General features: G+C 42.7%; 7 protein-coding genes across 30 annotated transcripts; 4 read left to right on the top strand and 3 right to left on the bottom strand.

The window, feature by feature from the left end:
- Window positions 1-14,566: 14,566 nt before the first annotated feature.
- On the top strand, window positions 14,567-29,655 carry LOC129182278 (B-cell receptor CD22-like). 3 transcript variants are annotated; one of them, XM_054778164.1, is made up of 12 exons: window positions 14,567-14,703; window positions 18,487-18,837; window positions 19,224-19,436; window positions 19,506-19,856; window positions 20,018-20,239; window positions 23,540-23,806; window positions 23,871-24,128; window positions 25,121-25,381; window positions 25,467-25,551; window positions 25,625-25,676; window positions 28,384-28,449; window positions 29,162-29,655. In XM_054778164.1, exons 1-12 carry the CDS (start codon window positions 14,658-14,660, stop codon window positions 29,183-29,185), a joined length of 2,196 nt encoding a protein of 731 aa, XP_054634139.1. In that variant the 5' UTR covers window positions 14,567-14,657; the 3' UTR covers window positions 29,186-29,655. The 3 variants fall into 3 exon arrangements, with proteins under 3 accessions (XP_054634139.1, XP_054634138.1, XP_054634140.1); XM_054778163.1 differs by having other exon boundaries at window positions 28,384-28,580; XM_054778165.1 differs by lacking the exon at window positions 23,871-24,128 and having other exon boundaries at window positions 28,384-28,580.
- A 3,215-nt stretch (window positions 29,656-32,870) lies between these two features.
- On the bottom strand, window positions 32,871-70,278 carry LOC129182277 (complement C3-like). Its single transcript, XM_054778161.1, has 44 exons — window positions 70,168-70,278; window positions 70,081-70,098; window positions 69,974-70,012; window positions 69,375-69,440; window positions 66,976-67,165; window positions 66,723-66,888; window positions 66,363-66,433; window positions 65,716-65,807; window positions 65,522-65,604; window positions 65,319-65,406; window positions 65,124-65,226; window positions 64,936-65,050; window positions 64,702-64,817; window positions 64,487-64,630; window positions 64,191-64,397; window positions 63,925-64,125; window positions 61,335-61,490; window positions 61,136-61,265; window positions 61,001-61,069; window positions 59,781-60,065; window positions 59,450-59,711; window positions 59,041-59,126; window positions 58,628-58,767; window positions 58,335-58,544; window positions 58,193-58,253; window positions 58,019-58,102; window positions 57,743-57,946; window positions 56,795-56,870; window positions 56,475-56,637; window positions 56,291-56,398; window positions 56,055-56,208; window positions 52,817-52,977; window positions 52,563-52,718; window positions 52,425-52,484; window positions 52,252-52,342; window positions 46,436-46,487; window positions 46,188-46,275; window positions 44,423-44,512; window positions 44,228-44,333; window positions 43,797-43,886; window positions 41,369-41,452; window positions 40,948-41,028; window positions 40,731-40,878; window positions 32,871-40,615 (listed from the first exon to the last, which is right to left on the bottom strand). Exons 1-44 carry the CDS (start codon window positions 70,242-70,244, stop codon window positions 40,477-40,479), a joined length of 5,310 nt encoding a protein of 1,769 aa, XP_054634136.1. The 5' UTR covers window positions 70,245-70,278; the 3' UTR covers window positions 32,871-40,476.
- Window positions 70,167-77,939, bottom strand: yju2b (YJU2 splicing factor homolog B). 3 transcript variants are annotated; one of them, XM_054778166.1, is made up of 10 exons: window positions 77,647-77,939; window positions 77,037-77,076; window positions 76,918-76,971; window positions 76,737-76,819; window positions 76,534-76,589; window positions 76,398-76,458; window positions 76,184-76,326; window positions 72,710-72,882; window positions 72,503-72,641; window positions 70,167-72,247 (listed from the first exon to the last, which is right to left on the bottom strand). In XM_054778166.1, the coding sequence occupies exons 2-10, from the start codon at window positions 77,037-77,039 to the stop codon at window positions 71,856-71,858; spliced, it is 1,104 nt and encodes a 367-aa protein (XP_054634141.1). In that variant the 5' UTR covers window positions 77,040-77,076; window positions 77,647-77,939; the 3' UTR covers window positions 70,167-71,855. The 3 variants fall into 3 exon arrangements, with proteins under 3 accessions (XP_054634141.1, XP_054634143.1, XP_054634142.1); XM_054778168.1 differs by having other exon boundaries at window positions 77,037-77,072; window positions 77,647-77,695; XM_054778167.1 differs by having other exon boundaries at window positions 77,588-77,654.
- A 16-nt stretch (window positions 77,940-77,955) lies between these two features.
- On the top strand, window positions 77,956-79,280 carry LOC129182280 (transcription factor IIIA-like). The gene has a single exon (XM_054778169.1). It carries the CDS (start codon window positions 78,089-78,091, stop codon window positions 79,133-79,135), a length of 1,047 nt encoding a protein of 348 aa, XP_054634144.1. The 5' UTR covers window positions 77,956-78,088; the 3' UTR covers window positions 79,136-79,280.
- A 1,010-nt stretch (window positions 79,281-80,290) lies between these two features.
- wdr83 (WD repeat domain containing 83) lies at window positions 80,291-84,778 on the bottom strand. The gene is made up of 10 exons (XM_054779152.1): window positions 84,474-84,778; window positions 84,176-84,290; window positions 83,975-84,095; window positions 83,617-83,722; window positions 83,490-83,538; window positions 83,224-83,350; window positions 81,249-81,316; window positions 81,048-81,156; window positions 80,860-80,974; window positions 80,291-80,774 (listed from the first exon to the last, which is right to left on the bottom strand). Exons 2-10 carry the CDS (start codon window positions 84,276-84,278, stop codon window positions 80,619-80,621), a joined length of 954 nt encoding a protein of 317 aa, XP_054635127.1. The 5' UTR covers window positions 84,279-84,290; window positions 84,474-84,778; the 3' UTR covers window positions 80,291-80,618.
- Window positions 84,779-85,469: 691 nt separating this feature from the next.
- On the top strand, window positions 85,470-87,962 carry wdr83os (WD repeat domain 83 opposite strand). 2 transcript variants are annotated; one of them, XM_054779356.1, is made up of 4 exons: window positions 85,470-85,625; window positions 85,838-85,943; window positions 86,634-86,731; window positions 87,627-87,870. In XM_054779356.1, the coding sequence occupies exons 1-4, from the start codon at window positions 85,576-85,578 to the stop codon at window positions 87,691-87,693; spliced, it is 321 nt and encodes a 106-aa protein (XP_054635331.1). In that variant the 5' UTR covers window positions 85,470-85,575; the 3' UTR covers window positions 87,694-87,870. The 2 variants fall into 2 exon arrangements, with proteins under 2 accessions (XP_054635331.1, XP_054635330.1); XM_054779355.1 differs by lacking the exon at window positions 86,634-86,731 and having other exon boundaries at window positions 87,627-87,962.
- A 10,556-nt stretch (window positions 87,963-98,518) lies between these two features.
- On the top strand, window positions 98,519-242,885 carry cacna1ab (calcium channel, voltage-dependent, P/Q type, alpha 1A subunit, b). 19 transcript variants are annotated; one of them, XM_054778951.1, is made up of 50 exons: window positions 98,519-98,868; window positions 118,967-119,248; window positions 140,333-140,438; window positions 140,513-140,652; window positions 160,808-160,899; window positions 161,748-161,900; window positions 161,978-162,165; window positions 166,928-167,031; window positions 167,108-167,223; window positions 167,297-167,341; window positions 167,417-167,506; window positions 167,582-167,779; window positions 169,230-169,342; window positions 169,435-169,547; window positions 175,544-175,675; window positions 175,797-175,869; window positions 176,049-176,169; window positions 176,836-176,903; window positions 177,239-177,345; window positions 179,983-180,115; window positions 183,793-184,400; window positions 184,720-185,009; window positions 185,071-185,203; window positions 185,280-185,409; window positions 185,752-185,811; window positions 186,658-186,764; window positions 193,572-193,671; window positions 195,734-195,894; window positions 196,100-196,237; window positions 197,656-197,857; window positions 197,936-198,100; window positions 199,575-199,685; window positions 199,965-200,048; window positions 207,165-207,281; window positions 207,365-207,430; window positions 209,919-210,016; window positions 210,086-210,236; window positions 210,409-210,536; window positions 213,212-213,308; window positions 222,748-222,853; window positions 223,421-223,528; window positions 225,024-225,127; window positions 227,919-227,942; window positions 229,817-229,938; window positions 230,060-230,195; window positions 232,481-232,594; window positions 233,705-233,740; window positions 238,741-238,936; window positions 240,497-240,729; window positions 241,134-242,885. In XM_054778951.1, the coding sequence occupies exons 1-50, from the start codon at window positions 98,534-98,536 to the stop codon at window positions 241,857-241,859; spliced, it is 7,560 nt and encodes a 2,519-aa protein (XP_054634926.1). In that variant the 5' UTR covers window positions 98,519-98,533; the 3' UTR covers window positions 241,860-242,885. The 19 variants fall into 19 exon arrangements, with proteins under 19 accessions (XP_054634926.1, XP_054634925.1, XP_054634934.1 ...); XM_054778950.1 differs by having other exon boundaries at window positions 179,983-180,136; XM_054778959.1 differs by lacking the exon at window positions 227,919-227,942 and having other exon boundaries at window positions 225,027-225,127.
- The last annotated feature ends 712 nt before the right edge of the window (window positions 242,886-243,597 follow it).

Below are 243,597 nucleotides of genomic sequence, written 5' to 3'. Positions count from 1 at the left end.
GGTGATGAAGCAGACTCCACTCAGGGTGAATGCTTAGTTGTCTGTGTGTGTCCTGTGATCCTGTCGCAATTACACATTAAACTGCATAAAATTTTGTAAATTTTTGTTCAGCTGGAATAAAATAACTTCCAATTGGCATTCATGGCTGTTCAATTTCCATTGATTTACACTGTTGTTATGATGACTACAAGACTATACATTCAATCATAGCTAACGTTAGAAGGTAAACTTAGCCAAATCAATATTATAAGCTGACAAACATAACTGATGCGGGTGTGTATGTTACGTCAGCGTAGTTTACATACTGAAACCAGGAAGAGGCGGGATATAATGTATACCGTAGATTCAAATGTTGACACCCTCGAGATAGCTGGAAGAAGCCGTTGCAAACGCTCCCTTTAAAACACACACAATATATATTTATTATTCCTTAACAACCAAAAATTGTTTTTAAAAATACATACAATCAAACTATGTATGTAACTTATGACGTTCCATAAAAATGAACAAATAAGACTGTTATCTTTGCAATGCATATAATATCATGATCATATCGTGATCATATAATAAATACAATACGCGTCTAAATAGCATTTATATATTATCCATCCACCTATTGTACATACATATACATATTTGCAAACAGTGATTACTCCAAGTGAACATTTTATTGGAGTTTTTATACTTTTAGTCTTTTTTAGTTTTAGTATATCGCAGGAAGGGTTTGACTTCACTCCAAATCCACCATGTATTATTGCGCCTTCTTCATGTGCTTGCTTTTTGTTTGAACACAGCGGCAACAGCCAGTGATTTTGTCGCTAGATCTGGCGACATTCCAACCCCCCTTGATGACAATCAAAAGCGACTAGCACAAATCCAGTGACTTTTTCTGGCGTCGTTGGGGGAGTTTCTTGGTATTTGGTGACTCAACAGTGAAAGCAGGTATTTCTGCATTTTGTGCTCTCACTGAACGACAGCGCGTGCTGTTGACAGATCCGCCCCGCCCGAAGCCAGTCACAAGCCGGAGTATACAATCAGCTTCAAAGCTGCGGGGGTGTCCTTAGTTATTGTCATTCTGATCACTATCATAGTTAATCATTTCATTACTGCTATTATGTGGGGGTGGAGCTCGCAATGTTTTACATAGCAAGATCTAAAACGCATATGTTTTTTAATCTCCAGTACATAAAAGAGGATGTCACGGTTGGCCACGGCCAATATACAGGATCCCAGAATGAGTAGTAATCTAACTAAAAGTCTGCGTACGCCAGAAACCCAAAATGTGTGTACGGGCAAAAATATTCAGACCTAGGTTGGCGTACGCACACATTCACACAATTTGTGCTTCATAGATCTCACCTGCTGTCCAAAATGTGCGTTTGTAACCTTACCCACACCATCTCCACAACTTTATCCATCCATTTTCTATACCGCTTCTTCCTCATTAGGGTCACGGGGGCATGCTGGAGCCTATCCCAGCTGACTTCGGGCGACAGGCGGGGTACACTCTGGACTGGTGGCCAGCCAATGGCAGGGCACATATAGACAAACAAGCATTCACACTCACATTCATACCTATGGACAATTTAGAGTCGCCAATTAACCTCACCTGCATGTTTTTGGAATGTGGGAGGAAGCCGGAGTACCCGGAGAAAACCCACAAAGAAATGCCCAGGGGAGAATCGAACCCAGTTCTTCCCGATCTCCAAGCTGTTACTGTGTTGGCCAACGTGCTAACCACTAGACCACCGTGCGGCTCCACACCTTCAATTCGACATAAATGGTCAATGCCAAGTGGCTCATGAATGCGGCGTCCATATTTAATGACCCCTGATTGCATTTTCCTTGGTTCTTTGGTATCATGGCTGCTGAGAAGCCGAAGACAAAGAAGCTATAACTTTAAAGACCCTGACGGAAGGGGCGAAGTAATATCAACAACCACAATGACAATACTGCATTGAAACAGTCACACATAATAGCAGTAATGAAATGATTATCTATGATAGTGATCAGAATGACAATAACTGTAATGCACATCATTGTAAAAACTATAATCATATTGCTGACATTGCACTGTAATAAAACCAACAACATAATAAAACCCTGGTTAACTGCGTGAGTAACTCAGAGAGTACGTATGTATCGAGAGTGTGCATATGTACGTGTGTACAGGTATCTCTGTATGTGTGCAAGTCTTCACATACTCTTATTTTTTTTACAAATTGTCCAAAGAAAAGCGGGAAACGGAGGACTAAGGACATATTAGTGCTGTGTCTTGTAAAATTAATCCCTAGAATTATTTAATTGACAACCTGATGTTTGTTATAATTAATATTAATCGAACACATAATATCATCGTGGTTATAAAATAAACTGATGAAGTATTCAAGCACTGTGTTGTGTTTTTCTTGTACCTTTTAGTCGGGATGCTATACGCTGCATGGTGCGTAATGGTGACAAATGATATCCATCAGTGTCCTGTCAAATAACACTTTCTACAAATGTTTTAATCAATAATGGCGTGATGACTGATACAACTTTACTGGCTTCCATTGCATGTTTATTTCTAACAAATGATTTCACCTCACCACTTAAAATGTGCGGCGCCTCTTTGCCATGTCTCCAAAAAGTACGCACACCAACTAGAAAGGTGCCGTAGTGTTTTTATAAGTGCCATATTTTGCACATATGACAGTAACATATGTTAATGTGAGACATAGAATAAACACAGTATAATCTTATTTGCTGTTCTTCTTCTTCTTTTCCTTTCGGCTTTTCCCTTAAGGGGTCGCCACAGCGAATCAATTGCCTCCATCTAACCCTGTCTTCTGCATCCTCTTCTCTCACACCAACTACCTTCATGTCCTCTTTCACTACATCCATCATCCTCCTCTTTGGTCTTCCTCTAGGCCTCCTGCCTGGCAGTTCTAAACTCAGCATCCTTCTACCTACATGTATATATTCCCTACCTCTCCTCTGGACATGTCCAAACCATCTCAGTCTGGCCTCTCTGACTTTATCTCCAAAACCTCTAACGTGTGCTGTCCCTCTGATGTACTCTTTCCTGATCTTATCTTTTCTGGTCAATCCCAGAGAGAACCTCAGCATCTTCATCTCTGCTACCTCCAGCTCGGTCTCCTGTCTTTTCCTCATTGACACTGTCTCTAGACCAAACAACATCGCTGGTCTAACCTTTACACCTTACACCTACACCTTTCCTTTCATTTTAGCTGAAACTCTTCTATCACACATCACACCTGACACTTTTCTCCACCCGTACCATCCTGCCTGTACACGCTTCTTCACCTCTTTTCCACACTCTCCATTGCTCTGGACTGTTGACCCTAAGTATTTAAAATCCTCCACCTTCTTGATCTCTTCTCCCTGTAAGCTCACTCTTCCACTTGGGTCCCTCTCATTCACACACATGTACTCTGTCTTACTGCGGCTAACCTTCATTCCTCTCCTTTCCAGGGCAAACCTCCACCTCTCTAGCTTCTCCTCCACCTGTTCTCTGCTCTCACTGCAGATCACAATGTCATCTGCAAACATCACAGTCCATGGAGATTCCTGTCTAACCTCATCTGTCAGTCTGTCCATCACAATAGCGAACAAGAAGGGGCTCAGATCTGATCCCTGATGCAATCCCACCTCCACCTTGAACTCCTCTGTCACACCTACAGCACACCTCACCACTGTCTTCCAGTCCTCATACATGTCCTGTACCGCTCTAACATACTTCTCTGCCACTCCAGACGTTCTCATACAATACCACAGTTCCTTTCAGGGCACCCTGTCATAAGCTTTCTCCAGATCTACAAAAACACAATGCAGCTCCATCTGGCCTTCTCTGTACTTCTCTATCAACATCCTCAAAGCAAATACTGCCTCTGTAGTACTTTTTTGGCATGAAACCATACTGCTGCTCACAAATGCTCACTTGTGCCCTTAGTCTAGCTTCAACTACTCTTTCCCATAACTTCATTGTATGGCTCATCAGCTTTATTCCTCTGTAGTTGCCACAGCTCTGCACATCTCACTTGTTCTTAAAAATGGGCACCAGCACACTTCTCCTCCATTCCTCAGGCATCTGTTCATGATCTAAGATCCTGTTGAACAACCCAGTCAGGAACACTCCTGCCACCTCTCCTAGACACTTCCAAACCTCTACAGGTATAACATCAGGACCGACGGCCTTTCCACTCTTCATCCTCTTCAATGCCCTCCTCACTTCATCTTGACTAATCTTTTCTACTTCCTGGTCCACAAAAGTCACCTCTTGTAGTCTTTGTTCGCTCTCATTTTCCACGTTCATCAGCTCTTCAAAGTATTCTTTCCATCTTCCCATCACACTACTGGCACTTGTCAATAGACTTCCATACCTATTCTTAGTCACCCTAACCTGCTGCACGTCCTTCCCATCTCTGTCTCTCTGTCTTACCAACCCGTATAGATCAGTCTCTCCCTCCTTACTATCCAACCTAGCATACAAGTCATCATAAGCGCCTTGTTTGGCCTTTGCTACCTCTACTTTCACCTTACGCTGCATCTCCCTGTACTCCTGTTTACTCTCCTCAGTCCTCTCAGTGTCCCACTTCTTCTTAGCTAACCTCTTTCTCTGTATACACTCCTGTACCTCCTCATTCCACCACCAAGTCTCCTTGTCTACTTTCCTTCCAGACGACACACCAAGTACTCTCCAACCTGTCTCCCTGATCACATTAGCTGTAGTTGTCCAATCATCTGGAAGCACCTCCTGACCACTCAGAGCCTGTCTTAACTCCTTCCTAAAAGTCATGCAACACTCTTCCTTTTTCAGCTTCCACCATTTTGTCCTCTGCTCTGTCTTTGTCCTCTTCATCTTCCTCACCACCAGAGTCATCCTACACGCCACCATCCTATGCTGTTTGGCTACCACTACTTTACAGTCACTGATCTCCTTCAGATGACACTGTCTACACAAGATGTAGTCTAGCTGTGTGCTCCTACCTCCTCTCTTATAGGTCACCCTATGTTCCTGCCTCTTCTGGAAGAAAGTATTCACTATAGCCATTTCCATCCTTTTTGTAAAGTCAACCAAAATCTGTCCTTCTGCAATCCATTTGCTGTTCAATTGTGCTAATTAAAAAAATTGCCAACGTGTGATGGAAGAACGCTGGCTGAGAAAAAAATATTATTTAATTTTGATGAAATTATTGCACAACAAACTAATAACTATGTTTATTTGTACTTCTGAAGGTAATTAAGGTCTACTCCGAGGTTATGCTTTTTTCCTGCAGCATTTTACAACATCATATGCAAATGATATGCAAATTAGATGATTACATCATCTAACGACTTCTAGGACAGCTAGAATAGCTACTTTTCTTACTGAAAAGTTGTCAACGGTACCCGATCGATTTTTTAAAATGTGCGCCAACAGTTCGTTCATCCATTTTCAGGTTATATATTTCACATCATGTACAGGCTATAAATCTTACAAAAAACATATATCCACTGATCCAAGGTCTAAAGTTAGCATAACTAGAGAAATACCACTGATCCAAACAAGCTGTTAGCTAACTAGCAATGCTGTCATTTAGCCTAGTCAATCAATGTGGTGCTGTACACAACCAAATACTCTTGTCATATCTCACGGTGACATGAATATGAGGGGGGAAAAGGTACTTATATGAAAGTCCCTCCATAAATGGTGCAATTAACGAACAGCACCGCAGATTTGTGATGTGTCGGTCGTGAACGAATCGGCTCTAAGAGCTGGTTCTTTGAAATGAACGGTAGGAGCCGGGGGTTGGCTGAGGATTCTCCTTGGATTCTCCTTGTTACGAGGCAGTTCGCGGTGCATGGTGTGGCGACGGACCCCCAGCAGACGGCGACAGAGGCCGCGGACCTGGCGGTGGTGGCTGGTGTGGTGTCTCAGAAGCGGCACGGGAAGGACCTGTGATTCTTCCATCAGCGGTTCAGCGCAAAGGCTCGGTGTTGTGTTTCCCCCTGCACCTTTGTGGCTCCGGGAAACGCCAGCGTCGGCATCCAGTGGTGGCGCCGGTGAAAGGAGTGAGCTACTCTTCATTACTGGCTTGCCGTTGGAAAGGCGTTTCTTGGCGGTCTCCGGCTCGAAAGTCAGCCTGCTTTCCCCCGCAGGCACGGACAAGGTGGTCGATGGCTGCGAGCCACTGTTAAGTGCAGCTAACCTCTCTTCATTCAACACTTTTGGCACAAGGTTGGTGACTGTTTCCACGGGTGCAATATCCGGTGGGACTTTGTCATTGCCTCAATCATTTTTTTGTGTGCTAATGGACTGCTTGTTGATGTTTCTAATTGCCGCTTTATTGATGCTGTGTCTTTTGCCACATTTTCGTGTGAGACAGGGGGACTAGGAACGTTAACACGCGCTAATTTTTTTTCGTCTGGTGACGTTTTACAGCTTTTGCTAGCAGATTTTCTGGCTTTGATCACACCGGCCTTTTCTACTCCGGATACCAAGCATGGTGTTGAACATTTCATTCCTGCGGTGGAACCGCCAGTTTTCACGCGTGCAACCACTGGGCACAGCTAAATTAGCTACGACTAAAGAGGAGTTTGCAACAATGGAGCGTTTGGGCATCTGAGGTGGTCTAATAGCCCGTGGGCTTCGCCCCTGCACATGGTGCCCAAAGCAGATGGGTCATTGCGGCCTTGTGGCGACTTCTGCCGCAGTAACAATATCACCGCGCACGATCGTTACCCCATCCCACACATCCAGGATTTTTACACCCGCCTGGTCGTGGCAAGGATTTTTTCCAAGGTCACCAGGTTTCTGTGCGTGCTGACGATGTGCCTAAGACTGCGGTAATTACCCCGTTCGGGCTTTTTAAATTTTTGCACAAGCCTTTTGGCCTTATGGGGTCGGCGCAGACTTTTCAAAGGCTGATGGACTCTGTGTTGCGTGACCTCACATTTGTGTTTGTCTATCTCAACGACATATTGGTGGCCAGTCCTTGGGCCGAGGAACACCTGTCTCACCTCACACTGGTTTTCCGCTATCTCAATGAACACGGCCTAATGACCCTCTTGACTGGACCCCTGAGCGAGTCCAGGCTTTCCAGCATGGGCTAAGTCCACCCTCGCAGACGCTCAGCCCATTGCAGCAGCGCAGGTGGCTTTGATGACTGACAAGTCTGATGTTGGCATGAGGGCGGTAGTTGAGCAGCGGGTGGCAGGTGTTTGGCAGCCACTTGTGTTTTTCAGTTTTCATCTTCAGTTTTCAGCTAAGATAAGGAACGGAAGTACAGTGTTTTTGACCGGGAGTTATTGGCTTGCGTGCCGCCATTTTCATTTTTTGTTAGAAGGCCTCCATTTCACGGCTTATGTTGTTCATAAGCCGCTGACCTTCGCCATGTACAAGGTGACGGAGCCATGGTCGGCCTGCACAGCGCCACTTGGCGGCCATTTCAGAATTCACAAAGGACAATTCATGTGAACTTGTGTCGCCTGTGCAGCTCGGGACAGATTTTTCTGAGATGGCTGTGGGCCAGCCCAGTGATCCGGATATCCGCTCCCTTAGGTCCACGGGTACTGCCCTAAGGCTCGAGGATGTGGTGATGCAGGACGGAGGTCCCACGCTCCACTGTGACATTTCCACTGGCCGCCCCAGGCCTGTGGTTCCGCCGGTTTTTGACTCAATTCACTCCCTCTCGCACCAAGCGTCAGTCAAGCTGATTGGGGCCAGGTTTGTCTGGCCCAGCCTCTGGAGGGACGTCAACGAGTGGGCGGCTGCATGCGTGGTGTGTCAGCGCAAGGGCCACAGGACAGGTGGTTTGACCACGTGCATGTGGACTTTGTCGGTCCTCTGCCTCCATCACAAGGGTTTACGCACAGCACATACTCACGACGCTAGATCGGACCACCAGATGGCCAGAGGCGGTTCCCTTGTCTGCCACTGCCTTTGCAGACGTGGCCTGTGCATTTCTGTCAGCCTGGGTCACACGTTTCGGCATGCTGTCCGATATCACCTCGGACAGGAGGCCCCAGTTTGTGTCGGAGCTCTGGTCAGCATTGGCGGTGTCTTTGGGTGTGCAAGTACACCGCACAGCGGATTACCACCCTCGGGCTAACGGCTTGTGTGAGCGCTTTCACCAGTCACTTAAGGAAGTGTTGCATGGTGAGACGGCACCTGGGTTGACTGTTTGCCTTGGGTCATGCTAGCATTGCGGTCGCCTCCCAAGGAGGACCTTGAGGCCACGCCTGCTGAGTTAGTGCTCGGACAGCCGCTTCGCATTCTAAGCTAGTTTTTACCCAAGAGTACTGCATTGCAGCCACACCCCTTTTGGACAAAGGGCCCTTTGGCCCCCGGCCTGATTCACCACTGTTTTCCACAGTTGTTCATGCCGTTTTAACTTAGGTTGGCTCGTTTTGTTTTTGGACATCATGACGGCCACTGTTCGCCCCTTCAGTCCCCCCACGGCAGCCCTTTTCGGGAGCTTGTATTTGTATTTGTATTTGTATTTGTATTTGTATTTGTATTTGTATTTGTATTTGTATTTGTATTTGTATTTGTATTTGTACTTTATTTATCCCACAGCGGGGAAATTCACTTGTTACAGCAGCAAGCAAGATACGCAAGTAAAGACTACAGTGTAAAGAAAGCATAGTGTCTACAACATGGTTCAGGTGGTGCAGGTGTTGTAGAGCCTGACAGCGGTCGGTATGAAGGACCTGCGGAACCTCTCCTTCTTACACCGTGGGTGTAACAGTCTGCTGCTGAAGGAGCTGCTCAGGGAACCCACAGTGTCATGGAGGGGGTGAGAGGTGTTGTCCATGATGGATGTCAGCTTAGCCAACATCCTTCTCTCCCCCACTTCCTCCACGGAGTCCAAAGGACCGTCCAGGACAGAGCTCGCTCTCCTGATCAGCCTATTGATCCTGCTCCTGTCCCTGTCCGTGCTGCCCCCTCTCCAGCAGCCCACAGCATAGAAGATGGCTGAGGCCACCACAGAGCTTGTTACCTTCGATAAGCTTAAAGGGATAGGCTTTTTTGACATGAAGTTGTATGACATGCCCATCAGCAGTGCAGTCCATTAACAGCGACTTACCCCCCACTTGGTCTCCTAAGTCAAGTTCTAGTCGGATTTGGGGACATTTAAGTAAGGAGTTTGGCTTCTCAAAACAATACGCGTTCATGTCAGGTACAAACCCCTGTGACACTTATAAAACACAGCAAAATTACAGAAGAGATAAGACAACAAGCGTATCTTTTTACTCGCGAGGAGAACGGAAGGGACGCACCAGAGTTGCCTTCCCAAACTGCTCTGGATACACTCCCCATGCTTCCTCTTTTTTATTTGGGTATTCCCTATCTACATGGTTGTGCAACTCTAAGGGGGGGAAGCAAGCAGCTGCACAACTGTCTTTGTTTTGTCTATGTGTGTGTTCCTCTGTGGTGATTTTCTTTAATACATGTGTGGTATGAAGCACATTTCAGCATAGCCTTGAAGGACATCAGTTGGTCTGCGACTGCAGCCTCGGCGTCAACAGTTCAAAAGAGTAATACATTTGCATCACAAAAATGCCTTCTCAAAAATATCATACCTCACAAAACGCTCTGTCTTATATTTGTCTTGCACAGTATCCCTGCGCACTGACGCTCGCATCTTCTTCCGCTGTGGAACACATACGTAAACAAGGTGGCCGCGGCACTCCGTCGCGGAAGAAGAGTGGTATTACCGCGAGTGTGTTCATCCCATACACATGAATGCATAGGCGACAGTGCGCAGGGATACGGCGGGAGACGCCAAGCGTTTTGTGAGGTCAGATTGTTTTGAGAAAGCATTTTTGTGATGTAAATGTATTAATCTTTTGAAAGCATATTGTTTGGAGACGCTAAACTCTTTACTTAAATGTCCCCAGCAACTAAACGGAACTACTGTAAATACGAGAGTCATCCAAGAAATAGTTCCATGCGCGCAGCCGAAGAATACGTAGTCATGCGTAGCTACCCAGAGCAAGGAGAACATCGCCCCCGGTCTCCGTGGCCAACCTCTCCCAAGCGCAGTCTCCCGATGGCAGTGTGCCAAAGAAAAGGAAAACCACCACAATTGAAGTGAAACCATACATGGTAAATGGTCTTTCACTTCTATAGCACGTTTCCACCTCCAAGGAGAAAGTAATGCCGAGTGATTGTGAAATTTTAAAAGCAGTGTATTTGAAATCAAGCATAGTAAGTGCAGTCAGTTGCCGCAAATGACAGAAGTATCTAAATGTGGATATTTTGATTTAAGAATCCATTATTCAGCAGAAAGATCTGGTATCAAAGGTATTAACATCACTATTTGTCTGCTTTGGGTCAATACTTAGTGCTAGGATGCTAACTGTTAGCATTTTAGTTAATTTACTAATGTCTAAATGCAAATACAAACATGGCATAACGTAAGGACGCTGTAGGAGCCATTTATACATCATCTGGGTTTAGTTTATTCGGTTTAGGGGTTGGTGTTTGCTTGTGTGTGGTGTAGCTACAGCTGTGTGAACAAGCCTTTGCCCCTTCCTGATTTACGTATTTTTTTGCATGTTTGTCAAATGAAATGAAATGAAATGCTTCAGATCATCAAACTAATTTAAATATTAGTCAGTGACAACAACTGAACACAAAATGCACTTTTTAAATGAAACTTTTTATTAAGGTAAAAAAAAATCCAAACCAAATAGCCTTGTGTGAAAAAGTGATTGTCCCCCCTGCTAAAACATAACTGAGTTAATTTAGATCTATCAGTCTGGTAAAGGTTATAAAGCCATTTGTAAAGCCCTGGGACTGCAGCAAACCACAGTGAGAGCCATTATCCACAAATGGCAAAAACATGGAACAGTGGTGAACTTTCCCAGGAGTGGCCGACCAACCAAAATGGCCCCAAGAGCGCAGTGACGACTCATTCAAGTGGTCAAAAAAGACCCCACAACAACATCCAAAGAACTGCAGGCCTCACTTGCCCCTCACTTGAAAACCACTGCTGAACAAGAAGAACATTAAGGCTCGCCTCAGTTTGGCCAGAAAATCTCTTGATGACCCCCCATGACCTTTGGGAAAATTCTCTGTGGTCTGTCGAGACAAAAGTTATCTGTTTGTTTGTTTGCGTGCAAGCACAGAGAGCAAGGCAAGTGCAGAGCGGAGGTTATGTTTTTGCTGGCATTTATCTGTTTGTGTTCAAAATAACTTGAAATGTTCTGAATGGATTTGGATTACATTTTCAGGAATTGTTGGAAATATCAAAGAACAGTTAAATTTTAGGGGTGATCCCGATCACCGGCTGGATCCAGGATTTTTTTTTTAAAGGATTCTTTACCATTGAGAGATAAGACCATTTTCACCAGTTGTGCATATAACAGTATATATATTTAACAGGGTGTAGCAGTAATGTTTAATAATTGCTTTAATTCACAATTGCCTTAACACTCATATGGTACCTATTTCATGCTTAAACTGTTGCTTGTTGCAGCAGTAAGAGTACAGTAAAATGTTTTTGGCTTAATGTTACTGTAACAGAAAAAGCACTAGTTATTGTAGTACTGGAGGGCTCCAGCAGGGGGACCCCTTCCTCCTCAGTCATTATAAATGTGGCTTGAGGAAAGTCCGTTTGTCCTTATTCAACAATTCCCCTTTCCAGGTATTTGTTCTTCCAGAGAAATAGTTTATGCTTATGAATGTGTCATTGAATGTTTAAAGATGTTATGGAATGTGTAAGTGTTACGGTGTATGCGTGTATTTCAAGTTAATGAGGTCTAAACAGCTAATGCTAAAGTTAACGGCGCTGCCGAACGAGTTGAAGCTAATGTTCAGAGAACCGCCATGTTTTATGATGTGAAGAGGAACATACAAAATGGCATTGTCGTCTCCTTGTTAATATATGTATGTATTTGCTGGAGTGTCTGTGATGTGTGTGCTATCAGTTTAAGCGTGCGTTAGAAATAGGTTTTATAGTTCAATAGTGTAATAAGAATATTTTGCCAATTGCTGTGTGTGTTGTTGAAGCATTTTTCACTAATACTGTGAGATTATTTGCTTGAAGAGAATGATATTTGAGTGATGGACAGTTTACCTTCCCAATGTCTACTGTGTACATTGAGGTCCATTTTGTGTCAGTGTGTCAGTGGGGCTTGGTTACATTATGGAGGGTTTTTTTTTTTTTTTACTGCTTTCAGAGGAGGTGAGGCTCACTCCTGCGTGCCTGTACGGCAGATGCTTCACCTTTGTTGATGGCTTGTATTTAATTACCAAATAAATGCATGATGCAATAAACACTTTGTTCCCTAAATATAGCAATCATGGGCCTCATTCACGAACATCTTCTGAAAAGTCTTCTTAAGAAGTGTACTTAAGAAGGCGCGGGTTGGAAACTGCGCCACATTCACGACACGTTCTTAAGTAGGGATAATCGTTCGCACCGGTGTTCTTAGGTTGATGGATGCCAACTGCGATGCCCGTGCATGTGAGCCCTAATTTGCATAGTTCACCGCCTATTATTTCCTATATAAGGTAAAAAATGTGCCGTGCGCAACAGGCAGCTGGAGGTGGAGATGGCAACGCGCAAGGGCAAAACTGAGGAGCAGCTGGACAACAAACAGAATAAAAACTTCAATTCTACTGAAATAGTGGTGCTTTTACTAGGCGTGACCGAACACAAGACCACCTTATTTTCACGTGTATCCACCGGTCATCAGGCCATCCAAAAAGAGTCGGCATGGAGCACCATTGCAGGAAACATAAATGCCGTTTCCATGGAAAAACGCGCCACCGCAGAGGTTAAAAAAGATTGGACTGCAAAAAAAGACTGGACTGCACCGGAGGGATCTGAAGGAAACGGGAGGTGGGCCATCAATCAGAAACCAAACCATTTCAGAAACTCTAGAAAATATTTACACAATCATGATGGAAAAATAAAGTCAAAATACATAGTTTGTGTGTGACAATGTATTTTTTCTGTGGTTACATTTGATTAGACGCTGCCTAATTAATACAGCAGACCCGTGCTCTGGCTCAAGACGTGGCTGGGGGCGCATGTCGTTATCTGGGGGTGCTACGTGCGCAATAGACACACCACGTTTCATTGCGATGTTATTCTGATGATCCTGCACACCTGCAAGAACACAGAGGGTAGCCTGAAGCAGGACATCAAATATTCATCGCTTTCAGCAAATAAATCTAATGGTCCCTTTACATTCTCTCTCTGCGCAGCGCACGTCCAGCCAGCTACTTTTTTTTTTGATGAATTGGGATTTGAATATATATTTATCCATGGAGTATATTTTAGTTGTTTTGATGATAAATAATTGTTGGGATATTTTATTTGCACTACATTTTTTGGGATCAGGTTGCAAAATCCATCATGAGGGCGATTGCGCATTGAAAGTGCAAGCTTTGCTTGTGCGTAAGAGTCCTCCTGAGCGTTCGTAGAATTTGTTCTTAGATCTAAGAACTGTGAGTTAAGAACACGTTTCGTGAATGCCAAAAATCTTCGTAAGAATGCTTTAAGAACACATTTGTGCGTAAGAACGTTTTGTGAATGAGGCCCCATGTCGCTAAATTGTCAACACGGATCTCTTCTATGTCTGAGGTGTGTTATGAAATGATTAAATAATCGCGGGTGCTTGAAAGCTGGAGCGTAGCCAAATGCAATGAGCGTCAATAGAGACACTTGGTGATTCAGGGTGCGAATAAGTCCAAACATCTATGTGGGTTGATCTGACAAATCTTTAAGTAAAGTTGATCAAATGTAGAATTACTGCAGCTTCTGCTTGGACAGCAACAAGTAGCAAGCAGCTGTTTAACTCTGGTGGAAAAAACAACCACTCCCTAACGCTGTGAACACCAAAGTAGGTTGGATGGCAAGGTGTGCCTAAAGCATTCATGTACGCTTCCAATAATGCCTTGCACACTGCCACTTCCATTTTATGTATTATCATTCATAGCAGCCATGTCACAGTTCACAATCTGATTGGCTTCTGGCTGCCCTGTTCTCTCGATACAACTTTTCTCCAAAACAGAAATCTTGTCATGTTTTAATGCCATTAATTGCAATGAATTATGAGTTAACTATGGACAAAATGCGATTAATTGTGAATAAACATTTTAATTGATTGACAGCCCTAATTTATATGCATTTAAAATAGTTTTCTCCACATAAAACTATCATTGTAAAATTATAAAAACGTGTATGTGTTAACAATTTAGGTTTTCTGGAAGGAATTAATCAGATTTACATTATTTATAGTCGGACCTTCTAGAATGCATTAATGACGCTAACAAAGCTTCCCCTGCATATCTACAGCTAATTGTGCAGAAGAACAAAAGTGATCAGGTAAATGATTTCCAAAAAGCAAATATTTGCCCTAAATGAACTTGAAAAAAAAAAGTTGTTGTTCCTAAGATCATTTTAAAGTACTCTTCTGTTTGCACAAACGTCTCAGCCATGTTTGTGAAAGTGTGTCGAGATATTAGAGGAACTTGCTTGTGAAGAAAAAAAAAATTAATGAGGTGGTTTTAGTCATGCATGTCAATAAGGGAAAGAGGAAGAAGGTCAGTTCTTGCTCTCTGTTTCTTTGAACAGGAGACGCAAAAACCGCCTCGTCCTTGTCTTGTTGCTGTGACTTGTAGACGCACCCATTTCTACTTGTTCAAATACACCAATATGACTTTTAAAAAGAGATTTGTGGTCCTCTTCCTCAGCGTGCAAGGTAGTACACGTTTACTTTTGTATGTGAGCATTTTCATTTGGTCAGTGTGAGTTGGACTTTGAATGTGATTTATAAAATGTTGCCTTTTTAGACCAACTTTAACAGAGAAGCTGTTTCTCTTTTTCCACGCTTGCAGCATCTTTGCATGCTTTCATCTTATTGTTATTATTTGTTGTATTTTTGTCTCAGATATAACATCATGTGCCCTTTGCAGTTAAACTTTGTATGTTCTTTGTTCACACGATTCAAACAGAACTTAAGTCTTAAGAGTCTTAAGTGACAAACTTTCAAGTTAAGTCGTATTTTATCTGGACTTTTCTGGTCACTTATGTACAAGATTAGAATTGCTTGACTGTAGTGTCACTTCCTGAGGCATCTTCTCAGTGATTCTAATCAGGTTTGAAGCAACCAACACTGACTGTGAAAAAAGAACCAAACATCTCCACAGTAAAGCTAACAAGACCTCCTGAAGAGCACAGGCCTAAAATGACATCTTCCAAAACAATTCAGTGTGTCTCAGAGGGAAATAAGACTTAAGAATAAGACAAAAGACAGTAGCATCATTTAGAGAAGTGAGAACTACCCAAAATGACAGAAACTGTTCATTTTCAGAGCAACACAATATGCTCAAAGATTCTGCAAAGGTTCTCATCAGAAATAATGTAAATAGAAAATTTATGTTCCAGAGTCAAACTGTGGCCAACATAAACACTTTATGAAGTATGCAGGCAATGTTTGAAATCATATTTTAACATCCTTAAAAGGGATAGTTTGTATTTTTTGACATGAAGTTGTATGACATCCCCATCAGCATTGTAGTCCAATAACAGCGACTTACGCCCCGCCTGGTCTCCTAAGTCCAGTTCTGGTCAAATTTCTGTGATGAAGTACGTAGTTCCGCAGTGCCACAGTGCTGATGGGGATGTCATACAACTTCATGTCAAAAATCCCAGCCATCCCTTTAACCACCATACAAGTGTCAATTCTGTCTCTCTGTTAAAATAAAGCTACCATAAAAGTGAACAACATTTTAAGACCAGGGGAAAAAAATTTAACAATTTACATTTTGCACTGTTGGAGGTTCATTTTGCACTATTGGGGGTTCATTTTACACTGTTGGAGGTCCTTAAGGAGGTTCTAAGTAGCAGATCTGGGAACAAGTCAGTGTTTTGCAAGTCTCAAGTAAGTCTCAAGTCTTTAATCTCAAGTCTCTCGAGTGAAGTCTCAAGTAAAGACATGCAGGTCCAACTCAAGTCTTAATTCAAGACAAGACAGGTCGAGTCAAGTCCAAAATCATGGGCTTAAAATGTTCAAGTCCTTGCAAGTCATGAACACTGTTTAGTGTCTCCCAAATAAAATGCTATTTTAACAACAGTCTATTACATTTGACAATTACAATGAATACATTTTCAAGACCGGTGTGACAAGACTTAGTCACAGAAAAAGAGTGCTGACATGGCATTCTGGATTTATGTAATCCTTTTCTTAAAACTGATTAGACGTTAATACAGTAGATGCATTCAATGAGGCAGATTCAAAGGGAAATATGTTGTCTTGCTGGAAATCACATTAAATACATTGAATGGGCACACATTTTACTCAACACACTCACTGACAATCTCAAGTATTAGACTAGACTAGACTAAAGTCAGGGGTCAAATCCTGAGTCATTGATGTCAAAGTGAAGTTGAGAGTCCATATATCCTTTTTTCTATGCTGCTTGTCCTCACTAGGGTCATGGGGATATGCTGGAGCCTATCCCAGCTGACTTAGGGCGAGAAGCGGGGTACACCCTGGACTGGTGGCCAGCCAATGGCAGGGCACATATAGAAAAACAAGCATTCACACTCACATTCATACCTATGGACAATTTGGAGTCTCCAATTAACCTAACATGCATGTTTTTGGAATGTGGGAGGAAACCGGAGTACCCAGAGAAAACCCACACACACACGGGGAGAACATGCAAACTCCACATAGAGAACAAACCCAGATCTTCCCGAGCTCCAGAATGTATGGCCAACACACTAACCACTAGGCCACCTAGCGACCGAATTGCAAGTGTTTGATGATATAGTCGAGTACAAAGTCATCAAAATTGTGACTCAAGTCTGACTCAAGTGTAAGTCGTGTGACTCGAGCCCACACATCTGCTCAGTAGAGCTTCAAAATGCAAAAAAAAGAAATGGGAGTGACATTTTTTTGGGAGTGAGCAATTAATTACAAACAAGCATGAACATGAAATAGGCTGTCCATCAGCTGATCAAAAGTTTAAGACCACAGCTAAAACAAAACAATACCCCCGATAGTAAATTGTTGAAAAAAGAGCCAGTAATCTGTAGCTGTGCCATTCTTGTTAATCAGCTGAAAAATGTGTTTGGGCATGCTTGATGCCAGTGTTTCCAGGAGGCTAGTGGGAATGTTGATCCAGGTGGTGAAGATGGACTAACAAAGGGCGTCCACTGTCTGGAACTGATGTCAATTTTTGTAAACTTCTCTTGCCATCCATCCCCAAATGTTCTCACTTGGATTTAGATCAGGGGAACATGCAGGATGGTCCAAAAGAGTGATGTTATTCCTCTGGAAGAAGTCCTTTGTGAAGTCCAGCGTTGTCCTGCTGAAAAAGCCAGTCATTACCACACAGACGAGAGCCTTCAGTCATGAGGGATGCCCCCTGCAACATCTCCACACAACCAGCTGCCATTTGACGCCCCTGCACAATCTGAAGCTCCATTGTTCCATTGAAGGATCATGATGGCGTTATTAGACTGCACTCGGCACCTGTAACAGCCTTCATTTGGGTCTCGTGTCTTGACAGACAGCCAATGGGATCCTGCAGAGAGGTAATCCCAACCAAAGACAGGGCGCCAGCAGGCCGGAGGACAGCCAATCCACGAGACCAGCAAGAGATCACACCCCACAAAGGCAGACGAGCACCGGGGGCCACACACAAGCAGGCCCAGAGATGCCCCCGCAACCGGAAAGAAGCCTGCCTACGCTGGAAGCGCCAATCCCCCCCCCCCCCCCCAACGGCACCCCCAGGGAGCGGAGCCCGGCCCGGAGGAGGCCCAGGCGGCAGAGATGTATCACCCAGCACCTGACCCCACGGAGCAGACCCCTGTATGCCCCCTCCCCCCAAAATAAATAACTAAAATAAATAAATAAATAAAAGCACCCACACATACGCACGGATGCACATATACACACGCACACACACAGTGGTCGACTGCCCGACACCAGGAAGCCTCGCTCCCAGACATCCCCCGTCAGCAACCCGACCCAGCCTTTTAAAGGCTGTAGTGTTCAACATTTAATCAGCTGATAAACAGCCTGTTTCACTTTAATGCTTGTTTGCAATAAATTGCTAACTCAAAACATTTTTTTTGCCTCACTCCCATTTCTTGTTTTTGCGCTTTGAAGCTCTGCTGAGAAATTCCTTAAGATCCAACAGTGTAAAATGTAAATTCTTGCAATTTTTTAAATAGTCAAAAATTTAGCTGAGGAGTGTATACTGTACAGTATATAGACATATATACGTAGATATGTATTTTTAGTGTATTGTAATGTCATTGGCAACCAAGAAATGATAAATGTTTCAGTTTCATGTGTCTGTGTGTTTAACTGCACACTTTTAGTGAAAAACCACAAACCTCAAAAAGGGGCGTGGCACAGGCCAAAGATGAAGCCATTTTTTGCATCTAGTAGACGGTCCATGAATTGCTTTTCACAAGCTTCACTGGTGGTTCTCGGGCGTGTAAAGAAGTGTGATGTTCTGTGTTTCAGTGGTCCTCAGTGCTGATTGGTGGGGGATTTGTACTCCCACTGAGATCTGTGCCCTGGAAGGAACAACAGTGGAGCTTCAGTGCTCCTTCACCTACCCGCCCACACAAGACGGGCGTGAGACAAGCGTTGAGAAAAGAGTGTGGTTCATCAACGGTCAAAATAATCACCCTGAAGATCTGATGTTGGACCCTGAGTACTTTGGTCGTTTACAGTCTGACTGTCATGGCGACCGCTGCAATCTGACCATCGCAGACCTGAGACAGAGCGCCGTGTACAAGTTCAGATTCACAACTAACCATCCGATCAAAGGAAGCTACACCATCCTGCCTGGAGTCAATGTGACTGTCACTGGTACTGCTTTCGCTAAACACATTTCCACCAAACTCCAGTCCAGTTTGACGTCAGGCAGTCTAAACGCTGATTGTCTGGTGTGGGTGGGCGGGGCCAGCTACTGTGACATCATAGCGTGGCACCAACAAAGAACCACACCAAAAGCGGACATCTTGTTTTTTCTCTTCATTCCATTCTCTGTACACCGGTCAACACACTGCAATGTGTCTAGCTCCGCCCCTTTAGGTGGCCTACAACTGGGCTTGGTACCCAACAAAAGTTCATTTTGGCACCCTTTTCAACTTATGACAATGGAAACTGACCCAAACTGTACTGATTGGTGGAAATGGACATGAAGACATTCATCATGACATGATTTAACGAGTGTTCTGTTCATTCAATTCCAGATCTCAGGGTACAAGTGTTCCCTGGTTATTCCCGGAAAGATATGAAGTGTCTGAGCAGATGCAGTGCTTGGCCTGCTTCCTCATACATCTGGTATAGGAATGGAGAGGAAATCCAAAATGCAAACTCCCAAGAATACTCAGTAGAATATTACTCTAAGGACAGCTATTCCTGTGCCGTAAGAGGACACGAGCATGCTGCGTCTCCTCCAGTGTGTGAGTGGATCCTTCAGGCTTCATGTAGCTCCATGCTAACTCATTTGAAGTGTTTTTTCTGTCTTTCAGGTGTGTACGGCTCATGTCACCAGGTGGTTTACGACAAGAGACGCATCTGTGCCCTCGAGGGCTCATCGGTGGACATTACATGCTCATACAGTAGTGGTGGATACATCATGTCAAAGTTCTGGTTCAGACCAGATCGTAGTCACATGTGGAAAAATCCTTCCATACCTGAGGATCTCATGTCAGACCCCCAGTATGCGGGTCGTCTTCAGTTCCTTTCAGTGCCGTATGGACGATGGACGCTGAAAATCAAAAATGTGAAGGCGAGTGATTCCGCCCAGTATCGCTTCAAATTCACAATATATGGTTTGGAATGGAGGAGTATTTTACCTGGAAGCATTTTGACAGTAACAGGTAGGAACACACTCACTCAAACACCTCCAAACACCCCGCCCAATACGGTGCCCTTGCCTGTAAGAAGTGGTGCTCACCTTCTATGGCTTTTACATGATTGCATTTCAAAGAAATAATAATATTACAGTATATGTTCTCGTGTTTGCTTCTCTCGCCTCCAGCCGTGCAAGTGCAGGTGATGGCGGTCAGAGTTGAACCTTCTCATGTTGTTGCACAGCTGGTGTGTCACACACAATGCCGTCCAGAACATCCTATGTCTTTTGAGTGGTGGCAGAATGGAGAGAAGAAGTTTACGGCTGCTGCTGGACCGAAACTAGAAGTCAGCTTATATCCTGGAGAATACGTCACGTGTGCCGGAAATAGCATCAACTCCCCTCGCCTGTGTGAGTTTTTTGGGTTGGGGTGGGGTACCAAGCACTAAAGTAGACGACAGAGCAGGAAAACTTATTTCTCTTCCAAATGAAAATAACACAAAAAGCGGAATTCACTGTGAAAACCTGCCAGCTGATGAACACATTTAGCCAGCTCGTAGAAACAGCGACTGGTCAACAGAATTGACATTTTTTCCTGCTTGCATTGCACTTGTTGCTAGGCAGACTAGAGGGCACCAGGACGGACAGGGAGGGTTAGCAGGAAGGCGATGAGGAACTATCAGGCAGACACGCATGTAAATGACCCCAAAAAACAGCACTTTAAGGATTATGAGACATGAATCTTTCATTTAATCACTACTCTGTATTGACTAAAATACTTAAAGTAAAGAAAGATCGTCTAGAGCAGGGGTGTCAAACTCAATCGCACAGGGGGCCAAAATTTAAAGCCTATTTTAGATTGTGGGCTCAAGTGAACATTAACCCCCACCCCACCCCCCAACTTTGTATCTTTCTTATTATTTATCCTGAAATGTTCAACACTTATAAGCTTAAAACCTTCTCGTCCTTTTAAACAACATAATTGGTGAATGAAGCACACTCGTATGCATCATCAGTGCACACATACAGATGCTTGGTTGAAGTTGCCAACATGACAGGACTTGCCCCAATAGGCCAGGCTGAAAAAAAATAGGAGTTATTATGGTCAAACTTTGAGAAGATGTCTGATTAGCAATGACATTAGCAATGGAACATACCAATATCATTTTCAGGTTGGGGCAAAAAGCGTATGACAGCTGTTGAATGTTGAATGTGTTTTATGTGGACATAAATTTTTTTCAACTTCACTCGTGTGGATGTACATTTTTTTTCTCATTCGAGTGGGGGACGTGCATTTTTTGTGTCCATTCATTCCTGCTTAAAATTTTAAAATTCCATTAGTCTGCAGATATACGACTAAGGCTGTTTTGGCATGGTTATTCTAAAAGCTACAGTGTTTTATATCAACACAAAAACATCACAATCCGTGAGATGTGTAACCCGGAAGAGTTTGCAGCTGTGGAATGGGCAGATTACACATTTTAATTATGTATGCATAATACGCATCATTATTTCTGATAAAAAAAATATCTGTTTGGATTCAATCAATATTAAATTAAACATTTATATTTATCATGAAAAATAATTACAGTATTTTATTATAATAAAATTAACTGTTTTTTATTGAATAATTGTTAATTACATTTAATGTTAATTTTCATAATAAAAAATGTATTATTTTGGTATAATAAAAATATAATGTAAAACTGTAATAAGAGAAATAATTATCAATTTTTATTCAATCATTATTAATTAAACGTTTATATTTATCATCAATGATAATTATTTTATTATAAAAAATTAATGGAATAATTATTAATTACATTAAACATGTATTTTTTTAAAATAATGTATGAATATAATCTTCTCCTTTCAACTTTTCCCTTAAGGGGTCGCCACAGCGAATCAATTGCCTCCATCTGACCCTGTCTTCTGCATCCTCTTCTCTCACACCAACTACCTTCATGTCCTCTTTCACTACATCCATCATCCTCCTCTTGGTCTTCCTCTAGGCCTCCTGCCTGGCGGTTCCAAACTCAGCATCCTTCTACGTACATGTATATATTCCCTACCTCTCCTCTGGACATGTCCAAACCATCTCAGTCTGGCCTCTCTGACTTTATCTCCAAAACCTCTAACATGTGCTGTCCCTCTGATGTACTCATTCCTGATCTTATCCTTTCTGGTCAATCCCAGAGAGAACCTCAGCATCTTCATCTCTGCTACCTCCAGCTCTGTCTCCTGCCTTTTCCTCATTGACACTGTCTCTAGACCAAACAACATCGCTGGTCTAACCACAGTTTTGTACACCTTTCCTTTCATTTTAGCTGGAACTCTTCTATCACACGTCACACCTGACACTTTTCTCCACCCGTACCATCCTGCCTGTACACGCTTCTTCACCTCTTTTCCACACTCTCCATTGCTCTGGACTGTTGACCCTAAGTACTTCAAATCCTCCACCTTCTTGATCTCTTCTCCCTGTAAGCTCACTCTTCCACTTGGGTCCCTCTCATTCACACACATGTACTCTGTCTTACTGCGGCTAACCTTCATTCCTCTCCTTTCCAGGGCAAACCTCCACCTCTCTAGCTTCTCCTCCACCTGTTCCCTGCTCTCACTGCAGATCACAATGTCATCTGCAAACATCACAGTCCATGGAGATTCCTGTCTAACCTCGTCTGTCAGTCTGTCCATCACAATAGCGAACAAGAAGGGGCTCAGAGCTGATCCCTGATGCAGTCCCACCTCCACCTTGAACTCCTCTGCCACACCTACCGCACACCTCACCACTGTCTTCCAGTCCTCATACATGTCCTGTACCGCTCTAACATACTTCTCTGCCACTCCAGACGTTCTCATACAATACCACAGTTCCTCTCTGGGCACCCTGTCATAAGCTTTCTCCAGATCTACAAAAACACAATGCAGCTTCGTCTGGCCTTCTCTGTACTTCTCTATCAACATCCTCAAAGCAAATACTGCCTCTGTAGTACTTTTTTGGCATGAAACCAATACTGCTGCTCACAAATGCTCACTTGTGCCCTTAGTCTAGCTTCAACTACTCTTTCCCATAACTTCATTGTATGGCTCATCAGCTTTATTCCTCTGTAGCTGCCACAGCTCTGCACATCTCCCTTGTTCTTAAAAATGGGCACCAGCACACTTCTCCTCCATTCCTCAGGCATCTGTTCATGATCTAAGATCCTGTTGAACAACCCAGTCAGGAACTCTACTGCCACCTCTCCTAGACACTTCCAAACCTCTACAGGTATAACATCAGGACCGATGGCCTTTCCACTCTTCATCCTCTTCAATGCCCTCCTCACTTCATCCTGACTAATCTTTGCTACTTCCTGGTCCACAAAAGTCACCTCTTGTAGTCTTTGTTCTCTCTCATGGATAAAGTAAGAATATAATATATATGTGTATATTTTCTGTCCAGACTTTGGGGAAACCTTGTAGACTGGCAATGAAGCCAAGGGGGGAAGTGACTCACTAGGTCCAGCAGATGGAGCTGCGCTGAAAAAAACGGCCCGCGGTGTGTACTGTGCAGTACCACCACAAACGGGGCTGGAGTGAAACACGACATGAAGCAGTAAAACAGACGTGTTCAAGAGTGTTTGGCCGTGGTGGCCTTGATCACTGTTGTGATCAAAGAAAAAAACAAGATGTCTTTGCTCTAAATTGTTCTTCATCCTCCTCCTCCAGATGCTCTGAGCCGTCCCTCAGTGTATTTGAGTGATGCTGCTGAGATATTGGAGGGACGTCCACTGACTCTGAACTGCAGCACCAATGTCTCAGCATCACCTAAACACCGCTGGTACAAGAAGAGACATTCAAATGATGAAGTCCTCGGTGAAGACCCAGAGCTTGTCTTCAACTCCATCAAGTCTTCAGACTCAGCAGAGTATTGGTGTACTGTGGAGAACCAGCTGGGGAAGAAGACATCGGAAACCGTCTTCATAGATGTCCAATGTGAGTACGACGACCTCTTTAGGACGTGCAGCGACACTGATGAGGACAATGTCCTGTCCTTCAGATGCTCCAAGGTCATCCTTATTGTTCGTGAATCCATCTAATGTCACCGAGGAGGGACAGTTTGTGACTCTGACCTGCAGCAGTGATGCTAACCCAGCCTCTAGCTACACCTGGTACAAGGACAACCGAATTCTGACCCAAAAAGCTCAAAAATATTCCTTCATTTCCATCCGCCCTAAAGATGCTGGAACGTTCTGCTGCGAGTCTGTGAATAAATATGGACGTTTCAACTCTTCCTCAGTCTTCATAGACGTGCAGTGTAAGTGTCCAACATGGAGGTCCAGTTCAGGTACCAAAGTCCAACATAGAGGTCCAGTGTATGTACAAAAGTCTAACATTGAGGTCCTACGTTCAGTATAAGTACCAAAGTTCAACATGAAGGTCCTCTGTCCAACACTGATATCCTTAGTCCAACATGGCGGTCCTCTTAGCTACCAAACTAGTTCAACATGGAGGCTCTGTTTCGCTAGCAAAGTTCAACATGGAGGTCCAGTTAAAGGACCAATGTCCAACATAGTGGTCCCAAGTCCAATATAAAGGTCCAGTGTAAGTACTAAATTTCAAACTGGATGTAATAAGTCCAACATGAATGTCCAGTCTACGTTCCAAAATCCAACATGCAAGTCCTAAGTTCAATTTAGTCATCCAGTATAAGGGCCACCATTCAAAATGGAGGTCCTAGTTCCAACATAGATGTCCAGTTTAGGCACCAAAGTCCAACATGAGGTCCTAAATTCAACTTGGAGGTCCAATATAGGGACCAAAATCCAATATGGAGGTCCTAGGTCCAACATAGCTGTCCACTTTAGGTACCAAAGACCAACATGGTCATCTTAAGTGCAACACGGATGTTCAATTTTGATACAAAAGTCCAATATGGAGGTCCTAAATCCAACATCGAGGTCCGGTGTCAGTACCAAAGTCCAACATGGAGGTCCAGTTTAGGTACCAAAGTCCAACATGGAGATCCAGTTTAGGTACCAAAGTCCAACATGGAAGTCAAATCCCAAACTTCTAAAATGACTGCACCAATAGGAGCATGAGAAGATCAGGAGTTATTTCGGCCGTTTGACCCTCACGTCTTCTCCTGAGGATGGAGTCAGAACATGACAGTGGAATCAATGGATGGTTTGGTTGTGGTCTCAAGGAGACAGCAGCTGGGAAACCTAGTGGACCTCTAGCCCAGAGTGTGTGAAACATTTCAGGGCTTCAGTGTAATTAAAGTGTGTCTCCACACATGTTCTCCACCAGATGCTCCTAAGTTTTGCTTGGTCTCAGTGGGAACCTCCTGTGAAGTACGCAAGGGTGCTTCAGTCAATCTGACTTGTAGCAGCGATGCAAACCCGGAGGCTAAGTACATGTGGTTCAAGACGAATGGTGACTTGAAGGTATCATCTGAGAGTATCATGAACCTCACCAACGTTCAGCCCAGCGCCAGTGGCGAATACTACTGTGTGGCTTCCAACAGCAGAGGGCGCTGTAATGCTACAGTGTGGCTCCAAGTGGAGGCTAGTAAGTAGTTAGCAGGTCACTTTCTGGAATTCTTTGATTGTTTCCATGGTAACTGTGATGCTCGTGTTCCTGTCACGTTCATCAGGTCCCATGATGGCAGCAGCTTTTGGTGGCTCAGTCGCTGTCGTTGTTCTGGTGGTCCTGGCTCTCGCTGCCTTCTTGGTGTTGAGGTGAAGACTTAAGCCTCGTGCTTTAGTCCAGGTTGTTGTTTACTCTACTTGAACAAACTTTTTCTTCTTTAAGGAAAAAGAGCCCATCAAACAAGTGCAGAGAGAGTTCAGAGTCCAAAGCACAGGTGAAAGTGAAACCAACCACAACACACAAATGTTTTGATCTGCCTAAGACAACTTCTGAAGTCCAAATGCCCCAGAGCGGCCTTCTCCCGGCTGGGCATGCCTGGAACACTTCACTAGGAAGGGATCCCTCTATAGTTGGAACACACCTTTCTTGAAAAGGGGGACTACCACCCCGGTCTGCAATCCAGGGGTACTGTTCCTGTCTTCCATGCAATGTTGAAGAGATGACCAAGACAGTCCCTCAACATCCAGAGCCTTGAGGAAATCAGGGCAAAACTCGTCCACCCCCGGAGTTTTGCCACTGAGGAGTTTTTTGACTACCTCAGATACCTCAGCCACGGTGATGGACCTGTCCACATTTGTGTCCTCAGACTCTTCTTCCTCTATGGAAGCTAGGTCAGGAGGTTTGAAGGGTCTCAAAGTAATCCTTCCGCCGCCCGATTATATCATCAGTTGAGGTCATCAGGCCTCCGTCCTCACTGTAAACAGTGTGAACTGGGTACTGCTTCCCCTTTCTGAGGCAACAGTTTGCCTAAACCTCTTTGAGGCCGACTGAAAATTGCGTTCCATGGCCTCACCGAACTCCTCCCACACCCTCGTTTTTGCCTCGACAACCGCCGAAGCCGCGTGCTGCTTGGCCTGCAGGTACCTGTCAGCTGCTTCAGGAGCCCCACAAGCCATCCATTCCTGATAGGACTCCTTCTTCAGCTTGACTGCAGCCCTGACCACCATCGGGTTTGTTTGCCGCCACGACTGGCATTAACCACCTTGCGGCTGCAGCCCCGATCGGCTGCCTCAGCAATGGAAACACAAAATATGGCCCATTCAGACTTGATATCCTTGTCTTTTTCCGGGATGCAGGCAAAGCTGTACCGGAGGTGAGAGTTGAAGACATTCCCAGCACACCCTCACTACACGTTTGGTCTCCCAGGTCTGCCCGGCATCCTCCCCTGCCATTTAATCCAACTCATCACTAGGTGGTGATCAGTTGACAGCTCAGCCCCTCTCTTCACCCGTGTGTCCAGAACATGCAGACACAGGTCTGTTGGTACGACTACAAATCACCCGCGTGTCCAGAACATGCAGACACAGGTCTGTTGGTACGACTACAAATTCAATCATAGACCTGCGGTCGAGGGTGTCCTGGTGCGAAGTGCACTTGTGGACATCCTGATGTTCGAACATGGTGTTTGTTATAGACAAACTGTGGTTGGCACAGAAGTCCAATAATATTACGTTCCTCTGAATCACGTCCCTCCAGGTCACACTGTCATTGCCTACATGGGCATTGAAGTCTCCCAGTAGAACTACAGAGACACCAGCATGGGTACTTTACAGCACCCCTCTGATAAACTCTGAAAAGGCTGGGTACTCTGAGCTTCTGTTTACGCACAAACGACAGTCAGAAACCCTTTCCCCAACCCAGGCATGGGGAACTGACCTTCACTGGGGATGACTCCAACACGGAGGCACTGAGCCAGGGGGCTATTCATAAGCCCACACCAGCTCACCGCGTCTCCCCTGCAGCAACTCCAGAGTAGAACAAGGTCCAGCCCTTCTCGAGGAGTTTGGTTCGAGAACCCAAACTGGTTAGACCGACTACGTCTAGTTGAAATGTCTCTCACTCTCTTTATTTTATTATTTATATTGTATTTGTTATTTTGGCTGCACGGTGGTCTAGTGGTTAGCATGTTGGCCAACACAGTAACAGCCTGGGTTCGATTCTCCCCTGGGCATTTCTGTGTGGAGTTTGCATGTTCTCCCCGTGTGTGTGTGGGTTTTCTCCGGGTACTCCGGTTTCCTCCCACATTCCAAAAACATGCATGTTAGGTCAGTTGGTGACTCTAAATTGTCCATAGGTATGAATGTGAGTGTGAATGGTTGTTTGTCTATATGTGCCCTGTGATTGGCTGGCATCTAGTCCAGGGTGTACCCCGCCTGTCGCCTGAAGTCAGCTGGGATAGGCTCCAGCATGCCCCCGTGACCCTAAAGAGGAGAAGCGGTATAGAAAATGGATGGATGGTATTTGTTATTTTAATAATCATAAAAAAAGTTTGCTAAAAATGTATAAATGGAATGTATTATTTTACTTATGTGCAAAACTAAGATAAAAATTTTGTATTTAATGTGTACTGTATATTAATAAATAATGCAGTAAAATTGAAATAAATACTTGTAGTTATATTTTTTAATCTTATTTTTGTTGAATTCATTATGTATTTATTTAAATAATCATTTAATTTTATTTTTTGTATAAATGTTATATAATTTATATTGTTTATTATTTTAAGATTTTTTTCTTAAAATTTAATTATGCACAAAAATATTTACTTTTTTTATTAAATGTCTTTTTATTAAATTATTTTAATAATTAATACTAACAATATATGTTAATTGGACAAATCCTTCATTTTTTAAACACTTTGTTGAATTTATAATTCATTTTTGAATTTATTAATGAAATTAAACCTTTTTGCCCTTGTGAGTGACTGTGGTACGAAGTGGTACTGCAAGATGTGCTAGACTTGCTGATTGAACATGAGCTTTATTGTTAAATTAGATCATAAATATGCAAAATTAACAAACCAAATGCCACTAAAGTGCAGGAATGAATTTACAATAAATGAGTGTACAATTTTGTGAATGGATGAGCGAGGAGTACTCCATGATATACTGTATGTAATGCTCCGTGTTTATACTCCTCAGTCCGACGGGGCTCCAAATTGTGGCAACACTTCAAGCAAGGAGGAGGAGGACCTGGTCTATTCCAAGGTCAGCTTCACCAAATCCCCTGATGGTCCTATCTACTCCAATGTCACGCCAGCTCCCCACAGACGCTTGATGCACGTGGAGGAGGACGAAGTGGAGTACACCACAGTTAAAAGTGCCGACCATGTCTCAGGGTGAGTCCAGGATGGGCTGCTTCCAGTTTTACCTTTGCTCTTCCAGACTAGTGACGACATCTACATCGGGGAAAAGATGTTTTTGATCAAGTCCAGTTGATGCCAAAGGGCTCCATTTTGGCCTCACATGACCACATGGTCTGAGTCATTCAGTTGTTGTCAAACTTCAGACAAGTCTTTACATGTGTCTTCTTGAGCAGGGGGAGCTAGTGGGCACTGCAAGATATTGCTCCATTAGAGAAAATATCTTCCGAATGCTTTTCTTGGTGACCGTGCTCCCAACTCTCTTGACATCATTAACCAGCTCCTCCCTTGTCATTCTGGGCTGCTCCCTCACCTTTCTCACAATCATCCTTACCCCACAAGGTGAAATTCTGAATTGAGCTTCCTGTAGTCTATTCTCGTCTTGTGTGTCTTTGGCCGCTCTTTGGTCTTGCCCATGGTGGTGGAGAGTGTTTGTGTGACAGGTGTCTTTTATCCACCTAATGAGTTGAGATTAGGTGTACTTTGCTATCGTAAGAGTTCTGTACTGGGGCGGGATCAAACACTTATGCTCCCCACTCTTTGTTTAACACCTGCAGGTTGAAGCCTCAAGAGGGCGCTGATGTGAGTGAGCTGTACAGCACAGTACAGAAACACCACAACTGATGACGACGGCCAACGTCGCAGGGGCGGAGACCTCCACGCTAGCGTGACACAAACACGAGACGCTAAAATATTGCTGAATTTAAACAGATTGCTGAATAAAACAGAATTGTGGACACAGGTACATCTCAATAAATTTTAAGTGTTCATTTCTTTCATGAGTTCAATTCAAAAAGTGAAATATTTCAAGAATGTATTTCTCATTTCTTAATAATTTCGATTATTATACACATAAAAAAACAAATGCAGTATGTCAAATTGTGAAAAATTGTCCAAAGAATTTTATAAAAAATACTGTATCAATATTATCAGTGAAGCATAAAATATGAATATGTAAAAAACGAGTTTACCTGTATTATCATGTATTTCCAAATAATTTTCAACTTATGGTGAACGAGATGTGTTTTCTGTCGAAAAAGAAAAAAACAATTTTCTGAGGATAAAAATATAAATACAGTGGTGTGAAAAAGTGTTTGCCCCCTTCTTGATTTGTATTTTTTTGCATGTGTGTTGCATGTTTCAGATCATCAAACAAATTTAAATATTAGTCAGTGACAACACAACAGAACACAAAATGCAGCTTTTAAATGAAACGTTTTATTATTAAGGGAGAAAAAAATCCAAAGCTAAATGGTCCTGTGTGAAAAAGTGATTGCCCCCTAAACCTAATAAGTGGTTGGGCCCCCTTAGCAGCAACAACTGCAATCAAGTGTTTGTGATAACTTGCAATGAGTCTCTTACAGCGCTGTGGAGGAATTTTAGCCCACTCATCTTTGCAGAATTGTTGTCATTCAGTCACATTGGAGGGTTTTCCAGCATGAAGCGCCTTTTTAAGGTCATGCCACAGCATCTCAATAGGATTCAGGTCAGGACTTTGACTAGGCCACTCCAAAGTCTTCATTTTCCCATCCCTTTTTCCACTAAAATCCATGGTCATGATCCTTTACTTTTTTTTCTTACTTTCATACAATTCACTATGCTCTCATCTGTACAAAATATGATTCATCAAACAGAGTGACTTTGGACAAGTTTTAAAATCATTCAACATTTTTCTGATTTTTTTTCTGATTTTTTTAGTTTGTGTTATGAAATAGAAATAACCTCTTTTGTGATATAGAAATATATTTGAACAAAAACCACAGGAATAATATGTGCTAACCATAATGTGTAATAACCATAAACACATACACCCACACACACACAGAAAAAAACAACACTGAAACAAAACCATATGCTTTGGGGAAGACAATATATTGTTTGCAATCTCAAACATACCAGTATGCATGTTCAGTAATATTATTTTCCAGAACATTCCTTCAAGTAACGCAACCTTCGTCCCTTAAAGAAATACATATATCATGATAGAACAAAAACGTACGTAAATTTCCTCTTAGCTATTATAGAGCTATATAAACGTATCAATTCGGGACATACATGTAATCAGAGGAATTTTACACGATCGAAAATATCTGAGAGATCGACAGTGCAAAACCCTTAAATGATCAATCATAAATCTACATTTCAATCATACTTACAGGTGAAATGTCGTCCACAGCCTTTGAACTGGCGATTTGTGCAGTTAATAGCTGCACATGAAGGCATCTTAAGGCAAAATTTGTGTCCAATCCGAATTAATAAAAGAAGTTCCCCACGAATGCAAAAGCTGTTCCGAAAAGTGTTTCTTGCGAGTGGCAATATGGCGGCCGTGTGGCTTCACAAGTCATCGCCAATGAGCTATCCAGATATATTATACAGATCAGTGGTTAAAGCTAACTTCAGCGCCTAGCAGCACAAATGAACAAATGAACCAACTGCTGAGGGATGGGACCCACCCTGAATGGCTGACCAAGGGGCGAACAGTCCTGATTCTGAAAGACCCCCAGAAGGGACCAGTCCCATCCAACTATCGGCCGATAACCTGTCTGTCCACAACATGGAAGCTCCTGTCTTGCATCATTGGAGCTAAGATAAGTGGGCACATGGATCAATACGTGACAGAAACACAGAAAGGCACTGGTAAAAACACCAGAGGAGTCAAACACCAACTACTGGTTGACAGAACTGTCGCCCGAGACTGCAAAACCAGACAGACAAACCTGTGCACTGCATGGATTGATTACCAGAAAGCCTATGATTCAATGCCACAAACATGGAATGTTTGGAATGCCTGATGAGTCAACACCACTCTAAGCACCTTCATTTCAAACTCATTTCACGCTGTGGCAGACCATCCTTGAAGCCAACTTGCGCAAGTCTCCATCAAATGTGGCATATACTAAGGAGATGCTCTGTCCCTGCTGCTGTTCTGCATAGGCCTGAACCCCCCCAGCCAACTAATCAACAAGACTGGCTATAGATTCCGACTTAAGAATGGGGCCCCCGTCAGTCACCTCCTCTACATGGATGACTTCAAGCTGTATGCTAAGAGCGAGCGAGACATTGACTCACTGATCCACACCACCAGGATCTACAGCGGGGACATCGAAATGTCATTCAGACTGGAGAAATGTGGCCGAATGGTAACAAAGAGAGGGAAGGTAGTCCATACAGAGGGCGTTGCACTCCCAGAGGGCAGAATAGTAGATGTTGAGGAGAGCTACCAGTACCTTGGAATGCCACAGGCTAATGTAACCATGAAGAGGCCACAAGGAAAGCTGCGGTCAAGTATCTGCAACATGTAAGGCAAGTCCTGAGAAGTCAGCTAGGCAAGAACAAGATCCGAGCAATTAACAGCTATGCCCTGCCAGTGATCAGATACCCTGCTGGGATAATAAGCCGGCCAAATGAGGAAGTTCAGACCGCAGATGTTAAAACATGGAAGCTGCTCACCATGCACGGAGGGGTCCACCCCAAATCCAGTCGCCAGAGGCTATACGCTAAGTGCAAAGAGGGAGGCCGAGGATCAGTGAGCATCAGGACCACTATCCGCTATAAGATGAAACATCCAATCTCCACGAATACATCAGGAAGATGGCTCCAAGAGATGAAATAGAAGGAGTTGGAGGAACCATCATGGGAGGAAAAAACCCTGCATGGGATGTACCACCGACAGATAGCTGAAGTGGCGGATATGAACAAGTCCTACCAATGGTTAGAGAGGGCTGGACTGAAGGACAGCACAGAGGCGCTAATCATGGCAGCACAGGAGCAGGCCTTGAGTACCAGAGCAATAGAGGCCCAGATCTACCACACCAGGCAGGATCCCAGGTGCAGTCTGTGCAAAGAGGCCCCTGAAACAGTCCAGCATCTAATAGCAGGGTGTAAGATACTGACAGGAAAAGAATGCATGGAACGCCATAACCAAGTAGCCGGTATAGTGTACAGAAACATCTGTGTAGAATATGGACTGGAGACCCCTAGATCTCTATGGGAAACACCTCACAAGGGGGTGGAAAATGAGAGGGCTAAGATCCTGTGGGACTTCCGAATACAGACCGATAAGATGGTTGTAGCCAACCAACCGGACATCATGATCATGGATAAGCAGCAGAGGACAGCCATTGTGATCGATGTAGCCATCCCCAATGATGGTAATATCAGAAAAGGAACACGAGAAACTAGAGAAATACCAAGGGCTCAAGGAAGAGCTGGAGAGAGCCTGGAAGGTGAACGCAACAGTGGTGCCGGTGGTCATAAAAGCACTAGTTATTATCATGGTTCATGGTGCATGGTTTTAATTCATCCTGAACATGCATGATTCAAACAGTAGCACATCACATAGTACAATTCACAATTTTGCATGTCCAAAAAGGAGTAGGAAGAAGTAAAGCTTATTTAATCCTACCCCTTATCAGTTTCACATCAGTTGCAATACATTTATTCACCTCTTGTTCTTCCAAGTGTACTTTGTAGGTCTACATGACAATGTAGTGCAATCATAGCCAAGGTTTGTACTTACTAAAAGGAAGCTAGAGGCTTAATAATAACTGATAGAATATATCCACGACCCACAGAACAAAGCTGTGCTCCTAATGTCTTTCGCTTGTTTTTAATATTTTACTTTTTATACGGCAGAGTGTCATTACAGCTTTAGTTCATCAGGAAGTGACGGGAAGTGACGGTGGGCGTCCCGAGCAGGAGAGCTAAGCTCAGTGCTAGCTGTGAGTTTCGAGAGAGTTGGGAAGTGTGTTTATGTTGGCGTGGATGGAAAGTCCTGCAGTGTTCTCCGCTGTTAATAAAGCCATTAAAGTGCATCGGCGACGTGAGTCTCTCCTTCCCCACAACAAGCGGCATTACAGTATTGACCAGTGCACACCAGGAAATAAACGGTGTCATTTCTTACAGGCATTGGCTGGACAGCTATGTAGTGGGGCTTGTTTAACCTTTGCCTTGTGGGCAAGCAGGAAGGAGAGACGATGCTGAGAGATGTGTGTGTGTTCTGAGCTGCTGTCTGGTGGCCGCATTCAATAAATAAAGTTGGCAGAAGCAACAGGAGAAGTTTCCTTCTTTGCTTCGGAGCTGAATAACACTGACAAGTTAACAGACTAGTAGCGAACAGAAAAGAAGACGGCTTTGTTTGTGTCGAATACAGAAGATGAAGACTTTGATGGATTTGTGGATGAGGATTGATCAAAAATAACGTGAGTACATTCTAAAATACTTCAATTAAGTACAACCGAACTCAGTTTTGCTCCCGCTGCCGCATGCATGCTAGCGTATGTTTTTTTTATTGTAGCGTCGCTGGGAGCACGTCCTGTTCCCAGCCTACTTTGCGGTAATGTTGTGGTGCAAATGCTCTTAAAGTTACATGTTTGACCAGGAAATAGCAAGCTCAAAAGAAGACGGCTTTTTTATGTGGAACAACTGACAGTTTGTGTGGATCTTGTGAATGATTGTGACTGAGCTAGGACTCAGTAATTAAAGTCTACACACGACGGCTTCATTGATTGAAAAACAAAACTTTTTCGTGCATGAAGCTTCTACTTGAGTTGGTAATTTGGCCGCTATATGCAGTCAGATTTTAGTGTCTATAGTGTCTATAGCGGCCACTAGAGGGAGTCTGCAAAAGTGGCCGCTATAGACAGGTTGGCATCCAGTTTGAATGTTGACCAGTAGAGGAAAAAAAAAGAAAAAAAGGGAAAATAATAATAATAATGTTGACCAGTAGAGGGCACTGCGGACTGCGGATAAAAGTTGTACAGCACTACTAGGCTTGTTATTATCATGGTTCATGGTTCATGGTTTTAATTCATCCTGGACATGCATATGAGTCAAACAGTAGCACATCACATAGTACAATTCACAATTTTGCATGTCCAAAAAAGAGTAGAAAGAAGCAAAGCTTATTTAATCTTACCCCTCATCAGGTTCACATCAGTTGCAATACATTCATTCACCTCTTGTTCTTCCAAGTGTACTTTGTATGTCATGTTCTGTGTGCTGCTCTGCTGCCCTCTGTATGCCATCTGTTGCAGCACACCTCCTGAGCACCTGAGAGGACTTAATTGGTCACACCTGCAGCTCATTACAAGCTGCAGCCAAACTCCAGACCAGTGCCAGATTGTACTCCTTGACTCCTAGACTACCTTGCCCGGCTTCCTGCTCCTTACCCTGCTCTCTGGCTCCCTGCTTACCTGTACCTGCCTGCTTAGTATTTGTGATCTACTCCTGTAAGGTTTGCCTTCAGTGAATTTTTGTTCTTGCTAGTTTTGTCCTAACAGCCTATTGCTGTTAGCATTTTTTGTTGTTGATTCTTACCATTACTGGATTTTCCTTATTTGTACTTTGTGTTTGCTTCTTGGACCCTTTTTGTATATAAAATTTTCCTTTTTGTATTTTTCGCCTTGTCTGCATTTGGAATCCTAAAGCATTCGCCGTGTCCCACGGCCTCGCATGACAGAACAATCTGGCCAGACGTGGATCCCGCAGACATGGACCAATTCCGGAAAGCCCTGGCACACCAAGGACACATGGTTGGTAGCCATGAGAAATCGCTCCAAGGGATCATGGAAGCCATTTCAGTTCTCTCCGCGAATATATGGAAGCACTAAGTCAACGACTAGGACACTCTGCTCCGATTCCTCCACCAGCGGTCGGTACCTCCACTGCTATGAGTGACGCTGCTAATGCCACAGCTGCAAGCACACCTGCTGCTCATCAACCTCGTGAGCCTAATATCCCTCATCCTCCTCACTTCTCTGGTGATTCTGACTCTTGTAACCAGTTTTTACATCAATGCTCGTTAGTTTTTAACAACCTACATCTTACTCCTGTGATCAGTCTAAGGTAGCCTTCATAATGAGTTTGCTCGAGGGTAGAGCCGCCACTTGGGCCCTGGCCATAAGCACGTCTATGCCCGTCATTCGCACATAGTTACCATTATTTTTAGAGGCGATAAAAGTTTTTCATCACCCTATCCAGGGTTTAGAAGCTGCCAATCGGTTGTTGGATTTAAAACAAAGAGGACGATCTGTAACTGATTTCTCCATTGACTTTTGTGTACTCGCTGCAGAGTGGATATCCGGATACCGTGCTCCGTGGTACTTTCCAGAAAGCACTCAGCGCCCGCATTAAGGATGAATTAATAGCCAAAGACAATACCACATCCCTTGACGACTTGATAAACTTAGCGATTTGTTTAGATAACCGAGTAAAGGAGAGAGTCAGGGACTATGCAGAGGTGGGATACTATGGTCGAACGCCGAAATCACATCTAACGACTGAGCAGAGGATTTCTCATCCCTTCAACCGAGACGACGAAACTGCTACTACGGAGGTGCCGATGCAGATTGGAGGTCAACAGCTAGACGCCGAGGAGAGAGCCCGTCGCGACGCCTGGACCTGTGCCTATATTGCGGTAACCCAGGACATCGGCTTCTCCAGTGCCCCGTCCGTCCAGTTCTCCGCCGAGGTTCGACCCCAGGATCAAGACCGGCACAATCATCAATACCCAGTATCGATCCCCCTATCGTCAGCAGCCAGTTGTCAGCTGGGGACTGTGAGTACTCCGAGGAAATAATTGACACATACAAGGAGGAGTCTTTGAAACGACTTCAGGTCAAGGGGATTATTACAGGTGGGGGCAGAAATGTTCCGGTAACACCTCCTTTGTTAAGAGACATGATATCAAAACTATTAAGCTACCCTCTCCTAAAGAGGTTTTTTCTTTAGATAAGCGCTTCTTAGCAGCAGTCACACATCAGACTGAACCCCTTTCTCTTCATTTATTGGGTAATCACTCTGAGAATATTAAATTCTATATCATGCCATCCCAAGCTGCACCGCTAGTATTAGGATTACCATGGTTTAAACTCCACAATCCTCCCGTAGATTGGACTAAAATGAATATCGTTAATTGGAGTACGTTTTGCCACGCAAATTGTCTGAGGTCAGCCATTTCCAACGTGCTCGATAGCGCCCTTCCTGTCGAAGAGATCAATCTCACCAGTATTCCAGAGGAATACCACTATTTGAAACAAGTATTCAGTAAGGACCGCACCCAGACACTCCCACCTCATAGACCATATGATTGTTCTATAGAATTATTAGCCAACGCCACATTACCTAGCGCTAGGCTCTATAATATTTCTGGGCCAGAGCAAAAAGCTCTCAAAGACTATATCTCCGCTTCACTAGCTTCTGGTCTCATCCAACCTTCATCTTCTCCGCTTTTTTTGTGGCCAAGAAAGACAAATCCTTACGCCCCTGCATTGACTACCGGGGTCTCAATAGTATTTCGGTGCATAACAGTTTTTCACTCCCCCTCATGGACTCTGCCTTTTCCGCTCTCCATTCGGCACGGATTTTCTCTAAGCTCGACCTCCGCAACGCCTATCACTTGGTGCACATTAAGGATGGAGACGAGTGGAAGACCGCGTTTAATACTCCGCTGGGGCACTTTGAGTACCTCGTCATGCCTTTTGGTCTTACTAACGCCCCAGCGATGTTTCAAAATCTTATTAATGACGTTCTAAGCGATATTATTAACCTGTTTTGTTTTGTATATCTTGACGATATCCTTATTTTTTCCAGAAATCTACAAGAACACACTACCCATGTCAAACTCGTCCTTCAACGCCTCCTAGAAAATAGGCTGTATGTCAAAGCAGAGAAGTGTGAGTTTCACGTCATATCAGTGCAGTTCCTGGGGTACATTGTGGAGAAGGGTCAGTTACTTGCCGATCCCGCCAAGATTCAAGCGGTGGTCGAATGGCCCACTCTCAAGGAAGCACTTACAGAGGTTCCTAGGATTTGCCAACTTCTACAGGCGATTCATCCGAAATTACAGTAGTAAGGCAGGACCTCTGACTAGGCTTACATCGCTTGAAATTCGATCCTAACCTGCAATTTTTTGTAGAGGTCGACGCATCGGATACGGGAGTGGGAGCCGTCCTGTCCCAGCGATCCTCGGTCGACCAGAGGCTGCACCCCTGCGCCTTCTTCTCGCGTTGCCTCACACAGGCTGAGAGGAACTATGATGTGGGGAACAGGGAGCTGCTGGCCATCGTTCTGGCGCTGCGGGAGTGCCGTCATTGGCTGGAGGGTGCTGTACTCTCGTTTGTAGTCATCACTGACCATAAGAATCTGTCCTACATTCGTACCGCCCAAAGACTCAATTCTTGACAAGCCTGCTGGTCATTATTCCTCACCCGCTTCAACTTCTCAATCACTTACAGACCCGGTTCACGCAATGTCAAGCTCGATGCCCTGTCCAGAGTCTTCAGCTCCACGGAGGAGGGAGAAGCACCAGAGACTATCATACCTGTGGCTCAGGTGTTGGGTGCGCTCCAGTGGGAGGTGGAGAAGAGGGTGTCGGAGGCAACAGACGGGAAGAGACCACCAGAGGGTTGTCCTCCAGGTAGACTGTTCGTTCCAGAGGATCTCAGGTCAGAGGTACTACAATGGGGTCACACATCTACAGTAAGGTGACCTGCCACCCGGGAATTAAACGGACATTATGGGCACTGGCGCAAAGATCCTGGTGTTACACTTATTATCAGGAAAGATATTCAAGATCATTTTTCCCCCAGTTTAGATCTGATGTGTTTTCGAAGTGTTCCTTTAATTTTTTTTGAGCAGTGTATTTATATATAGTAGTACTTCGCATAACGTAAACCTCCTTTTACATAAATTCCACTAAACGTAAGGAATTTATGTACATTTTTTGTATCGTATTACGTAAGGAATTCCATATTACGTAAGCGTCAAGTCCGTGCAAGACAGAGAGACTGACAGAGTACACTTGGTGAAGTGAAGCCTTATGGCTTCACGCTCTCATTAGCTGATTATCGGGGCACCGCCTACGCTCTCATCTCATTGGCTGATTATCGGGGCACCGCCTATGCTCTTATGTCATTGGCTGACTTATCAGCGTGTTCATTTGTATGTGAGCTCTCTTCCTCATCTTAGTCTCCCTTAAACTAGTTTGCACGCACTGAAATCTCTTCTTAATTTCATTACTTTTCTTTGTTAAAATTACCGTAGTCATGGGCCCTAAACCAAGTGTAAGGGATAAGAAGAAAGGGAAAAGTTGTCGATCGAAAGGAATCAGGAAGTTATCCACAAATTCTGATGCTTCATGCTCTCATTGGCTGATTATCGGGGCACCGCCTACGCTCTCATCTCATTGGCTGATGATCGGGGCACCGCCTACGCTCTTATGTCATTGGCTGACTTATCCAGCGTGTCCAGTTTGTGTGAGCTCCCTTCCTCATCTTAGTCGCCCTTAAACTAGTTTGCACGCATTGAAATCTCTTCTTAATTTCATTACTTTTCTTTGTTAAAATTACCGGAGTCATGGGCCCTAAACCAAGTGTAAGTGGTAAGAAAAAAGGGAAAAGTTGTCAATCGAAACAAAGCAGGAAATGATCCAGAAGCATGACGGTGGTATGAAATTAAGTAATGTTGCTAGACTATACGGCCGTTCCCCATCGACCATTATACCTTATTTTATATTGGAATGTTACTCTACTATAACATAAAGGTTCTTGGAATACAGGGCCGTGAATGATCAGCTTTAACAAGAGAACAATATAGTCATCATACGCTAACTCACTTGTGAACATTTTATTACTCTTAATACTGCTTTGCTTCTTTTTACACTCATGTGACCATTCAGAATGTTAAAAAGTGACTTCAAACATTGCCTGTACACTTAATAAATCTTTTTACCCTGGAACAGATCTCAATAACTTCAGATGGGAAAATTTATTTTGTAATATGAACAAATGTGTACATCAGGGGTGGCCATTACGTCGATCACAAGCTACCGGTAGTTTGGGTCCATCGCGTAAACATCACTTTGTATGTGTAATATGACATCAGTCAGCTGGCATTAAGCGCCCCTCCTGATTCACGCTTGCTCCCCCGCAGCGTTTCAAGCTACACACGAAGATGCAACTTTCATCTTTATGATTGTGATTACAGATGAACTAACTCGGTGGTAAGATGTCTATATCTATAACTAAAGTTATCTGTTCACTTGTAGAGGCTAGTTACATAGAAAAAAAGTGTATTGTTTACTGGCTTTGCTGGGCGTCATGAACTCTACTACAGAAATCAGTGTTTTCTACATGTTGGCTTCTTTCTTTCGCATCATCATTTTAAATTCTTGTATATGGCTAATGTTTGATAGCAAATGCTAACTGGATGTAATACATGAACTGTGTGTCCTAATGAACGTTACATAGCTAATGTGACTGACATATTACCAGTACTCAGGTTATGTACACAACTATTTAGGAGTTATGTGGAATTATCTTTATTTCCTTATTGAAGTGAATTATGATAGCAACTACTTTGATTACCTGTAAACTTTGACAATGTGAATGTGAAATACTAATCATTCATATTTACAATAGAATTTCAGAGTTTACTGGTTACATTTTGTATATGTTATATGTTTTATAGAAAGAGGAAGATCAATTTGACTTGTACTTGCATGCTGAGAGAGTGTGTGCACTCCTGGTATACATGTATAACCTACATAAATACCTACTCATATTTGTTTGAAATAAATATAGTAAATATATATGCTTTCTATATTTATAGTAGTACGTAGATCTTTGGGACTTGGTCATTTTAAAAGTAGCTCGCAGGATGAAAAAGTGTGAGCACCCCTGGTGGACATGTTCATAAAAAAAATCCTATTAGTTCTGTGTAAATATGACTTGCTTGCTTGCCCTCCATCTTGTCAAATGTGGAGACAAACATTTAACAAGAAATGACAAAAGAATGAGTAACCATCATAGCTTTTTTTCTTTTAAACATGAGTTTTCCCACAGTGACCACCGCAGGTCTTGCAACAAGCGTCTTACAGCCTGCATGCGTTCTCGAAGAGTTCCTTGGCGGCCGCATCGAGGCTCGTGCATTTGGCCTGCAGATCTCTGGCACACTCTGCGGGCGAAGGCCAGCGTTCCACCCAGGTGGTCTTGCCGAGCGTGTACACGAACCTGACACAAAAAATCGCAACGGACGTGTGTAATAAAAGCACACAGTCTTGCCCAAAAAGCCACTAAGAGCTGCCAGTGCGCGGGGTAAGGAGAGTAGTGACCGTCTACCGTCTACCTGTTGGTGTCGCTGTCCACGTCCCACTTGTCCTCTTTCGGACCGATGATGAGGTACTGTGAGCCTATCTTCAGGTCCAGTCCTTCTCTGCAGCCTCCATGGGATGTGAAGAACCTCCTCTGACCCGTTTCAACTCCCGCCTCCACACCTGTGAGACGTGTTACTCGTGTAAAAATGTCACAAACGCAGAAAAAAAACGTCTGACGGAGCCACTCACCCAGTTTGATAACGCGTGTGATCTCCATCTCGTATTTGTCGTAGTAACTGTGGCTGGCGTTCACAACCTTCACCTGGAAAACTGGAAGACAGCGACAACGTCACGATGGGACAACCATGCTTCCATGTTCTCATGTTGAGATGATTGTGTCTTGCTGAGAGTCAATCATGGTGGTGGTAGTGTGCATGAGTGCCGCTGGCACTGAGGAACTGCGGTTCGTTTTTTGGGGGGAAAAAAACAACTACTTGTACGTTCTATAATACTGTTCCTACGGTCACGCTTGCTGAAAAGTGAGAGCCGTGCTCACTTCTTAAATACTTCTTAAACACTTAAATATTTCTGTTTTGGGCTCCAAAAATGTGGTGTCATGGCAACAAACGGTGAAACTTCAGTCTTTCTTAGTGTCATTGTGTGAGAGTACCGTGATGCAGAGACTTGCAGGCAAACGTCTCTCTTTCCTTCTTGACAAAGTCCTCGCTGTCACCTTTGGCGATACAGCAGTCGCCTGCAGGTCAGCAGACAACAAGTTTTATTTTAGTCACACCCGTTTAGTTTACAGTCATACACATTTCGTTGAAGCGTACTCGTTATGTTTGAAGTCAACACACATTTAACAGCACATTTCGTTGAAGTCATACCCATTTCGTCTAACACGTACTTTTCAGTAGTGTCAGCCAAGTATGTTCAAGTCATAACCGTTTAGTTTATAGTCAGACACGTTTAATTTAATGTCACACCTGTTTAGTGTATAGTCAAACTTGTTTAGTTTGAAGTCAAACACATTTATTTGAAGTGAAACCCGTTTAGTTTATAGTCAAACTTGTTTAGTTCAAGTCAGACCCATTCAGTTTATAGTCAAACATGTTTAATTTAATATAAAAAACGTGTAGTTTAAGTCCTACCGGTTTAGTTTCGTCAAACGCGTTAAGTTGAAGTCAAACCCATTTACTGTAGTTTATAGTCACACCCGTTTAGTTTATAGTCAAACACGTTTAATTTAAGTCAAACATGTTTATCTTATAGTGAAACCCATTTAGTTTGAAGTCAAACCCGTTTAGTTTATAGTCAAACACGTTTAATTTATAGTCAAACATGTTTATCTTATAGTGAAACCCGTTTAGTTTGAAGTCAAACCCGTTTAGTTTATAGTCAAACACGTTTAGTTTATAGTCTAACATGTTTAATTTAAGTCAAACATGTTTATCTTATAGTGAAACCCGTTTAGTTTGAAGTCAAACCCGTTTAGTTTATAGTCAAACCCGTTTAGTTTATAGTCAAACACGTTTAATTTATAGTCAAACATGTTTAATTTAAGTCAAACATGTTTAGTTTATACATTTAGATTACAGTAAGACCCATTTAGTTCAAAGTCAAACCCGTTTAGTTTGGAGTCAAACACGTTTAGTTTATAGTCAAACACGTTTAGTTTATAGTCAAACATGTTTAATTTAAGTCAAACACGTTTATCTTATAGTGAAACCCGTTTAGTTTGAAGTCAAACCCGTTTAGTTTATAGTCAAACCCGTTTAGTTTATAGTCAAACACGTTTAATTTATAGTCTAACATGTTTAATTTAAGTCAAACATGTTTGGTTTATACATTTAGATTACAGTAAGACCCATTTAGTTCAAAGTCAAACCCGTTTAGTTTGAAGTCAAACACGTTTAGTTTATAGGCAAACACGTTTAATTTATAGTCAAACATGTTTAATTTAAGTCAAACATGTTTAGTTTATACATTTAGATTACAGTAAGACCCATTTAGTTCAAAGTCAAACCCGTTTAGTTTGGAGTCAAACACGTTTAGTTTATAGTCAAACACGTTTAGTTTATAGTCAAACATGTTTAATTTAAGTCAAACACGTTTATCTTATAGTGAAACCCGTTTAGTTTGAAGTCAAACCCGTTTAGTTTATAGTCAAACCCGTTTAGTTTATAGTCAAACACGTTTAATTTATAGTCTAACATGTTTAATTTAAGTCAAACATGTTTGGTTTATACATTTAGATTACAGTAAGACCCATTTAGTTCAAAGTCAAACCCGTTTAGTTTGAAGTCAAACACGTTTAGTTTATAGGCAAACATGTTTAGTTTATAGTCAAACACGTTTAATTTAAGTCAAACATGTTTAGTTTATAGTGAAACCCATTTACTTTGAAGTCAAACCCGTTTAGTTTATAGTCAAACATGTTCAATTTAAGTCAAACCCATTTAGTTTACAGTCATACACATTTAGATTACAGTCAGACCCATTTAGTTCAAAGTCAAACCCGTTTAGTTTGGAGTCAAACATGTTTAGTTTATAGTCAAACATGTTTAATTTAAGTCAAACACGTTTAGCTTATAGTGAAACCCGTTTAGTTTGAAGTCAAACCTGTTTAGTTTATAGGCAAAACCATTTACTTTGAGGTCAAACACATTTAGTTTATAGGCAAACATGTTTAGTTGAAGTCAAACCCGTTTAGTTTAAAGTCAAAAAAGTTTAGTTTAAAGTCAAACACGCTAAGTGTAAATCAAACCCGTTTACTTTATCGTCAACCATGTTTAGCTTAAGTCATACCTGTTTAGCGTAATGTCAAACCCGTTTAGTTTAAGTCAAACCTGTTTAGTTTATAACCAAACATTTCTGGCAACATTTAATTAAGTCATATCCGTTTAGTCCAACACATTTAAAGTTAGTGTCAAATACGTTGTGTTTAAGTCATACCTGTGAAGTCAAAACATGTTTAGTTGAATACTCGTTTCGTTGGAGTCGTACCCTTTTAGTTTATAGTCAAACCCGTTGACTTTGTAGTCAAACATGTTTAGTTAGTCGTGAAAGAGTCAGTTAGTGGGGTTTTTTGCCTTTACCCTGCGTGCAGCGGCAGACGTTTTCCTTGCAGATGTGAGTCAGGTCTTCGCGGTGTTGAGTGGGCGTGTACGTCTTACTGCAGCGATGGTCTGACAACAACAACAACACCACAAGCCTGAATTTTGTACAAGCGACAGTCCAAGATGGCAACCATGCTCACAAGTAAACTTCATGTCATACGTGAGACGCCTTACTGATCCAAAACCTGCTAACAAAGTTAGTGTCAAGTTTTCTGGCTTTAAAACTAAACTGTAGACATGAAGTTATGTATGATGAACATAAAGCCAATAAAACATACCAGCTGCCAGTATGGTGCAAAATCCAAGCACAATATATACAGTATCATCATATCGTTAGGTCCAAAGTGAATTCACGATGAAAAAGCAGAATGTTTGCATTGAAAGGCAGCGTGTGAGGTGCCGCGTCCCACCAGGGTTGTAGTACTCGTACACAGTGACCGAGGACGGCTGCAGGAGGCCCACTTTGAAGTTCTGCTGGAGTCTGAAGACCAAGATCTCCGGTTCCTTGTGCGAAACCTGAGCACACGAAAGCAAAGCTGAGCTTGGAGGAGCGGGTGAGGCAAAGCTGTGCGCCTCAAAGATGGGGTTCTGGTTCTGGTGGTTACCTTGAACAGGTGGATGATGAGAGAGCCTCTGTCACTCAGGTTGTCCACCATCTTGAAGTTGCTGATGTAGCGATCCACTGAGTTGGACAGCTGGACACACACACACACACACACACACACACACCATCATCATCACTATTCATATTATTTTACTATTATTATCATCATCAATTATTATTACAATTAAAAAATGTTTTGGAATATTATACTTTATGATGTACAGTATAATACAATGATAATGACAATTATAATAATAATAATTTACGGTATTATTATTACAATAATTACGATCAAATAATGAAGTTATTGATAATAATTATTATTAGAATAATTGTAATAATAATACTATTATTAACAATAATAATTAACAGTCATAATAATATTAATAGTGATAATAATTATTAGATCATTAATATATTATCATTATAATGGTATAATAATTAATAACACAGTTTTGATATCAATAATAATGTAACAAATGCTAATTGGTATGGTAATAATAAGAATTGTAATGATAACAATGAATAGTCACAATGATGATACTATTAATAGTAATATTATTGTCTTGCTCTATGTGCTGTTTGCTGCCGCCTGGGAGGAGCTACCTTGACACACTTGCTGGCGATGACCACCTGGCTCCTTTTAAGGTGTGCGGTGGGCTTCACTCATTGCCAGATTGTTCCCTGCTCCCTGCCTCCTACCTGCTCCTCCTCAGTATTTGCTACTCTCTGGTCTTTGTTTTGGCTTGTATTGTAAGTACGTTTGACTCCCTGCTTGGCTACTTCCAGCAACAGCTTCTGCTAGCGCTTGGCGACTTGCTCCTGCTCGGTTTTCAGCATGCTTTTTTGTTTGGTTAGAGTAGAATTGTTTTTCCCTGCTATTTTTCCTCCGTATAGCAGCGCCTTTAGCTGTAGTAGTTTTTCATCCCGTGACGGTGTCCGGGTCATTTTGTGTTGTACTTTGTTTTGTTTGTTTTTTTTAACTTTGTCATTTGCTACTTTTGTGAACACTTTCGGCAATAAATTTTGTTACACGGACTGTCTCGTCTCTGCGTTTTGGGATCCAGTATTTTGGCCGTGACCAATCGTAACAATTATGTGTTTTATTACTATCAATAATTGCATTATTTGATCATAATAATTATATTATTTTTATATTTTTATTATTATCAATAATTGCATTATTTGATCATAATTACTATATTATTTTTATATTTTTGTTATCAATCATTGTATTATAAAAATATATTATTAATTGCTATTAATATTATTATCATTGAGTATTAGTTCTTATCATTATCATTACAATTAGAATTATTATTATTGCTATTATCATTTTTTTAACAATTATTAGTTTGAAAACTATTATACAATTATAATTACATAATAATACTTAGTATCAATATTATCATATTATTATTACTGCTCGCATTACTGTTAATATTATTATTATTCTGACTGTGATTTATTATCATTGTTAATATTAGTATTCCCATTACAATTATTCCTGTCATTATTATTTTTATAATCATTGTTATTATTGTATTATTAATATTACAATTATAGTACAATTATGAATATAACTATCATTGTCATTACTATTATGATCATTATAACAATTATTATTAGCCTTCTAATAATAACAGTAAACATTATCATCGTCATCATTATTTCATCATTACTATTCTTTTTCTTCTTGCTCTAAAAATACTACTGCTAATAATAATTACTGTTGTGACTGAAAAAAAAGGATCTGACGTGTGTACCATCTCCAGGTCGGCGTTTTCCGGGGTGAAGCCAGTGGGAAGGCTGACGTCCAGCACTACCATCCTGACATCGCTGGGTCCTAAAGCCCTGTGGAGAGGTTCCGCTTTACATTTGATCGTACATTGCCGCTAATGAAACGCATACACCGCTATTTTCAGAAACAGTGGCTGGGTGCGTTTCTATTATTCAACTGCAGAGAGTACCGAGCAGGCCAAAGTCAGCTGACCACTAAGAGGGGGGCACTCACCTCACTTTGATGGTCATCTGGTAGGACTTCTCCATGTCTGCTGGAGGCTTTTCTGTGGCGGGACATGATTCTTTGAGTTGCTGATGACATAATTGGGATCCAAGGCAAGACCTCACTGCTGTTTCTATTAGTTTGCTTTTTCTATCACTTCATAGTACGACTTAGTGGTTCTCATAATCCTCATTGTGCTGCTTTTGGAGTCACTTCCTAGATATGTATGCCTCACGTTGACTGTTTCTACCACTTTCCGTGGGTCCTTTCTCTTGCAGCGTGTGGAAGCTATTGCCTACGGTGGCCGAGAAGTGCAAAACAACTTAAGAAAATTTCAATCACAATTACAATTACTCCAGCTGGAAAGGGGATGTACCAAATCCCAGAATTATAGGAAGTGTTAACGTTTGGACCAATCAGCTCCGGGGAGTTGGTACATTCCTTCTCTGTTTTTATTTGTAGCAGAGAAGTGCAAAACACAAAACAAAACTAAAAAGAAATGATTAATCTCATTTGTAACGCAGTAATAGTGCGCCACTTGCTAACCATAGGCTGAACAGGTGAACTGAACTTGCATAAGAGTATTATGAACCACAGTGGTAACAGTCATTTCTTATACAAAAATAAACAAATAGGGGGACAATTATTTACAGCGTGCCACAAATACATGGTGAATTGGTGAATAGTAACATGCTCTTCTCACTGTATTCCTGGATAGGTATGCTTGAATGAATCTCTTCAACATATATAACACATTTTAAAGCAAAAAAGTCCAATTAAGCTTTGATATACTGTGCACTTCGGGTGTTTCATAGTGAAAAACGTGCCATTTCACATTCATGAGGTATTGTGACTTAGACCCTAGGTTCTCAATGTTCCCAGGAGTACGCCAATTGTCATTCGGGGTACGTGAATAACAATGAAAAACAATTAGCCGCTAACGATTACGAGCGCACCTGAACGCCTCATCGCGCAGAGTAGACCGTAATAGCAGAAAGAAGGAAGGAGACGCGGCATGCAGTTTTTCATTGCTCTGTCTGAGTTATATGAATAAGTAACTTTGATGATTATGTTGTGTATTAAGAGTGTTTAATCTTAAAGGTTTGATTTATATTGGTGTTCCCATCCCCGCACTGTGAAAACCTGTCAATGTACAGGTATGTGCGTGTCAGGACGAGAGAGTAGAGATTCCCCCGATAATGAGGTTTTATCGCTGCTTGTATGTGTTTTTGTACTTTGGATACTGCTTTATCATGTTTGTTCATCTTTGCCTTTCAATTTGGTATCAAATTATTATTATTATTATTATTATTATTATTATTATTATTATTGTCCAGCAATTAGGGCAGATAGTATTGTTGATCTAATCTAATGTAATTTGGTATCAAATTAATATGCAGATTTAAATCATAGCGATTGCAAGTGGATGAAAGTGAAGCTCATGTTCAAAGGGAAGGACCCCAACATCTGGCTGAAATAAAAGATATGCAGGACCAATACAGTGTTCCCTCGCTATAACGCAGTTCACTTTACGCAGCATCGCTATTACACAAATTGTTTTTGCGTGCAATTTTTTTAGAGCGTATGAACGCATTGTGTTCTGTGTCCTGATTCACTAAGGGAGAACTCACATTGTCTTCTGCATCCTGATTGGCTAAGGGACTGTAGACCATGAGTCAATCTCCTCCTTCATGTGTCCTGCACAGGACAGAATGCCTTCAGCTTGCCTAATTTCCATAATTGTTCGATCGCTAGCAGTGTGGCTCTTTAGTCCTGTATGTTTGCGAGTTTTCTCCCCAACAAAACTCACAATGTCGACTAAACGCTTTGCGCCGACAAAGGCACCTGCAGCTGCACCCAAAAGGCAGAGAAAGATGCACAAAAAGTTGGAATTCTGGACATGGTGAAGGAAGGTACAACTTACGCAGCCGTAGGGCGCCATAACGGAATAAATGAATCTTCGGTTGGTACCATAAAGAAGGAGGAAAATAACATAAGGACGACAGCAGCAATAAACTTTAACAAGGATGCAAAAAGGGCTTTAAATGTCCGCAACAAGACCACGGAGAGAACGCCTCTGCGGATGCTGGGGCAGAGGCATACATGAACAAATTTAAAGCCATCATCGAGGGAGGAGGATATAAGCCTGAACAAGTTTTTAATATGGATGAGACAGGCTTATTTTGGAAACACTACATCGCTCATTCAGCCCATGGACCAGGGCCTGAGCCGTGCTTCCAAGGCCCTCTATATGCGTGACGTACTGTACATATTTACTCGTGTATAAAGTGAGAAAAGTGTATAAAGTGTGTGGTGAGGGGGTAAAATAATAAATGAAAAAAACATCCATCATCCACACATGCATCCATCCATGTATCATCCATGCCTCAAAAAAAAAATCAACTTCTACGACACAGATTTCATTTAACACCGGTATTTTTTGGAACCTAACCCCCGCATTAAATGAGGGAACACTGTACTTGGATACTTCATTCATCTCCAAGAGAAATTCACATCTTATCTATTTATCAGTGCTCGTGTAAAACTTTTATAAACATTTGACCATGCACAATGCAAATTTTTGAACCAGAATTACTTAACTATAAAATTAGTTAAGCAATTAGTCATGTTTCATGTTTCAATTTAATGAAATGTAAAAATGCTTTATGTTTTTTAAAGGTGCAGCAGTAGGGGGGTACATGGCTTCAAGTCAAAGGTCTGAAGGGGTACGCCACTGTAAAAAGTTTGGGAACCACTACCTTAGACAATAGTACGACGTCTCATAGTTGAGGTTTTAGCGGAGTGTGTGCGCTCCCACGACGTGCATGCTAATACCAGACGGAAGGAACAGATGTATTACAGGAGTCCATCAAATATTTGAATGAGGGTATGACGGGTGTACAATCTCCTTCCGGGTGGTGTAATTGAAATTTGGTGTTCTTTTTGTTTTGTGTTTTGCACTGCTCGGCTACAAAGATAAACCAGAAAAAGAATGTGCCAACTCCCCGGAGCTGAGTGGTCCAAACATTATCGCTTCCTGTAACTCTGGGATTTGGTACATCCCCTTTCCGGATGATTTAATTGTAATTTGGTTTGCTTTTCGTTCACATGTTGCACTTCTCGGCCACCGTAGGGGCAGCGGCTCATGAATTCTGCCAAGCAACAAGTAGCTTCACAAGCATGTGAGGTAAAAACCCAAACCCAGAATGATTACAATTCATTACAATTTGAAATAAGTGATACTAAATCAGTTTAATTAACTACATGATTATGTGAATTAATTTACAAAAATTTGAAATAAGTGATACAAAATAAAGCCAATTAAATGCATAGTACAAATATGAATTCATCCCTAAAATTTTACTTTTTAAATAATAAAAATGGTTGAATTCACACAAATTTGAAATAAGTGGCACAAAAAAATAAAGCCAATGAATGACATTAAAAATGAATTCATTAAGTACATTCCAAACAAGTGATGACATTTTTGTGAAATATGATCTGAAATATTTGCATTGTATTCACAAATATGTTTCTCTGTGATACTGTATACATACTTTCACTTTTATGGACAATTTTATACATTTCTGAGAATTATGTATTCATTTCACATGTCACATCACAGACTATCGACAGCAGAGTAGCGTAGCCACGTCCAGCCAAACCACACTTCCAGATGAGCTGAACGAGTTCTATGCCCGCTTTGACACCCAAACTCCTGATGAGCAGAGAGGGTGGCTGGACTTGGGGAGCACACAGGACTCACCTCTCATGGTGACATCAGCTGATGTGCGCAGGGTTCTGAACAAAACAAACCCACGAAAAGCAGCAGGGCCAGACAACATCTCAGGACGTGCACTTCGGGTTTGCTCATCAGAGCTAGCTGATGTGCTTGCTGACATATTTAACCTGTCGCTTGCACAAGCATCTGTACCAACCTGCTTTAAGTCCACCACCATAGTGCCCATACCCAAGAAGAGCAACGTGACCTGCTTAAATGACTATCGCCCTATAGCACTCACTCCTATTGTTATGAAGTGCTTTGAAAGGATAGTCATGACCCACATCAAAAAGAGCATCCCGGCCACTGTGGACCCTCTACAGTTTGCATACCACCAGAACCGGTCCACGGATGATGCAGTCAACACTGCCATCCACACAGCTCTTTCTCACCTACAGGGCCAGGACACATATGTCAGAATGCTATTTATAGACTATAGCTCTGCTTTTAATACAGTCAGCCCCCACAAACTCACAAATAAGCTCCTCACTCTTGGCCTGTCACCCTCCCTCTGTAACTGGGTGTTTAACTTTCTCACAGGCAGGCCCCAGTCAGTCAGAGTCCACAATCGCACATCCAGCTCAAGAATTGTGAGCACTGGGACCCCACAGGGGTGTGTGCTGAGTCCGCTCCTCTACACGCTCTTCACCTATGATTGCGTGGCCTCCCAGAACAACACCAGCATCATTAAATTTGCGGATGACACTACAGTCATCGGACTGATCACTGGTGGTGTTGAAACATCATACAGAAGAGAGGTGGCGGACCTCATAGCTTGGTGTCGTGATAACAATCTCCTTCTCAATACAGATAAGACCAAAGAGATGATCATCGACCCAGGAACAAGGGAAAAGGAGCCACATAGTCCCCTGTTTATTGATGAGACTGAGGTGGAGAGGGTGAAAACCTTCAAGTTCCTTGGCACACACATCAGCGAGGACCTCACCTGGTCTCACAACACCCAACAAATTCTGAAGAAGTCCCAAAGGAGACTGTACTTCCTGAGAAGACTGAGGAAATTTGGCATGTCCACCACAATCCTGAGTTGCTTCTACAGATGCACTGTCGAAAGTGTCCTTACCGCCTCCATCACTGTTTGGTACGGTAACTGTACAACACGTGATGGGAAGGCACTCCAGCGGGTGATCAAGACCTCACAGAACATTGTTGGGGCAGCCCTCCCCTCACTGCAAGACATTTATAAATCTAGAGTCCTACGCAGAACACACAACCTCATCAAGGACAGCACACATCCACAACACTCATTATTCACACTCCTACCGTCAGGCAGACGCTCCAGGAGTTTGAAGTCCAGGACCACAAGGCTGGCAAACAGCTTTTACCCACAGGCCATCAGGCTTCTCAACGAAGCACTCGCACACGCCGCACGCAACACACGCACACACTCATAGCACTTTATTTATTTATTTATTTATTTGTATTATTTACTTGTATTAATGTCTCTTCTGTTGTTGTTGCTTAATTTATTGGTATATATGTTTATGTGTTTATGTTTCTTATGTTCTTATTCTTTCTTGTGTTTTCTTTCTTTTCTTGGGAGAATGAACAGAATAAGATTTTCATTGCATAGTATAACTGCTGTTTTACCATGAACATGACAATAAAACTCTCTTGAATCTCTTGAATCTTGAATTTACTCAGCTTTATATTTTATATTTAACTGTGTCAACAACAAAAAAAAACCCTACATATTGATCCTTTTAAAGTTTTTTAAATTTATAGTGAATGACTTAAAGAATGAATTAATTATAAGCCGCCTTTTTGTCTGTTTTTAATTTATGTCGTGCGTGTTTTGTCCACTTGAATGCCTGACGTGGATCTATAGTCCACATGTCAGAAAAGGTTATCGCATGAAAACATTATTGTGAATAATCATCAAGATAACCGTCAAAAGACGAAACGACAAACGAAAACTGAGCAACTTATTGGCTTTGTGTGCTGGATGATGCAACAACTAGGGTAGAACGTTAGTGGTTGGTGCAAATCTGGATAAAAGGGGCAGATTTCACACGCTCACACTCACCACTGGCCTCCTCGATGGCGACACCGAGCTCAAAGTTCTTGCAAGGAATCTTCTCGTCCACTTCGTGCAGCTGGTTGTAGTAGGTCACCACCTCGAGGGGTCATGTGACAGGATGTCAGTGGCACTATCATGGCTTCCCTCGTCATCATCATCATCAACATCAGTCGCCATACCTCCAGTATTCCCTGTCCCTTCCCTGTCACCTCCACAGTCAGGTTCAGATGAGCGGGCAGCTGCCGACATGAAGAATCAGACCAGGAGTCAAAATCTAAACGCCAGCGTAGGTTAGCGTAAGAGGACTTGATTCTCACCCGGGACGACTGAGCAGCGTAGGCGGTCCTGGGGTTGAAGTGGTAGCGGATGTCCCGGCGGCCCGTTATCCTGACGTCCACATTCAGAGAGAGGTCATCAGAGGAAGGCGTGTGGATTAAGTACTCTGACAGCGCCTGCAGCACCACCATGGTGGACTGACGGCAAAAGGAAACAGAAAACATTCAAACATTTCATTTCTATCAACAAGTTAACCAATACCAACTCCACACACACAAACAACCAGGGTTGGTACCTGAGTGGAACCGAAGCCTCCTCCAATCCTCCTCTGACTGTTGAGCCACTTGAAGGCTGCCTCTGCTTCCGTCATGTGACCCAACTTGACCAGCGCCAGCAGGGCATAACCTGTGGCCTCCAAGGTGAACAAGTGGTTGTGTTTGTCAGGCCAGTGGCTGCCTGCAGGGGGCAGCAGAGGCATCGGTTAGTCAACTTGGACCACTTTTTAATGCAATGTAAGCTGTACATTTATAGACAATCATTTTCAAAGTATGGAACTATTCTATTAAACAAAGGCCATTTTTTGTGTTTATATCATAAAAAACAGCAAAAAGTAACAATATAAAGCACTTCAAACCTTAAAAAAAAAAAATTAAATCTCTATCAAAATGCTTTTTTTGCAGATTGTGCTCTAAATTGTCCATAGGTATGAATGTGAGTGTGAATGCTTGTTTATCTATATGTGCCCTGCCATTGGCTCTCAGATCCTCACATAATCGGGCCATAAAAATTCTGGATAAAAAGCCCCAACGGTACCATCATTGTCACATACTTAAAAAATACAAACTGCTTAGCTTTGAAAATTTGATCAGCTTCTCCAATATTCGTCTGGTTCATAAAATCTTGCATGACGCTGCCCTACACCCTCTTCAGACCTATGTCCAGCCACGCACTCGGCTCACCAGCCGAGTGCTAAGGTCTGTTTCGAGGGGAGACTGCGATGTCCCAAAAAGGAGAACTGCCTTCTCCCAATCAGCCTTCTCTTACAAAGCTGTGACGGAGTGGAACAGACTCCCGAGTCATGAAAAGGACATGGCAGACTTTCAAACATGCTCTCGAGCCGTTAAAAGCTGGCTCCTGGACAGTCAGTCCTGCTCTCACTAATACCAGACGGTAGTTGGCCGACAGACGTTACCCCCGTGGGTACCTACTGTTGGCAAAAGCCCTATTTCTAAAGCTTCACCTTAAAACAATAGTACCAGTTAGGTACAGTATGTGGTACCCTCGTGGGTACCATCCGACAGCTGCAGCGCTTTATATAAGTAATGAAAGAGGTTTATTATCATCAGCGTTCAACTTGTTTCAATGACTTTGCTGCTAAATATGGGTGTGTTTACTACCTGTATGCACCTATGAATATGCACGCACTTTAAATGTTGATTAATGTATAGAATTGTTTTGAGATTGTTAATTTCAGAAGTGCTTATATTTTATGATTCTATCCTGCACTAGCCTTTTAATGGTTGTACCTTGCATTTATATGTGGTTTCTGTATTGCACTTTATTGTATTTTTGTACCTGGTATTTATATGTACTCTCTTGTATTTGTATTGCACTTTATTGCATTTTTGTATTGTATTTTATGATGTGAGGACTGCAGATGGAAATTAGCTCTGAGCTAAATCTGGTGCAGACATCTTTTTAATGAAACTGCACACTGTCCTTAATAAACTAAACTAAACTAAAATTAAACTGGCGACCAGTCCAGAGTGTACCCCGCCTGTCGCCCGAAGTCAGCTGGGATAGGCTCCGGCATGCCCCCGCGACCCTAATGAGGAGAAGCGGTATAGAAAATGGATGGATGGATGTGGTAAATTACACATTCACAGATATGAATGTACACTTTAAATTAATATTATGAATATGTAATTATTATAAATATTTTATTTTCTCATGTATGACAGAAACCGCAAAAAATATACATTTATTTTGAACTATAAGTTTTTTTTTACGGTAAAAATAATTCTAATATGTAAAAATCTCATTTAACGCACATGTGTCTCCTGTCTGAACATTTTTTTTAAAAGGACAAATATAATATAAATAGATTAATAAATAAAATAAATGAAAAAGTTAAAATCATTTACATCAATATTATTAAGATTGAAAATGATGTAAAATGAAAGCTTGAAATGTTTTTTAAGCAATGAAATTATTAATTTATTAAAAGAGACAGCAGAGTCTCATCAATTAACGTAAGAAACTACATGCTTTGTAAATCTCTTATTTAACGTGTTTCCCATCTGGAAAAACAGGACAAATAATTTTAGAAAGAAAAAAGAAGCTTAAATAAACTAAAAAAAAAAAAAAAATTAATACAAAATAATTCAAATGAAATCAATATTATTTAGAATGAAAATAAAACTAATGCTTGAAATGTTGTAAAAATAGCAAAAAAGGACAAATAATTAACTCTTTCAATGCCAAAGACGTAGTTATACATTTTTATAATCCCGAACACTCGATCCCAACAACGTATTTATACTTTTTGGAAAAATTTTTTGCACAAGAGGCAAAAAGAGGTGATGATGCAACTCTGCACTGATGCATTAACATTTCAGAGCATTTTTAAGCCATAAAAAAGGTCACAAGGTGGCAGAAGAGCATTTCAAGAAGAAGAATCACACGACAACAATGAGGAAGCGGGAGAGCGTGGAGGAGTGTAGCGTGCAGAAGGTTATGCTTTGTAGGAAAACTTTAACGCATGCGCACGCACGCACGCGCACATATAGCCCATTTCCTAATGTGACAATTGTAAATAATTCATGGTACTAGTAAATACATTGTTATTTTGATATAAAACCAACCCTTTTTTGTGTATAGTTGTTTAGATATTTAAGCTGTCACAAATATTTAAGCAAAACATATTTGTGTCAATGTGAAAGTTTGCTTGAAAAGTTGTTTTTTTTCCCCTTTTTCTAGTCGGGAACTGATATTGAAACTTACTGATTACTAAAGAACGGAAAAAGGTAGAAACAGACTTTTTTTTCTGATGAAAGACGAGAGTTTAATCTTTCTTTTGTTAGGTTCCATGCTTACATAGCCATAGAACACAAAATTTGTGTGCCTTGAAAGATCAGAGTCAAAATCGTCTAAAATGTCCGGTACTGACGGGGTTGTCTTTTGGAAAATGGCTGGGATTCCACGCATCCATTCTTTTTCTATGCCGCTTATCCTCGTTAGGGTCGCGGGGCGGTATGCTGGAGCCTATCCCAGCTGACTTTGTCTGAGAGGCGGGGTACACCGCGGACTAGTCGCCAGCCAGCCAATTGCAGGATACACATAGAGAAACAACCATTCAAACTCACATTAAATGTGTGGGATTGAATGAGTTATTTGAATAAAAAATAAAATAAAAATAATTCATAGAAGTTTTATTGAATGCTTTCTGTGAAATTCCAAAGGTTTTCAAAGCTTAAAAATGCAATATTACAATTAATGAATTGTAGCAGGAAGCATAAAGAGGAAGGAGGTACCTTGACCAGACGCTCTGAGGTGTGTAGTGGGGTCATAATCTGGTCCTAATCCCACCAAGGCCAGGGCGTAAGATGTGATGGCCACCGTGTACGGCCTCCTCCCTGTCCTCATCAGGGCCCGCTTAAGGTATTCAGCTGTCTTACCTATGGCCGCCTGTAGGGGGCAGACGTATGCTCAACAAGAGGGCAAAAAGAGGGCTTCCTGTGACAAAAACCGAGAAGGGTGCGTGAGTCACCTCCAGGCTTGGACCGCTGCATCGGATTCCTGCCTGCTTCGCCTCCGCCAGCGCAATGAGGACAAAGGCCGTCAGTGTGGTTTCGGGATCGTCACCCCGCAATCCGCCCTAGCAGACAAAAAAAAAAACAACTTTCACGACGACGCAAACGCTTTGTGTCCAAGTAGGGGCGAGTATGTCTCACAGTCATGGTTGTGCTGTAAACGGGATTGTCCTCCACAAAGTGTCCCCTGGGAAGTCTGTGCTTGTTGCCCACCAGGAAGTTGAGCGGGTCGCAGACTTGCTGAGTGTCAATGCCGATGATGGAATGAGCCATGGAGAAGACCTTCACCACGTACGCAGTGATCCTGGCGTACATTGGGATTAGATGACACTCCAACATCCATCTTTCATTCATTCTTTCATTGATTATTCAATCAATAGCACTAACGAGCAAAAGTCCATTTCTTGTCTTTGAAGGAAAGTTATCAAGTATGACACAGGTCGAACAAAAAGAAAACATACCAAGTACTTGCACCTTCCCTCCTGTAGGGGGGGTAAGAACCATCCATCTTCTTGTAGGCCAGTTGGTTCTCATAGCCTGGAGACAGCAAAGAAATTCTCATCCAACCATCTAGCCCTTTTGTCATCCATCCATCAAATAGTCAACCATCAAGCCCGCTATTGCTGCATCAGCCAACAATCCGGACACCCAAGCACTTATTACGGCATCCATCCTTCCGTCTGTTGGACTTCAAGTAAACGTAAAATCCAAGTAAACGTCCATCCATCAACTACAACATCCATCACAACATTCCTCCTGCATCCTACTATGTCTGCATCATCCATCCAGTTACAGTATGTTGTGAAATTAAAGAGTGTCACCATCCATCATCCACACATGCATCCATCCATGGATCATCCATGCCTCAAATCATCCACCCAACTATCATCCATCCATCAAAATACCATCCAAACATCACCCAGCTATCTATTCCTCCACCCATGTATCAATTACATACAACCACAATATCATCCATCCATTTGTGTCATATCCATCCAACCATCAAAAAACATCCATCCATCCACCTGTTTCCATTCATACACCCACCCAAACACAGCACCATCCATCTAAATATCATCCATTCATCCACCTATGTTCCCATCCGTGCGTCCCTTTATCCATTCATACATCCATCCAAATATCATCCGTCAATGTGTCCTGTCATACAGCCATTCAAAAACAGTATCATCCATCCATGCCACCATCAATGTATCCATTCACACATCTATCCTAATACAGTATCATTCATCCAAATATCATCCTTGTATCCTTCCATAAAGCTATTCAAGTATCATACATCGTATTTTTTCATCCAGCCATCCAAAAACAGTGTCATCCACCAATGTATCCATGCACATATCCAACAAGACACAGTATCATCCACCCTGGTATCCATCAATGCCAGTCACCTCTCCTTATGTATCGCAGCGCGTCCGCTTTGCGCAGCACGCCCACGCTCTCCCAGTCGTCGGTGCGTTCCAGGTAGAGGGTGGCAATGAGCGGCAGCGTGATGGTGGCCAGGTTCTGCTCAACGCAGCCGCCGGGCATGCGGATGAGAGACGCCAGGGAGTCGTCGCTGATGGAGTTGTCGATGCTGTCGGCCAAAACGTTCCCTGGAAGAGGAAGCAGCAGTCAAGTATCATCCTCTCCTCTCATTCCATATCACCGACGGGTCCACGCCTGACCTCTGACATTGATGAACGTTTCTGGTGCCGAGTTTGGTACCACACCCTCCAGGTCCACCTTGCCCACCTGGACCATCTGCCTTCCTGGACAAGATGGAGGAAGCAGAAAATGTCAGATTTCCCTGATATCAACGAGCTGCTAAGGTTAAAGTTGATTGGTATCGTTGTCCACACCTCCTTCAGCAGACGGGTTCAACACGGTAGTCCTGACTTTGGTCTTCTGGACCCCATCCATCTGTTTGGGTTCACCATGAGACTGCTCAGTTGACATGTTTAACACACTTTACTTTTATTTGGGCCATCACGGTCCACTCACCACCACCCGCAGAAGCTTCTGGACGCGGTCTCCTCCCATCATGTCCCGGGCCACCACCATCACCTCGATGGGGAGCTTGCCCACCGCCAGAGGCATGATGGTGTAAGGCACCGCCTTGGAAGTCCCCGCCGCCAGCGTCACCTCCTGTGTGTGTCTGTCCTTGAAAGCGATACTGCACATGTCTTCCGTCTTCATCAAAACCACACGGACCTGAGAGGGCCGCATAAGGACACAACCCGCTTGAACGGATCCATCCAAACCATGAAAGACGGTCATGAAAGTGTGGCGTTTACATGCAGGTCGTCGTAGCCGTAGTTATGGATCACCGCTTTAATCTCCACCTGTTCGTTCCTCGCCACTGAGTACGGAAGCTTCAAGTCCACGAAGAAACGTTTCCAGGCTCTCACGTTGTACGGCTCGGCGACGCAGAAACCTAAAAGTGAAGACAGTGGAGTCTTGGCGGCTAGAAGAGCTTCCACTCTTCTAGGAAGTATTTTTATTGTGTAGGAGCTCATTAGCTTGTGCAGGTGTACCCAGGGTCAACTCTAAGCAGAATTTTCCTTTGCACACTTGCCAAGAATGCGCCCCCTTGAGCAAAATGAGGCTCCTCCTGGATTGTGGGGCCCTACGCACAGTGCATGTTCTGCGTGCAGAGAGGAATGTTCCTGTGTGTACCTTAGCACCCAAGCGACGGTGGTCTTCTTACCTGTGTGAGGCGAGGAGCTGATAGCCAGAACCCCCCACTCTGTGATGCTGTCAGGTAAAGCGTGGGTCACGTCCTTCGACGCCAACCTGATGGATTAGACCCCACAGATATCTTAGGGAGGCAACAGGGGAAAGCACAAACAGCAATGCTAGCATTCTACTCCACAAATGAACATGTCACTGGGCAAACACTCCATGAAGCTCACACTAGCACAGCTATATGAGCTCAAGTGCCAACATTACACTCACATCATGCTAAGTTAGCCTATTAAGAACAATAAAACAATCAAACTTATAGCCTACAGGTGACTGATGCATAGCTGGCAGAGCGCTGTCGTTTTAAGATGTGTAGTGAAGCCTGCTTTTCAATAAAGCTTATTTATTAGTTTGTCTCTTCTGGCCTCACTCACCCATCGCTGTCGGCGATGCTGGGCAGGTTAATGTCGGTCCACAGCCATGACTCAAAGAACTTTGAGCGCAGGTAAACATCAGCCTCCTCCAGGTACTCTTCTTCCTCATATTCCTCATACTCCTCATACGCCTCTTGTGGCGGGGCTTCCTGCTTCACCACATTTGGTCTCCTGGCATACACCTCTGGAGCAGCGATGGTCTTATGGGCGTTGCTATACGCAACAACAGACCTCTCGGGTCCTGGTGGTCCGCGTCCCCAGTCTACAAGAGCACATTAATTCACATGGGATCAGCAGTCCACATTCTGTTGTGATGGACTTATGGACTTACCAAACATTTCTCTTCGAAGGGGGATCATGGCTCCAAACGTTACAAGCCGAGTAACGGTGGGCATGGGTGTAGTGGTGGGTGGGACGGTGGTGGGCGCAAAGGTGGTGGGCAGCTCGGTATCCAGCACCTGGTCCCGATAGGTGGCGCAGCAGTAGCGGAAGGCCCGGATGCACTCCCAGCCCTCGGTGATGTAGAGGGAGCGCCTGGTGCACGAGTAAGGCATGGGGACGTCCCGTAGTCCGTCTCTGCAGCAGCGATGCTGCAGTTGCTCCTTGTAGTGGCTCTCTGCAACGTACACAACAATGCCCCTGCCGTGTTTTACTGCATTCAAATGCAGCTGCATTGAAAACATCATAAAACTCAAATAGTGTACAGCAGGAGTGTCCAAAGTGCGGCCTGGGCGCCATTTGCAGCCCGCTGCTGTTTTTATTGGCCCACAGCACAATCTAAAAATACAAGTTAACGTGATAACAATAATTAACAATAATTTTACAGCAATACAGCCAAAATATTGAGAGAATGTAGAAGAAGAAAGTTGAAATCGTTAGAAAAAAAAAACATCATCAGAAATGGAAAACGCAGCTGTAGTTTTAGAAGAATAAAGTCAAATTATACAGAGAAAAAAGTTGTAGCATAAAGATGATTTTTTTTATAAAGTAGTATTTTGAGAAACAAAATGTATATACACATATATATAATATGTATGTGTATATCCATCCATCCATTTTCTATGCCTTTTATTGTATATGTATATATACCTGTATATATATATATATATATATACTGTATATATATATATATATATATATATATATATATATATATATATATATATATATACCTGTATGTATATATATATATATATACTGTATATATATATATATATATATACTGTATATATATATATATATATATACTGTATATAGGCTATGTATGTATGTATGTGTATATATATATATGTGTGTGTGTATATATACACTCACATACACACATATACATATATATAGATATATACACAGTATATATCTATATATATGTATATGTATGTGTTTGTGTATATATATATATATATGTTTGTATATGATGTGTACAAAATATCAAAGAGTTCCTTACATCCTTTTATTTATCTTTTATTTATCGGTGTGTGGCCCTTGTTGGAAAAAGTTTGGACACCTCTGGTGTACAGGATTAACAATGTTTTAAGTTCCACGTGCACTCACCCAACTGGACTTTCCGCTGTAAGCGCTCAGCAGAGCGCCTCCTTGTGTTGCTGACGGGACAGCGCTGGGCTGCAGGAGAGGAGAGACAATGTTGCATCAGTAGTGGACAAACAAACTCGCAGAGGCTTCAAGTACCATTCCTGGAGTCAGTTTTGAAGCCAGTGCTGGAGGAGAACATCAGCCCGGCGTCTTTAAACACCCCCTTGGCATTGATGCCTCCCCCCCGCGTGCAACCCATGTCCCCGTGCTCCACAATGTCCCACATCTGAGAAGAGACAGGAAACCGCTGTCTGCTATTGGAACACCAAATTTAGTGGTTGATGCTTCCTCAGACCTTCTTCTGGGTGAGGCGGTCCTTGCGGAGCAGATAGACGGAGTTGTCCACGGCCACCAAGCTGACGTTTGCTCCAGGGTTACCTCTCACACGGACGCTGAAGCGCTTCCCGGGGGCGTAGTCCCGTGGTACGCCATCTGCTGGTCCTACTTTCAGCTGGGACAAAATGACAAACAAGACAATGCAAGAGTTTTACTCCATGTACACAATCTCAATGTATCCCTCTGAGCATCACTCAGATGTTGAAGATGTTGTCGAACGTCCCAAATTGATGATAACATAGAACATGAAACCACAGAACCACATAGGATAAGTATGTATGGGTGCAGAGTACAATGTGAGCAATGTACTTCATTAAATATCAATTAGATGCACACATGAATATGTAAATACTAGGTCTGCCAATCGATTAAAATATTTAATCATGATTCATCGCATCAGCCCATAGTAACTCATAATTAATCGCATTTAATCGCAGATGAAAAGGTTGTTATCTATAATAAGTAGGGATGTAAATATCTTTGTAGTAAGCGATTTGATTTGAGCAATTACGATGATAACTGCAAGGGATATCAATTTTGGAAATATAGGCCATTACTTTATTCAAAAATAATATTCCGTTAAAAATCCCACAGTTTTTGAATGTTTAATGCGAACGGCAATTTGTCCCACTTTGTTTAACGGTCCTTGAACGCACCTTCTCTCGTTCTCATGTGCTGCACAGAACGATACATTTTTTATTCATCTCCAAGAGAAATTCACACAAATGGACTACTATACTGTATTTTTACCCTTTTTCCTTCACCTCATATTTGCTCCCAAATGTTGATACGACAGTATGTGGGAATGCAGGAAGGTAAGATCTGATGACCTTATTGAGTGCTAATGTGCATATTTCTGGTGCACAACCTCTCTGAAAAACAAGTCCAGGCTCATACTGGTGGATGGTGGCTCTGTATTCATTTCGTGCTTTTAATTTGATGTTGTTCCAGTCATAGTTTTACACAATAGATAATAAATAAGATAAATTAGATGGCTATAACGTACGTATGTACAGTATCCAGCTCGTGCACAGCTAATGCTAGTGCGCTGCTAGCTGTTCAGTTATGATCACATTGACAGAAGCCCGCACATAGCTGTCCTGAGATATGCCTGCCGTTAACTAGCAGCTCATACCCAAATTTTAGCTTGCAGTTCCGAGCACAAAATCAGCCAAGAGACGGCTCGCATTTAAAAAGAACACTTGTTAGTTGGGACACTCGTATGCCAAGGTGCCACTGTATAAATGAAAATAAAAAATACCGGCAGTGCTTCAGTACCTTCTCGCTTCTCTCTGGCAAGTCGACAACAACGTAGTTTGTGACAATTCCAATTACAGCAACAGTAGATACAAATAACTTTGGTGTTGTTGTGAGAGCCATCTGCCAGGGCTTTGAAGCTAAATTTACCGATCAAAATGCGCCTTTCTTTCTCCAGTTCTGCTCAATATTGTACCTACACGGTCAAAAAATATAGTGCAGTTAAAGGAAACTTCCATTAACTTTGACAGCCCTGGTAAATATACATTTTACACAGTACACAATACTTAGTAATACCTATAAAAGGCCACTAGGTGTCCTGCTCCCTGTTCATCATGTCTGTCAGCTGTCTTCAAAAGGTAAGCAGGTTTGCTTTATTTGAATTTTGTATACTGTGCTTAACTTCTTTTTACACTTGTACGGCTGTTAAGGATGTTAAAATGTGACCATTGCCCGTACACATAATAATGCTTTTTTTTTGGAACAGATTAATATAGTTAACCTCAGTGATGCCCAAAGTTATTCAAGTTATTAGAAAGTTATGTGAAAAAAATATTTTCTATGTTGAATTGAAAAAAAACAACAACTATTGTCCTCAATTTGGATACTCTGGATACTAAATAAACATTTGTCTACTATTTGACTTTGTTCACCCCCCCCCCCAAAAAAACAACAAAAAATAAAAACTGAAAAAATTTGCTGGCCTATAAATTATTTCTATAGTATTTGGTTAATCAGGACATTTTGTTTCACAACAAAATAGGCCGCACAGTGGCCTCGTGGTTAGCATGTTGGGCACATAATCAGGAGATCTGGAAGATCAGGGTTAGAATCTCCGATGGACATCTCTGTGTGGAGTTTGCATGTTCTCCCCGTGTATGTGGGGGTTTTCTCCAGGTACTCCGGTTTCCTCCCACATTCCAAAAACATGCATGTTAGGTTAATTGGAGACTCTAAAGTATGAATGTTGTCTATATGTGCCCTGCGATTGGCTGGCAACCAGTCTAGGCTGCACCCCGCCTTTTGTCCTAAGTCAGGTGGGCTAGGCTCCAGCATACCCCCACAATCCTAGTGGGCATTAATTATAATTATCTATAATTATTATTATAGAAAATGAATGAATGAATGAAAACAAAAATAGACAAAAAAAATTTGAGAAAAATGTATTGGCCTCTATTTTTTGTATTCATATTATATTTAACCTTTTTGTATATTTTGACCTGGATTGGATTGGTTTTAGCATGTTTTATAAACACAGATATGCTTTACATGATGTCCTATGGAGCACTCACATCTCCAATGCAGGAGTCGCTCACATCCACCCAGATGGAATCGGCCACCACCTCCTCTCGGGTCCCTGCCAGAAGGTTGTAGAAGGCCACAAAGCGGAAGGAGGGCATCATTTCGGGGGTAACCGTCAGCCCTATGCTGGTGACCAGCTGTCCTGACACGCCCATTCGCTTGGCTTCGATGATCTTGCCTTTATTGACCACCTGGCAGGGACAACAGGGTGTTAAAAACGAGGGAGGCCATGGTTGTGACGATTACTGGGACTCACCAGGTAGGTGACGTGTTGAATGTTGTCTCTGTGTATCTGCTCGGCAGCGATGGTGAGTTTGAGGGACAGCGTGTCGCCCACAGATGGCGTGTTGGTGCTGGTGGAGATGTAGAGGTAGCTCTGACTGAGCATGGCCAAGTACGGGAAAAGAAACATTTGGTTCTTGGCTTGCTGCTCTGGTTTGAGGCCCGCCTGTGTGGTCTCGGCCTGGAGAAGACACAGAACAGAAGAACATTGACTACATGCATCAATCACTTTAACCACCTTTGACGACATAATCAGCAAACTGTTCTCACACTGAGGCCTTGAGGGTGACGAACGTTGGGCAAGTTGATGGTGACCCTCGCTGTACCCACGCCGACCATCACGGGCCCCTCTAGCAAGTTCACCTTCACTGGGACGTTACGAGCCGGGGAACCATCATGGTGGGTCACCTGGATCTGAGGAGATGGTATGAGACCTGAGCTGCTATGAATGAGATGGATGAGTTGAACATGAAGGGGGAACGTACAGTGAAGTCAAAGGGGAGTCCTGGTTTGTAGTACTTTGGCGTGTCTTTGAAGGACAGGATGTACGGAGATTCCACAATGCTGATCCCTTTTTTCTCCGCTTCAACCAGGTCGCTGCCTTCAAAGGTGGAAAAAGAAAGGTGACAAGGGAAATTATTTAACAAAAGGACTTCCATGATGCAAGATGGACTTTTAAACTCGATAAAATGGGACGTTTAAGAGTTGACGCCCTTTACCTGTCTTGGTGAGGACAGAAGCTTTGATGTAGATGGAGCTGCCCACCAATGTCCTCATGTTGGGGTACGCCCTCTTGAGCTCGTCCATGCTCAGAGTGACGACTCCGCCCTCCAGCTACAATCACAAACACTGTTACTACCAACACAAGGCTTCACTTCCATGACATTCGAAATGACACGCGACTCACGTTTGACACCTGCTTGACTGAAGGCAACCTTGTCATCTCCTTGTTGGCGTCCACTCCAAACACCACGTAGGCCGTCCCCTGGACCGGCTCGCCATACAGATACCTGGAGACAGACCCCAACACCGATGTATCACCGCCACAAATAGATCCCGTGGTAAGCACTGTTGTGGGTACACTTATCATTCTAGTGTGTACCTGGCGGAGATCTCCACCTCCAGATTGTCGTCATCAAGGCTCAGGAAGAACTTCCTAGGAGTCAAGGTGACGTTGAAGGCGGGGAGCACTGCAATGCAACACAGCTCGTTTCCACAAAGACACTCTCAAAGCGGACAGATGGAGTGCTGACGCTAGCTTGTGGAGGGAACGGAGGACAGGCTGAACATACAAAGGTTACGTACCGTATTTCTTCACCTCCAACTGGGAGGTAAAGGTGTTCTGCTTCCAGTGGTCAAATTTGGCAATCACCTTCCACGTGCCTTCACTGTTCATGAGGAACATGCCATGAAGACTCAATGATCATTCGCTTTGCAGTTGCTTCGTGTTGGCCTTTCTTGCTCCTTTTAGTGATCGTATGGCTGAGATTTATACTTACTTGGCAAATTCCGGCAGAAGAAAAGAGTCTGAGAAGACGCCGTAAGGAGCTCTGCTCCTGAAGACCTGCTTGACCACCACACCTTCTGGATTCTGGTGCACACACGACATGATCCCATCAGAAAAGAGGACTGACTGACAGCTTATTAGCACTTTACGACCTCACACAAGGGACACTGTCCTTACACATATTTCCCATATGGAATCATGCAAATACAAATAATCTGCTCCAGGGTCAAACTGCGGCCATCATAAAACCTTAATTCATTCATAAAAACTATCAAATGCACATTTTAACTGCCATGCAAGTGTAAAAAGACATACACTCAGTTTTCCTTCTGTTATGGTCAATGTTGACGTTGTCGTATTGTACTGCCGTACTGTAATCTATGGTTATCATCACTTTTTTTCCTTTTTGCCATTATTGCTAAACTTCTGTGGCGGAATCACAACACAAAATGCATTGAAAAGCCAAAGAAAAAGTAAAAATGTGGTATGAATCCTTTAGATGCTCATTGAGCTGAAGTCTGGCATGACGTCATGTAAGTTCATGTGAATTTAGATGCACTTTTGTCACAAAAAATACGATTTTCGAAATGGAAGTCCAGCAGTATTTGTAAGGAGAGTGAAACAATGGTTTGTCCTCACCTGCACGTCTATTGTCAGAGAACTGTCGAAAGCCTTGAAGGACGGAGACGACACAAACGCTCGCAAGCGCACTGAGGACGAAGAGAGAGGTAAGAATGTGAAGCATTTGCCCTTAGAAGCCGTGTGCACAATGACTGGTCAAGTTGTATTTGTGAGGATGAATGTTAGAACTGAACAAGTACAGTGCTACGGCTCAATTAATATTAATGAAGGCCAAAGCTGAATATTTAAGAAAGTAAAAGTCAGCTTTTGTCTTTCTAAGGAGAATATCTATGGAAAATATGCCTAAACTTATCATCTGCTCTAAATACCCGCTTGACTAGTCATTGTGTACGTTGCGTAGTGTATGTCAGGCCTCACCCTCGTCTCCAGGGTTGTAGATAGGCTTGTCCGTCTGGATGAAGATGTACCCCGAGTGAAAGGACACCAGCACGATTCTCTCCTCCTTGTGATAGTTGACAAAGTTCACCATCAGCCACACGTATTTGTTCTTTGTCTCATCACGATTCAAAGGTCCAGAGGGCATCTGGGGAAACACAATAATGGCGTACATGTTCTGTTACTTGTTTTTATTCCACTCTCATATCTCACAAGGAGTCAAGGTGTGCTTTACCTGCACAGCTTGGAGGGCGTGGAAGTTGTTGCCTTGATCCAGTGTGATCTTGTCCGTGAGCAACGTGGTGATCCTGCCGAAGTCCATGATGGTGATGTGGACCTCGACGGGGGTGCCTATACCTTCAGCCTGCAGGTAGATGTTCTCCTGGCTGTCCGCCCTCAGCAGGTCTGGGGCTACCAAGGTGAACCTGACACATTTCGTCATAGGTCATTGTCACGAAAGGGCAAAAAGAATTGTTGCTGCCTTTGAAAGTAATTTCCAGTGTATAAGCCACTACTTACTGTATTTCTCAAACTTTGAACCCTGCGGGTTATACAGCGGTGCGGCTAATATGTGGTCATGTTCTAATCTCGTGACATCTCCTATACTTCAGAACTACTACAAATCGTTTAAATATGTATTTTGGAAAACGCTATTACTAAGATAGTCCACCGTAAAGTCCAAAAAAGATCAGGAAACAACAAAAAAATGCAGAGAAGCCACCTTTCTCATTGGATTGGATTGTTGGAGTTGGAATTATTCAATAAACACCATAAATATACTGCCAAGATTGCAAAGCCTGTTATGATGAATGAAAACAAAAAGAAATGTAACATATGAAAGTGGAGACGTACTGGAATTTGTACAGCGATGGCATTGTTGACACAAACCTGCATCCTTCCCACGCACTATGGTGACTCAAAGGCGGCCCATGGTATCACTGGTCCCATTGTACCATGGTTCTTATGAAGGCCAGAGTGATAACTCCAGCAAAAATAGTGTGTAATGTCCAGCAATTCCCCGACTGACCCTACGTAAAACTTATGCAATGTACGTAGCGCCACAGACGTACACGTCATATGCGCTCACGTATACTAATACAATCTTCCATTATAGAAAACACACAAAGAAATGCATATGATGCTGCTTTGAAGTTAAAGGTGATGGATTTGGCTGTCAGAGAAGGAACTGTGCAACTTTTGCACACGTCTGTTGGTGGAGCAGAGAAAACACCATCTTCAACGGGGTCTGAAAGGCTGAGACGACTGCCAGACGAAGAGGAGAACACAAAGAGAGAGAAAGACGACGTGTGTGACGAAGGAATTATGATGCTGTTCAATTCTGACACAGAAGAGGAAGACTTTTGTGGTTTTAGTTCCCAAGAGGATGACAATGAATGACTTTTCTGGCAGGCTACGGTTATCCATGTTACACACATTATGTAGCACTGTTTAAATAGTTGTGTTGCACCACTGTTTGGCACGTTTGGAAAAAAAGCATTTATTTTCTTAAAAGGTAAAAAAATCTTCCTGTGTTACGTATTTCTATGCACTAAATACCCCATTTTATGACGTGGACACTGAGTTTAGTGGGTGCGGCTTATACTCCAGAATTTACGGTGGTTATATGACATATCAAACAGCTTGGTCTGAAAGTTTGGACATATAATATACATACATTTACAGAAAAAATATTTTAATAAATGAATTAAATTAATTAAAAAACAATTAAGCTATAAATATAAAATAATAGATAAATATATATGATATATAATAATAATATATAATAATAAATAATCATATATAATGTATATGATATAATACATAAATTATATAATAATATATGTATACGCTAGCTTGTGGAGGGATAATAATATAAATACATAAATATATAATATATAATACATAAATTATATAATAATATATGTATTATATCATAATATATCAATATAAAATAATAATATAAATACAAATATACTTAAATTAATACATTACATTCAAAATAACATTTTAAGCATATAGACGTGAGGGACCACCTGTACAATGGGTGTTACTGCGTTACACAACTTCAGTGTGCACTTTTGAGTCACTTTCACAGAAACAAAGTAAAAATAACTAAATAAAAAAGGCAAACAAAACTAAACAAAGAGGCAAAAAAGAGTGCAAAAAGAAGTTATGCCCACAATTTGTGACTCCCAAAGCATGTCAGTCAAAAGTCATTAGTTATATGACATATTAGAAAGGGTGTCCATAAAGGGCATGTAATAAACACATAGAATATACATACATTATACAAAAAAGGTTAATTAAAAAAATTAATCATGAGTAATAATTGATCATTAATTCAAAGTGATAAAAATATTTTTTAAATAATTGTAAAAAAATACATAAACATATAGAACAGAAATAAAACCCAATTAACACAATAAATTAGAAATAAAAATATGTGTTTATATTACTTATTTATATGACATATTTTTCATTAAACTTCATAGACATATTTGTGCCCACCCTGTAGCATATTACCGCTTTACACTACTGCTATGTGTACTTTTGAGTTACTTTCACCAAAACAACTGCATCATTCTTAGGGTCCACTGTACACTTGAAGCATTAAAATGTTTCACTGGACAGTACCTCGGGACATTGGGTTGTGGTGTCACCACTGGTACCACCACTGGTACCACCGCCGGCTGTGGTGCCCTGAAAGTAAACAATGAATGACTTCAGATAACGTGTATTTAACACGTGCAACAACCGTGACAGATGTTTGCGGTCAAGAGGTGGGACAAGAGGTGACTGCCTCAATAATGGAAATCCCATCAAAAGTGCTAAGCTCTATGAACAAAGTGTGTTTGAAGGTTACTTCATCAGTAAGACAATGCATGATATGCCGCATGCGGTCACAACTCATTCACCTTGAGAAAAAAAACAAAAAGGAAGTGGGGTCATGTCTGCACAGGTGCATGGTGGGATTCATCTTTCCCTCAGTGAGCTGCAGCTCCACCGGTGCCGGCAGCACTCGTGCACACTACCAGCACCATGCTTGACTGCAGGCAAGCCACAATAATCTTGGTTCTTACTTGTGTTGCCAGCTATCATGGCTGTGTGTTGACTCATTGTCAGTGGCTACTACACTACTATATTGCTATACAGGCTGTACACTGACTACTCTTAAAGTTGACTTTCTTAGGTTCATCCACGAAACAAAGGACTGTGTCTTTGTGCTCACTTACGGTGGAGGAGGTACGACGTGCGATTTCCGAAGGCCTACCCTGTGGAAAATTCACAACTTAGAACTTACGGACGTAAAGCAGCAGCCGCCTATGACGTCAGCACTTACTTGTGGAGGATTTTTTTCCTGAAAAGAGCACAGTCAGTCAGTAGGTCAAAGGTGATTTAGGGCCTGCACTAGAGTGTGATACCTCACAATTTCGACTTCAGCCCTCCGCTGGCCACACACAGCAAACACAGAAGTAAGAATAGTCGCAGAATCCGTCCAGCCATGTCGACTTGAGTGGACTGTGGGTGCCCTCGAAGGGACGTCAGCAGCTATAGCAAACCTTGTCTCCGCCCCCTCTCACGTCATATGACACAAGAAGAGACAGCAGTTTGTCAAACTACCCAACTTTCAAAGGAGGGAATGTGTTGCAATGGGAAACTCCACAAAGGCTGAAGTTCATAGGGGAATATTTGGTCAACAAAACTGGACTTTGCTTTGCAAACCGTTGTCACTGACCGTCATTTGCATTTTGGTTGAAAGCATCATTTTTATTCCATAAGTTTTGATTAACTTGTTTTACACTTGTATAAAATGTGACCTAAAACAGTTATTAAGATGTTATGATGGCCACAGTTTGACCCTGGAACAGACTACAATAATAATAATGTTTTTTCAAAAATGTATTAATAAAACATGCTGTTTCATGGTTGAATACAGCCTATTAGTCTTCAAAAAATAGGCATAATTAAGCAAATTTTAAATGTTTTTGCCTAAATTAAGCATTTTCAAGCGTAAAATGGTTAAATGAAGTAAAACACAAATATAAGGGCTTCAGAAGACGCATTCAAAGACGTAATGATATGCTCTAATAATGTTTAAACCCGTCTTTAGAAGGTCGTAAACAGGTTTTCTATGCTTTCATTATGAAAATATTCCATTTATAATTAAGGAATCCTACTTCACAGAAATTCACCTATCACGCTCGGGTCTGGAACCAATTAACAGCACTCAATGAGGGATTAATGTATTACTATTTCCTATTCCCATGTACTAAACTGGAGCTATCTAGCTTCATGTTATACCAACATTGAAAATTAGTTGAACATTTTATCACCTATTTTCACCACTAAATAAACAGCTGTTTTTGTGGTTGTTTTTTAAACTGAGTTGACGTGGGGTGAAAATTGTGGATCTTGGATTTTTACCAAAAAAATGTTGATTGCTTATTTTCAGTACACAAACGAGTAGTTCATCGTAAAAATGTAGCCGTCATCCTTCAAAAGGACGCAAAGGGATGCTGTTGACAGGTGCATTCAACAAAAATAAATATTTGTAACTTAGTGTAACTTTACTTTATAATCCTCATACCCATATTAAAAAAAACAACAATCTGGCATTTGTACTATTTTAACCTGCTGGAAATACTTCAATACATGTTTCATTTATTGCAAAAAAAAATAATTTATAGGACTCTGAGGAAGTTGATCTTAAATTGTATTCTGCGATGTTCCCAAGGGATTATCTGTGTCCTCTATATGAGGCACATTACACCACTGAATGAGCTTTCATGATGCAGCTTTTCCACTTGAAAGTTGATTCCAACATTCAGTCAATCCAAACTTCAGACTTTCTTAAAAGTGAGCAGTTCCACTTCATAACATACTGTAACTGTTCTGAAAGTACCACCGAGCTAGCTTCCCAGCAGTTATGTGGAATCAGCTTGTGTTTGCGAGAGAAAATCAATAGATACGGAGTGGATGTCCTGTTAGAGTCGCGGTGTCGCAAGCAGACTCCAGCAGTACATTCTGAAGTCACATGGAGACGTCATCCGTTTCAGTCTGTCATTCCAGCATTAAATAACGAGGTCAGCCTACAAAAAGTCTGTTTGATTCTTCTCAGTGTCCGTGGTCTGAGTCTGAGTCGCTGTAGTTCGGCACCAGCGAGCCCAAACTCCCGAAACTGGTGTCCTTCTGTGTCTTCTCACAGTCCTGAGTTCTTGGGACCGCCTCACGTTCTTCCTCAGTGGTGCTGCTCATCTCACTTACTCCCTGCCCTTGACTCGCCTGTGACCCGTCCCCGGGGTCGGACTTCCTGCGGGCGAGCGTGGCGCAGGGCTTGCGGATGAGCTGGGAGGGGCTCAGCGCTTTGGCCATTGCTGCCTCTTTCCCTTGCAGGCCCAGTTTGTGGAGCAGACCCCCAGCGGCGCCCCCTGGTGTGGCCGGAGGGGAGATGAACCACGAGCGTGAGGAGATCTCCTTGCGTTTGCAGCGCTGCCTGTCCTCATAGGCTGAGGGAGGAGGGGAGGAGCATTTAAACTGACCACGCCCACATCGAAGACCATATCAGTTAAAGTATATTTACAAGCACATGGGGGATTGCTATGATGTGCTGTGATGTATCAGCCATTGATCTCTGAGCATTCACATCACTTTTTAATGAAAGAGACATTTCTAGCCATTATTAAATAACAATAATACAGAAATATAAATAATAACAAACAATGGAGTGCAGCAATGTCAATAAAAGAACGGAGGAGACTCACAGTCTGGCGTCTGGTAGCTGAGCAGAGCCGCCAACCTCTTGTCCTCGTCCCTCTCGGGAAGCAGCGGGATGGACAGGTTGGTCCTCGCCCTCACCGCGTCGTCCTTTTCCTCCTTTTCCGCTATCACCTTCTTCTCTGTCTAAGCCACCAAGTGAGAACCAGTCAGTGGTTTCAGCGTCTGTGCTTCAACACAAGTGGTTGTCTTACTCTGAACTTCCTGCGGAGGGCGCTGTTGAGCTGAAAGTCATCCTTCCAGCCTGCTTGGTAGTCCTGAAGCTCCACCAGCGAGGGGAGCGCCTTGGTAAGCTTCTCTTTGTCCTTCCCACCGTGGTCCAGCTTGAACATGGCATCAGTCTCCAGCTTCTCCTTTTCTTCGCGCTCTGTGGGTTGGAATGTCACGGTGCATGTTGGATTTATTATTTCCCCTCAGCGAACCCCAGCTCCCCTGTGGCGGCAGCACTCATGCACGCCACCACCACTACCGCGCTTGACTGCAGGTATTACACAATCACCTTGCTACACGCTTGTGTTGCCAGTTGTTTAGACCAGGGGTGCTCACACTTTTTCAGCCTGCAAGCTACTTTTAAAATGATCAATTCCCAAAGATCTACCTCCTATTAATAATACAGAATACAGAGAGTATTTATGTACATTGTACATGTATATCGGGGTGCCTGCACTTTTTCAGCATGCAAGTTATAAGTTGACATGATCTCTCTCTTAATATAAAACATAACATGTATATACACACATACATGTATATACATACACATGTATATATATATATATACACATATGTATATATGTATGTATGCATGTGTGTGTGTGTGTGTGTAATTATATTATTACAGTATATATTAGTATTGGTATTTCACAGTCACTCAAGTTTACAGGTAATCGAAGTAGTTGATATCATTCACAATTTAATGCATTATGGCAATAAAGATAATTACACATAATTCCTCAATAGTTGTGTACATAACCCGAGTACCCGACACACACTTCATGTATTATGTCCAGTTAGCATTTGCTATCAAATATTACCGATACACAAGAAATTAAAAAGATTATGCAAAAGACAATGCAGCAGATCAAGGCCACATATTAAAAAGGTTTCAGCAATGGTTCATGACGCGAAGCAAAACAATCAAACAATTCACTTTTTTTCTACACAACTAGCATAATCATAATCTACATAACTTTTGTTATAGATATGAGTTAGTTTATCTATAATCGGAAGATGAAAGTTGCATCTCCGTGTGTAGTTTGAGACGTCTGGTCACCATTGCTACGGGGGAGCAAGAGCGAATCAGGAGGGGAGCTTAATGTCAGCTGACTGATGTCATGACAACTACAAAGTGACGGTTATGCGATCAAACGGTAGCTCGCGATCAATCGGCACCCCTGGTTTGGACGATAATGGCTGTGTGTTGACTTTTTAGTGGATAGTACTTGTATACCGCTATACAAGCTGTACACCGACTACTACCAACTTTTCTATTGTATATGTATGAAATGCAGTGGCCACAAAACTGCTGATGTCTGTTAGGGATGTCCCGATCCACATTTTTTGGCTATTGATCCGATCCGATATTTTGTATTGTCTTTCCGATCCGACCCAGATCATTTTTTAAAAATAATAATAAACTTTTGTTACAGACATGCATTTGTGGGATTAAATATCCATCCATCCATCTTCTATGCCGCTTCTCCTCATTAGGGTCGCGGGGGCATGCTGGAGCCTATCCCAGTTGACTTCGGGCGACAGGCTGGGTACACCCTGGACTGGTCGCCAGCCAATCACAGGGAATTAAATATGGTTATGAAAATAGCTCTTCAAAACATTCAAAATAATGTAAACAAAGTATTGCTGAATTTACTTTTTTTATTACACAGCATGTCCAAAAATGTTGTTTTTTGGCTTTTGCAACAAACCCCTGTGAGTCAGGCCCATAATCCAATAAAAGATCCAATAAAAGGCCATTCATAAAAGCTAAAATGGCAAAAAAAAAAAATGGGTGTGCAAAATATTTTTAGGGTAGGACTAATCATTTGACATGGTTATAGATTTTTTGGTGTGATTTAGAATACAGTTGTGTGTGAAAGTCAGGGCACCCCTTTAAAAACAGCATACATAGTCTTTCTGGTATATGGGAAAAAGGACAATATAATCAGGAAACATTAATGGATAGTTACATTTTATTTTATAAATTGAACAAAATTACAAAAATAAAAAACATTTTGACATGTGCAAAACTCGGGGCACCCTACAGCATTATTACCCTCAGAACTTAGTAAGACCCCCTCTGGGAAATATCACAGATATCACATCTCTGGATTCTATTATTTGGGATTTCCCCCCCCATTCTTCCTTGCAAACGCCTTCCAGTTGTGCAATATTTTTGGGTCGTCTTTTAAGAGCTACCCACAGATTTTCAATGATGCTTAAGTCTGGAGACTGTGAAGGCCATCGCAAAACATTTAGCTTGTGTTTTTTGAGGTACTCCATGTTTTTATCAGCTTTTTTACAGATGCCGTGGTATTTGCCTCCAGAATTTGACGGTATTTAATTTAATGGAATCCATTCTTCCCGCCACCCAAGCAGTGCTTCCTGTCTCACTGGCTGCAACACAACGCCAAAGCACGATGGATCCACCCCCATATTTAACAGCTGGCAAGGTGTTCCTTTCATGAAATGCTGCTGAGGACACAGGTAAGGTTTTCTTTTGCAGAAGGTCAAATTTGAAGTCAAATGTTGGTTTTGATTGACCTTTCTGACCTGCCCACAAGCTATTCCCTCCGAGAGTTTCCTTGGTCTTCCAGATCTCATCTTGTCCTCCACAGTTCTCCTCACCATAACTCACACTGGGGAAACTGTAAGGCAAAATCGCTTCGCTATCTTCTTGTAGCCCTCTCCGGCTTTATGGGGATCAATAACTTATTTTTCCTGTCTTACACAGCTTCTTAGAGGGACCCATGGTTGCTGAGTGTTGACACAAGGTATGTGGAGTCGCTGTGTTTAAGAAACCCTGAAATTGGCACGAGCTGGCGCTCCCTAACAACACTTGTTCACACAAGATTCAGGACTAATGAGCTGGTAAAGGTTTGAGCTCAAGGTGCCCCGACTTTGCATTAATATTTCCTGATAATAATATTTCCTTTCCCCATATACCAGAGAGACTATGAATATGAATATTAACTTTTTCATATATAAAATATGCTGTTTTTAAAGGGTTGTCCTGACTTTCGCACACAACTGTACATGACATTTTTTTTTTTAACAAACTCTCTTCAAAGCAATAGTAATTTATTTACGGCCCCTAGTATAAACAACCAGCGGTTGAGCGACACTTCCCCTGCGAGATCCCCGCAACATGACACAGCAGTCTGGGCACAGTGATGGGGAACTACCGCTGTACCTACGGAGCCCAATATCCAATGTGAAACTAACTTCACCACGGTACGGTTGCGGTTGGTGGGAGTCGAGTGGCAACCAGCTTTGAGGCGCATTAGCACACCTACCACACTTGAGTGTGGCCCAGAGTTATGAACGTTATACGGCAACCGTATCGTTCCGATCTCGTGGCGGAAGCAGATATTATCCGATCTTCAAAATACAGCGGCTCGGCAGCCTATCTCGATCCTGAAGCTCGGATCGGGACATCCCTAATGTCTGTGTACCTGTGGTGAGGATCTGCTCATTTTCCGCCATGTCCCAGCGCTCCTCCTTCCTACTGGCGCCGCTCACAATGACGTAGTCGCACGCCGCCGGGTCCGTCTGCATCTCAATGTAGTTGATGCACAGATGGCACTTCATCCGGAACCTGTCACAGGCGATCCTGTGTTAAAAGCTTTTCGGTTATGATTTGACGAGACAAGTAGCGTTTGTGTTCACCTGTAGATGGGCGTGGTGAAGTAGTTGCCCACTTTCTTCTTCTCCGCATTATAACGCACCCCTGAACGGGAAGGACGTGACACTGAGAACCGGCTGAGAGCGAGCAAAGTGCGATCAGGACCGAGAGTGTACGTACCCATGCCAATGTGGTTTTTGCAGCCGTCACACCAGATGTTATACGGCATCTCAAACCTGTATGCACAAAAACATTCAACAGCGAGCATAAAACATGTCCGTAAAGACCTCCTCCGAGTGAGTGAGTGAAAGGGAGACGTTATTGTTTGGATTGCTGTTGCAGATGCAGATTACTACAGAGTATGTGGTTGTGTGTATACTGACCTGATGATGAGAATGCCCTGCGACAGCTTCCTGGCTCGCTCGCGAAGAGCGTGGGTTTTATGGTAGCCATTGAGGGACCCATGCTGCAAACAGGAAACACATAGAAATCAATCAATGTGCACCAAAAACATACATTATCCTCCTCCTCCTCCTCCTCATCATCATCATCCTTCACACACACCTTGGCTGGATTGAAGTCCGGAGGGTAGTATTTGTTTGTTCCTTTTCGTTCACCCTACAAGAGGACAGTGTTTGTCAAAGTGACAAAATATTCGAGCATCAGCGTGAGAAGAGTCTTACCATTTTAGCGACGAGATCTCAACACAACTTCAATGTCTGTCTTTGGTTCACCGCAGAAGGGGGAAAAAGTCACAGAATTAGTAAACAAAAAGGTGCCTAGAAATGTGCTGTGTGGTGTTCCTTTCATAACAAACGCAGGACATCCATAATGCATTGAGTCAAAGCGGCTTTTTACTGTATGAGTAAGATAAGTATTCATTTCTTTTTCTTTCAACTCCAGTAGGAAAAATAAGAATTTCATAACCAAACGCTTTGTCCAAAACTGTAATTATTACGTTATGTGATATGACAATTATACGTTTAAAAGTGAGTAAACAACTTCGTAGTACCGACTGACACCACGCCGACATAAAATGCTACACTTGACTACTGTAGACGACATACTGTATGTGCTTATGTAAATAGAATGCAGGACAGTTTAAGTTTAAACATTGAGTCTGGCCTGTGACGTAAACACGGATAGCAAAGCGAGCTAACATGCTAACTGATGTCAGCATCTTCTTTACGCGAGTTATGACCCAAATACGACTTTACTGTCGAACAACACATACTATTTTGTGATTCCCCGAGACGTAGCTGTAACGTTTAATGTTGAAAATGAAACTCTTACAAATGTTGTAAGCACACAGGAAGGCGACGTCCAACCTCCACCAGAGATGTTACGCCGAAGCCGATAGCGTGATAGTTAGTTTTGGCTAGCACGGCAGCATTGACCAGCATTCTACAAACGTTCCGGAAAATCCTCAAGTAACAATTAAAACACAGCATTTTCGGATACATAAATAAATTTCATAATATGACAGCATTCTTATGTAATCAAAAGTAAATACTCAGCTGTGTGTGGATGCGATGATTAAGTTGACCACAGACGATATGTGGCTAATAATAAAGATACCCTAGTCCTATCTCGCGTTCAGAAAACATCTCTGAGGGACGTCACACGCCAGAGAATTGTGGGAAGATATGGCGTCTCGGGTGGCAACGTGTTGACAGCTCTTGGAGGTAATTCTTTAAATTGTTGCGATTCCTGTTGTAATTTCGGAAACGCCGTAATGGAAGGAAATGTGGAGCCTCACAAACGTTTCATTTGCTCGTTTGCCGGCTGCGCGGCGGCCTACAACAAGCAGTGGAAGCTTGACGCACACTTATGTAAGCACACAGGCGTCAAGCCGCACAAATGTCCTCACGACGGCTGCGACAAGGACTTCTGCAGCCCCTACCACCTAGCCCGCCACCAGCTCAGCCACAGCGGCCTGCACCCCTTCCCTTGCACGGTGGAGGGCTGCGCGCAGGCTTTCACCACCAACTCCAACCGTGCCCGGCACGTCACCCGCGTCCACTCCGGGGAGGCCAAGCGATACATGTGCAAAGTGGACGGCTGCAACCTGGAGTTCAAGAAGAACAAGCAGCTCAAGTCGCACATGAGCGAGCAGCACACTCACACACCCGCCTACCAGTGCACGCATGATGGCTGCACCATGCGCTTCACCTTCCCCAGCAGGCTCAAGCGCCACATGAAGGTGCACAGAGGCTACCCCTGCACCCAGGAGAGCTGCATCTTCACGGGGAGTACCTGGACGGAGTACCTGAAGCACAGGAGGGAGCAACACAGGCCGGCGCTTAGCTGCGAGCAGTGCAGCAAGGTGTTTAAGGACTCCTGGTTCCTGGAGCAGCACCAGAGGGTCCACTCGGACACCCGGCTGGTTTACAGGTGTCCCCGAGAGGCCTGCGAGCGCTCTTTCACTACCATCTTTAACCTGCAGAGCCACATCCAGGCCTTCCACGAGGAGCTGCAACCCTTCACCTGTGGCCACCCCGGCTGCGGCAAGACCTTCGCCATGAAGCAGAGCCTCCGGCGGCACGGTGTGGTCCACGACCCAGATAGGAAGAAGATGCCTCGGCCTAAAAGGTCTCTGGCCTCCAGGCTGAGCGGCTGCAGTGACAAGATGGTTGTCTTGTGCGAGAAGAGTCCAGTGAAGCAGGATGCTTCTGGTCCTGTTGAGCTGGTCTCTCTGCTGCAGGACACATCCCTGATGGGTCGTCCCACAGTGGACAGTCAAGAACTCACAGTGGCTCTGACCTCACCCCTCACACTGTAGAGGACACTTTCAAATGGACAGTTCTAATGAAAATACAGCTTGTGTGTCAAGTAACTTTTTTTTTTTGTTTTGTTTTTTTTACATTTAGTGCATACATGTCTGTGGACTTAATCATGTTATAAACATCCTCTAAGGGAAAAATAAATTCACGAACATAACCACTTATTTCTCCTCACTTATTTAACCTTTTTTGACCCACGGACCGGCTTGTGTTCCCACAAAGGGGGGACGTACATGATAGCGATCTAATTTATCTTATCTCTGGAGTTTACCAGAGAGATTTCCAGAGGTAAAAGGCAGTGTGCTAGCATGAATTGACTTGAGACAAATGTGCACATTAGCACTCAATAAGTCGTCAAAACGTACCTTTATGCATTCCCACATAGTATCAGCAGTTGAGACCAAATATGAGGTGAAAGAAAAATGATAAAAATACAGTAGTAGTCTATCTGTGCGGCGAGAGAAAGTTAGCACACGCACAATGGACATGGGTCAAGTGAGACGGATGTAACAGAGAATCCGGCCACTTTTCAAAATAAAACATCATGGAAATTTTTTCTTTCTGTGCGGCCCGTCACCGGGTTGGGGATAGCTGATTTACACCATAAATAGTTCTACATTTATTTTATCTACATATTTTGATTCCTTGACCATGAAAACACCATGGACAGGTTTCAATGACTTAAAGAATGTTAATACCTAGCATGATAATGCTAAGTGTCTGCTTAAGTTCATAGTCATGAAAATTATATTTTAAAAAATGCTAGTATGCACATTAACATGCTCACGTTAGCATGTTAACACCAGTGTCTATGAAAATGGCTAAAAATGTTACTATGCTAATGTTATCATGCTAACATGCTAATGTGAGCATGCTAACATGTAGCATGATAATGTTCATGCTAAAAAAAATGCCACTATGCTAATATTTGCATGTTAACATGCTAACACCTAGCAGGATAATGGTGTTTATACAATGTATATGCGTCTACCCATGAAAATAGCATATCCCATTTCCTGATAATTTCATCTAAATCCATTCAGAACTTTTCAAGTTATTTTGAACACAGACAAATAGATAAACACCAGCAAAAACGTAACCTCTGCGCCGTGCTTGGCGGAGGTAATAATGTAGTAAACTTTGACAGGAAAGCAAACAATTTAACGTTTTAATTGAAAGGACATGAAAGTGTAGCTTGAAGACACAAAAAGTACTTATCCTTTAGTTTCATCATGTTCAGTGCTTGCTACAGCACCACAATCTATTTGTGGCTGTGAAGGGTTGGGAGGATTGATGTCATCAAATTTGCATAATTGGCCATAACAAATTTGCAAAAAGTGAGCAAATCAAATACATTCAAAACTACAAATGAAATATCTTCTGTCTACACTTTTTGTTTTTCTATTGTCACGATGTGGTTTACAAAAATATATGTACACACCCAAAACAGCCCACAAATCATAGTTCTGTCTATGCGACAAATTAAGTTGCCATGCCAGCATCCTCTGCCTCTTCAGGCTCAGCCGCCCACACTTGGACACGCCCCTCTGTGGCGGTAAGGAGGCGGGTCTCCTTGGGGTGGAAGGACATGGACTGGACCACGGCCTTGCCCACAGGCAGCTTCAAGGACAAAGAGCCCTGCGAGACGACAGAGTGCAAAATATCATGAGCGCGCATGTAGAAGACGTGACTAGACATACCAAACTCTGGGTGCTTTTATTACCTCCACCAAGTCCCAGCAGTACACGTGTCCGTCCTCGGAGCAGCTCAGGACGTGAGTGTCTTTGGAAGACAGGCAGCATTCCAGTTTGTATCCCTTCATCTGGTGTCCCGTGTACCTGAGGCCAGCATGCACACATTTACCAAAGGGGGGTACGTGTCTCATGTCTCCTCAATGTACTTCTCACTCACTCGCCCAGCATTTCTCCAGTGCTCTTGTCTAGCAGTCTCACTGTGGAGTCCAGACTGGAGCTGAGCGTGCACTGTCCATCCTGACTGAAGCACACGCACGTGATGGGACCTGCGGCACACAAGTTACACAATCATTTTGTGTAACTTGTTTTCCTTGACATAGATGGACACAACTAACTCTCCTGGAAGAGTTTTACTGACTGCTGATGAAGTCCACGTGAAGCTGTCCCATTCTGAGGTCGTAGCGTCTCACTCGACCGTCCACCGACCTGGATGGCGTCATCACCAAAGTCAACATGTCAGGACAAAGACGATAATGCTTGCCTTTGATCTGGTATCAACTTTGAAAATCAAGTAAAACCAGAAACATGATCAATAATTATTAAAGTAGTTATTAAAGAAAGAAACATGACACCACCCTCCTATTGGGGGGGAAAAAAAGCATCGATCAGTCAAAACATTATAGGCAGTTTGCTTGCTAAGCGAGAGGGGGAAAGGTGAGCCAACACCGCCATCAAGTGACCAACGGATGCAAAGATCATGGCTTTGAATTAATGACAGTGGACTTGCAGAATAGAAGGCTCCGATAAGGGTCTTATGCTGCCGAGTTTGGTCATACATGAGTGAGATCGTCCGATACTGATCACGTGGATTAACTGTGCATTTTTCAATGTATTTATGATGAGTGGTATTGGCCAGGGCCACCGTTAAACAATTCCGAGGGCCCCTGGCAACTAGGTAATTATTACAAAATAAACTTGGGCTGAAAGGTTTTTGGTTTTTTTTGCCTTTGTCTGCGTGAAATGATTTTTGTACTATTTGACACAAACCTGAATTGAATTCGATGCATGTTTTGGAGTAATACGAATACATGGGGAATTGTTCAATAATTTATTTTTTAGTACAAATAAATGTCTTTATTAAATAGAAATCTGTCTTGCTTAACTTAAAAGAATAGAGTGTCCAGGTTGCAGGGGTGTCCAACTTTCATCACTATTATCATTTGTCATGATATAAAGGCAACAATTTTGAATTTAACAGTTATAACAAAAAACTACTAAGAGTTGAAGCAAATATTCCTTGACCCTTTGTGAGCTACTCAAATTCTCTTCAAATCAAATTCCTCTGATTTCCAGTACAGCTCTGGGTCCTGGCTGTACTGTCTGCCATCCATGTATAAAGTGTAAACGTACTTGTATTTACCATATTTCTACACACTACTTGTAAATAAGCATATCTTGTTTATCTTAGATTCTTTTTATGTTATTATATTTTATTATTATGTAAGAGTGTTTGTCTTTGTCTTCTGCAACTGAGCTACTGTAACCAAGCAGTTTCCCTTGTGGGTCAATAAAGTCTGTCTAAAATAAGCTGGAGAGCTAGGAGACCCCTGTGATAGCATCACCATCATAAGGCTGGACACGCTATGTGTTTATGTTCATTAAACAACCACACACAAAGCCTGTTTTGAGGACTAGACATACATAATTAGTATAATGACAAGAACAGAGCAAAATTGTTCAGTGACCCTTGAAAAAGTTAGTACGTACCCTGTGAACGTGATATCCACTTCCCCGTGGATAAAAATGAGCTACAAACTAACCGCATCGCTTGCTTGTTTTACAACAAAATGTCACTGTGGTAAACAAGTCACATTTGAAGTCCGAAGACGTGAAGCTAAGCGGATAAGTCAGTTAACTGCTGCCAGTGACAGCTAGGTAAAGCGTGTAAACAAAGATGCAAGGAAAGTCGGACAGCAATCGGTTTGATAAGAGAGTGATCAAACACGCTGGCATCCATTGGCGTAGCCTGTGGCAAGCTGTCCCTTGTCAGCTTGCCAAAATGCATCCCTTGTCGGCTCAATACAGGGGTTGGCAACCCTACGTGACACAGCACACATCTAGGGTCGACGTGCTGATCGTTTTTTGTGATTGGCTTTGAAAAGCATTTATCTGCGTAAGCCGATCATGTGTTTTTTTCGGGAATTGGCCGATGCTAATCGGTGGCCGATCAATCGGATACACAATGTCAAAATGAAAATACTGAAAAAATGAAACTAACTAGGGCAAGATAAACAGTTTTTAACGTGAAATATAAGTGTAAACACAAAAGTGAGGAAAAGCAGAAAATCCTCCCCTGGACACTAAAGTTAATCATTGACTTTTGCGACACTGACCCAGTGAGCAGCTCGTGTTTGGCCACTTTCAGGCTGCTGACACTGTCTCTGGCATCATCCAAAACCTGGATGGGCTCAAGCTTGCGAGACCTGGTGTCCCAGCAGCGCACTGTCCCATCTATGGAACCTGGAATAGAGACAACAGAGGAGACGCTCGCGTTAACCAGCAAGTCCTTCGTCCGTGAACACATCATTTTAACAAAGCAGAAATGATCCTATGATCAAATCGACCAGAGTGACCCGCTGTTTTTTCTTTGTTTGCCTACCAGACAGGATGACTGTCGCCTCCTCGTTGAACTGTACGCAGTTGACTTTCTGCATTAAAGAAATAGAGACATGTCAAGAAAAACTGCAAAAAAAGACAAGAACAAAAAAAGAACAAGCAGGGCTCACCCCGGCGTGACCCCTGAGTTTTCTGGCCACCTGGCCGGTGGCGACGTCCCAGAGGATAACCGTCTTGTCCGAGCTGCAGGAGCAAATCTGACTGTTGTCAAAGGACCTGTGGGTACAGCCATTTCAAAGACAGTTGAATAAAACTTTATTGTCATTGTTAGACAAACAAAAGGCAGCACAGCAGCTCAGTACGATAGAAAACAACCCAAAAGAGTCCAAGCAAACAATTAACAACTTCTGAAACAAAGGTGTGCAATTCGGAGTTCAACCAACATTTTAGGGAAATGTAACCCTCTGAAGTCACCACTTTTTCGATATGTTTCATTTCTGATTTTATGCTCCAAACACTGCTGCTCACCCATCAGCGTCCAGGACCTCGTAGCCATGGCCGCTGTAGGTCTTCAGCAGCGTCCCTCGGTTGCCGCTCCACAGTTTGAGAGATTTGTCGGCGCCGCAGGACAACAGGTACTGTCCATCAGCTGACCCGGTAGAGAAAGAGACAGAGAAGAGCATAAGACAAACAACACCAAAGAAATAAACGTTGTTGGCTCTTTATCACCATTGAAGCGCACAGCTCTGACAGGTCCTTGTTTACAGTCAATGGTACGTAAGAGATGCTGAGGAAGCTGAGGGGCCTGAGGTTTGGGAAGAGGAAACGACATCTTTCATGCAACCTGGAGGGCCAAACAACAGGGAGAAAAGTAAACACATAGTTTCAGGCTACCCTTTTGCTCATATAAACACTGGGTTGTGGACAACAATGCATGACTCAGTCTAAGAGGCAAGCATATTCAAATGCTATATACTGTAGATGCATTTTGTAGTTTGTCGTCTTGCCAGACTTTTTAGATACTTACTCAAAGCTGAATGTAAGGACTTGTTTTGAATTGAATCTAGATGCGAAGATTTATTCCAGTTTCTTGCATTGTAGTAAGCATGTATGTCTTTATCTTCTCTTAACTAGGTGCGGCTTGCTTTAAAGTGTGCAACATTGTGGTTTATCCACCCTGAATGTGTATGTATCGTAACAAATATTACACCAATACGTTAAATCATTTGAATAACAACTCTGCTTTTCCTGTTTGCGCTAGCATTCGGTTCAGCTATTTACTTCCGCGGTCTGAGACAAAATTCTGGACGCCATTTCCGGCCTTCTTCTTCTTCCTGTTGTTTATGGCGGGTTGCAACCAACGTTTAGGTGCATACCGCCACCTACTGTACCGGAGTGTGTATCTTTAGGGTGAATACTTCAATTACAGGTTTACAAAGGGGGGGAGCAAAAACACCGTTCTACACCTTATGTATTAACCACGTGTCCTTAGGATAGCCCATTAGTGGGTTCCCTTAGCAGCTCCTTCAGCAGTAGACTGTTACACCCACGGTGTAAGAAGGAGAGGTTCCGCAGGTCCTTCATACCGACTGCTATCAGGCTCTACAACACCTGCACCACCTGAACCATGTTGTAGTGCTTTACTTTACTGTTCTCTTTACTTGTCTTGCTTGCTTGCTGCTGTAACAAGTAAATTTCCCCGCTGTGGGATCAATAAAGTACATACAATACAATACAATAGAGCCTGGCTGCAATCTTTGGTGTTGTCACCCTTTCCTAAGATTCCCTTTAAATTCCAGCCTTTAGTTATAATGTACAATTAATTAGTTATTGAATTAATTATTGAATTAATTATTTAATTTATTATTGTATAGCACATTCCTCTGGGATATTTCCTGCACACCGATGTGATAAGCTTAAACTGTACCGTGGGTACTTTCAAAATACAACTTCTAAACTCGTCTTCTCCTTTGAATGTTGCTTCAGTTAGTAGTTTATGCTTTTATTTTGAACCATAGCGGAAACAGCTGTCCTCTACGTCTACTTCCCCCAATGTACAGTCAGCTAAGTCACCGGCAAGCTATCTGAAACAATCACCATATATATAATTTTTTAATTCTACAGTTATTATGTCCTCTAATAACATGGCAGATCCCAAGAGACCAAATAAGGTATTACGGTGAGTGTCCAAGAGTTTCATCGATGTGTTTTGCAGGCTTGTGCTAGCCTAGCTTGGCTAACATTGGCTAATCGTGACACGGTCCTAAAGCGATTGGGCATCGTTAACTTCATCTGACGTAAAGTAACAGTTGGAAATTTGGCAGATTTACCACTTTGCACCGTTCGTTCCCGACATTGTGTATGCCTTTCTAATATGCTGTGGCTTTGCAGGTACAAGCCCCCCACCACAGAGACAAACCCGACTCTCGAGGACCCCACCCCGGACTACATGAACCTGCTGGGCATGATCTTCAGCATGTGTGGACTGATGCTCAAGGTGACACACACATCCACACTGTACCTCCACTTAGAATACATGAAACATGAAACCTCAGAAACATGCCCCCACGGCAACGTCAAATATAAACAAGAAACGTGTCTGACACCTGCATAAAGCTAGTGCTCTATTTGGTTTGTTTGTGTGTAGACCATGTGACTGGCAGCAGTCCTGGCACACATACACACATACATAAACACAAATGTATGCGTTTTTTTCTTAATTAAAATGTTTTAGTTTTAAAATGATAAATTGAATATCTTGTCCATCAAACATGAAATTTGTCCACATGTCTACTCTTCTGTTTGTCGAGGCATAGACATATTGCGATGTGTAACTTATTACAACATTGCAGCATGCGGTTCGCATTTTTGTGATGGAAAATCCACCTTCCCTAGCTCACAAAGACAGTAGTTCTGATTGGATCACCTACGTAAATCATCCCCACTGTGATTGGATCATCGTGTTTTTTTTTGTTGTCGAAAGTGTCATTTCATTCTGTCGTAGTTTTGTACTTTTTGTTAGTTGCCATCCCATGTTTTGTTTGGTTCAGGTCAATGTTTCTTACTGTTCAAGTTGAGTTTTTAATCCAACATGTGCTTTTGTTGGCTGTTTGGCGTGTGAATTGGTGTTCTATGATAAATACCATTGAAGTGAATGGAAATGAACCAGTGCATGTTCACCTCGCAGCTTAAATGGTGCGCTTGGATTGCCGTCTACTGTTCCTTCATCAGCTTTGCGAACTCCAGGAGCTCGGAAGACACCAAACAGATGATGAGCAGCTTCATGTGAGTGTGACATACAAACTAAAACACAGTCCATGCCATGTTGCTGCATGGGAATCGGCCATGACGCATTTGCATGCAAATGAGAGGAATTGTGGGAGACAAAAAGTGAGTCAAAAAAGCTCGAAAAGCACAACAAATATGTTTACAACTACAAACGAATTTTCTTCTGACACTTTTTGTCGTATTTTTTAATGTCAAAAACAAGACGGAGCCACCTGTGTGTGTTTTTAGATGGGTGAAGTGTCCACAACCGCACCCGCCGTTCGTTGAGAAGAGCGATACATGGTTTAATGTCGGAGTCGCTGTTAAAAGCCCACCTATTTTTTTGCATGTTTATGTCTTTGATTCATCTGTAATGTTTTTCGGCAAGGATTAAGATATTGCACTGTGTTCGACGGTCCTTCAACGCACAACAGTTACGTGCTATGAGACGCAAAAGAGAAGCCTATACATAACGTTCTCTGATGCTGCCGCAGCTTAATAAATCCACAAAGCTTCTGTGTTCCTAAACTTGAACACACACATCTATACCTTTACCACTCTAAACCAGTTCAATCCCAGAAGACATCTTACCCCTTTGAGAGCCGCTCTCTTTTCACTAGATTTGTTGCCTGTCGCTTTTTTGAAAAAGAGTATCTTGAGGGGTCTGATTACTTGCTAGATATAGCGACAGTGTCGCTAAGCTGGCAACACTGATCCCTCCTGCTACATCTTCTTATTCTCTGTTAGACCAGGTGCATGTGAAGTGTGTTAACAAGCAGAGTTATGCATACCAGCCCCATTATAATGTGTTTATGAGCGAGGGCGAACGGGCGGCCAAATCTTTTTGTGGCGGGAAACAACTGGTATGATCCGAGTGACTTCAAGTATTTCATGTCGTCCGTTGCGTCCGCAGGCTGTCCATCTCAGCCGTGGTCATGTCCTACCTCCAGAACCCACAGCCAATGTCGCCGCCGTGGTAACCCCAGCATCATGTCCATACGGTTTGGAGGTGAAAGCGGGAGGCAGATTGTCCAGCCAGGAACCAGAACAGACACATAGAGGAACTCGAAGAACTCTCTTGTTAACCTTTTGATAGTCTTTAATTGAGGAACACATGTTGATGTTTTACAAGATGATGCAATTAAAGTTGTTATACAAATAAATTGACAGTTTGTGTGTTTGTAACGCTACTTAAGAGTAGTATCTTTCTTCATTATTGACATGACTTTGTTAACAGAAGTGTGATGGAACTGTAATACACCAACTTCACCACTCGGTAGCGCTAGGTTCATTGTGAGTGCATTCACTTTTGTGTTGGAATACTTGAGAGATTTCAATTGGAGTGCATTGTGGTCACCTACAATCTTTTTACACTGTTGTTATCTGCAGCCTAATTCAGTGAGTGCGTTAGTGATGATAATGGCACACGCATGGATCTTCATTCCCAAACATGATTTGTGCGCCGCGTTCAAGGGTGCCTTCTTTCATGCACTGCCGTTTGGTCTTTGTGGGTGCCCAAATGAGGTTAATCAATGTTGACCTTTTGCATCCTTTGTGTTCATGAACATCAGCACCATTGTCAGAAAGATGCTAAGTCAGCAGGCCTTACTGTCACACGTGGAGACAATGGCATGTTACAGGAGCGTGCACGCCAAAGGGCAAGAGACAGACAAAGTGCAGACGAATGCTTCTGAATGTGAACTAATGATTGTCACTCGGTAGAGCGCCGAGGCCGAACACTCGAAACACGTCTGTTTGACCTTTTTGAGTGGAAAATTATGGCGTCTGTTCCTCCTGTCCTGTAGATGGCAGTAATGCATATTACAAACTGACGCATACCGGCAGCTTTTTTCCCACAAACAGCGCCATCTGCTGGATCTGCTGGGTTAATGCCCCGCTTTCGGACCATAACAACCAAAAAATCTTCCATCTGCACTACAACTTTATAGATTGCCCTATTTTAAACTAAATTTAAATGAAATTACTTGATCGAACCCTCGCAACGGCTTTCATTCTGCAAGACTCTAAATAGTTAACAATAAAATATGTTTTCCCACCAAATTAAGGGTCAGTTAAAATTGTGATTTTTCCTGCTATTGTGTGAATACTTTTTGCTGATGTATTGGTACAGAAGGGGATATATATTAAATATAAATATATTTGATTATATATTATATTATGTCCTGCAATTGGCTGGCGACCAGTCCATGGTGTACCCCGCCTCTCGCCCGAAGTCAGCTGGGATAGGCTCCAGCATACACCCGTCACCCTAGTGAGGAAAAGTGGCATAGAAAATTGATTTATTATATTAATATCTATTTAATACTTATATATAAATATATATACTGTATATACATATAAATTGCATATACTGTATATCTATGCTGATGTATATATTTTTCATATACAGTATACTGTACAGTAATCCCTCATTTATTGCAGTTAATTTATTTATAAATGCAAGTTAAAGCATAGAAAACCTGTTTGCGACGTTTTAAGTTTTTTTTTTAACATTAGAGCCCTTTAGACTTGAAATAACACCCTTTTAGTCACTTTTACAGCCTGTTGGTCCGGCAATCGAGTCTGGTGCTTGTGTGTCTCACCCAACATTACAGTAACATTACTGACACCTAACGACCCCAGGCAGTAGAATGTAGAACACAGTAGTCCCACCACTTTGTGCTTCAAATTTCACAACTTTGCTCTTGTCACAGTTTTTCCAAAATATATTAATATGTCAGCGCTGTTTCGTGTTTGAATACGGTCTATTATTAGGTTTAAAAAATGCATATATAAACAAATGTTATGTTTTTTTGCCTAAATGAAGCATTTTCAAGGCTAGAATTACGTAGCTAAATGAAGTAAAATAAAAATACAGTCAAACCTGTCTATATCGGCCGCTGAGGGGAAACGGCAAAAGTGGCCGCTATAGGCAGGTGGCCGCTATAGACAGGTTGGCGGCCATTTTGAATTTTTGCGCAAACATATTAACATGTTCACAAAAATTAAAAATTTGGTGTTTAAAAATAATTTTAAAAATTAAATCAAAGAAGGTAATAAAATTATAAAAATATAAGTAGCGGAGAAATTAATTTCCATCTTTGATTTTTTTTTAAACACGATTTTAAAAGCAAGAAATACAAACTTTCGTGAACGAGCCTGAGGAATGGGATCTAACAGGATACGCGTGAAGCAGTCATGAATGGGTGTGTACGTGAACAATAGAGTGCGGAGGAGGTGCGAAGATCGTTATAAACTAGTGCCGTAGATTGGATCCCAAGATGCGGTAGTCGACGTGTGGTTGGAAGATGTTTATTCCAAACCAGAAAAAGATGAAAAGTACAACACAGGTGCAAAAGTACAACAAAGGGTAATTACTACAAAAGGTGACCCGGATGACACACGGGAAAAGGAGCAAAGAACAAAAAGAGCTACCAAAAGAGTAGAGTAAGACTAACACAAAACACTGCTGAAAACCAAGCAGGAACAATAGCAAAGGTTGCTTACGCTGCCAGAGTGAGCCAGGCAGGGAAAAAAGAATGGCAAGAAAGCTTCACTACGAATAGCAGACAGTGGGTAACTGCTGGACTAGGAGAGCCTGAGTCGAGGAGCGAATAGCAACGATCTGGCACCAGGTGAAGGAACGCTTCCGTCTTAAGTATCTGCTGCTGATCGTCTCCAGGTGGTGTGTAGGGTGTACTGCAACGAAGAGCACAGGAGAGGGAAGTATCGCAGCACACAGCACACCACACCATTGCTCCTTTCTTATTGAATGGGCTTCTAATCTCTAATTAGTCGGCAATTAAGTGAAATTTTTGATGTTTTATTCAGGTGTTTTGGCCATTTTAGAATCTATTGCAAAGTGGGAAGATTACTGTTTTGGCTGTCATTGAATCTTTTCAGGGCGGCATTGCAAAGTAAAAGCCCGGTCACACCGCCCGAACTTTGCTGTAGCGTTCGTGGAGCGGTGAAAAAAATTAATCACCGCTCGTAACCGTTCACCACTGTTTAACAGAAGTTGGCCCCCATTAAGGCAACGCCGTATACGCTCGGCCACCGCTGATGGTCCCTTGCCGCTCCGAAAGTTTTGAGCTGCACAAAATATTGCGAGCGGTGAGGAGCGGGCAATTTTCCGCCACGGCAAAGTTCATCACCGCTCCAACAACGCCCAGTCAAAGTTTGGCGCCGCTAGACGCAAGTTCGTGGACGCTTGGGTCCACTAGGCCAACGCAGAAATCTTGAACGCTGGACCACTGCTGCTTCGCCAGCTTTGCCCGGGCGGTGATTAAACGTTGCACAAACTTTGGTGGAGCGGTTGTAAGCGTTTTACAAGCGGACACGGGATTGCTGGAACGGTGTCAGGCGATGAAGCAGCGATCCATTGCGGTGATGAACTTTGGTTTGGCGTTGGTATGGAGGTGTCGGAGGGGGACCAGAATTTGGCTATAAATACAGGGAGAAATGCACCAGGAGCCCATTTGAAATAGCCGTTGAGTGCAGACCTCAGTTATATCGAATTTGCGCAAAGTTACAGTAAAACTGTACTACCATGGATGCTGAGAGACCTGCTATGATTGGTGCACTAGTCCAGCAGCAGAATCAGAACCTCCTCAGATTGCAACAAGCTGTTGACAGAAGGAGAAGAGAGAGAAGAATGAGAGAGTTGTGTGGGTCAGACAGTGGCTACTGAGAAGGCCTGAACATGGACTGTATGACAAGCTGATGGTGGAGCTGAGGAATGAGGATCCACGAGCCTTCCAGCACTTCATTAGGATGCCACCAGCCCGCATGCGCAGAATGCCGCTCTATCAACGCTCGCGTCACCGCTAAACCAATGTTCGCTACCGTTAAACCAACGCTAAAGCAAGACGATTTCAGCGGTACACCGCTAGGACAACGCCCGTGTTTTCGGTTTTCGATTCGTGAAGAATTTTTTTCACCGCTCCAGGAACGCTACAGCAAAGTTCAGGCGGTGTGACCGGGCCTTAAGAAGACGGCTTTTTTAATGTCGAACAACTGACGGTTTGTGTGGATCTTGTGAATGATTGTGACTGAGCTAGGACTCAGTAATTAAAATCTACACACAACGGCTTCATTGCTTAAAAAACAAAACTTTTTCGTGCATGAAACTTCTGCTTCAGTTGGTATTTTGGCCGCTATATGCGGTCAGATATTTACCAAGGGATACAAAATGGGTGGCCGCTGGCCGCGTTAGACAGGTGACTGCTATACACAGGGTCTACAACAGTGGCTGCTATAGGCAGGTGGCCGCTAAGACAAGTTTGACTGTATAAAGCATTCACAACACACATTTAAAGAGGTTGTGATGATATGCAGTATTCTACACTAGTCACTAGGTGTCAGTAATGTTACATTAACGAAACAACAAGGAACACTTCCAATTCTAACACTTGTGAGTCTATATTACGTCTTATTTACTCTTATTTTGTCTACTGTATAGAGAAGTAGGAGTGTAAAGGTGACTATAGGGGTGTTATTTCATGTCTCAAGGGCTCTAATAATGTTAATATTTATTTTTTTTCCTACACTCAAAGTACGAAAATATTCAATTTAACAAGAAGGAATCCTACGTTGCAGAAATTCACTTACCATGGTCTGGTCTGGAACCGATTAATTGTGATAAACGAGGGATGACTGTACTACATATCATCACACCGTCTTTGGATGCGTCTTCTGAATACCTTATTTGTATTTTAGTTCATTTAGCCATTTTTATGCTTGAAATTTTGGCCAAAAAATAACAAAATGTGTTAAATATGCATATTTTTTTTGGCCAATAGGCCCTATTCAACCACAAAACAGCATATATATTGATTTAAGCAGCAAAATTCAAAGCGTGAAGTGGCGAGGGACGACTGTACTGTATATTCTATCTTTATGGTTCCACTCAAAGAGATTCAAGCTCCATTCTATATTTTGCAACATAAATATACAAACTAACTGTAGTATAGTTTGCACGAACCAGCATACAGCTCAGTATTACAGGCTGTTAATGTTTATTCATTGAAAGTGATGGTCTAACGGGTATGTGTACATTTGTAAATGCATTACTGCAGTAACAGTCACATCGTGATATTGTGTACCTAATAAAGTGGACTGTGTGTGTGCAGCAAACGTAGAATAATGAGAGGAGGAGGGAGGAGAAGTGGTGAGGATGGAGTAAAAAGAGAGAGGGAGAGAGAGGGTGGCGTTAGTGGAGTGGATGGCGAGCAGCCAGTCTTCAACGACCTTTGGAGAGGAACAAACCTTTCCGACACAAACGGGCCAGAAAAGATTTCATCTGACGCACCTCCCATCAGAACTTCTTTTGAGCCGGACTGAGCTCGGCTCGTGGCTGACGTCACAAGCATCCCGACGAGATGGTTGGGATGTGAACTATGGAACTGGTCTCCTCTTCTTCTTTGCTGCTGTGTCTCCTCCACACGACCAGAGAGGCCTCCACACCAGGGGGCAGGGGAGGTCCCGAGCGGTCTATCTTCTGGGATTGGTGCTTGCTGGAGAGAGGAGTACCAGACAGGCAGGTAAGACTGCAGAATCAGGAAGGATTGGTAACTGTTTTGTTATGAGTGCATGTTAATGTTACTTACTTCGCAGATACATGTTCACACTATGAATGAAGTTCTCCAGAAATGTCTATTCTTAGAAGTCTCAAATTTGTGTTGCGAGTTTATAGAACACATAGGCAAACTGCGGTCCACGGGCCACATTAAGCCCACCAAAGTCTAAATCCAAATTAACATCAAAACTGTAGCTGGCAACATGACTTGCAGTGCTACTGTGGCACGCTTGAATCACGCAGGAAGTAGTCAGATGCAATCTGTAGCTCGTACAAAAAAGCGATCCAAACAACACAACACGTGACACACAATGTAACTTACCTACTGCACCATGTGGCCATACAAATAAATGTCAATGTTGTTGCATTTTTGCTTGATTGCAGAACATGTCGAGGAGGTCCTTAGGGAAGTAAACATGGAGAGACGTTCACATACTCCTGAGATCCAATGTTTTGTCATTGGCCACAGGACTACGCAGCATGCCCTGCGGGAAGTTGTGAATGACAGTTTAAGTTATATGTTGTGTTTAAGGCTTAGTTGTTGTTTATTACCCACGTAGTAGCAGTGGTTGATGTATGTGATGCGTTAACTAGCTGTGGATGTATCGTGTTATTTTGTTGCACCATGAGTAAGTATGTTGTTCTGTTTGATGACCACATATATGTTGACTGCCGCTCGGCCAAATTTTTTAACCCAATGTCAAAAAGTTTGCCCACATTGTTATAGAAGGAAAGTTTAATAATTCATTGAGACATGGTAGGTCCCCTCCCCTTCTTGCTTGAATCTTTGGACTTTCGGCACCAGGACATGGACCAAACAGATGCTTGACTTTTGGCTTGTGAAGATGCCGTGCTGGTTTCATGAATCTCTGTCAGGTCCAATCTTGTCTCCTGTTTGTAGGAATCAACACGTCTCCTGGTCTTCTACTGTACATCGTGACAAATGTTAGCGGTGAACACGTCTATTATTGTTGGTATCGAGCCACAGGACCAGTGAGTTACGCAACACGTAACACTTCAAAAGTGCTCCACAACCTCTCAGACAGAAATAACTTCTTGATCTTATTTTGACACACAGTCCAACCCGATCTGATGTTTTCCAAGGAACAGTCTTGGTTCCATCTGTCATCTATCCGTACATCCCTCACCCATCATTCAGTACATACTGTGCACACAAATGTACATTATTCATAGCCGTCATAATACACCAAAACTGTCACTTTCATTTTTATAAAGCCAAATCTGTCCATCATCCATCAATCCAAAAGTGGTACAATGTGGACTTCAACCAAAAAAACAGTTCACAGCATCATCATGCGTGATGCCAGCAAAATATTAACTTCCCCCATCCTTTGCTTTTTCTTTGGCTTTTTTGTGATGCTGCCACAACAGGGCACCGGTAACAGTAAAGAGGGAAAAGTGTGATGATGACCATAGAGCACTACAGGAAAATACTATAGGAAAGGGTCTGGCTGCTCGGTACTGGATATGAGCATCACAATTCATCAGCTGTCAATTATGTATACAAATCAATGTAATGCACAGTTAATTCCCGCAGTACCTATCAATTCCACAAGGTAACAGTAACGATTTATATCTCCCTGCTCCCTCCCAATCCGTTAGATGTCTTCATCTGCATCTGCATCCACATTGTACCGGATTAGTAAATAGTTGAATCACTGGGTGAAAATGATGTAATACACAAGGCACACCTGCATGTGGCGCTGTGAACAGACAGATGAAACCACGTGACACACCAAACTATAGAAGAAGAAGGAACACATGCGCATAAGTCTGTCGTCTTCCACTTTCGAAGGCTCATCTAGACTTACGATGAAGAGAAATGACTTCTGGGAGTCAGTTTGGAGTTTGAGACAACAAAATATCAGACGAATGTCAACTGGGGTGAGTCATGCCAGTCGGAATGTTCAGATATTATGTTGGCTTGTTGTCAAACTCACTTCTGGTCACGTGACGGCAACGGCTCGGTGACGTCATCATTTTCTGTAAGAAGCGGGTTGCTTGTCTACACGGAATCCGCTTAAAAAAAATACTGTTTCAGGTCACCCAAAAAGCCGTTTCCGTGTGGCTGAAAGGCTGAAAGGATCAAATACTTTACTTTTTTGACCAGAAAACGTTTCTGTGTCGGTAGTCCCTTAGTTGAATGCCTCTCACATGTTCGGCTGTTGTGTCGGGGGCGTGGTTTGTGGACTATATATTTTGGGCGCAAAATAGGAGTTTCCCATCTGAACATTCATTCTGTCGTTGACGGTTGAAGAAAAAAGACCTGCTTGAGACCAACACTGCGTTTTCCTTTCCACTGCCACATTGCATCATGTCCGGGTCACCAACGTGGCAGTTGAAAGGAACACACCTTTGTTGGTCTCAAGCAGGTCTTTATTCTTATTCTTGATCCCGGAACTGATAAACATTGACATGGTTTTCTATGGGACACATTGTTGTCAAATGAGACCCACTGGGAAGTCAAGAACATCTATCCATTGTCCATCATCCGTACTTCTGAACATCCATGTAGTGTTTTTTTCGGCTCCCCGTTGTGGTAGTGAGACAGTGCAGAGATGATGCCACATTCAGTAGCTGTCAAAGATCATCAACAAAGAGCAGATGTGGTCTCACATGATAATGTCCAGAAGCAGAAATGACAAAGACAAAGACATGGACAATAGCATGGATGCTGACAGTGCCTGAGAGGAGCGCTTGTTTCGTGTCAACCTCTCCCCCCCTCATCTCACACCTGTGTCTTGAGTCAATGATTAGTTACGGGTTTATTTCTGTCTTTGCCTGGATTTTGACACCTTTACCACGTCCTGTCCTGGAATTCCATTGAAGTTGCTTAGTCTGACTCGGTTGTCGTACGTTGACGTGATGCTGCCGTTGATACGAGAGGCTGAAATGCAGGTGGCGTTTTGTTGTCCTCAGCAGGACTTGAACCAGACCAAGGCCTCAACCACTCAGCAAGCTTTGTCAAACACTGTTTTCAGGCCAGGCAATGTGTTTGTTGACCTAACAGAAGGCCGGCTCGCTGGACCAGACCTTACTTTCTGGTCCACTTGTCATTTGAGCTGTGTCCCAAAAGAGGCTGAATCCGAAGGTCGATGATATCATAAAAGTCTCCTATAGTCATCGGGCACGTGATCGACAAAAGCAAATAAGTCTCAATTTCTTTTTAAAACATTGGAACAACAGCTGTGGCTTTGGGCAACCTCCTGATGTTGTTTTAAAAATAAACTCCACAAGATGGCAGTAGCTGTAGTAGTAGTAGTAGCATCTCATGCACTACAAATGATTAATAATGTAAAAACAATAACTTGCTATATACAATGAGTAAGACGTGACAAGATTTCTCGTTCAGAAAAGATTTGTCTCGTGGGCACTAGGACTGAGACGATAATAAATCAATTAGTCACACAATAAATGAAAATGACCTAGATCATTTTTCTGACCTCAATGTGTTGCCATGTGCATGCATGTCTGTTTCCCTCATCTCTCGCCTCCAAACGGGCAGGAAGAGAGTTCACTCTGTGCATCGGTTTCAGAAGCTTTGGTGCGTTTGTTCCACAGAACAACGGCATGAACGGAATGAGCCCTTTTGTCAGTCATACAGTCTCTTTTTCTCGCTGGGTGGAGGCATGGTCCCTAGCATTCACACAGAGTGCAGAAGTGTGTAGCCTCTTGAGGAGCAATGCAAGCTAACGTGGTGCAAATTCAATTACTAGATTGCAATGTATTATCAAATATTTAGTATATTTTGCCATTTTGCTTTTTTAAAAGTAATGTTAAAATCTCCAATCTCCCAATCTCCTGCATGGTCTCATGAACTGAGTGTCTGGTGACACCCCTACAGTATTAATGACTTTTCACATTTAGAAAATGCTGTAATTTCAACATGTATGGTATGTGATTGTAGTAATGTTAAAAGGAAGCCACCTAGCATGGTGACATAAGATTGCAGGGAACACATGACACAGGATGTCTCCTGAAGGCCGAGGTTTCTCTGCATAAGTCAGGTTCTCCGACGACCGCAGACCCTCAGTCAGGACACATGTGTCGCTCAAGTCTTGCGCCATCTTTATGCTGATGTTAGCCATCATAGCTGCTTATAGAAGGGTGGCTGCTTAGCTAGCGAATTAGCATTATCTTACAGTAGGGATGGATCATGTGGCCTAAAATCCATATTGCGATATATATTGCAGCCTCTTGTGATAACGTTATAGATGAGGATGTGTTAATTGGTATATATAAATTACAATAGAACCATTTGCAGCTGCTGACGTATGCGGCAACGTATTTCCGGTTTTCGGACGCATTAGCTCACAGTGTACTTGCTCTGTGCAGTTGTTGTATTAGTCTCTCTCAAGCCTACTCTTTCCTGTTCATAGCTGGGTGCCCTCCACTGTAACGTGATTTCAGCTAGACTTGTGTTCAAGTGTACTAAGCACTTATTGTTCTGTTGCTCCGCTACTTTACATTTAGCGGTCATCATGGCTTCTCTGCCTCCTCCTGCTCTCTCTTGCTCCGTGTGTCGCATAGCTTAGCTGCCTGTGATAACGCTACTTGTAAGAAATGTAGTTTATTTTCCACGATGGATCACTAGCTCTGCACCGTGGAAGGACATACTTTAGCCTCTCAAGTTTGCGAGGCACGGGTGAGGTTGTGTCATCAACATGCGTTATCGCGATAGGACAATCAAATTAAAATCTCAAAAATGTATATTGTTTCTATCGTATATTGCGTACATTGAGCCACAGCTGAATTTGCCAGAAGAATGCTCTTGACACTAGCTAGCTTGTGTTAAAGTGCCCTCTCCATCGTAGCATGGTGCCCTCAGGGGGGTGTTCTGGTTGCCATCATCTTCATCATGTGTCCACCCTCGGCTCTACTCTTCATGAACTGAGTCCTGGCTGCTGTGACCTTGCTCGGTTTCTCACAAACACAAGCGGACCCTCAGGCATGCCCGCATGCACACACTCCATCACCCACCCCTAAAGTCCTTACCGTGCACAATGTCTCATCAGCGCTCCTGCTGCGTTTGAGTGGGAATCTGTCCTTGTCCATTTGTTTTTTATTTCACAGCATCAGGGAGGGGAAAGGCTAAGCTGCCTGGTCAGCAGCCGGACAGCAGGGACCAAACACGCGCAGAGAGGAGACGTTATTTGTTGTACGGAAAAGGAAATGCTACTTCCACAACATTTTCACTGTGGTACTTTTCTATCTCCAGCTCCATGCTGTCCCCCCACTATCAAGACCGAGGCGACCCGGCAGCATGGCCCCGCAGGCCCCTACGCTGCCCCCCTCCCCCGATCAGCGGCAGCAGTGTGGGACCCAACCCCACCTACTACCACACGGTCTACAACGTGAGGGTGGACCGCTACAGGGAGGCGCCTTTCATCGGGACTCGCTCCGGCCGAGGCTCCGTGTCCCTGAGCGGCGTGAAGAAAGACACCTCAGTCCCGCCTGTCCGCAGAAGGGGAGGGCTGGTGGACCACCGCGATGTCATCCTGGCCCACCAGGCGCACAAGAGGGACAACACGCCGCAGGCCAGGAGAAAGCAATGGGAGTGAGTACTCCTGTTATTACAATCATTCTCAAATGTCAATACCGCCGGTGTCTTGTAAGTGGCAACAATGTTCAACGTCACTTTCTCAATAATAATGTACACTGATCCCTCGTTTATCGTGGTTAATTGGTTCCAGACTTGACCGTGATAAGTGAATTTCTAGCAGGACTCCTTCTTTATAAATGGAACCTTTTCGTAGTTACGGCAGAGAAAACCTGTTTACGATCTTCTAAATATGTTTGTTTTTAACATTATTAGAGCCCTGTAGACATGAAATAACAACCCTATAGTCACCTTTTCGCTCCTTTTACCCAATATAGCAGATATAATCAGATAACAGTGACCTGTGTTATTATTATGACGATGATTATTATTACTATATCATTATCGTGCCTGTTAAAGGTATTTTAAACCTGGAACAAAAGCCAGTTGTTCAAGTCTGGCGCACAATTACTGACACCTAGTGACCGATGTAGAATACTACATTCACAAGTTGTGGTCTTAATGGTTTATACCGTATTTGTATTTTAGTGCTTTTAGCTGTTTTTATGCTTGACAATTGTTTTCATTTAGGTACAAAAAATATGTACAAAAAATACGTACAACGTATGTTCGATGTAGCGAGGGATAGTTGTAGTTTAAGAAATAAGATTTGCACCAAAATGTATGCAGTTGTTTTGTGCTGCAGTCGTCCCTCACTACATGTTAGTTTGAACAGCGCTCCCTAACGCAATTGGCATTTTGCAAAAAAAATAGTTAATTAATGAATGATGGAATGATGGTTGACTACGCCTATTATTATGCATACTTAAGCAAATTGTACAGTATGTATTCTTGGCCCAAATTAAGCATGTTTAAGCATAAAAATGGCTAAATGAACAAAAATACAAATGCAAAGATACGTAAGTCATTAAGACCCCCATTCAAAATGTTCTACATTGGTCACTCGGTGTCAGTAATTATTTGGTGAGACAATCACCAGACCTGACCACCGGAACAACATGCTTTTATTGCAGGTTTAAATGATCTCACAACAGGCACAATAATAATAACATAATAATAGTAATAATATTTACAATAACACGGGTTACTGTTGCGGCCATAGCCCACAACAAGCTAAAACTCAACTCGGAACCCTTGACGTCATTTCAAATTCTGCTGTCTTGAATGGCTTATTTTCTCTGTTTATATCTACTATATTGGGTAATCCGAATGTAAAGGTGACGATATGGGTGTTATTTCATGTGTAGAGGGCCCTAATATGTTAAAATATGTAAAACAAAAAAGATCGTAAACTACGTAACTGTGAAAATGTTCCATTTGTAAGACGGAATCCTACCATTTACGTGTCACGGTCAGGTCTGGCACCAATTAACCGCGATAAACGAGGGATTGCTGTAATTGGTTGGCATTTTTTAACTTTGTTGGATGGAGAAGGCTTAAAAAAACAGGTAATTATAAATAAGTGAGTGGAGCTTTATGTTGAATTGATGTCCTGTCTTGTCCATCTAGCACAAGTAAAGTGTTTAATCATAAACTAGGGCTGTCAAATGATTACAAATTTAAATCAAATCAATCACATTTTAAAAATTAATTATGATTAATCGCCATTTGCAACTCTGTGTGAAATATGCCCATTTTTACTGTATTTTATGAACAAAACAATAAATGAACAAAAAGATAAAGGGCAGGGCACTACTGTATTTCATATATAGTTGTGTGTACTAACAGCTCCAAATGAACAAAACAATTTCACTCAAGCTAAAAGATACCACACATCTGAAAATCTATTGGCCTAATTTAAGTCTCTTTAATAGTAGCACAACATTTGATACTCATTTTAACCATGCTATTACGAGCCATCAAGAGTTGAATTCAAAGACACCCATGTAATTTAAGCTGAATTCACATGTTTTGAGTGTAGATGTCTTTTCTTTCTGTTTATTTAGACTACACGTACACGCATAATAGAAAGACATTTGTGTGATTTTCGGAGTGTTCATGAATGCATCTCACGGTCGTCCAGTGACAATGAGGAAGTATCGTTCCGAGGAGGACTAGAGTGTTTGATTGTGGGAGATACAAATATGGTGTTGAAACTGCACTGCTGGTGATGCGTTCAGGTCGGAATAAAGTCATAAAAGAGCGTCAGACTGTGCGACTGTGTGGGGACACTACGCTGTGCTCCCATCTGCTGTCATAACAGAGGTGTGGCTTGACATGATGCGCATGCGTCAATTACGCTAAAAATATTTACGTAATTAATGAAATAAATTAGTTATTTTTGATAGCTATAGTTTTTTTAATTACCATTTTATAATTAGGGTATTTTAATTAAAATTGTATTGGTAATATTTTTCTATTATACTAGATATAATATTATTATTATAATTCCATTGCTATTTTCAGGGTAATGTGCATTTCTACACTAGGATCCATTTAGCCCATCTAACTACGTTCCAAATATGAGACGTTCCAAATATGAGTCCTTGCCCAAGAAACATATTAAAATATCCACTTAGCTGTCACCATAGCGTCCAATGTTCCACCATTTCCCTTTTTAATGTTTAACAAACTGTTTACAGGTGAAAATAAGGTGCTGTTACCAGCTAGCATGCTAATTAGCCTCGCTTCAGGATGTGTCGTGAAACCTGCTGACCCACTCCAGTCCAGACCAGATGTGTCGCCAAGGACTTAGGGGAGACACAACAGCTTAAACCCCCACTGAAGAGTGCATCCGTACCGATGACTTTTCCTTTTTATCGGCCCCTCTCATTTCTCACCAAGCAGTGCAACCTTGCCGCTCTCCATTGCCTCCTCCTGTCCCGCCGCCTTTGACAGTGGCTCTCAACCGTGGCAGTGTTGCCCACTGGGCGACTTTGTCGCGAAATCTGGTGACATCCCAAACCCTCTTGGCAACATATTTTCTCAAAAGCAACAAATCTAGTGACTTTTTCTGGCGTCGTGGTGAGTTTTCTGGTATTTGGGGACTTAAAAGTGAAAGCACCTTCTTTTCTCATTGACCTCTCGTGCTGCTGAGAGGTCCACCCCGCCCTAAGCCAGTCACAAGCGGTCAGTGCCCAGTCTGTTTCCGTGGCACACTGAGAGCATGGTGAAGCTCTACGCATTCCTTGAATCACGCATGTGCCGAGGCGCAATGCCGTCGTTGTGGATCTCACCCTGTTTTAAAATGTAAATGTTTCTTAATCTTCATTAAATGACGACTCATTACACTCAAGCCTCATTCTGACTCATTTACCTGTCAATGTGTCAGAACGTGTGATGGAAGAACGTTGTGTGATAAATGAAGCAAGTAGTCCTAAATAATAATAGTAATAATAATAATAAAAGGTGGAGTCCGGATGTAATTACTACACTATCTAGACTTTGAAAGGCGCTGGCTGAGAGAAAATCTAAAAATTATTTTATTTTGATGAAGTGATGGCCAATTTTAAATTAAGAAACCAAGAATCATGTGTATTTGTAGTTCTAAACGTAATTAAGGCGTTTTTACTCACTTTTTTGTCTCTCCTATCAGGTTATGTTACATTTTTTTTCCTACAACATCTGTTACAACAGCGTATGCAAATGATATGCAAATTAGCAGATGCCGTCATCTCGCGACTTCCAGCCAGTAGCTACTTTTCTTACTGAGTTGGCAACAGTGATCTGTGCTGAGTTCATTGTTGGCTTGGCAACCAGAAGAAAACGCACATAAGTCACATGTCAACAAAAGGAGGCGGGTCCTATCTATCTAACTAGGTAGCTATCCGTCTATCTGGCCGTCAATCTCTCTGTCTGTTTGAATTGATGCAGTTGTTCATATGACCGCCAGATGTCAGCAGACACACAGAAAGATCCTTGTGAATCAATGCCCTCCTAAAATGTCATACGAAAGTGCAGTTCTATATATTGCTTTAGCTGTAACAGTAACATATAATAACAGTCTCGACTGTATTAGTGAGCTTTTCTTTATTTATTTGCTGGCCTATTCTTCATCGCAAGACGCGCAGTGCCATTTTAGTTTGCTGACTGTGTGTTGTGTTGCGGCAGTCATCCTAACAATTAGCTAATAGTCTTATGCTGCACCGACAACGTGCTTGGCGTTGGTCTGGTCAGATTTTGGAAATTCGTCTGGCCTCAAATGAAACAGCCATACAATCAATTAGTTAATTTCTCCGCCGCAATGTTCATTCCTCTCTCCATAAATCCTTGCCAGCTTGACTCTCCCAGTCTCTTTGAAGGCAGCACGGCGCTAAAACAATGACGGCTGATAATAAACGACGGGGGTGTTTTATTTTGAAGGTGATGAATGAGTGTACTCCTTGCTGATTGGGACTTTTAAACAACAGTGAGAGACTTGCTGTCCCAACAAAAGACGTCTTCTTCACTGAGCTGTCACTCAGGGTCACCCCTCGTTGTGATTGGCTGATAGCCAGCCCCTCCCACTTAGCCATGAGGGGGTCTCAAGCTGTGCTTTTTTATCAATGGAGCCTATTTATAGAACACACACACTCACACACAGGTTCACAGTGTACCTCTTTGACAATCCCCACTTGAACAAAAGTATTGGGATGGCGACAGGAAGTGGAAAGTGAAGAAAATGTGGCATCTTTGCAGCTCCCGCTCGTCTGGGAAGACTTTTTTTGTCCATTTTTGAGGTCAGAGGTCACTGATTTTGGACCCTGTTCTCACTCTTCGACACCAAACCTCTCCAAGCATGCCTTTGTGGACCTTGCTTTGTGCACTGGGAAAAGAAAGGTCTTCCCCAAAGTGTTTCCACAAATGAGGTCCAGTCCAGCCACTGATCGACCAATTCTTCGATTACTTATTGATTATTTTTGTCCGTATTGTGTACAAAAGCGTAAGGCAGCGAGGGGGCGTGTATTAGTTGCAGTGACTTCAGTTGGAAGACATGCTACATTCACAGACAGTGCCATGATCGTGTTTATGAACGCTACATTTATTTGTGGAGGTCCAAAAGTATTCATGGCGGGCCTCCACAAACGAATGTATGGGAATCACTGCTAATACACTTTTTTCTAACTAGTTTTTTAACTCGTTTTATCTGATTGGCTGCTGACGGATCATGTGACAAACAACAGCCTTCCTTAAAAAGAACATACTATTTTCCAGGCACTTTCTGTCTGCTCTCCCCCCCACATGGAGTTGTCCAACAAGGTCAGAGAAAGGCTACAACAAATCCTTCCACTCGTCCTTGTCCTTATTTCCACCCATCCATCTCGCCTTTTTGTCATTCCGTTGTCGGAACTCCATAATCGCACCTCATTTCCTCTTCGTTCCTGCTGCCTCGTCAGCTCGTCATTTGTAGCGCCACACTTTGCTCCTACGACATTTGACTTTCAGACGCTCTTTACAAATCATGATTGATTACGACGGGGTTCTTTCTGATTCAAAACCGGATCTTGCAAAGGCCCAGAAGAGGACATGGGTAGTAGTTAAAGCAAAATGACTTCCGCCTGATAGAAAAGTCTACAGCACAACAAATGCATTGTGATTGTACCAGTCAGTCAGGTCTCATGGCATCATGTGCTAATTAGCTACTTCATTCAAAGCCGTGCTGACGTGACCCACTTTGCTTCCTCTTTGCTTCCCAATTTGACTTCCAAATGTCCGAGCCGTGTCAGAACTAAAAAGCTGCTGTGTCATTCAGGGCTCGTTTACCTTATCAGCCCGTTAAATTGTGCTATCAGTGCTAATAAACCTAATGGAGACCAATAAGCTGCACACACAGGCATTCATTTAAGGTGGTTGGGTTTCAGCTATAATGCAAACATAACTAAATGAATGAATGAATGAATACATCTAAAATAATCTGTTAAAAATCAGGATTTATTAAATCTTCATTATGTTCCCTACAGTTGAAGACAGGGGTGTCCGAAGCGCCGCTCGGTGACCACTCGCGATCCGCAGCTGTTTTTTTATTGGCATACGGCACATTCTAACAATATAATTTAACAAGAAATCTAAAAAAAAAAAAAACAACAACAGCAAAATTGAAAAATGAGCAGTAATTTTACAAGAATAAAGTCAAAATATTAAGAGAAAAAAGTTCTAATCTATCAAGAAAAAGTCGTAATTTTACGAGAATAATGTAATATCATAATATTATGAGGAAAACTAATTAACTCATTTTAGTAGCATAAAGTCGAAATATTAAAGAAAAAAGGTTGTTTTTTTGTAAAGTTGTAATATTATGAGAAACAAACAAAACAATTAATAAAATTGTAATTTTTGGAAAATTAGGGTGCGGAAAAAGTTATAATGTTATGAGAAAAAAGTCTAAATATTATGGGAATAAAATCATAATTGAAATTTAAACCATAAGGTTGAAATAGTATTAGCATAAATGTAATTTTACGAAAATAAAGACAAAATTTAACAACAAAAGTCATATAACAAGAAAAAGTCGCAACTTTACCAGAATAAACTTGTAATATGAGGAGAAATAATGTCATTTTAGTAGCATGGAGGTGAAATATTAAAGAAACCTATGCTTTTTTTTTTTTAAAGTTCTTATATTATGAAGAACAAACAAAACAAAGTAAAGTTGTCATTGTATTTTGAAAACAAGAAAACAACAGCAAAATTGGAAACATTTTACAAGAATAAACTCAAAATATCGACAGGAAAAAAATTGTAATCTAACAAGAAAAAGTCATCATTTTACGAGAATGAAGTCGCAGTGAGGGAAGAATACACATTTCAGCACCACGAGGTTGAAATATTAAGGAAAAATTACATTGTTTTTCAAAAGTCGTAATGTTATGAGAAACAAACAAAATCAAGAAGGAAGCCTGGAGGTTGTGTTCCAACTATGGGGGGATCCCTCTCCTCAGCCGCCCTGAGAAAGTCTATTCCAGGGTGCTGGAGAGAACGGTACGACTGTTGGCTGAACCTCGACTACAGGTGATGGAATGTGTTTTTCATCCTGGTCGCGGAACACTGGACCAGCTCTACACCCTTGCGAGGGTCCTGGAGGGTACATGGGAGTTTGCCCAACCGGTCTACATGTGCTTTGTGGAAAAGGCATCCAACCGTGTACCTCGCGGTGTCCTGTGGGGGATGCTCCGGGAGTACGGGATTGGTGGCGTGGCCTCCGCCAAGGCTGCCCTTTGTCACCGATTCTTTTCAGGGATTTTCAATTCAATTTCAAGGCGCAGCCAAGGCGTAAAGGGGGTCCAGTTTGGGGGTCCTGAGGATCTTGTCTCTGCTATTTGCAAACAATTTGGTCCTGATGGCCTCATCAGGCTGTGACCTTCAGCTTTTCCTAAGTGTGAATCTTCTGGGATGAGAATCAGCACCTCCAAATCCGACGCAATGGTTCTCAGTCAGAAAAGGGTGGATTGAATCCTGCGGGTTGGGAGGGAGGTCTTGCCCTAAGTGGAGGAGTTCAAGTATCTCGGGGTCTTGTTCACGAGTGAGGGAAAGTTGGAGTGTGAGGTTGGCAGGTGGCCCGGCGCAGCGTCTGCAGTAATGTGGTCGCTGTATCATCATGGTGAAGAGAGAGCTGAGCCGGAAAGGCAAAGCTCTCAATTTACCGGTCGATCTATGTTTCCACCATCACCTATGGTCATGAGCTTTGGTTTGTGACCGAAAGAACAAAATTGAGGCCGGACTCACCCTAAGAGACAGGGTGAGTCCAGGCGCTCGGTCATCTGCGAGGGGCTCAAAGTAGAGACCATGCACCTTCACATCGAGAGGAGCCAGTTGAGGTGGCTCAGGCATCTAGTCCGGATGCCTCGCGGAGGCCTCCCTGGTGAGGTGTTCAGGGCATACCCAACCGGGAGGAGACCCCGAGGGAGACCAAGGACACGCTGGAGAGATTATGTCTCACAGCTGGCCTGGGAACGCCTTGGTGTCCTCCTGGTGGAACTGGAAGAGCTGGCTGGAGACTGGGAAGCTGTAGGCTTCTCTACTGAGGGGCTATCCACACGGAAACATTTTCAGGTTAAAAGCGGCAAAGTATTTTATCGTTTCAGCCTGTCATACACATGGAAACGGCGTTCTGGGTGCCCTGAAACGTTATTTTTTAAAAAAGGCTTCCAGCGTGGAAAAATCTGAAAACTCCTGCTTGTCGTTTCCATGTAGACAGTCGATCCGCTGTTTTACAGAAACGATGACATCATCACCCCGTCGCCGTCATGTGACCAGAAGTGAGCTTTGACAACAAGCCAACATAACATTGGAATATTTCGACGGACACGACTCACCCCAGAAAACATTCTCCGGAAATTTTGTTGTCTAATTCTCCAAAATGACTCATAGAAGAAATTCCACAAGACGACGGATTTATGCGCATTGCGTTCTTTGTTCTTCTATAGTTGGGTGTGTCACGTGGTTCCCTCTGATTATCTTTTTACAGCAACACATACTGTAGGTGTGCCGTGTGTATTACATTGTTTTCACCCAGTGACCCGTTCCCGTCTGGATGCAACCATTTACTAATCCGGCAGGCCAGACGCAAACTTTACGCAACCCAGACCGGGATAAGCGGAAGAAAATGGATGGATGGATGGGTTGGGGAAAAAGTTGTATTGTTGTAAACAACATCAAAATATTATGGGAATAAAGTCATAATATTATGAGAAGTAAACTTACAAGGATTATTTCAGAAGAAAGTTGAAATGTTTGGAAAATGACAAAAAAACAACAGCAAAAATGTGAAAAAAGACCAAAGAGTGAAGTTGATACTAATAATAAGCTTTTTCACTTATATCACAAAGGTGAGATGCAGTTTTTTCTTGAAAACAAAATATCAAAGTGGCCTTTGCATCTGCTGGAAAAAGTGTGAACAGCCCTGGTGTACAATCAGTGTGCGCGTGTACCAAATAAAATGTTGTTTTTAAGGGAAGTTCAGTTTTGTTAGATTTACTTTATCACTTATTAATAGTAAAACAAAGGGCTAAAGATAAAAGAGATAAAGACTAATATAGTTTTAATATAAATAAATAAATAAAGGTGAAAACTTGACACTACTACAGGATACGCGTTAAATAAAATTAATTTGAATTTTTCCCTAAATGGTACAGTACAGGAAGAGGTTTAATTTGAGCGTGTACATTTGTTTTATTATTTTAGTCCATACAATATTAGCCAGGGGTGTCCAAATGTTTTTCCAGCGAGGGCCACATAGTGAAAAATGAAAGGATGCAACTTTGCCACTTTAATATTTGTAAAGCCATGCTAACAAGTTACATATATTTCAAGAAAAAACTGCATCTCAGCTTTGTCATATAGGTGGAAAAGAAGAAAGAAAATATTCGTATCAACTTTGCGCTTTCCTTTTTTGTTTTTTGCAATTTCCAAATATTTTAACTTTCTTCATGTAAATTTTATTCTCGGAATTATGACTTTATTCCCATAATATATTATGCCTTTTTCCCCAAGCTAATTTTCCAAAAAATAGAACGTTGTCCTTTGTTTTTTTTGTTTCTCATATTCTAACTTTATTCTCGTAAAATTACAATTGTTTTTTGCATTTCTGCTGTTTTTTTTCTAACTATTTCAGTGTTCTTCTTGTCATTTTTTTCTTGTAATTATGACTTTACAGTATTTCCATAGACATTTTTACCTTATTCTTGTAAAATTACTGCTTATTTCTTCATTTGTGCTTTTGCTGTTTTTTTTTCTGTTTGTTGTCTTGTCAGATTATATTTTTAGAATGTGCCGCACAGAAAAAAAAAAAAAAAAAAAAGAAACAGCCGCCAGCTGCAAATGGCCCCCAGGCCGCACTTTGGACACCCTTGATATAAGCAAAAGTAAAAAAAAACAGACTATACTGCCCCCTATCTTGACTGACCAGCAATTAGACCAACTCTTCTAAAACTCTTTCAAAATCATATTTTTCACATTTTTTTTCTATGTGGTTTTGCTATTTGGTCTTTTTATGTCATGCAAAGATTACAGTTTTTCCAAATTTCCCTTTTTATTACATCTGCAAAGCGCAAGCGCAGCCCCGAGGTTATCTGTTTGTTTGTTTGTTTGTGTTCAAAATAACTTCAAAAGTCGTGAAGGGATTTGGTTGAAATTTTCAGGAAGTGTCGGAAATGGGGTATGGAAGAACTGATTACATTTTGGGGGTGAGCCGGACCACCGTCTGGATCCAGGCTTCTCTAACATTGCGAGATAGGACCATTTTTGCCATTTATTCATATAAGATCCGCAAAAATGGTCAGACAACTTGGAAAAAAAAAATACAGGACAAGTTTCCAACAGTTTGAACAAAATCTGAAAGACTGATCCAAAAATGTAGGATTATTATTTTGGTGTGAATCACAATATGGGGGCAACTATGGCGCTCGGCAGAGGTCCGCGAGTGCTTCTCTAGTTTGTCTTATTTTTCAGTGTTCACATGTAGACAGAAAAAATCTGCTTAATTGTTTTTTTGTATTTTTTTTTTTTTGTAATTGTAACTTTATTCCCATAATATTTTGACTTTACAACTTTACATTATAACTTTTTCTGCAACTCTACATTTCCAAAAATTACAACTGTTTTTGTTGTTTGATATAAAAGAAAAGATTTTTTCCAATATTTAAACTTCATGCTACTAAAATGATGTTATTTGTTCTCATAGTATTACGTTATTCTTGTAAAATTACAACCTTTTCTCATTAAATTACTAGATTAGATTAATATTTTGACTTCATTCTTGTAAAATGTTTCTTTTCTTGTGAAATGATATTTTTAGAATGTGCCATGTGGCAATAAAAAAAAAAAACTGCGGGCCGCAAATGGCCCCCAGACCACACTTTGGACACCCCTGATACATGCAAAATAAAAAAAAAACTCTACTGCCCCCTTGACGTGTGCCTTCACAGAATTAATAAACAACTAAAAATAATGAATACCTAAATACAAAAAAACAAATAAAGTAAATCATTGAATAAATAAATAAATTAATCTAACAAATACACTAATGCATAAAAAAAAGATAAAATACTAAATAAAACAGCTAATAAATAAATAAATGCAATTATATTACGTTTTAATGAATCAGTGTAAAATATATATATTTTAAAAAATATTAGTAAAATATTTTTGTTATTTAATTTAATTGAATAATACCTATATTTAATATTTTAATATAAAAATCCAAGTTTTCTCAAATTCAATGACTTGAGATAGTCCCTCCCCCCCCCCAGTTGAAACACATACACTCCTGATCAAAATCTTAAGACCAGTTGAAAAATTGCTAGAATTTGCATTTTGCACATTTGGATCTTAATGCGTTTCTAAGTAGAGCTACAATATGTAAAAATAAGAAGGGGGAGTGAGACAAAAAACATTTGGAACTTGTAATTTAAACAAACAAACAAAAAAAATGAAATACAGTCAAACCTGTCTATAGCGGCCGCTGAAGGGAAACGGCAAAAGTGGCCACTATAGACAGGTTGGCGGCCATTTTGAATTTGTGCGCGCACATATTAACATGTCTGTGATCAGAAGCTGTGCTAGTATTGTCTTTTGTTCTGTCAATCAAAGCGGAGAAGTATTTTTAAAAATTTATTTCCATCTTTGATTTTTTTTAAACATGATTTTAAAAGCAAGAAATACAAATTTTAGTGAACGAGCCTGAGGAATGGGATCTAACAGGATACGCGTGAAGCAGTCATGAATGGGTGTATACGTGAACAATAGAGTGCGGAGGACGTGCGAAGATCGTAGTAAACTAACAATACCATCGCTCATTTCTTATTGAATGGGCTTCTAATCTCTAATTTGTCAGCAATTACCGGTAAGTGAAATTTTAGATGTTTTATTCAGGTGTTTTGGCCATTTTAGAATCTATTCACGGTGGCATTGCAAAGTGGGAAGATTACCGTTTTGGCCGTCATTGAATCTTTCCAGGGCGGCATTGCAAAGTAAGAAGACGGCTTTTTAATGTCGAACAACTGACAGTTTGTGTGGATCTTGTGAATGATTGTGACTGAGCTAGGACTCAGTAATTAAAGTCTACACATGACAGCTTCATTGCTTAAAAAAACGAAACTTTTTCATGCATGAAGCTTCTGCTTGAGTCGGTATTTTGGCCGCTACATGCGGTCAGATATTGACCAAGGGATACAAAATGGGTGGCCGCTGGCCGCGTTAGACAGGTGACCGCTATACACAGGGTCCACAACACACAAATTTTCTGCGGGGGATTTTTCAGTGGCCGCTATAGGCATGTGGCCGTTATATACAGGTGGCCGCTAAGACAGGTTTGACTGTAGATTGTTTACCACCTGATCAAAAGTTTAAGACCACAGGCTATAAAAGCCAAAATGTGCTCAAAATGTTCATTTTCTGTCAGGCATTCACACTGTCATGCCCTCCTGATGGCTAAAGCTAAGAAGCTTTCTCTTTTTCAACATGGTGGGATTGTGGAGCTGCATAAGCAAGGCCTCTCGCAGCGTGCCATTGCTGCTGAGGTTGGGTGCAGTAAATCAGTCATTCTATATTTTTCTGAAAGATCCTGAGCATTATGGAACAAAAAAGTCAAGTGGTAGACCCCAAAATAAATACACCTGCCCTGAGCGGGAGGATCCGATTGGCTGTCCATCAAGACACAGGGCGGTCTTCCACCCACATTAAGGCCTTACTGGTGCCGACGGCAGCGCAATAACCATCAGATGGCATCTGCGGGAAAAGGGTTGAAAAAACAAAAAACAAATTCAAAGACCTCGTCTCCTTCAACGCCACAAAAGTGCCCGTTTAGACTTTGCCAGGGAGCATCAAACATGGGACATTGAAAGGTGGAAAAAAGTTTTATTCTCTGATGAGAAAAAATGTAACCTTGACGGTCCAGATGGCTTCCAACGTTACTGGCATGACAAGGAGATCCCACCTGAGATGTTTTCTACCCGGCACAGTGGAGGGGGTCCATCATGATCTGGGGTGCTTTTTCATTCAGTGGAACACCGGAGCTTCAGGTGGTGCAGGGTCGTCAAACGGATGCAGATGTTGCAGCGGGCATCCCTCATGACTGAGGGCCCTCGTCTGTGTGGTAACAGCTGGGTTTCTCAACAGGACAACGCTGCAGTTCACAATGCTCGCCTGACCAAGGACTTCTTCAGGGAGAATAACATCACTCTTTTGGACCATCCTGCATGTTCCCCTCATTTAAATCCCATAGAGAACATTTGGGGATGGATGGCAAGGGAAGTTTATAAAAATGGCCATCAGTTCCAGACAGTTGATGCCCTTGGTGAAGCCATCTTCACCATTGGAGCAATGTTCCCACTAGCCTCCTGGAAACACTCGCATCAAGCATGCCCAAACCCATTTATGAAGTGATGAACAAGAACGGTGGAGCTACTCATTACTGAGTCCTACTGAGAACATTTTTTCTTCTGGTTTGGAGAGTTTTTTGTTATTTTTTGAGCGATGGTCTTAAACCTTTGATCAGCTGATAAACAGCCTATTTCAGTTTAATTGTTGTTTTCAACTGCTTTTTGTCTCACTCCTTCTTGTTTTTACATATTTTAGCTCTACTCAAAGCCTCAATAAGATCCAAATGTGAAAAATGCAAATTCTAGCAATTTTTCAACTGGTCTTAGGATTTTGATCAGGTCTGCATGTCTTCCCCTGGAAAAAGCCTCTGATTGGCTTAGAAGGCCTTACGGTTTGGGGGTGATTGTCCCACCTCTTTCTTTGGCATGCACTTGACAGCCGGTCAATGTGTTTGGAAGAGGACGGAGAGTAGTTTTAAGTCCATTTTTGGTTGATACTTTCGACTTCCTCAGCTTTTCCGTCTCCCTCGTCCATCTCAGAGTGCTGATTCCTCGGCTCGAGTGCTTACGCCACACGGGCGGGCTGAGCTGAGCTCATTAGCTGAGGCCAGCACACTCCTACTCTCCCTCCTTCTTTCCCATCCACTCCCATCAACCAGCCAATCAATTAATACGGCGTGAGAAGTGGCCAAAAAAAAAAGCAATCCTCTAATTAGCTTGGACGCTACATCAGCTCGCTACTTCTGATCATGATGAGGTTCCATCACGTTGCGTAAATGTTCTCTTTCTCGTCCATCATGAGCAACCACAGTGGCTAGTCAGCATTATCTGTGTGTGTGCGTGTGTGTGTGTGTGTGTGTGTGTGTGTGTGTGTGTGTGTGTGTGTAAAACAAGCTGCTCCGGTGACCAAAACAAAGTGCTGTGTTGGGATTTTGACCGCCGCTATTGCCACAGGCCGCCAAGTCCCAACAAGACTCCATCTTTTCTCATCATTGTTTCTACACTAGATTGTTTGTCTGGTTGCCAGGTTACAAGCAGAATGTTATTTTTAGAGGCCTCCAGAGGCTGGTGTTACTCTTCTTATGTGCTCGTCTGCACGTTGTGAACGAACTGGTCACCTGTGTCTGTGGCTGGGAGAGCTTCCGGCTTCCCGGCATGCCTTGCGGCACTTGTTTTGTGAAAATACGTAATATGCCTCTCACAGTTATTAAAAGCATTTTAAATTGAGTTTTACACATTAAGAAATAATTACAGTTATACAGGCTACAGTAATGTACTTACTGTACTATGCTTTGTCCAAGCATCTTCCGCCTGGAAAATATTGAGTGTATTGGTGAGACAGCAGCCCCTGCTGGAGCCATAGCTCCAGCACTGTTTGTCCCCTGCAGATAGTGCCATCAAACCACTTTCTATTTAATTTGCAATAAAAAATAACAAATTATCCACAATTTAAAGCAGAGAAAAGTCTGTGAATACGCAGGGGGGTGATTGCCAAACTAAGACTAGTTGGGGATCAACTGTAGCAAAAAAGAGCAATGATGGCTAGTTTTGTTTGTGGAAACAAAGCCAATAGTAAAATATTATCCATTCATTTTCGATGCCTCTTAAGTCTCATTATGATCTCGAGGATATGCTGCAGCCTAGTAAAATATTAACTTTAATTACTTTATTTGTCTTTATGTGTGTGCAGAAAAGGTCAGAAATGAATCTTTAAATATTTCTAAAAAATACATTTAAAAAAGGTTTTTATTTATAAAATGAATAAACCAATAAAATGATAAGTTTAAAAAAAACAAGCATAATTCAATGAATTAATAAATAACATAATTAATACATAAATACATGAGTAAAACAACAAATAAACAAAAACAATGATTAAAGTGTAAATACAAATAAATAATATATAATATATAATAATTCAATATCATTAAAAATATTAAGAAACAAATGAATGAATGACCACATTAATAAAAGAAGTAATGCGTAAACACAAATGTGTTTTAGATTTCTATGAATTTATGGACATTTTAGTAAATCAATTTCCACTCAAACAATTCACATTTAATTTTTTTTATTTTTTTGTATATTTGCATCAACTGTAGTTTAATAGTGATAACAGTGTGTGTATTGTGTGTGTGTGTGTGTGTGTGTGTGTGTGCAGCTTTTAACCATGCTAGGTGAGATCAGAGTGCGGTGAGGGAGGGTGGGGTGGGGGGGTGCAATGGCAGGGCAGGGAGGTACCAGGCCATCCTGCGGGGGTTGCCTGTTCAAACGCTGACTGAATGACAATACCAGCTGCACCCATACTCACGTGCACACATGCTCATGCACGCAGCATCTTCATCCTCACATTCCTCATCAGCTGCAGTGCTGGCATCATGGGGGGGGAAAGAAAAGAAGGAGGAAACATCCTCACCTTCATGTCAAGCCATCCCCACCATCAATAAGTCATGTCGGCCATGCAACCACCGTGTGGTCTGCTCTGATTGTGCACATCACAGACCGCCCCCCTCCTCCCACACACACACACACACACACACACACACACAACCACCACACCCCAGCAGCATCACCACCTCCCACTCTTTCCTCCTTCCCGACACTCTCCCATGCTGCCGGTGGGAATGGGCTTGTGTCACGCCTGCAGCCTTTACGGGAATCACATGACGCAGCGGGACTAGCATCGCAATGCTCGGCAGTCGTCGAAAGCAGATGAAGAACGCGTTCTTGGATCACACCGGAAGCTTACGACTTGTAGACCAGCTTGTGCTCCGTTTGGACCATGTTTGCATTCATCCTTTCAGTTGTATTCAAATTAAAGTACATCACATTGTGGATGAAATTTCCCTACAAGTAATAATGGAAAAAATAATTATTGCGTAACAATCGAATACGTCGGGTTTGTTTGGCTTTAGAAATAGTTTTCCCTTGTCAGTAATGTAAATAATCTGTTCCGGGGTCACATTTGAACATTTTCAAGTGTATGCGTGTAAAAAGCGTCATTAACTAAAAGATGTGCAGACACGACCCTGCTTACGAGCACCCGAGTCAAATGTGCCGATGTTAAGTGTGAAGTGTTAAGTATACGCCCTTACAATTTTGAATGGCTCTTCACTTACTTCACGCAACTTCCTGTCTATATTCTTCTTCACCTGTTGACACTGCTCCTTCTCTTGAAGGAAGTGTCAGGCAACAAAGAGAAAAAGCAAAACAGTTCAGCCCTTGGTGCTCGGGTGCGTGATCACCTACCAAGGTATCTCCTACAGAAAAGACTGACCACGTCCACCAAGTACAAATACTGACAGATGGCGAGAGACAACTCAGCTGCCATGAAAGTGGCCATGTTTCAGCACTCCGGACAGCACCACGATGCCTTGGAAAGCCGTCCTCCACCTTTTTTTTCTTCCCCCTCTTTTATAATCGGGAATAAAGCGGCAAGTCCGAGTGGGAGCTCCACCTGTGTGGAGCGGCGACAGCTTGCTGGCAAACAGCTTGTTGTTGGGAGGCTTCAAACAGCAGTCAGATGCTGCAGCCAGACTGGCAGACGGCGTCGAGGTGGGATGAGGGGAGTTGAAAAAACAAACAACAACTTTCAAAGGAGTCCTCAAAATAACAGCACGTCCCCGAAAAAAAAAAACAACAGCAAAAATCTAGCCAAACTCACTCAACTTGCCTGCTGCTTGCAACTTTTCCCTGCTCTCACAAGTCAAGTGTATTATTTGACCTTGGTAGGTTAGGGACCTTTGTAGGTTATTTTTATTTGTTGCTATTCTTACCATCTTAGATTTCACCAAAAGCTTGTAAAAGAACGTTTGTGACATAACTCAAATTTTGCAAACCAAAATGCCATCGGCTGGGTTGAATACGCAGGTTATTTTTATTTCACCAAAAGTTTGTAAAAGATACTTTTAAACAACTTTTGTGACCTGTTACGTGACATAACTCAAATATTCCAAACCAAAATGCCTTTTGCGGCATTGAATTTGTATGTTACTTTTATTTTCTGCTATCTTTACCATCTTAGATTTCACCAAAAGCTTGTATAAGACACTTTTAAAAAGCCTTGGTGACATATTATGTGACATAACTCAAATATTCGGAAACCAAAATGACATCTGCCAGATTGAATACGCATTTTAATTTGCTGCTATTTTTACCAGCTTAGATTTCACCATAAGCTTGTAAAATGCACTTTTAAATAACTTTTGTGACATTATGACATAACTCAAATATTCCAAACCAAAATGCCATCTGCTAGGTTGAATACATAAGTTATTGTTATTTTCTTCTTTTCAACAGCTTCGATTTCACCAAAAGCTTGTAAAATATACCCTTAAAGAGATTTCATACCATCTTACGTGATGTAACTCAAATATTCCAAACCAAAATGTTGTCTGATGGGTTGAATATGTAGGTTATTTTTTGTTTTCAGCTATTTTTTTTTCAGCATAGAGTTCACCAAAAGCTTGTAAAATATACTTTTAAAGAACTTTGAGCTATTACCTGATGTAACGCAAATATTCCAACCCAAAATTCTGTCTGCTAGGTTGAATGCATATCTTACTTATATATTGTGCAATTTTTACCAGCTTAGATTTCACCAAAAGCTTGTAAAATATACTTTTAAAGAGATTTTTGACATCTTACATGATGGAACTCAAATATTCCAACCCAAAATGCCATCTGCTGGGTTGAATATGTTAGTTATTTTTTATTCTCTGCTATTTTTATCAGCTTAGATTTCACCACAAGCTTGTAAAATATACCTTTACAGGCTTTTTAAAGTATTTTATTGACTTGTATTTATTTGTTCTACTACCATTTAGCACAGCCTCTTCTGGATGTAAACCGGTGTGTAGATGTATCACCATATCCATTTTTTAATGAAGCAGTCAAGAATGCAGTATCAAAACAAACAATGGCTACTTACAATGATCGTCAGCCACCTTGTTTGTTTATGTTGGTGGTGTGTTTCAACTTCCAGCTGTCTTTACTGGAACATTAATTTCACTTCATGGACCAAAATAGATCATAACAGCCCGCTTTACATCGTCAGGTCAGGTTGTTGTGGCCAATAATGCAATAAACTATTATGTCACTCCATTTGGGAATCTAATGACTTTTTTATGTGAACGGTAAGTAATAGAATTATGTAATATGCAATGATCCTAAAACCATATGTATTTTAAACCTCTTTTATACTAGCTTGCCATCACATTTGGACTTCCTTTGACACAGTAGGACTTCATTTCACCAAATAACTAAACTTGTGCCTTATCCCAAAATGGAGACCCCAAAGAAACTAAAAAGGCAATATTAGTAGCTCCGATTCTCATCGTTTTGCCTCTCATCCGGGCTGCAGGCTTCATCAGTTTAATGTCATTGACCAGGTAGGACAAACATTAGTCTCACTAGTTAGGACAGCTGTAGTCTTCAAAGATAATTTGAACGCTCATGTGATGTCCATCGTGCCTTGTTGGGGGAGGGTGGGTGGGGTTTGGGGGGGGGGGGGGGGGGGTGCTCCGGGGAGGTGCCGTGCGTCGTGCGCTGCCAGGTTTGTCCACGGACCCGCGCGCGGCGCTCGGTTCTCCTCACGTCGAGCAGATCTTGAGTGTGCGCGCCCGCAACACGACGACCCAGTGAGCGCACCAGCAGAGAGCCCGAGACGGAGCCTTGATCTCCGGTTCTTCTCCACGGGAACCAAGCCTCTGGACCGCTCCTTCAGCGAGGCTGTCAGGGAGGAGGAAGAAGAAGAAAAAAACAGATTGAGGCAGGAAAGAGAGAGAGCAGGTTCTGGTGGGCTTCTGCGGGTTCCTCTCTCTCTCGCTCTCTCTCTCTCTCTCTCTCTCTCTCTCTATCTGGTTTGAGGAGCCTGGCGGGCGATGCTGCTGGGCGGGGACTGTGCACCTTTTGGCGGCAGATGATGAAGATGAAGTCCTCTTGGTTCTGATGATGCTGCTCTCCTCCGGATCCTCGTCGCCCGGGATGCTGCTCCCCGCGAGCCTGGATTATAGATGATTTTTGTGGGCATTCTTTTTGGCTTTCATCGGCGCGGAGGAGGAGGTGTCGGCGGAGGAGGAGGAGGAGGAGGAAGAAAAGGTGAAGCCATTTGAACAACTAGACTGACCACTGTTGTGTTTTCGTAGCCAAGTACGCGCAATCACGCCCAAAATCAGTGAGCGACGCCTTGGTGAGGAGGGGGAGGAGGGGGAGGCGGAAGAGGAGGAGGAGGAGGAAAAAGGAGGGGGGGGGATGCCGCACCGTCCATCATCAAATATCAACAAATGTCACCAGGATTTTGGGGAAGCCCCCCTCGCTCGGCGCGCTTGTAACCCGAGTGGCGCATCGACGCTCGGCGAGCGCGGCCGCGTCCAACATTGCGCATCAATGAATTATTAAAGATTCCTCTCTTATCTTTTGCTATTTTTGGTCCGGCGGAGTGGGGGGGAAATGGGTCTCGGCGTGGGGGGAAAAGCCAACTGCGGATGCTGTCAGGATGCGGTAGGCTGCTGAGGAGGAGGAGGAAGGGGGGGGGGGGCCCACGACGCAGTCTCCAGCAAGCACAGAAGATTCATCTATGCATCTTTAACAAATGGAGTGTTCTCGTTGTGGAAATGCAGGAAGTGGTTGCTTCTTCTCTCGTTGGGCTTAAAATGACATAAACTCAACCCCCCCTCACCTAATGGAGGGATCTTCCCGCCGCTGACAACCAAAAGGAGAGCATCTTGACATCTTGGATAGGAGGAGAGCCGCCAAAGGAGTGCGTGGAGGCGAGGCTGATGGGGAGGGGGCATGTGGAGGTGTCACTCTGAGCTGCCCCCCCCGGCTCCTTCCTAACCTCTGGCGTTTGGTGTGTGCAGAATGGCGCGCTTTGGAGACGAGCTACCCAACAGGTATGGGGGCGGCGGAGGTGGCGGTGGCGCCAGTGGACAGGGGGGTGCCGGCCGTGGAGGCAGCCGCCAGGGGGGGCCCCCGGGAGCGCAGCGGATGTACAAGCAGTCCATGGCCCAGAGGGCCCGGACCATGGCCCTGTACAACCCCATCCCCGTGCGGCAGAGCTGCCTGACCGTCAACCGCTCTCTCTTCCTCTTCAGCGAGGACAACGTGGTGAGGAAGTACGCCAAGAAGATCACCGAATGGCCATATCCTTTCTTGTGGCACCGTGTGGCGCGTCCACAACTTTGTGTTGTTGTTGTTGAGGGTGAGGATGCTACATGACGTGTGTGTGAGTTTACTCCCAAACACCTCAGGCAGAGCTGACCATGTTGGAATGAGAGATGCTGATGATAGTACTGGTTGCCATGACGCCAGCTTGCAGCAGCTTGTGGTTGCCAAGCGGGACAAACACTGTACGATTTTAGAAGTTTTCCGATTCAGGCCCGACTTTTGGGTCCTTGACTTCCAGCTTGGTGAACTGGAACGCCACACAAAGTTGAGAGTTGCTCCCCAAATCCAAGATTCATCCCAACTCCGTCGAGAGGCAGAAATGGTGGCGCCCATCAATGAAAATATGAAAAACACAATTTATCTGTATTTATTGGTTCTGCTCCATATCAACCTTTAGTGCATTGTGTACCGTCTTATTCTCAAACAGGATTTGAGCATGTCAGCGAGGTGGAAAATGCCCAGAGATGACAAAATCTATCCAAAGACATGCCACAAATTCATCAGATTGTCACTCCTTGTTAATTCCTCCCTGTAACACCGAACAATTGACAACACCTGATGATCAGAATCAAGCTTCATTCGTACAGTGTATGCCTAGCTTACTGTGTGTGTGTGTGTGCACGTGCTGGTGACATGTCTCTTTGCTTGTGAACACCTCGTGCAGGCTTGGCCGTGATGAAAAGAGAGATGATGCTGATGAGGATTGTGCTGGTTGCCATGACACCAGCAGTCACACTCGTGATGATGCCAGGGTGCATCTTTTTTTTTTTAAATGCCGCATTTAGCTTCAAGCTTTTTGTCAGCTGTGTGTGTGTGTGTGTGTGTGTGTGTGTATTCATTCTCATGTAGACTTGCCCATGATAGAGTTTTTCCCATAGGGAATCGTGCATGTAGAAATAGCTTGTTATGGGATCAAGCTGTGGCCATAATAAAATCGTCATGACGTCTACAGGCAATGTTTTATGTCACATTATGAAGTGTCATAAAAGTGCAAAAAGAAGTGACACAGTGTTAATAGTAGAAGATGTTAACTTTGCTAACAAGCGAGTTCGCGTACGGTGAAGCTGGAGTTTCACGGCTTTGAGTCTGAGTCCTCGAACTTCACGTTACTTCCTGGCTACATTCTTCTCATCGTCCTTTCTCATCATCCTCTTCTTTTGACCCCTTTTGGATTGGAAAAAGCCAAAGAAGAAGCATGCCATGTGCAGAACTTTAGCTCTCCTGAGGTCTGCTGAAAGTTTGTGCCACTTTAAAGGCAGATTTTATCCCCCAAATCCTGGTTATATTCCAAACTGTACGACATCAGTGGCATTCATGTCAACCCTCACGTTTTTCCTGAGAAACTCCCATATTTTGCCCGCCTGTTTTAATAGTTTCTTGTATTTCCATCCATCCATCCATTTTCTATGCTGCTTATACTAATTAGGGTTGCGGGGGTATGCTGGAGCCTATCCCAGCTGACTTCGGGCGAGAGGCGGGGTACACCATGGACTGGTCGCCAGCCAATCGCAGTTTCTTGTATTTAAAAAAATGTAAATAAAAAATCCTCTCCGGTTCTGCTTGCGGTCCGCTCGACAACACTCAGTAACACACCCTGTAGCCGGTAAAGGCAGGCCTTCCAAAGAAAAGCATGATAGTAAAATAACACAGGTGCCCCACAGTTGGCAGTCGGGTCTTTAGATCTGGGAAACTTTTATTGCGTGGGGTGGTTGCTGCTGGAAAGACCAGAATTTCACTTTGTCGTTCTTATTTTCTGAAAAATGCACCTTATTTTCAAATGCAAATTCTGTAAATAGCCCCCAGGCTGCATTTTGGAACATTTTAGTTTGAACTTGCTCGTGTGTGTGTGTGTGTGTGTGAGCGCGTGCTGGTGACACATGACTAAATGAGAGATGATGATGATAAGTGCTGTTTCGTTGACACCAGCAGTCACACTCACAATGACGCTCAAATGTATCTTTTTAAACCTCCATCATTTAGCTGGAAGCAGTTGTTGAAGCGTGTGTGTGTGCGTGCATGCGTGTGTGTGTGTGTGTGTGTGTGTGTGTGTGTAGTTGTAGCCAGCAGAGCTGAGTGCTGATGTCAGCACAACGAAGGCTTAAGGCTGAGAGGGAGGAAATGACTGTGTGCCGCTTTCTAATTACTACTGACCATATAAGGACTGCCTGTGTGCATCCTGCAGGACAGCAGCGGAAAAAAAAGGCTTCATCGACAGCTCGGAACATTATGTTGCCTCGGAAAAGAGAGAATATCTATATATACAGTAGGGTATACGTGAAAGGAGCCGAGAGAAAAGTTGATTTTTGACACTTGAGAGTTAGAGAGGAAGAACATTTTCTCTCCAGCGCTGATGGAATTAATCAACATGTAGAATTAAGTGTTGGAATGACATCACAAGGTTCGAGGAAGCGGCTTGGAGGTCCACATAGTTGTGGAGACAGAGAAGGATAATGTGCACTTTATTCTGATTATTTCTTGGAATTTGTCTGGATTGTGGAATCTTCCTACATGTTTTTTGTCCAAGTTTGCGTCACGTTGCTATTATAATTTTTTTTCTTTTTTTCTTCATTTTTTATTATCATTACTTAGGTCGTTCTTCCTTGCTGTAACTCCACACCAACAGGGGGCAGCATAGCGTCACCAGGGCTAGTAGACTGAGGGCAGTCTGTTGTTGATAATTGCTAGATTTTGGTGTTTATGCCGTATAACCACAAGCTGGTTATTAAAGTTTAAAGTATAAAGTTTACGATGAAACGTTAACAAATATAAGGCATTCAGAAGACGTTGTGATGATATGTAGTATTCTACACTGGTCACTAATGTTACCGTAATGTTCACTGTGACACACAGGCACCATTGTGATTGCTGGAACAACAGCCTTTTATTGCAGGTTTGAATGAGCTCACAACAGGCACAATAATCCCTAACATGGGCTACTGCGCCCGTAACCCACGGCAAGCTAAAACTCAACTCTCGCTTCCTGTCCGCTCACCCAACCTCAGCTCCATTTAGAGCAACACACACATTAACACTAGTCTTATTTTTTGTCTTATTTTCTCTTATTATTTCTACTATATGGGTTAATACAAGTATAAGGGTGACTATAGGGGTGTTATTTCATGTCTAGAAGGCTCTAATAATGTTAAAAAACGTATTTAGAAGGTGTTCAACAGGTTTTCGATGCTCTAACTACAGATATATTCGATTTATAAATAAGGAATCCTACTTGGCGGAAATTCACTTATTAGCCATGATACACGAGGGATTACTGTATATTTATTTTTGGGAAACGTGACAAAAAACCCACTGTATATTTGTCATAAAATCAAGTGTTTGTGTTCCTTTGTCGGTTCACACCTCCTGTCTGGGTCTGCTAATCAGATTAACTCATTTTTCCACGTTGATTTGGATGTAAACATAAGCAAGGATTACTTAGCCGAACACGTAAGCAGTTTCATAAGCATACTATGAATATTAACATCATAAAAAGAATATTTACACAAGCATTTAAGAAGGATAGAAGCTCAGTGACCAATTGTCCGGTGGCTCAGCTTTGCTCGTCCGTGTACGTGTGTGTGCGCACGTAGGGGTATTATACTGTAGCACCTGTTCAGCAGCATCACTTACCTCAGGAGGCAACATATGCACACACACACATGAATGTACGCATACTGGCATGGCAAAAAGCTGACATTTGGCTTGTTTACGCTCCGGCGTGCAATGTATCGCTCCCTCACGTGCACGTTTGTGTGTTACATCATGATGCTCTTGTAATGTGTCACTTCATTCAGCCCACCTTCAGTCGATGATGTAGATTGAGGAATACTGTAAGGATGACTACGGCGCGCTCGCTGATCATCAATCAGCTCTGTCGCTATTAGCAACCATGCCCTCCATCATCATCAGGCGCACAGCATCTTTTTGTCTTTAATGACACATGAACACTGTTTTGTTGATTACAAACTAGGAGCACATGATAAAAAAAGAAACACTGTACAGCATATGTGTCAAACTCAGGCCCATGCGTCAGATTGCTGCAATTTCATCGGCCCGCGGAAAATATCACCTGAGTTGGCACGCATTGTGGACCTTGACAAACAAAGTGCATAAACGACACCAATTTAACTCTTACACCCTTTTGTGCAAATAATAATACCTTAAAGATGCATAAGACAGTCAAAAGTGATCAATTTAACTTCACCAAAGCAAGCTGGGAAATGCGTAATCCGCCCATTCCACAGCTGCAAACTCTTCCGGGTTAGCATCTTGCGGATTGTGACTTATTGTGTGGGTATAAAATACTGTAGCTTTTGCTTGAACGTTGAGAGGATGCCAAGAAGGTGGTCGATAAACAATCACTTTATTGAAACGAAAAACCATAGTCATATACATACGCAGTCGTCTCTCCGTCCCTTTTCCTGGCTCAGCCAATCATCAGTCAGGATACATTCATGGCCTCTGGGACTGAGTCGGAAAGTAGAAATTTCAAGCGAGAATGAATGACATGGACATGGATATTTTAAAATATTTCCCCTACTTCAATGTAAAAAAAAGTTAATCCACACAAGCAAATTGATGCACATTCACCAGCTGCCATGCGTATTTTCTCCCAACCTGAAAACGCAACCGCAGTGGTGCATTATATTGCTACAGTATGTTCCAATCCCGGCACTGTGCGCGCGGGGAACCGAGATAAAACATATGGATGCTGCTACTTATCTATTTGTAGGGGTAACGTGACGTTTTCTGAAAATCTGGCCATACTAAATACTATTTGTTCAGCCTGGATTGTTGGGGCATGTCCTGTCATGTTTGCAACTTCAAACGAGCATCTGTGTGTGTGCACTGATGATGCAAATGAGTGTGCTACATTCACCAATTACTGTATGTTTGGTTTCATGTGGAAGTATATGTTCCATGTATTTTATCAATGGGCACTTGGGGAGGCAGTTGGTTCCCTATATCAGGGGTACTTTCCCTCTTTTTACACCGAAGGACGCTTTCTTGCATTGTATGAACCCTTTTTGGGGGGAGGTTTCCTCCCATTTTTGTGCCACAGGCCAAAAACAAAACAAACTGTGTGCCGCACTTTGGATACCTCTAAATCAACACCATTTGCAACTTTTGAATTTCATCGTTTCTGATTGTATTTAAAAAAAATCAAAGGCATGCAGAATACTGTGAGAAAGCGGAGGTGGGTAGCCCATACGCTACCGCCCCCTCAACCAACCCCCCACCCGCACTGCCCCATGTTGAGTCACTGATCGACATCCCGTCCGCACGTCGTGAATCATCGATTGGCCTTTCGCCGGTCAAGTGTTTGTGGCGGCGGCGTCTTCGGTGAAAAGCGCAGCAGTGGCGTTTTTCTCGTTCCCCTTTTTCTCGTCTATTGACGGACAGGAAGGGAGGGGCTGCGTGGCGAGCGTGTCTGCTGTGTGTGCATGTATGTGGTGCATTTATTCACATGCTAGCATTTCTTATGGCTCGCATTCATAAAAACAATGTACACACACCCAGTCTAAACTTTGAGGTTTAATAACAGCGCCACCATGTGGTGTATTTGTCAGAAAAATAATAGCTCAGGCAGCACAGTGGAGGTGCATGTTTTGACCAATTTTCACAATTTTGTGTGCAGCGTTTCAGTCGGAGTAGGAGGAGAGAAGAAGTGTTAGCTGACACAAAGTAATCTACATACATTCAGTAGATATATAAATGCATCAATATGTAACTGTCATCACCAGAATGCTTCTGATCAAAAATCAAAATGAAGTGATGTGAAGTGCAGGAACATGTGCATGCGCTAAGTTGGCTAGCTTTTCTTCACTTTCCGTCAGTGTTTAAAGTTGCTCTCATCTCTCTTTGAATGTTCTGTTCTTCTCCTACGTCCGTGACGTCAATTAGCACATTTTTCAGGCTCGGCGCTGAACTTTTCTGAAGTTTTGTGGAGGCTGGCGGTTGTGTAGCAAACGGCAAACAAACTAATGATGTAATGGAAATCTGATTGCTTGGTGAGGGTTATAATGTTGACTTTTGTTTAGACGCGTTCGTCCCAAGAGGCTCCTGATTGATCCAAATCAAAACCCAGGTCCCAATCTTTGCTTGAGTTGGGGAAATGACCTCTATCAAGTCCCGCCCCCTCTGCAGCCACCTCAGACAATCACATGCCAGCTGGTTGAGTGTGAATTTTTCATGCTTAATTGCGGTTGTTTTTTCCTGGTGTCTGAGCTGAGGCGCTTGATCTCTTTCCTTTCCAAATCTGTGGGCTTTCAACCTTTCATTTCTGACTGATGTTTGTCGTCTGCTGCAGTTGATGCTTGTAGTTTGCCACCGTTGATGCTTGCTGTTTGATGCCTGGAGCCTGCTACTGTTCATGCTTGTACTGTAGTTGTCTATTGTTGATGCTTGTTGTTTGATGCTTGTAGCCGGCTACTGTTGATGATTTACTGTAGTTCACTACTGTTGTTGGTTGTGCTGCAGTTGGTTCTTGCACTTTGATGCTTGTAGTTGACTATTGTTGATGCTTGTGCTGCAGTTCATACTTGTGCTACAATTGATGTTTGTAGTTTGATGCTTGCAGTCAGCTACAGTTGATGCCTGCACTGTAGTTAGCTACTGTTAATGCTGTGCTACAGCTGATGCTTGTGCCACAGTTGATGCTTGTAGTTTGATGCGGTTAGTCTGCTACTGTTGATGCTTGGACTGTAGTTCGCTACTGTTGATGCTTGTGCTACAGTTGATGCTCGTATTCTGCTACTGTTGTAGGTTAGAAGATTGTTGGTGTGAAACGATCACCTTTGCAGTGATGACAGGCGGGAGGAATGCTGTGTATTTGCGAGTCGACTGAAAGGTTGTCTAAGGACACACACTGAGGCTTTTTGGCGCTGCCTTCGACTTCCTCTCCTTTCCGCCGCCATCTCTCCTCACAAGCTCTCCTCCTTCTCTCCCTGCTCTTTACCTCCTCCATTTTCCTCTCCGGCTACTGTCGACTGCAGCCTAATGAGGATTAGGAGGAGGTGAGAAAGGATGAAGGAAGTAAGGAAGGAGGTGGCGGTGTGAATGAGGGAGTGGCGCCTGGGCTCGTTGTGTGTGTGTGTGTGTGTGTGTGTGTGGGAAGTCAACTAGGCGTGTTTGCCAGTGGACATTCCTAAACTGCTTCCATTATCCATCATGCTTTTTTGTGGGGAAGTGAAGTAACGTAAAATCACTCTTCTATTCAGGGCGGGTTGTTTATGATGTATACTATCAGAATAAAATCAATACATAGGGGGAAAGAGTTGGGGCAAAAAAAACTGACAAGAAAAGGTTGTATATTTTGAGAAAAAAAACACTGAGAAAGGAATCCTGCTTTTTTGAGGGAGAAAAAAATACATGAATTCATATTTTGGATATATTTTCTTTGAAATAATAGCATAATAAACTATCAATAAATAATTTCATGAGTGGAAATTAAGATTTATGACCTGCTTAAAGATGTGAGTAAAAAGTAAAAATATCAAAATATATTTCCATAAATATGCACATTTCGTGCTGGAAATATGTGACTTGGTTCTTGAAGAATCACGCCCTAAAAAAAAGAAAATAAAATCACTAATAATTTTTTCTCAGATAAACCACTTAGTTCTTTTACATTCTGTAATCTATGGACGTAATTGTTTTTCTAGTACTTTTGGCTTATGCCGTTAGGGGTGGTATGGACGTAATATTGCTTGAAAAATGACCAATGTTTCCTTTGGCTGCAAACTAATGTGATTCCAGGTGCTGCGTTTTTTTAAAAAACTGAAAGAAAAAAGCTAAAAAGACAATTTGCCCTTTAAACCAACAAAAATATATCTACTGTATATATAATATATCTAAAAATGATATCTCACTCAAACCCTAAAAAAGCCAGACTAAAAAGACAATTTTCCACTTAAACAGACAAAAATATCAGTTTTAACAGCAAAAAATATCAAATTTGACACAATTGTCATTAATACATACTTTGGGTACAAATGATGGCTTTTACCGCCTTAGCCATTTTCCCATCCACGGCGTATAGTGAAAGTTTTTTTGCTTCTCACTCAAAGCCTCCTGTGTGCGTGAGGGCGAGTCATCTCCACGTTAACCTTTGGCCCCCTGCGTAAAAATCAGCAATGTTTTTGTGTACGCCGGCGTTTCATCCACGTTTTGCAAACGGTGCCATCTGAGAGCACGGCCCAGCTGAGCGAGACGCTGCCACGTCAGCAGGCTGCCACTCAGGCACAATCAGCGGACGACGCTAACGTTCCACTCTGCCCCGACGGACACTTGGCCCCGACACTCGTGAGGGGGCGGGCCCCGAGGTCAGCAAGGCTGTCAATCAGGGCGTGCTCCGGCAAAGACGCTGAGGAGGATGAAATAAAGACGAGGATGGGAGGCGCGCCGTGACGGGGGGAGGACAGGGAAGGCGAGATGGATAAGTGACACTTTAATTAGGTAAAGGCTCGCCCGGGCTTTCAGGCCGGGTTTTATGGCGTGATGGGGTTGGACCCCTGCTGCCATTCGTCAATATGCTGACACGCGTTGGCTTAAACATGGAGCAGCGGCAAAGCCTTCAATGGATTTGTAGTTACTTTAATCTTTAAATGCTCATTTGGATGTACTGCCGTTTAACTGGGCTACATACAGTATGAAGACTTGCAAAAATCGACAAAAACATCAATTATTTCACACAATCATAATGTCTACAATGGCTTATATCAGGCTTTGCCACACATCTTAAAATAAAGCGCTACCAACTATCCATGAGTTAGATACAGACAAATTGGCAAATAGGCTAACTAGCATGATGTTGCTGTTAAAATATGAGTGTAATGTTAGCACTTTAGCTCCCTGAGCTATGCTAGTGTTGCGTTTGACTTCAGTCGTGATGGGAATTTGTAATCATGATAGACTAGAGCGGCGTATGTTTCCCAAAATTATGTTGGACGAGTGCAAACATTATTAATTTGTTCCAAAACTTTCTATCTAAATCTAAGTGTATGAAAATTGAGGCATTTTTTGCCATTGGAAAAAATGTAAATCAAATGAATCGATTCCTGACACCCAAAATTGTGAACAAAAAATACATTTGCAATGCGACATAATTATAAATGACAAATGGATGGAACTTTATTGTTGGTGGTGGGTTATTTAGGGGAAATACATGGAAATACATGCAGTATGGTACAAAAACCAAGGCAAAATTGTGCCAAAGATTTTTGACAAAAAACAAATCCTGCGAAAACTGAGGTGAACAAAAAACAAGGTTTGACTGCACAGTAATCCCTCGTTTAGCGCGGTTAATTGGTTCCAGACCCGAGCGTGACAAATGAATTTCAGCGAAGTGGGATTGGTTATTTATAAATGGAATATGTTCATAGTTAGTGTAGAAAACCTGTTTACGACCTTCTAAATATGGTTTTTAACATGATTAGAGTCCTCTAGGCATGAAATAACAGCCCTATAGTCACTCTTACACTCCTATTACCCAATATAGCAGATATCAGCCATTTCATGTTTGTGTGTGTGTTGATGACAATTTGTTCCATTGGGAGCTGAGTTGGGGGGTGGGTGGGGTGGACAGGAAGTGTCGTCGGGTAGCCCGTGTTAGGGATTATTGTTCCTGCTGTGAGATCATTCAAACCTGCAATAAAAGCCTGTAGTTCCGGCGATCAAGTCTGGTGCTTGTGTGTCTCACCCAACTTTACAGTAATATTACTGACACCTAGTGACCAGTATGGAATACTACATATCATCACAGCATCTTTGAATGTGTCTTCTGAATGCCTTATATTTGTATTTTACTTCATTAGACATTATTATGCTTGAAAATGCTTCATTTAAAGGGATAGTTTGGATTTTTTGACATGAAGTTGTATGACATCCCCATCAGCATTGTAGTTCAATAACAGAGACTTACCCCCCACTTGGTCTTCCAAATCCAGTTCTGGTCAGATTTCTGTGATGAAGAACGTAGTTCCACTTAGCTGCTGGGGACAACTAAGTAAAGAGTTTGGCTTTTAAAAACAATATGCGTTCAAAAGTTTCATACATTTGCATCACAAAAATGCCTTCTCAAAAGAAGGCCTGTGCGTTCGTGTGTATGTGCCGAAGACGCTCGCATCTACTTCTGCGACGGAGAGCCGCGGCCATCTTGTTACACAGTGGAAGAAGGTGCGAGTGTCTTCGTCACATTCACAGGAAGGCACAGGCGACAGTGCGCAGGGATACGGCGGGGGACAGATATAACGCCGAGCGTTTTGCGAGGTTTGAGGTTTTTTTCCCGAACTATCCCTTTAAAATTTACTTAAATATGCACGTTTTCTTTTTTTTTTTTACTAATAATAGGTCGCATGCATGATTTATTCATTATATATTATATATTTTTTAACAGCAGCGATAGAGTGAAGCCACTAAATTCAAAGTGCGAAGTGGCGAGGGTTTACTGTATGTAAAAAGTGGAGAGAGTACACAATAGCGCTTCTTGGAGAAACACAGCTCATTAGCATTAAGATACACAGACAAAAGGGTGTGTTCCCATGTCGGGCTTACAAAAAGCGCCGCCTAAATTCCAGCATCAAGGATAACACACTTCCAATACACCACAGCATTGTGGCAAGGAAATAATATGAATAATATGAATAATAATAAGAAAAATAATACAATATTGGAACTCATAAAACAAGATAGTCCTCCTTCTGGATAACTGTGTCCACTCAGTGGTGTGTGTCCGCTCAGTCTATCACGACATTGTCCGGGGTCACAACATCAATAACAGCCTCACATCCGCAGGGTTAGGGGTCGTCTGTTATGAGGCGACGAGGGCGCGACGTCGATGTCACCGAATGTCTCACGAGTACATGCCGGCGCAGTGACGCCAGGCCAAATATTGGAAGCGGTGTCGAGAGGGGCACCATTTTTTTGGGGGGGGGGGGTAGGACAATTCCAAGGTCTCCCAAAAATAGGTAATTATGAAACAATAAAAAAGGGGACGGGGGAAAAAATCATGTTGGGCGCAACATGATTTTTTTCCCCCCAGAATTCCTAGGGTGTGGATTTACAGATTGTTGTTGGATGAAGCGGAATTGGCACGGTTACCATGGCAACTGTATTGTACGTCCCACCCGTCAGTGCTGTCTATCGTTCTGCGTTTCACTCAACTTTAACGTTGACTCATTTCAACTTGTGTGCGCACGGGAAGGCACCAGGAGAATATGTGTGAGGGGAAAAAAAGAGGCCATAGTTATAATAATTACAGTCTTTAATCCTCTGGACACACACACACACACACACACACACACACACACACACACACACACACAGCTTTTAATTAACTATTTGGCGCTGAGGAGCTCAGCACTTGGCTTAATTATTTGAAGCACGCACGGATGCGCACCTCCCTCCTGGCTCACCTGGGAAGTGAGCGTCATGGCGGAGAGATGAGATCGGTTTTTCAAATCCCCGCAAGGCGGAACCAGCGGGGACGGACATTTTTGCTTCTTTTCTGCCACCGGCTGATCCGGTGTAATGCGGATTTAACGTTCGCGCGCGATGACGGGCTGACGACTCCTCATTGAGGCGGCGGTACGGCTCAGCGTAAAATGGATTAAAAACACAAAAAGGGAGGATTGGGCGTGCAGGCAGAGCTAAGAGCTTTAAAAGGTTAACATGTGGCAGATCACACTGACAGCTCTGCTAATGATTTGGGCATGTTATGGATATTAATTTGAATAATTTTATTCCGACTTGATTATCACTCCCTCGTTATAGCACAGGTTTACCTTCCGCCCATCCATTTTCCTCCGCCGCTTATCCGGGTCCGGGTCGCGGGGGCAGCAGTCTCAGTAGGGAAGCCCAGACTTCCCAGTCCCCGGCCACCTCCTGCTGCTCCACCGGGAGGACACCAAGGCGTTCCCAGGCCACCTGTGAGACATAATCCCTCCAGCGTGTCCTAGGTCTGCCCCAGGGCCTTCTCCCGGCTGGCATGCCTGGAACACCTCACCAGGGAGGCGTCTGGGAAGCATCCGGACAGGATGCCTGACCCACCTCAACTGGCTCTCCTCTATGTGAAGGAGCAGCGGTTCTACTCTGATGTCTGAGCTCCTCACCCTATCTCTTAGGTGAGTCCAGCCACCTAAGCTCATGACCATAGGTGAGGGTGGGAACATAGCTGGACCAGTAAATTGAAAGCTTTGCCTTTCGGCTCAGCTCCCTCTTCACCACGACGGTCCGGTACAGCGACCGCACTACTGCAGATGCTGTGACGATCTGCCTATCGACCTCACGCTCCAACCTTCCCTCACTCGTGAACAAGACCTTGAGATACTTGAACTCCTCCATTTGGGGCAGGACCTCATTCCCAACTAGCACAGGTTTTCAAAAATGAATGAATGAATGAATGATCACTGTTTTGTGGTTGAATATGGCCTATTATTAGTGTACTTATTCTTGGGCTAAATTAAAGGGGACCTGTTAAACTAACTTTCAGGCCTCTGCATTGAGTTCGGGACGCCTATAGAGCAGCTACACACGATAACCCGCACAAAAAGCTTTCTAGATCTTCCAGACTCTGCACCTCTTCCTGCAGTGTTTCCTGCCTCCCGCCCAAACGGTCTGTGTAATTTACTCCACCCCACTCCGCTGTGATTGGTCACACTCCCAAGCGCTCACAAGGACTTCCGCACAGCTGCAGAACCTCTTTTGTCCGATTAGGACACTGATAGATTGTTACTTACAGCTTGCTCTTCTGACTCTTCAACACGACCAAGTAATGTTGGAAAGGCTACGGCCTTCAGCAACACTTTGGCGGTGTTGGTATTAGGCACACCTGAACAAACATATCCTGGGAGCCATTGCTGGACGTGCTAACACCGTAAACAGAGAGATGCAGAGCGGGGGTGCTGGGCATGCCAGTCAATGGAACTCGGTGTTAAAAAAAAACAGCGTGCAGAGCCGTCCAAAACTGCTTTCAGGTCTCACTTCTAAATGTGCATACCTCATTATCTGACATGTTGGCATCGTTTAACATGAGAATACAACATTGTAACAACATTTATAGGTCAGAAAAGAGGAAAAGCATAATAGGTCCCCTTTAAGCATTTTCAAGCATAAAAATGGCTAAATGAACTAATTAAATGAATAAGACTAAACTACACAAGCAAGGCAGAAGAAGCGTTGTAATTGTGACTTCAGTACTGTATTCTACATCGGTCACTAGGTGAAGTTGTTCGGTGAGACATGCACCCGATTTGTTACTAAGATTCCCTAGGAAACACTGTGACACTGCTCGAGCAGAAGTTTGCACGTCTTACATGGCCTATAGTGTAAAGCCATTTAAAGCCACAAGGAAGTACACGGGAAATACGCTATCCAGAAAACAACAACAAAGAACTGCTAACGTGTGAGTCTGTTATCTTATTAATGTCTAATATGTCTTAATTTCGCTGATTAAATCTCCTATATTTGGTAATACAAATATAAAGGTGACCATAGGAGTGTTATTTCATGTCTTGAGGGCTCTAATAATGTTAAAAACCGTATTTAAAAGGTCAACCAGGTTTTCTATGCCATGACTACGATATTCCATCTATTCAAATGAAATCATACTTGGCATCAAAAGTTACTTATCACGGCCCAGTCTGGAAACAATTAACCACGACAAGGGATTACTGTATAAGAAAACACGTATAAGAAGACACGCTGTGCTACGTAGTGTTCTACACTGGTCACCAGGTGTCAGTAATGTTACATTACACTACTTGATGAACAGCCACTACAGGAAGTTCAAAACCGGAAGTTAAAAAACCCAACAAGAACGTGAAACTATGGAACAAGCAACAACGCTCATGTTTGTGAGTCTATATTCTTTCTGTTATTATGTCTACTATATAGGGTAGGAGAAGAGTAAAGGTGACTATTGGGGTGTTATTTCATTTCTAAAGGGCCCTAGTAATGTTCAAACCCGTATTTAGAAGGTGCTAAACAGGTTTTCTATGCTTAAAATCAGTAAATATTTGATTTAAACAACAAATTATACCTCTCTGTTATTCACTTATCACGGTCGGGTCCCTGTGATAAAGGAGGGATTACCTTATGTGTCTTGATGAGAGAGGGTGCATGGCCGTGTGTGTGTGTGTGTGTGTGTGTGTGTGTGTGTGTGAGAAAGATTTTGTGGCTTGATGAGTCACTGCAGCAGCATTGAATGCAAGCACGAGTGTGTGTGTATGTGTGTATGTGCGTGCTGTGACTAATGTAGAAGGTGCTGATGTCATGCTTGTCCTCGCTGCTGAACACTTGTAAAGTCCTGATGTTCGGAGCTGAAGTTGTGAGGCAGATGATGTGGAAGAAAAGTCATAACGGTGCTCCTAAAGCTAAAACATATTGATACGTTATTGATAAGGAAGCAGGGAAAGTGTGTGTGTGTTTGTGTGCGTGTGTGCGCGCGCGCTTCTGTTGGGCAGCTGTAGACGGCGTACGAACAATGTGACCAAAGTAAGTGCACTTTGTGTGTGTGTGCGCTCAGTAAGCGACATGGGCGGACGGATGCTTTTAAGATTTGTGGCGAAGGTGAACTGTGGGTGTGTGTGTGTGTGTGGTCTGGTCGGTCATCAGTTCTCCTGACAGCTTTACGGTTGCTGAGCTAGCAGGAGGCTGCAGGATGTTTGTTAGCGCATGTTTTTTTGTTTGTTAGCGCCTGTGTGTGCCCGCTGTGTGTGCATGCACACCAAAAGTACAGTGGACGCTCCAACACAAATATATTTAACTTTTATGGCCAAAGACACGTGATTAGAATTGGTCTGTTTCAGGGTCAAGCTGTGGCCGTTCTGCTTTATTGTTTTTAAGTCACATTTTAACATTCTTAACTGTCATACAAGTGTAAAAGTAAGTGAGACACTGCCAGAAGTATAAAAGTGTCGTACTTTGAAGAAGATATTGTGAAAGGTAGTAATACCATTTCACACGTTCCTGAAATAGGAGACACTTTTTTGGAGGGTGGGGAGAATAAAAATGTAATCATGCATCAGAAGAAAAAAAAAACACGATATCTTGGGTTCACTCACTAGACACATCTGATGACTTCCAATGTAAACTATAACGGCAAGAAGATCCAAACGTTTTCCACTGAGGGACCCACACTAAAAAAACAAAGGATTCAAGTGCCAATGTGATATATTTCATTTGATAAACAGGCTAAAACAAACCCATGCGGCTGTAGATGTGCAGTTGTATACGTTCAACCACTTCATGTTGCAATGACATAACCGAGGTTTTACAAGTTGTATATCATTACAAAGCATATTTTGCCGGGATTCAGCTGACAGGCAGCATTCCAGGACCAATGTTGGACCTGTCGCCAGCACCAAACTAAATGCAGCTCACCACGGAAGCCTCACAGTATTCCCACCGCAAATAAGTCTCCCACAACGTACGTACAGTAGCCCAATTACATTCAATCTTAAGGAGAACTGATGCATTGAATAGCCAATGAGAAACACTACTGGTGGCACAAGATCTGTGACAAGAGTTGTCATTCTGAAAAAAAAAACTGCCTCTAATGAATCACACGATAAATGAATAGATTGCCATGTGCGTGAGTGTCTGTTTTCCTTGTCTCTCGCCTCCAAACAGGCAGGAAGAGAGTTCACTCTGTGCGTTAGTTTCAGCACCTACATGCTTCATAGAACAATAGTGTTCCATAGAACAACGGAGTGAGACCTCTTGTCCGTTATACAGTTGCTTTGTGTGTGTGTGTGTGTGGGGGGGGGGCAAGCATACACACACGCACGCACACACACAATGCAGCAAGGGAACCTCATGCAAGGTAATGTACTAGAAAAGATGATTGCAAAGCCAAATGCCATAGCCCCGTATGGGAATATTAATAATAAGCAAAGTGAGCCCATCAACACCAATGAGGCCGAATATGTTCGAATTAATGTTAAAATCTCGCCTCGCCTCGTTCTCGTGGACCCGATATCGTGCACCGTCTCGTCTCGTTAGTTGGGTATCTCGTGACACCCCTATAAAACACAGCTAACTCCTGCATCATGGAGTAAGGGAAAACCAGGTGTGGATTGGTCGTCAATGGTGCATCAATGCGCCTTGGAAGTTGTTTTGTCTTTATTTATTTTAGTGTCCCCAAATTGCACACACGTGGAACACCCGATCATAACTTTAGATACCTAACACATTATTTGTCAAACTTAAAATGGGATTACACAAAGGACTAAAGCGATGGCCTCATAGTGTTTTCCAGTCCACACCACCAAAACAGTTATTTTTCCAAAAAAGGTAGGGGCAAACTTTTTAAAAATCCTTCTTTTTCAATGTATTCAAACTAATCTTCATGTATACCAGTGGCACTCTGACAGACTCTGTCTTCGGGGGATCAAATTCAGCTTTTTGAGCTTTCAAAAGAGCCCCAAACTATGCCTGGAATCCAAATAGTTGATGGGCAGCTTCACATTTACTGTGGGCATGTAAAAATAAACAGCTTTGAAAATAAGGGAAATTTTCTGGACTGCCAGCAGAATCAGGAGGGATTTTTTTTTCCATTTAGGCACCGGGAAAGAAGAGGAGAGTCTGTTCAGGTGTTCAACTTTTCCTCCTTCCTCCTCCTCTTTCAAGTTGATGTTTTTTATGTTTTCTTAGCTTTCTTGTTTCATTCTAGTTCTAGAATGCGCTCTGGGCCAATAAAAAACTCTTGTGTGATATACGTCACGCAAAACTTTTGTGCGACTTTAGAAGCGTATTTTTCACAAGAAACTTGTTTGGTTTCCAAGTCGCTCGACCTCAGGGGGATCAGACTTGTGCTGGACAGTCGTGCCTTGCCACATCGCGCTTCGAATTTAGCTGTTTCACTCTTTATCACGGTTTTTCAATAATATGTGAATAAATCATGCTGTTTTGTGGTTGCATACGGCCTGTTATTAGTCAGAACTTGGTATCAGAATTAGGTATCCCGATACCTAATAGCAGGCAGGGTGCCGTTATCTAACCTGTAGAGGTCTGTGCGTCCTTCCAGGGATATGCCTCCCCAGACCATCACTGACCCACCACCAAACCGGTCATGCTGAATGATGTTGCAGGCAGCATAACGTTCTCCACGGCATCTCCAGACCCTTTCACGTCTGTCGCATGTGCTCAGGTTGAACTTGCTCTCATCAGTGAAGAGCACAGGGCACCAGTGGTGTAGTTGCCAATTCTGGTGGTCTATGGCAAATGCCAATCGAGCTCTACGGTGCTGGGCAGTGAGCACAGGGCCCAATACAGGACGTCGGGCCTTCAGGCCACCCTCATGGAGCCTGTTTCTGATTGTTTGGTCAGAAACATTCACACCAGTGGCCTGCTGGAGGTCATTTTGTAGGGCTCTGGCAGTGCTCATCCTGTTCCTCCTTGCACAAAGGAGCAGATACCGATCCTGCTGAGAGTTGAAGGGCCTACTACGGCCGTGTCCAGCTCTCCTGGAGTAACTACCTGTCTCCTGGAATCTCCTCCATGCGTCCAGGTACCGCAGTGATGCCCTGGTCCAGATCTGGGAGGAGATCCCCCAGGACACCATCCGTAGTTTCATTAGGAGCATGCCCCGACGTTATCAGGCATGCGTACAAGCACGTGGGGGCCACACAAACTACTGAGAATCATTTTGAGTTGCTACAATGACATTTTAGCTAAATGGACCAGTCTGCTGCATCATTTTTTCACTTTCATTTTTGGGGTGTCTTTGATTTCCCCCCTCTATAGGGTGATCATTTTCATTTCTATCAAATTATGTGGCATCATTTTGTTACTAATACATCACCCACTTATTATCAGGAAAGATATTCAACATCATTTTCCCCCAGTTTAGATCTGATGTGTTTTCAAAGTGTTCCTCAAATTTTTTTGAGCACTATATATTGAAGCAAATTTTACAGTTTTTGCCTAAATGAAGCATTTTCAAGCATAAAGATGGCAAAATGAACTAAAAAAACAAATATAAGGTATTCAAAACTAGAGCCCAACCGATAAGAAATTTTTGAGGCCAATGCCGATATCGGGGACTGAAAAAAGTTGATATCCAATATTTTGTCCGATATATGAAATAAGAGCATTGATATACACAGGATATACAGTATACTGCACATGAACATAGATTCTTACAATACCATTCAGCATAAAGAAGCAGAAGACGACTAAAGTAAAATAAGGACGTTTAATTAGTAAGACTGTCAACATAAGGACGTGCCTCTTTGTGATTTCCTTTTAGCTGTTGCCACAAACTTGTAGTGTTCTTTGCTTTGCTGGTGCTGGAGCCCTGGCTAACTTGCACACTGACATGTTGCATCTAACGTAACGCCTCCACACCTTACTCTTCCCCTCTGCCTGTCTAATGAAAATATATACATTTAATGCAGTTTGGTCGTTCGCATAGAAACGTGTACTATAGTTGATCATTTCAAAATAAGAACAAGTGGCAGCATTGGACTGAAAGTGATACTAGATAGGCTAATGTCAGGTGTTTTTCAACTAGTGCATGATTTAACTGTGTTATTATGAGCAATGAGGAGTTCAAAGACAGCACGTCATTTAAGTTGAAATCACATGTTAAGAGTATTTTCTGGGATTTCCGAGCATACTTGAATGCAGCAAGTTGTACTTCCGCATGAAGAGTTACAAAGTGAGTGATAAGAATATCCACTTATTGTTTTTTTTTGCATTTCTGTTGATTTAGACCACATATACACACATTATAAAACATTGTTGTGATGTTCGGAAGGTCAGTGAATGCGTCTCGCGGTCTGAGTGAGGAAGTGTCGCTGCAATGATGAATGGACTACAGACGTGTTTGTTTGGAGTTGGAGTGCATATATGGTGTTGGAATTGCACTGCTGTTGATGTCTTCAGGTCAGAATAAAGTTATAAAAGAGCGTCAGACTGTGTAGGGAGCTACACTGTGCCGCCGTCTGTCATCATAATTAGAGCTCTGGCTTGCTATGATGCGAATGCGTTAATTACTCAAAAAAGTTTAACGTAATTATTGAAATTAATTAGTTACCGCCGTTAAAGCGCTATTTTTGGCAGCTCTAATGAAATTACATTTAAATACATGACATGGAACATTTTGAAAATGATTTTCATGAAGACATCAACTGGTGAATATATGCGCCCCTGTAAACCCTGCATGGAAGTATGAAGTGAAGTGCGTAACGCCGCACAATAGTTTTATATTAAATAATGGTGGACATGTGACTTAAGAGTTGCATCTATTTTCGTTTATCTCACCAAAATGCAACTTACACGACGTTCAAAAACTGTAATACTCTCTCTACAACGTGCCTAGAAATAACTAGAATGTTCTCCCTGACGGGCCGTTATATTCTTTTACACAATCACAGCTTACCATGGTGTAATAAAATGTAGTTTGTTTCGCCGTTCGTCACCTGCGGCCGAGTGAGTGAGGCAGTCGGAGCGGCTCGCTGTGTTTTTGTGTGTGAGGGGGAGGGGCCAGGTACCCGGGCACGGAGCAGCACAGAGAGACACACTGGAATAGAGCGACAGAATATCTGCACAGCAAAAAAAGTTAATATATCAGTTACATATTCACCAATATTGATTAATCGATGATACGTTATAATCGGCCCGATTAATCGGGCTCTAGTCATAACACATCGACATACACGTTGGGATATGTAGTATCCTACATTGGTCACTAGGTGTCTGGAATGTTCCATTGGTGAGACAATAACCACCGCAGAAAGTACTGTACACAAAACGGAAGTATAACAACAACAAATTCTCCCGATGCTAACAAGTGTGAGTTTATTATGTCTTATTTATGTCTTATTATGTCTACCGTTTGGGTAGTACGAGTGTAAAGTTGACTATATTTCACGCCTAGAGGGCTCTAATAATGTTTTAAAGTGTATTTAGAAGGTCGTAAACAGCTTTTCCATACTCTCACTCTGAAAATATTTTATTTACAAAGATGGAGTACTACATTGCAGAAATTCACTTATCACCGTGGGGTCCGGAACTGAGAAACGTGGGCTTACTGTATACTTGTAACATGATGATAAGGGATGAAACAGTACATGGTTTAGCCATAAACTCAGAGCATTTCCAGACCGTTTTATTGGAATTATCGTGGTTGCAGCATTTAGCATCTCAAGAGTCCATTGTAGTGAGCGATACACAAGAAGTATACAACAGTCCACATATGCATGAAGCAACACTGGAGGGAGAAGAAGGAATGGGCGGAAACCAGTGAGAGCACACACACACACACACACACACACACACACACGCACACTGAGGGATTAATACCTCCTGCTTTCAGCCGCTTGTCAGGCCAGCAGAGTGTCTACTGAATAATAGATGCTAAAGCGGGCTAGCATGTAGCCACCACATACACACTCATGCACGGGCACACACCGTATTGTCACCGTGCAGGGATTCCAAATCAAAAAAACTACATCAAGAAGCTCCTAAAAGGTCGCACGGTAAGCACACACTGTCACAAGGTTCTGACCCAGCCCATTTATTGTGTGTGTGTGTGTGTGTGTGTTAGCATGCACGCCACACTGCCAACCTGTCTCATCCTCTCACATCCAGCGTGCACGTGCACATGCACTTAGGCCGTCCTACGGCCATGGGGTCAGTGTCAAGTCTGGTGCGCACCCGCGCTAAGCTAACAGGATAATGACTGACCAATTAGGCGCAGGCTTGATCTGTCTGGACGTATCCAGTCATCGCAGAGCCTCCGGCGGACATTACTCAGGCATGGATATACACACACACACACACACATCACATCACAACACATGCAAACACACTTGAGCGCTGCAAAAGCAGGCAATCTCCATCAGTGTGTTTAACAAATGTTGTATTTCAAATTTCATGTTGACTTTTGCATGCCCGTTCCTCGAGAATGAGAGTGTTTCTGGTAGAGAGTGTGAATGGCATTACCATCTGTGGCCAGTAGAGGCAGTAGAGAGTTCAGAAAGCGTCGCAGCGTGTGAGTGAATGATGTTAACGTGTCAAGTGCGCAGAAGTGTTTGTGGCCTTAACTGCAGCTGCACTCCCTTCGAGTGGATGATCCTCACCACGATCATTGCAAACTGCATCGTGCTGGCGCTGGAGCAGCACCTCCCCGACGGCGACAAGACGCCTCTGTCTGAGCGATTGGTAACGTGCACGCAACAGCTATACCTCTCCATCCATCCTCTGTCTTCTTCACTTCCCGATCACGCTTCCTGCAGGAGGACACGGAGCCCTACTTCATCGCCATCTTCTGCTTCGAGTCGGGGATCAAGATCCTGGCGCTGGGGTTCGCCCTCCACAAGGGCTCGTACCTGCGCAACGGCTGGAACGTCATGGACTTTGTGGTCGTGCTCACTGGGTGAGTTGAGAGGTTAACCTTTTTCTTATTCTGCCGAAAGAAGAAGAAATAAACAGTGCGCTATGGCATATGTACATATGTACAGTATGTATTGTTTAGCATTTTAGCTTAGCGTGCGGGAAGAAACCTTACATTGTATTTTCAGGGGCTTCACTTTAGTTACACATTTATGGCCGAATTTGGATTTACGTAATCCCACGTTTATTGCGGCTGTGATAAGTGAATTTCCGCCAAGTCGGATTCCTAATTTATAAATGGAATATTTTGGTAATTAGAGCATGGAAAAGCTGCTTATGACCTTCTAAATAGGTTTTTTTTAACATGAGTAGAGCCCTCTAGATATGAAATAACACCCCTATAGTCACCTTTACACTCCTCCAGCAAAAAAAAAAACACAGGAAGAATAGAATAAAACAATAGATAAAGTATAAAAAAAAGAAAAATAAATAAAAGTGTCACGATGCTCTTATGTACCAAATGCAGTTTGTTATAAATGAGCCTTAAGTTTTGGCTGAAACAAATGTAAGCCAGTCATGGTCCGCAATTCAACAGGTAAGACGTTCCAAAGCCTGAGTCCAGCTACAGAAAAGGACCGATCACCCTACTGTCTGTAATTGGACCGAGGGACCTCAAGCAGCTGTTGGTTGGGAGACCGCAGAGCTCTGCTGGGGCGATGAATGCTTAAAAGCTCACATAAATAAGATGCCGCAGCACCCTGAATTGCCTTAAAAACCAACACTGAAAGTTTAAAATCAACTCTGAAACGGACTGGAAGCCGGTACAGAGTGCGCAGAACTGGAGTAATGCGGCTCCTGTCTGCGAGAGTTGGTCAAAAGCCGCGCAGCAGCATTTTGCACCGGTTGTAAACGGTTGAGTAAGGACTGGTTGACACCAACATACAGGGCGTTCCAGTAATCCATTTCCAGAACTAATGAACACGAGCATGGACATTTCAAGATCTCACCGACTAGAAGGCAGGGCTTGAAAAAAGTAGCTCCAACGACAGAACCAATTTGTTTGTCAAAGTTCAGGTAGCTGTCAAACTTAACACCCAGATACTAACCTCAGATTTACAGTAAGGGCGAGAGAGCCCAGATCGAGGACAGCACCAGTGAGCAAATGTGATCCAAATACAACGCATTCAGTTTTGAAATGTAAAAAAATGTGTGACAGTCGCTTCTTGATGTCGCCAATGCAGTTAAAAATGGAATCCAGTGAGTTGGGATTGTTTGGAACAACTGATAAGTAGAGTTGGAGGTCGTCGGCATAGAAATGAAAGAAAAGGTGGTGCTTGTCAATAACTGAACTTAGGGGTAAGAAATATAAAGAAAACAGTACTGGTCCAAGATGGATCCCTGTGGCACACCAGAAGACAGTGGAGCAATGGAAGACACAAAATCATTAAGTGTGACAGCAAAAGTCCTGTCTGTCAAATATGACTTGAACCACTGAAAAACGGACCTATGAAGGTTAACGGTCCGAGCCAAACATTTGAGGAGGATAGAGTGGTCCACACCAGTGCTAGCTATGCTGTAATGGTTGCCGAAGTTGCCGACTTTTGACAACACAGCTCATGCCCGTGGTTTCAGCACATAGAAGCCCAGTTCCGACGACAAGGAATAACACAAGACCTGAAAATGTATTTCCACATAGCGGCTGCACTCGACCTCCACTTTCTCTCATACCGTAGGACTGTATGACGGACTATTTTATCGATTTTGAAACCTTGACTTTATCATACCGTGGTATACATTGAAACCAGTAACCGGCCCATGCTTAGGCGTGAGCAACGGTAGCGCGTGTTAGGGATTGTTGTGCCTGTTGTGAGATTATTCAATGTTGCAATAAATGCCTGTTGTATTTGTAGAATACTACAAATCATCGCAGCATCTTTGAATACTTTTTCTGAATGCCTTATATTTGTATTTTACTTCATTTTGCCATGTTTGCCAAATTTGCTTAAATACCTTCAGGGAGTGCAGCTTATTGGCTTCACTGCAGCATGGCTAACAGCTAGCGTCCCAGATGCTAACGTGGGGTGCTAGCGGACTTAGCACAGTCAGAGCGGACAGGGACACAAGAGCCTGTGGAAAGCGCAAATGAGGTGGGCTTGCACTGTATGAACTCTATGTGTCCTCCTGGCCATGGGAACATTAAAATATCAATCCATACAGCATTTTTTAAAATAGGTTGTCGTTATCAGGAAAAAACCCGATACCGATATTTACTAATATCACATTTTTGCCAATATTGGGCCGATAATATCAGCCCACCGATATTATCGGACATCTGTAATAGGAGCAGATCCTTTCACTTGATCATATAGCATCTTTATCCTTCATAAGGGTCGCAAGGTTTGAATGGCTCAGACTGAGCATATGGCCAATGTGTCTGAACATTTTTCATCTAAATTCAATTAAAGTAAAATGTAAGTAAAGTTAAAAAAAAGGTGCTTTTATTGAAATCACAAGAAAACATCTTTCAGTCCTCGGGTACTTTCTTGTATCATTGCCAGTAATCACCATCACCAAAGAAAAATGTGCCCACTGTATGATTGATTTGTAACTTCACTGTACAGTCAGACATCGCTTTTCATGTGCCCCACTTACCGTATTATTCTCTTTTTGTCTAAAATATTTGCCTAAATGTTGTCATATCGGAAATGTATCGTTCTGCCAAATCGAGTGCCCAAACAAAGCACCCTACACGTTGCAGAGTCACTGTCCGAGCATTTTTTATTCATTGTGACTGCTAAATAACCCACCATGGGGCAAAAGCCAGCAATTTGATGCAGAAGGTGAGAAACAATATTGAACTTAATCACACCAGGTTGTGCAGGAAGTCCGCATTCAACAATAAGTTCCAATCATTCCTCATTTATATTTATTTCACATTGTTTTTTGCATGAAAAACTATAATTATTCTCTATAAAATGTATTTTTTGTTAATATTTTTGTGTGTGTCTGTAACAGATTACAGTAATCCCTCGCCACCTTGCGCTTCGAATTTCGTGGCTTACTCTATAAACGCTTTTTCAAAAATATATTAATTCAGAGCATTCAGAAAACACATTCAAAGATGTGATAATATGTTGTATTCTATACTGGTCACTAGGTGTCAGTAATGTTACACTGATGAGACAATAGACACTGCAGGATGTCCTGTCCAGAACAGGAAGTAAAAAAAGGAAACAACACGGAACCTTGCCATTGCTAACATGTGAGTCTATATAATGTCCTAGATGTCTTGTTTTTCTTCTTTCATCGACTATATTGGGTAGTAGAACTGTAAAGGTGACTATGGGGTGTTATTTCTAATCATGTGAAAAAACATATTTAGGTTTTCTTTGCTCTAACTACCAAAATATTCCATTTAGAGATAAGGAATCCTACTTGGCGGAACTTCACTTATCACGGTCGGGTCTGGAGCCAAGTTACCGCCATAAACAAATTTTGGAATGAATTAATAACAAAAACCGAGGTTCCACTGTATAAGAAATGCCAAAACGTCAAATTCTCCCCTTTGCTGTTGTTTTCAAACAAACCGCCAATGTCACCACGGCAACGAGCTCTGGAAGCTTTCACTTGACCTTTCACCCTTTTTTGTAATTCGTGACTCAGTTCGGCCTCATCATTTCATGATGGCAAGTGTAGTATTCCAAACAAAAGATGGCATCCAACATGATGCCGTGTGACATCAAACATTGTTATCTTTATATTAGGGCTGGCAAAGTTAACGGAAATTTGCTTGAGTGGCACTATTTTTTTGACACACCATTAATGTGCGCACGTCCTGTTTGACCCTCGGCCCACACCATAGTTTGAGGAAACGCCACAGTGGATGTGGAGCCGCAGAAAAGGAGAAAGAAAAGGATATTTTGAATGGTAGGTGGAGCTTCAAAGCCCTGGCAGATGGCTCTTGCAACAAGACCAAAGTTATTTGTACCTACTGTCGTTGTGAGTTGATTTGTCGTTGGAAACTGCCAGAGAGAAATGAGAAGGTACTGGAGCACTGACGGTATTTTTAATTTTATTCATACAGCGGTACATTGACATACGACTGTTACAACTAACAAGTGTTTTTGAGATGCAAGCTGTCTCTCGGCTGATTTTTTGCTTTGAACTGCAAACTAAAATTTGGGTTACAAGCTCGGCGTTACCGGTAGGCATAGCCGAGGACAGCTACTTGGGGGCTTGTGTCAATGTGATTATGACTGAACAGCATTAACAACGAGCTAGCTTTTCAACACATCAGCAAAACATACGTACGTTCCACTTAATCTTATTTAGTATGTATTGTGTAAAACTATGACAGGAACAACATTAAAGTAAAAGCACGGAATGAATACAGACCCACCATCCACCAGTATGAGCCTGGGCTTTGTTTTTCAGAGTGGTGCGCTGCACAAATATGCACATTAGTACTCAATAACATTATCAAATCTTACCTTTACGCATTCCCACATAGTATGAGTATTTGGCACCAAATATGAGGTGAAAGAAAAGGGGAAAAACAAAGTATAGTAGTCTATCTGTGGAGTGTCAAACAAAGTGGGACCAGTCGCCACTCGCATTAAACATGCAAAAACTGGAGGATTTCTAACTATATTATTTTTTGGAATAAAATAATGGCCCATATTTCCAAAAGTGATATCCGTTTACATAAAATTTGATGTAGTTATTTAGAAATGATTTAATTTAAAAAAAAATTGTGTGTTTTTTTTTTTTTTAATTGCGCCTGAACTTCTCATCTGCACGTCTACATCAACAAATGTAACTGTTGAATCGTATGGAGTGGAATGGAATTGTCTTGTTTCTACAATGTATGTATGGGTCTGTTTTTTAAAATAATTGTAAACATTTTTGAATCGTATCTTAACGCGTGTATCTAATCGTTCGCATCGTTTACCACAAAGAGATTTACATCCCTACTTATTATAGATAAAATCTTCTTTCTCTTTACCATTGATTGTGATTAAGTATGAGTAAACTATGGACAAAATGTGATTAATCACGATGAAGTATTGTAATTGATCGACAGCCCTACTGTACTGTATTAGCATTTCTTCTCAGTGTTGCTTGTTTTTGGCGTTGCTTGGCGAGTCTGATCACTGCCATCTTGACTGGTGTGTGTGTGTGTGTGTGTGTGTGTGCATGTGTAGGCAGGCAGGTGGTGTGCATGTGTGAGTGTGTGTGTTTTTGTCGCGTGATCTAAATATGGCGACCCGAGGGAGCAGGAGGAGGAGAGATGGAGGGTGGGGCTGGGTGGAAGATGGTAACAAGATATAGTGTTTGTCAGGGGGAAAAGCAACACTACACACACATGCACACGCACGGCAGCGGCCCTGCTTTGACGCGCTGTACATGTGTGATCGGGGCCACGCCCCCCCCATCGTCGCCATGCACCTCTAATGAGGACAGGCGTACGTGCATGCTCACACACACACACACACACACACGTGCATATGCCCCCTCAGAGGCAGGATCAGAGCGGCACCGCAGGGAGCGGCCGCCGGGCCAAAGTGAAATGTCACCTCGCCGAGAGATGGGGCAGTGTTGTTATGGCGATAGCTTTTGAGAAGGCACTCCTTCTTCCTCTTGTATCCCTCGCCTCTATCTGGCTCCTGAAGTACACTTCATAAGAGTGACACGACGCAGGGAACTCTTTGACAATGATACACTACGCTAGCACTGTTAGCTAAAGACGCAGCCAATGGCAGCTTACGTCCTCGCTACATCATGGACAGTATCTGTCAAAAGCAGCACAGCTCTCACATTTTATTCTGTCTTGTCAAGGGACAAGACTATAGACCAGGGATTCCTAACCTGTGGTACGTGTACCCCTTGTGGTACGCGAGCAAATTGCAGGGGGCACATAGAAACATTTAATTTCCAAGATGCAGTGGTGTGAAAAAGTGTGAAAAAGTGTTAGTCAATGACAACACAACTGAACACAAAATGTAGTTTAAAATTAATATATATATATATATATTAATATATTAATATATATATATATATATATATATATATATATATATATATATATATGAAGACTTTGGAGTGGCCTAGTCAAAGTCTGACCTGAATCCTATTGAGATGCTGTGGCATGACCTTAAAAAGGCGCTTCATGCTGGAAAAGCCTCCAATGTGACTGAATGACAACAATTCTGCAAAGATGAGTGGGACAAAATTCCTCCACAGCGCTGTAAGAGACTCATTGCAAGTTATCACAAACGCTTGATTGCAGTTGTTGCTGCTAAGGGGGGCCCAACCACTTATTAGGTTTAGGGGGCAATCACTTTTTCACACAGGACTACATAGATTTGGATTTGTCTTCTCCCTTAATAATAAAAACAAACATTTAAAAACTGCATTTTGTGTTCAGTTGTGTTGTCATTGACTAATATCTAAATTTGTTTGATGATCTGAAACATTGAAGTGTGACAAACATGCAAAAAAAGAAGAAATCAGGAAAGGGCAAACACTTTTTCCACACCACTGTATGTATATTCTCACTCATTTCATATTAAGCCTGACAATAAAATGGAACTTGTGTGCTGCAACTAGGTTCCGAAGGGAGACAGTAACCTGTGGCAAAGCTGCACCAAAATCCAAACAGTTGTGTTACATTCTACTTTTGAAGAATTATCAATAGGTGTGAGTGAGGGAGTCCTACACAAGACAAAAAAGATTGGGAAACACTGCTATAGACAATAAGCTTATACTTTAGAGTAGTCAGTGTACAGCTTGTATCGCAGTATAGGTTTACTGTCAACACACTGCCATATTTGTGTAAATATCTGGCAGCACAAGTCTAATCTCTTTTCCTCTCCTGCGTGCCGGCAGCACTCATGCACACTACTACCACCAGGCTTGACTGTAGGCAAGACACAAATATCACAAATTTGAAAGGGACCTATTATGCTTTTCCTCTTTTCTGACCTATAAATGTTGTAACAATGTTTTCATATTCTCATGTTAAACGATGCCAACATGTCAGATAATGAGGTTTGCACATTTGGAAGTGAGACCTGAAAGCAGTTTTGGACGGCTCTGGACGCTGTGTTTTACAGAGTTTTTTTTACACCGAGTTCCATTGACGTCACTGCAACCCGGACTTCCTTATATGGGCATGCCCAGTTACACGCTGTAGGCCTGTCCTCCCCCTGCTCTGCTTCGCTCTGCTCTGTTCACCGTTCACCCAGGAAAAGTTTGTTGGTGTGTGCTTAAAGAGGCAAGCGTCAGGCACAAGTGGTTGGAGTTCCTGATTCCTGGCCAGCAAGAGAAAAATATGCTCATCTATCAACGGCATTTCACACGGGACTGTTTTATGAACATGGGCCAATACGGAGCTGGACTACTAGGCAGGAAGCACTGCAGGAAGAGGTGCAGAGTCTGGAAGATCTAGAAACTCGATCTAGAACTCAATACAAAGTCCGGAAAATGAGTATAATAAGTCCCATTTAAGTTCCCAAGATCTATGCACATAGTGTGTGATGTTTGGTTACCCCTGTCAGGAAGACAATGCATGATATGCTGCATGCTGTTATGCCGCATTCAACTCCAAAAAGAAAAAGCTAAGGGGATCACGCTCTGCTTCACACTGTCAAGGTACATGTCAGAATTCATCTTTCCTCTCAATGACACAACTATCCTGCTACTCACTTGTGTGCCAGCTCCTTAGAAAACTGTGTTTTCACTCGTTTCCAGTGGATAGTAAATTTATACCGCGATATAAGCTGCACACTGACTATCCTAAAGTAAATCCAAAGTTACGTTCTGTTTTGTTAGCAAGCTAGAATAAAATGGTTACAGAAACGTGAGGGCTATGCTGTCTCCGCTGCATTTTTGGCAAGCAGGAAGTCACAGTAGAGATTCCTGTGTGAAATGTCCTTCCTGGAATTCATCACTCGGCGTCCCCCTGAAGATGTTGTCGCTTCATGCAAACAGCGAAGACTCGTTACAGCGTTGACAGTACACAGTACACATACTAGCATGCAGAGGATGGAGATAAGGGTGGACTCGTCCATGCAGCTACATAACACCGGGAGGCGGGAGGAAGAGAGGACGTGACGACATCTCGTGCCCCTCATCCCCACCGCCCACTCCCCCCAAGACAGGGAAGGAAAGCAAGGATGGGTTTGGCTGGAGGAGGAGAGGAGAGGAGGAAGACCACACGATGAAGGAGAGGGAGGGGCGGAGGTAGTGAGAGTGATGGCGAGGGAGAGGGAGCATCTGAGGAAGGAGGCGAGGCAAAGATGGAGATGGAAGAAAGGAAGGGGGAGGGGAGGGAGAGCCAAACCAGAAAGAGCAAATGCAGTGAGGGATGGTGTGTGTGTGTGTGTGTGTGTGTGTGTGTGTGTGTGTGTGTGTGTGAGTGAGTGCTGCAGTAACCTGCTTTTCCCTGCTCCTCATGATCAATCACCCAGCAGCAAAGCCTGCGTGACACACTCTGCTGTTATCTTATGCTGCACACACACACACACACACACAGACAGACACACACACACACACACACACGCACACGCACACACTTCAAAGGCATATGCACAATTACTATACGGCCGATTTATGGACCTTCAATCTTCATGTATATTCATACTGAATGTTTTAGCGCATGAATGCCGAATAAAGTTTTTGATTTATCCCTGTTTGTGTGCGTGTGTGTGCGTGTGGGCGTGTGTGTGTTTTCCTGCCTCGATGGGCTCCAATTTAAAAGAAATACTTTCTCGGCGGTCCCTGCTTATCCTAAAGGGAAAAGCTAGCTGTAGGGGGTGTCCAAAGTGTGACCCATGGGACATTTTTGGCCCGCATCTTGTTTTTTATTGGCGTATTCTAAAAACGAAAAAAAGAATGAATTAATTTATTTATTTATTTTCATAATTTATATTCTTCATTGAATAGTTTGGGTTTTTTACATCCTGTCTCTCTGTTCCAATAAATCTAACATACAAATTCTACACTGTTCACATCTTTGAAAGGGGATACATCAACAGGGGATCAAATACTTATTTTCCTCCATTTGAGAAGCAGTGATGTAGAGCATTCTAATCAAATGTACATTTAGGATATTGGATGTTTTCCGATGATGGATGAAGATGTCCATTTAGCAGATGACATTAACTCCAGATGAATAATGACGTCCTTAACCATACATGAATGCAACACGTCTTTGGCAGAACATACGGACAAGCACACCACGTCCCCTTTGAATCAGACGTTGGGCACATGCAGGGTGACCATAGGAGCTGGGACATGACGTCCAGCAGCATGAGGTCAGAGAAGAGAGCACCTGGCTGGGAATTGTCCCTCTGCCATGACTTCAATTAGCAATATTGCTCGGTAGTCATTTGCAGGCCATCGCTCTCTTGTAGACCATCTTCTGCCGCCCGACACGCCGTCAGCTGAAAGGTTGCTGCTCACGTAAAGGTTCCGACGTCCTTGCTCGTCCGCTTTAAGGAACTATTTGAAACTTCTTGCATAATCTGGATCAGGGGTTCCGCGCAGGGGTTCTATGCTTCCATCTTTCACCATCTAGCGGACGCGGAAACGTAGATTAGAAGAATTGTTCTTTTGATTGATTCTTTTTGTTAATAATTGTTGTTTCGTCGAAATAATTATATATTTTTTTAAGTGGGAATATTATGAGGAATTTTTTCAAGGGAAAAAGTAATCATTTTATGAGGAAATATTGCAGTGTTACAAGAACAATGTCAAAATATGAGAAAAAAGTTACATTTACCAGAAAAAAAATCTTTAAAAAGTTGCACATTTCTGAGAAAAATGTTGTAAATTTCCAGAGGGAAAAGTAATAATTTATATGAGAAAATACTGCAGTTTTCAGAGAAAAAAATGCTGTATGTTTATGGAAAAATGTTACATTTTTCAGAGAAAAAAGTTGTACTTTTCAGAGAAAAAGTAATCATATTTTTTAGAAAATTCTACACTTTTTCAAGAACATTTTACAAGAAATTATGGCAATTTTACATGATGAAAGTGGGAATATTATGAGAAATAAGGTGTCAAAAAAATCGTTTTACAAGAAAATCTTGCAAAGTTACAATAACAAAGTCAGAATATGAGAAAAATAGTCTTTAAAAAACGTTACTTTGAGAAAAAGTCATACATTTATGAGAAATAAGTTACAGTTGTACAAGAAAAATTTTTACTTCTTTGAGAAAAAAAAACAAAATATGAGGAGATACTGCAATTTTCCAACACGAAACATTGTACTTCTGAGGAAAAAGTCATATTTTTTATGAGAAAATACTGCAATTTTCCAAGAAAAGTTGTACTTTTCACACAAAAAGTATACATTTTTAAGAGAAAATACTGCTGAAAATACTATTTTCTGAGAAAAAAAAGTTATACTTCTCTGAAAAAAGTAATAACCTTTATGAGAAAGTACTGCAATTTTCTGAGAAAAAACATGTTACATCTCCGAGAAAAAGTAACAATAATAAAGTGGTAATAATATGAGAAAAGTCAGCATTTTCCTACATAAAGTTACAATTGTAAAGATAGAAAAAATAATTTGTTTACCCACTAGTGGTTTGCTGTTTTTTGTGTATTTCATTTAAAAAACCATGAAAGCTTTTGACACAAAAAGCTAAGCACTTCCCTTTCTTCCCTTGCTGTACCCAAAATGAATCACCTAGGTATCACCGAGGTGTCTCCCTGATCTTACAGTAGATTTTGTGTCATTTCCAGCTTATTGGCTAAATCTAAAAGACTCTGTGACACTTTGAATCATCGTCAATCAGAGGAGCTCTGTCTCTGCATGCTAAACACGACCAAGCGCTGGATGATGAAATGTGTAAAAGCCTAAAACCATGCAGCTCAAAAGCCATAATATGCGATTAAAGGACAGAGTGAAGGTGAGGAAGCTTTTGCCCATCACATTTTATGCTTCTCCTTCATTTCTCCCGCTGGTCGTGAGGATGCAGGGAGCCAAAATCATTGCAGGGTTCAAGAGCAAAGTAAGAGAAAGGTTGACGATGGAAGGGAGTTGACGGTGGGAGGGGCCCGGAGGAGGGAGGGGGCGGTTTAGGGGTCCATCAGCTGTGCGTTAGCACTCGGCTGAGCTCAGCAATAATGGCCGAGGGAGAAAATGAAAGGATGAATGTGGTCAGAGGCAGAGTGCTTCCGCCCGTGAAAGCTTCAGCAAGAGGAGGAGGGATGAAGGAGAGACAAAGGTGGGAAGGGGCCTGGTGATGACATAACATTCACAACCCCTCATTCCAACTTGGACCCTCCCCGTTGGCGCCCCTCTGCACCCGGGAAGTGGACGCTCCCAATCAGGGGAAGTGATGAGGGTGTAGCGCCTCAGTTGGCGGTGACATAGGAGTCGTATAGCGTTGCTTTGACGTCCTCTTATCTTTAAGACGCAAGGGTTTGTGTAAACCCTTTCTTACAAATGATACAGGCCGCTTTTATCGTTGTTAGCTTGCATGATCAGTGTCCAAATGCTTCTCCTTGGACATTGGATTGAATTCACTGACCACTCTGTTTTATGTCGTAAAAAAATCCTATGGAACATTCTCATCATTTTTTTTATACATGTATTTTATTTTCATTTTTTTTCTTTGCAGTCCAGATCCCTCAGGAGTGATGTAGAGAGAATAATCAGACCTGGACAATGAAAAAATTGGAGTGTTCTTTATAAAAAGGGTGAACTAAAGGCTCCGGCAGCTCTGGTGATCTACCAAGGAATAACTTCTCCTACGGAGGAAATAAAATCAGTAGAAAAATTGTGAAAAAAGTCCACTTTTGTTGGAGTTCAGGCTGCGGGATGAAAATAATTGTTGGTGTACCAAACTAAGAAGAGTCTTGCTAAATAAATAAAAAAATAGGAATTATGAGTGGATAGTGTCACAGACAACACAAATAAATTAAGAATAAAAGCATTTTTTTTTAATTAAAAAGAAATTTAAAAAAATGTAACCAAAAAAAAGTGTATTTTTGTTGCCAGGTGTGCAAACAACCAAAACTGCCCCATTATCACATGAAAAACAACCATAGTCACCTGCTATAGGAATTATCGTACAGTTTTATGCATACGCATGGATTTTGCAATTGTGTCATTTCTCTGTATTAAATATAAAATGCATTAGGTGTACCGAGGGAAAGGTAAACCGTGACATCTGCTGGATCTGGTGAATTGTTTACCCTTCAGTTTCATACCTAAGCTGTTTGCTCAAATACACCAGGCTAATGGTTCATTTCTTCTTGCATCATGTGCCATCGCACGCATGCGTGTGCGTGTGTGTGTGTATTCGGGGTGGTCCTCAGTGGGAGACACTGAGGGGACAGAATCTCACACTGTGCTGACACATGGCACTCCCACACTGTTTCCACCATGCACATGCATCATAAACAGGAGGAATGAAACACAAAAGTGGCAAGAAAAACTGTAAGATTCTGCATTAAAAGACAGATTTTCGACTTTTAAAAGTTGAATTTCCAAATGTATTCAGTTAAGATTGTCTACATTACGCCAGTAGTCACTTGGAGCCGTTAGAATAGTGCAAGAACGTTTACGTTTCCATCTCATAATTGGCCGATAACAATAATGTCAAGCTAATTGTTTAGCTTTAATAATGATTTGGACTGCGTGAGAACGTGACCACATGCTCGTTTATGAACAAGTGTATGGCACAACACAGCAGCGGCACAACCAATGTTGTGGTCGTGGTGTAACGAGCAAACTGCCCAGTTAGCATTAATAGTGCTGATGAGCTGACCTCCATACGGACAGCGAGCAGAGTAGCAACATTTTAGAGCAGAGCTGGATAAAGCCGATCACATGTGATACTTCAAATGCGGCTGCTGCCATCTTGTGGAGTTCATTAAAAAGAAACGCCATCAGGCAGTTGCCTACAGCCACAGCTGTTCATGAAGATGTTTTTCATTAGAGGCACGGGGGCTATAGGAGATGGTGGTTAATTGAATGGAGGTGTAAGCTGGTGTATGTGTGGTGTCTTGTCTTGTTCACATGTTTGCATCAATGTGTGTGTGTGTGTGTCAGTGTGTGTGTGTGTGTGTGTGTGTGTGGGCAGTTGGCGAGGGATGGGCTGCAGGGGACAGCCGGGGGACCAAAAATCAATCATACGGAGACCCACTTCCTGTCCCCGTTGCTGCGGCAATGCCGAGATTCCATCGGTGAGCCCGAGCCGCGTTGCCCGGGCAACGCTTTATGAATGAGAGCAGGCCGGTAACCGTGGAGACTCGGGGTGAAGAGAGGATTCATGGGTTGCTATGGCAACGTGGCGTGAATGGGGAGAGACCCCCGACGCGGTCCCCCTCGTCCTCGTTCTTTTGCTGGAGTCCAGTCCTGGATTTTCAGGCCAATCAGACTATTTTCTTGAGCCACAAAATAAAAATTCTGTGAATAAGTATAAAGATAAAACACCGTTATACTATTACTACATTTATGTACAAAAATAAAAGCTTGTCCCGGGGAGACCTATGTCACATGTTATCATTTGTAGTAATAACTGAGCATTGCTTTACTTGGGAATCGTCAGGTTCTTTGTTTAAGATTGAATAGTAATAATAAGTAGGTTTAATATAATTACGCTAATTGTGAATTATTTTCCCGATTTTTTGGCGTCCCGTGGAGGCCACAGCGCCCTTAGCTTAATCGCTCGCCACTTTGCCTTCAAATTTCACGGCTTCACTCTATCACCGTTTTTCACAACTATATTAATTAATAAATCTGGCTTTTTTGTGGTTGAATAGGGACTATTGTTATTTTTTTGCCTAAATCAAGCGTGTCTAAAATACAGTAAGTACAATCGTTTTTTAAATTTGCCCTCTGCACTTTCTAAAAAGAACAATTAAACAAGAAAACAAAGAAAAACAGCAAAAATTGAAAAAGAGCAGTTATTTTACAAGAATAAAAATATTAACAAAATGAGAGCGTAGAAGTCATGATTTTAAGAGGAAAACATAGCATAAAGTTGAAAAATGAAAACAAAAATGTTATAATACGAGAAAAAAAACAAACAAAGAAAAAGCTGCAATTTTTGGAAAATTAAGTTGGGGAAAAAGTTAAATAATAAAATAAAAATATTATGAGAATAAAATCATAATATTACAGCAAAATTATTTACAAGAAGAAAGTTAAAATATAAATAAAAAATAATAATAATATAATAATAATAATAATAATTATTATTATTATTATAATAATACACTTTGTCACCGATAACACAAAGCTGAGATGCAGGCAGTTTTTTTTTAAATATGAAGAACGTCTCAGCATATGTCCATGGATTAGTTTAAAAAATGTAAAAGTGGCCCCCTCATCCTTTGACTGTTCCGTGTGAGGCCCTCGGTGGAGAATGTCTGGACACCCCTGGCCTAAATGACGCATCGGCAAGCGTGGCAAAATGAAGTAAAATACAAATATAAGGCAATCAGAAGATGCATTCAAAGATGTTGTGATGGTATGTAGTATTCTCCATTGGTCACTAGGTGTCAGTAATGTTACTGTAATGTTGGGTGGGACACACAAGCATCAGACGTGATGAGCGGAAAAAACGTTTTTTATTTCAAGTTTGAATGATCTAACAACAGGCACAATAATCCTTAACACGGGCTACTATCACGACCATAAACCACGCCAAGCTAAAACTCACTCTCTGAAGCCCGACGTCGCTTTCTGTCCGCACCCTACTCAGCTCCCCGCGCACCGGAATACATTTACAGCAACACACACGATCACATTTATGCCTTACGTTCTTATTATGTTTACTAGGGATGTCTCAATCTGATCTTCAGGATCAGGATCGGCTGCCTAGCCGCTGTTTTGCTAATATCGGCTTCCGCCACAAGATCGGGCGATGATAGGCGCGGTACTGCGCCTCAAAGCTTGGTCGCCGCTCGCAGGACAGTCTGTACTGCCAGCAAGCTAAGAAATGAAACAAATAACATCCACGGAGGACGTATCAGTGCTGGGTTGACATCAGGTCTTCTGAGGTGGAGCCTCTTTTTTCGTGGAACGCCATTTGAAATCATGCGCTCCAAGGAGCCTAATGACTGTTAATGGCTTTTTTTAAATAAGAGCGCTGGCTGGCCATCTTTGCTGTCAGATGGATGCTGCTGCTGTGTTGTGCGTGTGCGTGTGTGAGTGTGAATGGATGCGAGGTGTTTCCCAGCAGCTGTCGGCCTCTGTCATCACAGTCTAAACGCCACATCAACCGTCTCCCCGTCATGCTGGGACCGTCTCTCGCCACAATTGAATGTCACGCTTTGGACACTCGGGAATAGCACTCTCTTCTAGTCTGCTCACTTTCCGTCTCGGAGGAGATGGCGACTCTGCTCCACCTGGGAATTCCCACGTGTCCTTTATTTGTGCAGGTAGACGAAGAACGTCCTGAGCCTCACTTATAAAAATGTACGTGGAAATCTGACTAAAGGTCTGCGCACGCCACAAACCTAAAATGTGCGTACGGACAAAAATATTCCGACCTAAAAAAAGTGGCGTACGCACACATTCATGCAATTTGTGCTTCACCTGCAGTCCAAATGTGTGTATTCAACTCCACCTCCACCTCCATCAACTCCTCTCCACGCCTTCAATTCTCCATAAATGGTCAATGCAAAGTGGCTCATGAATGCGGCATCCATATTTAATGATTGCATTACTTAACCGAGACTAAGATGGAAATCTTATTTGGACAGCTGGAGACCCGTAAAAACATAATATTTGGAGGACACAGCAATGGCATTACGAACAAGAGGAAGACGAGCGAGTGCAAGTAGCGTCCGCTGTCAACAGCGTCAGTGGAACGGGGCGCACTGTGGCAGAACTTAGAAAAAGTGGTCGAATATCAAGGCATACATTTCCATTTTTAGTAGCATGTCTCTACATTTTTCCTAATTGATACTACATTTTTGATGAATATAAGCTTAGCAAAATCTGTTTAATTTACAGGACGCAAAGACTCAAAACAGGGATGAAGTTATGCCGAAAATTAATTGCTGTAATTCCACACGTATAGTTAAAAAATATTTAACGCAGTGATGACATTAACACCATTGAAATATTAGGTATATTATACTGTAGCTCTGTGCCTTGTAAACTTAAACCCTCAAATTATTTCATTGACAACCTGATGTTTGTTATAATTAATATCAATCAAACATTATTAATCAAACACATAATATTATAATAAAGTCATAAAGACTTGCACCGGCTTGACGCTTTACGTTATATGGAATTTCTTACGTAATACGATGCAAAAACTTTCCATAAATTCTTTACGTTCAGTGGAATTTACGTAAAAGGATGTTTACGTTATGCGAGGTACTACTGTATTTCACCTCACCGCTTAAAATGTCTTTTGACATGTCTCCAAAAAGTGCGTACGCCAGCTACAAAGGTGGCGTTGCGGTGCGCACATTCTTATGTCAAGTTGTGTTTTTATAGGTACCATAGTTTGCGTGGAAAACGGCGTACGCAACTTTTCAGCTCCATTTTGTACGTACGCAAGCTTTATAAGCAAGACCTGTGGTCTTGTGGAGACCTCTGTTTTTTCTAATAGCCAGCAGGGGGCGCCTTCACTGGAAGTCAGTGGCTTCAATTCCCCGCTTTTCAAGGGTTACCAGCGAATGGCGAAAAAACGCGAGTATTTTAAGATACGGCCTTAAAAATGTCACACATAATTCACCTAAACTCCCCCACACAGCTAAATCAGATACTCGATAGAGTACACCCTCAATGCAGTACGATTTGATTGAATACATGAAGAGACAATGCGATACAGTGATACAATTTCATACAGTCAGATGTGACACAATAGGATGCGATCCACTGCGATATGAGCCAATATGACAAAGTCCAATGCAAGTTGATCCGATTTGATACCATACGAGTACATTTGTTCCAGTGCAGTATGACGTGATTCATTACGATCCAATACAAAACAACAGGATATGATGCAGTGTGGTGCGATTCAGTCCAAGCCACGATTTGATGCAATATGGTACAATGTAATATGATACAGTTTGATTTTACATACAGTAATTTTTCATTTATTATGGTTAATAGTTTCCAGACCTGACCGTGATGAGTGAATTTAGGTTTTTTTACTTATAAATCAAATATTTTTGGAGTTAGAGCGTAGAAAACCTGTTTACAACCTTTTGAATACGGCTTTTTAGCGTTATTAGAGCCCTCTAGACATGAAATAACACCCCTATGGTCACCTTTACACTCCTATTACTCAATATAGTAGACATTGTAAGAGAAAATAAGACATATATATATATAAGATATACAAAACACATAATATAGACTCATGTTAGCGTTGCGAAAGTTCCTTGTTGTTCTTTTTTTACTTCATGTTCTGTGCAGTTCTTCCTAGTGGGTATTGTCTCATCCATGTAACATTACTGACCCCTAGTGACCAGTGTAGAATACGACACATCATCACAATGTCTTTGAATGCGTCTTCTTAATGGCCTATATTTGTATTTTAGGTCATTTAGCCATTTTTACGCTTGAAAATTATTAATGTAGGTCAAAAATACGTATAATTTGCTTAAATATGCATATTTTTGGACTAATTATAGGCCGTGTTCAATACATTCATACATTTGTATCATGTTAAGAATCTATATTGTTTTTATTGTTTAATTTGCAAAATTATGTTGCTGCATTAGCTTGTAATGAAATATGATCGCTCATATCATGCAGATAACCATCCACAAATCCCTCCTTGGTCTGCCCTCCCACCGCATAAAAAGCCCCCAACACAGCCGGCAGTGGTTCACCTACTGGTGGGCCGGGTGCACTGCGGGCCGGCTCATGCGTTGCCAAGGGCGACTGCATCCCAGATCTTTTGGATCGTCTGCCAGAAGCGTCTCGCTCGGGTGAACACTTGACGCTCTGCGCTGACTTGACACAAGGATCAAGACAGAATGTGCAAAGTGCAGAAAGATCAGAGAGAAGCGCCAAATAAATAAAATATCAGGAAGCTACAATACTCTTAGCTTTTGAAGCGGCCATGGAGTGATGCGATCTTCGGACAGAAGGAAGCTGGAGGCTTGCTGCCATGGCGGCGGCAGCGGCGGCGGGCTGTTGGCTTATTTTTGCTGAGGTCTGGTGTTTTTCCGGTCGGCAGCGGTGCGGCCTTTAGCTGAGGCAGTTAAAAAGCCATTGAGGGAATGAGGGGCTTGGCTGCCGGTATTGGGTCTGTTAATAAATGACCTCTTACTGGAATTAGCAACCAACCTGGAGGGAAGACGGCGGATGGGCGGTGGACGTGGAAGGAGGAAGCGGCGGCATGGAGCACAAAAAGAAAACAGATGAAAGGCTATGAATTAGTTTTGAAGATTTAAAATATGCCCTTTCTCTATGACTTACTCCTATATACAGTGGGACCTCAGTTTCATTATTAATTCCTTCTACTGTAGAAGGTCAAATGAAAACCGCAACTTAGAGAAACCAAGGTCATTTTCGGAAATAATTGGAAATAATCATCAGACATCCAAAAATATCCAGAAATAATACATTTTATAGAAAATAACTATAGTTTTACGTGCAATTCCAAATTACGTGTATTGAAGACTCTTGTTGTAGCGAAGAGGGCGAGCGGAGAAGGAGGAGAAGAGAGGACGGCATCTTGGTACATGGAAATTAGTTCTTTCTCAATCATGTTTCTCATCTTCTTTATCAAATTCCTGGTACTCGCAACTTTCTTTGGCCCCATGGAGGGTTATTTAGCAGTCGCACTCAATTAAAAAATGCATGGACAATGACTCGGTAACGCATAGGGTGTTTTGTTTGGGCACTCAGTTTCCTGGAATGATACGTACGATATTGTACCAAAATTGAGACAGTGCAAAATTTTTGACAAAAACAGAAATTGAAAACTGCGGCGTTCGAAAACCGAGGTTTGTACTTTATATGTTTATTTATATTATTTTATGAGCAGATTAAAATTGCATAGCTGATTGTGTGGAGGTTGAGGTTGTGTGGTGATATGCATGGAGGTTCTTTCTGGGCCAGAGTTGGCCCTCATCTTTTTTTGCTGTACGCATGGGTGCCCATGGTCCCGTTGGAGGTCCAGTTTATGTTACATCTAAGGCAGGGGTGTCCAAAGTGCCATCCACAGCTTATTTTTTTATTGGCCCACGACCTGTTCTGCAGATAAGAGTACACAAAGCACGCATCCAAACACTCGTTCATTCATGTTCAATGCCGCTTATCCTCATTAGGGTTGCTCGACTGCAGCCGAGAGGCAGGGTACACCCTGGACTGGTTGCAAGCCAATCGCAGGGATCCAAACATTTTGCAGGAAACAAAGGAAATGGACCAACTACCACTAGAAATGGCACCTGCAAACCAAAATGGCCGACTTACTGTCGGCCCTCAGTTTATGATGAAGATGTGTTTATCCGATTACATACGGGACCCCTTAAATATGTGCATTTTCACCTGGATACACATGCTCGCAAGATTTGGTACGTTTTGGAGTAATGTTCAAGCCCTCAACAAGGCAATTTTGATGCTGAAGTACTAATTTTTTGATTGATTTTAATGTGTTTAATGAATTAAAATGTCAATATGAAAGTCATCTCAGGCAACCAGGCATCAGTAGATGGCAGATGTGCAGTGCAAATAGTGTTATATGTAATAAAAATAAGACTTTGTCAAGGAAAAATCTGCTGTTAGCTCCGAAATAGACAGGACAAGTTCTGGGAGAATAATGAGAGGTACAGTTCAAGAACACTTGCATGCAACCTGAACACACAGCTTCTCGAGAAAATGTCTGACTATTCATGCCGAAATGTTAGTTAATATAAGAAACCAATATGCAAGGGGGGATCATCTCCTCCTCCTTCGACGATGAAGGGCATACTCAAATGTCCAGACACCCAAGGCTATTTGAATCACATGGAGTCACATGGTAAGCACGTGGAGGACTTGTTTTAGAGACAGGCGGCCTCCATCCTCGAGCAGGTAATCATAGCAAGTCAGTGACATTAGTGTGTATTGTAGCAGAAATACATATGCATCAGTGTGTCATTCTAGCTAATATTAGTAAAATCAAACGGAATAATGGGCACTTAACATTTTAAAAGTGCAACATCAAACTTGCATTTTCCTGACAGACTTTGCAACGTTTCTCTTGTCCTCTCAACAGTATTTTGTCATCAGTGGGGACTCAGCTTGACCTGAGGACACTGCGAGCTGTCCGAGTGCTCCGACCTCTCAAATTGGTGTCCGGAATTCCCAGTAAGTGTCTCCCTTTGGAAAAGCGTTGGAGTCCAGAGTAGTTTTCCGTGATTTTCTGGACTTTTGTGTTTACCTTTGTCACCCATTTATCTTGCTTTGTTGGGTTCCCTATTTTATAGTACAGCCTCACATGTGACTTTACAGTTATGTTTTTTTGACATAGTGTATTAACACATTGGACCTATAATTACCCCCCCAAAAATATTTTTGTTAGTGTAAAATGTGTGTAATGAACCCTTCTTATAAGTTTGCTTGCAAATATAGAATTCATATTTCAAAAACTCATTAACAAATTTAGTAAAAAAATGTTAAATGCAGTGAATTATGTCATGTAACCGAAGGCACTGTGAAAAAACGAACAAAACACTATAGAACACAGCTCGAACCAAAAAGGAAAGGTGAAACGGAACAATGAGGACAGAAAAAGAGAGTTAATCTGAACTTTACCGTAACAGGTTAGAAGCAAAAGGTAAGTTCGCAGGCTGGAGCAAAAACATGGCCATCGTAGAAACACAAAAAGGTAGGCAGCTCTCTCAGTGACTGTACGGAGCAAGAAGAACGGAAGAAGGAACCCTCCGGCGTCTTCCTGCTGCAGCTGCGTGCTTAAGTTGCGCACTAATTGCCAATCAGCAGCCGTGTGCCTTGTTGGGACTTTAAAGGAGGAAACAGAGGGCACAGCAAGCAGGTGGCAACAACGTAAAAGAGCAGGAACGGAAACAACTCAGGACGCTCGGCCAACCATTCGTTGGTTATTTGGTTTATTAAGGAGGTTAAAAAACCCTGAAATAAGAGCACATCCTTATTCCGAACGATTCCCTTCATTGTGCTCACTGCATGTTGTCCTCCAGGCCTGCAGGTGGTGCTCAAGTCCATTATGAAGGCCATGATCCCGCTGCTGCAGATCGGCCTGCTGCTGTTCGTGGCCATCCTCATGTTTGCCATCATCGGCCTGGAGTTCTACATGGGGAAGTTCCACACCACCTGCTATGACGAAATGACAGGTGAGCAAAAAAGACGGCGGCCTCGTTTATGCCAGCGACAGCTTCTCTGCATCCCCTCGCCGTGTGTGTCACGCCAGGTGAGATCGTGGACGAGCTGCCGTGCGGCACTAAGCCACCGTCCAGAATGTGTCCCAACGGCACAACATGTCGAGGCGGCTGGATCGGGCCCAACTACGGGATCACGCAGTTTGACAACATCCTATTCGCTGTGCTCACCGTCTTCCAGTGCATCACCATGGAGGGCTGGACCGACATGCTGTATTACGTGAGTCCCTTTTGCACTTTCTCTGTTTAACCTGGAACCGTCCAAGGAACCTAGAACAAGTCAATCAAAAGACAAAATGTGCGGCTCGGTCAGGTGGTGTCTTCTATTATTGTCCTCAAGTTTTCACTTACCAAATAAAGTGGAACCTTGGTGAGCCCCACTGGTTCGTTTCAGATGGTCAAACTGGAAGCGAAACGGACATTAACCAATTCAATCTTTCCCATAATAAATAGTCTCAATCCAATTAATCCATTCCAGAAAGCCAAAAACATTAACACAAAACACGTTTTTGTAGTTTTACAATTATAGTTTTACATGCAGAAAACAATTAGAAATGCATATGAGTGCACATAAATGATGAATGGAAGGGATAAATGAATAAATAAATTGAAGACGTGATTCGTGATGTAACTGTCCCCAAAGTTGTGATGTGCGATACCACTGATTTTGTTTCCGATCCATTCGAGTAAAATTCAGGCTGGTATCGGCAATACCAATACTTTGTGCAAATTCACCTAACGCAGGGGTCGCCAACCCGTCGATCGTGAGCTACCCAGTCGATCTTAGGGACTTTGCCGGTCGATCGCGAGAACATTTTGGAAAAAAATCTATTATCACATCAGTGCCCTCACCTCCCAGAGAGCGACCAACAGGCACACATTTTGTCCACTGAACACGCTCATACGGCTGGAACACGCTCATACGCCTATCCAGGGAGCAAGGAGCCCAATCCCCAAAACCTGGCTGGAGGTACACTAGTACATTTTAAAAAGTAAATTTGATATTCATATCATACCATAAAGAATACAAGACATTTAATGAATTTATTAATTAAATAAACTTTTCATATAAATAAATCAATATACTGATTGATATGAGAATCAGTTCTACAGCGTGAAGAGCCGGTATCGGAAGTATCAATATTTTAGTATCAATCCGCACATCACTACCCCAAAGACAGGATGTGGCAGCGAGTTCAGCACCTTCCTCTTCAACCACCACCTTCCTGTTTTGCCATGAGTTTTCTCTTGAATTCAATAGTGTTTCTCAGCTCAATAATCCACAATGGAGCCAAAGAAAGTTGCAAGTGCCAGCATTTTGATAAAGAAGGTGAGAAAACACTACTGAATTCAAGAACGAACTCATGGCAAAACAGGAAGATGGTGTCCATGTGGTGTCTCGCTGCCACATCGTGTCTTTGGGAACACGGGTCTTCGGTGAAGGTAAAAGTCACCTTAAATCTTCATTTATCCCCTTCATTCGTCATTTATATGTATTTAGAATTGTTTTATGCATGTAAACATGGAATTGTAAACCTATAAAAACGCTGTTTTGTGTTAAGATTTTTGAGAGTCAACCACTGATGACATCATAGACGGGCGACATAGCTGACTTCCGGTTCCGGTTGCCGTTTCCTTAGCAAGCTTGTGATGCCAACAAGGACACTTAGCGATACAAATACATTAAGAACACAGTTGGACAAGACACGCGTCATATTGTACGCTAACTGAAAAATGTACTCAAACCGAGGCAAAATTTGGGCGTACATTTGTGACGTGAAAAACACGCTAAACCGGGTTCCACTATATTGGACCTTTTCCCAAAAAGACCAGAAGCGGTAAGCAACACTGTCATCCAATTAGTTCTAATGCAGGTCGTGTTTCATTTTTTATGATAAGAGCCAATGAAAAATAGGTTGTGGACTGGAAATGGACTCTCGACGCAAACAGGTGAGACGACTGGTTGAATGCAGACGATAAAAAACAAGATTCCTGCACCTCAACTCTCTCCTTGTTCTCTGCCATCATCATCCTTCTCCTGCTGCCTTTTTGTTTGCTCTCTTCCTCCCTCCCACCGCCTCCTCCTCCTCTATTCTGGTCCGTCTGGTTCTATATTTAACGTCTTCTCTGATGGATGAAGGCTGACCTCGGCGCTCAGTCAGGAAGAAACCAATGAAAGTTTAATAGAGACAGGCGGCGTGCACGTGGCGGGCCAGCTGCACAGCCAGAGCGTCGCTCGGGTCAGAACCGAGAACCGTCCTCTTCCCTCTGACACTTTTTTTTCCCTCTGAGTTCTAATTGGGAGAGAGAAGGAGGATCCATTTTTGGTGCCTTCGTGAGTCCTCGACGTGCACATGCACGCTCACACAGCCGTGTCGGACTTTGCGGGGGAAAGTACTGAAGCCTGAGCTCGAAAAGAACCGTTGTCCACAAAATCACTTGTAATCTTTTAGCTTGTGTCAGCTCCGCTTCCGGGCTGATTTGTACGGCAGCCGATAGGCTCCAAACACATAAAATGATCCAAAACCACACACAAACATATCACCTTCCGTTTTGTTCTGTGAACATGCAGCATTTCTCTCATACAGTTGTTTTAGAGGTTTATGTGTGTTTTAGGCATTTGCAGGACTTTTTTTTTCTTCTTAAGTAATCTTTGTAAATGTTCTTCTCATCATATCGTGACTCTACTCCCATAATATTATGATTTTATTCCCATAATATGAGAACATTTCCCCTACCAAATTTTGTTTTGTTTCTCATAATTTTTTTCTTTAATATTTCAACTCGATGCTACTAAAATGACATTGTTTTTCATCATAATGTTACAACTTTATTCTGGTGAAATTGTGACTTTTTTTCCGTTAGACTACAACTTTTTTCCCTTTTTATTTGGAATTCCATCCATCTATTTTCTATGCCGCTTATCCTCATCAGAATCGTGGGGGTATGCCGGAGCCTATCCCAGCTGACTTTGCGCGACAGGCGGGGTACACCCTGGACTGGTCACCAGCCAATCGCAGGGCACACATGGTCACTCCTGCATTATGCGATTGCAGCATTTTTAATTTGCTAGAGAGGAACAAAAACACCTTTGGACTAAATTTTCTTGAAAATTTTGCTCAAATTCCTTGTTATTAGGGCTGCGAAAGTGTTTGTAGTTTGGGAAATGTTGAAAATTGCTAATGCTGGTTGAAGTGTCCCATATTCAGTGTCACTAAAACAACCTGCATGCACCCAAAATGCAAATAAACAGCAACCAACAGTAATAAATGCAGTGAAACCTCGGTTTTTGTTATTCATTTGTTCCTAAAGGTCCAACAACAACAAAAAAAGGACAAAGATCGAGGCAATTTTCATACAATGCATATACAGTATGTTTTTATACAAAGCACTTGCTTCACTGTAAGTGGCAGTACAGTCGTCCCTCACTTCACTCAATCAAACATTTTTTTCAAACATATATTCATTTATAAGTCATGTTGTTTCTTGGTTGAATATGGCCTATTATTAGTCATAAAATCTGCATATGTAGGCAAATTGTATGTATTTTTTGTCCCAATTAAGTGTTTTCAAGCTAAATGGCTAAATGAACAAAAATACAAATATAAGACTAAAAGAAGATCTCATTGAAATTGTCAGCGCATAACTACATTGGTCACAAGGTGTCAGTAATTGTTCGGGTAGACTAGAACCAGATTTGATTGTCAGAACAACAGGCTTTTTTTGCAGGAATAAATTATCTCACAACAGGCACAATAATAATAGTAATAACAATAACACAGGCTAGTGTTGTGAACCATACTCCACTTGACGCTAAAACTCAACACTGAACCCTTGACGTCACGTCCTTCCTGTTTTGCAACCGTTCTGCTCCCCTACAACGTAAACTGTCGTAAATGGCTTATTTACTCTGATATATTCAGTATAAAATATGCTGTATGCTATATTGAGTAATACGAGGGTAAAGGTGACTGTAGGGGTGTTATATCATGTCCAAAGGGCTCTAATCATGTTTAAAACCGTATTTAGAAGATTGTGAACATGTTTTCTATGCCATAACTAGAAAATTGTCATGAACGGCTAAGCCGGAGTAAGGATCCCAATGCAGAGAGTGACGCTTGAAGGTTGAACAAAAAGTGTGAATGTACAACAGAGGGTAGGAACAGAAAAGGGCGGCAAGAGAGTCCAACAAAACACACAGGCCGAGCCTAGCAGAAGTAACAAAAAACACTACTACATAAGGTAGTAGGAAAAAGGCCTGGACAACTAAAGAGCACCACTACAGAAGGTAGCAGGGAACAGGTGAGAGTCTGGTACAGAGGCGCTGCTGGGGTGTGCCAAGCAGGAAGAAGTACTCACGAACGCAGTAGGTCAAAGACTAGGGGACCAATCGGGAATAGCTAGGACGGGAGCTCGAAGAGCGACGTAGCTGAAGGTACGATCTGGCAACTAACAAGTCCGAGTGTCCTGCTTAAGTACACGCCGCCTGTAATAGTGTGAAGGTGTGTGCAGGTAGCTCCGCCTCCACCGGATTGGTGGCAACTGCAAGACACAGCAGACAGGCGGCAGCAAAAAGGACAGACACAGAATGTGACAAAAATATAAGGAATCCTACTTTGCGGAAATGAACTTATCACGGTCCTTTCTGGAACCAATTAACCTTGATAAACGAGGGATTAGTGTAATGGTAAAGATGTTGGGGTTTTTTTTGTATTTTGTTTTGGTTACCACCGTTCCACTGCTGAACCAAGTGGGTCACTGTCCCACATGGACTGTCGTGGCCTATAATCAACATAAATGAACTGCACTGCATTAACTTGGCCTTTGTGACAACCCTCTACCAAGTCATATTGTTTCTCTTCATAATCCTGCAAATAAATAGTGGCTTGTGCTTTTTGCCCTTGTTTTTCTGCATTAACGTGTGTATGTTTTTCATAAGTGTAAAAATGTGGACTAAAGATGTTTGTGGCTGTGTGCTGCAGAGCAACGATGTGGAGGGCAGCTCGTGGAACTGGATGTACTACATCCCCCTCATCATCATCGGCTCCTTCTTCATGCTCAACCTGGTGCTGGGTGTCCTCTCAGGGTAGGCGGTTTCCATCCCTTTCGTTCTCTTTCCTTGTTTTTTCGCTGCCTAACATGTTGACGTTTGCGTGGTCAAGTGAATTTGCCAAAGAGAGAGAGCGCGTGGAGAACAGGAGCGAGTTCCTCAAGCTGAGGCGGCAGCAACAGATCGAGCGCGAGCTCAACGGGTACCTGGAGTGGATCTGCAAAGCAGGTCAGCGCTCGCACGGCTTGTTGCCATGGTAACGCTCTACGACTTGACACTGATGTCTCTTTCATGCTTCCAGAGGAGGTGATTCTGGCGGAGGAAAACACCACCGGGAACTTTGATGGTAACGCATCATCATCCTCTCCTCTTTCTCACTGCAAGGATGTGAGCACCTACATTCTTGCTGTCATCACGCTAGGTTCCAGACGAAGGCCTACCATCAAAACCAAGAACAAGACGGAGCTGCTCAACACGGAGGAGGGCGAGGACAGCATGGGCGATGCTGTTGGTAGGAGACTCAACGGCCCGTGCTAATTGGCAATGCTAATGCTAATGCTAACATAAGTCATCGTCCGTCTTTTAGGTTTCGCCCGCTCCAGCATCAAGAGCGGCAAGGATGGCTCCACCTACAGCAAGAAGGAGCGACGGCTGCGATTTTTCATCCGAAAGATCGTAAAGACGCAAGCGTTCTACTGGACAGTGCTGTGTCTGGTCGGCCTCAACACCATTTGTGTGGCCGCCGTGCATTACAACCAGCCCGAGCTGCTCTCTGACTTCCTGTGTGAGTGTGCGCGCGGCATGGCATGACACGGCACGGCCCATATATCAGCATACATCGCCACAACACAGTCACACAACAGCCATTTTATGCTCCGTCTCAGCAGTATATTCATGCTGCATCGTAGAAGTGTAATCACATGACCACATAGTCATGTAAGAATGCCATAAAGCTACGTCTCAACTGTACGTGCACGTCAACATCTGCATGTAACAACCCATTTCCATCATTGTCGCAATGCTGCAGCAGTACGCTCATGCTAGATCGTGGGAATATGTCCACGCTGTTTGCCAAACATCTCAGTGAGATGCAACATTTTCACGCAGTCTATCATCCATCCATCCATGTCGTCCATCCATCTAGTATTCCATCCATCAATCTATCCATCCATCCATCCAACCATCCATTTATTCAATCCGTTGGAATCAATCAATTGATGCTAGATTTCTATATGTCCATCCATCCATTTGTCTCTCTACATCTGTCTATCTACAGTACCTATCTGTCCATCATCCATCCAACCGTCTGTCTATCCATCCATCATCTATCCATCTATTATCCATCCATTCAACCAACCATCTATTCATCTGTCCGTCCATCCAACCACCCTAGTATTCATTCATCCATCTATACACCATCTATCCAGCTGTTCGTCCATCAGTCCATCCAACCATATATCTATTCATCCATCCACCTATGCAGCCATCTATCAACCGTTCATCTATTCATCCATCCATATACCATCCAAACATCCTTCTGTTCATCTATCCATCTATCCATCCAACCATCCATCTATCCATCCACCTATCTATCCATCCATCTATCCATCCAACTATCCATCTATTCATCCAACTATCCATCTATCCATCCACCTATCTATCCATCCATCTATCCATCCAACTATCCATCTATCCATCCACCTATCTATCCATCCATCTATCCATCCAACTATCCATCTATCCATCCACCTATCTATCCATCCATCTATCCATCCAACTATCCATCTATCCATCCACCTATCTATCCATCCATCTATCCATCCAACTATCCATCTATCCATCCACCTATCTATCCATCCACCTATCTATCCATCCATCTAGCCAACCATTCATCTATTCATCCATCCATCCATCTATCTATCCATCCAACCATCCATTTATGCATCCAGGCACCTATCCATCCATCTATCCAACCATTCATCTACACATCCATCCAACATCCTACTCATCTGTCTATCCATCCATGCATCCAGATACCCATGCGTCTATCTGTCCATCCAACCATCCATCAATTTATCCATCTGTCCATCCATCCAAACAACCATCCTTCTATCAACCCATCCATCTTTCCGTCCAGCTCGTCATCCATCCATGTATTTATCCATTCATCCGTGTATGGTAATGTTGCGTTAGGTAGCGTGCATTGTACATTGAGTGTTTGTGTTTGTGTGCAGTCTATGCAGAGTTTATCTTCCTTGGTTTGTTCATGTCTGAGATGCTGATCAAGATGTACGGTCTTGGAATTCAGCCATACTTCCACTCCTCATTCAACTGCTTTGACTGTGTGGTGAGTCCACGCACACGCACACACACCATTCTAACGTCAAATGCAAAATATGCAAATGTATTGTGACTGAAATGATGTTTGCTTGTGTGCAGGTGATTGTGGGCAGCATCTTCGAGGTGGTTTGGGCCACCATCAAACCCGGCACATCCTTCGGGATCAGCGTCTTAAGAGCGCTCAGACTTCTTCGAATCTTCAAGGTCACCAAGTGAGTGTCGTTCACGTCAGAAGTGCTTCCCGATGTTCTGGCGCTGGCTGTCGACATTCCGCCGCTTCTTTCTCCCTTCAGGAGAGATTTTAATTGGATTTGGCTCGGCTCACGTTTTGTTTTGTTGAGTGTTCTCCCAGCTCGTCACTTGGACTCATCTGACTGGAAAATGAGGCTTTTTTTGTTCTGCACGGGTCAAATTGAAGTGGCTTTGGGTTTTACTGCCAGGATGAATGGTCCCATCACAGAAGCGGGCTAAAAATAAGCATCATGTTTGTTCTATTGTTTGCTGTGGAAGCCTCCAGAGAGAGGGAAACAAATACACAATAATCACTTTCGAATTTCTGTTTTTTTGTGGTTTTATTTTCTATTCAAGAGCAGGTGAATGAAAGGACAGAATCATCTTTTCATGTTAAACAGGCCCTATGCTACATTTGCAACTTTTCAGACGTATATAAGGCCCTCGACTCCCAACCAATCGCAACAGAGTAGGCGTGGTTTGGGGGAGGAGGCTGAGAGGCCAAGAGGAGAAGAATGCAGATTTACCTTTTACACCGCTTGATATTTATGGAGTATTTTATGAAAAGAAACTTACTATAGTGCCTTACTGGAATCCAATAACATTTTAAAAGCCTCTGAAATGAGCAGGAGGGGGCCGCTTTCAATCATTTGGAGGAAACGGTTGTAAGTAAACAAATATACACAATTTACAATGCGTTTAAATTTAAAAATATATTAAAATTGCCTGTTTTTACTTTACTACTATCTCTTTTTAATTTGTATTTATACTTACTGCAGGAAGAGGACAGAAAATACACAATAATCAGAATAAAATTTCAGGTTTTTTGTTTTTTCTATTCAAGTGAATAAAAGAACAGAATAATGTTATAATGTTAAGTAATTTGGAGGAAGCAGGTGCAAATAAACAATGTTTATTCAATGTTAATAAATGTAGTATTTTTGTAGTTAGAGCATAAAAACATGTTTCTGACTTTCTAAATATGTTTTTTTTAACATTATTAGAGCTCTGTAGACAGGAAATAACACGGCTATAGTCACCTTTACACTCCTGTGATGCTTTGTTTACACCGGATTGTTCAACGATTATGCTACAGGAACTCAGCCGCTAGCTAGCGAGCTAACCAGTTAGCCTCGAATTTATTTTTTCTAAACCTGTGGTCACCAACCTTTTTGAGACAAATATATATACAATATATGGTTTGTGTTATGATTGGTTGTTGGTTTCAACATTTCAGATTTTTCACATTGTGCCTTTTGCTGTATTTTGTAATCATTTTTGCTGTTTTTTAATTTTTATTTCGTTTCTGCAGTGATGCAATGACAAATGAGCCACGGGCCCCAATGGCCCCTGTGCCACACTTTGAGCACCCCTAGACCCCTACTTTTGTGGCTCTCGGTCGGGGTTGGGCTTGTGGCGTCGGCTCCATGAGCAAACCATAACTCTTATTTGGCTTGTTGACTCAGTGTAGTGGGCGAGCGATGCAGATTGCGGAGAGAGAGGCCGGTCAAAGCGTTACAACAGTCAGGCCTTAACGAGCGGCGTCGTCGCGGCCCAAAGATTTTTTAGGAGGTGCACGTCTATGGAGTTATATTTGTGCTTTAACTTTGAGGTAGCAAAGGCAGATTTTGAGCCCTATTAACATGCAATAATTACTGTTGCATGTGCAGGCACATTGCTGCACCCTGTCAGTCCCTCCCTCTCTCGCTCAACCTTTTTGTTAGTGCGGGGGCGCGAGTCGGTGTACGAGGCGAGCCGGTGTACTAGTGTACCTCCAGCCGGGTTTTGGGGACCGGGCTCCTTGCTGGGGCTTGCGGGTTGCTGCCTGTGTAGCGGCGAGGCGTACGGCCATGTTCAGTGATGTGCCACTGATGTGATAATACTTTTTTTTTTTCAAATGTTGTCGCAATCCACCGGCAAAGTCCCAAAGATCAACTGGTTGGCGACCCCTGTTCTAAACTTAAACAAGGGTTTCAAACCGTGAGGGAAGAAGGTCAAACTAAGAAGCCACAAACTTGCCACTTCCACATGGAATGGGAGGAGAAGCTTTTTTCACTCTGCATCCATGGCTGGCTACATTGAGTGCAAGGTTGGGTAATGGAATAAGAATGGATGTCTGATCCACGTGACATTACTGCTGCCTAGTGGCCAATTAATTCATTCATACTGTATACTTTTGTGTTAGGCCATTATTTTAAAAAGCGTCCCTGACATGATTCATCAACTTCGCCTGAATATGTTATATGCCGTTTGTAATTATGTTCCACATTGTTCGATTTGTTGAAAGAGAACGTTAAATTCGCAAAAATAACATTTGTAGTTCATGGCGCCACCCATGTCGAACTAGTTCTCGCACCTCAGCCTCATTTCGGGGTGTGACGGGATCGGGGTAATACCGCTCAGCTACACATACAGTACATAGCGGCGTACGAGACGGAGGATGTTCACAGTGATTGTAGCTAAGATTTGAGCGATGTGTCACTCGTTTGAGGAGGAAGAAACATTTGGAGATGAAATAGAGAACTTGCAGACCAGGGACCTAAGCCTTTAGACATGGAGATGGAGATTGGTTGCCATCAAAACACGGAATGGTAAGTTACTCTGGGGTTGCTTATTCTTCTACAGTATGGCTCAGTTCAGACTGCAGACTATGATGCCAAATTCAGACTTTTTGTTCAAATCGATCTTTTATGTGGTCATTTACATTACTAAAAAAATGCCATTAGTAAATGTGAACGTGGTGTGTCCGGGAAGTGACATGCATGCTCAAAACATGACGTCACACTCATGGCCGTGTGTTTGAGGAAGTAAACGTTGCCGCAGTTTGTGCTCTCCTTGGTGCGATTGTGGCAATTTCAAGGATTTTGTGGAACGGGAGTCAGCATTTTCTTAACCAAATGATTCAGCATAATCGATTAGAAGAAAGAGGGCAAGAATTTAGTCTATGGCATTTTGTGGAGAACTTCCTGCAGCATCTGCAAGGAGCATGTGGGTGGATGTCGGCGCCAGGAGTGGTGAGACACTGACGTGAGCCGCTTCACTATCTTTTGTCAAGTAATTTTTGTTGACGTTTTGCCTACGTCTGTGAGTAGCTTTACCCAAGTCTCCCACGGCAAAACATGCCTTTCGATGACATATAGGGCGCATGTATGATACCTGACCGTTCACAGTGCAGTACATCGGATGCATATCCGATATCGACATAATAGAGGTGTAGCGGTACACTAAAATGTAATTTTGGTTCGGTTCAGTTTCTTGAAGTGCTCGGTTTGATTAATTTCACAAAAAAGGCAGAAAAAAAAGACTTAAAATGCTTTTATTTAAAAAAAAAAACATGCAAACAGAACTTTTTTCAAAATAGATAAAAGCGACCCATTTGGGTGATATTTCAAATATATTTGAATTTTTTTAAATAGAAAAATAATGACAAAATAAACAGTTGTATTTAAACACTTGCTTAAACATTGTGGCCAAATGTAACGGACACTTACAGTTAAGTAGCTCTCTGCTGCACGTGAAGTCCAACCATCTGTCGTAAGTGAAGTAGCGGACAGGTGATAGCTCGTTGACGACATCACTTTTAGCGTTTTCATAAAGTGCCGGTAGAACTTTCTGGCTAAAGTGAGGACGTGATGGTATTTTGTAGCGAGGTTCAAGAACTTTAATCATATGCTGTCATGAAAAAAATGATTAGCCCACCCAACTGTTTCTTGAGTTTATTGATCCATTTTAATGCCTGGTACAACTATGATGATAACAAATAAAGTTCATAAGAGTTGAATTTAAGAGCTGATATCTAGCAACTTCCATGGTTTAACCAAAATCACTCAAGTTCTTACATGAATAGCTATAGCATTGCATTGCCAAAAAATATAACTCTTATGAGCTATTTTTGTTGTCATTGTTATATTTGTCCAAACAAAGGTACCTTTACTTGTATCAGGCATTAAAATGAACAAGAACCTGAAGAAACAAGAGTGGTTTAATCACTTTTTCCATGACTGTACTTAGGGCCAGCGCTCTCAACAACTGAATATGGACGTAATCTTGTGGCTATAGAAAGTCCAACACCATTTGTTACTGCTTTGGCCTGGTCACACTTGCTTGCTAGAGGTTGTTTATATGCTGAAGTTATGGACGTTTGCACTAAGCTGCTTTTCTTTCTTGTAGATGTAACATTCACTGCCGGGTGATGCCGCTTTAAGTGCGCTAGCATGTTAGATGCCTTTGTCCATTCATAATTTTAACAGGGAAGCCAAAGTGTTCCCAAACAGGAGACCGTAGGGTCTTCCAGCTCAGGCTTTGTCACACCTGAGAGCTACTAGCGTCAGTGGCGTCCGACACTCAGAGACGTCCGTGCGGAAACTCGCCTACAGGACTTTAGTTGCGCGTGAAGCGCTTAGATCACTCTAGTAATACATTTAATGAGAAAAATAGCATAAAATATAACCGAAACGGTACGCAAGTGGACCGAACCGAACACGCAGAACCGAAACGGTTCAATACATGCATGTGATCCGCCATCCATGAACACCCCTACTACATATGAACGTGGCCTGAATTGCACTTGAAAACAACGGAATTGTATTGTTCACATTGACATGATGCAGGTTACATAGCGTTTGTCAACCATAACTTCAGTGTTCAATGAAGGTGAAAATAACCGTAAACGTTCATTTATCCTTTATATTCATCATTTATATGCACTTTGAATTGTTTGAGTGTAAAACTATACAGTTGTCCCTTGCAACTTGTTTAAAAAAATCATTAATTCATAAATAATCACAGTTTCGGTGGTTGACCATGGCCTCTTATTGGTAAAAAAAATATTGAAATACAAGTCATATGTAGTGTTGTGGTTACATTACATTACCTTAACTTGCACTGCAGCCATGGATGCAAAGTCCGACATGACAGTGGAAAAAAAGTTGTCTTCCCAATACGTGTGGAAGTGGTACATTTTTGGCTTTTTACGTTGTCCTTCCCCACTCCGTTTCAAACCCCTTCATAAGTTTAGAATACATAATTGGAGGCCGGCTTTTGTGTCACTTCAGAGATCTCGTAGCCTGCGCGCAAGAGTTGTGCAATGGGATGTAGACAAAGAATAACAGGCCTGTAAAGGTGACTTTACAGTAGAGGTTTTATATCATGTCTCCAGGGCTCTAACAATGGTGAAAACCATATTTAGAAGGTCACTAACAGGTTTTCTATACTCTATGAACATATTCAATTTATTAATATTGAATCCTACTTTGCAGAAAATCACTTATTGCATCAGGTCTGGAACCAATTAACTGTGCTAAACAAGGTACGACTAGAATTGTACAATGCTGAAAATGTGTTTTGTGTTAATACGTTTGGCTTTCTGTAATGGATGAATTGGATATACGTTGTTTCTTACGGGACAATTTAAGTCAGTTAGTGTACGTTTCGGTTAGACTCGGACCTTCTGGAACGGTTTATTGACGCCAACCGAGGTTCCGCTGTGCTGTATTTAAAATTGCCTAATATTACCTTGGTCCCTGAAACAGGCCTTTTTGGAGAATTCTGAAATACACACTATTTTTCAGTTTTGGGTAGCCTTACCTTTTTTTTAACCTCTGGCACTTCACCACTTACCTTTGTTTTCAAGTTATTCATTGGACTTGAACGACTTGAATTTCAATAAATAAACTGGAAAACTTGGGGTATTCTAAAACTTTTGCCCAGTATTGTACACTGTGTTATTTTTCAAAACATTACTGTTAAAACAATTTTGTACAGTTACCGATTTTAAGTTGGGCAAGACTTGAAGAAAAACTTGTTTTGTGATCATTATTATTAATTCTGATTGTTTTGTACATACATAAATTATAAGTAAAAAAAAAAGTACAAGTAAAAAGTAATACAAGTAAAAAAAACAATGTATTTTTACTCATTTTAAATGCTTTCTTGCCTCTTCTTCTTCTTCTACCTTCCTGCTCGTCCTGGCTGTCAGGTACTGGGCTCCTTTGCGCAACCTGGTGGTGTCGTTGCTGAACTCCATGAAGTCCATCGTCAGCTTGCTCTTCCTCCTCTTCCTCTTCATCGTGGTCTTCGCCCTGCTGGGCATGCAGCTCTTTGGCGGACAGTCAGTGTTTTCAAAACTCAAAACTCTTCCTTCCCTTCCTTTTGTTGCTTCTGTCCGTCAGTGCGTTCAAACATTGTTTGGGTCACTTTTTTCACGCCGTTCTTCAATTCCTCTGTCTCAGGTTCAACTTTGAGGAAGGAACGCCGCCCACTAACTTTGACACGTTTGCGGCAGCCATCATGACTGTGTTTCAGGTAGGACCATATTCATTGGCTGTGTCTCCAGTAGATACACTTGAATGAGTATACTGTGTGCACTGTGTTTGCATTTGCATTTGAAAATGGGGCAAATTCTAGTCTTCCACCAGCTAACTATTGACTTTTTTAAATCATTGTTGCCTGAGTAGTGAATCCACTTTGATTTTGTTATGTAGATCTTGACGGGAGAGGACTGGAACATGGTGATGTACGACGGCATCGAGTCTCAGGGCGGGGTCAACGACAAGGGGATGGTTTTTTCCATTTTCTTCATCGTCCTCACCCTCTTTGGCAACTGTATCCTTGCCTCTGCAGTCACAGATGTGTGCATAAAAACTATAAACCCCTCTCCAATAGAAGGAAAAAGCACAACTAATGGAAACACCCATAAAAAGGTCCAATTTTGCCCCCATAAAGCCTGGGTTATGCTGCTGCGCTGCTCGCCACCATACACTATGCTGGCTAGTTCCTACCTCTCCAATCCCTCCTGCTAGCTTGATGTTGACGTTCTTCGATTTTGGGTCAACATTTCCAATAAAAGTGACTGGTAATAGATTAGAATCAGCTCCAATAACTCTCCCCCCCATCTATCCATCCATTTTCTTCCGCTTATCCAAGGTCGGGTCACTGGGGCAGCAGCCTAGGCAGGGAAGCCCAGACTTCCCTTTCCCGGCTACTTCGTCCAGCTCCATAGTCTCTCCAAAGTGTAGTGGGTCTTCCCCGAGGCCTCCTACCGGTCTAACGTGCCCTGATGTGCCTCCCTCCCCAGGGAGGCGTCCAGGAGGCAACATGACCAAAACCGCAATCGGGCGTGTTTTCCCATAAATTATTTTTTTTCCCGTTGACCAAAAACTTGCGGGGACATGAATGCTGAATCGGGAATATGCGAGGAGCCACTGTGTATGTCTTTCGTTGCCAAAAAAACAAGCGACTGTCAGTGTTGCTTAACGTCCTCCACCACAGACACGCTGCTCAATGTCTTCTTGGCCATCGCTGTGGACAACCTGGCCAACGCCCAGGAGCTCACTAAGGTACAGGACGTTAACCTGATCTGATTTTGTCCTTAGTCGAAGATTTCTCACTCTCCTTGCTCTGTTTTTAGAATTCATGTAGCCCTAAGGCAAACAGTGAGATGTGACTGTGCCTACTAATAATATAGAATTGGAATAATAATAACAATAAGGATGTTGCTTGGTATGAGCCTGAACCCATGTTAGATTTCAATGTATTGGTTGACCTGAAAGCAAAGTTTTTGAAAGACTCTGCTGGAACGCAGGCACATCACCACAGATGAGCAGCACGCTCATCGTTTGGTTTGCCATGTGCTGCAAAAGACCTCAGAAAAGTTTCTCCTTTCCTCTGACAGGACGAGGAGGAGCAAGAGGAGGCGGCCAATCAGAAGACGGCGCTGCAGAAAGCTAAGGAGGTGGCTGAGGTCAGCCCGCTGTCGGCCGCCAACCTGTCCATTGCTGCGTGAGTACACACTACACAAAATGAGTACAATATTTCACCAAGCTTCTTTATGACAATATATCCTGGCAAGGGACAATGCTTTAGAAGACAAAGTTGGATATACTTTAGAGTAGCCCGTGTACAGCTTGGACAGCAGTATAGATGTACTATCCAACCAAAATGAGTCTAATGTTGTCTAAATAGTTGGCAGCGCAAGTGTGTGGAAAGGTAGCTGTCTTTTCTGCATTCAAGCATGGTGGTGGTAGTGTGCACGAGTGCTGCCATCATTGGGGATCTGCGATTCATTGAATGGAAAGATGAATCCCAACATGTACTGTGACATTGTGAAGCAAGGCATCATCCCCTTCGCATCCCGTTTGCTTTGTCTTTTGGAGTTTACAGTGCTCATGACACCAAAAAGAAGTTTGAAACCGTCTGAACCGACACCATCTTGGTTGTGACGTCTTTCCGGCAGCCATGAACTCACAGCAAAGTAATAATGGACTGAGATCTGAGCTTTAACTGCCACATTAAATCAATAACATTGTCAGCTTTTTACCACCTAAAAAGCATTGCCAAAATCATGGGAATAGTGTCTCTAAGACAGATTTAGAGAGACCATGCATTTGTATCCAGCAGGCTAGACTACTGTAACGGCCTTCTCACTAAAGAAGCTGTAAAAGAGCTGCAGTACATCCAGAATGCTGCTGCTCGAGTCCTGACTACAACCAGGAAATATAACCATATTAGTCCAGTACTCAGGTCTCTGCACTGGCTTTCTGTCACTCATAGAATAGACTTTAAAACAGACCAGTCTTTCCATGATCTTGCACCAAAGTACATCTCTGACATGTTCGAGCCACATAACCATCTCGAGCTCTGAGAAGCTCAGGTAGTGGTCTTCTACGGGTGCCCGGAGTTAAGACTAAACATGGTGAGGCTGCGTTTCAGTTTTATGTTGCCATCTTCCAGAAGATGTGCAACAGTCCTCAACTTCGGCAATGTTCAAATCCAAGCTGAAAACACTTCTATTCAACTGTGCATTTCACAACGGAAAGTATTTGATTTGCACTCTCCTTTTTTTTGTTTTTTTTGTTTTATGGAATGATTTATGAAATTTTATGTCATGATTTTAGAATGATTTTACGTTTTTATGGAATGATTTTATGAAGTGGGCTGCACGGTGGTCTAGTGGTTAGCATGTTGGCCAACACAGTAACAGCCTGGAGATCGGGAAGACCTGGGTCGATTCTTGCCTGGGCATTTCTGTGTGGAGTTTGCATGTTCTCCCCGTGTGTGTGTGGGTTTTCTCCGGGTACTCCGGCTTCCTCCCAAACCCCAAAACATGCATGTTAGGTTAATTGGTGACTCTAAATTGTCCATAGGTATGAATGTGAGTGTGAATGGTTGTTTGTCTATATGTGCCCTGTGATTGGCTGGTGACCAGTCCAGGGCGTACCCCGCCTGTCGCCCGAAGTCAGCAGGGATCGGCTCCAGCATGCCCCCGCAACTCTAAAAGAGGAGAAGTGGTATAGAAAATGGATGGATGGATTTTATGAAGTGATTTTGCCCTCCTTTTCTGTAAAGCACTTTGAATTACCTTGTGTATGAATTATGCTCTATAAATAAACTTGCCTTGCCTTGCCTTACTCCGTCTCTCCGAGTGTTCAAGCAAAAGCCTTCAACACAACGAGTGGGCATAATCCATCCATTCATCTTCTGTGCCGCTTATCCTCGCTAGGGTTGCAGGTGTGCTGGAGCTTGAGTGGGCATAATATAAAAAATATATAAAAGCAATAATAGAAATTCATCCAAAACTGGACCATAACAATGGGGTAGCGTCAGAAAAAGAGTTTGTTTCTACATTTTTGTTTCTACCTTTTTTCGTTAGTAGTCAGCAGTAGAACATAGGTAAGTTTCAGGAAAATTTGGTGGTTTGGTTGGTTTACATCAAATTAATAATTTATTGACAAAATAAGAATGTATAAATACGTCTTTGGTATTGAATGAGTTAAACAACACCAGCAGCACTCATGCAGCCTCCAGACCGTGAAACTACGACCAGCTTGCTGGCAAAATCCAATGATCCCACCAAAATACTAGAAAAAGCCAATAGCTTTGTCGCTATTGACAATTCAAGCGCGAACAAAGAGACAATGCATGATATGCTGCATGCTGTTATGCCTCATTAAACCCAAGAAGAAAAAGCGAAGGGGTGATGCTCTGCTTCACAATGTCACAGTACATGTGGGGGTTCGTCTTTCCCCTCAATGAACCGCAGCTCCCCAGTGCCAGCAGCACTCGTGCATGCTACCACCACTATTCTTGACTGGAGACGAGAAACAATTATCTTGCTACTCACTTGTGTTGCCAGCTATCTAATATCATGTATGCTGTATGTTGACTCATTTTCATTGGATAGCTGTACAAGCTGTACACTGACTACTCGAAAGCATATGCAAGGTTGCTTTCTATAGCACTGTCCCTTGACAAGCTATACTGTCATAGCTTTGCTGAAATGTGAGGGCTGTACTCACTTTTTTCAGATACTGTACATACAGAACTTGAAAGGTGGTGTCGTAGACCACGACTACGTATCCCACCAGGCTGATTTCTACAATAGTACGCAATCTTTACCTCCTGTTGTCCCCACTCCAGCAAGGAGCAGCAGAAGAACCACACCAAGGGCGGCAAGTCAGTGTGGGAGCAGCGCACTAGCGAGATCCGCCGGCAGAACCTGATGACAAGCCGTGAGGCACTCTACAACGAGCTGGAGCAGGACGACTGGAAGGTGGGAGAGGAGGGAGAGGAGGTGAGGACCCATCCCCCCCCAACCCCACTCCATCCCTTTGAAGAGTCATACCTGTACACATATATATGCAGTCTACTCCTGATATATATGGTGGATATTTGTCATTTTTCATTCACTTCTTAAAGGGACATTATCATCCACTCATTGCTGCTTTTAGCCACAAGTTATCATGATGTCATAAACGGCTTTTTTTTAATGATGATAAAATCATTATGTTGGAGCAGCATCTTATTTTTGTCATTGTTTTACTTTTCGGAATCCTGATGAAAAAGAACCTGTTTTCCACGTGTAATGGTGTGCAATATGAAGCGAGATGTAGCACAAGCACTCCCTCGCCTGACCTGCTTTTAAAAAGTTCTGCCTCATTCTGGGTCACTCTGGGCCCTCGCAGACATTGGCGGTAATGTCCCTTTAAGCTGTCATGGAGCTCGCTGGAAGCGTGCGTGCTCGGCAGCGTTGCATTATTAACATGGGCCGTGCAGCCTCCAGAGCTGCACCCAGTTTAGAAGGATAAATGGGCGGGGCCTGAGTGTCACGCACCGATCAGGAGTCGACTGGATATGACTCGGCAAAAGTTCACTTTTGGATATTTTGGTGGCTCTGCGAAGACTCACCACCACGTTTGTTTGCCGAATGGTGTATATCTGTGACTTGTTGGGTGGAGCTGGGAGGATGGGGGTCGAGGGGTTCCATTTTCATCTTGAAAACTGCTATAACACACCAGCACACATTCAACCTGCATGACTTTCAACCAGGGAATAAGAAATATTTTCTTTATTCCTGCTCATACACACTTTCTTTCACGTCTTTCAGGTTTGTTATTGTTAATGATGCCGCAGTACACCATTTACTGCATTTTCTTTGTCACATATTGGGACTTATGGCACTCGACCAGATTAGAAAAATGGTTTGATCATCTTAAAATCAAGCTTAACCTTTTGAAGTCCCGGGTAATTTTTAGCATTTTTACATATACCTGTATATCTCACCTTAAAAACTTTATCTTGCCTCCCATGTATGATTGTACAGTTTTGTTTTGTTTTTTTCACTTTGACATAGTGTATTACCACATTGGGCCTAAAATCACCCAAAAACCTCAAATTCGAGTAGGCAAAATGAGAATTTATTTTGTGTACAAATGTTTTACTGATGATGTGTTGTTGCAATAGTAGTCTTGTGTGTTACATGTGTAATGGACCCATCCTATACGGTAGAATCAAATTTAAAATGTATTATTCAAAAACTCAAATTTAGCAAACAACGTAGTGAAATTCTTTCAATTATGGTATTAATTATATTGTTATGTTATTATTATTATTATTATTATATTAATTAATTATAATTTATAATTCTAATAATGATTTACCTTCAAAGCCAGGAAAGGCTTCAAGCAGTTACAATTTTCTAATTATGCATTTGTCCCATTCCCAAAAAAATGTCTTGTCCCCCTCAAGAAAACTGAATGTACTGTAATTGCTCGTCCAAAAGGAAAAGTCAGGCCTGTCTTGGCCTTTCAGAGCCATGTTGTGCGTTGTCACATCATTTGGCCACTCGATGGCACTGTTGGCTCACCTTTCCCCCCCACTCTGACTTTGCAACCAAACGGCTGTTCATGCTTTGATAAATTGAAGACAGGCTTGTGATAGGAAGGTAGTGTCATGTTTCATTGCCTGTTGGCTTTTGCCTTTTTTAGCGCAGCTGCCTTCGACACGATGACAAAATCACAGTGAGCATTAATGATCATAAATCCGATTTTATTTGACCGATTTTCACGGTTTAAAGCAGGGGTCAGCAACTTTCAGCATCAAAAGAACCATTTGGGCCAACTAATTACAACCCACTTGGCTCCACAAAACCTATTTGACCACACAATCATTTCCTTAAACGTATCCTCATGTCCCTTTTCTGTCTTCCTGTTGCTCCTGGAGGAGTGACAAGCCACACTGTTGCCACCTGGCAATTAATCATGTGTCTTCCACCTTTGCACCAGTTTGGTGCAAAATTATTTCCACCTGAGGCGTTGTGTTGCCACTAAGCGTGTCACGAGACGAGACGATACATGAGATCTACAAGAATGATTTAACATGGCTCTAAAAAAAAGTGCAAAAAAAAAATTATCACAATATATTGGAATCTACGAATTTAATTTTGACTACGTTACACTCTTCTGCACTCTGTGTGTATACTCGTGGCCACACCTCCGCCCACCGAGATAAAACGACTGTATGACTGACAAAAGGACTCACTCTGTTCATGCTGTTGTTCTATGGAATGAATGCATCAAGTTGCTGAAACCAATGCACAGAGTGAACTCTCTTCCTGCCTGTTTGGAGGCGAGAGACGAGGAAAACAGACACGCATGAACATGGCAATATATCAAAGCCGGCAAAATTATCAAGTCAATTGAATTTATTGTATAATTAATTAATATTTCAGGCCTAGTGCCCACCACACATTTTTTTTCAGTACAAGAAATCTTGTCGTACTTTAATCTCGCCAGATCTTGTGACACGCCTAGTTGCCACACATCTCCTCTTCCATCATTGTTGTCCTTTACCAAGCATTTCCATGGATCAGTATTTTTGCTTTATTCTATCCACTGCGTTGAAGCCAGCTTTGTCCTCCCCCTTGAAACCTTCTTGCCTCCAAAACATTCTAACCTTGCATTGGAGCGATGCAGACTGTAATAGCTGTAATTGGTTGGCTTTTAGTACATTATTTCCAGTGTTGATGTGACTCACCCAGAGGGTGTGCATTCCACCTTCATAGGTGATTTTTACACTCATTTCGGAACAACATTTGCAATAAGTGTTGTAGCCCATGTATCAATTAGTTCCACACTCTCTTTAGTTGCCGTTGTTCATTAGTGACAAGGGAAGTTAACAAGCCAAATACAGTAGTTGACCAGCGTTATGGTTTGTCATCGAGCTGCCTCAACAAAAAACACTGCTCCAAGCCCTTCGGCGGAGAATTGCATGGCAGCGCTCTCAAGTCTAACTCCGAAAAGCTCATGACGCCGTCATGAAGGGGTGGCATTGTGACTATACAGAAGCACAAACCAGCTGGAGCCGCAGCAGAAGGATAAAAGAGCCGCGGGTTACAGACCCCTGGTTTAAAGGCTTGTAGACAGTTTGAAGTCTGCACTTTCGAGGTGAGTTGAAAGGGAGCGTGTGTGTGGCCGTGCCATCATGCCACACCACCTATCATGCGGCGCCTGCATTTTCTGCATCCCCCGAGGTCAAAGACTCCTAAGATTTAAAGTCACCTTAAAACAGTCATGTACCGACTTTACCATTAAAACAGCCTCTGAATGTTTGCCAGCAAGTTTCATTTGAAAGGCAACGTTTTCTTGGTTTGACAGAGGAAAATAATCTGAGATTATTTCAAGATTACGTTTGCTGCCAAACTCCAATCATGATAGGAAAAGGTATGAATTACAAGACCAATAGAGCCTTAAAAATCCATTTAAAGGAAGTTCCACAAAGGTCTTTTTTTACTTTGCACCATCCGGTTAAAAGTGAAAGTACTTTCTTTGAAGAAGGAAGTTCCTCAAGATAAGATATACTTGAAAGCATCGTCTAGAAGTAACATATGGACGAGCATGACTTTCCTTGGCATCATCTTATCCCATCTGCCCGTCTCATCCTCCCTTCCAGGTGTCGTACCCACGAAAAGGACGTGGGGACATGAAGACCCACTTGGACCGGCCGCTGGTGGTCAACCCCCAGGACAACCGCAACAACAACACCAACAAGACCCCGCCGGGTCAGCTCCCTCTAGACCTAGAGTACAGGCAGCAGGACCTCGACCACAGCCACCGTGCAGCCCACCACCATCACCACCACCACCACCACCACCATCATCATCACCACCACCAGAAGGCCGCTGGACCTGAAACTCCCGGCCAGCACCAACCTGCAGGAGGAGGAGCCAACGTGGACCAAGAGTCCAACAACCAGGAGGCTCGACCTGGGGAGGAGAGGCACGGCCACAGGAGCCACAGGGGTCACCGGCACAGAAACAGGGAGGGCAGGGAAGCTCTCAGCGTATCCCCCCGCCACTGCGGCGATGCCAGCGAGGGCAGCAACGAACACCGGAGGGCCAGGCAGCACCGCAAGGCCGCCAGGGAGGGGGAGCCCGGGAGGAGGCACAGGTCCAAGGGAGCTGAAGGGGAGGTGGAGAAGGGCGAAGACGGGGAGGGTCGGAAGACCAGGCGCCATCGTCACGGCAATCAGGAGAGAACCAGAGGACATCGCTCCAGAAAGTGAGTGAACAAGACCGCAACTATCTCTATTGAAGTTTGTGTTGAAGTAAGCACAATTTTAGCAATTATTGGCTAAAGAGTCTTTATGTAAAGCATTCTATTGGCTGGAAGGAGCAGAAAGGTTTGTAATTGTCTAACTGGTAGCAGTTAGATGTTAGATGTTAGCATACATTGTTTGGAAGTCAGCAGGTTCGGCTTGTAATTGGCTAACTAAATGGCTTGTGATTGGCCAGACAGTAGCTGCTAAGGCTTATAATTGGCTGGACTATAGCAGGCAAGGCTTGTGATTGGCTCATTCCTCCCCTCTCTGCGTCTCCAGGGAGCACCACAGCACTGGGCCCAGCCTGTCCACCACGCGGCCCATCCAGCAACACAATGAGTACCTGGACAACCTCCGCAACAACAGCAAGCTTGCCTGTCGACCTTACGACCTGCCACCAGACCACCCTGACAACGTCAACAACCTGCTGAACTGCTGCGACGCCGACACCCACACCCTTCTCCGCAGCATGGACAGCCTGATCCTGAGCAGCATGGCCAAACCCGACTACACCAGCATCGACATGCCGCCCGTCTACCCCTACCCGTCCACCAACGCCATCCTGCAAGGTGAGCCCCTTTCTGCTTTCTGGAGCCTTTCCAGTGCTTCAACGTCTGTGTTGCCTCTCAGTGAACAAGAACGCGAACACGGACCAGAAGAAGAGTGAAGAGAAGAAGGAGGACGACGACGACGGGGGAGACGAGGACGGACCGAAGCCCATGCCTCCTTACAGCTCCTGCTTCATCATGTCTACAACCAACCCGTGAGTCGTGCCCATCACGATGTCTTCCTGTCCAGCCCTGCAACTCAACTCTTCACTTTGTGGTTTGGTGCTTTAGGTTCCGGAAGTGCTGCCACTACATCCTGACGCTCAAGTACTTTGAGTTCAGCATCTTGTCCGTCATCGCTATGAGCAGCATTGCGCTTGCCGCGGAAGACCCGGTGTCGCCAGATTCACCTCAGAACAACGTGAGAACCACTGTATTATACGTAAAATTCTATCCAGTTATATTTTTACATAATATTGTATTTAGTTACATTTTTCCCAATACGGACTTTGACCTCCATGAGGGGGCAATGTTTGTCCTTTGTGGAAATTGCTTAAAGCTGCGCGCAGCCTTGAGTGTAACCACCATATTTTTCATCATGCCAGGATATCATCAGCACACATTAACGATATTATTGTCATTATTTGTTCAGACCAAATTAGCCATGAATGTAATGAAATATATCACAATAAAACATGAATAGTGGGTTTTTTTGGGGGGGGATCTGCTTGGAGCGGCTCTGCTAATCACATTTCGTCCACAGGTGCTGCGCTATTTTGACTACGTCTTCACGGGCGTATTCACTTTTGAAATGCTGATCAAGGTGTGTGTCACTTGTTTGATCTCTATCTACTGTTAGAATTACTGTCTTTGATCAGTAGTTTAATTGGATTAGTCACACCTTTTGACAATTTTAACATCTTTACAGAAAAAGATGTCAAATTAGCCAATCAATGAAAAATAATACATATTCATGAACAATTCATAATTAATTAATAATAATTCAATAAGGCCACATGGTGGCCTAGTGGTTAGCATGTTGGCCACACAGTCAGGAGATCGGGAAGATCTGGCCCAATCTCCCTTGGGCATCTCTGTGTGGAGTTTGCATGTTCTCCCCGTGCGTGCGTGTGTTTTCTCCGGGTACTCCGGTTTCCTCCCACATTCCAAAAACATGCAAATCGTCCTTAGGTGTGAATGTGAGTGTTTGTCTATATGTGCGGGTGTACCCCACCTGTCGCCCGAAGTCAGCTGGGATAGGCTCCAGCATACCCGCGACCCTAGTGATGATAAGCGGCATAGAAGATGGATGGATGGATTAGGGTCGCAGGGGCATGCTGGAGCCTATCCCAGCTGACTTCGGGCGACAGGTGGGGTACACCCTGGACTGGTCGCCAGCCAATCACAGGGCAGCGTATTATTATAAGAAATGTAATTTTTAGAAAATGACTAAATGGAAAAAAAACATTTTAATTGTGTAGTTATTTTACTGAAAGTCCTGCAGTGTAAACAATTAACTCAGCAACACAACATCATTTTTCTTCAACAAAGGCTTTAATAGAATTAGTATGCACAATAGGGAATATTATCTTCAAAAACCAGCAAAGTCACATGACCACGCCATGACAGTGTGTTGCCGTGGCGACTGAGCATGCTCCATGTCTTCCAGATGGTGGTGTTGGGCTTGTTTCTCCACCAGGGCTCCTACTTCCGTGACCTGTGGAACATTCTGGACTTTATAGTGGTTAGTGGTGCTCTGGTGGCCTTCGCCTTCACGTAAGTAACCCCCCCCCCAACCCAAGCCTACCATTGTGGCCCTCATCCTCACCACTTCCTCCCACCACCAAACACAGACACATCTGCAGAAAGACCCTTGCAGCCACCATGTTGGCTGGACAATGTTGATCCTTCTTATTGCTTTGTCAGCCCGAAGCAGATCACCACTTCCTGTTTCTTCTGACGCCATCTCTTCTTCCTGCTCTTAATTAACCAAGCATCACATGGGACATTGTATCAGCTGGTCTTTCTCTGCGTCCTTCGCCATCATCAGCATATCAAGCATAACGACACCACACTCTGACCTCTGCCAAGTCTTAAACATTTTTTAACAAAATTTCTTTGAGATGAGCAAACCAGATCAAATCCAGATCGACTTTGTTTGACATCTTCTGCCCCTATATACACAAATTTGACAAAACTCAAATTCACAATTGTTTTTTTACATTTTAAGCCCATGTCCAGACGTTTTTATAATGTCATCCTCCATGAAGATAATTACGGAGAACAGATGCTGAGCACAGAATACCGTTGATATTCCACTTCAGTCCTGTAGGAGGTGCTAATGGGCATTACACTATACAATATACAGTATACAGTATGCTATACAGTAGAACCCGCTTATGTCAAACAAAACAGTCTTTGTACAGTACAGTTTTTTGTACTTTGCGGAGGTAATACTCGAACCAGTGCCATTTAATACTCCTAACACTTGAGTTTCATCCTGGAGACCTTTAGAGGCCCTAAGAGAGCGCCTTGAGGAATCTCCATCATCACCATCTTCTTCCATCTTCACCCTCCACCGCACCCTCACATCACTCTTCCTGTAACTGTCTAACCTCTGTTAAGCACCGCCTACTCACTGTCTCCTCCCACTCTCCTTGGCCCCCCCTTCTCCCCCCTGACAACCCATGCCGCTCTGATATTCCCGCCAAGCAGGCCGTGAGTCATCCCGTCCTCTCTACTTGCATTTTGATTGACATGTCATGACTCCACCCCCTCCTCTCCCTCTTTGGTCCCTCCCACTTCCTACTGGCCAGTTCACCTTTATATCGTTAGTACACGTTGCACTCGTCGTGGGTTTTAGTCGTGACGTACAGCAAAGTGAGTACAAGAGCAACGCCGCCATCACTTGGTCCTCCTGCTTGTGTGAATATTTACAAAATATAAAAAAAATGTTAACTAATTCATTTTATAACATCATATAATATTTTGATAACATATTTTTTTTTAATTAGGGACTAAAACAGTTAAGGCTAGTTTGGTAACTTACTCCTCTAATTAAAGTAAGATTGCTATTTTTTTCTTATTATTATTCATGATATTTTCTCTGGAACCGTAAATTACATTAAAAGTTCGTTTTTATGGCACTTTTTTTCAATGCACTGTGCCACTCAAAGTCTATTTAAAAATAACCATGTCGATGCCCAGGATAGTGCAGATCTCTGCCAAGGCCATACACTACTAAACTGCATCAGCACCAAATTATATTAGATCATAGAAAACCTGCTTCTGATCTTCTAAATACAGTTTTTACCATTATTAGAGCCCTCTACACATGAAATAACACCCCTATAGTCACCTTTACCTTTATTTCATGTCTGCAGGGCTCCTAATAATGTTAAAACCCATATTTAGAAAGTCATAAACAGGTTGCCTATGCCCTAACTGCGAAAATATTCAGTTTATTAATATTGAATTCTACTTAGGGGAAAATTCACTTACCGCTGTCGGGTCTGGAACCAATTAACCGCGATAAACGAGGGACGACTGTACACCTAGTGTGTCTGGTAAATTTTAAAAAGTAGAGTACAGTATTTCAAATCTTAGCATAAAGAGTACAAGACATAATAATTTATTGATTTATTTTAAACCCTGAAGTATATTGAGGTAGTGGGGTGATTTACAATATACCAGCTAATATACAACAATAGAAAAAACAGAGGACAAAGTCGTATCAGAAGGATATTTGGATTTGAGAATCGACTTTAGCGCATGAAGAAATAGTATCGGAAGTGTTTTTATTTCAGTATCGATCCGTACATCACGTGTGTGCTCTCATTATTGCGTTTTTTCAAGGATTTTGTACAACCAGAGTCAATATATTCTTAACCCAATGATTCCGCGAGATTAAGAAGAAAGAGGGCAATAATTTTGGCCATGGCAGTTGGTGAACAACTTTCGTGAAGCTGCGAAATTTCAACCGCAAAGTGACGAGTACAAATAAAAGCCAGTTCTTCTGCCATCTGGGATGAAGAACATGTCAGGAGGATGTTGCACGCTCTTGCTTTGCTGGTGCTTGTTTAAGGGCCAGCCTATACATTACTACTACTACTGCTAGTACTACTACTAGTACTACTTTCATCACTTAAGATACACAAAGTGAAACATCACCTTGTGAGATGTTACAAAGTAGTAATGTGGGGAAAAAAACGGTTGCCCCCTCCCATTCAACTCCTATTCCCACCTTCGTCCTCCTTCCACTCTCGCCTCCTTTCTCCTCGCTCCAAACATCTGCTGCAGGGCTGACGTCCGGCACAGTTGTGGTACACACACACATACAGACACACACTCAGAGCCATTGCACAGCAGGTTTTCAGCATGGTCAGCGTGCAATGGCTTCTACTTGAAAACAGCTTTTAGACATAAATGTGGACCTTCCTCATCCTCCACATAAATGCTGAATGATACACTACCATGACGGAACTGCATGCTGGTGTGTGTGTGTGTGTGTGTGTGTGTGTGGTTGTGTGTAATCATGATGATGGATGAGCTCTTACATGCAAAGACTTCTTTCGCCCAACCCCGCCTCACCCCTTGCTGCTGACGTGCATGCCAGAGCGCTTTGATGGCATCTCAGCAGATGATTGCAGATCTAATGAGGGCAATTTATGCTGCAGGCCCGCTCTAATTGATTATTACGCTGTAATAACATAAGAATGAGTGCAAACGGATGCGGCCGTGCAGCTTCCTCTTCACGGATGTGCTCGCCTAGGAAGATGAAGAAGAAGCCTTACTCAAGGGGTTGTTCTCACATTTTGTAGGATTTTACACTGGAATGAGTAGAACGGAAATGTGTAAGTTGCCTGGAAAAAAAAAATGCAAATGTGGCTCATACAACTTTATACATGAATACACGGAGATAGTGCACACAATATACCAGCGAGTAGCGAGTTTGGCTTACTGTGTGATGTCTTGCTAAATTCTCCACGCCATCAAAAAGCAACACGCATTTGGAGGAAGCCGTTTGAGCAGTTGAGCCAAGCGGTGTGTGTGTGTATCAAAGTCATACATTCATGTAGTGGTTCATTTGCATAACTGCAGAGAGGTAAGGGCCGTTATTTTATAAAATGCATTTTTCTCATCATATTGTATAGTATTTTTATATTATGCATCCAATTTATATACATTTGTCATATTTCTAATGTTTATTGTTATTGTTTTTTTCCACAAATAGATTGTGATGAATAAAATAATGTTAATGTAAAACAATAATATTCATTAGGGCTGTCAGTCGATTAAAATATTTCTCTATTTAATCGCATTTGGTCCATAGTTAACTCAGAAATAATCACAATTAATCACAGATACAAAAAAGTTTTTATCTACTGTATAAGAGGCAGGGATGTAAGTCTCTTTGTGGCAAACACTTCCATACGCATCTAGAGGCATGAATTTAGATAAGATTCAAAAACGATATATTTCAAAAACAGAACAATTCGATACAGTGCAAAAACGACACGATTCGATTCGATATGATTCAACGATTACGATTGTCGATGCAGATGTTAATCTTACATTATAAAATACAGAAGCCAATTGTGTAAAAGTATTTTCCAAGGTGTAAAAGAGCACATCATAGCCCCAAGCATGCTGTAAGGCAGGGGTCCCCAACCGCCGGGCCACATGATTTAAAAAAAAACCACACAAAAATGAAAAATAAAATAATTTGTAAATACCCTTTTTTTTTGTAAAGGGATACAAAATAAAGACTACTCTACTGTATTTTTCTGTTTTTTCATTCACCTCATATTTGGTCCCAAATGCCGATACTATGTGGGAATGCATAAAGATAAGATTTGATTACCTTATTGAGAGCTAATGTACATATTTGTTGGTGCACCTCTGGAAAAAAACAAGTCCTGCAGGCTTGTACTGGTGTATGGTGGCTCTCTGTTCATTTAGTGCTTTTAATTTGATGTTGTTCCTGTCATAGTTTTGCACAATACATAATAAATATGATAAATCAGATTGCTATGATGGACGTTTGTTACGTGAGTGTTGAAAATATTCCCCGGTGGCCAGCTAGCTAATAACGCTAGCAAGAGCTAATACTATTTAAATCCATTGTCACTGACAAACCCAAATAGCTGTCCTTGGCTATGCCTGCCCGTAACTAGTAGCTCCTAGCTTCTGGCTTCACATCTGCTGCCTTGCCGCTGCGTTTCCACAAACTATGGTGTGGGCCAAGGGTCACACAGGACGTGCACACGTTAATCACGCATCAAAAAAAATTGCGCCGTTAACGGAAACATCTGTTAGGGCGTTGTTAATAAGGTAACTTTGACAGCCCTAATATGTATATATTTTAATGTGATGTAGTAAAATATATTATATTTATATTATATTTATAATAGATTGTATTATAGTAATATATAGGCTGCTATTTGAGGGAATACAGTGCATGTACTGTATATAAGTAAGTTAGTGTACAACGTAATGTTGTGTGCTATTATTGTGACCAAACCTGAAGCAAATGTCTTGGACCTCAGAGACCACGACCTAGCCTTTAAAATCAATGGCGTTCTTGACATAAAGCAATACTTTGCTTCACGTTTGGTCCAAAATGTGTCTTGAAAGTGTGTTAGACGTCCCTCTTGAGATGAGTGATGTGAGTGGTTGGGGCTGTGTCTTGTGGCGGAGGGGGCGGGGCTTTCCACACAGGCGTGGCCATCCTGCTGTCGGTCCTCATGTGTGTCTTCTCATGTCGATGTGTTTTCTCTCGTTTTCTGCCAACCTTTCCTCTCTCCTGTCTGCTGTGTGTCTGTCTTCTCTGTCCACGTCTGTCTCTCCATGTCCTCCTCTTCTTCTGTCCCTCGCTGTCTAACTACAATGGCACTCGACAGGAGCAGCACCCGGTAAAGTTCTCCTCCTCCTTCTCTTCCTCCTCCTCCAGCACCGGATCACTTTGGCTTCTCGCTCTTTCTTTCTTTGTTCTTCTGCCTCGTTCTCAGCGTCTTATCTTCACCATCACACCACATTGCTTGTATCATGGAATTAGTGCACTGACATTTGACAATTTTCCACTGAAACCTCAGTGAAACAGACATAGTCGGTTCCAGGACCAAAGTGTGGCCACCACAAAAGCTTCACGTGTACAGGCAACTTGTTAAGATCCTGAAGTGTCATACAAGTGTAAAAAGAAGTTAAGCAGTGGTAATAGTTTAGATTAGTCTAAGCAAACTTCGCTTACATCGCGTAACTTCCTGCATATATTCTTGTTGAGGCCACTAAGTGTGACCAAAAGACAAAGAACGAGCTCACCCGTGTTGGCAGTTTGAACTACCAAGTTTTGTGCCACTTTGGGGGCGTGTTTCGTCCCAAACTTGTTGTCAAATTTGTACAACCTTAGAGGCATTTGACTTTTAAGCACCTCTCCTACAGTGCGTCTCACGGGTGACCAGAGGAAACAGGATGCACCTGAGTTCAATTTTCAGCTTCCTTCTGATGTACGTCTGATTTCTTAGTTGTTCTTATTACATTTTTTATACATTTTTCTGGAACATAAGGCTGGAACATAAAACGTGTAATACTGTGAATACTTACGTACATGTGCTTTTGTCGTTCAATTCTTTTTTTATATAAATTTGCAAACCTTTTTCATGTTGTCATTATGTGTAGAATTTTGAAGGAAATGAGTGAATTTAACCTCAAATCTGATAAAACAGAAGCTATGAATACTTTCCAGATGCACTGTATGGCAGTAAGCATAAACAATAGAACTTGAAAGAAATCTTTTCTTGGTTTTACTATTTACCATTTACAACAGTTACTTGTACTTACTTCACGTCAACGTAAGAATGTGACTTGAAACGTCGCCTGTACACAATGTTCAACTTTTGCGATGGCTACATTTTGACCCAGGAACTGACTATATCTACTTACTTATTTCATATGGGAAAAATTAATTCAAAAATCCTCCTGGATCATGTTGTGTTCAAGTTCTGAAGGTAAAGAAAAAAAAAAGGTGTTTTATTAACTTTGAACCTCAAGTTGTCCTCCCTGAATGGGTTTTGATTGACAAATAAAATGGATCTATTGGATATGCTGATCTTCCTCACTTGCTGTGCTCTCCTTCACTACACCCTGTCATGTGATGCCACACGCCATCACATGACCCGGGGTCTCGCATAGCCTCCCTTTGCTGCAGTCCCTCCTTCCTGTCCATGTGGACCAGCGAGAGGATGCTATGTGACATTGTTTCGACTCATTTCTCTCATGGAAGAACTCTTTAAGGCAAAAAGAAAGAAAGAGGTTTGGCTGGGCACTCTGCCGGGAGATGCCTGTGGACATGGAATGTAAAAGTATGATGATGATGATGATGATGCTTCTCCATGAAACCTCCAAACAGTCAGGCCACTGATTGCTTGATCTCCACCGGTTTCATGTGTGACACTTTTTTTTTTTTGCAGAAGAAGGGACTGATTGAGTGCTTTAAGTTGGACCTTTGTTTGAAAATGGCTGATGATGCAGTTCCATCTCACTCGCTTTAAGTCATGACGTTGTTGTTCCTTGGCACGCGTCTAGGGGGAGCAGCAAGGGCAAAGACATCAGTACCATCAAGTCGCTACGAGTACTGAGGGTGCTGCGTCCTCTGAAGACCATCAAACGACTGCCGAAGCTGAAGGTAAGCCCTACAGCAGGGATGTTCACACTTTTTCCGCTTGCGAGCTACTTTTGAAATGACCAAGTCCCAAAGAAATAAATATAAAATATACTGTGTGTATATATAAATATTCAAGATTCAAGATTCAAGAGAGTTTTATTGTCATGTGCATGGTAAAACAGCAGTTATACTATGCAATGAAAATCTTATTCTGTTCATTCTCCCAAGAAAAGAAAGAAAACACAAGAAATAAGAACATAAGAAACATAAACACATAAACATATATACCAATAAATTAAGCAACAACAACAGAAGAGACATTAATACAAGTAAATAATACAAATAAATAAATAAATAAATAAAGTGCTATGAGTGTGTGCATGTGTTGCGTGCGGCGTGTGCGAGTGCTTCGTTGAGAAGCCTGATGGCCTGTGGGTAAAAGCTGTTTGCCAGCCTTGTGGTCCTGGACTTCAAACTCCTGTAGCGTCTGCCTGACGGTAGGAGTGTGAATAATGAGTGTTGTGAATGTGTGCTGTCCTTGATGAGGTTGTGTGTTCTGCGTAGGACTCTAGATGTATAAATGTCATGCAGTGAGGGGAGGGCTGCCCCAACAATGTTCTGTGAGGTCTTGATCACCCGCTGGAGTGCCTTCCCATCACGTGTTGTACAGTTACCGTACCAAACAGTGATGGAGGCGGTAAGGACACTTTCGATAGTGCATCTGTAGAAGCAACTCAGGATTGTGGTGGGCATGCCAAATATATATGTATATATTATATATATACAGGTATATATATGACTATTTAAGTATGTTATACAAGTGCACACACTTTTTCAGTCAATATGATCTATCTCTTACTCTACAGTATATAAAATCTAACTGGTAAACTTTGAAACTACTATATTCAATACGAATGATTAGTATTTCAAATTCGCAGTTTCATAGTTTACAGCTAATGCACGTAGTTGATATCATTGAATAATTCACAATTCAATTCAATATGGAAATAAAGATAATAACACATAATTCCTAGCCGCTACAAGTGAACGGGTAACTTTTGTTATCTATCTTAGTTCATTCGTAATCAGAAGAATAAAGATGAAAGTTGCATCTCCGTGCGTAACATGAGATGTCTGTTCACCACTGAATCTTAGCCGCGGGGGAGCAACCTCCAATAAGGAGGGGAACTTAATGTCAGCTGACTGATGTTATATGACATCGGATCAACCTACAGTACACTACTTTTGTGATCGATGCTCACCATTTTTGAGTGTTTTGAGTGCACTGCATTTTGCTCTACTTAGTGGTGTGAAAAAAAATAAGTATAAGTACGGAAGTGCAGCAATTGAGACTCAGCATATGTTCATGTTTGTCACTTTTGGTTGTGTTAAAATGTTCTCAATTGCTTGTGTGGTTGGTTTGGTCAAGTGTGAACGCAACCGATCTGATTGTGTCTTTACGCATGATTTTGTTTTGCTGCACAGCTTGTAAAAAGGCCAGCGTGAACGCTAAGCAAAGTAGACCAAATGTGGTTTTACTCAAGCCCCAGTCACACCAAGCACGAATCAGCAGGAATCAAGCAGAACCAGCCGTAATGAAAAAGTTTCAAAATTCATGTCACATTCCGGAGAGGATTTGAAATTCGTAAGCTTGGCTCCTTTTTTCCTTAGCGGCATGTCAGCGGAATAGGTGTGTCTCATTACGTGCATTCATTACCTGCCTCTTTTTAGCTGTTTTTTTTTATATCTTTAGAACACACCGAAAAGTGAAAGATGTGTTTTCATGTCTCACATAAGCATTGTGCATGTATGATGGACAGAATTTCCAAAAAAGTGCACTTTTCCTTTAAGCATGGGCCAGAGTACCACTGTGTTTGGTACTCCAGCTGAAGGGTGCCAAAAACGTGCAATGGCACAAATCCATTTTTTTCCCTGATACTCTTTACAAGTTTTGAAAAGTATGAAAACTGTGCACCCCAGCCATCAAATTTTGCAGACGTTGTCGTGTTGCTCCAAGGCTAAGAAGGGGCCTTTCCACCATATTTTAAAACCCTCAACGATCCTTTCCCTGCTCTTCACTCAGGCTGTGTTTGACTGTGTGGTCAACTCCTTGAAGAACGTGTTGAACATCCTGATCGTCTACATGCTGTTCATGTTCATCTTCGCCGTGGTGGCCGTGCAGCTCTTCAAGGGTCGCTTCTTCTACTGCACGGACGAGTCCAAAGAATTTGAGCGCGACTGCAGGTTGGTCAGGAGGAAAACGCTCAAATGCTTCTTTGGGGCTGGAAGGTGCACTCTTGTGTCTGCTGGGTCAATGCTGCCATCTAGTGTTGACTGTGGGCATAAGCGGCATAAACGCCCACAGGACGAGTGCGGAGTGAATACTTGTACAAAATTGCAGACGAGAATAGTTGTGTTGCAGCAGTGTTTGTGTTCGTCGTCCCTGCAGGGGCGAGTATCTGGTGTACGACAAGGATGAGGTTAAAGCTCAGAAGCGGGAGTGGAAGAAGTACGATTTCCACTACGACAACGTGGCTTGGGCCCTGCTCACCCTCTTCACTGTCTCCACTGGAGAGGGGTGGCCGCAGTACGTACACGCGCACACACACTCGCGCACACGTAGACAAATAGAGTGGAGCCTCCATGGTTGAACACAGCAACACACTTTTTTCATATTTACAAAATAATAGAGAATTTAAGAAACTAAAGCAAGTAGAATGAATCTGTTCCAGCGACTGTGGACATCATACAGTATATATCTTAAAATCATTATTAAGTGTACAGACAATTTTTAAATCAACTTTGTACAAGTACGTGCTCAGATTGTCATTTGATGGAATTCAACGTCGAGTTTGTGTGCAAATATGACGTCACGCCACACGTCTTTGGCCGCTAGGGGGCAGAATACTCATACTTATCATATATAACGGAAATAATCTGTTCAAATTGGTCAAATTGTAGCAGTTATAAACGTTTTGCAAAGTGTCCCGGCAATGTTTTACGTCACATTTTAACATTCCCAACTGTCGCACAAATGTTAAAAAGTGAAACAGTACAGTAAAGTGACTACCACTACTTGAGCTGAAAGTGTGTGCATTTTTTAATTAAAAAAACTAATTACAAAATATTTTAATTTAAAAATGTAATTAAAAAAACATTAAAACAAATCATTTTAATTTACATTTGTGTTTTGCCATTTTTTTCTTTTTTCTGCGATTCCACCATTGAAGGGTACGTTGATGTCAAAGAGGAAAAATGTGATGATGACCATAGGACACGAACTGTAAGTTACTAACTTACAACATAGGAAAGAATGACAATTCTTTACATCTAAATTTTTACAGTTGTATGACACTTAAGAACGTTAAAATGTGACTTCAACTCGACCTGGACACTTAGTAAAGCTTTTCTGATGGCCAGAGTTTAACCCTGGAACAGACTATTTCTATTTTCATTAGTTCTTGTAGGAAAAATACAGGGTTTGAAATTAAAACAAGTGGTCAAAGTCAACGACTTTGGAGGTTCCACTACATCAGGAGCGATCAGATATTGCTATATCTCATCAATAATGAATTTATTTTTGAAAGCCAATAAAAAAACAAGCTGTGGGCGGCAGTGGCTAAGGAGGTAGAGCGGTTGTCCAGAAACCAGAGGGTTGATGATTTGATCCTCGCTCCCTCCACCCAGTCACCATTGTTGTGTCCCTGGGCAAGACACTTCACCCACCTTGCCCCCAGTGCTGCTCACAGTGGTGCATAAATGTGTATGAATGTTGGGTGGTGGTCGGAGAGGCCATAGGTGCGAATTGGCAGCCACGTTTCTGTCAGTCTCCTCCAGGGAAGCTGATGATGCAGATGTAGATTACCACCACTACCAAAAGTGTGTGTGAGTGAGGAGTGAATTAATAATGGGTTCACGTCACTGTGAAGCGCTTTGGACACATGCATTACATGGCTTAGGTGGTTTAGCATAAAAGCAGCACATCACACGTCTTCTCCTGTGCAGGGTGTTAAAGCACTCCGTGGACTCCACTTATGAGAACCAGGGTCCGAGCCCGGGTTACCGGATGGAAATGTCCATCTTTTACGTGGTGTACTTCGTTGTCTTCCCCTTCTTCTTCGTCAACATCTTTGTGGCTCTCATCATCATCACCTTCCAGGAACAGGGGGATAAGATGATGGAGGACTATAGCTTAGAAAAGAATGAGGTGAGGAGCCGCTGGTCCAGATAGTCAAGGTGAAGCAGCCGGAAGCTTCACAGTGTTTTGTCTGGTGTACTCCTACAGAGAGCCTGTATAGACTTTGCCATCAACGCCAAGCCCCTGACTCGCCACATGCCCAAGAACAAACTGAGCTTCCAGTATCGCATGTGGCAGTTTGTGGTGTCGCCGCCATTCGAGTACAGCATCATGGCTCTCATCGCGCTCAACACCATCGTCCTCATGATGAAGGTGATGCTCTTAGGACATCCCATACGCACTAAGACCCCTCACGAGGCCTGTCACGATAGCAAATTTTGCTGGACAATAATTGTCCTACAAATTATTGCAGATAAACGATATTATTGTCAACATAATTTTTAGACCATTTTTTCATGAATGTAACAATGTGAGTACACCGTATCAAAAGCAATAAACTTTTAATTTCTCGAGAGTATTTAACTTCGTAATTGGAACGTCAAGAGCTTTTAAATAAAATAAATTAAACAACATAATAAATCAGACAAACAAAAAAAAGCCAAAAAAAAACAATGAAAATCTCTTTTCGCAAAAATTGCACTGAAATAAAAAATAACAATCATATTTCTGATTTAAAATCAGTGTCACTTTCGTTATTGTCTGAATGTTGACAAAAGGAGGGGGAAAAATGCTATACAGTCGTCCCTCGCTGTATCGCAGTTAAACATCACGCCCTCACTTTATTGCCTTTTTTCAAAAATGACTTAAATAATAAATGATCGCTGTTTCGTGGTTGAATACAGCCACAAAAAATTGAAAACATGCATATTTAAAGAAATAGTACTTATTCTTGGCCTAAATGAAGCATTTTCAAGCACAAAAGGGGATAAATGAACGAACTAAATGAGCTAAAATACAAATAAAAAGCAGAAGAAATGTTCCAATTATGAATGTAGTACTGTATTCTACATTGGCCACTAGGAGTCAGTAATTGTTCGGTGATACAGGCACGAGAGTCGTCACTAAGGTTCCCTAGGGAACACCCATTACTGTGACACCGTCTTACATGGCTAATGTACTCTTATTCTGTCTACTATATTGGGTAATACGAGTGTACGGAAGTACGCTGTCCAGGAAAAAACTACAAGGAACTGCTAACGTGTGAGTCTACGTTATATTATTTATGTCTAATATGTCTTATTTTCTCTTGATTATATCTACTATATTAGGTCATACAAATGTACAGGTGACTATAGGGGTGCTATTTCATATCAAGAGGGCTCCAATAATGTTAAAAGCATATTTAGAGGAGCTTATACAGGTTTTCTATGCCATAACTACAAAAATATTCCATTTATTGACATTGAATCCTACTTTGCGGAAATTCACTTGTCGCGATTAACTGCGAAATAAACAAGGGACGGCTGTTTTTTGAGAGTAAAGTGTTAATATTAGAAAAATAAAGTCTGAATGTGATTTTAAATGTTTTATTATTGCCAGAATAATGTCATAATTTTGTAAGAAAATACTATGTTATCAGGATGTAATATTACAAAATATGTCCAAATTTTGTGATAAATAAAATTTAATATTTTTTATTTATTTTTTATTTATTAATTCAGTGGTATGAATGAGACTATAAGAAGAAGTGACGACTGGGCCACCTAAAGAGGATTGAGTTCTGTTGTATTCTTTAAAGAACTTATTCCAGAATTCTTTCCCTGCCTTCTCACGCGTCTTCTAACAGTTTGACGGCGCCTCAAAGACGTACGACGACGTCCTGAAGAACCTCAACATCGTCTTCACCACTTTTTTCTTCATGGAGTCGATCCTGAAAATCATCGCTTTCGGTCCTCTGGTGAGGAAGAACCTACACACACACACGCACACACACACACACACACACACACGTGGGTTGACTGCTTCCATGCGGTCTCATCCCATCATTCATTCATGAGGAAGCTTATTTTGGTCGACAGATCTGGAGCGTGTTCTTGCTGTCCCCATAAAGCCCCAAAGTGTGCACGGCAGTCACGCCACGGTCCTCCCTGCACACTGTTTCCACGGCAACAGTCTTTGGCATTGGATTTGGGGAACTAACTTGGTGTCCCTTTCTTTCCGTTCCCTCTCCAAACAGAATTACTTCAGAGACGCCTGGAACATTTTTGATTTTGTCTCAGTTCTGGGAAGCATCACTGACATTTTAGTCACGGAATTTGGGGTAAGTGACTTTTTAAGAACAAATACACTCAAAGTGGACGCTTAACAGCCCGGAATGATGTCTATTTAGGATAGGATGCTAAGAGGGGTGTCACGAGATGAAACGATGCACGGGATTGGGTCCACGACAACAAGACGAGACGAGATTTTAATATGAATTTTTAGAAAAGTGCCATGAAAAAATATGACTGCACAAAAAAAGCGTTTTTATTTCACCAAGTCACAAAACAATGCAGGTGCGTTTTGAAATGTTTATTGCCCAAGAATTTTGACGCTACAAAACGATATTATTGTCAACATTTTTTTAGACCAAATATACCACTGTTATGATAATATATAATAATAATAATAATAATGTGTCAGAATAATGCAATATTTTCTTTAATATGTCATCTTTCACTCTGTAAAGTTGTGGAAAGTATTCACATATATTTTCTTACAGGCAATGTGTACTGTCTGTCGAACGTTTTGCAGCGTTTCTTGGAATGCTGGCTTTTCAACTGTGTTAAAGAGCAGCATTTCTTTTGCCATGACTTTGTGTGAGCACACACCATTTTGCGCTGTTCCGTTTGTATTTACTTTGCCGACGATGTATAGTTGTTTTCACAGATGGGTGGGGTGGCTAGGTGTTGTTGCATTCTATATGTAAATTCTGCAGACTGGCTCATTCATATTGATGGGCTCGCCTTACTCATTAATACTCCCACGTGGGGGCTGTGGCATTTGGCTTTGCAAGCATCTTTTTCCCCTGCTAATTTCTACTACCTTGTAATGCTCCTTACGAGGCGCCACTCTTGCTGTGTGTATGCTGGCGGACCCGCCTCCCCCCCTCCCCACATAGACAGAGTGACTGTATGACTGACAAGAGGGCTCACTCTGTTCACCGTTGTTCTGTGAAGCGTCTAGATCAGGGGTCAGTAACCTTCAGCATCAAAAGAACCTTTTGGGCCTGTTTCCACCAAATTAAAATCCACTTGGAGCCACAAAACCTATTTGACCACTTCAAGGTAACGCTACAGACAGTCGTCCCTCGCCACTTTGCGGTTCAGATTTGTCTATTTCACTCTATCACGTTTTTTTCACAAATATATAAATTTTACATATTTTTGCCTAAATGAATAAAATACAAATATAAGGCTTTCAGAAGATAATCCTAAATAAAAATCCCCAATAAAAACATGGGCTACTGTTGCTGCAGAAACCCACGCCAAGCTAAAACTCAACTCTGGACCCCTGACGTCACTTCCTGTCTATCCGCCACTCCGCTGCCCTCGGGAACACATTTATAGCAACACACACGAGTGCGAGACTTATTTATGTCTTTATGTCTATTTACTCTTATTATGTCTACTATATTGGGTAATATGAGTGTAAAGGTGACTATAGGGGTGTTATTTCATGTCTAGAGGGCTCTAACTACGAAAATATTTGATTTATAAATGAGGAATCCTACTTCTTGTGGAAATTCTCTTGTGTGTGTCAGGAACCAATTAACCGCGATAAAGGAGGAATTACTGAGTTGACTCACAATTGAGAAAACCTGTTTTTTAAAGGTTGCTGACCCCTGGCATAGCACTTTGTCCGAGAATGGCACGGCTCATGCTCAACTCCAATGCACAACTTTGACAAGCTCATGACGGCGTAGTGACTACACAGAAGCATAAACCAGCTGGAGCCACAGCAGAAGCATAAAAGAGCCGCATGCAGCTGTGGAGCCAAGGGTTGCAGACCCCTGGTCTAGGTGCTGAAACCAATGCACAGAGTGAACTCTCTTTACCTGTTTGGAGGCGAGAGATGAGGAAAACAGACACGCGTGCACATGGCAATATATATATATATATATATATCATGTGTACTATATCATGTATACTGTACATAAAGTTAATTTTCATTTTTTTGTGTGACAGGGTTTTTTCTTAGCAAGAACGCTTGTCACATTTTAATCCCACGAGATCTCGTGACACCCTTATAAGAGAGCTAAGGCTACATTTACACAACATATCAAATGGGGAATACTATAAGCCCCTAAAAGTTATCAAGCAATATGTCCAAAGTCCTCCTATGGTAATTGCCGTAAATGCTGAAATTCTAGCGCAACGAAGCAGGCGACAATTGGTGAGAGACTGTTATTTCCTAAACGTGAATTCAGTGCTTTCTCTCGTGTACTCCTGCAGAGGGCCTGTACAGACTTTGCTGGCAACGCCAAGCCCCTGTGAATTCATTATGTACTAGTATAACAAGTTCATTTTTTAACCTGAATAATGATTTGGAGTGCATGAGAAAGTGGAAAGAAAAACTATGCTCTCTCTGACCACATGGTTATTTATGAACAAGTACATTGCACAACACAGCAGCAACAGAACCAATGCTGTAATGGCAGTAAGGAGGGAACTGCTTAGCCAGCATTAATAGTGCGTAAGTAGTGTGTTAGTACAGTGTAAACACCAACCGACCACTGGCTAGCCACATTTTAAAGCACATACAGACCTAGATAAAGCTGCTGGATTCTGACCATCCATGATACTTTGATTAGAGTTGATTAAAAACTCCATCGGGAGGTTGCCTATAGCCACAGCTTTTAATGCCAATGTTGCCAAAGACGACGGCAGTTATTTGCTTTTGTAGACCGCTTACCTGGTGACTATAGAAGACTCGCTTACTTGAATAGAGGCGTTACTTGTTGGAGCATTTACGGTAATTATATCATGAAAAAAAAAGTGTTGTTTTTGTGCAAACTGAAGTTTTCCCATGTTTCACAAATGTTGACCACGTGTTGTCTCATCACGTTTTGATATTTGTTGTTTGAAGTTCCTCTCTGGTGTCCAGCCGTGGGTTATTTTGCATCCAACAGCAGTTTCCGCTTCAAAATTAACCAAGACGACGCTAATGGCTCCCAAACAAAGTGCGCTGGCAGATGATTAACGAGCCTGCGGCCGTGTCGGAGGAGGTTGGCGGCTGCGCGACCCAGCAGTCTGAGCTGACAAAGCTGGTTAGCAGATCTTTGTCCAGTGTCTAATTGGTTAGCTTTGTCTCGTAGCGTTTAGCTGCACTGGTTACGGCTAATAAGCGCTAACTGTCATGTTTGTTGAGGATGCCTCGACATGCTTATTGGCTGGAGAAAAATGTCCTGACAAGGACACAGAGGGCGTGGCTTTGGCGTGGACACCAGAGACCATCTTGAACGTTAGCTGTTGACTACCATTGTGACACTGACAATCATAATGACTCCGTCTTCCTCTTCTTCTATCTCTTTACATGCTTTCTTTCACTTCTCTACTTTATTGGCGATCTACTGCCCCCCCCACCCCACTCCACTCTCTTGTGATTCAAAATCCATCCAATCAAAATGCACTATGAAATCCTTCATCGTGTTCTTCTCCATTCGTGTTGCGCCATGACGTGTGGTGGTGGTGCTGTGATGATGATGATGATGATGTGCCTTCTGTCGCCCCCATGCCTCCGCCCAATCCAAAAAAATCCCACAAAAAACATCGCAAATATCTCCCACCCTAAAAAAAAACAAAACGATCCCTTGCCATTCATCTTTCGACATCATCGCACATGTAGAATCTGGTTGGTTTGTAATTTATATCTCAAAGCTTCTTCTGCATCCTCATGAAAGCCCCGCCTACCTGAGCCAGTCACATGTGACGAACTTTGACCCCTTGTGCATGCGCTTCTTGGATGAGCCCAATTCAACTGATCTTTGTCTTGGATTGATAAAACATATCATTACATCAAGTGTCAAGCAAAAGTCAACTGTATTGTGTTTTGTAAAGGCTGAATTTTTGCATTGGATCGCATTAGATGGTGTACCTAATGAAGTGGCCGCTAAGTATGCTTTCTGCGTTTGCCAAATGAGGTAGACTAAAAGAAAAGCTTATTATATATTAATATTTACTTTTATAATGAAGAAATTAGGGGTTGAAGCTTTAAAAAAACAGAGGTTATGCTATAGGTGCCATGGCAACACTTGCATTTTTTTATTTTGAGTGGCGTTGCCCCATTCCCTTAGTGTGCATGCAGGCCAAGTGCGTTCCTGTGAAGGTTTGCTGCCATGCTGAAACGTGTGCACTACTGAAGCTGCTCGTTGTTCCTCCTCCTCCTCCTCCTCATGACCAAGCCTGGCCTGTCAACCGCACAACACGCACCAGGAAGACATAACTATATATCTTCCATTAGTACATTGTGTGTGAATGCTAACATGCTGTCATTGAGCCCAAATGTTAATACATGACATCATATCATAGCAATTCCTACTATACTGCTCAACATCAGCACATATTCCCCATAGGTATTAAGGTAAATAGAAATCATCTTTTCCAGAGTCAAATTGTGGCCATCATCAAATATTTATGAACTGAAGTCATGTGTTCATTGTCACACAAGTGTAAAAAGAAATTGAGCACCGTTAAAAACAATAAAGGACTCGGTCTTAGCCTGAAAGACATAAAATAATGGATGGAAATTGATCATCACGCATCTAAGTTGTTAGTGGTCATACAACTGTAAAAAATAAGGTAGCCGCTTTTTACAGGCAGCGTTAAAAACAACAGATTATGGGTATAAATGTGTAACGCAGACGGATCTCATTCTCATTCTAACATCTCTCACAAGTGTCGAACTTTAAGACCAGCTGAAAAATTGCAAGAATGTACATTTTGCACTGTTGGACTGTAAGGAGGTTCTAAGTAGAGCTTCAGAAGGCAAAAAGAAGAAATGGGAGTGAGACAAAAAACATTTTGAGTAAACAATTTATTGCAAACAAGCATTTAAGTCAAATAGGCTGATCATCAGCTGATCAAAAGACTGGAAAGCCTTTAAAATTTTGGCAAAAATGTGGATTGAAGATGATTTCATTTTGGGTATTCACACTGTCATGATCTCGCTGGCAAAGGCAAAAAAGCTTTGTCTCTTTGAATGCGGTGCGATTGTTGAGCTGCATAAGAAAGGTGTCTCGCAGCGCACCATTGCTGCTGAGGTTGGACGCAGTAAGACACTCATTTCAAACGTCTTCAAACATCCTGAGGGTTTTGGAACAAAAAAGTGAAGTGGTAGACCCCAAAAAATGTCACCTTCCCTGAGCTGAGGGAGTCTGTTGGATGTTCGTCAAGACACGGGACCATCCTCGGCCCAAATGAAGGTAGACGCTATCTGTCATAGAAGGATTTTAATAACCAAAAATGTGTTTTAAGACCTCAGCTTCTTTAAAGCCAGAAAATTGCCGATTTGGAATTTGCATGAGCACCAAACATGGGACATTGAAAGGTGGAAGAAAGTTTTATTCTCTGATGAGCAAAAATGAAAGCTTGACGGTCCAGATGGCTTCCAACGTTACTGGCATGACAAGGAGATCCCACCTGAGATGTTAGTGGAGGGGGCGCCATCATGATCTGGGGTGCTTTTTCCTTCAATGGAACAATGGACCTTCAGGTTGTGCAGGGGCGTTGAACGTCAGCTGGCTATGTGGAGATGTTGAAAGGGCATCCCTCATGACTGAAGGCTCTCATCTGTGTGGTAATGACTGGCTTTTTCAACAGGACAACTCTGCACTTCACAAAGGACTTCTTCCAGAGGAATAAGCTCACTCTTTTGGACCATCCTGTGTGTTCCCCTGATCTAAATCCAATGGAGAACATTTGGAGATGAATGGCAAGGGAAGTTTACAAAAATGGACATCATTTCCAGATGGCGAATGCCCTCCATGGAGCCATCTTCACCACCAGGAGCAACATTCCCACTCGCCTCCTGGAAACACTGGCATCAAGCATGCCCAAACACATTTTTCAGCTGATCAACAAGAATGGCACGGGAGGGCCGGTTTGAGCAAGCGGCTAAACAATTTTCACTTTAATGCTTGTTTGCAATAAATTTCTTACTCATAATTTTTTTTCACTCCCATTTCTTGTATTTTGAAGCTCACCTTAGATCCAACAGTACAAAATGTCAATTCTTGGAATTTTTCATCTGGTCTTACAAGTGTATATAGATAAATACAGTAATCCCTCCCCACTTCACGCTTCGAATTTCACCGCTTCACTTTGTCACGGTTTTCAAAAATATATTAATGAATAAATCATCACTGTTTTGTGGTTTAATACGGCATATTATTACATTTAAAAATTTTTCTTTAAGCACATTTACTGTGCATATGACAATAAGAATCTTGAATCTTCAATTTACGTATTTTTTGCATATATTAAGCATTTTCAAGCATAAAAATGGCTAAATAAACTAAAATACAAATAACAGGCATTCAGAAGACGCATGACATTGTGATGATATGTACTGTAGTGTTCTACACTGGTCACTAGGTGTAACATTGATGAGACAATAGCCACCGTAGGAAGTACTGTCCAAAACAGGAAGTAAAAAAAAGAACAACAAGGAAGTCACTAAATGCTAACATGAATCTATATTTTGTCTTATATGTTTTATATTCTCTTATTATGTCTACTATATTGGGTAACATGAGTGTAAAGATGACTATAGGGTTGTTATTTCATATCTGTAGGGCTCTAATAATGTTAAAAATTGTACTTGTAAACAGGTTTTCTAACTACAAAAACATTCCATCCTTATCGCGGTCAGGTCTAGAACCAATTCTTGTGATGCTCACTGAACTGAAGTCTGTGCTGATGTGACACATGATGGCGTGAGGCGTTTTTCCACATATGCGGCCACTAGGGGGCCCCCAAACACTGACATCATTGCTTCGGTCCCTCAGATGTTCACAACCACTGGTCAAAAGCAGTGTGGTTAACAGGCCCGGCACACCCCCCCCCACCCCTCCATCTTGTGTGGCCTGCTTGCCCCCCAGAGATCAGTGCATTTGGTTGTCTTCCAAAAAAAAAGAAGCATTCTGATGTACCAGATTGGATGATGACTTTTTTTTAAGACTCTTTGGTTTTCTCTTTCTTTGTCCCTCAGTTGTTCCTTCTCTCCTCTCTTTTGTCTGTCTCATTAATTTGGTGTCTACTCAGACTTTTCACTGGTTCTGTTGGACCTCCCGTCCTCCCTTCTTTCTAGCTTATTTTTTTCATTTTAAGTTTGGTTACCATAGCGTCCGTGTGGTGAAAGCTAACCCGTCTTCTTCTTCTTCTTCTTGGTGCCGTAGAACAACTTTATCAACCTGAGCTTCCTGAGGTTGTTCAGAGCCGCTCGCCTCATCAAGCTGCTGCGTCAAGGCGAGACCATTCGCATCCTGCTGTGGACCTTCGTCCAGTCCTTCAAGGTCGCCACACATCGGAAAGCATCCATCCACCGGACGATTTGCGGTGCTGACCGACGTTTGCTGTCTTTGTGTCTTCCTTCCAGGCTCTGCCTTACGTGTGTCTGCTCATCGCCATGCTCTTCTTCATCTACGCCATCATTGGCATGCAGGTCAGTGCTTATTGTTGTTATTCAACTGTAAGTGTAATATGCATGCCAGGCCAGTAGCTGGCAATATCAATTAGGTCTTTAGTGGGGACGTTTGATATTGGCATTAAAATGAGATATCGGATTGTATCAGTATCATTTTTCTCTGCCGATATCAGTGCGCGAATGAGACCTCATCAAACTGCACTGTCCTCCACAGAGCAACAAGCTTGATAGCTGAGTATGTCCCCACTCTGGAATTATTTCCAAATACTTCACAAGTACACATTTTGAGTTGCGCATTGTAGTACACTGTTTTACCGCAACACATGCCGCAAATTTACTCCACCAAGTACCGCAAATTCCGGACACCTGACTATAAGCCGTGCCCACCGAATTTAAAGAGAAATAAATTGTGTGCATGTATACTTGTCTTTAAGCCGCAGTTGTCTACATTGTAACATGGGATATTTACACAGAAAGACACTATAAATCTTGCAATCCTACCTGCACTCGGTGTTCCCAGCGTCACTCGTTAGCTTCGAAGAGTGAGACGTGAGGCGCTTTTTTTCAACAGCTGGCGCAGTCCAAGCAGAAGATGTAGTAATTCTACACTTGATCAAACTTACTTGAGATTTGTCAGATCAAAATGCATTTGCTGCATAAGACTTGAAAAATACTGTCTTATATTAATAATATAATAGATACTTTCTGATTCAGCACTCTACGCATCATTGGAACTGTAGGTAATGATAGAAAAATGGCAAATGACTGGAACGTAACTAGTTCGTAAGCAGTGTTGGGAGTAACGGCGTTCAAAATAACAGCATTACCAACGCTATTGCTGTTTTCCACTAGTATGTAATAATGACTAGGGTTGGGCATCAAGTTTTGAGCATTGATGGAACCGGGACCAATACTACGATTCTCCAATTAACATGATTAATGTTCAGACATCCTTGGTGTAGAGATAACAAAGTACCTCATCATTCATGCACTACATCGGGCTTCCTCTAAGGAATCAGAATCAGCGAAATCAAAGAATAAATGACTGTCGCATGCCAATGTAACCGAGGCTTTCAGGATGCTAGCTGATGTGGAAGTTCAGTGTAAATAAAGGACAGGAGCTACGGCTAGGCAATTTTATTCATTGGACAGGCCGTCTCTGTTAGCAACAGTAAAAGGACCTTCTCAACTCACACAACACAGTCCCAGTCTTCAACATAAGAGCGCTTTGAGCTATATCCTGTTTACTTGTTTTAACAAAATAAGGCTGTCATAAAAAATAGCTTAAACCAACACTGAGGCAGCAAACAAAGTATGCTACTTTTCAAAAGTAAACATCTTTTGTACTTCTGTAAAAAGAAACATGTAAGAAAGTCATAGAAAAGTTGATAAAAAGTTGATATCATTAAAAAAAAATCATGAAGAAGTTCAGACATTTCATCCAAAAAGAACTCTGATTAGTGCCCTCATTTAAACCGTGCAAACCTTTATGACCCTGCCTCTTAAAAGCATCGGAATTGATAATCGTTAGGAACCAGAATGGAACCAGAATTCCAGAACGAGGAATCGGAAATGGAATCGTTCAAATTCAAACGATGTCCAACCCTATTAATGATTACTTCAAACTTTACAGCGCTGTTACCATTCCCTTTGTGAAACGTGGTCCGATATGCACTGATATCTAACAGCTGTTATCCGCTTGTCGGCAAACAAGAACAAATCTTTTGAATGGCTCTGTTTGTTGTTATTTTTCAAAATTTGGGGTGGGGGGTGTTGGGTTAGGGGTTGGATTACAGGCTTCTTGAAATGAATGTGCCATACAACCACCGGGCCGTGGGCGCAGCCGAACGGGGCCGCAGGAAATTTTATGATTCAATGGTAACAAAAAAATCCACTTAAAAAAAATACATTTGTAAATAACTACATCAAATTTAATGTAAATGCATATCAGTTTTGGAAATATGGGCCAATACTTTATGTAAAAAATAATATACAGTTACAAATCCCATAGTTTTTGCATGTTTATGTTGATTGTTGCGAGCTGCGACCCGTCCCACTTTGTTCAACGGTCCTTGAACGCATTTTTCTTTCACCTCATATTTGGTCCCAAATAAGATACAATAGACCTCCTTAATGTACGACCTTGGGCATTTCTGTGTGGAGTTTGCATGTTCTCCCCGTGCGTGTGTGGGTTTTCTCCGGGTGCTAACATGCATGTTAGGTTAATTGGTGACTCTAAATTGTCCATAGGTATGAATGTGAGTGTGAATGGTTGTTTGTCTATATGTGCCTTGCCATTGGCTGGCGACCAGTCCAGGGTGTACCCCGCCTCTCACCCGAAGTCAGCTGGGTCAGCCGCGACCCCAATGAGGATAAGCGGCATAGAAAATGAATGGATGGGTAATACAAGGGTTTAACCTTCTGCACGATTTAGACAGGTGCCGATAGTCTTACTTGCAGTTTGTAGCAAGTGATGGCGTTAGCGGCTTGTTTGTTTTGTGTGTAGTTGTTTGGGAATCTGGCACTGGATCAGGAGGGAGAGAGCGCCATCAACCATCATAACAACTTCAGAACCTTCATTATGGCTCTCATGCTGCTCTTCAGGTGAGTGAAGTACAAACAAAGTGATGTTTGTTAGTTTGAAAAGGTCAAATGCGATGTGTTGTCATGCAGGAGTGCGACGGGCGAGGCGTGGCATGATATCATGTTGTCTTGTCTGGGGGGCAAAGAGTGCGACCCGGCCTCAGGGAACACAGAGCCGGAATGTGGCAGCACCTTCGCCTACACCTACTTTGTCTCCTTCATCTTCCTCTGCTCCTTCCTGGTGAGTGTTCCGCTTTTTGGAACCTTTTGTTGTGGTACCGAGCACAGTGGCTAAAGGGGTGAAGCTAGATACCAGAGAATGGGCACTTCCAGTATGACAAGAAGAACGAATGTTGTGTCATGTTGCGTCCATGTTGTGTCAGGCGAGTAATGTTTGCGTTTGCTGTGTGCAGATGCTCAATCTGTTTGTGGCCGTCATCATGGACAACTTTGAGTATCTTACCAGAGACTCCTCCATCCTTGGGCCGCATCACCTGGACGAGTACGTAAGGATATGGGCCGAGTACGACCCTGCAGCCTGGTGAGTGTCGCACACACGCGTACATCTCGGTCCATTATTAGGAATTTACTGTGCCAGTTGATCATAAGGGCATTTTGTCCAGTACAATACTGTATAGCTTATGCCTGTATTTCTTTCTTAATGTGTGACACAGGATTTCAAATGCATTCAACTGTGATATTATAGGGTTTAGAACAGGGGTGTCCACATTTTTTTCTGCCAAGGGCCACATGCTGAAAAATGAAAGGAGGCAAGGTCACTTTGATATTTTGTAAAGCAACACATGCAGATATGCTAAGAAGTTATATATTATATATATAAGTATATATTTAAAGAAAAAACTTCATCTCTTTGTGACATAGGTGAAAAAACCTATTATTAGTATCTTAGCTCTTTTTTTCCTGTTTCCTGTTTTTTGCTGTTAGTTTCTTTCTTTTTAAATAATCTTTGTGAATTTACTTCTCATATTATTATGACTTGTTACCATGTCATTTTGACTTTATTCCAATAATATTATAACTTTTCCCCCAATGCAGTCGTCTGTTGTTCATCGCGGTTAATTGGTTCCAAAACCGACCGTGATAAGTGAATTTCCGCAAAGTAGGATTCAATATTAATTAACGGAATATTTTCTCAGCTAGAGCATAGCAAACTTGTTTATGACTTTCTAAATTGACATTATTAGAGGCCTGTAAACATAAAACAACAGTGAAATATTATACATTATTTACATCTCAGTGCGCAGGCTATGGGATCCCTGCAGGGACATAACAGACTGCCAGCGCTAGCATAGCAAGCTACCTCTCCAATTTACTCATTCTAAACGTAATAAAGTGTTTCAAACGGAGTGGGGAAGAAGGACAACGAAACCAAAAATGTACCACTTCCACACGGACTGAGAGGAGAACTGTTTTTTTTCCACTCGACCTCAGCCATGGCATGTCCATCCGGCTTGGCTCTGCTGGCTCAGTAGCCAGTCTTTATGCAGTGTGAAAGGTAATGGAATCTAATGTCATGTCTCATGCTGCAAATACTATTTATCGCATATATTTATCTTTTTATATTTTTATGCATCCATCCATCCATTTTCTATACCGCTTCTCCTTATTAGGGTCGCGGGGGCATGCTGGAGCCTATCCCAGCTGACTTCGGGCAACAGGTAGGGTACAGTGGACTGGTGGCCAGCCAATGGCAGGGCACATATAGACAAACAAGCATTCACACTCACATTCATACCTATGGACAATTTAGAGTCGCCAATTAACCTAACATGCATGTTTTTTGGAATGTGAGAGGAAACCGGAGTACCCGGAGAAAACTCGCGCACAGGGAGAACTTGCAAACTCCACACAGAAATGCCCAAGGGAGAATCGGTCTTCCCGATCTCCAGGCTGTTACTGTGTGGCCAACATGCTAACCACTAGACCACCGTGCGGCCTATTTTTTATGCAGTGTTTCATATTTACATTTCTTGGGTTAACCGGGCCTCAATGTTGTTGGTATGACAATAAAGAATCCTTGAATGCCTGGTGACCAGAAGACTATATAGAACTTGTCTTTCAACATTTTTTGACTAATAGTAGGCCATAGTCAACTATGAAATGGCTTAATGAATTATTTACCGTGATAATTATATATATATATAATTAATGCTAATTCATTATAATTATAATTAATTATCTACCACAATATAGTGAAGGAGCAGTATTCGAACCGCGATATAGCGAGGGACGACTGTATAATTTCCCCCAAAGTTTACATCTTTAATTTGATTTTTATTTATTTAGGTTTTTTTGTTCTCATAATGTTTTTTTTAAACATATTTTGTCTTTAATATTTCAACCTTATGCTCCTAAAATGACATGATTGTTCCTCATAACACTACAACGTTATTCTTGTAAAGTTATGACTTTTTCCTGTTAGAGTCCAGCTTTTTTCTCTTAATATTTTGAGATTGTTCTTTACTGCTGTTTTTTCCATTTTTCTGTTGTATTTTTTTCTCTTGTTAAATGATATTTTTAGAATGTGCCAATCAAAAAACAGCTGCCCCTGGGCCGCACTTTGGACACCCCTGTTTTAAAAGCATTTTTAAAGCTTTATTATTTGCGTTTTTTTCTCCATTTGTGGCGCGGGTCTTGGAACGTAACCTTACGAATAACAGGAATCAGTACTACCAATACTACTGTATAATGCAAAACACGCCATTTGGACAGTGAATGACTTTCTCTTTCACTACCGCAACCCATTTAGGCAGTTGAATGAACAATCCTTCCGAAATCCACGTGGCCAACACAAATCACATGAGAATGATCACATTCCACATGATCAACACAATTCTTAAGGAGGGATTCGTCAATCAATCACACCCATCCTTTCCCCGAGCGTGAGCTAGCAAGCTAACACGTTAGCTTTCACTTCAAGTTTCCTGATGAATGTAAATAACATTTTCTTGCAGCATCACTTGACGCCAGGAGGGTTTAAAATTGTTTCTGTACTCGTTAAATGAACGTAACCCCTCCTCCTCTTCCTCCCGTCCTCTGTGCATGCGAGGAAGGCATTTTACACTCTCTCTCTCTCTCTCTCTCTCTCTCTTTCTCTCTCTCTCTGCGGTGTAAATCAATGCTCTCTCTTCCTCTTTCTCTTTTGTGTGACGTGTGAAGTACTCCTAACCTCCCTTCCTTGTATCTTTCTTGCAGCGGGCGCATACATTATAAGGATATGTACAGTTTATTGCGAGTTATCTCTCCTCCCCTGGGCCTTGGCAAGAAATGCCCGCATAGGGTGGCCTGCAAGGTTTGGACTGCACCCCCTAAAGCACTTGAACTTACAACGCAACCTGCTCGCCTTTAAGAGACTGGAATGAATGTCGCTCTTTATCACCTATAAGATGGATTCTTTCCTCCTTCAGCTTTTGTTTCTTATGTTTTGTTGTTTTCAAGGTTTGCATCACTCACTCGTTTTGGGTTCATTTCGCCATCGTGGTTACCGGGGAGGCTGTATTTGCAGTCTGACGGGACACACGCCACACACACACACACACCCCCCTGTTGACGCACACTCACGGCGCAGATAGCAGTGTGCGTGAAGCATGCGGTGGTGCACTGCACTCGTTGTTGTCAGGAAAATTATTTTCATTCCCTCGCATTCAAAAATCAAAGTCCTCATCTTCCATCTTTCTGCTTGCCGTCGAATTTTTGCCTGGACAGGAAATGTTTGGGCCATGTGCATCTTTTTGTTTGGTTGGGGCCAAGGGGGCGGGGTTTATTAACACAGAGACACATTCAAAGGGGGCGGGGCCTCAGCATAGTCAGAGAAACTAACATGTCCCTACAACAACAGTCAAGGCACGCTACGATGTGACCTTTTTAATGTGATTTAAGCGTCTTTCAAATGATGCGGGTGGCAAGTATTGAAAGTATTTAATTACGTTGAGTGTACGATGTAAAGACTCTATTACTAAGATTAACAAGAATAATTTTTCATGTTTTTAGCACAAAATATATACACTTCTTACGTTCATTTTAGAGTCACTAATTTCATTTTTTTGTGGGATGTCCCTACAAATTGGTCCTATCTACCACATTGAATGAGCGCTTAGCTTGCAGCTGCTATCTTAGCATTAGCACACTAATATGGAGGAAATAACAGATGGCCGCACCCCCTCTGTTTGTGTCTCTTGTCGTTTTCTGGGGGGGAAAGAATGAACACCTGTGTATGTGTGTGGTTTTTGGGTCAGGAACTTTGGACATTTCGAGGTCTTTTGTCCACCGTGAGTCTCTGTATCGAGCTGCACCGCAAAAAAGCTGGTGTTGGCTCGTCGTTAGCTTTAGCAAACAAGGTGCAAGATGTCAGTTTTCTCAAAGGACATGATGATCTGACTATAGTCGACTTGTTTCAGCTTCAGTGCTAACCCCTTTGAGAAGAGCTGCTACAGTCAAACCTCGTTTTCGTCAAAAGTGTCACTAATTTTTGCACTGTATTGCAGGAACAAACTAACCCAATTGGCCTGTATCGTTTTGCGAAATCAAGTGCCCAAAGAACCCTACTGCTGACTCACTGTCCGTGCATTTTTTATTGAGTGCGACAGTTAAATAACCTGCCACGGGGCCAAAGAAACATGAGAGTGCCAGCACTTTGATAAAGAAGGTGAGAGACATTATTGAATGCGATCTCGTCAGGATGTACGGGAAGTCCGCAACAACAATACATTACAACCATTCGTCATTTAGAATTATTTTTGCATTCTTGCGAGGTAGTAGATCTTGTGCAGGTTCACGGCCGAGACCAGAGATCTTGGTCTCCAAAAGGTTGGTGACCACTGCTCTCCAAAATGTATTTTTGGTTAATATTTTTGCATGTCCAGAATGGATTAATTGGAGGACTGTAATCTCTCATTTATTGTTGTTAATTGGTTCCAGATCCGACTGTGATAAGTGAATTTCACTATTCAATATTAATGAATGGAATGTTTTTGTAGTTATGACATAGAAAACCTGTCTTCTAAGTACGTTTTTTAACATTATTTCAGCCCTCAAGGCATGAAATAGCACTGCTATAGTCACCTTTACACTCCTATTACCCAATATAGTAGACGTAATCAGAGAAAATAGGACATACTGGACATAAATATGACAACATAGACTCACACGTTAGCAGTTCCTTGTGTTTTTTTTTCTCGACAGTCCACTTCTAGCGTACTTCCTTGCGGCTTATAGTAGACAGAATAAGGACATCTAAGACGCAAATAAAACTTTACTTTTACGGTAAATGTGTTCCCTCGGGAACCTTGGTGGCAAGTCTAGTGCCTGTCTCACCGAACACCGACACCTATTGGCCAATGTAGAATACTGTGCTAGATTAACAATCACAATGCTTCTTCTGCCTTGTATTTGTATTTTAGTTCATTTAGTTAGTTCATTTAGCCATCGTTGCGCTTGACAATACTTAATTCAGGCCAATAATAAGTACTGTTTGTTTAAATATGCATATTTTTTAATAATAATAGGTCGTATTATAGCGAGGGAGTGATAATCAAGCTGCAATATTGCGAGGGATGGCTGTACATTGTTTCCTTATTGGAAAAAGTGCCTCGGTTTTCGTACATTTCGGCTTTTGTTGAACCTTTCGGAACAAATTAATTACGAAAACCGAGGTACCACTGTACAACTAGTAATACTAAAGACATTCAAGTGGAGTTGTTCCTCCTTTGCAGCTATAACCAGTCTTCTGGGAAATACAGGTAGACAGGTAGAAGTTGGTATGTGGAGCAACTTGCGGTGTGGTGCTAATCAAGCCGTATTTTTAAAAAAATCTTGTTCCAAATCCAATTTACAGAGGTCTTGTGGAATCAAATATGACCTTGTGTAGTACCTGGACTGGCCTGGGAGAGGCAGCAATGTGCCACAGGGCATCCAGACTGCTGAAAACGTAAAAAAAAAAAAAAAAGAAGCGCGGCTCGCTGTCAGCTAGTCCTTACTAATCGATACTATTGAAGACTTGTAGGAGTTGCTCCTCCATTTCTTTGAACAAGTCCTGAGCTGACCTTCATATTGGAACCTGATTGTTTTGTTGGACAACTTATGGTACATTTAGATTTGCACTCAAGACTAGTCAAACCGTGTTTTCTATATTTACAAAGATTATACACTTGCAATGACCTAAGAAAACAAACAATTTACTCAACATCTGTGTTGAAAGTTCTATCTATGTGAAAATAAAGGTCATATGCATTGAGGGTTTAAATAATGGTGGGTGCAACTGTACAGTATGATAGTGATGCCGAGTGCCGTACATTGTGGTTATCTAGTCCGCTTTGTTGCAAATTGTCAGGCGGTGCAGACGTGATTGGAGGCTCCTGGTGGACGTGCCGCCTCGGGAACACACTCATCTGACTTGTCATGACATGTCGGCCATTCCGGATGGCATTTTCCTCGCCTGCCGGAAGCGGCGCTATTCTATCCGAGCGTCAAAAGCGGGCCAAGCAGACATGACCCGAATCCCCTTTTCCACCTCCACTAACTCAACTCCTCCCTTTGACCTCTCCTCTCCAAGCTGCTCTCTTCCTCCCTCTTTTACTGAACGCCAGACTAGGCCACGCCCCCTTCCATCTTCCCTGGCTCATCCTCTCTATCGCCACAGCAACCACACATCAACAGCGATCCAAAATCAATAACCTTTGTGTATTTGTTTCCCTCCCTCTTCCTTCCCTGTGCCATTTTTGCTTTTTCTTTATTTTCTTCCTCACCTCGTACCACCCCAACAACCCCCCACAACCCCCTCATCCTTTATTTCCTTTCCTCTGTCATCATTTGTTCTGTCTGTCGGGTGATTGTTTCATGTGTGTGCGCGTGTGCGTGTGTGTGTGTGTGTGTGGCCACACCAGCGGCCGGATCACTTACACAGACATGTATCAGATGCTAAGACACATGTGTCCGCCGCTAGGCCTCGGGAAGAGGTGTCCCGCCCGGGTGGCCTATAAGGTAGACTCGCCCCCTACGTCACTCCCCCGCCCCAATTTCCTGTCCCTTCTCTTCCTTCCCTTAACCCCGCCCTTCGCGGTGTCCTCCTCACTGTCTGTTATGGTGGTTGTGGTGGTGGTGGTCTTGGTGCGCGCTGTCCTCTCTTCTTCGCTCTCTTCGAAAAGGCGGGGTTGCAGGGGCGGGGCTTCTGTGGTGCAGTGACGTGACAGTGGACTCCTTTTTTTTCAATTTTTTTTTTATTTTACCTGCCGTCCGCCCGCAGAAGCGAGGGAACAGAGGAGGGGGGCTTTGCCTGTCCATCTGCAACCTGCACGGACGCACCGCGCGCACACACACACACACACACACACACACACACACACACACACACGCACACACATGCACCCATACGTAGAGATACACACTGCAACCATAACCTTTATGCTCATAAAAGTACACAGTCTTGGGCATTATGTGTGATTGAATGATAGGAATTTGATGTTGTGTATTCACTGTGAAGAAACATCTACGCACAATCACACACACCAGTCACTCTGCTTACGATGCGGGTACAGAAGGACCGGCAAGGCCGCCTGTCTTCAGTCCTCTGCTTCTCTGGTTCCTGTGGATGGCTTTGAAGCACTCACATTCACACACACATACACACACTGGCTAACAAAAGACAATAATCAGGACACTTTCTGGGTTCTGGGTTTTTCGTTGTTTTAACCTTGAGGAAACTTGAGTGACGTCGGCTTCAATTTGTGCCTCCAGACCGCCAGGGTGACGATTTGAGTTTTGCTTTTCTGCACTTTCTGCTGTCTGTGTTTGTCTCTTTGTTACTGTCTTTCACGTCGTCCTCAGTGGCATCCAGATTCATTACCGTCACTGCCTAAAAGCGAAAACTAGCAGATCAGCATCCACTGCAAGTCTGCATGCTCTGTTTCTATTTGGTGCCTAAATCTGATTTGATGGTGATGGTACTGATGGAGGCAGCGTGCAAAATCAACAAGACACATGCAAATCCATAAATTCAATACAGGCTCAACTGGATTGCAAAGGATCACAAACACTCTTCTGCAAATCAACGAGTCACCGGAACAGACTGCCAAATGCGCATCAAGCTATCCGTCCATCTTATTCCGCTTATCCGAGTTCGAGTCGCGGGGTTAAGGGACTTGTGAAGTCCGATGAAAAAAAAACAGTCACACGTCTTGAGCGAGTGACAGTGAGAACACCAAGGTAGGTTGGATTGCAAGGTTTATAGTGTGCGTAAAGTACGTAATGTGCGGTTACAATCCTGCCTCACGCATTGCTACTTCCATATTACATGTATTATCACGCACAGTAGCAGTGCCGTAGTCCACAGTCTGACTGGCTTTTTCTCGAAACGAGAAATATCGTCACGTTTTAATCATGACATCTTTGAACTGTTAAACGGTGATCTTTTCCCACACACACTTTCAATCTGAAATTTCTCACTTTTCATAGATAGCTAACCTAAAATATTTGTATGAGCGTCTCTCTTGTTTGTATTAGGGGGTGGCATTCGTTAAGCCTCACGTACACTTGCATTCATTTTGTCCCTGCAGTGGTGTGCAATTTTGCATGCCAATGGCCTGCCAAAGAGGAACTTTGTCATAAACAGGTGTGAAGTGTATGTAAACTGTGCGGGGTTGCGTGAGCAAGTCGTGAACGCACCACAACCTATGCGGGCGATGCGTATCAGATCGTGTCTCATTCAGATGAATGGGTTAACTCTTCCACCACCTCTTGGAGCAAGTCTGGGCAATTCTCGACTCATTTCTGTAGCTTCTTGGATCTTCCTTGTGAAGTCCTGATAATAACTGATCATAATGCCCAAAGTGATATCTTCTAGTCAGCAATTCCTACTCGTTCCGTGCTTCCTGTTTTTGAGTTTATGCCTTCTTCCTGCTCTTTCTGCATTCTCTTCCTGCATTCTCTTACATCGACATCAGTCGGCCAGTCCAAGGAGCATCAACTGATAAGGGTTGCACTGTATCCCATTCATACTATATACAGTATTTATCCATCTATGATCAATACTTGATTCAGATCGGACAAACTGGACACTGTGGGAGACATAAAACATATTTAGGTGACTTGAACCAAGTAAACAAGAAGGGTAAAATCAACAAAAGTATTTCATTTGCTATTGTTGGGTTGACAGTTTTTGTTCAGAATGATGTTTTTTGCCCATTTACATCCCAAAACAACACTTAATATTAGGGATTCTCCGATGAGGGTTTTATACTGCCGATTCCGATATCAATCATCCATGAGTGAGGTCGGCCGATACCGATCACTTGGATTAACTGCACATTTTTCAGTTTATTTATGATGAGTGGTATTGGCCAGGTCCGCCGTTAGACAGTTCCAAGGACCCCTGGGAAATAGGTAATTATTAAAAAATAAGCTTTGGGCGGGCTGTCTTTTTTTCTGCCTTAATTTGTGTGAAATGATTTGTGTACAATTTGACACAAACCAGAATTTACTTTGATGCATGTTTTGGAGTTATACGAATACATGGGAAATAAATTGCTCAATAATTTCCTTTTTAGTTCTAACAAAATGAACAAAATAACTTAATACAAATAAATATCTTTGTTAAATAGAAATCTGTCCTGCTCAACTTAAAACAGAATAAATTCAGTGACTTTCATCACTTTTGGAGCTGTCAACTATTTGTGTTTTATTTATGACATTTCAGTTGTACACTACTTTATTTACCAAGTGCATCTCCACTCGAACACTGTGGGCATCATCTTTATGCTATTTTGTGTATTTTGTCTTTATTTAAAGGCATAAAGTCTGAATTCAACAGTTATAATAAAACTACCAAGTGATGAAGCAAATATATTTTGACACTCTGGTGAGTTACTCAAAATCAGCTGGTGAGCTACGAGACCCCTGTGATCGTATCACCATCATAAGGCTGGACACACTATGCGTTTATGTTCATTAAGCAACCACACACAAATAGTGTTTGGAGGACAAGACATAATTAGGATAATAACAACAAAAGAGCAACATTGTTCAGTGACACATGAAAAAGTTAGTACGTACCCCATGAACATGATATCCACTTGTAGCTTCCTGTGGGACAAAAACAAACTCCGAACTAATTGCATTTGCATGTTTGTTTTTTTAAACAAAACGTCAAAAGTAAGCGGAAAAAGTCACATTTGGAGTCGGAAGCTAGCTGCTGCCAATGTAAAGGACAGCCAGTGACAGCTAGGCAAAGTGTGTAAACAAAGATACAATGAAAGTTGAACAGCAATAGGTTTGATAAGGGAGTGATCAAATACGCTGGCATCAATCATCGATTGGCGTCGCCAGGCTGTCAAACTGAAGCCATTGAGGTTTTACAGACTAGTTTTGATTCTCATGGCAAAACGGGACAAAATGCTTCCCTTGCCAGCTCAATATTTCGTTGGCAACTCCATGTCACAAATCAGACATGTAGGGTTTGCCGCCGCACGCCGATCGTGTTTGTGATCGGCTTTTAAACGAGTTCATTGGTATACGCCGGTCACGTGTATTTTACGGAAATCGTCCGATACTCATCGGTGGCCGACCGATCGGAGCATCCCAACTTAATATCCCTTAATATCCAAGCTGATGCTTGTTTGTCGAGATTTCTTTAACTAGTAGGTGGTCCAAAGACAAAGAAATGCGACATTCTACTCTGGTCTTAAAGGTTGTGAATCTGGGTGACTCCCACTGCCACCTTTGTTCTTTTCTTTCTCCTCTGTCTTTTCCCTGCGCATACCTCTGTTTATTTCCACTCGTCTGTCAGCAACCAGCCTTTGTCTTCATGGTCGTGTTGAATCCCTCCACCTGAGCACAATCTGTCTGTCTTCCCTCCACTTTTCTTCTTCTGTCTAGCCGAGTATGCTGGTTTGTCCCTGCAGTGCCCCCCTTTAGCCAACTACAGCATTCAGTATCCATCAAGAGATGCCTTTTTCAAGTTGTAGTTCTTAGTGAGATTGTCATGAAAGAAATGTTTAAACATTACGAATATCAGCCTTGTCAGAAAAGTAGACCCTCATTTGCTATTCAGAGCTTGACTTTTTCCCAGGTGAATTTTCCGTCCGTGTCGTTAGTCTCGTCCTTTTGCTCTCGTCTTGTTCTGTCGTTTTTAGTCCTTCCTAAAGCTCTTCCCACTTTCTTCTCTCCTCTTTCGGTGTTTTTTTAACAAAGCTTCTCCTCACCCTCACTTCCACCCTTTTTTATCTGTAAACGCATCTCATGACCAAGCTTGGAGTCTCTTAGTTCATCCTACCATGTGTCCCCCCTTTTGCTCGACCCCCTTCCTGTTAACCTGCAGCGCCTCGACAAAAAAATAAATAGAATTTTAAACGTCTGGTTGGTCCAAAAACTGAAAAACACAAACAACATCAATCATCTCTTTATTATTTTCTGTTTGTTGTCTTCTTGGAGGGTTTAATTAACACTCACTAACTCTGACACCCCCTTGAAACACTGCACCCGTTTGGCATTGAGAGAGATCTTGACTTGATATTCCATCCAATCACTACTGGAAATAAATGAGAATCTATTTCAGGAAGATCAATCAGTTTGGATTGAGGATACTCTCTTTGCGCGGATGCACAGCTGCTTGTGTGTGAAATTGTGTGTGTGGGGGAGGGTAAGAGGGCTGGGTGGGTTTGAAGAGTTTAGTTTAAGTAGGGTCTTGCATGCTGTGTGTGCTGGGTGGTGGGGTGGTCCACCAGGGGGTGTTGCATGCCGTTCTTGCACGCGTGTTGCATGGCCGTGGCCGACATGGAGGCTGCCTGCTGTCAGTGTTGGCCGATGCCCACCGCCTGCCGCGCCCCTGGCAATGCCTGACGCCCGGGAGCATGCCCACAAAGTCAGCCGCCATCGTACTCCCGTGCTTGCCATCGTGAGTGCCCAACGCTCATGTTCGTAGGTAAACCCGATGGACGGACGCCAACTGGTCCAGATAGCAACAGCAAGCCGGGAACAGCCCAGCTTGCCTCGTTCTATCTAGAGGTTTTTCCATCGGATTTACCTGACATAGACAGGGAACCTCCTTACTGGTAGGGGGAGCTCTATAGAACATGCCAGAGTTGAAAAATGAAACAGCTGTCTCCTGAAAAAAGCAGAATTCCACCAGTGATACTGTTTTTGTTCTCCAGTCAACCTCTTTTGTCTCCAAGGGACTCCAATTAAGCCTCAACTTAATTGCAGTCTGTGCAGATTATTGTGTGTCAGTGGGATTATTCTAATCTCTTTGTGTGGAACAGCAGAGATGTGTGAATGTACCACTGCATTCACACATTTAGGGAACATGGGCACAGGTTGGGTCGGACGCCACTTTGGCTCCGATTGTTCCTTCTCGTGGTTCTTGCTTAGCAGCAGAAGGCCCCCATTGGCTAGCCGTGCTGTGTCGTCGTGTATCACTGGGACACCAGGAGACACAGGGGCTCACTTTTAGTCAGTGCTGTACCTCTCAGTAAATGCTTTTGCATTTGCAGGCGCATCCACCCAATTGAAAATGTTCCGCAGAGCTGGTCACATGGTCTGTCGGAACTCTGTCACAAACAGAGTCATCTGTTTGAGCTGATGGCTACAAATTGGAAATAGAGGACACCCCATGTCTATGGAGCTCTCTCAACCGCATCCCCCAGGCCCTTATCGGCCCACCCGCCCCTCCATGGAGGTCCGGGAATATCTCAGCGAGCACACGTCCCTGTTCTTATGCTCCCATTCTGACTGGCTCTCCACAGAGGCTGCTGCGTATGGACCTGCCCGTGGCCGATGACAACACGGTCCACTTTAACTCCACCCTCATGGCGCTCATCAGGACAGCACTGGATATCAAGATTGCCAAGGGTAGGACACAAAAGTCCTGACACTTTTCTTATCCATGGAGCATTTCTGGGTATCATCTGTTGGTAAATGTTTCCTTTAGGTTTTGGTAGAATACAGCGTATAGAAAATTGATGGTTGTGGGGGATGACCAAGATATTCTTCACATTCATAATAATTGAGATCCAAAGACTGAGACCAAGCATGCGGCCGATGATGGTTGGCATTTTCCCCTTCCGGGGAATTTTGCAATGGCTAATTTCACTTTGCTTTTCACTTTCCTTTTTTTGAAGAGTCTGCTGTACGCTTGGGAGACATAATGGAGGTTAAAGTTAACGAAAAAGAACAAAAGTGTCTTTCCTCAGTATTCCAGTGCGCGACTACGTGTTCTACGCCTACGTGTTCTTACGCCTACATATTCTTCCTCCACGTGCACATAACTAGTTATCTTTTTGTTTTATACAGTATTATATTTTATGGGAGTGCGCCGTAACCACGAAACGTCACAAGATGAAATGTTTTGTTGATATGGCGCGATCGTGCCTCCTGTCTTGTCTGTAACCATCCAACGGGTGCTCTGGAACCACCCAGGTGGTGCAGATAAGCAACAAATGGACGCCGAGCTGCGGAAGGAGATGATGGCGATCTGGCCCAACTTGTCACAGAAGACGCTGGACCTGCTGGTCACGCCTCACAAGGGTAAGTTGCAGGAGAACCGCGACAGTGTTTGCACAACGGTATGTCCGATCACCAACTCACCAAGAGGACAGCTTCTACCAGCCAGTGTCATTCACTGCTTTGCATCCCCTGATCAGGCTACAACAGCCACATATACACAAATAACACTAAATGCACACATGGCTGCACTATTCCAAGCAGAATCACCTACACTGTCAACAGTGATCAACCTGTAGAGTGTATTCTTGGTCTGGTTTCCGCAAAGGGTTGGTTATGTTCAATGAAACTCGTTAATATGGAGATTGTCATTGATTAAATATAACTGCTATAGCAGCACATTCTCCACATACACCACCGTACGTATTGCATCACCCATGCAAAGTACAGTGCATTGTTCACCAAGTAAACACACACACACACACTGCTACATCCTGCTATCAGGGGGTGCCGACTATAGAAGATCCTCTATAGAAGTCTTTTCACTACAGCAATAAACTAGAAAGTAGATCTAGAAGGATGAAAATGATGAATGATGAATTGGAATGACCAGAATGTAGAACAACCATGCATGTTTCTACTCGGCTGCCTAAGTGCACGGAAGTTATCATTTCTGAGTTATCATTGCCTGTAATGCTCTGAAAACCAATGCCATATTTTTATCTTCAGCTTCAGTGCTGCAGGTTGTGTCGCCATGCCACTTTGAAGCAAACACACTACCCAAACAAAGCTCAATGTTTTTTCTGGTTTTGAAATGTTTCTGTGTCGTCATCCAAACTCTGGGGATACATGTCCCAAGTTTTCGGAAAAAATTGAGCTCGTGTTTTCCAGGGATGACCTGACCTGGGCGGTCTGTTGTGTTTCAAAGTGAAGTGGCTACGTCACCCTCAGCCTTACCGCTCAACTTGAAATGCACTTGACGCATGATACACTTAGATATTTAGTTAAATAGTCAGAGACTATTCTTAGTTGCAACAGCATCTGCCTGTGAAAAGACCAATGGCTTTATTGTGTCAATAGTTGTACAGTGTTGTCAAGATGTAGTTGTGTGTTGCGTACCAGAGAGTGAGCTTACTTCTGTTTCATTTATGAACTTATATAATACTAAATGTGATGCTAAAGTCATGTTCTTACTGCATACAATCCAATTCATTTCCCCAAAACACAAGAAGCGCTTAACTGGAAGCAGACGATAACTGTAGACAAGCTGTTATTCCCGAAATATTATTTTTTTTTTCAACTTTAATAATGATTTGGAGTGCATGAGAAAGTGGAAAGTAAAACGTAGCTCTCGTTTTCCACATTGACCTCATGTACCAACAAGTCATATAACAGAGCACCGCGTAGTTCACCTCTACGTGGTTTTGCCATGGAACAGAATGGTCCTCACCCACTGGTGGCAACATTCTTGTGAACTGGTGAATTTGATGTGTCTTGTCCCCCACTCCCATCCCCCCCACGGCTCAGGGTCCCATCTCACTAGGGTCTAATCTTCCAGGGTAACTTGTCATTTTCTCAGCAGCCACAGACTTGACGGTGGGCAAAATCTACGCCGCCATGATGATCATGGAATACTACCGACAGAGCAAGACCAAAAGGCTGCAGGCCATGCGAGAGGAAGAGGTAGACTGGACACTGGCGATAATAAGTCCTCATCGGGCGTCCCTTTAGGGACACATCTTATATGGTTTCCTCCAAAATGTGAAAGTTTGTGTTCTATATGCATTTAAGGAGTCCGACCTAGATCTCTCCCTGTCACCATGTCTCTAAACCTTTACCGGCATGCTACCTTTAATCTGCATCCTGTTTTCTTGCAACTTGTTTGTTGCTATCTTGGCTAGCTCTATCTATCACACTCTTTCTGTTCCCGATGTTAAAGGCTCCTTGGAAATGACCTTTTTGTGTAGGAATCACAAATATGCTCTGTTATATGATAATGTCCTCACCTTTGATGATACCCTCCTCCCCTGGCGCCCCCACGCACCGTTACCCTCGCCCCTGTCGCTGAATGCCATGAAGTGTGTACTCACACTCGGCCATTTGTACCATGCTGGACTTTGGACTCATTTCCCCCGTCCCTCTCCTGGCCCCCGCTGGCCTGCATTCACACTGATTATTCAAGCCACGGCCCACTAGCTTTTTCCAGTCTTATTGTGAGTAGTTTTTGTGATTTCCACTAACCTGCGAAGGAGCGATCCCATTACAGTCATTCCATGACTTGGCTAGGTTGCGTACTTGCATGTGCGTGTGCATGGAATCGTGCCGGACCCCACTGTAGACCAGTTGTGCCAAAGGAGGGGAAGCACAGCACGATTGGCCTAATGTGAATACGCCCTGCCATGTACCGCCTTGATTTCAGTCACTTTCACATTTCGCACTGTGTGATGCTGAAATGCCACCAGGGGATTTCTGGTCCACAGAGTACAGAAATGCATTTAGTTGATGTTAGTGGTAAAGTCAGCACTGTACTTTACGTTGGTATGCTCCTGAATGCAAGCATCCCGTTGGACTGAATGGACTGTTCTCAGCAGCAACGCTCGTCCAGCATTTCCCGTTTAACCTTGTTTCCACCAAGCGCTACAGTTCGGCCGGAAAATGGCTAAATCCTGACATGGCTTATGTTGAAGTGTGTAGGCCACAGGTGTCCAAAGTGCGGCCCACAGCCCATTTTAAAAACATAATCAACAAGACATTTTTTTTTTAACTAAGCCTGTCAAAAACTGATGCGTTAACAACGGTAGCTAATTTATTTATTTATAAATAACGTCATCATATTTTCACTCAAAATATAGTAGCAGAAAGTTGAAATACTGTATTAAAGAAAGACTTTTTTAAAGTTGTACAAACAAAACAACCAATAACGTTGTAATTTTTGGAAAATTAGGTTGCGGGAAAAGTTATAATGTTCCAAGAAAAAAGTCAAAATATTATGAGAATAAAGTCATAATTTTCCGAGAAGAATATTTACAAGGAGAAAGTTGAAAAAATATACACCAGAAATGAAAACAACAGCTGTGATTGAAGAATAAAGTGAAAATGTTAAGAGAAAAAAGTCCTATTCTGATGAGAAAAATAGCTGCACGTTTACAAGACTAATGTAATATTATCAGGAAAAAGAATGTCATCTTAGTAGCGTAAAAATTGAAATATTGAAGAAAAATATGAAAGAAAAAAATACTTTTTTTAAAGTCGTAACATTATGAGAAAGAGACAAACCAAAATAAAGTTGTAATTTTTGGAAAATTAGGTTGGAGAAAAAATTATAATATTATGGGAATAAAGTCATAACTTTGCAAGAAGAAAATTTACAAATGTCATTTAAGAAGGGAATTTAAATATTTGAAAAATATATATATATATTTTTTAAACAGCAAAAATGGGTAAAAAAGCACGAAAGATCGAAGTTGATACTCACCTACTGTATATGACAAAGGTGAGACGCACTTTTTTCTTGAAATAAATCTACTGTAACTTCTTAGCATATCTACATGTGATGCTTTACAATATATCAAAATGGCAAAGTTGCATCCTTTGATTTTTCACTATGTGACCCTCGCGGGAAAATCGCTTGGACACCCCTGATGTAGGTGGTATCGCCATAACGTCATTAGCTACGTAAATAGCGGCATGTGTTCTAAAATACTGTATAATAAAAGGTCATATAATAAAACAATAAATCAAATAGAAACTGATGAATTGACAGCTGGTTCATTGCAATAGAAATGAATTTTTTTAGCCGCTCGACAGTCATAATCATTAAAATAATAAGAATATGTTTTATTTGTATGGCACATCACATTTCAGCCATGGCAGAGTCCTACAAAGCAGAAAAAAGTATGATTAATTATAAGATTAAATTAAGGGGAAAGGGATATCATTGATCACCATTACCTTAAAATTTCTATCGTGAGTCCAACCTTTTTTGTAAGCGAGTGTCGCGGCTGCATCTCCCCAGGTCGGTGGTGTGTGTGAGGGACGGATGGGAAGAAAAGCTCGGACTCGCTTGGGGCCATCAGTTCATTTTCATGTATCAATCTCTAAGACGATTCTGACTTTTTGCTTGGGAAACAATACACTTTTTATTCAGGTTAAACATTAGAATAGAGTTTAGATCCATTTGGTGATCCATACCCACACTATTAAGACTGATATCACAGCAAAAGTTCTGAAATGTGGTACAAGTCAATGGAAATGCTAACCTGTATAGAAAGCGTACTGCTTGGTGGAATCAGAGGTTTAGGCAACTTGTCCGTCCTTCCATGTTTGTCCTCCTTGATCCTTGATCCCCCCCCTTTAATTTGTATAGATCATTTAAGTCATTTGTCTTTTATCTTCTGGCCTGTTGCCTCTCTATCTTTTCACTACCTGTCCGTTATCTGTGTTGTCACTCTGACGTCTGCCTTTATTCCTCCAGGAAGTGGTGGGATCTCCTTATTTGGTCAGTCCAGCTCTACTTTGGCTCAGCAGATCATTGTGTCATCCATCAGTCAGTGTGACTGCAGTGTTGTTTGTTTGGGTGTCGAGTGGTTCTCACTGTGACAAGTGGATCCTGATGTGATCAGATAATCAATCCCAGGACCGGTCCCGTCGGTTGATACATAGGCCACTGTTGCAACATTGAAGTTGTGATTCTGTTCCATAAAGATTCTGAGCCATTTCCCTCCTGGGAACAGGGAAAGACTTAAAACAGCCTGTGGCAGCCGTATTGGTGTCATTAATAGTGTTTTGATCAAATGAGTGGTTGCAGACCTCACGTCCTTTGAGTCAGAGGAGGTGTGGCCACATTTTGATCTGATGTTTATTCAGCATGCAGCTTTTAGCTCTAATGCCATTGCAGGCAGTAGCAGGCAAAATTTAAGTCAACCCGGAAATGCCTCTTCACAAACGTGAGTACGGTCCTCACATTTTAGCAAACATTTTATTATATCTTGCCAAGGGACAACAGTATCACAGTAGTCCACTAGAGATGTTCTTGCTGCTGAAAAACAAGTCAGCACACATCCACTATTGTCCAAACAGCTAGCAAAACAAGTCAGTCGTAAGATTATTGTGACTTGCCGACAGTCAAGCATGGCGATGGCACGGGGGAGCTGCAGTTCAATAAGGGAAAGATGACGTCCAACATATACTGTGACGCGATGAGGAGCCCAAAAACACTCCACATGACGCGCAGTCATCCCTCGTCCTTAAATGAATTTCCGCGATGTAGGATTCAATGTTAATAAATGGAATGTTTACGTAGTTAGAGCATTGAAAACCTGTCTTAGACTTTCCAGATATGGTTTTTAACATTATTAGAGCCCTGTAGACATGAAACAACACCCCTATAGTCACCTTTACAGTCTTTTTATTCATTGTTTACAACATAGTGCACAACTCTTATGCTAGAGGGACAGATAGCAGTCAAACTAGTTAGCCTCTTCTAAACTTAAGAAAGGGTTTCAAACGGAGTGGGGAAGAAAGGCCAAGTAAGAAGCTAAAAACTTACCACTTCCACACAGAATGTGAGGAGAACCATTCTGCACCCATGGCTGGCTACATCGAGTGCAAGATGAGGTAATGTAATGTGACATTACTGCCGCTTAGTGACCAGAATACTACATATCACTGGTATTTCAGTATGTTTTGACTAATAATTGACCATAACAGTGACCATTAATTAACTAATTAATTTCTGAAAAAACGCTTTTGGTTCGTTATCTTTAATGCTTCCAAATAAGTCTCAGAAACGATTCCATTTGAGCAATTTAATGTACCGGGAAGAATGATACCCAGTTGCGGCGACACGTCTTCCACACGGGTGCAGAAGCAAGTCCGAGGCACTTCTGATCAGATGTCCTTTTACCAAGCTTAGCCCTCTTGTCGTATGTCTCTATGTGTATAGCATATCTACATGTATTGGTTTTAAAAAAATATAAAACATCAACGTGTGGCCCCTGCATTCTTTGATTTTTTTTTTGGGCACCCCTGTTCTATAGTAGCCCCATGACAAGATAAATAAAATGCTTGCTGAAATGTGAGGACTGTACTCCCTCTTGTGAAATACTGTATTTATTGTCTGGTGATCTGGTCCATGACACACGATGGTACCTCACCAAGTTCCCCTCTGACGTCAAGTCATTGTCCGTAAAGTACTGTGGGTTCTCGAGGGGGAACTTCACCACCTCGGCCGCCGGCAGCCACGTGCCTGCTGATGGCGCCCCCGTGTGGCTGCATGCTGCGACCGCATTCTGTGTTAGTGTCTATCGTGTCTGCACCACCCTTGAGTGTGCCTGATGCCAGCCCGTAGGCCATGTCGTGTATCTCACACAGAACCAAACGCCATCAATGTTTGAGCGCATGGCGCCGCCCTCTGAGGGAGGCGGCACCGATGGCCAGGGGGGGCAGGGCCTCAACGGTCTCCCCAGCACCCAGCCGGACAACATCAACAGCATGTGAGTAAGGATGGAATTGCTGATTGGTCATGTAATACACCATGTACAACATTTATTTGAGTGTGTGTGTGTGTGTGTGTGTGTGTGTGTGTGTGTGTGTGCGCGCGCGTGTGCGCGCCAGACCTTCTGAAGGTGGCATGACACAGAGCCCGTTGTGGATGACCACCAAAGCCCAGGAGATGATCCAGAAGACGGGTAACTGGAGTCCGGACAGACCTTACCCTGATGATCTCCATGACAACCGGCACAACCCGCAGGTATGATGAGCATTATTTTACATGGCCGCCATTACAGCACTCCAAACAGAGTGCAACAATCTGGTGACTATTATGGCATGAATCTGACTATCTACTGGTTTTACTTGATCGTTTTCACACAGTAGATCTTGTTGGTTTTGAATGAGGGTCACTGACATGATTTATCAGCTTTGCTTAAATATGTTCTATATTGTTTGTAATTATCTTCCACGTTGCTCGTTTTTTGAAAGCGAACGGTAAATTTGTAAAAAAATACATTTATTTATTTATTTAAGAGGGGGGCAAAAAAAGACAGAGCCAAGGACAACAGCAGCAACACCGATTGTGACAATAACAATAACAGCCCCCCACCGTGAACATATCACTGTGAAAGTATGTTTTGTAACATGTATAATGCAAAACAAGCTTACAGTATCAGCTGCGACTTCGCCGACGTCACTTGGGAAATGCCCCTTTTCTGCGGCGTTCAGCCCATCATACGTACTATATCATGTACTATAAATGTAATTTTTCCAAATTTACCATTCACGTTAAAAAAACGAACAACGTAGAACCTAATTACAAACATTACAACATCCATCCATCCATTTTCTATGCTGCTTCTCCTCATTAGGGTCGCAGGGGTATGCTGGAGCCTATCCCAGCTGACTTCGGGCGACTGGTTGCCGTTGGCTGGCAACCAGTCGCACATATAGACAAACAAGCATTCACACTCACATTCATACCTATGGACAATTTAGAGTCTCCAATTAACCTAACATGCATGTTTTTGGAATGTGGGAGGAAACCGTAGTACCCGGAGAAAACCCACGCAAACACGGCGAGGACATGCAAACTCCACACAGAAATGCCCAGCGGAGATTCAAACCCAGATCTGCCCGATCTCGTGACTGTGACTGTGTGGCCAACATGCTAACCACTAGGCCACTGTGCGGCCAAGTACAGAACATATTTAAGCAAAGGTGATCAATCATGTCAGTGACCTTATAAGGGAGCTGGAAGTGGTTCCCTGGTGTTTGTGTGAATGCCGAGGGGAATTGCTAAACGCTACTGGTAATATTAAAGTAAATGTTCCAAAAATTCAAACTCCAAAATGTGTGGCTTGTGCGCTTTTATTTCCAAAGGCGACTGCATCTCTTCCGATTGTTCTGGTGTCATTTCTCTACTACTGTCAGCCGCTGGTCATTTCAGTTGTTTCTTACTTGTTGCCAATGTTCATTTATGAGGAAATTGACATTTGTTATTTATCATTATGTTGTAAGGCAGTCGAGCATTGATGCTATTTTGCACGGCGCACGTGCAAAGGCTAACAGTTTTGGTTTCCTGCAGTGGAATTCCCAAACTTGAGTGTGGCAGTAGAGACAAACATGGAGGAGAGTCACAGCGTGCCGTCTGATGTTGTCCACTTCAGAGAAATGCAGTATTTGTCATATATAAGCATACAAGTCGTTTAGAAATGCTTTGAGTGGGTGGATGCTTTGCAGGGCTGTCCCTAGCCAGATTGAGGCCTTATGCAGTATTTTATTTGGAGGTGCAGCTGCACCATTACACCAGCAGTGTCACATTACACGTGTCTTTTTTTTTCTTGGGCTGAGTTGGTGCACTATGCCTCATGGCAGAGATGCACATCCTTTGCACATTTGCCTTGCTCAAAATGGATAGATCGTGGGGTCTGCGCACCGCGTGTGTTCTGCATGTCGGAAAGAGCAGCTCTGATGGCTTGCGTTGAAATGTCGCTATGAGAATGTCCTTTGTAGTCCCAACACCAGTGTATATTGCTGTATATGGATTTGGAAGCAAAGTCTAGAAAATGAAAATGTTTCAAGTCGGTTTACTTGGAAGCTTGTTTGTGCTTGCTGTTTTATGCTTAAAACACAAACACACAATTGTCATCATTTCACGACCTGTTTTATTTGGATGGCGGAGTGATTTCTTGATGATAAAAGCTGTAAGATTCCGAACAAGCTAGCGCTGTTTAGGAGTATCTCATTGCACCCCAGAGGGCAGCAGTGAGTCACTGTGGTGTGAAGTACCCACTAAGAAAGGTTGAGGTTTAGTCCTTTTTTTGGCTCGTTTTGATGGTGCTAGCTTTGCTCGTATTCTTACAAATTGCACATTTAATGGCGCAGTTCATTTGCACAACACCTGTTTGTGTAAATCAAAACAACTGCTGTCACTTGTTTTTTCTCAAGAAATCATGTCAACAAAGCACCTCAACCTCTCACTAGCGCCCCCCGACCCCTCCTCCCTCCACGGTCACGCCTCCTCTCGTTGTCTTTTTCCAGAAGGTAGAGATGAGGGAGATGGGGCGGGACGGGTACTCCGACACCGAGCCCTATCACACAGTGGATGGGCATGGGCGGACCCTCTCCATGCCCCGCCTCACAGCAGACAACCAAGTGAGCAACTCCATCCCATCACCATCTTTTGCTACGCCCCCCCCCCGCCTTTTTTTTTCTTCTGCTCATGAGCAGCAAGGGCGGCTGTTGTGAATTTTGAAGTCTCGCCATCTCTCTGAAAAATACTGTACATATTTGAGCGCAATACCACTTTTTGGACAGGATGCATTGAAGAGAGACTTAAAATTCACCTCCGTCTTTCTGCTCCACACCCTTCCCCGCCCATCACCTCTTTTTCACCTGCTGCTGCTCTCCTCGCTGAGCTGTAAGGCATAGCTGCATGTACCCCTAGACAAGGAGATGCCAATTCTCCATATACAATGTATATACATACGTACTGTATAATTCCCCTTTGCTCCATTTCCATCTGACCCTTGGTGTATCTCTCCTGTGCAAAGTGTGGCCACATCGTCTTGGTGAACATAAACGTGCGTGACTTTATTTAAACCACAAACACAGTCCATTTAGCATCAAGGGAAACATGTTGTTCAGTGTGATTGAGTGAGAGACTGAAGACGCCCTTACTGGTTCCTGTCATTTATTACCGCGGGACCTCTTAAGAAACTAGTTTCCCCATAGAAATAATGTAAACAGAAATACTCTGTTCCAGGGTCAAACTGTGTCCACCATAAAAGCCTTATTAAGTGTACAGGCAATGTTGTAAGGCAAGTGGAAAAAGAAGTGAAGCAATGTTGACTTTGCTGCTTGCTTCACGTCAAAATCCAAACACAGTTCATCCTTTGCTGCTCGCTGGCGTCTCAAAGTTTTGTGCGAATTTTTTTAAATTTTGAATTGTACGACCTCAGGTGTGTTTGACATTAGAGGTTCTACTGTGTGTGTGTGTGTGTGTGTGTGTGTGTGTGTGTGTGTGTGTGTGTGTTTGTTTGCGCACTGCCCTTCCTTTCGATAACTGTGTTCTTTCTCTCTCCTCTCTTCACTTCCTTGCTTCCTCACCTTTTCATCCCTCGTTGCTTCCTCCCTTCTCTGGTTGCGTGTGTGTGTGTGTGTGTGTGTGTGTGTGTGTGTGTGTGTGTGTGTGTGTGTGTGTGTGTGCTACACGGCTGCTCTTTTTGTACCGTGTGCGTGTGTGTGCACGTGTGTGTGTTCCAGCGGAGGAGACACAGACCTCGTGGAAATAACCTGAGTGTATGTACCCTCTACATTTTGCCGCCTGTCTGTCACAAAGCTGCTGATGTGCATCAAAGTTGGAGATTGCTGTCACGTGCACGCTGACGTGGGCGCTCTTATAGATGGGGTTGAACTGCAGCAGGAACAGCTGGTTCAGGACCTTTGCTTTTATTCGCTCACTTGATTTTGCGAATGTGCCGTATATGTGTCATGTGCAGTCATGGAAAAAATGATTAGACCACCCTTGTTTCTTCAGTTTCTTGTTCATTTTAATTCCTGGTTCAATTAAAAGCAGGTTTGTTTGGACAAATGACAACAAAAACACCTCGTAAGAGTTTAATTTAAGCGCTGATATCTATCTACCCACAGTTTTCTTGATAATAACCAAAATAACTTAAAGGGTTCCAACTTTGCTTAAATACGTATGTTATCTATTGTTTATAATTACGGTATGTTTGTATTGTTCAGTTCTTGAAAGCGAACAGCAAATTTGCCAAAAAATGACGTTTATAGTTCATGGCGCCAACCACTACGAGCTAGCTCTCGCTGTATCATTTCCCATCGGACTGCTATCACTCAGCTACACAAACATGGCGGTGTACGAGACGGAGGATGTTTACAGTGACTGTAGTGAAGATTTGAGCCATGTGTCAATAGTTTTTGAAGAGAAAAGAAGGGAGAAATATTTGGAGATGAAATAGAGAACTTGCAGAACACGGACTCAAGCCTTAAGACATGGAGATGAAGATTGGTCACCTTCAAAACACACATTGGTAAGTGTAAATTTCTCTGGAGTTGCTTATCCTTCAATTATTGTTTTAAATCGGCTTCTTAATGAGTGTACAGGGGTCTTTACAGCCTTTTTTATATATCGCTGTGAAAAGATGTTTATATAACATGTATAATGCTTTAGAGCCTTGCCATGTGGAATAGTGTTTAGAATACAACGTGTAAATAAGACATGACATACTCTGTTCTGTGGCAACTTTGACATGGTGGTCATTCTTGGATTTTTTTTCTTGTGTACCGGCCGGTACTATAATAGCATTCTTTTTCAAAATGCATTGTAAAGGTGTTCCTTCAAAGCAGCCATCAGTGAATGAACACTGCAACAACAACAAAAGAACTCGAGGTGGGCTTCCATCTGTCTCTCGCTCTCTGCACTAGCTTCTTCCATTTTTGTCTTAAACCTTCCTCTTTTGGAAAAGAAAACAAACTTGCAGTATCACTCGGATACAGTAAACATCCAGCAGCAACACCTGGATGACTCAGAAGAGGCCTGGAAGAAGGTGATGTGGTCAGGTGAGACCAAAATAGAACTTTTTGGGCTCAACTCAACTCACTGTGTTTGGAGAGCAAAGAACGCCATCCCCACCGTCAAGCATGGTGGTGGCAACATCATGCTTAAGGGGTGCTTTTGAGCCAAGGGGACGGGACAACTCCATTGCAGTGACAGGAGGATGGACTTATGGACCGACACCTCCTTCCCTCAGTGACAGAGCTGAAAATGGGTGGAGTATGGGTGTTTCAGCAGGACAACCCTAAGCACACCGCCAAAGCAACAAAAGAGTGGCTGAAGAAGAAGCACATCAGGGTTCTGTAGTGGTCTAGCAAGTCTCCAGACCTGAATCTAACTGAAAACGTTTGGAGGAAGCTTATCATTAGATTTGCCAGGTGACAGCCTCGGAACCTGAATGATTTGGAGACGTTCTGATAGAAGGAGTGGGCCAATAGCCATGCCGTGCACAAACCTTGTCACCAACTCTAAAAACCATTTCACATCTGTGCTGGCCAGTAATTGCTTTTCTACAAAATGTTAACATGCTGTTTGTCCAGGAGGTCAAATACTTTTTTTCTCCACAGTTCACATAGATGCACAGTCCTCCGCCTTTGGTCTTGCCGCTGTTCCATCAACCCAAAGTGTGTGGCGGTCGGCTAGCTCAATAGCATTGGCTGGTACACCGCTGAATCAATCTGTCTATTTACTTATATAGCACAAAATCACAACGGCATGGCACTTTACACATGGAGGTCACATTCATAAATGAAAAACAGAGAACCAACTGAAAACCCACATAAGCAAGCACTTGGCGACAGAGGCAAGGAAAAACTCCCTCTAGGGAAGAAACCTTGAACAGAATCCAGGCGGTTTAGTCATGTCTCTGTGAAAATTATGACGTTGCAGTCCAAAAGTCTCTTACTGTGGGTGATGTGGAGTTGTATTTCATCTGTTTTATTCCTTAAAGACCGCACATTAGCGAGGAAAATGCTCGGTAAGAAGAGTCTGTGCGTTGTTAGCGTGAGCTTATCTTGTATTCCTCTGAGCCTTCCTTGCCTTCGTTTAAATTCTTGACACTGGTTGAGAGCACTTCTGCCCGGCTCGGCAGTGTGTGTAGACTTCAGTGGCCATTGCTGTAAGACTGCAAGGGACGCTCAGCTTCCCCTAAAATGTCCCCCCCAAAAAAACAAGTGGTGAAATATGTACTTCTGTGTGTACATTTCATTGACTAAGTGTGGGCTAGAATACCTTCATCTTTTGTTCTGAATCTGCTACTTATCACAGGTGACTGACATGACTTCCTTCTCATTCATCCCCGCAGCGCCACAGCGCTTTTACACAGTCAGATGCTGAGCATCTACTGACTTCGATGGGGAAGCGTAGAGCGGGTTGTTCCACTGCGTGAAACTGGACGGTCATTGGATAAATACCGGGCTTTGTCCCATCCATCGGACGCTCAGTGTCTCTGGAGGTCAATGGGGCAGTCGGCCGGCCCGGACGCTCGGCTTCTGCATGATGATTGGATGATCTGTCTGAGGTGGAATCCCTTTTTGATTGACAGTGAAATGAGCGAATCAGCTATCTTGAAGTATAAACCTCCACCAGAGCATTTTACAAGTTTTTCATTCCGTTGTTCTGAACTGACCCGGAGACTTGAACAATCCCCAGCGACTTTGTCTTTGTTAAAAAAACGACTAGCGTTGTGTTTGGCGACTCTCTTCTGTCACTCTGCGGTTTCTTTCTCCAACGAGCAGCGGCAGCTGCGGAGTTTCTCCCCCCGTCACAATCACTCACACTCCCAGCTGGTCACACAGTACACCTCGAGCAGCAGCTTCAGCTGCTAGCAAGCTGCACATCGTGTGAGATACTAGAATTTACATGTAAAAAATAAACACATTTATGATGTAGGCCGGAAAAAAATTAGCTTCCCCTCCTTGAATGACCAGCAGCCGCCACTGGAAAAGGCGCTGGGCTGTGTTTACACAGCGCCATCTAGTATAGATCTTCTGTTAAACACACACATCATTTTAAATTCTTTGTTAACACAAATGAGGCTGAATTTCTATCAAAATAGGCAATTTATAACAAAAACAAAGACTTTCTGTGTAAAAATGTATGCTCAGCATCAGCTGTGAGCACCCCCCATGTAGTTAGAATGGTACAATCTTGATCACGTGACATTTTTGTATAATTCAACTGCGGGATTGATAGTTGAATCAGACTCCTCTGAATCTAAGCGTCAAAACTTCATTATTCCAGGACACCCGTAATGATATTTGTCCAAACAAATGTACCTTTTGTTGTACCAGACATTAAAAGGAATAACAAACTGAAGAAAGGAGGGTGGTGTCATGACTGCATTATAAAGTAGTCCACAAGTTTTTAGATGCACTGCAAGGCCACTGTGCACAAAATACATTTAAAAAATAATCATTTCAATGTAACTTTAAATAGAAACAGCATTTCTTACTGTATCAATGTGTGTGTGGTTCTTTACTTAATTATCTGAGCTTTAATACAATATATATCAAACATTTTTAAATTTGATTATTTTTGTCATTTTTATTATTATAATTTAATGCATTTTATATGCCTTTTATTTTGTTTTTGTAAAAAAAAAAAATAATAATAATAGATTTACTGCGGAGGTGTTCCTAATATCCGAATAGGCTATTCCTAATATTTTCACTGTAGGTTTAGCTAATGTATTCCCCAAACTACAGCTGTGACTCACCCCAAAAATTCAAAAAATATTTGTTATTAAGTGATAGTAAAAAGAGGCAGGCTTATGTTTTTGTCTTGGATGGTGGGCGTGCATGTGATTTGTCAGCCCCTCACATCATGCAGTATTCACATACTTGTACTTGTAGTAGTTACAGTACCTTCAAAACACAACCTGACCATCTGAGAGACACTACTGCATTGAGCCCCACCCAACTCGTGTGCCACCCTCTCCAAATCAAGTGCCTCCGCTTCTATTCTTTCTTCCTCTTATCCTGTCAGATTCTCTGTGTTCTTTCTCTCTTTGTCTTTCGTGTCCTATCGACCTCTCTCTCCGCTCTCTGTTGTTTGTTTGCTTGTCATGGGAGTCCCCTGAGTCGTGCTTGTCGTGCAGCGTCGGTGTTGCTCTCGAATGCGTGTTGCCTGTTGCATCATGGCAGAACGGTTCAGAAGGACACACGCATGGACTCCAGGGAAGGGGGCAGGGTTAACATGAGCGGCATGTCATGGGCGGTGCATGACGTGGTGAAGTCTCGCTGTGGATCATCAGGATAACGAAGTTTGAAGAGTTTGTTCGATGTTTTTATAGCTTTAATGTGGTAGAGAAAGATGTAACCCAAATTAGAGATAGGTGCCTTGCAGAAGCGTGCCATAGGCTCTTGTGCCTTGTGCATGTCGAGGCATGGTCTCCTTCATGCTTGTTTTCCTCTCCCTTCGTCCCATCCCGCCTTGTGTCTGCTGAAGATGCATGGTTTTGTCCGCCTGCTCCATCAAAGCCCGTTCTGCTGCATTGGCTGCGGCTGTGCGAATGCTGCTGGCTAACTGCTGCCTTAGGTTGTACCCGGTGAAGCCGTTCTCTTAGCCGGATGGGTGCAGACGTCAACTACAAGTTGAGAATGCTAGAATGTTCTGGTCGGGTTGGCAAACACCCATCTGGTTTACCAACAGAACCGCTGATCACGCTAACTGCGCCAAAATTCACCCATAGACATATCTCCTCTTTGTGTTCACACTTCAGACCATCACAGACACCAGCCCCATGCGGCGCTCCACCTCCAGCCTGGTCCACGGACGCACGGGTCGGGGCGTGAGGCTGGACGACTACTCCCTGGAGAGGGTGGTGTCTGAAGAAGGGCGGCACGGCCGCAGGCACAGGGACCGGAGTCACCGGACCTCCCAGCGTTCACTGACGAGGTACACCGACGCAGACACAGGTGAGTCGCTCAAGAGACATCAAGGTCTAGATGCACATTAAAACCATGTTTCCTCCAAGCGATCCAGTCCAATGACCTATGGTACAGTTTGGAAGGGTAAATCCTGGAAGGTGACGCAGTAAGCATACTTGTTTTTGGTTTTCTTTGCATTCTGGAAATACCATTCGGTACCCAATAAAGTGTTCCTGTACCCAAAAAATGCCAACCAGACTGTACTGCTTGGTGGAAACTGGCCAAAATTGAAGCATGAAGGTACCACAGAAACTGCTATTGTTAGTTGTGAGATTTTGCAGCTTGAGCTAAAATGTTGTCACGTAAACTTGTCCTGCTTGAGGTTGCGAGGGGTACAGAATTAAAGCTGGCCATAAGAAAATCTATCCATCTATCCAGCAGCCTAAGCTGAGAAGCCCAGACTTCCCACATTCTGGCGGCTTAGTCCTGATCCTAACGGTGGATCCCGAGGTGTTCACAGGCCGGTTGAGAGACATAGTTTTGCCAACGTTTGTCTTGGCCCTTCCCTGAGGTCTCCTACCAGTCGGACATGCCCTGAACACCTCCCCAGGGAGATGTCTTAGAGGCTTCCTGACCAGATGCCCGAGCCTCTGGCTCCTCTCAATGCAGAAGAGCAGCGGGTCAACTGCGAATTTCTCCAGGATGACAGAGCTTCTCATCACAATCTTTAAGGGGCAGCCCAGCCACCCGACAGAAATTCATTTCAACCACTGAAGCAATGAAGGGCATTTTAATTGAGCCGAGCAAGCAGTGTCAACACTGAGATGCTCTTTAAAAGACCGGCTGCTTCATCAACAAACTGCAAGTGCAACCTGCATACTTCAGCTGTACAACTAATCCAGCTACGCTGGTGCAGCTAAAACTGAAAAGCTTTCTTCTCTAATGTGATGGTGAGGCCTTCATGCATTCTTAACAAGACAGTTCTCTTTGCGTTCATTTTAAACAGAAAGCAGAAAGCATGTGCTTGTTTTGAATGCTAGTATTTATAGGTGTGAATGATGTTTCATAATCTATTCTTCACTTTCTACCAAGACTATGGAACCCCTAACAACCCTGAAGGTAATTTATTTGACCCTTGTGCACACATGACATAAAAAGTATGCAGTCGTCCATCGCAACCTGTGGATCAGCATTATGAACTAGCCTCAAGTTCCAATTGAGAGGTCTTGGCAGTGGTTAGTTCAGGAAAGACCTAGGTGTTTTTCCTAAGAGGCATGTCTCTCAGTCTGAACCTTAAGAGACATATCAAGATGTCCTTAGTTTTGAGGAACGTTCTGGACAAATATGTGAGCGGTCTTTAAGAATCGTCAGGATGAGGCACTCTTTTTACGAATCAGAAGAAAGGAAAAAGAAGTATCATCAGCATAGAAGGGTTTGTGCAATGTCAGTGGCCCCAGGAATGAGCCCTGTGGGACACTGTGCTTCGAATTATTGATATGCAATTGGTATGAAGTGAACCACAAGTGACTCCCAAAAAATATCACATCAGACGACACTAAGTAGCTTTTCCTCAGTGATCTAACTGCTGAGTCTCTACAAATAAACCAGGCCTAGGCACAGACCTCAGCACCACCACACAGTCGGGAGACTTGCCCCCCAAGGAGCGCGAGCGGGACCGCGGCAGGACCAAGGACCGCCGTCACCACCACCACCATCATCATCACCACAGCTCCATGGACAAAGAACGCTATGACCGCCACGACTACGCTCACAGGCATTCCCACGACCGCCACTGGTCCCGTTCACCTAGCGAGGGTCCGGATGGACGGGGGCACAGACAGGTGGGCCACAGTCACCACAAGATCAATTGGTCAAGTACTGTCGTTCCTGTTTTGTTATTCATTTCCATACACAGACTCTTTCTTAAGGTATTGGTCATTTTACCTTTAGCTCTCACATCAGTCCAGTTCAGATCAAAGTTATTTCATTGACTTATGGATCTCACTTTCTCTTTTTCTATTATATTTTTTTCTTTGTCACTCTGTCCATTCTTCTTAAATGTGACATGTGGCTTCTCCATGTAACTTATTTGCCTCATCAATGATTTCCAATGCCGTCCACCTGCCAATCAATCAACCTTCCTACTTGTCTTCATCTAATTTACCACGCCTGTACTACTTGCTGTACTCTGGTTTCTGTTCTTGTTGTGGTGCGTTTGATTTTCCTTGTTTACATTTTGCTGTAGGGCAGTAGTTCAGTGAGCGGCAGCCCCGTCCCATCCACCTCGGGGACCAGCACTCCGCGGAGAGGTCGTCGCCAGCTGCCCCAGACCCCCGCTGTACCCCGTCCGCATGTCACCTACTCCCCGGCGGTCCGCAAGCCCAGCTACGGTCTTCCCGGCCCGGGACGCCTGCGCTCACCCTCCCCACGACACTTCTCCCCACCAGACCTTGACAGAGGCTACCAACACAGACCCCCGTCACGTCAAGCCTCTCCTCATCATGGGGGCTCCTCGTCCAGGCACGGATCCCCGCGCTCCCCCAGGCACCAGTCCCCACGCTCACCCATCCACGGTTCACCAAGGTCGCCGCATCGAGGCCGCTGGAGCGGACCTCCTCTGGGGGATAGTCTGGAGGGGGACGGGCCCTTTTACGAGCGTGACTACGAGTATGAGCGGCACCATGAGCCGCCTGCGTATGAGCAAAGCCTTTCCCATGGCAACCCCCACCCGCATGCGGGCAATCCCCACCCACACCCTCGCTCACCTAGGACTGCCTGCCACGGGCCCCCTCCGCCCCCTCACCCGCATCCACGCCGGGTGCCCAATGGCTATCGCTCGTCCTCACCTTCTCCACATCGAAGAGGGCCTCCCGGGGGGCCCCACCCTCACCATCGCCCCCCACATGCCCGGGGACCCCGCAAAGGCCTGCATGAACCTTATAGCGAGACAGACGAGGACGACTGGTGCTAGCGACCGCAGGCAGTGAGCAAGGAGGAGAACAGCGACCTCCGGTGTTCGGGCCTTGCATATGTTGACTTTGAACAAAGCAAATGTTTGGGGGGGGGGCTTGGACATCCTCTGGAGGCCTCTGCCTTCAGCTCCTGAACTCTAAATTTTAGAGAGGACGAGGCAGAGACGAGGAGGTGATGGTGCTTCTAACAGACTCAGTGACATGCAGCAGAGAAAAACATGGAGACGGCCAGGCTAGCAGGACAAGGACAGCTCAGTACTACGCTTCCCAGCTTGAGATGCAGGCGAAGTCCGGAGCATGTCGGGTTTTGTTTTTTTCTTAAAAAGAGTCCTGGTCACAGTTTGTGAGGCGTAAACGCTGATTGGCTGAGTTCTTCTTCTTCAGGTCCGTGGTGTGACTCACTGGCCAGTCTGCTTCGACAAACCCTTGAAGCAGGTGCTTGCTGCTTCCACTTGGAGCGTTTTTAAATGAGGAACTGATAAAAAGCCAGAACCCCCTGACCCTTACATGCCAAGCTTTGCCTCCAGAACTTGATCACTGAAGAACAAAACATTATGAACAATACAGAGGAAAAAAAAAAGGGGAGAACAACCACTTTTATCTTATCTTTTATCATTTCCCTTCCAAGGGACAGAACCAGGAAGCTCCGCCTATTCTGCAAAAACCAGCCAATCCCAGCGCTGGCTGATATTTGATGAGTTTTATCATCTCTGTTTACTGTCAAAGACTCACTCGAACTGCTATGACATCACTTCCTGTCTGGTGGGGGACGCTTATTCAGCCCCTTTGTTGCAGCCTGACAGGAAATGACATCACAGGGTTGGACGGGGCGGAGAAGACAAAAGGAAGGATGAAAGACAAACTTGTTGAGTATTTCTTCTATTGATTACTTCTTGTTCTTCTTGAGACATTGGAAGCTTGGTTCTTCTGTTGCGTTCGCTGAGTACCTTTTTGGGAGTCCGGTGTTGATGGAGACCTGCATGATCGATTCAACACTAGACAGGACGACTCACCACGTTTGGGACCTGGGGGTGGGCGGGGCTTCATGGGGAACATTTAGGTTTACAACAGAAGATCTCTTCTCTCTGACTCTTTCTCTCTCAGCGGTCAGGGTGGGCGGTCTGGGGGCGGGGTTAAGCCAATGAAAATGCAGCTGAACGACGTTCAGGTTGATTGACAAGAGAGATGGAGGGGAGGAAAGCGAGCTTCTCCCACACATTGTATTTAGTATTGTTCATGATGATAATCTTTATGATACAAACGTCGACGATTGATTGATTGATTGATTGATTGTTAGAGCTATTTACTGTAGAGTTGTTGTTATTTGTTATCTGTTCAAGTATGCTACATCCATCTTGTTTACAGCCCCTTTTGTTTTTATTATCCCCACGTTTACCGGGTTCCTGATGCCTTCTGCTTGCGACGTTTCAGGCCAGCGTCCTCCTGGTCTCATGTCTTTTAGTTGGCGCCGACCCAAAGATGGAAACGGTTCGTACGAGCTCACTTCCCTCTTTTGTAGCGTTGTGGAAGAGCCGCCATGCATGAGGAGCTCCTCAGCAGCACACGCCACCCCCGCCCTCAACAACCTGCTTTCTAGACCCCCCATGGATGAGGTCTAGTCCTGGTAAGGAGATGGCACCCACCCGTTGGTCCCTTCCATCTGTGCCAACCCCTCCAGCCTCTCCCAGCCCCTCCTCTCAGGTCTGGACCAGTTAGCGAGTCCCGTGAGGTCGTAGC

This window comes from Dunckerocampus dactyliophorus, chromosome 6 (assembly GCF_027744805.1).
Source record: "Dunckerocampus dactyliophorus isolate RoL2022-P2 chromosome 6, RoL_Ddac_1.1, whole genome shotgun sequence".
Lineage (NCBI taxonomy): Eukaryota > Metazoa > Chordata > Actinopteri > Syngnathiformes > Syngnathidae > Dunckerocampus > Dunckerocampus dactyliophorus.
This window is presented reverse-complemented; position numbering and strand designations above follow the sequence as displayed.

Excerpts from the sequence above, each read along its gene's own strand:
- LOC129182277 (XM_054778161.1), bottom strand. The coding sequence starts at position 70,244 with ATGGCTGGACGGATTCTGCGACTATTCTTACTTCTGTGTTTGCTGTGT. Across the intron at positions 59,127-59,449 it reads AGCATCGCCGACAGCGATGG|GTTGGCGTCGAAGGACGTGA; the intron begins GTGAGTGAGGCC and ends CTAATCCATCAG. Across the intron at positions 52,719-52,816 it reads GAGGCTTCGGTTCCACTCAG|TCCACCATGGTGGTGCTGCA; the intron begins GTACCAACCCTG and ends TTTTGCCGTCAG.
- wdr83os (XM_054779355.1), top strand. The coding sequence starts at position 85,576 with ATGTCCTCTAATAACATGGCAGATCCCAAGAGACCAAATAAGGTATTA. Across the intron at positions 85,626-85,837 it reads AGACCAAATAAGGTATTACG|GTACAAGCCCCCCACCACAG; the intron begins GTGAGTGTCCAA and ends GTGGCTTTGCAG. Across the intron at positions 85,944-87,626 it reads TGTGTGGACTGATGCTCAAG|GCTGTCCATCTCAGCCGTGG; the intron begins GTGACACACACA and ends TTGCGTCCGCAG.
- LOC129182280 (XM_054778169.1), top strand. The coding sequence starts at position 78,089 with ATGGAAGGAAATGTGGAGCCTCACAAACGTTTCATTTGCTCGTTTGCC.
- wdr83 (XM_054779152.1), bottom strand. The coding sequence starts at position 84,278 with ATGTCGTTTCCTCTTCCCAAACCTCAGGCCCCTCAGCTTCCTCAGCAT. Across the intron at positions 83,351-83,489 it reads GGCGACAGTCATCCTGTCTG|GTTCCATAGATGGGACAGTG; the intron begins GTAGGCAAACAA and ends TCTCTATTCCAG. Across the intron at positions 81,157-81,248 it reads TCACGTGGACTTCATCAGCA|GTCCCATCACGTGCGTGTGC; the intron begins GTCAGTAAAACT and ends TGTGTGCCGCAG.
- yju2b (XM_054778166.1), bottom strand. Across the intron at positions 76,327-76,397 it reads TTCACCACGCCCATCTACAG|GTTCCGGATGAAGTGCCATC; the intron begins GTGAACACAAAC and ends CGCCTGTGACAG. Across the intron at positions 72,642-72,709 it reads CCCTCCGCAGGAAGTTCAGA|ACAGAGAAGAAGGTGATAGC; the intron begins GTAAGACAACCA and ends TTGGTGGCTTAG.
- LOC129182278 (XM_054778163.1), top strand. The coding sequence starts at position 14,658 with ATGACTTTTAAAAAGAGATTTGTGGTCCTCTTCCTCAGCGTGCAAG. Across the intron at positions 19,437-19,505 it reads TGCTGCGTCTCCTCCAGTGT|GTGTGTACGGCTCATGTCAC; the intron begins GTGAGTGGATCC and ends TCTGTCTTTCAG. Across the intron at positions 24,129-25,120 it reads AGTCTTCATAGACGTGCAGT|ATGCTCCTAAGTTTTGCTTG; the intron begins GTAAGTGTCCAA and ends GTTCTCCACCAG.
- cacna1ab (XM_054778941.1), top strand. The coding sequence starts at position 98,534 with ATGCTGTCCCCCCACTATCAAGACCGAGGCGACCCGGCAGCATGGCCC. Across the intron at positions 119,249-140,332 it reads AAGAAGATCACCGAATGGCC|TCCCTTCGAGTGGATGATCC; the intron begins ATATCCTTTCTT and ends CTGCAGCTGCAC. Across the intron at positions 160,900-161,747 it reads ATTGGTGTCCGGAATTCCCA|GCCTGCAGGTGGTGCTCAAG; the intron begins GTAAGTGTCTCC and ends GTTGTCCTCCAG.